The sequence below is a fragment of the Amia ocellicauda genome, chromosome 22, assembly GCF_036373705.1.
Source record: "Amia ocellicauda isolate fAmiCal2 chromosome 22, fAmiCal2.hap1, whole genome shotgun sequence".
Taxonomy (NCBI): domain Eukaryota; kingdom Metazoa; phylum Chordata; class Actinopteri; order Amiiformes; family Amiidae; genus Amia; species Amia ocellicauda.
The window spans coordinates 333372-621729 of NC_089871.1; the positions used below are offsets into that span (position 1 = coordinate 333372).

The window sequence follows — 288358 nt, forward strand, 5'->3', positions numbered from 1 at the left end:
AAATTCAATGTGGACAAGTGCAAGGTATTACATGCAGGTAACAAAAATGTCCACTATAATTACACTATGGGAGGAACAGAACTAGATGAAGTAACGCATGAGAAAGACCTAGGAGTCTACATGGACTCCTCACTTTCTCCATCCAAACAATGTGGGGAAGCAATAAAAAAGTCAAACAGGGTGTTAGGGTATATTGTCAAAAGTGTAGAATTGAGAACAAGGGCAGTGATGTTCAGACTGTACAATGCACTAGTTAGAGCTCATCTGGATACTGTGGACAGTTCTGGGCTCCACACTTCAAGAAAGATATCGCTGCTCTAGAGGCAGTTCAGAGGAGAGCAACCAGACTTATTCCAGGTCTGAAGGGAAAGTCCTACTGAGAGACTGAGGAACTGAACCTTTTCACCCTGGAACAGAGAAGACTACGTGGGGACTTGATCAAAGTCTTCAAAATCATGAAAGGCATCGACCACATCAGACCAGAGGAGCTTTTCCAGATCAGCAGGGACACACGCACCCGGGGACACAAATGGAAATTGGGCTTCAAGGCATTCAAGACAGAAAACAGGAGACACTTCTTCACACAGAGAGGCGTCACAATCTGAACAAACTCCCCAGCGATGTGGCTGAAGAGACAATTTGGGAACATTCAAAAACAGACTGGATAGGATCCTTGATCACTTAGTTATTAATGGACACAAAACGAGCATGATGGGGAGGATGGCCTCCTCTCGTCTTGTCTCATCTTATGTTCATAAGTCTCAGCTCCTAAACTGCAGTCATTATCTGCTTCATTAGACATATTTTACATTTGGCTCATATGCTGTCAACCTGTGAACAATAAACTGCTCTCAGAGGCGCAGGACGTTTATAAACAGGGCTCCAGTTTTTTGTGATTGAGGGCTGTTAGAAATAAATACATAAAGAGTGTCAGATTAATTAAATCATTACTCCAGTGTGTTATCTGATGGCTCAGAAGAGAAAACAGCAGAAAAAAAACCTCTGCACCCCTGCTAAATTAGGGTGGTTTGCATCGTTGGCGCATTTCATCACTTTTGGGAAACGTAGGTGGGGAAGGGGGTGAAACACCTGCAACACTATAAGAGAGTTCTCACTTTCTTGATTTGTTATGATGTCCCGGGTTTTGAGGTATTTGTAAGTGTGTATATGTAACTCAAGATTTCTCAGCAGCACAGCTAGCCATGATCGCAGTGATGGAGCCCACAGACTGGATAGGATCCGTGGATCACTTAGTTATTAATGGACACCAAACAAGCACGATAGGTCGAATGGCCTCCTCTCCATTGGACACTTTCTTATGTTCTTATGTGTGCACAGGAAGCAGGAAGTGACATCAGACAAGCAGTAGTCTCAAAGACACGCCCCCTGCACAAAGGCAAGCGGCCAACTTGGAAGTGATTGTGTAAATATGTGAAAAAATAACGCATTGAGGGTGTGTGACTTGTCTTTGGGTCTTTGAAAGTCCTCTCTCTCTAATGGACAAAATGTATGTTGATAAAAATATGTATATAAATCACATTTGAGTGCAACAGTCAAACACAGTTATAAAAAAGTTCCAAAAGTTCCCATTCCTTATCTTGTGTATAAATATCACCCTATGCAGAGAATTTGGGACATTTAAAAATAAAACAATTTACATTGTTTACAGGTGGAGGGAGAGGATTTGAATGTTAAATTTAACAAAAAAATTATAAAGAGGTTTGTGTGTCTAATCCCTAAGTGTGTAATTTATAAATTCATACACCAAGCGTGATGCGTCTCATTGTGTTAGAGCCGTCCTTCAGCAGTCTGTGCTGCCGGAATTACACAAGGTGTCTCAAGCACCAAGAGACGCCCTTCACAAGATGCATTAACTTATAAAACAGCCGCTCTCAGAAACGGGTTCAAAAGCTTGAGAACAGCCAGCACTTGGGATGCAGACCTTTCAATTGGAGCACAAAACTGAAGAAATGCAATACTAATAACAGGAAAGGGAGAGAGATTTCAGATGTAATATTCTTTACTCTTCTAATCCTCAGCTGATACGTCGGAGCGCCGAGTGAAATTGAACGCAGAGAGATGAACACTACCCTGTGAGGAGCTGCAGCGGTTTTCTGCCTTCGGTTAATCTGAGCCGCAATCTCACGGCTGCCGAACTGCTGGGTCTGCGTTATCCGCCGGGGCCGCCTATAAATCACAGGGACGATTTAAGCAAGTTATGTATTGTTTTCGGTAAACAAAGGCTATGACTTAGGAGGGAGAGCATTAGTATTATGGTCTAATCTGGGGCTGTAGTTTAAAAATCTGTGCTTATCACGGCAAGACAGCATCCCCCTAAAGTGGATAATCTGCTTTAGGAGAAAGCTCACAAAATAATAGAGCGCCCTTTCATTGGGCTCGGTGCCGGGGAACATTTGGGTCGGTCTGTGGGAAATCTCCTCGTCCTCTAATGAATGATAATGAATCGTGCATTACTACGTAGCCGGCTTTATTACACAACGTCAGGCCCACTTATTATCACAAAGCTTTCAGCCCCGGTCAGAGTCACCTGTGAGGAGTTACAGCAGGATTGGAAAGCTTGCGGACAGTCAGAAGGGCGGTCTGCTCCCTTTGCCGAGCAGTTTGAGTCCTTTCACCCGCTGGGTAGCTTGTCATGTGTCACCTGGTTTGGAGAACAGCTACATAATCCTACAGGCTGAGTTCAGATAATATTGTTTTAAAATGTATTTCTGTTCCATCAGAATCCTCTTAAAAGAGCACAAAGACTTGCTTAAAGAACGTCACACAATAGAAATGAAAGTGAGCCAAAGACAGATTGTCAGATTGTGTCTGCAGGCCTGAAAAAGACCCCATGAGGGGAGATTTCTCAATTCAGACACTGAGATAAAATGCCCACCTCACTAAATTCCCTCACAGGTCGGGCTGAGATGCCGGGGGCCTCCAGAGAGATTCCCCAGACACAACGGAAACTTAATTGAGGAGAAAAAAAAATGCTCACCGTTTAGCCTCGTGTAAAATAAGTAACCTAGCATTCCTGACGTTTAATCTCGTTTCACATCCTATTATCTATGCTTGAGTTCCATTCCTGATACAGCCGAGGTTGTTATTTGCATCAACAGAAAAAGGAAACCTTAGCAAATGTTGCCTGCAAAAGGACTTCACAAAGCCAGCAGCGAGGAAGCATGGTGGGAAAACAAATTAGCAAATGTATTACGCGCCAGAAAACTGGCATATGCGCACCGAGCAATTACAACCCTGTTTTCTTTAAGTGCCAGATCTGCAGAGACACAGGAGAGAGGTGCTGATTGCCTCAGAAAGCAGTCAGGTAGCGGAGAGATAAATGTAATTATGAAATGCTCAAATTGTGAGGAACAAAGGTAACTGCATGAAATTCCCTATTAACATGATTTCTAGAGGAAAAAAAAGCTTTGAGTGGAAGAATCACTTAAGATGTAATGAAGAGAAAAAAATACTTTTAATTTGCCATGCAAGGTCAGTTTAATCTGATATGGAAATTAAATGCTGCAAGTCTTAAAATGTAAGACTCTTTACCTATGAGATCTGGTCTTCAGATGTCATATAAAAAGTGGAGAGGAGTAATTGAAATTATTTCAACCATCGTAACATGGGAGTTTCATCAGATCATTAGCAGTGCAGCCTTAGATGTGTCAGAGAGAGGGTTGCTAACAGATTCACTTGAACGTGCCGCAGTCAATGGCATGAACTTCTGTGAAAGGAATTGAAGGCCGGATAAAAAAAATGTAATTCTATAACAGTAGTAGTGGCTCAAAATTGGAGAGATCTATTGGACGTCTTCTCCTTGAGCAGATACTCACACAAACGGATATTGATTTGTGAAATGCCAAGGAAAAACGGAGACGTCCTTAAAGGCATTCACAAAACTAATATAAGGATCAGTTGTAGTTGACATTTTCCAAGTACTGAACTCATTTAGTGTTTAGCAGAATACTACACAAATAAAGCAAGCAGGCCAGGTTGGGGGCAGACGACGCATTGAATGAATCTCTGGGAATTGAGTGCCAGGTTTGAGAGCTCGCGTGGATCTGGAGACCGAGTGGCAGCCGCTGCAGCAGTTAAGACGCATTTTAAAGTTTGATTTCTCTTCATGAGGAATCGCACATGTTGACAACCTCGAGTGCGGCTTGAAAACAATTAGCTGAAGCTCTGTCCTCCTTTACACCAATTATCAAAGGCAACCACCTGTGAGGATTGATTTTCTCAAGCTGCTTTACATGTGTTTTTCATGGGGTTGGGCTAGAGATGACATAAACACAACAATGTATTCATCCATAGAAATGTGGACTTGGAAAAGGGTTCAAAGAAATCAACCACATGTTTATCTTACCTCTATTCTATTGTCTCACTCCTTTCCAGATGAACAATTTTCCGCTTCTAAAATATAACGGGATCTGTTCTTCACTGCGCAGCCACTTGAGAATGTTGGAAGCAATCGATTGCTATCTGAGGCACTCTCGATCCGGTTTGGAAGGGGCATGCATTCCACAGTGGTGGAAAGGAGAGAGAGAAAATATACCTGAATCGACTACCAGCAGAGCGAACCTCAATTAAGGAGATCATAAAATAGGACCATCAAGAAAACAAAGTGCAGCTGGAGTAAACGTGTAACACAGCTAGGTGGGGCTGTGACACAAGGATGCCCAAGGTTTCCTCTTCCCCTGATTTGGCCAAATTCACCTAAAACTTTTTGAGCCGTGCCCGACGGTCGATTTATTGCATCACATTTGCTCGACAGCATTAGCATGAAGAAGTGGAAGGCGTAAGGGGACGGATTGCATCAATAATGCCGTAGCAGAGCCCAGTTCGAGCTCCTCTGATTAATATGCTAATAAGCTCTGCGATGCTTCATTAATCAGTAATAAGCACGCACTCTCGGCTCTCTGCAGCTCCCACTAAAGAGAGATGTCTGATCAAAGGCAACGCAAGAGTCGCAGACTTTCTGTTCGGCAAAGAAATTGTCTCACTGAGAGACCTGCTACACGCCCAGCTCCAACCCCCCAAATGCACACACACGCACACACACAGGTGTGGATTTGAGCACTTGTCTTCTCCGAGAATGACGTCTGTCTCTCAGCACGCTTCCAATTACCTCCACAAAGCCAATCAAACTCTTGATCGCCTTGTCAAGGTTTAATGAGAAACGCTGCTGCAGAATGCAAACCGCTCTCCCAGCTGTGTTCAGGGCTGTCTGGCTTCAAGGCTCTGTGCTGTTTGTAAAAATAACTATTTGTTGTTTCTCTTGTTCTACACATTTTTCAGATGCCGAATGGATGTGTTAAGTGATTTACACAAGGTTTGCTGCAGAAGATCTGCCTACAACTCCACTGGTTTCATAAGCAGGCTGAGAAGGAGTTAAACAGACAAAAGGTAGTCTATTGAACATCAGTCTTGCTCCCCCCCCGGGCAGAAACAAAGACGGCCTTGATGTCGCCTTTCATCTGCGTTTTTTCAAAAAGATCAGATTTAACATGTTTGTTCTGTGCTGCTCTGATCAAAACTTTTGTGTTCAATGGATTTACTGTTTCCAGAAAACTTTTCAAAAATATTAGTCTTCTCAGCCCTTATTAAAATAAACAAATGTGTGTGTGTGTGTATATATATATATATATACACTCACCTAAAGGATTATTAGGAACACCATACTAATATTGTGTTTGACCCCCTTTCGCCTTCAGAACTGCCTTAATTCTACGTGGCATTGATTCAACAAGGTGCTGAAAGCATTCTTTAGAAATGTTGGCCCATATTGATAGGATAGCATCTTGCAGTTGATGGAGATTTGTGGGATGCATACCCAGGGCATGAAGCTCCCGTTCCACCACATCCCAAAGATGCTCTATTGGGTTGAGATCTGGTGACTGTGGGGGCCAGTTTAGTACAGTGAACTCATTGTCATGTTCAAGAAACCAATTTGAAATGATTCGACCTTTGTGACATGGTGCATTATCCTGCTGGAAGTAGCCATCAGAGGATGGGTACATGGTGGTCATAAAGGGATGGACATGGTCAGAAACAAAGCTCAGGTAGGCCGTGGCATTTAAACGATGCCCAATTGGCACTAAGGGATCTAAAGTGTGCCAAGAAAACATCCCCCACACCATTATACCACCACCACCAGCCTGCACAGTGGTAACAAGGCATGATGGATCCATGTTCTCATTCTTTTTTTTCTCCAAATTCTGACTCTACCATCTGAATGTCTCAACAGAAATCGAGACTCATCAGACCAGGCAACATTTTTCCAGTCTTCAACTGTCCAATTTTGGTGAGCTTGTGCAAATTGTAGCCTCTTTTTCCTATTTGTAGTGGAGATGAGTGGTACCCGGTGGGGTCTTCTGCTGTTGTAGCTCATCCGCCTCAAGGTTGTACGTGTTGTGGCTTCACAAATGCTTTGCTGCATACCTCGGTTGTAACGAGTGGTTATTTCAGTCAAAGTTGCTCTTCTATCTGCTTGAATCAGTCGGCCCATTCTCCTCTGACCTCTAGCATCAACAAGGCATTTTCGCCCACAGGACTGCCGCATACTGGATGTTTTTCCCTTTTCACACCATTCTTTGTAAACCCTAGAAATGGTTGTGCGTGAAAATCCCAGTAACTGAGCAGATTGTGAAATACTCAGACTGGCCCGTCTGGCACCAACAACCATGCCAGGCTCAAAATTGCTTAAATCACCTTTCTTTCCCATTCAGACATTCAGTTTGGAGTTCAGGAGATTGTCTTGACCAGGACCACACCCCTAAATGCATTGAAGCAACTGCCATGTGATTGGTTGGTTAGATAATTGCATTAATGAGAAATTGAACAGGTGTTCCTAATAATCCTTTAGGTGAGTGTATATATATACACACACACACACACACACAAGACATGAACGCAATTGCTTTCATCCAAAACATTCTGGAAACAGAGAGAGGGCTTTCTGTTTGAAAAGACTTGCTGATTGTTAAGACAAACCGACTGTTAAGACAAGAACTGAGGACTGAAATGGTGCTATTTTAATTATAATGCTTCTCAGAGAGATTGAATTGTGTGGGCAGATTTGCATATAGTTATACAATTCTCAGAGTCAAGGTGTTGTCTTACTCTCCTGGACATGCGGCTCGATCACCGGCGCTCATCGAGGCCAGTGAGTGGCACAAACCCTCCAGACGTGACGCTGGCCTTTCTAATTTCATCGACGCTTCTTAAACGGCAGAAATGTCCAATTCCACCGAACCAAGTCCCATCTCAAACTCCCCGTGGTTGTGTTGCAGCTCAATTGTTAAGTGCTGCTTCACATTGCTGCATAAACGCAGCCGAAGTCCCACTGGGCGGCGGTGCGTCTCCCCGAGGCACCGGGGCGCAGGGCAGCTCGCTACAACGTCTGAACCAGGAATAAACTCGCATCAGGAGATGTTTATTCTCCAAACTCTAAATTATTCACAGTGAGAGTCGTTCTGCTTTTGTTCAATTCCACCTTCAAAGATCTTGCCTTCAAAGTTGTGCTCCGAATTGTCAAGAAAACCCCCTTTTCTCATGACCTTTACAATGTATTTTCTTTTTGCTTCAGTCAGCACAATGACTTGGCATTTCTGGTGCCATGAAGGAAGCGCATTAATCAGAGGGGAAAAGAAAAACAAAGATTTCCTGGGGTGTATTTTAACGACTCTACCTGCCTTTAACACTCAAAGTAACACTGCTGTGGTCGTAGAAAGTCCTCGGCACTTGAGTCTGTAATGATGATTTGGTTAACTGGTATTGAAACATGTAAATATTTGTTTTATGTTCTGGATTTGCTCTTGAATGCACCACACAATCCCAATCCTGTCGATGTCGCTCAGAGTTTAATGAAGAAATATTTATACAAACTATCCATAACTACTCCTCCTACTACTCACTCATCTCTAGTAATGAAATGATTTGTTTCAGTGGTAATTTATTATTTTCTTTCTTCCCTGTTCCTCATTCAGACCTGGCACTCACTTACAATTATTGTCCTAATCAGTGAGAAACATCTAGACCTTTTCATACCTTCAGAGATGGTCTCTGGGACCTGATGGACTGGTCCACCAGAACCAGGGCACAGAACCACTGGACTCATCTACAGAAGCAACCTGTCGTTTCCTCAGATGCCTCCCGTTCCTGGCTAAACCCAAACCCAGGCCTCGAAAGCGACTGGCACCTGTGGATAATGAAGTTCTCATCAGCATGGCGCTTCACAATCACATACAGGGAAATGATTCACAGCATGGGAATGAAATGTCACCACTTTGATGAGGTCATCTTCTGCTCCCAAAATCTCCTTAAGGCAAGGAAACTAATGCCGAAATGCTGCAGGATTTCTCCTTAAAGCTCAACTCTTTTAATAATAATAATCTTCCCCTGTCAGTGTCAATTTGTCACCTTCATGTATAAACCCATCGTAGGCAACTGTCCACTCTTTTACAAAGCTTCACCGAAGGCTGTCACACGCAGAAGGGTCAGGTTTCAGTCAGTTTAGCCGGAAGGATTGACGTATTTCAATCTCAGCGGGACTGTGATGTTCTATATAAGATGCATTATAACTGCATTTCCTCCGATAATAAAAGTAGAACGTATCTCTAGTGTTTGATATAAAAGATGATCGCCTGTCCTGACAGAGTCTGTAGACTTCGCTTGTTGGTGGCCAAGCTGTTCTGCATAGAAGAGATGAAAGAACGAAGTTTGAGGGGGGATTTTAATATGATATGATAATAAATGATGAAAAACCTCTTTCTATCTATATCTTGTTTTTTAAGTTATTAAGTTTTTCGGAGCCGCTCAGTTCAAACACTGTCTAAATAAACCCCCTCTGCAGGCGGCTGGGAAACTCAGAGGTGCGCACGATCACCCTAATCAGTGCGCGCTGAACAGCACGTTAATTAACCCCTGAGCTGCTATAACACCCACTCATTTAAATGGCTGGGTATGAACTCTGAGCCATAACTGACATTTTATTTAAAGGGGGATATGTGTAAAGCCCCCAGATTAATCCTTAACCCTAAATCAAGCTACATTGTGCATTATAATTTAATTCAAGACGTAGACTAGCTTTAGGCTGTGTCTAGGGTTAGATTACTAAACAAACACACATCTCCATTAGTGCTGGGGCTGCATTGCTACTGGTTTCATTTAAACAGATTCCTTCATTTATTGGCTGTTGGACAGGCCTGGAGTTCAGGTCGATTGGTAGCCTAGAACCCAAACCTCAAACCAAGCCAGCACCAACTTGAAGCTGCACTCAATTGTTCACTCATCGTTTTTTTTGTCCAGCCAGTAGAAATGCAACCCTGAGTTTTCTGGTCATCCAAACCCAAACCCCAACTTTCTTTAGGCTTAGACTAGGGTTAGGATTAGTTGGGCTGGAGCCAATCATTAGACAAGCACCCTTCAAACTGTGTGCCATTGTAATGCTCTACTCAACACTGCTGACTTGATCTGCACACGGTGCTAGGTGTCTAGCGATGAAGAGCAGCACCACAAACTATTAACTGTACCCGTGTTGTGTCAGTGCACCATATGCTCTACCAAACCTCTAGGTCCTCACCTGTGTTGTGTCAGCTCACCGTATGATCCATTGTACCTATAGGTCTTCTGTTCCAGCCCCTCTCTCTTCACCCCCCTTTTATTGCACCAACAGAAACACAAGACAAATCTCCACTTTGAATGAGTCCACACCCTGCTCGACCACGGAGGAACTGTGCTGAGGCAGGTTCATGGCCCGCTCTCACGCAGCGCTGCTCAACGCCCTTGTTGTGAAACCGCTAATGCCTTTACACTGGTTCATCACATCCCATTCGGAGAGGCATATCAGAGGGATCAAGATGCATGGCATCCAATGTGAACAAGAGGCTAATTTAAAGGATCACACCGGCGCTAATTTATAGCTGCCAGAGATGACAAATCCATTAAGTGTTTTGATGTATCTGAGTGATGTAATAGTGGGATGACGGGCAGTATTTCATCTGCTCAACTGAAGGATGTCTCCTTGACAAATGATCAAGCTGAAATTACATCTAACTCTCCTTCAAATGGTTTTGCTCCTGATCTCCCGTTGTTGTTGAACACATTCCCGGCGCTATTGTGTCAGCGCGTCTCGTTAAAGCTCTAGCAGACAGCGCTCTTTACTTCTGAGAGCTACTTACAGACCGGCGCCTCTTTAAATTAAGATAAGCACCTGAAATATGTCCGTTATCAGCTACCAACGCAGAGGGAGAAGTATGGGAGATGCGATAAGGGAGAACCGGCACTGGCATGCTCTTCTAAAGCGAGGCTGGTGGGCCGGTCTGCGCCGCACACTGCGTTTCTGCAGAAACCCCTTTCCTGTCTGGACTGTGCCGGGTCTTGGGTCTCCACGGGATGCTTAGAGAGGAGGAGTAGCTGGTACAGTGGCTCAGTCCTGAAGGGCGACACAGGGACGGTGATGAGCACAGCTTGGTGTCAAGACGTACCAAATCAACCAAGGACCTGACTTGAATGGGTCTGGTCTCTCCTACCTGTACCCGTGTGTGTCTATCTGACAGGAGGAGGTGGGAGGAGGAAATCAAAACCCAACGAAGCCAGGGCAGGTTATGCATTGTATTTTCTTTAGTACTTTACATACAGGAGGAAAAAAAAATACAGGGGGTTGTCAGGAGAATACAGGAAAATCGACAATGTTCTGTACATCACAGATCTGCACTTCTGGCGGCACACGACGGCCAGGACAGTCTGCACAGGACTCCCGGATCAGAGCGTCTCTCCCGACGGGGAGCGACGATAAAGTTCCTAACGGCAGCTCACACACCGTCCAAGGAGAGAAGAGAGGACTAAAACCACAAGAGCCCCCGAGCGGAGGTCCAGTCCGAGCCGGAGAGTGTGACTGGAGAGAAATAATACTGCGGTTACATGTGCTAATACTGTTCAGGCCGGCTCCAGCAGGGAGCGACGGAAGAAAAGCTTTTGAACAAAACACTTTCAGACTGAAATTAATTAAATCGAGATGTTCTGATGATTTATTTTGTGTATTGTTTTGGGGGGAAGGGGGCTACTTTCATTAATCAGCCATGCTTTTCATTTCCATTAGAGAGTCTGCTGAGAATGTGGCAGCTAACGAAGTGGGTATGAGGTTCGCAGGGTCCCCGGGGGCCCCAGCAACACTGATGCTGGTCAGCCGTCTCAAGGGCCCGTCACATGTGTCTGTCTTGCTTGACAAGAAAATTTAACAAAAAAAACCCCTAAACAAATCAGTGTTTTATATATAAAATGTGATTTTATGCTTCAGTCACATCCCAGTGGAAATGCACAGTGCTCATTTAAAAACATATAGTTATTAATGTTATTATCATTAATAATAACAAAGACATTGGCTTTTCATTCCTAGTGTGTTCAGTATGTCTGATGAACATTGTTATCTGTAAGGACGAAGAAAACTACTGAGCTGCTACTTTGGGTCACAGAAAAGGACAGTCGTTTCCACTGACAGTGTTCTGCCTGTTGGTGCCTGGGCTGATGGACTTGTGTTTGTGCTGCTGGGAGTCGGGGGTTTAAACTCGACTCACAGGGTCTCTGCTTGTGTTCAGCCAGTGCTGTGGCTCCTGCAAAGCAGAAACAGTTTCCAGGAACAGAGAAATTAACTTAAATCGATAATACTGGTACGGCACAGTCCGAGGCGGACTCTCGTCGGGGACGCCGGCTGCTATTAGGAACTTTACTGAGTTTCCTCAGACAGGAAACCTCTGAAGGAGAGCCCTGCGGTATTTCAACAAAAGTAAAAACCTCTCTGTTTGAGTGTCAATGTACAGAATCGTATCTTCGTCCTTTTTAAACCCTCGTGTGTTGGACACACGATGGGTTAAATTCCTGGACAGGAGGAACGGAGACGGCGGAACCGGCCTGTGTCTACCCTGCTCCGCTCTCCTCTGCAGACGGGCGGTTTTGGTTTATTTTTCCTTTCTTTCTTTTTCTTTCTGTACTCCTGAAGTGGTCCAAGTCTTCAAAAACTCCCGGGGCCAGAGAAAACAGCAAACACACCCCCACAACCACCCCTACCCATCCCACATTCTCTACACCCCACCACCCCCCAGTCTTACCACACAATCCGTAATTTCCACAACTCACATTAATTTGCAGGTTTTCGTTGGTAATGTGTGCATAACCCTGAACTTACCTAATGATATCTAAATTATTACACACTAAAGTCAGCTGCAGGCCTGCCATCCAGACTCGGCGGAGCAGCGCCCTTTGGGCTCTTGTTTTCCTTGGCATTACCGCTCAGCGTTTTGGCACCAACTAGCCCGGGAAGTGGACACTGCCCGGACGAGGGGCTGGTCCTGATCGTGGTCGACTCGTACAGCGATAAGGCCAGCTTATGCCCAGGAATGGACTGGACTGGCACTCTGGGTCATGGCAACGATAGATATCCAGTGCATTCTGGGTAAGAATCTGATTGAAATATGGGGCTGGTGTGTTCTTGGGGTGCCAGTTTACAGGCAGATATCTGATCCTGCTAAACAGACACCTCCCCTGCTTCTCTTGATAACTGCGAGAAGACAACATTAAAAATACATTATTATTATAAATAAAGAAAAGTTATTTTATTTTAACAGGAATCCACAGCCGTCTTAGTGGGGGTGGCGAGAAGCTAAGGGGTCCGAGCTACACGATTTTGCCCCCGTCTGTGGAGTAGAGGGGTTTCCTCTCTGTTCACTGAGGTCTCCACACAGGGAGCATCTGCTTGTGATAGAAAAATAGTAAAGTTCTGCCTTGCATTGCGACGGACACTGTGGCTTCCCTACAAAACTAAACACAACATATTGAAGGTGGACTATCGTGTACGTGACGACCTGCCAACTGGCCTTGATGGGAGTCCAGTTTGGATTAGTGAAGCCTGATTCTAAGGATCACGCCGCAGCCGTTTTGGCCTCCGACAGGAATCCCTCTCTGGCAGCTGAAGTGCTGTGTTGTGAAATTTGAGTTCCTTAATCGTAGAAGAAAGAGGCTTCCAAGCCGAGAGTGACTCTGAAGCCTCGATCCGGCTGTGGGAATCCCTGTCCAGCCTCATGGGCAGACACCGCTCTCTGGGGTATCTCTGCTGGAGATGGGGGTCTGGGCCGGGGCTGGAAGGCAGGTCTGAAGCTGCATGCTTGTAATGCATGGTAACATACGTCCTTTATTATTGTCTATGCATGATTAGATAATTATTACAATACAAACATTTACAAATTTGGAAACTCGCTGAATCGCGCCTCAGAGCTCTCTTTCCATGCAATGAATGTTGGGAAAGATGCTTTGCATCTCGGGTGCGGGGGCACCGCGCTTCCACCCCAGTGGGGGCTTTAACCCCGTCCCCCCATGAAGTGTTTCCATTGATAGCCATTACTTAAGTGTCTATGGAAAATGGCCCCCTTCTCAAACCACGGTGGAGAGACAGAATGGTGTCGGCATTAACCGCGACGGAGCGGTTAACCCCGTAAGGCAATTCAATACTTCGCTTCGGCCGTGAGAGTCATGTGACAAGGGAGTGTGGATGAAACCCGCTCTGAGGTCTGTCTCTGTCTTTGCCACAAGTGAAATGAGAGGCAAGGCTGAGAATCAGATCGAATGGAAAGTGAATGTGAAACTGAGGAGGAATACAAAGTAAATCAGCTGTTTAGAACTTTTCTCCACCCCCACCCTGACCAAGCCTGTTTCCAAAAGCGTCTTTTTGGAGCGTTTGTGAAGATGAACAGGGTTTCTGGGACTCTGCACAACATCAGTGACCCTTCCCAACATTCGCTGGAACTGGGACCTACACAACCAAGGCCTCTTTGTTAGAGAAGGTACTTGTACTTATGATAAACCAACAAACACAGAGCCAGGAACCACCTCTCCCTCCCCCCCCACCCCACCCTGAAAGCAGTCCTGCCTTTCCTCAGGCTGATACACCCGTCCCCCGCTGGGCAGGGTGCAGATCTCTGCAGAAGTCATTTCTCTCCAGAACAGTGCTCACCACCGTGAAACAAAATAGTATCGTTCTCCTGCTTCTGTCAGGAGAGAAAGCCGCCACACGCCGTTTCAGTTTCTTTTACATGTTCTGTGTCTTGTCTTGTCTTTGGCGTGGCGTCTTTTCTGCGGCCGTTCAACAACAGTGCGTGCGTACGGGAGGGGGCACTGTGCAAAGGAAATAAAAAAAAGAGAGAGAGAGAGAGAAACTCAGCTCAACCTGTTCTGGTTTAGTTTTCTGTTCGTTTGTGAAAAGATAACTCCACTAAAGTGAAAAAGAGACAGAGAGAGAGAGACAGAAAAGTCCTAAGAAACGGCACGGCTAAGAGCCCTAGGCGATCTCCTTTATCCTGCGCATGTAGTCGTGCAGCTCCTCGGGGTCCTGGAAGCCCATGTCTTGGCACACCCACTGAATGTCCTCCTCGTCGGCGATGGGGATGGAGTTGTAGGGCATGTCCTCCGTGGGCAGCGTGGCGAAGGTGGTGAACTTGACGCGCTTGCGCTTGGAGGTGGGCGAGTTCAGGGGCTCCTCGCTGTGCTCCTTGGTGGAGCCCCCTGAGCTGCCGTCCCCCCGGCCATGCACCTGGCTCTGCACGCTGGTCTGGGAGCTGCCGCTGCTGTGGTGGTCCCCGTGGCAGCAAGTCTGTACCCCCTCCAGGGGGTTGCTGGGGCTCTCCACCTGCTGGGGCGACAGGTCGTTCTGCGCTCGCAGCGGCTGCCCATTGCCCAGGAACACCCAGTGGTGCGAGTGGTCCATGTTGGCCTGGCCTTCGGGGGGGATGCGCTTGTGCCGGTACTTGAGGACGAACACGATGCAGTTGATGAGGAAGACCAGGATGGCCAGGCAGAAGACCCCCAGCAGGGCGTACATGCCGATCTCCAGGTCGGTCAGGCTGCGGGGGGCGTGCACGAAGTCCTCCTCCTCACCCTCACCCTCAGTGGGCCCCTCCGGGTTGCCGATGGTGGGGAAATTGGTGTAGTCGATGGGCACGCTGGCCGGCTGCTCGTTGGTGGCCTCGTAACTGCCTCCGCCCTGCTTGGAGTCCACCCCCGCCTTCCTGGTGACCGGCGCCTCCTCGGCCTCCCCTTGGCCCGGCAGCGTGCCCTGGCTCCCGCGGCCGCCCGGGTAGTCCACGTCCTCATCAGAGTCGTCCTCGGGCCCGAAGCGGACCTTGACGTACACGGGGGCGGCGAAGATGACACTCTTGCGCTTGGTCTTCTGGCACGCCTCGCCTATAGTCATCTCCACGCGGACGATCTCGCCCGAGCCCTCGCCCTCAGCCACCACCAGCGGCCAGCGCAGCTGCGGGTCCTGCAGCACCGTCACCACCTTTTCGTCCAGAGTTGTGCCGTTCAGGTTGTAGTCCTTGGGGTCGTAGAGACTCAGGGGTGCCGCGGTGCCGTCGCTGTAATAAATCCAGATGGACAGAGATGCCTCCTGGAGACACAAGACAGACACAATCAGCTGCTGTCATCATTCGCAAACCACACTGTGAACCGGAAGTGGTGAGATGATAATCTGGGTAATAAGGCTGTAGACTTTGTCTCAGTGCTTCACCTGAAGGATATGTTCTCTAAATTCTACCTTCAGATTCAGGTATTGCTCCAGTGCCTCCTTTGCAGAGCAGAGTATACAGACACACCTGGACTGAGGGGGGAATTTACAACAACAAATTGAGAATTTTAATCTTGCTTGATGAGCCTAGAAAATTATGACAACCTTCAACGTGAAAATAAGATGCTAAGAAGTCTTAGGTTTTCTCAATTCAACAATTAATCTCTGCAGCAGGAACAAAACAGAAAATTGATTCAGCAAATAAGTCAATGGGAGAGAGAGAGAAAAAAAAGACCAACACAAAGTCATGGAAACCCACAAAACAAACAGAGAAAAGTCTGCTGTCAGAGTCTCAACACAAACACAAAGGGGAAAACAAACAGCTACCGGACGATCCCTTCGCAGAGTAATAGGAAATAATTGTTTTAAATTGCTTGAGTACTCCTCTGAGGCCGGGGCACGGTGCGGCAAGTGGTTACTTTTATAGCCACAGCTCGGAGAACACTTAGAACAATACATTACTGTAATTAAATGTAAAGGTGGCCGAGCAGTTGCAGGCGAGTGAAATAGGATTTTAATGCTCGGGCTGATGAAAGCACAGACCTGACTGCCGCCACGCCGCTCATTGCCACCACAGCCCTCGCCTCCCGCCGGCCAATAGAGTTCAATTTAGGCAAATTTTAATTTACTGAGCTCCTCACAAACACAGTGCACGCACACACTCACATGCACACGCACACGCACACGTTTAACAATCTGATACTGCAGCTAGCTTTTCACTTCATGTTGATCGCGTGGGGGGGCAGTCCGTTCCCAGGTCCGGTCCTCCCACCGGAGTCTGCGGTTCGTACCTGTTTGGGTGCCGTGAGGGTGGACAGGCCCATTGCCTTGGCCACCATGGTGTGGCTGTTCCCGGGGCTGGGCTGCAGGCTCAGAGAGAGGCCGGCGATGGCCTGGACCCGCAGGTCTAAGATGGAAACCTTGTCGTCGGTGATGGTGACCGCGGCCTCGCCCAGCACCACCTCCATGGCCAGAGGGGACTCCACCTGAAACACCGGGACACAAAGAGAGAAGCTCAACCACCTGGCAGGAGACGACCACCACAGCGATCAGCGCGGGACTCCCGTTCCTCCGCATGCTGATGGGGATCTCTATTGGATATCTTTAAGTGATCGTCAGCACTAGTGTCAATTAACTAATTAAGTGCTTCAGCGTTAGATAGATGGATGGGCATCTTGCAAAGGATGTCTCAAGGCCCCTGATGGGCAACATCCACAGCCAGCTCCACATACGTCCTGAGGGGGGTTGGAAGGAGAGAATTCTGCATCTAATTAATCATGCATTTAAATAAGAGCATCATGGAGTCGTTCTGAAGGAGCTGTCAGTGAGTAGAGAACATCAGAGAGACTATTAACTGACACTCGTGTTTGTGCTTCCGAAAGACACTTTTTCTCGACTAGCAAAGCTTTTACTTCCATGAATGCTGCTATTAAAAAAATAAAATAAAAATCATATCATTTTCGAAGTTGTTTTCCTGTGCCTGGTCTCTGCCGGCGCTGTGCGCTGCCGTGAGTCCTGACACCCTGTGAAAGAAGGCTTGCAGTAATCATCGGATCATAATGCCTCCTAATGACATATTTAAAACATTTAAAAGGCTTCGTTCCTTCCGTCTGCAACCTGTAATCATTATTATTTCTGGCGCTTCTCAAAACGCTCTCGTCAAAGGAGGCTGAGAGCCAAATCGGCTCTCTAACGGCTGAGATCTCTGCAGTGGCGCTATGCCGCGGTCCCGGACCCGAGGATTACGGAGCGAGAGATCGCTGGTCTCTCCCGCACGACGGTCACGGATCATCTTCAAAATGAAGACTCCCGTCTGAACCATTTAAAAGGAGATTGCTGTTTGTCTGTCCCTCTTGAGATCAAGTGGATGAGGATGATTCTCTCAGACACACCGATCTGGCGTGATTTACTGATGCAAAGTCGCTGTTTTCTCAGATCTCAAAGCCCTCCGTCCCTCCTCTACAAGATGAGAGATAACAGTGAAACATTGTTGTCAAAGTCATGATGCACTGGAACGCCTTGATGCTAATCTGATATATAGCAGAAAATATGAAAGATTGCACTTGTCCAGAATGGATCTAATTTTTAAACCATCCCTCCAACCCCCCAGCCTCCCCACTCAGACTGTATTGATCTCCACAGAGGGAGGGAACGCCTGAGATGACAGTGCCGCAGTGTTAGCCGTCTGATTCCCTTGGGTCTGCGCAGAGGGAAATGATGACACATTATCCCAACAGACCTGAGCAGGAAGCTGGGGAGAAGGACGCTGTGGGACAAGGAAATCTGACACCAACCACATCAACCTCACGGCTCTAGGGATGGGGGTCTCAGCGCTGGGGGTCTGAGGACTTATCTGTGGGTGAGTGAAGGAGCCCTGTGTGTCTGTGGTTTGTGGACGCCCCTCAGACGGGCGTCACCAGGCCCGTGTATGAGCCAGTGACACCCAGACTGAATACAAATTGAGCAGGAAAATACTGAACCAGGGAAGCTGCTCAAATGGTCCTTCCTACAGCTTTCGTTTTGTTTCCAGGCAAAGCTTTTAAATGCTGGTGGTGGTGCAAGAAGAGAGAAGCAGCTCAATGCGGTCTTCTATTAATCATGGTCTTAATTGGTTTCTGCTTTAATTGGCGAGTTTTGTGCGCACGTTGAAGTTCAGTTTCCGTTCACACCAGTTTGGTTCAGTTCATGCCACTAAGAGATGCAGCCCTCTAATATCTGGTGCTGGTGATGTTCCTGCTCGTGTAGTTGTTTTCAATGTTATTAACGCAATTCAAACTCAAACCATAAATCAGGATTAGTCTGCACACAAACACAGTTGATCTGCTCAAAGAACTCTCTTTCTGCACTGATTGACAAAGATGTTCTAATCTTTCCCCCGGGTCTGGCCATTCAACGTCGGTGGACTTTAACATTTAACTTGAACGCATATTTAAAAGTGTGTACCCCAAAGATATGGATCAATAAAAGTGAACATGAAACATATTCATTAAAAACAAATATTAACGTCAGCACAACAGTCTCAAACATGACACAAGGGCATAATAGAGTTTTCTCTTTGCTGGATTCCTTGCCAGAGTATTTACAGCGATAATATTTCACAGATAAGACATTTATTTGTCTGTAATCAATAAAAGTGGCCCGGCTAAAAGCACTCAGTTTCATCTCCCGCAGAAAGGAGAGGTTTTTATCTCCTGATTTGTGAAAGTGTCCCCACTGTGTGCCTGCTGGGTAAGACATTCAGAGCGAGGCAGTGAGAGTACATGTGTCAGAGAGGGCGCTGACAGGGTTTAAACATTGCCTCAGCTTTGGCCCCTCATCAACACTGTCCTGGCCCTGTCTGACTGCTGTACAACCCCTCAACACTGTCCTGGCCCCCTGTCTGACTGCTGCATGACCCCTCAATACTGTCCCAGCCCTGTGTGACTGGTGCTCAACCCCTCAACACTGTCCTGGCCCCCTGTCTGATTGCTACTCAACCCCTCAACACGGTGGGCACGGGGTGATGTTGAGCAGAGGCGTGTCCCCTCACCTTCAGGGTGGTGGTCCCCAGCTCCAGGCCGACCAGCACGCTCCTGTCCACCAGCTCGGCCACGCGGGGGTCGGCCACCTTCAGCGAGTCCTGGACCAGTTCCGTCACGTCCACCTGCCAGTCGGGCCCCAGCATGGTGATGACCTGGTCGGTGCCCTCGGTGGAGGTGGTGTGGAACTGGGTGAGAACTCGGACCAGTGAGTGCTGGTACTGCAGGGTGCAGCCGCGGCTCAGCTTGCGGTCCTCCTCGTCCTCGTCCTCACTGTCCCTGGCGCTCCTGAGGGGCACGACACGGCAGAGGTTGAGGACAATCATTCAGCGGCCTGTTTACTCTGTTTTCTTATCATAAGAACATAAGAAAGTTTACAAACGAGAGGAGGCCATTCGACCCATCGTGCTTGTTTGGTGTCCATTAATAACTGAGTGATCCAAGGATCCTATCAAGCCACTAATCCAAAGAGTGAACCACGGTAAAACAGCAGTAAAGTGCAGGAAAGAAATGTGGTAAAGGATGCAGCTTTACTATCACACTGTTTACTATTGTAGACCTTTGCAAGAGGAGCTGCCCAATAAGCACATGCTGCAGAACTTGTTCAGCAGAACTTTCATTCTTAGAAAAGTTGCCGGTCCCAAAACAGATTGGGTGGGTCACACACGTCTCCGCACAATAAGGCAGTGTTATTTATTATTATTGTTCTGCTGGGTGAAAGACGACAGCAGTGCGATAGCAGGGGAGAAATTAAATTTAGGTCGGTGGGAAGAAAGTGGCGCGGTTAACAACCCAGATGAGCGTGTCGCTTTTGGCTGCAGAGAGGAAGACCGAGGGCTGCGGAGACCAGGAGAACACCACGGAGGACAACAAGGGTGAGGAACAGCTTGCAAAAATGAGCTGGCACAGCAAAAAACAACAACACCACAACTCAACACATCTGTCCCCGCAGAATAGGATAAAAAAACAAACCCGAACCCGACTGAAATCCTGCCATCTGCTTCATTCGCTCACACTGCGATCCGGGCCGGACCTCTGTGTCCACTGCAGAGGCTGAGAGAGAACAACGCAGGGCTGCAGTCTGTGCTGTTAGTTATGCTGTTGCTCTACGATGGCAGCTTGTTAAATGGAAGCAAAATTCATCCGTCCGGAGCTTTGCCAGCTGGTAACCGAGTCCATCAGTGACTAAAAAAGCACAACCCACCCCTCCACTCGGCAACTCACCCTGAACTCAAAACTTCTTTAAATGGTTTAACGAGTCCTTAACTAATTATGGCTCCGTTTCACAGGGTGCAGGAAATGTCGAGTCAATGACATCTCTCTGGTCACGGCTTATTGTGTACCCCGGCTAATTGGAAGGCAGTGGCAACTGAATCAGTAACTAACAGACAGAAGGGGACTGAACCTCCTTGGCTTGAGGAGGACAATGAGGAGGTGAGGGGGACACAGATTCCCAAGCCGGGAGACCGCGGCCCGAAGCCCACCACACAAATCTCAGGGCTGATATTCCAGGAGCAAGGGGCCACACCTGAATGAGTTCTGACAGAACAGGGTTGAAGGAAGCTGAAAATGGGGAACTGGATGTTCAGGCAAGGCTGTATTTGATTGTGTGTGTTTATTTTGCCGTGTTTGTATGTATGCATGTATATATGCATGAGTTTACTTATTCATGAAGTGACCAGATCTATAAATATGGTTTCTAAATCACACATTTTTCTTGACCTTCAGCCTCTGGGTTGCACTAGAGAAACTGAAGGAAAGCAGGGGATGAAAGACTGCAGGAAGGAGAGAAAGACTGCAGGAAGGAGACTCGGCGGAGGTATGGGGGGCTTATTTACACGGAGAACGGGATTATTAACAAGGAGGATGAAAGTTCGAGGCTGCAGGGAAACGTCATAAATAATAAAGTAAGAAAAGACCCCGACCATGTAAGATAGCGCTGAACAGACTAAGCACTTAACATCTGTCAGATTTCATTTTATTCTGTGAGTCTTTTTGTACGACTGTCTCGCTAATCGGGGTCATAGCTTACAGATGAAGCGAATTATAGGATTCCTTTTCTCCCTAATTCTTTATCACATCCCTTCCTAATAGGATATCCTGAGGAATCAAATCAAATACAAGAAGAAAGAAGGACTGGAACCCAGCCCTGCTGATCTTCTTGAGAGGCGCTCTGTTTCTGCGGCTGAATGTTAAAAAGTTCAGGTGGAAATCTTCGCAGACTTAATGAGATTAGTACTACATTCGTACGCCGGTGTAGCTGCGGTATTAAATTTTAAATCTGTACCCCCTGGGATGGAACCACGTCGGACTGGTGAAAAGGAATTTTTCATTACCTGCGCGCTGTGTTTACACGAAATGGAAAATGTAGGCAAACAACAGTGTGAACAGAAACTTACTGAAGGGAAAACAAATAACAGAATAAACAGCCTTCTTTGCAAGTTCAATTCCACCGTTGTGTACAAACACACTTCTCGTGGAGCCGGCGAGAGTCACCCAGAGTGACAGGCCAGGCTCTTCTCAAAAACCTGGAGTCGTTTAATTTAATTAAAATCAAGAGTCAGAACTCTTTAATTTCCAAGATTGACAGCCGGATACGCTGTCACATGATTTCCTGTCGTTTAGTATCATTGATTAGACTGTCATCGAATTCATCTGTACCCTTTCATTTAGTATTTTAAATTATTATCATGGACTACAAACATTAACTTGGAATAACTTTCAATTCCCGCTACACACATCAGCTTCAACACGCATACGCTGGCACAGAGGAATCGGCACAGCTGAAGAAGGGGATTCGCACATTGCATATATATGCAGCAAAAAAAGAAACGTCCCTTTTTCAGGACACTGTATTTTAAAGATCATTTTATAAACATCCAAATAACTTTACAGATCTTTATTGTAAAGGGTTTAAACAATGTTTTCCATGCTTGTTCAATGAACCATAAACAATTAATGAACATGCACCTGTGGAACGGTTAAGACACTAACAGCTTACAGGCGGTAGGCAATTAAGGTCACAGTTATAAAAACTTAGGACACTAAAGAGACCTTTCTACGGACTCTGAAAAACACCAAAAGAAAGATGCCCAGGGTCCCTGCTCATCTGCATGAACGTGCCTTAGGCATGCTGCAAGCAGGCATGGGGACTACAGATGCGGCCAGGGCAATACATTGCAATGTCTGTACTGTGAGACGCCTACGCTACAGGGACGCTACAGGGAGACAGGAAGGACAGCTGATCATCCTCGCAGTGGCAGAGCACGTGTAACAGCACCTGCACAGGATCGGCACATCCGAATATCACACCTGCAGGACAGGTACAGGATGGCAACAACAACTGCCCGAGTCACACCAGGAACGACAATCCCTCCATCAGTGCTCAGACTGTCCGCAATAGGCTGAGAGAGGCTGGACTGAGGGCTTGTAGGCCTGTTGTAAGGCAGGTCCTTACAGACATCACCGGCAACGTTGCCTATGGGCACAAACCCACCTTCGCTGGATGTGATTTCCTGCAAGACAGGAATGTCAGTGTCTGCCACGGCCAGTGAAGAGCCCGGATCTCAATCCCAGTGAACACATCTGGGAAATGTCCGGGAAGTTGCAAGTGCCTTGCTGGAAGAGTGGGGTAACATCTAACAGCAGGAACTGGCAAATCTGGTGCAGTCCATGAGGAGGAGATGCACTGCAGGACTAAATGCAGCTGGTCGCCATACTAGATACTTTTGATTTCCCCCCCCCCTTTGTTCAGGGACACATTATTCCATTTCTGTCAGGCACATGTCTGTGAAACTTGTTCAGTGTGTCTTAGTTGTTGAATCTTTTTATGTTCATACAAATATTTACACGTTACATTTGTTGAAAATAAAAGCAGTTGAAAGTGAGAGGACGTTTCTTTTTTTGCTGAGTATACAACGTATTTTGACCTGTATTTGTGTTGGTAAAGTGGTCTTTGCAATAACTATTCATGTTCTGTTGTCGTCTCTGGAACAACACCGCTCCTCCCACCGCACTGTGATGCCTCTGCAGACAGAGGCGTTTGACCTCTTCCTCATTCAGACTCTTCACACCGAGACCGCCTGAGCGCAGTTTGAGCCGCAGTGTGAGACGAGAGGAGGCGACCGGATCAATTCACAAGGAAAGCAGCCCCTTCATTCTCAACTCACCCATCAAATTATTCACCTTGTTTTGGGTTCGTTTTTTAATTGTTTTTTATTCCTATGAGACACGAACTAAAACTCTTGCTTATTTCTAGAAAAACACTGTGGAAGAAGAGACAGTAACAGACAAGATCTTCCTATTAATCTTCCTATTTTTACCGAAAATCTAACAAAAACAAATATTATTAGATATCCTGCTATTATTAGATATCACGTCTTACCTAATATGCAAAAGCAGAGCTGTCCTGTCCTGAGAGATGGACTGAGCGAATAAAAGGCACACAAGCCTGGCACGGTTCAAAAACAAAGAGAGGGGGCAACAGTCTAAGTGTGTGAGTGGATCCCTCTCCCTGGCGGGGGACGTACCTGCGGTCGGGCAGGATGGGGACCCTCCAGCCCTTGATGAGGCTGAGCCGGCTGTCAGACAGCTCCACCTGCAGGGGCAGCTTGGGCACCCACACAGTCAGCTCCAGAGGGGCGCTCAGGTGCTCGTAGCTGAACACCACCCTGGCGTTCATGGAGCCCCGCGTCTCCTTCCCGTTCACGAACACGTAGTCACAGCTGGAGGACACCTGAGGGGACAGAGACAGATGGAGACACAGACAGGGTTAACTGCAGGGCCCAGTGTAGACAGCGCAGTGTGATTCTTCTTCTCTCTCACACCGTCTATATCTTCCTGGACAAGCACTGTGTGAGCCAGATGGATTAATTTAACACCTTGTTTTCTTAGGACACTTCTTCACACAGAGAGGCATCACAATCTGAACAAACTCCCCAGCGATGTGGCTGAAGAGACAATTTGGGAACATTCAAAAACAGACTGGATAGGATCCTTGGGTCTCTCAGTTATTAATGGACACCAAACGAGCACGATGGGGCGAATGGGCTCCTCTCGATTGGACACTGTCCTATGGTCTTATGTTCCGTTTTGTTTATTGTGTTGTTCATGTCCACCCCGAACACCAGGAGAACTTCCTGAGTCTCTAGCAATGACTACAGTCACACTGAATAAAACAAGTCACATAAAACAAAACAAAGCAAAATCGACAATGAAACGCCCACACTTGTCAAGATAGAGGACGACTCTCTTATGAATTCCATGTGTATCTGAGCAGATAAACCAGTATGCGTTTACTTGTTTCTTTCGATTCATCGCGCCAGCTCAGCCCTGCTCAGTCACAGGGTTTATCACAGGAAATGACATCATCACACAACTTTATCTCACGGATTCACAGAGGCAGACGAGTCGCTCGAAACCCGCTGAAAATAGTGATAACCGTGTACTTTAATTCATAGAGTTCTGTTTGCAAATATCAAAAAACATCTTCCTGGTAAAAGGGTCAATGCAGGTGCAGAACAGCATGAATACCGGTTGTGGGTCACAGATATAATCGCCATCATTAAGCCATGAAAATTAAGTGGAAAATGCTGTCTACATCAATTAACAATGTTACTTCAGAGACACTCAGACGCGACAGACAGTTCGTTAGCGGTAAACACACATTACGAGGCAAAGTGCTAATGATAGCTGACAAGAGCTCTGTTTCCAATCAAAATAATCCTGTCAAACATGGCCCTCGCTTGTAACCAAAGCAGCAGCACTGTAATGAATCTCTGCTTCAGAAAAAACATATTATTATATGTATGCATGTGTGTGTGTGTGTGTTTATTTATTTTTATTACAGTCAGAATGTATTTGCTAAAGTTTTTCGGTAAATCATAACGCACGGCTGTTTAATCTACCACGGAAACAAATAATGTTCGAGTCAGCCGGGGAGCAAATTCTCATAAATATCTCGCTTTTAATGCTAAATTATTTACAGTAATAGATAGCGGGTTTGGCAGGGCATAGTATCAATGATTTATCTGGAGGGCCTCAGACTGCTGACACCGTAATCAAAGAAGTTAATCTAGCAAGGGGAGGCTGGGCAGCAGGGAGTGATGGCCTTCCTGGGAAAGCTGGGAGTTCTGCGCTATAAAAACACAGGGGCTGGATTTGTTAATGATACCAGTGGAGGACAGATTAATCAGGTAATTATCTGTCCATCTGTCTCTCTATCCATCTATTTTTGCATCAGACAAGCTTTGTGATGGACCGTTAGGATTGGCAACAGGATTGGCGACAGTCGTCAGATGTTTGTCCGACACCAAACCCTGGGCCGGTCTGCTCCCGGGACACCCTTCCTCCTCTGTCCCTGTCTCCCTGCCTCTCAAGCCTCGTGGGCTTCTGACACTGGCATCTGCATGAAACCAACTCCCGCAGCTGGTAATAAATTCAGATGGCTAATTGCGAGTCAAAAGCTGTTAAAGACTGTGGACCCCGTGCCCGGGAGGAGGTAACAGAGGCAACCTAGCATGTCTGTGTGCGACTCGCAGCAGGGAGCGCCTAACAAGTCCTGGCATCTCCGCTATGCCGGCAGATCGGCTGGGTGGGGCCAGAGCGCCACGCGGGGACGGCCGGCTGCACCGTCACACTCTGCCCCCGAGGTGCCGAGGCGATGTGTTTTCGACCGCGGGGGCGAGACGACAATAGGGGTTATCTTTTCATCATATTAGCCTTTTTAATCCCTTTCATGCCTTCGAGGGTTGCAGACATTTAGAAGAGATGTAAAAGAATATGCAAAAGAGAGAGACAACTTGCTGCCTGACTGAGCTCAACGCAACAGCGGTCCCGGGCCACTGCTCTCACCACAGATGTCGGCAGAGGTGGCCGGCCTCGAGCTTCCACTGATAAAGCCTCCCTGGAGACCCCTACCTTAGCCCTCACCCCTGCCTTTTCAAATGCAAATTAAAATTACGATTTGATTTCCTCCGGGTGCAGTAAAGCGTTGCTTCTCCTTCATGGCCCGCTAGGGTGTCACAGAGATAAGGGAGTTGTTGTAGCTGATAAACTGAAGTGTCTGTCAGACTGACTCTGCGTTGTGCAAACGGACCTCACCTCATAGCTGAAGGCTGAAAAGAGACCGCCAGTGATATTTGAGTTGCGTAGGGTTTATTCGCGGAGAGAGAGTTGGGAATTATTGAAGCACTTGTACATCGCGTTGCATCGTCTAGTTCTCTGCAAAAACGGCACGATGCTTTGCTTGGCATTTAATTTAAATCACAAATTGTAGGGGGTATAATATAATCTTAGCAGTTGCTTCAAGGATTTAATTTTGCTTTCCTCAAAGGACGCATCAGAACTGCTCGTATAATTGCTTTGCTTCTTTCTGTTCTGAAGATGATTGAATTTCTTTCTTTACAAAAAAAAACCAAAACAAAATCTGGTCATTTAAATTAGTCAAGATACCTTGAGAGGATAATGAGCTAAAATGTTTTACTTCGCTCAGTTTTTTTTGGTGAAAACTGTACGAAATTACACCCTCCCACCACAGCAGTATATGTCCCTCTCACAGCAGCTGCGACGCGGAGAAACTGTGACAATCAACCGACAATCAATTTCAGAGCGTTTGTTCTCTTTTTCACCTCTGTGGTTTTTGGTTTTTGTGAAAATCCCAGATGTTGAACATTTCTTCTGCTTTTCCACAAAACCAGCCCAAGGCACCAGATTCAGAATCCCACTTATGAAATAAATCCTACGGGTCAGGATTAGAAGGGGACACAATTAAACCCTGAAGTCCAGTCCTTAGGTCTCATATTTCCTGGCACAATCCGGTAACATTTCAACCAAAATGCATTGTTTCCTCAAAGCCTCCACTGCAGGTATATGGATTTTGAGTGGCTGTGAACTCTCCTTTTTGTGTTTTTGTTCTCAGGAGCGCTGTATTGACCTGTCGGAGCTCATCTCTTCAATGATCTCACTCAATATTAGCTCTCAGGGTTCAATAATGGGTGCCGTTGAACAAACTCACTCAATATCTGCAAACTAATGCCTCTGCACTTACAGAGGGAGCGAGTTTAAATACAGGGAACACAGCAAATATTTTAGCTCTTTTTAAAATGCTGCTTTAAATCCTTGGCTTATTTATCTCTAGACTGGAAGGGAAACTGGAAACAAAGTAAATAAAGGAGTTGGAAAACAGTTTTGCAAAGGTATAGAAAACACCTCCATCACTCAGGATAAAGTAAAATTGAAAGTGAACGAAACAAAGCAAAGCCTAGAAACAGACGTAGTTAAGACTGCTGCCGTTCCGTTACCGGACTCTCGATGATGGAGAAACGATTAGCCCAGTCTGAGCCTCTCCGTCGCAATAATCCACCGCTCTCGCCAGACGGTGCTGGGGGTGTCACACAGCACGCTTCGAGAGGAAACCAGGGGATTCCACCTCCTCGCGGCTTTATTGAATTTTCCGAGCGCAATATGAAGGCAGGCCGCGCTTTAATACCATGTCGGCTTACAAACCCAGTTAGCAGCCTCTCCTCGGCGGGAGCGCGGCCCTGACAAGCACTAAAGCACAATAACTGTCAGGGAGTAGAGCGGTTTAAGACGCGTCCTTCAGGAGCGAGAGCAGTTCTGCAGATTCGATGAGGGAGAAGGCCTGCTCTGCCGTGAGCGATCAGCCGCCACCCTCCCGCCCCGTACCTTGACGATGTCTTCGTTGGTGGACTTGCACTCGGCAAAGGTGGAGACGTCGGTGACCAAGCCACTCATCTCGATGGAGAAGACCTTCACCGGGATGGCCACCGTCCGGCCGGTCAGCACTGCGGTGTTGATGATCTCAGTGTCCTGTAGGTAGAAGAAGAGAGGAAGAGAGGAGAGAGGGCCATCATCAGAGGAAACAAGGTTAATCATTACAGACACAAATCTATTGACCCTGTTGCTGAGAAAATCAATGTTGCAAAATGTAATATTAATCCTAGAGCAAGATCGCGTACTTATTTGTAGGTCAGAGAGACCCGCTTTGTGTTGCGCTACATACGGCCGCCTGCAGCAATCGCTCCTGCTCAGAGACATTATGGGACATTAGGGAAGCTACACCATGTCACTAACACTTTATCTCTAGTCGTGGTAAATGACCTTTAATAAACTCCCGTTCTTGAGCCCGAGACTCGGTGGCTGTTCGGCGCGGCGAGAGCGTCTCCTTTTCATTCACGAACACTGAGTGAATTGTTCGCAGCGACGCGGTTCGTGGTTTAGTGGAATTAAGAGGATTTTCATGAGGAAGAACCACTTAATAGGTTAGAGTGCCATTTATTTCTACATGCAAGGATGACACTCTGCAAATCAGGACTATTGTTCTTGAATAAAAATGTGGACTCGACGTGCCTTAAAAAACACACCAGGCTTCACTCGATCGACCTGCTGGGCTGCACTGGTGTCTGATTTATAAAGGCTATTTACAGTCAAAGAACAGCCAATCATGTTCATTTTTCTCACAACGTAGCGAATTTCAAGTGGGATAATTGGCACCGTGTAATTTGAACCACACTTTGCATTTTCCCGTGCATGACATTAGCTGGAAAAAGGAAAATCAGGTAGTTGAGATTTTCTGATTTTCCTCCTCTCGTGTCTTGCTCACGGCTTCATTATCATTGAGACGCACAAAGAAACTAACACAGCGAAGCTTGTTATTCATTCCCACTCTCGGTTACCCTTCAGGTGTTGAGCAATCCTTAATCCAGGTGTTAACAAATGCCTGTGTGGATTGTTTCCATGTATAGACATGGATGCTTTCAAGGCAGTCGAAAATGGCCACAACAACACTAGAAACATGAGGAATAATGCTAGAAAATGGCAAATAGACCTAAATACCTTTATCACACTGTTATTACCCCCCAACCCTGAAAAAACAAACACACAATCTTTAATTATGTAATTTGGAACTCAAGTCATTATTGTCTGCAACAATGTGGCTTATTATAATGCTGTTGCAAAGCTAAACCTATACATACGCCTTTTTATCCTTCCTCACAAAAAGAAGGAATTCCAACACAAGACTATTGCCCAGAGTGCAATGGGAGTCATGTGAAGAAAACTATAGTTTGAGCGATTGCTAATTTTTTTTCTTCTTTTTTTTTATAACCCTGAAGTATCTTTCCATTTTGAGTGCTCATGCCAACAAACACAGGACTCAGTAATGAGAAAGTCAGGGCTGAGAGAAGCAGGTAGATTTACAGTCTTAATTATGACCCTCCTGTGATTGATGCACCCAATTAAGACACCCCGGGCTGGCGGTTTTAAGGTGGTGTTCTATCAATTTAGCATAGCGATTGTAACCGAGCCCTGGGGTGCAGACAAATGGAATAAACTTTATTTCCTCTCGGTTTCCTGGAAAATAAATATAGTTAGCGTCTCGCAAAACACACAGAGAGAATTCTGTCTTTCTCTCCGGGTTTAATTTCTGGATCTTCTCTCTCTCTCGATTTTTGTGGTGCTGGAATCCATTCTGCCGTCCGAGTACGACACAACAGAACACAACACAACACAACTCACTCGCTGACTGATCAGTTACCCACCTTGCTAAGGATGCTAAGGATTATGGATACGTCTGGAGTAACTGCTGACTATTTGTGCTGGTTTGTTTGTTTGTTTCTTTACTGCAGGTAGTTTATATAATTTTTTCCACGGCTTTTAATGATTTCATCAAGTGCTTTTTGCTTCCTACCACGGCACACAATCCTTTCCAGAGGAGGTGGACACACATGAACCTAGAGCAGTGCCCTGTCGGTGCAGAATACGTACAACACCACGGATTCACACAGTTACAACACAACACAGAGAGAAGTCCTCCACGCTGGAGACAAAGCTAACCAATCACGCGAGTGCCGCTGTTCCTAATTGCTCAGCATGTCCTCGTTTCCCGGTCAAACTAGACCTGCAGATGGGAGATCGGGGTGGTCTACAGTCTACAGCGCAGCCTGGTGCGATGCCAACAGCCCATCGGCCACCTCTCGGCCCGCTGCGGTGTCTGTGGAGATCTGATCACGCTGGGTACAGTGGGTGGCGCGATGTGTACAATCACGTCTCTTGCACACATCTGTGATCACAGTGAGGACAGCGGCTGCCCGCGATCACTGTCCTGGAAATGAAACGCTGAGCCTTTTCCGAATGTTCTCGTGGCAGCCTCTCCGGCACGCACAGGCCCGGCTCCCAGATTAATGTCCTGCTGTCTCCTTGCCAGCACCCTGTGTACAGGGCACTTAACGCCAGTACGTGACGGTGCCTGGTGGTTCCTCGCTGTTTTCCCTTTCTGTTTTCCAAGCGGCTGGCGGATTACTCTGGCTCGTGTGTCTCTGCCCCCCCCACCCGCACCGTGAATCACACACAGAGCCAAACTGCCACCTGATGAGAGCGCAGGGTTGAACGCCGGCCACCGCGCTCCGCTGGACAGGGATTTGTGTGAGTCCACCGCCGGGAGACGGCAGCTGAACTGACTACCACCTGATAGATAGATGATAGTTGCTCTTGTGAATGAGCACAGACCTGGAAGTTCTCCCCTCGGTCAGCTGTGGCTGAAGGCCGTTTCCTATTGAAGACGACCAGGACTGATCTGTACGACTGCTGAGTGTTGACACCCATTTACTGTGTGTTCAGCATCACCTCCGACAGCTTTGTACAGATGCCAGTGTGTGCTGATGCAGTGTCGGGATTAACATGGATCAACCATTCTGTCGTTCCTTAGAAACATTTTGGTCAAGATCATATTATTTCCCAAAGGAAAAAAGTAGGAAAAGCTGAAGATAATTTATTATACTTAATAGAAAATATATTACTCAGTGGAGTATAGAGTATAAAGGCTCTCCTTTCAGACCAGCAATGCATTATCAGAGTTTAGAAGAAAGATTTAGAATATTATCTGGGAGTTAATTAGCCAATTAATTACCATAATTGTTGCTTTCATAATATAGTAAAGATAGCGCAGCTGCTTTAGTAGCGTATACCGAACTACATCACATCACAACTTCTCCTGTGGTTGTGTTTGTGTCTAGGCTGCCGCAGGGAGTTGTGCACTGGCGGAGCCGCAGAGGGGCGAGTTGTGTGCAGCTCTGCGATGTTTTATTGGTGACAGGTTCCAGCGCCAGAGAGTGGCAGGGAGGGCAACCGTCCCCAGACACGGGGCCCAGTAATAAGCTGCCTCACGAGGCCCCCCGAGAGCTCTGGGATGCTAATTGCGTCCAGACTGCTGCTGCCAGGGGCTGGGCTGGCCTCAGCTGGCCCAGCCTCAGTAACTGAGACATGGTGGTGCTGAAAAGGCAGCAGTTACTTCACAAATAAGGAACCTGGGAGCCCGTCCTGCCTTTATTTAGCTCGTAGGCTGGGCAGAACACATCCCTGCTGGCCTTGTTTCTGGATCACCAAGCTGAGTTTGTTGTTTGAGGAGGCGGGCTCCCCTCAGAGTGTCGACTTCCCCCCCACCACCGCCTTCACACCGACTGCTAACAAGGTGCTGCCCCCCCGACACCGAGCTCCACGGTCCTGTCTGAACCCAGAGGAAGCCTCGCTGAACCCTGCATTGTACTTGCCCTGATTAATGCCTGTAATTATTGCAAGCTGTGATTCAAGCCATTTAATTCCCATTCACTGCAGGGAGGCACACAGGAGCGATTAAACGAGCCGGTTACTGAGGCAGGGAGCTGCCTGGCAGGACTCGGCGCTGCCCGCGTTGTGTGGACCGGTACACGTGTCCAGACACACTGCACTCAAATGTTTTTTTAATTTCGTGGTCATTTGGCGATTGATTTTGAATTGATATTAATAGCTGCCTGTTTTATTATTTATTTTTCATATTACAAAAAAAAAAACAGCAATATCAAGTAAAGAAGGGCAAGAGATCTGTAGAAAGCTTTGTGCGATCGGTGTACGGCACCAGACCCGGCACCTCCGCTGGGCATCTCTCGGCACAACGGCGGTGTGTTTGGAGCCACCGGACGTGCCTACCATGGACAGGGGGATGATAGCCTGGATGTCCCTCTGCACCACCGTCAGCTCCGTCACCACCTTCTCCGAGTCGGGGGGCGGGTTGGCGCCGCGGTAATCGATGTTCCAATTGATGCGGCGCGTGACCGACTGGCTGGTGAAATTCTCCATCTCGAAGTCCAGTTGCATGATCTCGATGTTGGAGGTGACGTCTCTGCGGAGAAATCAGACACCGGCATTGTGAGGTAGTGTCTCAGTGTACGGATTGTGTTACTGCGCTTTGTTATGGTTTAATTTGTACATTTTAAGCTGCCCAGGATAAGGGCATCTGCTAAGAAATGAATCCTAATTGTGTCAGTGCATAATAAGTGCCGACACGGCAGGCAGGTTTGGTGCCGCAGGCATTATTTTGCTCAACCAAACTCGACATTTGGTGCATCAGCTCTTTTGGCTGCTAGTTTACCTGTCTGGCAGTCCACAGTTTTAATATTTAATTGTACTGTTTGTATTATCAGCCCAGGCTGCAGTTGCTCTTTTTCAAACACGTCCAAGTGAAACATTGCAAAACAGGATCATAAAATGTTCAAACTGCATCTCACACTATCGCATTACTTGACAACGGTCTTCATGTCACAAACCGACGACGACAGTTGTTTACTTCACTCCTGAGACGATAAAGACACTACATTTGATCCAGACGCCAATCCTCGAATCTCAAGTGTGTGATGATGAGATCGCTATCCCTCCGCAGAGCTTGTAAACTTATGGCACCCGTTACGCATCGAGTGCTGTCTAATAATAACGAAGACAGAGGAAGAAACATGTTATCAGACTCATCTCCCTGCTCTCTCTCTCAGGCTGATACAGGGATTGAATCCTGACAGCCGTAAATGAGTCGCACCCGGAACGAGAAGCAGATTTTTTGGTGCGATTACCGCTGAACAATATTTCCATTTCACCCTGCTGTCTTGCCCCTAAGCTGGAACCTTCTCCATATGAGAGCCGACGCTTTTATCTGCACAACCCGAGTCCCGGGCAGTTGATTAATTTCATGGGACTTTAGTTCCAAAGGGGCGAAACAAGCTATTCCTCCCGATTCAGCGGGACTCGGATTTCAGTGGAAAGCTGCTGAGGAAGCTACCGAGGGGGGCGGTCGGCTGTAATCATTGGAGACTGGAAGAGCGAGAGACGGTGGAGCAATTACCTGGGAATGTCTGGCACTTGGCTGAAGCTGTGATCACATCCCCCCCTTTGATTCGGGAACACCGGATTCACATCTAATGCCAGCCATCCAGTTCTCCAGACACCGATCTGCTCAGTTTGTTCTCACTGCCATTTGAATTGCCCTGGAGGGCCACAGTGTCTCATCAGCACCCTCCGCACTGACAATACTGCATCCATTTGCCTGATTTAGGGAACAGATTCAAAGCTCCTCCCAGCCACAATGTAGTAGAATAAAGTGCACCGTTGAGAGACTCAGTATGACTGCAATGTTCCCGTCGTGTCATTTCTGAGAACCGCCTGCAGCCCTGCGTCTCTGTGGGTTTGGTCCTCTGGGTTTCCTGGTGTCCTTCATCCCGGTGGGGATTGCAATCATTAGAGCAGTAATCAAGTGGCACTTGTTGAGCTCTGAGCTTGTGACACATTTACACAACCAGACAGCATGAATAAGAGAAATTAACAAATGCCTGTTCAAAACTTGGTTTTATCTGCAGGTGCCTTGATTGGTATCAGGAACACAGCAGTCTCCTAATTACAATGAACCAGAACTTGATACAAGCTCCAACGCAGCAGAGTGAGTATATCTGACTCCAGGCTAAGACTTTTTCTGCAGCTTGTGGACAAAAATAAGAGTTTCTCTGACAGCTCTGATGATGTTTTTCTTTTGAGGGGGGGTGGGGGGATTATTAACCGAGAGACCAATTGCAATCAAGCCCGGTCTATCTGTGCGTGCTCTTCAGTGCGCAGGCATTTTAAAACGGTTAATGTTGTTATAATTAGTGTCTGACCGGCGAAAATCAATTCTGCTCACAATACACTGGGGAGGTTCGCTGGACCACTGTGTCCAATCAGTTAATAAACACTCCCTTAATTGGAGCGGCATAAAAATGTGCTGCATTCACAGCAGATCTGGTGATAAGTGCTTGAAATTATAGACAAACGCATAAAAAAAGCACAAGGAAAGCATAAAAGCCGGTAAACGTACAGTATATCACGGTTAGAGTGCAGGAGAGAACTGGGCTGTGCTCAGGGTTCACTGAATTATCACTGTGAGACACTTTCGTTCAGGAAAATCATTTTTTGGTGCTGCTGAATTCGGCAACGTTTAGGTGCATTAAATAACAATGCCTGTTAGAACCAAACTCAAGAATTCATCATTAGGACGTGCTGTTGTTGACCCACATTCCTCTCACTCTGTTTCTGTTTTAAGTGATGTTTAGATCGCTTCTGGTCCATGATCCCTTGTCATGCAAGGCAGCCGTTCCTGTTAAATGAATTCCCAGAAGGACTTTTAAGAAACATGGAGGGGGGAGATGCATTAGAGCCAAACATTGGCTGGTGCAGCCTTTAAAAACTGCATTGTTTGACTTCCTCTACTTGTGATTTGAGAGGTCTTTCTGCAAAGTGTTTAGATTTTCTGAACATCAATAGACGTCAGACCGCCTGCCCCCGAGTGGTGTAGCAGGGATAGTTTGCTAACTTGGAAAATAGCATAAGGAGAAGCCACAAACCCTTTAAAAGCATACAGAGTCCTTCACTAGGATGTGCATTTAGTATGATCTGTTTAACAAGAAGAAAGGCGGAGAAACATCAGCTGCAGGCACTTCCTGTGAATGCGTCCAGGCTGGTATGTTGGTTCTGTCAAAAACCCTGACACACTTGAGCCCTGCGCCTGGGCAGTACCTCTTCACCGCTGCCTGAAAGCCAACGGACGCAGATGATGGGTTCTTTAAAAAGATTCCCATTAATGAAAAGATAAGAAAACGAAAACACTCGGCACTGGCAGGAAGTGGAGGGAGGCGGCGACGGCCAGCGAGGGCAGCAGGAGAAACCGAGGGCAAACAGGCATTAACATTTAAAAAGAGACTTGAATACGGGAGGATTATCGCACTCAGACTGAAAGCGTCGAGAGGGGCATTCGAATGGGAGTGGAAAGGTCTGCTGTTTCAATTAACCTGTCGTAGCAAGCGGGGCCCATGTCGTATTTACATTAAAAAACGCCGCCGGCTACCGCAAGCCGCGCCAGGCTGACGCCGGCACATTTAATGAGACCCTGCGTCAGCTATGACCCCAGTGCTGTCACGAGCACAGCTGGCCAGAGGACAACACAGGGCTCGTGTGCCATACATGCGTGTGTGAATGTGCGTGCATGCGTGCATTTGCCTGTGTGCGTGTTGAGGGAGTTGGAAACAAGCTTCCTCAACTCACTCAAGTTAATCTGAGTTTTGCCGACACTGGAGTTTACACCTGAATGCTGTTAACTCTTAGTTTTGGTTTCTGAAGCGAGTTGTCAGCGTGTCGAGCGTCTACGGGCAGACACACCTTCATGTCCCAGATCCGCACAGCCGTCAAATAAGTGACAGTCCAGCCGCACTACGCCAAAAGACCGGTCTCCTGGGAAGGTTCTTCTGTTGTTGTTCTGTTGTTCTGTTCCTTTTCCAAGTCGAGCGCACACAGTGAAGCCTGTTGTAAGGGCCAAACTGGTCCGTTTTAATCCCGAGACTCTGTTATACAATAAATAAAAATCCCTACCGTTATACTTCTACACTTCTTCATACTGACGCATGGCTATCACTTTTCTTTTCACAGTTAACATCCCCACAAGAGTCCTAAAGTACTGAGAAGCTGATGCAACATTCGGCTGCTGTTTCATAGTCCTGCCACTTGCCACTCATCTCCTGTCAGGACTCGGCAGGTGTGTGAACGCGATGTGAGGTCTGAGGCGTTTTCATCCATGTATCGACTTCAAAGAGGCCGTGCCGAAAGGCGGATGGGGGACGCGGGGAGGGGCATCTCAGTCCACAGTCATTTGACGGTCGTGAGAGTTGCTGCAAAACTGGAAGCCAAATGATATGCAGAGCAGGGAGTTTGAATCTTGCCGTAACTCCGAGCATGGGAAGTTTCTGAACTACGATCATTCCTCTGGCAGAATTTCAATCTCCCTGCCTTGATTCCAGTAAGTGCCTGAAAATGACTGATATTATAGGGATTAAAGGGACCTACAGCCTTGCCCAGGAAGTGGACACAGAGACCAGACAAAGCAAGGAACAAACAACGCATGAAAAACAAGCAACACGTCGAGGAAATGGCGTCGGAGCCAAGACTGTATCAACAGAGTCGGCCTCAGATGCAGCGTTCGCCGGGAGTTCATAAACCGAGGGGCTTATTGACTGTGCTTCACTCTTGAAGTAGAGAAGGAAATCAATTCTGCAATTTCCTTTATTCTTGCAGTCCTAATAGCTGCATCCCTCCCCCGCCTCCTCCTCCAATGTTTCTCTCCAGTCTTTATTTCATTTCACGTGCGGGTCAGGGGCCAGCGTTGCCTCCACTCACCTCTCCTCGGTAATGTGATTCTCCTCACGCACAGCCAGATGATTAGAAGAAGGCAAGAAAGCAGGAGCAACTCCACATGTGTAACAATGTTTGGGCTTCTAGTTCAGTCCCTCGTCTCATATCTGGGCGTAGAGCTCGGAGCGATGTTGTTCAACACTGTCTAATCTATTTCATGATTTAATATATACAGCTCTGGAAAAAAATAAGAAACCACTTAACATTGATTTCTGAACTTGGAGTGGTCTCTTAATTTTTTCCAGAGCTGTATATATATCACATGGATAACAGCCACATTAACACTGGGAGCGAGACAGCAGAAACAGAAGTTTAAATGCACATTCGTGACATAGAAAAAGGTGAACTGCGATGTTAATGGAGTGATGGGACACTGATGCGGGCTTGAGCACAAATCTCCTCTACAAATTCAAAGTCTCTCTCTCTCTCTCACTGGATTCTCCCCACACAGGTCTCTTTGAGAAAATGTCAGGCTAGCAGAGATGATTCGACACAGCTCTGTCCCATAAATATATTTATGACGGAGTGAGCGGAGAGCTGGGTATAGATGTTTTATTCAGGCAGCGCCACCGTCGTCTCTGCCTCTCCAGACACTGTCTGCGGCTCCGTCGTCTGTCCCCGTCTCCGGCTGACGGCACGGGGGCATGGCGATGGTCTGATCTCTGCTTCGTGAGAAACAGGACTGGAGAGGCCCCTGTGGCAAACGCGGTGAAGGCATGGCACCCGGCTCTTGTCACTTGTCCCTGGCTCTGAGCCCACAGGTAGCGCTGCGCCACGAGAGGCTAAATGTAATTTCCTGGCAGCTGGATGCTTTTGGAAAGTGGGGCAGATAGGAGAGGGGGAATAAACTGCTTCCAGCGCCTCACTCCTTCAATCCAGCCGGCACTTAACAGCAACTCGTTTTTTTTGTTGTTGGCAAAGCTTTAAGCATGCCTGTCTGGGAAATTAACAAAGGGCCGCTCCGATTACTTTCATTTCCTTTTCATGCGCTCCCCTCTGCCCAGAAGCACGCCGTGGGGGGGAATCAAAATAGAGAAATAAACAAATAAACAAATAATACAGTAGAACCGAATGCTCAGACGCCCGACAGTGGAGGAACCATCTCTCCACGTCTCCACTGGGGTCTCTGCAAGCGATCTGTCTGTTTTAACACTGCACGCTCTCTGGTCTTACTGCAGCAGAGGTCATATCTGTGTTTTCTTGTTTACCTGCTCAGTTTCCACAGAAGCAGGTGAATATCGTAGCAGCTGCTCCTTCACTACTTCTGTTCAGATACTGATAATATATATATATATATATATATATATATATGTTGGGAAGGGATAGGTGATCTGCACACAGAAATATGGGCTCTAAAAACAGAAAGGAAGCGATTGTGCACGAGGGATCAAACGAGTCGGCCTCATGTGTAATGTTCTTGTACGATTTGTGGATTACACCGGTGCAGAGGAACAGCGAAGAATACCGAGCGCGGTGACCTTCCGACTCCGGGGATTGTGTTGGCGAGGACGGATTTACGAGCCAAGGAACGCGGATTACTTCCCCTCCTCGCTAAGAGCGTGTGTGTGGCGTCTGCTGCCTGCTGTTCGGTCGTTAATCGCTTTTCTTAAGTCACGGCAGGTGGGGTGTGTTGCCGGTGGTTGTGTTGTGAGAAACAGGGGCTTTGCATTGGGGGGATTGCACTCGTCTGGAGTGGAGAGGGAACCGCAGTAACTCACCCCAGCTGGACCGCTTTGTTCTTGTTCACGTCCACCGTGGCGATGGAGTGCTTGGATCCGGTCAGCACCTCCGACTTGAAGGCCCACTGCTCGCTGCGGGAGACGGTGTTGTGGAGATTGACTCCTTTCTTGGCTTTCACCCTGCAAAAGAAAGGCACAACCGCAGGGCGATTAACAGGAGCTCCTCCTCCACACACTCTCACACGCTGGTCTTCCTGGCGCGCGAACACACAACCCTCCCTCGGTACGGCAGGCATCTTGACACCCACATTCCACAGGAGCGCTGCGGGACTTTTAATAGTCTGACACGAGACAACACGGCTGGTTGTTATTCACACAAAGCCTGCCCTGACACAGACCGCGCGGGTTTCCATTGTTCCAGATGTGCACAACTTTGTTACTTTGTTTCTTGTTCTAGTGCATTACTTTATGAAACATTAATCGGATGCACATTGGTTATTAATAATGTTTTGAACCACTGGCAAAGCCTCGGCTCAGGGTTTGGTTTTGTTGATGTTGTTGTTGATGATGCAGCAGCCTTCGTCTCTCTAGCTGCATTATTTTACACACAATACCATCAATCACAGCAGCAGATTCATACATTTTGTAGAACAGTGATGAAAAAACAAACCCAAACTCTGTTTTGGTTTTATTGAGAAAGCAGGATTTCCAGCTCAGCTCAGCGCTTTACGGCTCACAATAATGACACACTTTAAACAGATTTCACCTTTTTAATTTATTTGATAAACTCCTACTGTGTTTAAATAAGCTACACACATTCGGAGGCGAATCTGCAGAATCAGCTCATTGCTGTTTGCTGCTGATGCTCTTGTAATTATGTTTGTAAGAAATAACAAAGTTTGCCGTTTTATCTTCTGGCAGAAAGGTCTTATCTAGCGTTTAGCCCGAGACACTGGATGCAAAGATAAACGACATCACATGCACCTCGTAAGTGACAGCTTTTGTTTTCCACCAGCAGATTAATAATTAAAAGGCCCAAATTAAAAATGCACAGAAGCGCTGTAATGAGTGGCTTGGTCTGAAGTCTCAGAGGAGAGCTGAGAGGCAGCTTTGTGGTCGGATGTAACTTCAAACAGTGTGGGGTTTTAAAGTCGGCTCAGAGCTGCCATGACACAGACTTGAGAAACCAGCCGCCATGCCTGCTTTTATTCCAAATAACTGCAAGAAGACCTGGCGTCAATCGGAGACCAGCCTTTGTATTAAACATTCATAAATAAAGACATCTTGGACTCATGCAGAGTAAGAAGAGTCTGGAAACATTGCTTCATTGTAGAAGTAGGCTAATAGGCCAGTTTTCTTTCTTTCTTTTTAAAATTATTTTATTGTTTTAATAATTTGCTTTCCAAAGATGCAAACAAATCGCATTCAATGTATGGATACACTGGAATGAAAAAGAGATACTGGTAATTCTGTATGCACCACAGTCTGTTGAAAGAGACTGTTGTGTAGTATGAGTAGTATGCGGTTTCGAAGTGTCTTCAGTGCACCGCTGCCCCCTCGCCAGCTGCAGAGAAGCCGCAAAAAAAGTTTGTATTTCTAACAAATTATTGATTCATTTTGCTTAAATCTATTTAAATTATGAATTACGTTCATCACCTTGGGTACATTGTAGTGGTAGTAGTAATAATAATGGTATTATTAATTACATGCATACATACCAATCGTTAGTCATCACAACAGACTGTGGTGGCATCAAATTCATTGTGGGTGTCATGTTTTGTTTTTTAACTTTATAACATGTAAATACTCCTATAACGAAAAATGATTTAGTTATTATGTTTATTATGTTTAGTTAAATATGATAGTTGTTATTTGGCCACATGCTGTGTGTCCTTTCTTTACTTGATACGCAAACGTATGTATTGTAGGACTGTACAGGATGAACATGTTGACTCTTACCCTACCGAGACGCACCATTATAACTCTCCTTCAGTAATGGGAGGTTGTTCTCACTTGGGCCACACCGGAGCTGCAGAGCGAGACTGAAGCACCACGGGAGGCGGGAGGCCCTTTGCTGTTGTTTTTCACATTTTATTGTTCAGGTCGTGCATGGTGGCTGAAAGGTGCTAAAATATTTTTTTCATGCGTTCCAAGTTTCTTGAAGCTTTTTATTATACAAACACTACTGTTCAATTGTTTTAATACACCGATCAGCCATGACATTATGACCACTGACAGGTGAAGTGAATATCACTGATAAGCTCGTTATCATAGCACCTGTCAGTGGGTGGGATATATTAGGCAGCAAGTGAACATTTTGTCCTCAAAGTTGATGCGTTAGAAGCAGGAAAAATGGGCAGCATAAGGATCTGAGCGACTTTGACAAGGGCCAAATTGTGATGGCTAGACGACTGGGTCAGAGCATCTCCAAAACTGCAGCTCTTGTGGGGTGTTCCCGGTCTGCAGTGGTCAGTACCTATCAAAAGTGTCAAAGGAAGGAAAAGCGGTGAACCGGCGACAGGGTCATGGGTGGCCAAGGCTCACTGATGCACCTGGGGAGCGAAGGCTGGCCCGTGTGGTCCGATCCAACAGACCAGCTACTGTAGCTGAAACTGCTGAAAAAGCGAATGCTGGTTGTGATAGAAAGGTGTCAGAACACACAGCGCATCGCAGTTTGTTGCGTATGGGGCTGCGTAGCCGCAGACCAGTCAGGGTGCCCATGCTGACCCCTGTCCACTGCCGAAAGCGCCTACAATGGGCACGTGAGCATCAGAACTGGACCACGGAGCAATGGAAGAAGGTGGCCTGGTCTGATGAATCACGAGTTCAAGGTGTTGACTTGGCCTCCAAATTCCCCAGATCTCAATCCAATCGAGCATCTGTGGGATGTGCTGGCCAAACAAGTCCGATCCATGGAGGCCCTACCTCGCAACTTACAGGACTTAAAGGATCTGCTGCTAACGTCTTGGTGCCAGATACCACAGCACAGCTTCAGAGGTATTTGTTGTAATGAGTTCAAGTGCCTGATCTCCGTTTTTTACCCTGAATTCTGTCTGCGTTCTGCGCAATGCAGAGTTCGTATGGCCCTACTTCCATACGGACACATCTCTCCCTGAGAGGTCAAGGGGATCCAGGACCCCGTTTAGCGCCAGGATGCGCCATAGAAAGGCCGGCATGGATTCATTAGTTCGCCTCGACTTCATCCTGTGCAGAGACAGAGCTGTGCGATGGTGGAGAACCAGCAATGCAATTAACCATGACCAGAGACAGAAAAGTGCCACTTAGTCATACAGCCTGCACACAGCCAGGGGCGGCAGCCAGAGACTCTCGGCTCGGTTATTCTTTCACAAACATCCATCCCTGCAGTGTCCGCAGCCCCCCCACAATCCTCTACAGTGTGAGTTGTTTATTTCCACCCTCCAAAAGTCTCTGGAATTAAACACCATAAAGCCAACCCTGATCCTCGCGCTCCCTGCGGACGCACTACAGGCACGCGGCCTGCAAACAAGCCGGATGGGCCATCAGCCCTCGCGGTGTCTGTTGCCAAATCAGCGCCGATACCGGCTAAACAGGGAAGTCACCGAAAACAACCCACTGCAAATGATCAGCCCCGTGTGGATGAACTGGCGGGGATGACTTTCAAGTGCTTGTTATATCTGGAATTAGGAAGACATTCAATATGCAATATTATTCGTATTATCGGGGCTGGCGAGTGTCGAGACGCCCCTAACTGAGCTACCTGTCACAATGAGCTGCCTGGCGAAAGTGCGCGTGCACAGTGAGCACGCCCATTTTCTGCTGGAAATAATCATGTGCATTTAAAATTATTTTGCACATCTTATTTTATAGTGACCGATTTGCTGATTTGCTGTTTGTTTGGTTTGAAGGTTTCTAATACAGTAATAGTGTCGAAAAACTGCTGTAGCCCATTCTGACAGGTGCTCTCTGTCTGATGGAATGAGCTGCCTAATGTTTTCAGTCGGGGCATATCTTTCCAACCAGTGCCCATTTCTTTCAGACCACCGGGCAGCTCATCCTGACAGGGACGCTCAGTTTGTCAGAGCAGCGGCTCGATGGGCGTTTTGCTGATGTTTAATCAGAAACGCGTGGGACTCCCGTCTGAGTGTTTGGATGTGAATGGCTGCTGACGTCGTTTGCGAGTTTTTGTGGCGTCTGGTTTTCCTGCGAATCGGCTGCTCCATGGGGCAGCTGTGCAACAGAAGCACGAATGGAGGGGGAAATAACTAACTATAATCCTTCAAAACTCATGCTCTTTAAATTTTTTCCACTGGTTTGCTTGTAGTCGCCCCCCCCCCAATTGCTCTGCACCACAGAGTAATAATAAAAACACACAGACGCGGAGAGGCTCGCCTCCAGACGTACTCCTGGTGTTTTGTGCTGATTCTGAGGGACGAGCGATGGTGATAAAGATGACAATTTGACTCACTCACACGCGCGTTCTGCCACCGATCACAGGCAGCGTCGTGAAGAACGATTTGAGCGCTTTGATATGCATCTCGTTTATCACTTATGATAAACCACTCGGAGGTCAGGCCGGGACAGAGATACTGAGGGAACACATAAGAATAACAAGAAATTAATAACAAACACCAACACCGCGACAAAGGGACGAGGGACGCATGAACTTCAATCATCATCTCTGGAGGCGCTTCATAATGGACGGATATGGATGTCAGTGTGTAACCAAGCTTTAAAAAGCAAACTAAGAATACACATTGCTCTGGTTGGTAGATTTATGGGGCCTAGATCACCAGGCAGCCGTCAAGCCCCCGGATCCCCTCACAGCAAGCTCTTAACAAGGCCAAACGAAAAGGCAGGGTGTTTATCCAGCGCCTGCCACACCCTTCGATTACCCAGGCTCGCTCCCGCACTTCCCACCCTTGCCCCACAGTACGATAGTGTATTTCCCCAAAAACACACAGCTCTGCTTTGAACCCCAAACGTGAAAGAACCGCTATCCTCCGCCTCAGACAGTGCGGAGAGAGAACGAGAGAGAGACGAGCCCTCAGATCCGCAGTGACACTGACGGATGACGCCGCACGCCCCATTTTTTATAATCATAACCATCGCCGGGCGGAAGGCTCTATCCATCTTCCCGACGATCATCATTACAGCGCCATGCGGATGACGCTGCCTTGTTATTGTGTGCAGCAGCTCACTGGCCTGCCAGGTATGACTGGATTGCTGGTAACAGCCATCAGAAATGGCTGCGTTGTTCCTCTCTACACAAAAGAATCATCAAAGTCACTCTGGGGGTTTGCTATCCTATTCAAAGGACACTTTTACCCCCAACACACTGATTCACCAGCCCTGCGCGGTGACGGACGTGAACACAGGGTCTTCAGAGTGACTGAGCCTCAATTTTGTGGGAGAAATGAGCCGTTTAAAGGAGTGGTGAGAGACTGGAAACCACTGGTAGTACAGGGATGAACGTCGCCTGCAAACGCACCGGACTGCAGGAGAGGGACGGAGGATACTGTCAACATCGGCACCTCACATGAGCAGAGAGCGATCTACTTCTCAGCACGGAAGGATTTACTGCTAAATTAGCATGTTTCAGAAAAGACAGACAAATACACATATATATTATATACACACACACATACAGAAAGAGAGATAGGAGGGACAGGACAGGGAACAAGATTGAGAGCCACCTGCGTTTTGTATTTCTCAGTGGATTAAAGTACACAAGGTGCCACGAAGAAAATAAAAGATAAAGCCGGCAGCCGCAGTCCCTCAGGGAGACGGCCACTATTCTCTCCTGCGCCCCTGTCCAGTGTCCCTCCCTCTGCACCCCTCTGTCCAGTGTCCCTCCCTCTGTCCAGTGTCCCTCCGTCCAGTGTCCCTCCCTCTGTCCAGTGTCCCTCCGTCCAGTGTCCCTCCCTCTGGAGTCCCCCCATCCAGTGTCCCTCCCCCTGTCCAGTGTCCCTCCCTCTGCACCCCTCCGTCCAGTGTCCCTCCCCCTAGATCCCCTCTGCCAACTGTCCTCCAGCCCTGCAGAAGCGCACTTCCCATTATTTTCCCCTCGATGGAGTCGCTCACGTCGACAGTCTATCTGGCAAATTTCAGCCGTTCCTATCTGCTTGAATGTATTATTTAGGCAGTGATGCAGATTTGCTTCCTCACTCTCTGGACACTTTTAGAGCGTCTTAAAGCGGTGGAGTCGCACGCGTTACATAAAACACCACCCGATTCTTTATTTTGTAGTTTTTGTGCAGGGCAGCACTTTTCAGTCTTGTTTTACAGTCTTGCAGTCTGTTTATAGGTACAGTATACCTACCACAGACGCACAAACACTATAGAACGCGTGATTTATGGTTGGGCATATTAACTCAAACTCTCTGTTAAAGTGAGAGCAGAGAGTAAAACAATCAATGCGTAGAGCTGGGATGGCTGTAAGCCCGACATTGTTCCCAAATGGTTCATCCGTGTCGCCGATTGATTTGCCCGTCCAATACATCACTTTTTCACATATAAAATGATCAGGGCTGACAATATTCTGCGGTGCTTGTGAGGACAATAGTCATAGAGACGGATTTTAAAGAATGAATAAGAAGCCCATAATTGAGATGGTGAGACCCTGAGCCAGTGTTTGGTTTAAGCGACAAAAGCAAGAACAAACCCAACAATCTAAACATTCACAAAATTGACCCAGATTTCCATACAACACCACAACACCATGTCCTTTTTATAGCAGGTTTCCTAATATTCAATTGTGTGTCACGTCTGAATCCACCATCCTGATCGACAACCTCGACAGAGACGTTAAACTATCTGATTAGTGTGTCGTGTCTGAATGGGCGCTGATGGTTTCTGCCGTTTAATTACACCGTACGCCATTATCAACCAGCGTAAACAGCCCGTCAGGGATTACATCTCTGCCTGTTGGATGTGCGTTTGCGAAAGAAATTGATTTATTGTAGAGTTACAAGATTATGTTGGGCAAAATATTTAAGCTGACAGGCAGAGACGATCCAATTTATTTTTATTTAGAGATGGGATTCTTTTGGGACACAGATTTTTAGGTTTGTTTTGTTCATTTTCATATTTTTTAGGAATCGAAAGCAAAAGTCGCAAACAATGTACTGTGGTGTTACAGTCATTGTTCCAGCCTCCTATACACGCACAGCCAATACTGATTATAATAAATCAATCACTAGAAAGCATTCAGAACAATATATTCTTGCTGTTCAAATTCCTTATCTTACGTCCTTACAGGTTCCTCGCTATCATTGCTGTAGAGGCAGTTCAGAGGAGAGCAACCAGACTTATTCCAGGTCTGAAGGGAATGTCCTGCTGAGAGACTGAGGAACTGAACCTTTTCACCCTGGAACAGAGGAGACTACGTGGGGACTTGATTCAAGTCTTCACAATCATGAAAGACATCGACCACATCAAACCAGAGGAGCTTTTCCAGATCAGCAGGGACACACGCACCCGGGGACACAAATGGAAATTGGGCTTCAAGGCATTCAAGACTGAAAACAGAGACACTTCTTCACACAGAGAGGCGTCACAATCTGAACAAACTCCCCAGCGATGTGGCTGAAGAGACAATTTGGGAACATTCAAAAACAGACTGGATAGGATCCGTGGATCACTTAGTTATTAATGGACACCAAATGAGTACGATGGGGTGAATGGGCTCCTCTCCATTGTACACTGTCTTATGTTTTTTAAACCCTGCTACTCAAAGGGTAAAGCCGAAGGCTCGCATCTCAGTGAAACAGTCTGTCAGACCTTTCGCTTTATAAAATAAGAAGTGGGTTTAAAGCCAGAGCCAGGAGACCTTCCCTGATTGGTACCCGTGCCCATTCTGTGACGAACACGCGGCACTAGGCAACACTTACCACAGGTCATGCCTGACCGGGTGGTGGGGATTTAAATACCTCCACACACCACCCTGCAGCCTCGCTGATTCACTGCTGTTACTTGAGTTAACCCCGGGGTGGGATGGTACCGGAGAGACCTCTTGGACTGGCGCAGAACTCCCCCGAGGAAGGAATTGATCAAAAACAAGATCCAGGCAACGGAGCAGCCCAGGCCGAGAAGGCAATGGACTTTGCTCTGCTTAGTTATGCTTCTACAGCAGATTACTCTACTCCTCTCTCACTCCTCTTGCACTTCTTATCTCTTCACAAAGCGCTGTAATTAGATGATGGAAAGGCCGCTCAGGCAAGGGTTCGGGCCGGCGGCAGGGAGCGGCCTCTGCTGTGCCGCAGAGAGCAGAGCCACGCGGATCGTTACCTCGAGACGTGGCCCAGCTCCCTCCGCCCTTGATTGCATCGGAGCAGATACACATCTCCACAGCCCTCCGAGGAGCCGCGGACTGGGCGTCATCCGTGGAGCAATTATTGTAAGTAGTTTTCACATCAGTGAGCAACAAGCACCACCCCCTGGGTGAGACCAAGTCTCTCGCCCGGGCTGAACAGCGCTCTTCAATTTATTGAGACAGCAGACAACAAACACGCCACACACAACTGAGGCCTGGCTCTGGTCACATCAGACACGCAGAGGTCAAACCTCACTCTTCGCTGGACCTTGAGTAAATGTAAACAGAAGCAGGCGGCTTCCCCTCCCAATTGCAGTCCAGTTCCGAATCCGAGGCCTAAATCCAAGTCTGCTCCTGTATATCAACATGCTTCTTCTCCACACAGATGGCCAGATACAGTGAGGGGAAAAAAGTATTTGATCCCCTGCTGATTTTGCCCACTGACAAAGAAATGATCAGTCTATAATTTTAATGGTAGGTGCATTTTAACAGTGAGAGTCAGAATAACAGCAAAAAACGCATTTCAAAAAAGTTATAAATTGATTTGCATGTTAATGAGGGAAATAATTATTTGATCCCCTATCAATCAGCAAGATTTCTGGCTCCCAGGTGTCTTTTATACAGGTAACGAGCTGAGATTAGGAGCACTCTCTTAAAGGGAGTGCTCCTAATCTCAGCTCGTTACCTGTATAAAAGACACCTGTCCACAGAAGCAATCAATCAATCAGATTCCAAACTCTCCACCATGGCCAAGACCAAAGAGCTGTCCAAGGATGTCAGGGACAAGATTGTAGACCTACACAAGGCTGGAATGGGCTACAAGACCATCGCCAAGCAGCTTGGTGAGAAGGTGACAACAGTTGGTGCGATTATTCACAAATGGAAGAAACACAAAATAACTGTCAGTCTCCCTCGCTCTGGGGCTCCATGCAAGATCTCACCTCATTGAGTTTCAATGATCATGAGAACGGTGAGGAATCAGCCCAGAACTACACAGGAGGATCTTGTTAATGATCTCAAGGCAGCTGGGACCATAGTCACCAAGAAAACAATTGGTAACACTACGCCGTGAAGGACTGAAATCCTGCAGCGCCAACGCAAGGTCCCCCTGCTCAAGAAAGCACATGTACAGGCACATCTGAAGTTTGCCAATGAACATCTGAATGATTCAGAGGAGAACTGGGTGAAAGTGTTGTGGTCAGATGAGACCAAAATCGAGCTCTTTGGCATCAACTCGCCGTGTTTGGAGGAGGAGGAATGACCCCAAGAACACCATCCCCACCATCAAACATGGAGGTGTAAACATTATGCTTTGGGGGTGTTTTTCTGCTAAGGGGACAGGACAACTGCACCGCATCAAAGGGACGATGGACGGGGCCATGTACCATCAAATCTTGGGTGAGAACCTCCTTCCCTCAGCCAGGGCATTGAAAATGGGTCGTGGATGGGTATTCCAGCATGACAATGACCCAAAACACACAGCCAAGGCAACAAAGGAGTGGCTCAAGAAGAAGCACATTGAGGTCCTGGAGTGGCCTAACCAGTCTCCAGACCTTAATCCCATAGAAAATCTGTGGAGGGAGCTGAAGGTTCGAGTTGCCAAACGTCAGCCTCGAAACCTTAATGACTTGGAGAGGATCTGCAAAGAGGAGTGGGACAAAATCCCTCCTGAGATGTGTGCAAACCTGGTGGCCAACTACAAGAAACGTCTGACCTCTGTGATTGCCAACAAGGGTTTTGCCACCAAGTACTAAGTCGAAGGGGTCAAATACTTATTTCCCTCATTAACATGCAAATCAATGTATAACTTTTTTGAAATGCGTTTTTCTGGATTTTGTTGTTGTTATTCTGTCTCTCACTGCTAAAATACACCTACCATTAAAATTATAGACTGATGATTTCTTTGTCAGTGGGCAAACGTACAAAATCAGCAGGGGATCAAATACTTTTTTCCCCCACTGTATATATGGATGATTAAACTTGTTTCCTTTACAGTTAAGAACGCAAGTCCCTGTAATACTTGCTCTCCCTGTAACACAGTGCAGTTTAAACCCCACGCCCACTGTCTACTCCTGTGAGGAGGACTGAAGATGGACACCTGTCCTCTCTGGGACGCTGTGCTGCAGATATTGCTTTACCTTCTAGGATCTGATCAGAACACCTGCGGAGTTAAGCGCACAGTCGATTTGTTTTCAGTCTATTTCCATTCATGATGAAATCCAACCTGTCAATTAGGCCTCAGATAAAGCACAGACATGTTGATAACAGTAAACAACACACCGCGAACATGGATACGGCATTATCGGGGAAGGCCACAGCCCTCGGGGGGATTATCTTCTATCCTTCTTCTACTTCAGGTGCATCACTGTGTTTTAATTTTATTTTTCATCCCTCCATCCCCACCTTAGCCCCACTCCTCGTTCCCCAGCTAAGTGCCTCTCCTTTTAAATAAATCACTTCAAACGCACAGCTGTTCAATTAAATGTTTCATTCTCATCTGCGCTGGCTGCTGCCTCCTCTTCTTCACAATCCACAATAATAATAATCATCATAATAACAATACAGGCAGAGCTGCTATCCTGTTGCCCCCCTGCCGATTGCATTTAATTTTAACGAGGATCTCTGCTGGCTGGCTCTCAGACGGTACCAATCGTCTGCCAGCGCCCTCAGACCTGGCCAGCCGACTCAGTTTGGGCTCAGAGCGGCCGCTTTAGGAACCAGTTGATCATTAATACTCTATGCAGAGATGACATCGAGGGGCTCACAGGCGCACAGCTGCTCATTGGATTCTGCTCATGAAGTTGTATCTCGGCCCGTCGAACAATGTGGGCTGTGTGGCCTCGTCTCGACGGAAACCTCTCCGACGGTCTGAAGACGCTCCAGGACTGCACACAAATAACAGGGATATCCGATAGTTACCAGTGACTCCATTAATAAAAGACTCGGTAGAATTAAGCACAGAAAGTGCCAAGAGGTTGATAATGTTGCCTAAAGCTGTCTGGGAGGGATTTATGAATTTGTAAATGTTTTTAAGAAGTCCTCCTCTCTGTGCTCCGTTCATCAGACGTGTGATATGAAGCTTTTTTTTATATTCATTTCAACATGACAAGGCTGCGACTTCAGTTTTGTAAAAACGAAAAACAAAAACATAAAAATCACACACCGGGGGGTAAATCAAACCCCTTTGTGCTGCAGTTGTTCCCTGTTAGTGATTTAAACAAAGAGCACCCTGCTCGTGCTTCAAGGAGAACAGCGCGACACCAAACTCTCAGTTAATGCTTTGTGACAGACTGAGAAATCATCGCTAAAGATGTGTATATTCCTTTGATACAAATCAGACCTAAGAACGATTATAAGGCTAATATGTTTCTACTCTTTAGCTTCCTGCAAGCCCTCCTGGGGAGGTTTTCTGACCCACCATCTGCTCTTCTAAAGGTGCTGGAGGTGGGTGGGATGGAGGGACCGATCTCCCAGAGATGGTGCATCTCTCTACACGTTATTTACAGAAAAAGTTTACAGAAGAAGGAGAGGAAGAAAATCCAGTTGTTCAGGGCATTTTCTATTGGAATAGAAAAATAAACACATACATAAATAAGAAACAAAACAAGAAAGGAAAGGGGGTGTCTGGACTCGGAGCAGCCCTGGACCTCCGCCGGCTCCAAGAGAGAGAGAGAGAGAGAGAGTTTTACTGTGTCATCAGCGACACATGCACCTATTACTCTGGGCCGACCTCCAGCTCACCTGGCACAACAACAGGCTGCTGTTCAATAATCCCGGACCTGTCTCCCTAATCTCTTGTCCAAGAGCTGCTTTTAAATCACTCCCTGCTCCCTTTCCCTCTCTCTCTCTCATCTGCTTCCTTCAGGAGGGGGACGACAGCAGCCGCCACTGGAGGGAGAAACTTTTTAATGTTACGTCATTAGCGAGGCTCTCGGCCAGCTCGGCGTGCGAGACGGTCTAATTAAGAGCCGACAGAGCCGTGCGAGAGAGCGCCGCGCAGATGGATGCCGGAGCGCACAGCACTCGGAGAGAGAGGGCCAAGGGGGCCAGGCAGACATAATTTCCCCGAAGATCTCCACATCTCCTCTGAGGCTAGGTGTATTTAATTGCGTTGTGAGACGACGGCGGCACAAAAGGCATCCGTGAGCCTGACCTCCGCGACACGCACACAGCGGAGAGAAACGCAACGCCAGGGCAGACGAGAAATCGCAGACTCGTTTATTTTCCCCCCCTCAGAGTCACGTGGACTCGTTTGGAGAAACGATCAGTGCTGGACTAACATGGTTTCAACTCAAGGGGCTTCGCAGTTACTGCGTCCCGCCTCTGCATCCGTGTCACTCACAGCGCTGGATCCTCGCATTCACGGTATGACGGTCACTCAGGCGGCGCACAAACATGCCTGCGTCACCTGGCGGCTGGTTATAGGTTATAGATCCAGTTTTCTTCAGTGTGTTGTTAGAGATGTATTTCTCATTCGGCAAGAACATTATCAATAAATCCACCACAAGTTGTAATTTCTTAATTATCTTTGGTAATTGTTTCTTTAATGGATAATTGCATCTGCTTTCTGCAGAAAGATTTCAAACGAGCACGAAAAAATGACACATCGATAAAATACTATTCTATATGATCTGGCCCCTGTAACATATACCAGGTAAGCCAGCAGCCCGCCACACCGGGCTGGGGGACAGAGGACAATGTGACATCCTTAGATGACCTCCCTTCAGAAGCTCGAACATCTCCGGGAGGTTGCGTCAGTGACCTTTGTGAGACAAAAACACGCACGACGCGAGCCTCGCTGCCACGGCACTGACACAGACGGCCTTTCCACAGACCTGCAGCGTCTGAGATTAGGTGCCCTTTGACACGCCCATCTCCCTAAAAGGTAGAGGAGCCCGTCTCGGAGCCACAGGTAGAGCCGAGCCACAGGCCACGCAAACACACATGTATTTATAGAGAGATTAAAACTCACAATGTGAGCAATGGCATCAGGTCTTTATTTACGTTTTTATTTTGCTCTTCCCATCACAGCGGGTGAAATCCCCAACAAGGCACAACACACACAAAAGATGGCAGATTGTTTGACCTTGAAAGAGACGACAATGAGAAGAGGAGGATAATATAGGAAGTTGAACCAGCCAACTGGAGTCACTCGCTGCTCAATCAGCCCTCGTCCTTTATTCCAAATGAATACAAAACCATTAATTCTCCCAGGAAAGGCGAAATGTGCCTAAAAACTAATTTTTGTTCATCGAAATAGATCAGTTGCCTTGGAAACAAATGATGCAGTGTGTGAGCGAATTATTTAATAACGTGTACCAATTTGTAGGGAAATGAGTCCTTTCATTTATTTTACAGTGCTTCTTGGCAAAAGACTTGAGGGACTATTAATTCTGTGTCTACACTGTGAGTAGTGAATAACCGAGAGCAGCTATAAAAGCATTTAGAATAAAGAAAAGCCCACATGATATCCGTCTGCACACAGGGACTGGGGGGCCACGGAGAGATGGGGAAAAGGGTCCACGCTCACCATGCCTACACTGTTCAAATCTCATCATTGTTCTTCTTCCATTTCAGGATGCTGTCCCCATATTCCCTTTTTCCAAAGAGGATCAGTTTTTCTGCGCCTCCTCTCTGTGTCACAGCTGTGTGTTCTCCCTCACTCCAGTATGGTACGCAGGCCCTGTATTTTGTAGACACAATCACACGCACACATATGGGCACGTATATCACGCAGCTTTCCGAGTCAACTGCAGTCGTTTCTCCCGGCCCAGCTCAAACCCATGTGAGCCGAGCACTTCGGGGACTCAGTCGGACAATCCAGAGGAGGCCGGAGTCGTCTGCCGGGCACAGTGGAGCAGGGCTGTCACCTCCGATCCGCTGACACCACCACGCTGACAGGCCATGTAAGGGCAACGACAGGGGGGCATCGATGGGGGCGGGAGGGGATAATAAAGAAAAACATTTCTTCAAAGCACATAAAAGCGTTTCTGCGATTGTAGGCTGGTGGTGGTGTAGTGTTGGTCTTTCCACTGTGCTACACTGCAGCCCCCGACAGCACACGCAATGGCAATGTGATCTTCCACATGCCAACATGCCAGAGCACCCGACGCTCGTCAGACAGACCTGCCCGGTCAAAACATGCCAACGGGTTCCATTGCTGAAGGTGTCTCTATGTCCTGAACATGCAACGACTGGCACTAGGCAATCAGGAGCTGAGTTTAACACCTGCCTATAGACCTGGGGTAAGTATGCTATCACCACATATACATAAGAATCGAGAGGAGGCCATTCGCCCCATCGTGCTCGTTTGGTGTCCATTAATAACTCAGTGATCCAAGGATCCTATCCAGTCTGTTTTTGAATGTTCCCAAATTGTCTCTTCAGCCACATCGCTGGGGAGTTTGTTCAGATTGTGACGCCTCTCTGTGTGAAGAAGTGTCTCCTGTTTTCTGTCTTGAATGCCTTGAAGCCCAATTTCCATTTGTGTCCCGGGTGCGTGTGTCCCTGTTGATCTGGAAAAGCTCCTCTGGTTTGATGTGGTCCATGAACTCCATACGACGCACCATGATGTGTGTAAAGTGTTGCAGATGGCCCCAGATGTTTCTCTATCCCTCAAAGTATCCTAGGGTACAGTGCCCCTGAGTGGAGACTTTTATAATCAAATCCACTCAGAAGCCCCCAAAAATGTGCGCCCGTTTAACAGTGATTGGGATTTTTTTCCAATAAAATGAAATCTGAGAGTCCGTTTCAAAAGCCAAACTCCTCCTCTTTATACGAGATGTTCAATAATCCCGTCCCCACGGACAGAGGCACGCTCCGCTTCTCCATTCTGATCCCGGCCCGAATGGCAACCGCTAATTGTGCGGATATCGACTGATGCAACATCAGAGGCAGCCGCAGAAAAGGCAGATTAAAACGCCCCTGCACCGCCTCAGAATCAGGGCTTAGCTGCGAAGGCAACGGCAGGCGGATGTGGTCCCTGCTGAACCACTAAGCCAATGGAAGAAGAGGGCAAAGTGAGACGTTTGGTAAAACAGGATTTTACCATTTAAGACTAGAAAATGTAAGAGCAGGACGCCTCTGCAGGGAGAGAGGCTCAGCAAAATGAATACATTAATACTGAGCCACGGCTGAGTCGCACACAGAACAGGACCACACCTCCTGCACTGCTGTCACGGGACGCATCAACACGCAGTGTTCAGAACACACGCCTGGAGTGTGCTCTCCCAGTCAACGCAGTGTTCAGAACACACGCCTGGAGTGTGCTCTCCCAGTCAACGCAGTGTTCAGATCACACGCCTGGAGTGTCTTCACACTCACTCACTCAGTCAGAACAGCTCCAGAGGTAATGTCTGCTTCCTCTCAATAGACAAAGAGAGAGGATAGACTGTGTTTACGTCTCAGAACGGCAGCGTTGTATGAAAATTGCTTCCAGAACAAACTCTGATATTGCATTTTCCAATCTAACAGGTAGACGCAGAATGAAACAACCACAGCCTGCCTGGGCACAGATTGCACTCGCCTCGATAGACCCGACCGGAGAAGCGATTACCGGCCGCTTAGGTGTTCCTGGAAGCTTCATGCATAAAATTTCCTGGTCTGCTGAACAGAACCAAATATTGTCGAATACTGTCGGATTTAGCCAGAGCAAGTCCTCCAGGCTGATGAAGTCCTCAGGATTTGTGGGGATTTAACATCTTCATGCGCCTCTCAGGAAATCTGCATCCGGCTGGGGATCTCACTAATTTAAAAGGAGAAAACGGGCTGATTACACTCAGGTGAGATGAGACAGTTTGTGTTAATTTGGTTTTGTTTTCCTGCTCATTAATTCATTTGACAGGCGTGCCCTTTGCTTGAGAATAAATCAACTAAAAAGCGCTGTGGTTTGCTTTCCCCCATCGTTTTAAAAGAGCACAGATGAGCAGAATCACAGAGAAATACCAGACGTTATCAAATGTAAAAATAAACCATAATATAATACTGATAACTATTTGTTTATGTTGTTTGTGCTGATCTGGTGTCTCCGGCTGCATCAATCCTGCACTTGAATAAACCTGGCATTTAAACTTGAAACTCTTCTCTCCGAATGGCCAGCAGCACCAATCGGATCAGGTGGAAGCGAGTCTAATAATAATGTCAACATCGTCTCGATTCATCCGGTGGCGCCTGGCTTTGCTTCCTCCCTCACAGAGTTTACACAAAGAAAAGTTGTGCATCTCCTGAGCGTGGGGTCAGCCTGTGCATCAATGATGTTTAATGGGAACCGGAGGAGTAAAGAGTACCGAAGTGGATGCCTAGATCCACCACCCCTGGCGCAGATGGCAGTGCCTCCCTCTACAGAACCATGTCTCCGGGCTGTACTCAGGATCTCGGATACTGCGCTCGGTTCTTTGTGGGAAAAAAGAGAGCTGCAGATTTTTACAAACTAGAAAAGCAATGTAATGTAAGAAAGACAGCCTGTAATGGCAAGAGCTCTTGGTTTTTAATGCCCCGAGGGGTTTTGAAATAGGAAGCACCTATCATGCGGTGAATGCTTTCCGAGCGCCGGCCCTGGACTCCTCCAAGGGTAATGTCGTGCCACCAGCAAATTGTAGGTTAAGAATGTGATGTGATTTCTGATAAAAGCCTCATCTCATCACTGTACTCAACACCGCTCTCTTGTTCCCCAGTGCAGAGCTATCTTTTTCTCTCCTGAAAGAACAATCTCTCCTTTGCAAAAACCACCAGGAAAGCAAACTCTCGCTTAGGCTAAGAGCGAAATCGATGCTGTCCTTCACTTTCCCACCAATGAGCCTAACTGCAGAGCTCTGAGTCCAGTGCCATAGCTCACATCTAATACATGCAATAAATAAACTCAATAAATACAAATCCAACACCATATTGTAGTGCCAGTTGGGACCGTAAGCTCTCGTGGCTTCCAGAGCAGTCGGACTGTTTGTGCCAGGCGACTCCGGGATGCAGGAGGCAGGATGGCGCCGCGCGTTTGTGACCGTGAGGGGGATCCAGCATTCCTGTGATCCACAGAACATTGACACAACTCCCGGCGGCAGACTGGCGTGTCAGCCCGTGAGACTGTGGGGAGTCTCGGGAGAGGGAGAGGACTACACAGCCACGCTGCGCTGCCGCTGGCTGCTGCCTACCCTTCTGACTGGTTCACGGACGCTTACTTATGTTAGCACACAGTCCGAGCCCTTATCTGTGCGCTGCAGGCGGGAAACCCCGGGGCAAGAGTGAGAGGGGACGGCGCTGACGAGCTGCCGTGCCAGCCCAGACTTCGGCATGTCAGAGGCAAGCTCCCAGTGCATAATTAAGGCACGCTTCCTAATTGCCGGCACGCAGGAGCCGCGCAAGACATCTCGGGAAGGTCCGACGTCACGCTGCTTCTGCTTTCATTACTCACATGCTCGCTTACAGCAGGTACGCAGCGCTGAGGACTCTGACCTTTAAGTAGAGCTCTGAACGTGGCAATGTGGAAGGAAGCTGATGTGACAGCCGTGCGTGTGATACTGCCCACATCTGCTGCGCCGCATGGCTGCAGGTGGAGCCGTCACCGTGCTCGGCGCATCCGCCGTGGCAGGCGGCAGCGCCTCCCCGGCCCACACTGAGTCAGAAGTCAAATGGCATTTACTACTACACCTTATTTATTAATCTTTTTATTTATTTTTCTTACCATGTGACCCCAGATATCAGATAAATGAAAATAAATGAATAAAACCGGGATCTCGAGCACCTAAGGGCCCCGACACAAACACAGCGATATCTGGGGCAAACCGGGCCCCGAGGATCCTGCCGGAGAGAGTCACACAGATCAGCGATATGAGAGACTCCAGACGTACTGCTTTGATATTTGGAGACTTTTCAGTTTAATTGATGTGAAGATAATAAATAAATAGATAAATAAATACCCCCCCCAAATAAATAAATACAATTCAAAATCAATGTGCTTTAAACAGTGCAAAATGAGCCCCCTGCACTCTCACAATGAGGGCAACTGGTTTATTTATCTGTGTGTGTGTTTTTCCTGTTGCAAAGTGCTCTCTGCAGCCATCTGGCTTATGCATATTTATTTATCTTTGTGCTCGTGCTGCATAATCACTCGTCAGCTCGGCCAGTCTCCGTCTCTGCTTGGCACGTGGCCGGCCTGGCGTCTGACTCGCTGGCACAGCTGAACCGGCTCCGATGCCCGGCCACGCGGGCTTCGCACCACTGTGCTCACTGACGGGAAAGCGTGCGCCGCCCAGTGACCCAGGAATGATATCTGTTCACACACTCACACAGCGGGGCGGCGGCGGGGGGGCACCGCCACTGACACAATGTTGGGACGGATTTTCTAATCGCTCCTGCGCAGCGGATCGGCTTGAAGTCCATTGAGGACCAGGACAAGCCTCCGGTCTTCACCTCACAGGCGAAACAACTTCATTGAGGGCGTGTTAGTCTCTGTGTTTTCTTTCAAATAATGTAACAATATCGAAGAATGTGTATTTTAATACAATAATAGAAGGGTAAAATTGTGTGAATTGTGCAGAGGTCCCAGCCCACCACAGCTACATGCCCAGGACATATGGTGACACTGTCCTTCAGGGACAATCACATGCATTTGGCACTTAAACACACTGTAGTTTGGTCGCTTTGGGCGATTTGTTTCCTTAATGCTGCCTCCAACAATCACCCCCGAAGAGACTTAAATCTCCCCACCTACAGCACATTAATCACACATCTGGTGGGTATATATTATTATTATTATTTGAAATAAAGACAAACAGATAAAGAATATGAATTCCAAAGGCTCCTGAAGATAACAGTCTTGTCGCTTGATCTAGGAACGTCTCGGTTTCCTCTTTCATTAAAAAGCAATCACACGCTAAACGGTGGAACAGACTCACACCCTCAGTGTCTTTTCAGGCAGCGGAGCGGGATAATTAATTCAGAGATTTCAGTTTTGTTTTGCTAATCAAGGTGGTTTTTCATACTTGATTGTTCTCTTTGTTGAATTGCTGGCGAGGTTATGTACGAGGGAGTGAAAAGAACCGAGCGACGGTCTGAGCGTCACGACCACAGCATCGGCTCCTAAGCCACACAGTTTGCAAGCCAAAGAGTGGCTTCAAAAGCAATATAGACCCTTATACGTGTGTGTGTTTGTGTGTGTGTGTGTACATGTTTGTGTGCGTGTGTGTGCGTGTACACGTGTGTGCGTGTACGTACATGTGTGTGTGCGTGTATGTGTGTGTGGCGGAGAGGATGGTGCATTAACCACTGACACAGTCTGATCAGAATGGGATGACAGGTGGACTGGAGCGACAGGTGACCTCATCAATGCAGGCACGAACCACATTGAGTCGGCTGGCGGTCGCTGTCAGAGAGGCGGGCGCGGGGGACGGGACGGCCTGACGGGACAGAAGCACGATAGAGCCCCCGCGTTCCCAGACAGACCAGTATCCTGGGACCCCCACGGATGAAGACCAGGTTTGCCATGGCACCCATTCCCCCCCCACCCAGTGTACAGAACTCTCAACGAGGTATTTTTGGGCTTTTGATTTGCTGTGGCAGGTTAGAGCTATTCCTGCTATGCTATGCTATGCTTCTCTGCATTTGCGAAATGCTGAGGACGATCTTAACATCAGAGCGTTAGTCTTCTCGCCAACCTCTCCCTCAGAAACAATAACGGCTGTTTATATTCTTCTGGAAATGCACTTGGACTTCACGAGTATGGATCACCTGCCTCGTGAGACGCTGCGACATGCAGAAAGACATGCAGATCATTCAACTATACTCAACACCTACACAACAATTACACTACAATAGATGAGTGACATATCTTTGCAATTAGACAGTTCTTGATGTAACTCATAATTAATGTTTTAAATCTGTAAAACTCACCATATTTGTTAGATTTGCTTTTGTTTGGTATTCACCACGAGTCCCCTGACTCTGATAACTTTTGTTTATCAATGTACATCCCAGACACTTTCCAGAAGCCAAGTTGGACGACCTCATGAAAACACTTGCATCATTTGCAGTTTCAAAACACTGGCAAACCACCGCACTGAGCATCTGAAGTCTTCCCTTCCAGTTCCTCGTGAGAATCTGAATTCCGTCTGGTGCCACCGGTCTCTGAAGCAGAGTAATGCAAGACCAAATTAAATTAATCAAATTTCACTGCTTCACAGTTAAAAGCAAAAGGATCAATTATGGCTAAAGCTGCCAATTTCAGCGCAGGACGACGATGGAATGGACAATTTGCTGACTCTCATTTTTTCCTATTATTTACCACTGCTTAAAAAGCTGCGACATTTCAGAGTAACTTGAAGGGCACGCTTACTGTACCGGTCCTGAGTGAATAACTTCTGTTATAACTGGTGGAGCTGTGCAGTGTGCAGACATCTCCGTATAGAGACGGAGAGTCAAGGTGCTCAGCCGGGGGAAATGAAACAAAGGTCAACTTGGTACAGATGAAAAGCCCTCTGCAGTCATGCCCAGAAGCAGATATATTCTAGCCTGGAGACATTTGAACCTTGTAGGCTTTGCTTTATGGCTGTCCAGTGTCCTCCAGTCTTTTAAGAATCGGGGGACAGATGGATCCCAACGTCTACCACGATGTTTTGGCTGATAAAATCTCAAGATCGGTGGCAAAGGGGTCTCTGCCCAGTGTGACCAACACAAGGGCCAGTGATCACCACCGTCGCTTTCTGCATCAATGGAAAAACTAAAAAAAAATTGCCGTTTTCCACAGCTGGGCTCATAAACTCCTCCGATGCTTTAAAGTTTGCTAGAACCGGCTCCTCGGGCGGTGGACACTTTGAGGCGCACAGTGAGAATCGTCTCCCGGCGGCTGCTATAATGACACCGTGCTATAAACTGGGCGCGCATATCCATCCCCTGTCTGTCAGAGCTGCCTAGAGCCGGCTTCGAAATGAGAATTTACAAGAGCAGACGATAAAAACTTGAAATTAACTGTCTCTTCAAAACATACATCAAAGCCGGGCAACAGCAGGCAGATACAGATAATGCGATCTCAAAAAGAACAATAATAATACAGGTCTGTTTTTTTTTTTTTTTTTAACTTTGCGGCTTCGCTTTGAAACCAAATGTCATCCGCCATAAAAATAAAATAAAATAAAGCAAAACGGGAAAAAGAGCATTGAAGGTGTGAGATCTCAGGGTGGTAAGACATGCCGTCTCAGCAGGGAGGCGGCTCGGCCCCGTGGCGTCCCTGACGATGCGCTGTGAGTGATGGGCTCTCGGACATCCGTGGGGTGACGAGTGTCTGAGGAGCCTGTACACCTCCTTGTTTTCTTTTTGGTTTGCAATACAGCTCACACTTGGCTGCTTAAGGAGTCCTTGTGGGTATTCAGAAAATACATCCTTCTCTCACCCCTGTGAGGGCGGGGTCACTGTCTCACCCCTGTGAGGGCAGGGTGACTGCGTGTCTCACCCCTGTGAGGGCGGGGTGACTGCGTGTCTCACCCCTGTGAGGGCGGGATCACTGTGTCTCACCCCTGTGAGGGCGGGATCACTGTGTCTCACCCCTGTGAGGGCGGGATCACTGTCTCCACAGTTGACCATCTATGTCCCTGGCCGAGAGTGAGGGGACCCAGGCTGTCCCACTACTCTTTCAGCGCCAAGTCCAATGAAACATGATCTGAGGAGGGGCTGTGGAGCCACTGCCAACATGAGCCAAGGTAAGAGGCTAAACGCCCACAAGATCAATTTCTCCGGCTTATAGCGCCAAGTGTGATATAATGAACGGTGGGGAACCTCTTCCCGTATCTCCATTAGTGACACATCCTTTGGCTCCCCCTCCCTTTGAACTGCAATTATTTTAATAGCAGGGAAATAAAGAGCAGGAAATCTGTGAAAGGAGGAGAGGCGGAGGGAGAGGTGGTGGGTGGGTGGGGGGGACGCGCCTCGACTGGGCTTAATTTGTATTTAAAGTCTTCCATTATTCCGTCTTTAATAATTCTTTTGTGAGGGCAATTCAACAGAGGACTTCCAAGTGCTATTTAATTCTCCCTCTATTGACATTTTCAATTCAGTGCAGGCTGCTTCCGCTCCCTCCTGAATACCAAGTGCTCCGCTCTGCCAGCGCCGCAACTCCCATCGCCCAACCCTGGGGTTTAGAAAGGACACCAGGCAGATGGCGAAGACTGGCGCGGCTGCCGACCTTCACCTGTCCTTGCAAGCCCATCACCGTAACTCCCACCGGAGATATGGAGGCTCAGAGACACAGGAGAGTACAAGAACCAAAGACAGTTTCTGGGGACACTCCTGAAAAAGCCAACATCTTAAGGAGCTATCCTGGCCTGTACTAGATTCATATTAGTGGTGGTGGGGTTGTAATTGTTGAATTTTCTAGGAGAGGTTCTCGCCTTCAGAACCAGCCCATTTCGAATCAGCTCATCACCGCAGAACCACACTGAACCTGTATAACACAACACACAGGCAGGACAACGACCCACGGATCAGCCGACTTCTCTGATACTGACAGGACGATTCCTCAGCACGCTGGCCTCTACTGCAAGACGTCCTTCCAGGCTGTTTACAGCCCAATTGGTGCTGAGCGGCTCCTCAGGGTCATGTCGGAGGGCAGCTGGTAATCGGCAATCTCGACAACAACTTTACACAAAGATAAGGATAAGAAACCTGTTCCCAGAAGGAGTTACTTCAATTAAGGGTTCAATTAAGTAATTGAGAGCTGGGTTGGAATACAAACCAGCAGGGCAGGGCTCCTCCAGGACAGGGCTGAGAACCCCCGAGTTACCAGGCATCCCCTGTGCCAGGAGAATTCCCAGTCAACAGTGCATCCCAGCACAGATGGAGGTATAAGAACTGTGGAAATGCCCAATGAATCAGTAGCTCGGAGATAAACTCTCGCACCCATTCCTAGAGGAGCCAACACACACTCCAGGAAGATCTCAGTAGCGTTAAAAGTGCAGACTTCACAGGTTTGGAAGGATGCTTTCCCATGAGCCCACAGAACGTCCCTGCGATCATTACAAGAAATGGCAGGAGAATTAATAAGCCACTAAGCAACCAAAATAGCAAGGTAGCCAGAGATAGCTGCTTTGTTTAGGTGCCTTTATGTTGTTGTGCTGACACAGGAGTAAACTGGAAGGCAGTGCTGATTTAATACCCAACACGGAAAGGACACAATCTAACAGAATAAGCCCGGCGATTGCGGAGACCTCAGGCACATCCGTTTTCCAGCCCGTCCTCCCACGAAATGTCAGCTCTCGGGCCTATTTTTGTACAGCACCTACGCTGTGTCTTAAATATGCATGCATGGTTCATTACTGCTGAACTCCGAGATGACACTAATTAATTAGCAATTCACATCTAAAAGCAGAACGGTGCCTGTTCCCATACTTCTAAATGAGTTATTGAAGTCTAATTAATTTGCGCTTAATTGCTAAATTGAAGTCTGAGAGCGGCTGAAGTTTCGCTTACAATTAGAGAGACGGTGTTTATGGAGCGTCCTGCTCGTCACGGGAGAATGCAGGATACTATTACAGACACCACAGATCGCCTCCCCTCCCCCAAACACACCTGCCTCCACAAAGACAAGGCTCAGCTCGAATTATTGTGTAAACAGCAACTTCTCTCCTGATTAAAAACTGTGGGATATATTGGGAGTAAACAGCGGAGGAGGCATCAGATCTACTCAGCACTAATGCATGAGAAACGGAGCGGCCTGTGAGGAATTTAATCTAAACAGCTGTCAGTTAACGCAGAAATTGTCTTTTACTTGCAAAGCTGAAGATCTGGTTCTCATACAGAGGAAACCGACTGAATCTGAGATTTGTGCCTAGTACAGCGGACGTTGTGCATTTTTTTTCTTATCGTTTCTTTTGTTTGGACTGTAATACGAATCTGAGCCGCCGACATGTGTTCTGGTGGAAAATGGGATGAAGTGACACAGAATGACCCCGTGAGCAGAGAGAACGGACGCCACGCCCGGCCCGAGTGCATTGTGCCAGGATTGCACTGTTACACATACTTATTCAGAGTAGAGACCGTTACACCGAAACACAAGAAACTAAAAGACATCGGGAGAAGGTAGTGACAGCCATTTTTATCTCTTTGCAATTGATTTTGTTTGCAGTATCTTTTCAATATTACCCCTGGGCTCTCCAGTGCATCTTTAGACACCCAGTACACACACACACATATAAACCTAGCACTGTTACTTTCATACGAACTGCTGAAGCCCAATAGGGAGACTGTGATTTCATCTGCCGGCCTTTGTTGGCATTCATCAGCTGTGAGGTCAGGGTTGGGACCTTTAACCATTTTTAAACATTGCCTAAAGAGAAAGCAGCAACTCTTTGTCCTATAACGGTCAGATCAGAGACACAATAACGTTCATCTGATGGGCACTTACTTCAGGGTGAACTGCTCCACGGTGGAGTTGGGCACCAGGAACAGCTTGATGCTGAGGATTTCCCCGGGCTTCAGTGGCTTCTCTGGCAGGCGCAGGAACATGTTCTTGTCCAGCTGCTTGTCCACCATCATCTGCTCCTGGCTGGGCTGGTACAGGCTGATGCTGCCGATGCGTAGGAGAGGGTGCTGGGTGGGCACCTCGCTCCGGGCTGCCCCTCTGCGGGGGGAATTGTCTCCGCACTCGCCGCTGCCATCGGCCTCGTGCACCGTGTAGTACAGCTCCGCCTGCAGGGTCTCGCCGCTCATCTCCATGCCCTCCACGCCCTTGCGCCGGCCCAGGGGTGCCACATTGGTGTTGAACCATGTCGCCGGGAGCTCCAGCTGAGCCAGGCAGCGCGCCAGGTCCCCCCGCAGCCGGCAGGACGTCTTGATCTCCCGGACGTCCCGGAAGGCGTGGAGGCGGATGCAGGGCAGCTTGTCCAACACCTTGAAGTCGTCCCAGTCTCGGCCGGCGATATAGAAGAGGACCTGCACCACGGGGTTGCTGGAGAAGACACGCGGCTGGACGATGAAGGCCCGCACCTTCCAGTTGACCGTCAGCCAGCCGGGGATGTCCAGGGGGCTGGAGGGCTGCAGCAAGTCTTTGGAGAGCCTCTGGCCCTGGGAGAAAGGACCAAAGGTGACGTTGACCACCGGGAGCTCCTTGGTCTGGAAAACCACGAAGCTCTCGGAGCGCTGGAGGAGGTTGCCGCTCTGGTTGCCCGGTGGCTCCGCCCGCGTCTCCCGCAGGAAGAAGGCGAGCTGTGCACTGGAGAGCTTAAAGTTGGCCGGCAGGTAGACATTAGGGGGCGTGGAGGTGGTGGTGGCGACCGAGGCACCAAGGAGAGCGTCGGAATTGGTGGGCAACACTTTGCTCGCAACTGAGAGAGAGAGAGAGAGAGAGGGAGAGAAAGATCTGGTTAGATAATTATTCAGCGAGAAGTCGAGATTAAATTACAGGAGAGCTTCTGGCACAACTTAAAGGGCAAACCAACACCCATCTGCTTAGAAGTAACTCATCGATCAAGGAGTTTCACAAATTCCAGTCTTGCTGAAGAGAAAGAAACGCATTTCTAAACACATAAAAAATGAACAAGCTTCTCCTCAGAGCATGGCAGAAATAAATAAATAAGTGGAAGCCTAGCAGTAACACTTTTCAAAGGTAGCTTTGAAGACGGCAGCTGCTGCTTCACTAATTCCTCTCAATGCTCATTTGTTACGCAGAATAAGCAGTGCAGCCGCGATCCTTATCCAGACAGATCTTAGAGGGAAAAAAACACAATAAGCGCCTTAATTATTTAATTGCCCCTTTGAAGGTCCACTTATATAATTAAGCATCTGGCTTTAGTCATTTCCACCAGTGTGATTGATGCGAAGGCCCAGATGTGGCCGGTCCCAGAGTTTAAGGATATGGCAATAGCAGTCCTTCACTAACTTTGGCACCAGTTTTTGTGCATTGCAGTTAATAACGGAGAGAAAAAGTCTCTAACCATGTGAAATACAGCAGGAAAGAGACAAAGTACAGTGCGGCCATCGCTTATCCAGAGAGAACCGATACACGTCTAGGGGAGGTCCATTTGTCCGTCCCAAAATATAGAATATAACCTATGTGTGAAAAATAAATGCATACATACGAACATGTTTCTTAATAAACATCGACCAACCATTTGGTACGTAATAGTGGGAACAACCATTTAAGAATAAACAGGGAAAGAACAATTCAAATAACATGAAATTGCTCCAGGACATACTTGCGACACACATGTAGAAGCGCAAGAGACTGAACCTCCAAGTGCTCTGGGTCGGATCTCTGGTAGCGCTGTCCACAAACGCCATATCCCTCACTGAGCAGGATTTAGACCACAGCTCTACAACTACAGCTACATTTCTAAGCAAATTACACAAATTACGTCATTCTTAAAGATCAGAGAAAACGATAATCCAGCGATTGGTTTCCAGGGCATCGCAGAGACCCGTCCTAGTCCAAAAGCTGCTGAAATCCAAGTCACACGGTGTCCCAGTGTCCCCAAAAAACACCCAAGCTGCTCCTGTTTCATCTGCTCGTCCCCTGCTGGAATGACCCCCCAGCCCTCTCTTTAATGACCTCTGAAACAAAAGACACCCCAGTCGGCTCCACTCCTAGCTGGCTGACTGGCTGTCACCCCCGCCCCACCCTCAGACACACGAGGAGGATATTAAAACGGCAGAAGAGGCATTTAGCGGCTAGGCCATCCGTCTTCCTCCCCCCCGCTCTCTCAGCTCCAGGGCCCCGGGCCGCGGCTCTCTGGGGGAATGAGCTAAAGCACCGTGATGAACGAGCTGCCTCTGCCCTTCCCTCTCGCTGCCCTTCCCTCTCGCTGCCCCCGGGGACGCAGGCGCGGGGGCTGGGGGGACAGAGTCTAATTTCCTCTGGTCGCAGGTGTGGACAGATCACCAAAGGGTCTCGGCAGACAGGCAGTGGAGTGGATTATTGATTTGGTTCTGCGCGGAATTCGAGGGCAAACACTAATAAAAAAGCGCCTTTAAAGGCTTATTGATACTTTTTAACATTCATTATAGTGTGACGTGATGGAACACTGGGAACCACCTTCCTGTTTGAGACAAACTGTTTTTAAACATTTTATTTTCTAAATAGTTTATATTCTACATTATGAATTATACGTCTGCAGCAAAAGCACACATATGCCCAATATACTGCAAAGAGTGTTGTGTTTTTATATACAGATGACCAATAGTAATTACAGTGCTCAAAGAGATGTTTTAATTTAAAAACGTTAGTCTACTTCAGTTAAAGTGACCCAGCTGGCCCTGACCTGCGATCATAATACGTGGTGAGAGTGGAGTTACTGCCAATAAGGGGTTTTGAAGCCGTGTGGGGCACGCAATGACTAATACGAACTTTAACAAACCTTTCCTGCTTCTGGCAAAACAAAACATTGAAATTAAAAGAGGAACAGTCGTGGAGAATCTTATTCCTGAAATGTATAGATGTGTTGCATGGTGTTGCAATATAAAGTGCAAATCCTCATCAAGTCCAGGGATCACGCTGCAGTCTCGGCTGAATTAAAACGAATGTACTACACAATGCTCAGTTTCTCTTTTTGCATCGACATGTTTTCAGTGTTTTTTTACTTCCAAAACGACTACCCAGCAGTCAGTCTGATACAGGACTCTCGGATGAAGTCATAGCTTCATTTTTCTCTCTATAGCCTCCAGACACGCATTCGGTGAAGAAGCTGCTTAAACGTTTGCAGTGAAAGGCTGTTAAAGGCATCAGTATAATAGAGATGTTTAATTACACAACTTTGTGCGGCACATTCCAAGTCCTAAACCTCTCTATATGTACTGCAGAAAAACAAAACTGTCACTCTGGCCAGTCTGCTGTGGTCTCAGCTTTATTCCAATAATGGATCATTTTTCTGGGCGTCTCTGATTAAAATAAAACCACATAAAAATCTTAATTCGATTAATTCAATAATGATTGGAGTCACTCCTGAGTCCTTGGGTGCTTTCATTTTAAACAGACCGAACTGACCACAGGGGGACGCGTGCCGTTGTGTTCATATCTTCTCAATGAGCAATTCTCTTATTAGCTCCTCACCTGGCCTGTCACTCTTAATAGACCTCTTGCTCATCGCACAGATCTGTTATTATGGAGCCACGTACTACCTATAAAGGATGCCTACGTTGCCGTCCATCACAGATGTTAATTCACACTCGCTGTTTGCGTCTCCCCACCGCGGATCAACGCATCATCTCACTATGTGTCGGGGGCTCCTGAAGTGTGATGTCATCGCGGCTGTGACTGAATCCTCGTCCGACACAGATGCCTGCGTCTCTGATGTGGATGACATAATACTCCCATTGTCCCCTGATCAGGACACATTAGCGGCTCAAGTGCCACTTCCGACTCGGTGCCGGTAATGTGCTCATCCAGTTGCCCGTACAGATCAGTGTCAGGCCTTCGATAGCGCCCCGGGGCGTCCTGCTGGGCCCGTGCTGCCCGAGTCACAGCTCATCTTTACTGGGGACGTCCTTTGAGCTGGACTCAGGAGGGGGGCAGATGGTACAATAACATGACACCGTCCCTTAGCCAGCTTCTCACAGCCCCCCGAGCTCTGATCGACTGGCTTCCCTTCCTGTCGGGGTCTGAAACAGCTACATGACACACATCTATTGCAGGGGGACAAATGTTCCCTTCTTCTCCGCGGAGGCGTCCTAAATGATCTTCGGATGACCTTCAGGGACGCGAGGAGGTCACTAGTGTCAGCTGAGTGTCTGGCAATGGGCCTCTCTGGGCTCGGAGAGGGAACTGCAGACGCGCCGTCTTTAAAAGGCCAAACAAAGTGGACCAGCCGGCTTGGCAGGCCAACATCATCAACATCTGGCTGCATCAATGATGCAGCAGGGCTAATCCACAGAGTGTGTCCCCTCATCATGGCTAATGAGTGCAACTCCACGCTCATTTAAAAATCTTTTTGCCACTTAGTCCTGGGGTCAGCATACTGCGTGTGCCACAGTGTGGGATACTAATCTCTCAGTTAAATGAAGGTATTCCCCATTTCCTGTTTATCTCAACCCGTCGAGCGCAGACACGGGCATGAGCAATGTCTGAATGTGAGACTGTGCCGTGACAAAACGACAGCAGAGCCGTGTCATTAAACAATATGAGCAATTTGCACAGTTTTTCATACTTCCTGCTAACTAATGTGTATTGTGTATTCTTGTTACGCACTGCCGGATCGAGGGTCTCCACACACAGCGGTGGGATCTGACACTCGTATGTATAATGTATGTTCCTTCATATTATTTGCAGATTTGCATGCATGAATATTCTTCCTGCTGTCCTGGCACACGCCCTCAGACCGCATTATGGCTCATTATCTGTGGAGGCATGTAGTTGCTGTGCTCCTCGTTCACCACGCTTGCATAAACATGTTGTGCTTTAGGAGGGTGTCAATCCAACCCAAGACTGAAATACAAAAGAGGAGGGAGGGGGTGGCTCCATAATCTTTAGTTCAAAAATCTGTTCTGAGCCTTCGGAGGAACATCTGTGTAACACCCCCCTCTCCAGAGGTGTCTGAATCTGCAGGCGTACGGGCAGAAATGCGTGTGTTCTCACCTCAGATGAACCGTGACGTGCAGAAAGCGATACGCAGCAAAGCGCAGCAAACAATCGAGAGAGAAGAACCAGTCTCTCCTCTTTCTGTATTTAATTATGTTTCAAGAGATACAACCAGCTTGCAACGGCGTCATGCGTTTCAGAGGCGCATTTACCACTGCTTTTTGTCCCAAACCCAACCGGGTGGGCAGTTTACGATGCACAGTGGGGAAGGGAAGGAGAGATGCAATGCAAGATTGAATGGATCACCTGTAGCTTCACATGGACAGGAGGTTGGTTCATTTAACACTTGGTTCTCTAAAAATATACAAAACTGCTTTTAATTTGGCCACGTGACTCGGGCGCTGGCACAATCCTCATCTGAGCATCTCATGGAAGAGCAGCCGTCTCTCCCTCAAACCAATCTAACAGATTATTCCTAATTATTCAAGATTAATGTTCTAGTTCTTGCGGAAGAGGCAAAACAATCAAATGCAAATGACAGATTTACATAACCGTTCTCCCAGTGCGGAGCGCGGCGGAGGTTAATTTGATGGATTTCTGGGACATCATTTGATCATGTCATCCTAACCGGTTACAGCGTTGTGATAATCAGGCTCCTACCTGATGAGGCTAATTCTAGTTTGCATAACAAAAGCCGACTGCAAATCAGCCCGGATGACAAGGAAGAGGCTGTTTGCTATTTGGCTTAGCGGCCGGGATTGGTGGATCCTTCCCGTGCGAAAAGAGGAGAATTTGTCATCCGGAGATTAAAACCTCAAACAGCTAATTAGGCCTAATTTATTGTCCCGGGAACTCGTAAATAACCGTGGTCTTAAAAGAACAACAACAGGAGAAAAAAAAAACTCCAAACAAACAGGTCCAGCATCTTGAATTTTCAATCCTGCATTACAGCCTGCAGAAATCATTTATGGAAGCTTCTTAATTGTACTTATTTATTAAATTAATAAATTAATTCTCCCACTCGCTCATCCCCGGGACACGTGCGGCCGCTGCCAGTCAGCCTCGTAATGCCGTCCCCCCTCCCGCTTTAATTTGCAGCCTATGGTTTTAATCAGAAGCTGCCGGTCGTGATGAATCATGGAGGAGCAGCTCCCCTCGGCTGCCTGTTTGCCGGCACTGGTTTATGGCACCGTGTTTACTCGCCGCTCGCACTTGTTTCACTTTCAGACTCCTTGGGTGTCAGGATGAGTGAGGGGCATTGACTGGGAGAGCACTCTGTTCAATGCAGATGCCAGTGCTGATCCGAGTGCGAGACAGAGGACATGGGGGGCTGCGGAGCGTCTTTAAGGCAGCGCCACCCATTCAGCCCAATAACTGCCCGAGTGGCACTGGATTATATGTTTATATATTCGAATATGGGCGATTCCACTGAGAGGGGGTTGTACACACGAAATTACCACATGCCTGCTTGCTTTGGCCAGTGGGCTACTCTGGTGCTCTAATGAATCATGTCACGTCATCATGTGCATCATTAAAAGGTGCACGTCCAAAAGACAGGACAGAAATGATATGAAGATATTTTGGGAATAGCAATTTATTAAATCTCCTGTGGTGGTGGTGTCTAGGGGGCAGGTTCCTGAAGTTTGCATGTGTAGCACAGCCCAGGCAGAGACACTAGTGCGATGACCTACATACTGCGAAATAAATAAATAAACGTACGATAATTCACCAGGCGGAATTAATGGAGAGCCGAGGTAGAGAGAGCCGAACTGCATGACTGAAATGTGTCGCGTTGAATAAGTAACCTTTTCAAAGACAACAAGAGAGACCAAGAAACTACATACAGATATCAGAAAGCTTTTAAAGCAACTGTAGTGTTTTTAGGATATCGAAGGGTTCATCTCAGAGATATCTCCTGGAATCACTGACGCAAAACTATCAGAGGAAATCGCCCAACAATGCGACCGGATAAAACTCAATGGTTTCCTAATGTCGTCACCGTACGGCACAGATAAGGATCAGCACAGTTCAAACACACACAAACACACAATGATCTGATAATGCTTTACAGTCTACGTACTTATAATTGTTTAAATGCCAACAAGGGAACGAAGTTTAAGATTTGTTTTTCTATTCTTTACTTATCTTATCAGCCTCCTGTATGAGATTTCAAAAGCCCACCTGATCATGTGACACCTTTAGACTCAACCATGAACAACAAACATCTCAGAAAGAAAGCCTCCAAACTCTGACAATGTCATGTATGGCACGTAATATTCAGATAACGACTTCATATCCCTGCAGAGATGTATACATTAAAAAAGGGGGAATAAAGGACAAACATGTTATGCATATGACAGGTCAAATTACTCCTCTCCGTCTTCAAGCCCTCAGTCATGCAGCGCAGCTGACGGAGAGGAAGGTTGATGTTACTCGATTCTGTTCATTCAAATAAAAAATAAAAAAATCTGTGACTGCATATCGTCCGCCGCGGCTCCTCTGACTCCCACCTACGGGCGTCATGCTGATGAAGTGTTGTCAAGCAGCGCTGATAAAAGCCCAACTTATCACTTGTGTCACTTTGTACAATGTTGTGATACCATGAACCCCACGGTTCTCATATCTGCCAAAAACTACAGTGAACAGGCAGGTCGTCAAACTGTTAAATGTGACAGTCAGAGATGAATAAAAACTCTGAGAACAAATTAGTCATTTCCTTCGCAGTTTTGTTTTTAGGAACCATAAACCCAAAACATACACAAGGCTGGTATCATAAGAAAAACTAAATGTTATAATGAAATGAATAATTATAATGTTGAACTCTTCCTGCTGGACACAGCTGAAGTGAAATCTACCGGCCTGTCAGAAGGTGCCGAGGCACAGCATATCCACTCAGTTCTATCCGGTGACCGATGACCGCGAGACGAACTCTGGGAAGGAGTCCAAATCGCTTATTTTGTCAGCGATGGATGAGCGCGACGCGAAGGATCCTTTAATTACGGCTGTAATGATCATGAGGCCGACACTCAGCCCTTCGTGCCCATCTCGGCCCAGGGGCTGCGCAGCTGTTCGGTTCGATAGTCAATGAAAAGCCTCCCGGCCTCTCCCTCCGCACTGAGACGGACGGGCTGGCTGCTCCCTGACCCACATCGCTGCGGCGCATCCCTCTCAGTCGGCAACACATAATTAGTTCCTCTTTCGGGGAACGCCGGGGCAATACGTAGGAAAAGGAGGAGAAGGAGAGACAGCGAGAGGGAGAAGGAGCAGGATTAGTGCGATATAAGCAGCGCTGCTCGATTCCCCCGGTGCTTTCAGAATACATCATTAAAAAGCATAACATCTAGGCGACTTTCAAAGGCCTCCGTCGCGGCTGTGAAATTCGCTCCGCACTTAATGGAACCAAGAGTGAGCAGATAAAGGCAAAGTTCTTGAAATAAATAATTAAAGTACAAAGAGAGAGACTTTTTTTAAATATGCATGGATTTATCAGGTGTTTATTCAATCAGGAATCCGAATTTATCGGTCTGTCTGTATATTTTATCAATGTATCGCCCCATCTACCCGCCTATCTCCGTATTGATCAGATGTACTCCCTGTGTTTGAACTGAAATGCAGAGACAGCGGGAACAGCTCTCCTGGTCATGTTGCAAACAGGGCTAAAACTGTCAAGAAAATACATGTGAATCACGACAGTGAAGTATTTCAAATTCGCGTCGGTGGTTTTTGTGTCCAAGACAAGCCCAGGATACGTGCGCAGGCTGTGGAAGTGGCAACAGGATCACGAGAGCTGGGTAATTGTCATTGGATGAAATCACCCCCCACTGCCCCGCCATGCCCTCCTCAGCCTCAATGACCTCGCCTGCCCAACGCTGAGGAGGTTTCCTTCTTTTTTCCAGTATTAAAACTCTTTTAACATCACTGCGTAACAATATTAGGATAATCCCGCGTGACAAACACGCCAGTGAAGGGACGACACGGTCACGTCTGCCCGGTGCTTTTACAGCCGTCCATGTTTCTCACCCAGGAGGGAGAAAGGGAGGCTGCGGAGTTTGTCACGTTAAACCCTGGGTGTATTGCCATCTGTTGCCTGGGCACCGGCCCTGACCCCTCCTTCACAGCGACCCTCGGGCGAGACGCTCATCCCCTCCTCCGCACCCGCGGTCGGCCGCCTCCTGCCCCGCGTAATCGAACTGCACAGAGGAGAGCTGCGGCTCCGATCAACTTACAGACCCCCTGTCCTCCTCTCTCTCTCTCTCTCTCTCTCTCTCTCTCTCTCTCTCTTCAGCACAGATTGATTTCACTTGGGGGGCTTAATGAGGCTGGTGAAAGAGAGCAACATGGATGGGACAGTCCTGGGGGAGCATTAATGAGTCCATTGGCTGAGAGAGAGTCTGCTTAGTTTGATTAATGATTACCGATCATATGCAAAGGTCCAACGCATAAAGCTCCCCTCTGCTCTCTTCTATTCCTCATTTTTACTTTTTTATGATATAAAAAAAATAAAATAATTATTTACCACAGTGATAATGCTCCGTTTCATTTCTTTTGTTGTGTGATTGTATGATTCACACACGCAATGCAGAGGGGTGTGGGATTTTAAAACCTGCATTAAAAGATGTTGTTTCAGGACGGCAGTTTAAGTCTGAAGCTGTGACCTCTGTGAATCGTCCGGACCTGCAGGACGTACCATATTTTCTGAAACATACGTGGGACATACGTTCATCTATCTAACAATTAGGGCTGTCCTGTTAGGGCTCCAAGGCCCCTTCAGGGAAACTCGTGTGTCATTTTGGCCCGGGTTCAACACACCCCCCACTTCTGTTGGAATTTAAAATGGCTGCTTTTCATTCTGCTCAAGAGTAACGATACATTCGACCTTACATTACATTATAAAACTCCAAACAAAAATCTGCCCCTGACGGTGAGAAATGGGCCCAGCGCCTCGGTGCGTCTCTCTCAGAAAGACCAGCTCTGTTGGCACCCTGGTGTCTCCGCACGGCCATGGTCAACAACGGGCCGAACTAGAGTGCCAGGGAAGCCGAGGCCAGCAGACAAGAGGCTCGGAGCCCTAGGGCACCTCTCCCCTTCCGCGGCCCCGATGGCAGCGATTCAGCCGGTTGGATTCAATCCTTCACCGCTGACTCCTGTGTCGAGCAGAGACCGTCTCCACAGAACCAGAGCCCCTCCAGAGCCCCTGCAGTCTCGTGCCGTCTCTCCTCGCTCCTTTGACCCGCTGCGTTGGACGTCGAGTTTCATTGAACGGTAGTTGGCACTGAAAAGTGAATTAACTGCAGTTGGGTATTTTTCGAATAAGTGACAAAAGAGGAACAACCGGCAGCCCAATCTCATCGATCAGCGTCTCTGCTGTCAGGCCGCGTTCACGGACACAACGTTGGCTTGAGCCGAACGATCGGAGTTACGGTTTAGAATAATGGCCATGAATTTCTAATGAAAGAATCCATAACATTTACAATGTATGAGAGTTAATGTTGGGTTTAGGTTCTGGGTTGGGGATTGGATTGGAGACGGGGTTAGATTAAGTGCAGAGTTGATCAAAATCAAACCAGGAACATAATGAGATATTAATATTAATATATTCCTACAGAGGAATTAGAAATTGTTGTAAAGTGTTACCTTCTCCCCACTGATTGCTTCAATTACACATCCCCAGCCTCACCTTAATCCTAGTACTCCTCTTAAAATAAAGAAACAGACAAATAAACAAATAAGTAAATAAATGAATCACTGTTTCGGGATTGTATTCCTGTGCCCTCGGACTCACGCTTCAGTGAGGTTCTCGTTATTTGTTTTTTGATTGTTTTTATTTATTTTTTAGCGCTGGAATATGGCTTACGAACAAATGTTACCTTTCAGAGCAATACCCTTTCAGGGTAATGGAATTGCGAGCGAACGACGGAGATTCATCATCTAATGGTGTTTTCCTCACTTAACACCAGAGGAAAAAAATAGATTTTTTGTGCCAACGCACAGATTAAAGCAGTGCACTGATAGATTGGCCACCCGGTGCACCGGAGCGACTCCACTGGCATTGCCCAGCAGCGTGACTGTGGGGGGGGACCTGCAGGGAGTCGTGTGAGCACAGCTGATTCAATTAGCCGTGCCGTTCATGAGTTCAGAACAAAATTAAACAAAACACACAAAAAAAACAGGTGTCCTAATTAGATGATTTAGGCAGAGGGGACATTTGGACAACCTCGCGCTGGCTGGCTCTGCAGGCGGTCCGCCGGGTCTCACTCAGTGGCACGGTGACGGGGGAATGCCCATGGGACGCCGAGGGTCCCGGTGTCACAGCTGTCGGGTCTGCGGGGGGGTCGGCTGGCCTGCTGCTCGGCCGTCTAGGGGGCAGGAGTCACATCCACCGCACAGCTGGGCTCTTGGCACCAGGCTGCTGCTCCTCGGGAAACATCTGCATCCAGACCTGTAATACTCCGGCCCGCAAAGCGCCAAAGCAGTGCCGGCACTCCTGCCCGTATTTAATTCACTGTTCTGTGTCGAGGCCTCAGATCATGACAGCGGGCTGAAGAAGGAGTTAATCCTGGAGAACAGTGTGTGTGCTGAGGGAGGTATTCGGACCAGTGGTTACAGCTGAGGGCCAGTGGTTCTGTAATGAGGTCTGACAGTCACTGTGGTTCGGTAATGGGGCCTGGTCTGGCAGCAGTGTAGCATCGGCCCAGGTGGGAGTCTATCTCTGAGGGTTCCAGCGGTCGCACTCCAGAGAGCCTCAGAGACAGGGCTGCCGTGCTGCCGGCCCACGAGGGATTGCCTTCCTGCCACAGGAGCTCAGACTGGAGGTCAGCGCAGCGTTGAAGATCCCTCACAGGGGCTTTGCTGGCAGCTCTCATAGTGTATGTGTTTAATGGCGGTCATTACTGGAAGGCCAAGTCAGGGTGTGTGGTTAGCGGTCAGAATGGACTGGTTTGAGCTCAGAACCATCAAGAGAACGGTGTTTACAGCAAACGGGGGGAGTGGAGGACAGGTCATGTTCACAGGCCGAGCATCGTGGGGCAGCGCAGTCGAGTGGACATGACAGGGTGGAGGGATGGGTCAGTGGTTACCGATGAGGTGCTTTTAAGCAGCGTGGCCAACTATCACAGAGCTGCAGGGAAGTGTGGTCGAGCAGTGAGAGTGACGGACCGGGTCAGGGGGCTCATTTCTTTGAAGTCTAAAGAGATAAACTATCTCCCGTTATCCAGCAGACTGAAGGGGTTTGGTGCTGCCGTTCCTGCGTACGGATTCAATCCCAAAGACATCAAATCTAAAGAAGATGATCCTTCAAATCCAGATGACAACATAACTGGCTTCTTGGGCACAAATAGCTATATCTGTGTATATCTACAGCTATATATGATGTGTTATAGATCTATATAGATATGTATATCTTCAGAGATATTTTTTAATGTTTTGTGAGATGCTAGTTCCTGAAAATTCTCTTGCAATGTCCAACGTCTCTGAATCAGAGAGAAACTAATCATTGTCCTGAAGAAGTATGAAGGCAAAACAATCAAAAAGATGTGATAATCAGGAGAGCTGCATCTCAGTGATGACAGCAGTGAAGAAGAGGAAGAGGTCTCAATGAACACAAGTGACTCCAGAAGAAGGCTTTAACGATGAATAATGAAAAAGCACCTGGAGATGACGCACTCACAGAGGAGATCCTGAAAAACGCTGGGGAAGAAACACAGAGGGTTCTGGCCAAACATTTCACAAAGAAATAAACAGATACCAGATCACTGGAACAACACAGCTGTCTTTTTCCGGCACGAGAGCCGATCAACATGACGCTGATGTGATTCGACTCCTTCGTGTTCCTCAGAATATCAGGGTCAGAGTCGAAACCTTTCAGCATCATGTTGATCCTTCGCTCTTATATATGAAATAAATTCAGTACGTTTTAAACCACGTCTGTGACTGCGGACTGTGTGCAGGCGGGACGTGCTGTCTGCTCTGGTTGGTTTATCCACTAGAGGGTAACCTGTTTTCATACATCTATCCCGGGACAAGGCGCCCCCATACTTAAGTGAATTGTTAACACTGTTGTAGCACCAGCAATTGTATAACTTGTGTATTTATACTGTATGTACACACACACATAAACGAGAGATTGTGCGACGATCCCATGTGGCTGTCCCTGTGTTGCAGTCAGAGCCGTGTGCTGTCTGTCGTCTGCCGTCACTCTGCCTGTAAACGGGACACTTTTATGAGCCGTGTAACGCACTCCCCTGCCCGGCCCTGTGCCGCCGTGATGGACACAAACTCTAATGGGAGTCTGACCCTGCAGCCCCGGCGCTATTGTAATCCTGTCGTTATGTAAATGGCTCCTGTCGCCTGTCACTGTCGAGAGGCATGGGATCCTGCTTTGCCACATTAGAGCGCTAATGCAGGAAGCCTGACTCAGCGTCGAGGCGTGTGGCAGCGCTTCCTCAGCTTTTCAGGGGCCCCGAGATGCCGAGGATCATAGTACACGTCTGTCCTTCGTCCCTGGGATCTTATCTGTCACTGTTACGCCTTACTGTGTTACTGGGTGTACAGATGATGGTCGGGCTGATGGGAATCAGAGCCCTTCCTCTCACAGTTTTTCCTCCCCTCCAAGCCTGGAGCCAATCGGGCAGCGCCAACCCTCCTCCAGCAGTGCGGCTCAATATCGGAGAGAAACTCATCGGGTGGAAGTATGCTAGAGCCCATTAATGTCACTGGGGAACTAAAAACGGGGATTTGAACCGAGGTTTTCAAAAAACATTTTCTTCTAGTGATCTCAGAGCCTGCATGCTCCCATGTAGATATATATTGTATTTATATATATATATATATCATGCCATGCTGGGCGGCGTGGTGAGAACCTGCCCAGAACCGCCCGGCACCTCCCCAGACCCTAGGGGAGGAAAATTACTGGGGAACACCTGACCCACTGTACTCTCTGTGACTGGCTGCTCTCCTAGAATAAAACAATGGTGATAGCAATAGTAAAAAGGAAGAGACTAGTAACTAGTAAATTAGTGGAGGGGCAGGGAGGAGAGAGAGAAGAAAACTGATTGTGGTACCTGGACTTTAGTTACGGCCTTGTTTAAGGATTTTGATTTGTGATATGGACTGCCTGCTACTGTGTTGTGTTGTTTATGAGCTGCGTGTTTAATTAGAGATCTGTTATAGATTTTGTTTAGTCTCTAGAGGAGATAGATAGGGTTTTGTGTTGGGGTTCTGTGCGTCTTTGTTTTGAGCACCACATACTGTATAATAATCAAGTTACACTTATTTCCCCCATCCCAGCCACAGTGGCCGTATGCGGCCCCACACAGTGTCACAGTTTATATGTTCTGATCTTCCCCCTCAAAGTGCTGTGCAAACCCTGTCCCTTTCTCGACATCAGCGGTGCTCGAAAGTGCTCAGAGTCCCGCATCTCCACGAGGCCATTAGCCGGTGCAATCAGTATCTGCATGTAATCCTCTCATCATCAAGCGGCAATCAACTTAAAAACGGGGAGCAGATGTCAATGACCATTCGACTGGCGCACTCACCATCAGATTGAGTTCAATTCCAATTACAGTGGATCTGTAAATAAATAGGAAACGCCAGCGACACAAATGAAATACGATATTGAATTCTTTAAGCAAAATTTCACACCAGTACTCAGTCGCAATCTCCCGGTCTTTCATTTGTGAGAAACTTAACGGGAAATCACAGGGAGCTTCATGAATATTTTCACGGCCGTGACTGATACACGCTGCATACAGAACGTGTTTCTGGGCCAGCGATACTCTGTTCATCACTCGCCGCGCCATGGCGGTAGCGATGCCAATGAAGCAAAAACACAAAATCTAATTCCATGTAATGGTTGTTTACAACAGAACATCACGGTGAGGAAGAAACTGTGGACAAACAGCAGCCGGCCGTGAACACAACCCAGCACAACCCCGTCTGTGTCCGTCTCCCCTCAGCGCCCGTAGATACTTGTGCTCCGATTCTCCAACTCAAACGAAGTGGAAAAAGAGCAGCGTTTTGCCGTTCGTGTTGCAGATGGTTTCTTAAACTTCCTTCTGAGGGTTCGGGAGAACGAATAATGAAACCGTAGCTTTAGAAACGCACAGGTCTCATCGCGAATGCGCTGCTTCATGTTTTATTGATTGGGAAGAAAACAAAAAGAAACACACGACCCACACCCAAACCTCGCTGTTCTCGGATGGGCTTTTAAGGACGTATCACTGTTACCAGAGGAGAGTGAGAACCGGAGACCTCTCTCGGTGTCTCTGCCCAGTAAACTGTGAAATGCCGGCTCCCGGTGACCGCCTGGGATTAGGAGAGTGCCCGACCGGCTTCACTTAGACGCACTTCTGCAGATAAGTGTTCTCTCACAATGCACCATCAGGGGGGATATTAATAACCAGCTTCTGGCTCAAACACAACTAAACAAAAACAAAAACACGCTGACACAGCAGTAACCCAATGAATTCTTTATCAGGGAATCAAATGACTGAAACCAGGGAATTAGCAAAGTGCTGGATCTCACAACTATAGGCTGTTGGGTCACGACTGCGCTGGTCTAACCTCGTTAATAGGCCACGGGAGGGAGAACCGAACCGAACCAGAGGGAGCAGGGAGATACTTTAAAAGCTTGCACTTTCAACAAAGGAGTTTCCACAAACCCTAGCTCTTTTTTCACACACACTCACACACACAATACTCATCTGGATACTGTGGACAGTTCTGGGCTCCACACTTCAAGAAAGATATCGCTGCTCTAGAGGCAGTTCAGAGGAGAGCAAGCAGACTTATTCCAGGTCTGAAGGGAATGTCCTACTGAGAGACTGAGGACCTGAACCTTTTCACCCTGGAACAGAGGAGACTACGTGGGGACTTGATCCAAGTCTTCAAAATCATGAAAGGCATCAACCACATCAAACCAGAGGAGCTTTTCCAGATCAGCAGGGACACACGCACCCGGGGACACAAAGCAAATTGGGCTTCAAGGCATTCAAGACGGAAAACAGGAGACACTTCTTCACACAGAGGTGTCACAATCTGAACAAACTCCCCAGCGATGTGGCTGAAGAGACAATTTGGGAACATTCAAAAACAGACTGGATAGGATCCTTGATCACTGAGTTATTAATGGACACCAAACGAGCACGATGGGGCGAATGGGCTCCTCTCGACTGGACACTTTCTTATGTTCCTGACAGTCGCACTCTGACAGCCAGGGACCCCCCCCGGGCAGCTACAGTGGGGGGAGCAACAATCACCTAATGACCGCAGACCCCTCCAGGTGCCAGCATTCGCACATTAATGCCAAACTCAAAAAACGCTAAGAAACCCTGAATGCTCAGAAACATGAGCTAACGAAGGCTGCCGCACTGCGAAAGCTCGCCTCTCTTAACGCTTGTAATTAACATCTCAGTTCTAGTTCATTAATGAATTGTCTTGACATAAACAATTTGCCGTAAGCGGATTCATTCTGCGCTCACAGTCTTGCGTCTCAGCACCTTAATTGAGTAATTAAAGAGTAAACAAGCACGCCATTGGTGCGAATGTTCGAGCGCATGGGTCCAATTATTGCCTGATAATCGTGCGGCTGTCTTTGATATAAACAGACAGGTGTGCGATCTGCACAGTCACTGCAGAAGAGCGTGGATCTGTGGACGGGCTTCCTCTTCATCACAAAATAAGTGCAGTGTAGTGTCCCTGTCCCATTCTGCAAACTGATGTAAAGATGTACAATATAATATTTCAATGGATTTACTTTTCTCTTTCTTTACTGATTGATTAGCTGACTGATTGATTAGTATTTGAAGATGCAAGTTGTAATTATTACTTTTTTTTTTTAACACATTGACAATCCGTTTTGAGGAATCCTATATCATTTGGATCAATAACTGATCAATAAGTGACCTCCAACTTATTTCCCATCTGTTATCTGGATTTTACTGCATCCCCGAACCGAACAAACCAGTTTATTCTATCCGAAGCCTTTGCTGATACCTGTATTATAAAACTCAGAGAGAAGACAGCAGTATGTATTTTAGACAGATTTAATTCTGCAATGGCTTCCTCGGTACAACAGCCACTTTAAGGTCAAACGTTCATCCGAGTTCGCCTGTGCGGATTACAGATCAATTTAACGGCGATCTAGGAGGGAGAAGGGGTTTAACTACTGATCTGATCACCAGATCCGAGACACGTCGTATTCCTGGCTCTCATTGTCCTGTTTGACACCGTCCCCCGAATCGGAGGTCAAAGGACTTCCTCGCAGCGTTTATCTGTCAGCGGCTTTACTCCAGATACCTGCCCTACTGTCAGATAGGACAAAAGAAACCCTTTGTCTTTCTAATCTCGATTTTCCACTGTCTTTGTTCTGGGTGCTTTTTACCTCCTGATGACCAAAGATAACCTTTTACCAAATGTCCGGCCTGAATCCCAGGATGATCACTAATTTCCAGGACCGGGTCGCTGCAAACAGCAGTCAGGGTCCTTATGACTGTACTAAGAGCAGGGTGTCTCGCTCTGTCTTCTCCTTCTCCCTCTCTCACCCCTTCGCCCTCTCACTTTTAAAGCTAAACCTAATACTTCTGAAGTCAATATAATATCACTGCAAAGAAATAATTAAGCAATGTAGAGTGAATCCAGCTCCATCGGGAAGGGCTAAAGCACCGGGAAACACTGCATGGCCAGACAGCCCGGTGAAACGCCTGCTCTCAGGGTCCTGGCGGCTCACGGTTCGTTCCCCGTGTCCAGCAGTAATGCGTCTCTCCCCCCTCACCGCCGAGCCAAGCGTTTTCTGATCGGAGGCAGCATTAGCGCCTTCTCTTAGCATCCGCCCGCCAACAGACACTTCCCCCCCCGAGCGCCGGCTTTGTGCGGAATACAAATGGTCGAGAATTCGCCAACTCGCTCCAGATTGAAATCTGTCGGCACACAACATAATTTGTTTCGTGTCACTTTCTTCTTCATTGCCGAGGAATCGTTTTTCAGGCAGATAAAAACTCGCACCCACTGGAATGTCTTCTAACAGTTTATTTTTGTTATCGTGCGTCAGACGGTCATTTTCAAATGTTACCAAACTTATAGCATCTGATTGTATATTTCTTACATAGTGTTCATACGTTTTAAAACCAGTAAGACTTTACCTTTATTCATAGTTTTTTTATCATGATTATTTTGTAATAGCTTGATTTAGAAAAACAGTTGATTACGTCTTCATTTCGGTTCTCATTTGATCTACAAGAAATCCATAACTTGACTAGAAAAATCTGTCCTTTTGGTTTCATATCAGGATCCTATTTGCATCACCTTCTAAAACGAATCACTTTCTCATATCATTGTGATCATTTTACTCCGATCGCAAGCGAACAGAGGGATTTTAAATCAATAAAAGCCAGAATGGAAACAAAGCAGGGGAGTGGCCCCGAATCTCATCCCGCGTAGCAGGTGGCGTGCATTTGGCTCAGACGCTGCCTGTTAACATGGTGAGTGGCTGCTTTAAGCCCAGAGGCCATGCAACTAGTCTGCCACGTTTTTTCGGGCAATAATTTCACACACAGATAGAGAGAGGAGACAGAGAGAGAAAGTAAGTGAGAGAGAGAGGTTTTGTTCCGTTCCATTTCCCGTGTAGCAGGTGGCCTTTTATTACGAGGGGTAACACTTCAACAACAGACACCACTTAACACCTTTAAGGTGCAGTCTGACGCCATCTGAGCCCTGCTGCCTGGCGCTCGCCTTGCTGTGGCGCCTCGGCGATGCGCGCTGAACCCCCACTGACCCCCCGTCTCGGCTGCAGAGGCTCAGCTGAAGACCTGGGGATGGGAAGGAGCTCCCGAATGCTCCCCAGCCACACCGAGCTGCTTCAGTCACCCAGCGGACAAACACGCTGGGGGGGTTTCATCTCCAGCCGCCAGCAGGAGAAGGAGTTGAGAACTTCACACCAGAGTGCTTTTGCATTTTCAGGCAGGAAGACACAACTGACTTCCACACAATAGGCAATATATAACAATTCAGCACATCAGTGTTGCTTTTACACAAGGAAGAATAGTGTCCTCCACCAGCGAGATGTAAGCAACGACCCCAAACAATTAAAACTGGTCATAACAAAACCTTTTGAAGACAAAGACAAACCAATAAACCAAGCCCCAGCTTCCTGTAATCACAGCACAATTAATCCGATCCCACCCTCAGAGTCAGGAATGCCGTGGCACTAATGAATCTACGTGGCATCAAAGAGTTTGGGCCACGGTTTCTCCACAGAGCAGACCGCCACTTGTAAAAAACACTTCCAATATATGCATGAACTCTCTCTCTTTCGTCTGCGGCTGTGACCGAAGCCAAAGGCAGGTATCTGAAGGATAAAGGAGATTAGGTTTGAAGAGGCAGTTGAACAAAGGTAGCCCTGTGGAAAAAAAAATATTGAGTAAACGTCTGGCTTGGCGGAGCTGAAGGCACCAATCTGACGCGGCCGGATCGTCGGTGAGGCTGCAGACGGCTGGGACGAGGGTCCGTTAGACGGCAGGAATATAAAACCTCTTCAAAAGCAGACGGAGAGAAATGAGAAACTACAAATCTGCTGTCGGAGGATCAATAGGGCTCTGTGACTCTGGTGATCAACTAAGACAGGTTTTCAAGGGATCTGTGTTCATTTATAATTGAATTAAATAAATTCAGATGAAACACAGAGAGGAAATGGGGAGAAAGTAAAATGTTTCCGGTTCCCAAATGTTATCTTATGTCTTTTGTAAATAAAAAGTGAGGATGAGATGAGGATGCATCTCCTGCCATCTACAAACACACAATATTCACTACATCAGTTATTAAAGAACATCCTGATTATTAATAGAAATAGCAACAGCCGCCACAGCAGACACACAAAGTCAACAAACTTGGAGGAAGAAAGTATTCCTTCAACTCAAGGGAGCTGCGCTGGGAGCTGATGAACGTGAAATCGACTCGAGCGCAGCTGCTCGCTCGGTATTAAACCAGTTTATGCAACTCCTGCAAAAACTAGGATAAAGCGCATAGAAAAAAGAAAAGGAAAGGAAAAAAAGCGTTTTGTTTCCCCCCCATCTCGCCGAGACTAATTTCCAAGTCACACTAATTAAAAAGCTTGTTAACACTACCGCTGTGCTGATCTTACACATAGCAGCCCTTCTTCATTAAAGCAACTGACAGCTGTCCAGATCCCCCCTATGCCTTCTCAGCAATCGCACTCCCGCATAAAAGATCTGGGCTAATTAAGCTACTGTGCCTGAGGAGGAAAAAAAGCCTTTCCTGCCAATCTACAGCTCCTTCCCTCCCCCTTTACCTTCCCAAAGCGCTCTCTGCAAGGCGTTATAGAAATAAACTGATTATGAACCGACACCCCTGCTCTTGCTCTGCCCCCTCTCCTCTCCCCCTGCCCCGGCCCCTCTCCTCCACAGCGCTGTCGAGAGGTTGTAGAGAATTGCAGTTAGTGAAACCAGAGCCAGCAAACAGCAGATCGCACCATACGAGCCTCGCGTCCCAGAAGGAGACGATTCCAAGCGAGTCGGCTTTTCCCTTTTCATATCTCGCCTCTCGACTGCGCCGTTTTGTTGTCTAGCAAAATAAGAAGTATCTGTGAATGGGAAATGCAAGCCAGTGAGTTAATTGCCGAGCCTCCCTGACAGAGCGAGGGCAATCCTTGTAATTCTGTGCGGAGGCCAGAACGATTATTGTTTTGGAGGAGAACATTTGAAACGCGGATGGCATTTCACAGGGACCGGATCTGCAGTCGTTTCGCTAACTGGACAGTTGTGAATGTTTGGGTCTTTATATTTTTTTATGATTATAGATGCTCCTCCACTCCGATTTGTGCCTTGGAGAAAACAAACATGAGTCTGATTAATGTTTGCATGTATAGAACGTGTATAAATTAGTTAGTGAAATTGGCCAGTTTTGTTCACATGACCAGAGTGAGGTGGCGAAGTATGGCGTATCAATTCGATACATCCTCCCACCTGGTCAGAAACCCACAGGGTGTGTTCAGAGCTTACTTGGTTTATCACACTTAAAACTGAACCTCCTAATTTGACTAAATCCAATAGAAGAATCGACAGGGCCTGTGGGGACTCTCAAAGCTGCGTCCTGAAAGATTTATGTGGCACTTAACTGCATTACACTTATAAGTAGCAAAAGCCAGGTGGTAGGCAATGATTTAGGCATATGGCCGGCGCGGTTCATCTGAGGTAAGGGAGCAGAACGACTGCACAACGACAAACTAACGAAATAAAATAAGATTTAAAGTTGCAGAGAACAAATAATCAAATACCGAACGGTAAGACGTGGAAGATCAGGGAAATTCAGGAAATGTGATCTAGCCCTTTTAAAATCACGGCTCTTCTATATGAAATTGGTTAAAATCCAGACCCCAGTCCTATTGGATTCATCTGCCCCGCAGTCGCACAGCACAGGTGACATGGCAAATATGTATTGATCTCGGATTATATGCACCCTGACCCCTTCAGAGACAATCACAGCGGACAGAGATCGCCTCCAGCAAAGCCGCGGCGTCCGGCTTCTGCCCAGAGAAACGCTCTCCTCTCTGTGCTGAGGGCGGCTGAGGGGCTGACGCCGGCAGGAAGCACTTGAGTTGGTGAGAGAGAGATACCATCTTCCTCCTCCTCTACATCCTCATCCTCCTCCTACTCTTCATCCTTGGCATCTGAACTGATGCTCTGCTAAAACCTGCATCTCTGGGAAAATGTCCTGCCTACTTAAGTATGTTGGTTGAGGAAAGGAAAGAAAAACTGAAATGGCTGCCGAAGCCTGGTGTTGTTTTAGGCTGTTGTTCGGCCGAGCGACGATGTTGATTACTGCGATGTTTTCACAGGACCCTCCGTTAATAAAATCAGTTACACAGGACGTGCCTCAATGGACTTTTGACACTAATAATACAAAATTAACTCCCAACAAACAGAAGCTCAATCAAAGAGCGACACGTTTCAACTCCAAACCCATTTTGTGACACTTCACAAGAGAACGACTCCAGGTTTAGTGACAGTCTGGTAAACGTCGCTGGGTGTTGCGGAATGAGCCGAACAGCACATACACTGCAAAATGGGAAACGCAGCATTAGTCAATGTATTTGTGTATGTATTTATGTATTGTACGAGGTATGGATCAATCCGATAAGCTTTACGTCTCCTCTCCTGGTGTCTGTGGCTCCTGACTGTCACACACAACTTCTCCGCGGTGACGCCACCTTATGCTACATCTCACTGGGTTTCTGTTCGCGTTACCCCTGGATGGCAGCCGACAGCCTTCCAGCCTGTCGTCAGTCACTCGTTGTGACAGCCTCTCGCCTGGCTTGTCAGAGCCGCTGTGTGTCAGGTCAGCAGGCGGACGCGCTGCCACAACACGGCTAGGGAGGAGGAGACGCGGGGAGCGTGTCTCACAGACCTGAACAATGGAGGAGTCCCCCGCGGAGCGCAGGGGCTGCAAAAGCACAACGCTGTCAACACACCGCCTGACACTGGGGGGTCTTCCTTGTGAAGGATTTGGAGACTTACTGTGAGCCTGTCAGTCTATGGCTTGTTCTCTCAAAGGTGGTTTGATAGTCAACCACAAAAATCCACGTCTGACAGATTATAAACACTGAAATAAGGAGTGTTCACCTGGAAAACTACCACGGAGATGCCAAAAATACTAAAAAACATCATAAACTGGAATTCTAAGCTGGTAAAACTGTGTAAATGACACTAAAGAAAGATGGAGATGAAATATTTGCCTCCAGACACTAGTTCCCATCTTCTCAGTTTTCCGTGGGATGGAAAGTTTAGACCTGACTCAGTTTAGTAACTACTAATTTTCCTTTCCTGGGCAGAGAGTTCCTGTGTGAAGTATCCGAGCCCTCAAGGACGCAGGTGGCTCATTCGGCTGCAGCACATGTCCGCAGCTCCGGCCGCCGGGCCCTCACTGTCAGCGCAGTAATAAAAGTGGAGTGCATCGCTGAAACATGGCTAATACGACCAAAGCTCCCAAGGACAGCGCTTTAACGAGAGGGAGAGAGAGAGAGAGAGAGGAGGAAAAGAGGAGAACTGAGCTACGGGGGGTCAGTGGGATACAGGGCTCCTTTTGTGAGTGACATGGCGGGGGGGGGGTTGCATGTCTGGAAGAGGCTCAGAGGAAATGGTTCAGCTTCACCCATGCAGCTCTAATGATGAGAAATAGCGTCGCAGGGATTTCAATCAGTCAAACTCTACACTGCATTAGATGACAGGGGTGGGGGCTGAGGGAACTATACTGTATCAGTGTTTCATAAGCAAATTTCCTTTCATTGAACGTTATACTGCAAATCACCATTAAGTATTTTGTTCTGGGAAGTTTTGCCCACTCCAGTTCGCCGACTGAGATACACACCCAACGTGGCAATGAGAGAAAGGACAGGGCATCACAGACAGTGAGGAACAATCCTCTGATGGGCATTGGCCAGTGACTGGGCCTGGTTCTGCTGCAAAAGTCCAGAGAGAACGGGTTCACGCTAATCCAAACGCAAAGATTTAATTCTAAGTTGCGCACCTGTTGTTTTACAGCTGCTCCGGCCCCCGTTTCCGCGCAGAACGAGTGGGACGCTACAGCACCGGTCGACAGCCATTTTGGGCAGAGGGAAATGTTGAAAAGGACACTGAAGCCAGTTGCCACATTTCCAAAACACTGTCCGGGCTTTGAGAAAGCAATCCCCAGGCCCGTCGTCCATTTGTGTTCAGACTGCTGTAGGAAGTTCGGAGAGTCTCCCAGCGCGGGGAAGCTGGCGAATCAGACCCCTACCGATGATGAGCGACACTCCGGCTCAAACATGGCCAGTGAGGCTCTGGGGTCCCGCAGCCATCTGTCTGCATTGGTTTCCACCGAAAGCTCAAGGGCCGGCACAGGGTCGAGAGTCTGCACTAAATCCATCACAAACTTTTTACCCACCACTATAAAGGAACTTTACCAGCAGACCATAAAGCCACATCACAGCACTGTGGGAAATTACAGCTGTAGCTCGACATGTTTAAAGAGCAGCAAAGCAACGCTGGGCTTTATGAGCTCCCTGTGGGGGGCAGGTTTTGCCTGAGAAGCATCTACCAGATATTCTGTTTATCGAGGGAATGAAAGAAAAATGACCTCCCGATTACAGCCAGAACAAAGGCCAAGCGATTGAAAACAAACACACTAAAAATACTAAAGAGAGTGGGACGAGCCCTTAACTTTGCAACGTACGCTTCACAAACTGTAAGCAAGACTCTCGTACATCAACCGCCTGCACTTCAATATGCACACAACCACAAGTACAGAACTGGAATAGGCATCCCAAGAGATGCGTGCGGGGATATTGCCGTATGTGCGCGCGCGTGTGTGTGTGTGTGTGTAGGGACATGTTGTACAGTGCAATGCAGACACAGGGGCTTCACTAATTACTAATTATCTTTTGACATATTTGATTTCATGTTTTAAATAATTATGCCAAACAAGCTTTACTTCAAATGCAATGTACACTCTAGTTTACTTCTCTTCCAGGACTGCATTTCAGGGCTTATTAAAGCACGGCGGTTTGTTTGTGCTCGACATCAACATACAAAACCAACAAAATGCAGTCGAGTTCGTTAGCGGATGCTTGTCTGGAGGATGCTGGGATAGGGATGTATTGTTTCTGTACAAAGACAAGACGAGGCAAAGCAAACATCTGGGGTGTTGCTTTTTACGGCTTAACCCAAATATCTGCATCTCAGTCACCTGAGAAAGACTTCAATAAACTAAATGGAAGGAATATATGTTCTTGCACACGGTCTTGTTCCCTTTGTACCGAGTACAACAATGAAAATCAAATGCAGAAATTAAGTCTCATTATATTCTCCTGTTTTTTTACATTCTGGATTTGATTATTATTATTCCAACGTGGGCTCGTCCGGGTCTAGAGTAATGTCTTGTTCCCTGTCTTTCGATTTCTGGACCAGGTGTGTCAGACACATTGTCATTAAACACAACTTTATGCATCAATATATGTGTGTGTGTGTGTGTGTGAGATCACAGACTCTCCAAGACCCGCTGAGGTCTCACTAGCTGTCCCTTCAAAGCCACATGCTTGATTGTCGATACTGCAGCTCTCCGTCAGCACAGCATGCAGCCGACAGATTAATAACACTCTCTCACTCCCCTGGCCTCCACAGACGGCTGCCGTGGGGAAATAAACCGGCCTCGGTGATGCACAAGATCAACAGAGTTGAGGAGGAGAGAGAAAAAAAAAAAAAGGTTAATATCACCTCGTCGAATAGCGCAGAATAACATGATTACACAACGCATCCCCGCAAATCAGATTAGAGCGCTAATCATGTTATCTTTGGTGTGCAAAATCCTGTTTCCCTTTATCAGCCTTTTTAAACATTATGCATTAGGATCTGAAGTGCAGCTGTCAGCCCTCTGTCCCCAACCCGTTTGGGTCCTGCCGGTGATAATAATAGAATTAGACAGCCCTGTTAGCGGCCGGCATTGTCCTGCCTGCGCTTCGCTTCCTCCCGTCCCTTGAGCTGCACTACCAGGATATTGCTAATCGCTCACAAAAGACGGATTAGTACCGGGGACAAGTGGGCAAACACGGCGGCCCCACAGAGCACCTGCCGCACACATTGATTATCTGATGGGCCACGTCAGGCGAGAAGCAACGTATGGGTGTACAGACCAAAATATACCACAGAATAAGACAATAAAGCCCCTTTGTCATCTCATGTTGTCTTATGCTATTATTGCTGTTTTGCTCCTTTTCTTACATCTGGCCTCGTGGGTAGACTTGTATTTATCTATTATCTATTTGATTATTATTTAAGGCAACATTGATCCAAGCCATCAGCATTACAGTTCCTGTTTTCTGAGCATCGCCATCACTTTGGTGAGAAAGTTTTTAATTATCAAGAGATGTTCAGAAGCATCCATGGGTTCCTCATCTAAGATTTTTAATCCGAGTTGTACTTGACTGAAACCACGCGAGTCAATGTGTCAGAAAACAGACATTCTTGGTGAAGGTTTTTATAAATACTTCCCAGGAAGGAATTAACGGGCAAATCGATCATGCCTGTGCCGAACGACACGCGGGACACGGAGGGGAGCCGTGTTCACTGAACTGCAAGGCTCCGCTAACTGTGTCAGGGAGGTAGAGGGGTCTGCGTTGGAGGCAAAGGCAGCAGCAAGATCACATCCCACTCCATCTGAAAGATTTGTATCCGAAAAAACAACAGAGGAAACTTTGAGGGCGTTCAGGGCGAGCAGGTCAAGCTAGCGGTGTCATAATGCGACGACAATGCGTCTAATTTACAACCATATGTCCAACTATAGTAAAGCAAAGCAGCTACTTAACACATTCTGCCTCACATGCACATGAGCATGTACTCGAATACCGACTCCTCGAGCGTCAATGGCCCTGAGATGATCTGTACCGATTCTGCCGGGTTTCCGAGAGGAGAGATGAAGGGAGTGCTCAGGTGTCTTCAGAGTATGAACCTGTAAAGCTGAACAAATGTTCCCTCTATTGACTGAACACACATTGTCCTTTAAATTGGCCTAAAAGTGCCTCTTGGGGTAATGACTGAGCGACTGAAACAGGCCACATTATCAGAGCTGTTGGACGAAAAGGAACCGAATCCAACTCTCCCGACGAGACGCAATGAAGCACAGTCGCGAATTGGTTTCTCAGACGCGTTGATGTCTTTCCTCCCCCGACTGCGTGCCGATCTCCTGCGCTGCGCTGACAGCAGTCGGAGCCGCTCTGAAAGGGTTTGGCGCCCAGAGCCCCAGTGACAGCCACAGCTGACAAAAGTTGCTAACAGTGCCATTATTGAGCCACACACGGCGCTTTACACTTCGCTGGCAAGACTTAATACATCGCTTCCCTCTGTAACCCACGGCTACAGAAACCACAGGTAGATGCTGGCGCTGAATCACCATGGCAACAGCTGCTTCGCAGGACCCAGGATCTCATCGTCGCCGGCGCCGGAGAAACCAGCGCACCTCAGCCCAATTACCTTACCTTGATGACAGGGTCCACTCTATTCTCTTCAATTAGTTTTTTTGGGGGGGGGATTTTGAAATAATTGCCTCGTCAGTTAAACAACGCCTTTGAAGGCAATATAATTAGCATAATTCCTAAGTCAAATTGGATAAAATGTTCTATTACCAGAGCACACGATATCTCTCAGACGTTTAAAGGTGGGTTTTGTGGGGTTGGGAACCTGTGACTCTCCTAGTCTTGGTCCCACTGCAGCGTCCGAGGATCCGAAACTGGTTTGTCAGTACTGTCTGCCTTCTAGAGCTCCAGAGGGGAAAAGTGCAGACTTATAGGGGTCCCAGAGAACGGTTACTTATTGTAAGAGAAGTCTTTTGTTCCTGTGTGTGGTGATAGCAGCTGCATCCCCTGTCATCTCCACTAATACTAATGGGTCTTCTTTTGGATTGTATCAGTAAACATGCATGTATGTATAATGTTGGTGTCAATGTCTTATTACTAAGTCACGCTTCATATTCAAGAGGAACATCTTGCCGTTCACCCTCGGCCCCGTGTCGAATCTGCAGCCCTGCACAGGGGTCTGGAAAAGTGCCACCTTGTCTCATTGTAAGTTCACCATAAAATGAACTACTAGGTCTTAAGATGCTGCTCTCCAGGAAATTGTGGTTTCCATCAAACTCTAATTATGCGTGTGATGGAGCTGAATAAATAAAAACAGCAATTACACACGATTCATCTCACTGAGGGAGACGTTTCCGGCTTCTTGAGGAACACCTTTGAGAACAGTGGGCCAAGGGGGCGCACTTCAGTCCTACAGGAGGGAGGTAGTGGCTACTTTCCAGAAAGATTAAAGAGTGAATAGCATAAAAAGGAGCAAAAATAAAGGTGAGCGGAAGTCCGCCTACCCGAGAGTGCGTGAGCGAGAGGCTCCCACAGTGGTGAAGGTCAGGGAACTCAGCCTGCCTGTCAGGATCAGGGATCTGCTCAGGGATTGTGTGTGTGTGTGTGAGGGGGACTGGGGACAGTCAGACTGTCTTTTCAAAGGAAACGCAGCATGTCAGTGACTGCCATCTCCTACGATCACGTCAAAGACCGCCCGGCCGCACAGCGGAGACCTCAAGACAGCTCTGCGTGAACAAGGCCACCCTCGTCACCATCCACACTGAGGAATCTGTCCAGGAGGGGTTTTGTGTCGGCTTAGTTAGCCAGCAATCACAAACAGAGTCACAAACAACCGCAGCGGGGCAGGGAGAGAAAAGATATAAACTTAACACAACAAACCGGACAACAACTCCTTCCGCTGCAGCCGACTCGTGAACAGGAACAGAAACCGAAACCGTGTTCAGCTCCGATTGTGGCAACATCTGGACGGGCTGCGGAGACGAGATAACATCAACAGCAAGGCCGATTTGTGCAGAAATCCAGCACTTCCAGGTGTTCTGTAACGCACACAATCAGAGCTGCTTTCCCACGGGAAGTCAGAGATCTCTCCAAGAGCAATTACAGTCTGTAATCCGCTGCAGCTCTGGATCGCCATCGGTATTCATATCGCTGAACAAAACACACTTTCACAAGCTGTGAGTGAAGCAGTGAAGTCCCCCCCATAGCACAGTGACTCTCTAATGCATCTCCCCACTTTCTATTCCACTAGACTTCGGTCCTGTAACGACAGCTTCGACTGTGTCTTGCCCTCCAGCCTGGGGCAGATCTTGCGAGATGGTGTGTATGGCTCTCAATTCTCTGTAGTCAATTTGACTCCCAACTTCATTCATGTGTAAAAAGATCAAACCAACAAGTAAAGACTACAAACTCCAACACATCAATTTAAGTATATTTTTGTACCCAAACTACACTAAAAGGCAAACCCATTTAAATGACTACTTACTAATTATTAGAACTGTTGATTTGTAGGAACTTAAATCTCAGACGGCAAAATGCAGATGGCAAAACTTCACAAGTTACACAACTTCAGAACATAACAATTTCTACTGGAAAGAAAGATACACCAACTTCAATCTGACTCAAATAAATAAATAGGCTGGTGCATTTGCAAATACAATCAGTCCCGATTTTAGCGAGGACGCACAAATAACGCGCCGGATTTCGGACCACAGAGCCTTCCGAAAATTCGATGTGATGTTTAATTCAACAGCCTTGGCTAACTCCTTGGTCGGCTTCATCTCCTGGTCCCTCAAGCGCGTCCAATTTCAGATAAGCTGACTCAAGCACTGCAGACCTGGAGAAGTGTTTGGCCGAAACAGTCAGAAACCCTGTAAGCTCGGGGGTATGGAAATCAAAGCCAAGTGCGTTTCTAATAGAGGGCTGCAGGAAACTCTATCGGTGCTGGTGGAAGATGGCACCGATGGTAATTGCTCAGGTTACCGTGACCTTGAAAGGGTAACGTGGAAATTAGCCGTTTTCCTCTCTTCCATATGGATCAACGCACAGCGAGACACACGCCACACAACAGCTGTCAATCACGATGGCTTTCATTTTGTTGGGCTTCTTACACTGTCCCCCAATTACTGAACGATGGCTGGGTCTGAACAGCACCTTTTAAACAGCCAAACGTACTAATGAAGTGTCTTAGCAGTGTTACGGGGTCATGCGTTTCAATCCTTCAATCCACACTGTGACAGTCTATTGTGGAGATGCCCTGCCTGGCCACTATAGGACCCTCTAATAGGGTCTTACAGGGTCTTAGAGAGCAACCAGACTTATTCCTGCTTTCCCCATCCAAACAATATGGGAAAGCAATAAAAAAGGCAAACAGAGTGTTAGGGTATATTGTCAAAAGTGTAGAATTGAGAACAAGGGCAGTGATGTTCAGACTAGTTGCACTAGTTAGAGCTCATCTGGATACTGTGGACAGTTCTGGGCTTTTTCTTCCTTGTACTCAATATGGAGTCACACTGAGGGTCTCCTCTAGCCCAGGGTCCGTGTCCGGCCATCTCCCACTCTGCCCAACACACCACATTGTCAGACCGCAGACAGACTGGGCAATACGAGCCGCCAGCGTAGCCGGGTAGCTGTGAATCCACAGTGAATCCACACAGGATGGGCCCCTGCTTCCTTCATTAGGATCTCTTCCAACACTGCAAAATCTCACATCTCCTGGGCGCAAAATAAAAGTCCTCCGCTGCTCAGAGGTTCGCCTTGTCCCCAGTTACGAAGCCTTTCTTCTCATGTAATTGCGATTAGCCTCGTCTGCGTTTCCCGAATTCGCTTCTGGCGTGATTGAATATCTGACTCGGATGCGATAAAACAGCGGCAGACTTTAAGGAAGTCAAGAGCTAAACTGTGCTCAATTAAATGTGTGCCTGGGCACAGTTTCCCTCCTTCATGCTGTGATCCATGATCGCGTTACCGTTTGAAAGCATTCCAGTTCACTGAAAATGTGGGTGAACATTGTATTCGGCAACAATAGCAGAGACAATTGCCGCACTGGAGTTTGCAGCCTGTTTCAGCAGCTGCTACCTTCATCCAAAGACACGGGAATCTAGGAAACATCTCACAGGGTTGTCATTTTGTATTTTTATTTCTCATTCTCCCAGAATTAATAGGACATTCATTTGTATCGAAGGTCTTCTCTACCTCTCCCATGCCCCTCATTACAAGCGCTGCAGGGTTTCAAAGGCTGAGCCGCCATGGGAAGGAAAATACAATCTAATCTCTTAAACTGTAACAACAGTAACACAAAAGCTCAGTGCAGTACATCTAGGCCAGCGCCCGGCACTGCACCACAATCTGCCAAAGCGCCTGGATGTCTGTTCAGTGATATACAGACACTCCACTGAGATCAGCACGTTAGACGAACAAAGGCACAGATTATGCCAAACTAGGTACAGAAAATGTAAATATCAGGATGGGAAACACAATGCGCAAGTGGAAATTGTTTATCTGCAAATCCTAGATGACGTCAAAATCTACAGCTTCCCTCTTCTGGACAGCGGCCCATGACCCGCTGAGAGGGACTGGGAAGCCAAGTGATTTGAGTCATGAACACCCGTTATAAATGAATACATTGCTAATCAATACTTCATCCATCCATCAATTTGGAAAATTACTTCTAAAACACCTTACAGCATCTGAGAGTGTTTATAAGCATGTCACATGTACACAGGAGCAATGTACATGTGTTTGAAGCAAAATCTTTTCACTTTCAATCTTTGTTTGGGTTTGTCAGTATGATCTTCCAAACTGCCCCATCAAATTAAAATGTTAAAACACCAAGGTGCGCTCAGCACAGCTACAACAGGGCTTTATTTATAACACAACAAACAAGAAAATAAATAAATCTTGGTTGAGCAGTTTGTCAAGAGATGCTTTTTCAGTTTGAAACCCTACTGGGATGACGTCTCCATCTGATACAGTATCTGGCACATCTGCCGCAGAGAAATTCAAGATGGCTGCATCGCATTAGTCTCCATGTCTCCAATGCATTAAGATATCTCAGGAGCTTGAGTGAAATAAAAGCTGTGGAATCAATTAGCTGGAAAGGGAATGGGGAAAAAAAGTAAACTAGATGCACATGGAAGGCCCGCATACCACGTCTATCCTCACATTTCACTCCGTCCCCACTGCGGTCGGAGGATGGATTCACCAGCGCTGCCTCCTGGCACTTGGCAGGAATGGGGGGCCAACGTCTTCCAAGGACAGCTGCACGGAGGGTTCCCAGAGTCAGAGTCAAGTGCGATATTAATGTCATCTGCCTGTTAATTAGGAAATGTGCATTTCGCCGTTAACTATCCAAAACCAGCAGCTGCCGTGGATCTGCAGAGCTTCTCGACGGACTTCCGTGGCAGGGAAGGAGTTTCTGATCCTCCCAAAACCCAGGACAGACGCAGGCGCCACCTGTGTGCGCGCCAGGGAACAGGGCTCGAACCTCTCGGAGGCCCAGAGAGCCGGCACGTTGCTGTCAGGCACACTCAGCTGAAAAGGCAGGGTCTTTTTGAGCTGATTGATCACACACAGTGATCCAAATCCCATTAATTTAACTTGATACGTTTCGCCCACACTTTCGCATCTCATTTACAAAACTAAAGTAAAGGAGAGTGAATCTGGGGACACCCTTGACTGATTAAAATGTAAATAGAGAAAGAAATCAAAAGAATGAGAAACGTTGCTTAACTTTGGCAAAATGATCCCCTAGTGGAGCCAATCGAGGTTCATTTGAGGTGAACCCAATATGTTATCCTTTTAATGAATTAATATGTTTATTCTAACCACATAAATATGTAAAAATTAACATCCCTGACAGATGAGCACTCTGTTTATTTGAGCTTTTAAATGCTACATCAGTTTTGTTTGTGGACGGCAGGTGGTCTCTGTAACTGGAAAATGGATGTAATTTTTAACTTGCAAAATATGTTTGGCCTCTTGCCGATCTCAGAGTGAGAAATCACGGTACCGTCCATTGCAGGTCAAGTACCGGCACGGTGCCACAGCGGTTACCCACATAAGAGCTGGAGCGAGACGGAGAGGCCCTGACGACTGCTGGGACTGGATCGAGTCTCCACGTGCGCAGGCGATGGTGTCAATCAATCCTGTCACTCTGTGCGATCGATGCGGGAGCGTCAGGGCGATACGGCGCAGAGCCCTGCCCTCCTGCTTTCATGTAGGTATGGATCTCCGCAGGCCAGGCAACACCTACCCTTTGCACAGCGCTAATTCTCATGGATTAGCTGTCTCTCATATCAGAATAATAACCTGAGCAACAGGACGGGGAGAGAGGGAGGCGTGACGGCCAGCGAGAGCGATGGCACCACACACAGCACACTACACAGCCGAGATCCAGTCTGTTAATCGCCAACCTCGTATTTATTTATCTTTATATTATGTGGGGACTTGATCCAAGTCTTCAAAATCATGAAAGGCATCGACCACATCAAACCAAAGGAGCTTCTCCAGATCAGCAGGGACACACGCACCCGGGGACACAAAAGGAAATTGGGCTTCAAGGCATTCAAGACAGAAAACAGGAGACACTTCTTCACACAGAGAGGCGTCACAATCTGAACAAACTCCCCAGCGATGTGGCTGAAGAGACAATTTGGGAACATTCAAAAACAGACTGGATAGGATCCTTGATCACTTAGTTATTAATGGACACCAAACGAGCACCATGGGGCGAATGGCCTCCTCTCAATTGGACACTGTCTAATGTTCTTCTTATGTTCTTATTGTATGCATCAAAATCCACAAAACACGCCACCGCACAAGTCTCTCAGCCCCCTCACCGCCCTGCTAATGAATCCAATACTCAGAATGGATATATATTAGTGCCTCTATGGTTTAATTCTTCTGCATCTAATTTGAGAGTCTGGAGTAAAGATGACCCAGTTCACCTCTCACTGGCAAACGAACGCTGCACAACCACCAACACCAACGAACGCACACAAAGAAAATTAAATCTGGATTCGTTCCACAGCTTTTTACAATCTCTCAATCACTCATCACGGTCCATTCATCCACATGCGCTTCATTACAATGGGTTTCATCACCACACACGTCCTGCTTGTGCTAAAGCATCTCCAGTGTGTTACCCCACATGAACGAATAAGACCAGAGTGAACGAACTCTAGGGAGCAATGCTGTAACAGTACACACCCATAATAAGACTGCCGTGGTAATAATACAGCCACAGCTACCTCAGTGTGCTTAAAGGGGTGACTGTAAGAGCCAATTGATTATTTATTTCTGATCAACTTTTGACAATACCGCCAGGGCGTGACAATCGCTCAGCAAGGACACACAAGCCAGAGCTTCAGTAACAACACGAAGGGCGACACAGCACCTTCATATCAAGTGTTGTTTCTAGGTAAGCATTGAGAAACTGGAACTGTATTTAATGACGTACTTTTTTCTCAGAGAAAGAGAAACAATGCCTTCAATCCACAAAAACAAAAGAAATGCCGTCTTATTTTCTCACAAACAAGTTCCCTTTGTACAATGTTAGATTACAAGTACACACAAGGTAGGCACAGAGCCCAAAGGAATACACTGACATTACAGTTCACCAAACGGACACAGTTTTAGTTTGATTACACAGCTATTGGTTATGATAGAGTTACAGTGAGGGAAATAAGTACTCTTAAAGGGAGTGCTCCTAATCTCAGCTCATTACCTGTATAAAAGACACCTGTCCACAGAAGCAATCAATCAATCAGATTCCAAACTCTCCACCATGGCCAAGACCAAAGAGCTGTCCAAGAATGTCAGGGACAAGATTATAGACCTACACAAGGCTGGAATGGGCTACAAGATCATCGTCAAGCAGCTTGGTGAGAAGGTGACAACAGTTGGTGCGATTATTCGCAAATGGAAGAAACACAAAATAACTGTCAGTCTCCCTCACTCTGGGGCTCCATGCAAGATCTCACCTCGTGGAGTTTCAATGATCATGAGAACGGTGAGGAATCAGCCCAGAACTACACGGGAGGATCTTGTTAATGATCTCAAGGCAGCTGGGACTATAGTCACCAAGAAAACAATTGGTAACACACTACGCCATGAAGGACCGAAATCCTGCAGCGCCCGCAAGGCCCCCCTGCTCAAGAAAGCACATGTACAGGCCCGTCTGAAGTTTGCCAACATCTGAATGATTCAGAGGAGAACTGGGTGAAAGTGTTGTGGTCAGATGAGACCAAAATCGAGCTCTTTGGCATCAACTCAACTCACCATGTTTGGAGGAGGAGGAATGACCCCAAGAACACCATCCCCACCGTCAAACATGGAGGTGGAAACATTATGCTTTGGGGGTGTTTTTCTGCTAAGGGGACAGGACAACTGCACCGCATCAAAGGGATGATGGACGGGGCCATGTACGGTCAAATCTTGGGTGAGAACCTCCTTCCCTCAGCCAGGGCATTGAAAATGGGTCGTGGATGGGTATTCCAGCATGACAATGACCCAAAACACACAGCCAAGGCAACAAAGGAGTGGCTCAAGAAGAAGCACATTAAGGTCCTGGAGTGGCCTAGCCAGTCTCCAGACCTTAATCCCATAGAAAATCTGTGGAGGGAGCTGAAGGTTCGAGTTGCCAAACGTCAGCCTCGAAACCTTAATGACTTGGAGAAGAGGAGTGGGACAAAATCCCTCCTGAGATGTGTGCAAACCTGGTGGCCAACTACAAGAAACGTCTGACCTCTGTGATTGCCAACAAGGGTTTTGCCGCCAAGTACTAAGTCAAAGGGGTCAAATATTTATTTCCCTCATTAACATGCAAATCAATTCATAACTTTTTTGAAATGCGTTTTTCTGGATTTTTTTGTTGTTATTCTGTCTCTCACTGTTAAAATACACCTACCATTACAATTATAGACTGATCATTTCTTTGTAAGTGGGCAAACGTACAAAATCAGCAGGGGATCAAATACTTTTTTCCCTCACTGTATATGATTATGTAATAAAACATGCAGATGCAAGGACATTTTCCTGAAAATTAACTTGAGTAAAACCGAAGTCACGTCCAGCAGCTTCATTAACTCAGACAAGAGATCAGCGCAGAGGGAGATATCATGGAAGAAATCAGAAGAAGAGTGAAAGTGGGGATGTGGGAGAAGCCGCTCACTGTTTTCTGCCTGAAGAGAAAAGTATCTGATCTCTGCAGACAACAAGAGCGCTCTGCTGGCCATGAAACCTTGTCACTAAACACAAAGATGACGCACAAACCGCGGACGACACAAAGGAGCTGGGAAAAGGTGTCTGGAGTAACAAGGAGAGACTGAAAAATAAATGAATGGATCCGAGAACAAACCAACACGTGACATCATTGAAAGAGTGAAGATGTTACAATGACGATAGACACTGTGAGAAGAACAGATCAAAGATGAACGAAGGAAGTTATTGAATGAATACTAACAGATGAGAAAAGACCTAGAAGTTGAACACATATAAGATGGGAAAATGAAATGCACTTTTCTGGCATGACGTAGAAAAGAGACGCTGTAGATCGAAGCTAGAGGAAACATCTTGGGCAGCCTTCATCCAAGAGTGGGTCAATATGGGCTGCTGATGTATACATATATTTGATACTTTCTGTTTTAAAGTCGAATGTGAGTAAATAAACAGGCATGACTGGCTGTAATCGGGGCAGGAGACGCGGACACTCGAGTTTGGCACAACAATTCCCTCTCGCCTGAATACACTCACTCTCATGTGATCTGCGACAGCGTGCCCGTCTGTCTGTGCGAGTGTCTCCCTCTCTCTCTCTCACACACACACACACACACACACACACACACACACAACAAACACGTAAATAGAACTTTCTAGGTTTTCCCAGAGGGCCCGTGTTTGTGCTTCCTAGACGGAGGCAGGCCTCATCGGATCCGATCACCACGCGAAGCCGCCTCTCGTCATGAATATTCATCTGCCAGCTCATCTCTCCGCAGCCCCTGCCCCCCCGCCCCCGCGCTCGCTGCTCGTATCAGACTCGCCGTGATTGAAGCCCAGCGTCGAGCGAGCGGCTCTCCTGGATGCCGCAGACTGGCAGAGCCTCAGCTTTATATGCTATGTATGTAATAACAACAACGATAATAACAACAATCATCATCATCATCTAGTATTCTCATTATGACCTCATGTGGACGTCTGTATTCCTCTTAGTTTGGCAGGAAAAACACGTATGAACTGTGTGAATCTGTCGCTGTCCACAGAGCAGGGAGTTAGGGTTTGTTTTTTTTACAGCACAAGAACAGCCGTCTTACCCCAGGTCACACGAACTGTGGGGAAACTGTGGGAAGGGGAGTGTTTTGTGGAGCTTTTAGGATTTAGCGATTTAGTCAGGTTTTATATGCCATATTTGCAGATGTGTTCGTCATTATAAAACTAAGCTTCATCACCCAGTGTTTGGCTTTCAGGGAGGACATGTTGACAAAAATTAATATTATATATAAAACAAATGGATTATTTCACAGCCAGGCTGCGGCGCCCGGCCATAATGGGCTGTGAGCTTTATTTCAGTTTCCTATCAGTGTCGGTGTCAGCGGATGATAAATGCTGGATATTAAGCAGCGCTGGAGACTGAGGTCCTCGGCCGGGCGGCTCCTGAAACTCGCTCAAGCAGGGGATGGGAAAGCAATCGCTGAGCGAACAGGACTGGAAGCTCCTCACCTCTGTTTTCAAATGAGTAGCTGCTGAAACGGACCTTGTCTTTTAAACAAATAAAACTAAATAAAAGGAATTGGGGGGGTTGTATCGGAGCAGCTGCGGCCGTCTGACTGATGTGATGCAAGTGAATCTCAAATTAAACCAGACGTCTTTACAGATAAATTAGTAAACCGAGAGAATAACAAGGAAGTGATTGGACACACGCTGGCAAAAACAGACGCAATGGATCGTGAGTCTGTGTGTGTGACCCCATTGTATACATTATATATCGATACATTAGGCTGATCCCCTCCGAGGCGATAATACACGTTATGGTTTCCAGTGTAATCTTGCCAACGGAGCCGCTGTCAGAATATTTATGGGGTTGATCTGCACAGAATCCACATCATCGTTCGTTTGTCTCCGACGCTGCTGTCAGATTTCGGGCACCAGGGTCCATCACGCGACGGAAGGACCCACAGCGCTGCTCCAAAACAGATCCAGACACGATTAGCGCTTTGTGTGTGAAAGCCCGCCTTTATTTGGTGCATTTCTACAGTCAATAGACGAACATGCAGCTCAATAAGAAGGAGGCACATTTAAAGGGATGTGGGACTGATCTACAGTGCAGGTTAACAGCAGATTAATTGGAATACACTGGGGCATTTCTGCAAAGATGCTTTTTAACATTTCTTTCCAAAGGTATGACTTTCCCACAGAGTTCAGTCTTTTTTCCATTTCCCCACAGTAGAAGGTGGCGCCCAGAAATCATTTAGATTTGCAAGGCGCTGAAACAACAGTGATAAGGAATAAACAACCAAAACATTATATATATCTATATATATATATATATATATATATATATATATAAAGAGCCTTTAAATCATGCAGATAATGTTTGCACATTGTTTACTTGTGAGACCAGGACTGAAACTCAGATGTTGTTCCTCCCATTGGTTTTTGCCCGTCTCCTCTCGTCTCATCAAGCGCCACAATTCCCAGACCCATATTGCGAGAGAGAAATAAAACAACAAATAAACAAACAAACAAATAAAAGAGCGCTGACATTTCCTGCCAACTTCAACCTCTTTCCTTCACAGCACGAGCCGTGTTCGTGTTCGCCGCGTCGACGGGGGATTTCCGTGAGCCGGGAGATGTCATATTTCGGGAGGCAGCAGCTGAGCACCAGCCCAGCGCCTCGTCTGTGACAATTTATTTGACGTTTAAAAAAATATATAAATAAACAAACGAAACAAATAAATAAAAGCGGCACCAGCCCGAGCACATCTCACAACCCTTTCTAGTCTGTCAAGTGTCTGCTGTGAGTTATATAAGAACTGAGACGGCCTTGTATTCTGCTGGAACTCATGTCTTACAGGATAGGATCATGTGTCAGCAAACTATAGATACATAACTTTAAACTGGTGGTATTTTAGCTAATGTGTAGCAGAAAAGCAGTGTTTTGTTTTTATTCTGCCCTCCTATTTGCTTCAAAGGTATTTGTATTATTGATGCATTAAAATAACGGTTAATGGCTCACATTACGATGTGTCCAGTTGAATATGTTTGTATATAAATAAACCTGTACATAAAACAGAACAAGGATCAGTTAATAAAGGTCTCGGCCTCTCGTTGACATTTCCAGACAGCTGCTCTACGTTCGGACAGAAAGTTTCTGTCCTTGAACACTTGCAAGTTCAGAAAAATATATATAATTTTTTCTCGTTTGGCTGCAAACAGGGTTGCAATGATGTTGCCTGACCACCGAAGAAGAGATAACACGAATCAATTCTACATAATGCACAGGGAGGGTATATTTAGACCCATTAATATACCCAATATTTACCTTGCAGGGCTAATTTTCTGCTCCACCAGACGCCCCTATCGATATTCCGCTGCTCGGATTCTCCCCAGCACGGCCCGTCCATCACTCCCCGAGCAGAGGGGAGCCTAACAAGACGCCCCGGTGGGCATGTTCGAATTAGCGATGGCCGCTTTGCCCGTTTTGTCTTTCTACTCTTCCAGAAAGGGAAAGAGAATGAGGAGGAGGAGACGGGGAAAGGGCTCCTGGTTGATGCCCGAGGTTAATGGCCTCCGCGCGGTTGTGTGAGCGTGCGGCTGATTCGGAGGGGGGGGGATCAGACAGAGAGGCTCTTGTCACTGGTATATCGGCTTAAGAGGTTTGCAGAACCACAGCCTACTAAATCAAACTACAGTGAGGGAAAAAAGTATTTGATCTCCTGCTGATTTTGTACGTTTGCCCACTGACAAAGAAATGATCAGTCTATAATTTTAATGGTAGGTGTATTTTAACAGTGAGAGACAGAATAACAACAAAACAATCCAGAAAAACGCATTTCAAAAAAGTTATAAATTGATTTGCATGTTAATGAGGGAAATAAGTATTTGATCCCATATCAATCAGCAAGATTTCTGGCTCCCAGGTGTCTTTTATACAGGTAACGAGCTGAGATTAGGAGCACTCTCTTAAAGGGAGTTCTCCTAATCTCAGCTCGTTACCTGTATAAAAGACACCTGTCCACAGAAGCAATCAATCAATCAGATTCCAAACGCTCCACCATGGCCAAGACCAAAGAGCTGTCCAAGGATGTCAGGGACAAGATTGTAGACCTACACAAGGCTGGAATGGGCTACAAGACCATCGCCAAGCAGCTTGGTGAGAAGGTGACAACAGTTGGTGCGATTATTCACAAATGGAAGAAACACAAAATAACTGTCAGTCTCCCTCGATCTGGGGCTCCATGCAAGATCTCACCTCGTGGAGTTTCAATGATCATGAGAATGGTGAGGAATCAGCCCAGAACTACACGGGAGGATCTTGTTAATGATCTCAAGGCAGCTGGGACCATAGTCACCAAGAAAACAATTGGTAACACACTACGCCATGAAGGACTGAAATCCTGCAGCGCCCGCAAGGCCCCCCTGCTCAAGAAAGCGCATGTACAGGCCCGTCTGAAGTTTGCCAATGAACATCTGAATGATTCAGAGGAGAACTGGGTGAAAGTGTTGTGGTCAGATGAGACCAAAATCGAGCTCTTTGGCATCAACTCAACTCGCCATGTTTGGAGGAGGAGGAATGACCCCAAGAACACCACCGTCAAACATGGAGGTGGAAACATTATGCTTTGGGGGTGTTTTTCTGCTAAGGGGACAGGACAACTGCACCGCATCAAAGGGATGATGGACGGGGCCATGTACCGTCAAATCTTGGGTGAGAACCTCCTTCCCTCAGCCAGGGCATTGAAAATGGGTCGTGGATGGGTATTCCAGCATGACAATGACCCAAAACACACAGCCAAGGCAACAAAGGAGTGGCTCAAGAAGAAGCACATTGAGGTCCTGGAGTGGCCTAACCAGTCTCCAGACCTTAATCCCATAGAAAATCTGTGGAGGGAGCTGAAGGTTTGAGTTGCCAAACGTCAGCCTCGAAATCTTAATGACTTGGAGAGGATCTGCAAAGAGGAGTGGGACAAAATCCCTCCTGAGATGTGTGCAAACCTGGTGGCCAACTACAAGAAACGTCTGACCTCTGTGATTGCCAACAAGGGTTTTGCCGCCAAGTACTAAGTCGAAGGGGTCAAATACTTATTTCCCTCATTAACATGCAAATCAATTCATAACTTTTTTGAAATGCGTTTTTCTGGATTTGTTTGTTGTTATTCTGTCTCTCACTGCTAAAAAAAACCTACCATTAAAATTATAGACTGATCATTTCTTTGTCAGTGGGCAAACGTACAAAATCAGCAGGGGATCAAATACTTTTTTCCCTCACTGTACTTATTACTATTTAAAAGGCACAATTCCACTCCCACTACTGCAGATATATTTTTTAATTAAGTTCCTGCCCATTGAGTGATACACAATATTCACAGTCTCTTTCTATTGGCTGGCGGAGTCCCACGTGTTGGAGACTCACAGACCGAACTCTCGTCCTGGGAGCTGGCAGTCCAGGTATGATTTCCACCTGCCACTTTCCAAATTCACTTAGAGGTTTGTGAAAACATCCCTGAGGCTTTTACAGGTTAACTCAGAAGTGCGTTGGATGGTTTTGCTCTCGGATGAACAACAACAACAACAACAACAAACTAATTAACAGAACAGCTTACCTGTTAATTACCCAACCACTTTCCTCCACATTAGCCGCTACACTGTGACTGAATCACCCACAGACTGCGCTGCCGTTCACAGGCACGGGGCTGAAACCTCGGGGGGGCGCTCTGGCACATTTTTCCGAGGTTCTGCCAGCAGCTGGTTACTGGGTACTTATGGTGCAGCCCTTAATTGGAGCCAAAAGGTCTAGGCTCTAATTAGTCTCAGATTTACTTTTTTCTAGAGTATAAACTAGTACTGCTACTATGATGATGATGATGATGATTATGATTGTAATAGAAATACAAATTAAACAGGAGCAGGTTAGATCTTCAGAGTGATTCGCCCAGTAAAAGCCCGGGCTCAGAATATGGGTTGAGGGCCACGGCCCGGACAGCGCCATCTCTCACCAAGGGCTACAGCCCAGAAACAATGCCAGCAGAAGATAAACCAAATGTACAATCTGTATAATAGGACAGAAAAGTAAGAGGAGAACAGCAAAGACTTTAACTGTTTAACTGCCGGCCATCCAGCTTGTTCTCTCTCTCTGACTCTCAGTTCATCCCCGCAGTCCGGTAATTAAATTAGCGCCTCTGTGTACCGCTGTTTTCTCTCTGCCTCATATCCGCTCTCTAAAACTACAGCTATCTGACTCATAATAATTTGAAGGATATTGTAACCTAGATCGCTGTGGAACCGTCACTAAACCAGTGGGAATTAAATAAAAGAAAGAAGAAAATGCAGCCTCAAAAGTGCTTGCAAGTCAGTCGATGTTTTTTTGAGAATAGCAATCTCAGCTATAATAACTACCTTTGAAGAGGAAAGCTTTTAATCTGAGTTAATTACCTGTCTGCAAGCGGGGAACTGACATTCCTAATGAATTACCAACCTGTTACCAAGCCGCCTTCAAGTCACGACCACAGGTCTCATCCTGTCCGGTTCCTGAGACTCTGCGGGGATTGACTGGCCACCGGGAGACAACTGCTTCAATTGGACTGAAACCGATTGGATATTTTCTGTCCAACATCATTACAGAGATTTCAATATGAAAAGCCAATCAGATAAATACAGAACTCATCACCATCATCAGCTTAATCTCCGGGTATTTTGGTGGATACCTATAGGAAGTTCTCCCTCAAGAGAAATGGCATCATACCTCATATTAATCCAATATTGGATTAAGTGACAATTATTAGACAATATCCAAACATCATCTTCTTCAGAACCGCTGATGGGACAGACAGAAGTTATGACAGATTTTCTGATTTGTTCAAGATCAGTCGATCAGTCACATGGTTTGGCCGCCATATTGGATTGATGAAAAATATTAAATTATCTTCTATTCTGAAACTGCTGGGCTGAGTGAAGCAAAATGTTGCACACATGACCTTGACTTGGTCTGCTATCAAGTTCGTTCAAGACAAGTTGATTCATAAAACAAGATGAATCACTGTAAGCCAATCAAATGACACCTATTGTCATATAACTAGACTCATCATAAATCACAGATCAGTTTTTATTTTTGTTTAAACTAGCATATGCCTAAACCTTCTCTGGAGATTAATTAAGATACACTGTCAGTCAAAGAGACATAACCAAAATAATTACCCTCCAAAAAGGTCATAACCGGAATGATCTAAACTCCCACAGAGGAGAGCTCCCTCACTGGGCGTGGCTTATCCAGACCGTGACGCATCTTGCGGCGGTTATATCAGACACTCAGATTGCAGATTTACCTTATCCTTTCAAACAAAGCATAACACTGATCTCTTTACAATCAATCAATAAAGCATCCGGAGCTCAACACAACCCTCTCGCATTTGACATGCTTCTGAGCCTGATCAATTAAAACAAGAGCATTAAAAACCCTTAAATTAGCATCAGCACAGCGGACACTGAACACTGTCGCCTCTCCAGCCTTCTTGAGTGCATTGATGTTGTAATGGGATTGTGATTCAAGACCTAACTGAAGACTGAACTCATTCTGGTACGCTATAATCTGGTGAGGACCTGCAGGAGACTCTTCTCGTCTCTCATCCCTGCCTCGCTCGGCTGACTCTGCCGCTGTGCATCGAGGGCATCAGAGATCCCCCTACATCTCAAATTGAGGCGTCGTGAGCAAATCCAACTGCGATTAATAAACCGCGTGTTTTTTTCCGCCCTCCCGCCGACCCTGACTGCTGGTGAGCGGAGGTTTATTCTCTCCCCCACAGCTCTCTCCGGGCAGTGCCACCGTCCGGCTCCAGTGCTGAGTGACAGCCCAGCACACCAAGAAGGGCCCAAGCATAGACCAGTGCAATGTCTACCAGTATTCATCCTCCACTGGGCTCTTAACAGCCAAACGCACCACTTATGGATTAACTGGAACCATTTTACCCAAACCATGCCGATTTCTAAGGTGCAGTTCTTCATAAAACTACAATTGACCAGGACAGTGTAGAAAAAACCCGTCATCAATTTGTTCATTCATTCAGTCTTAAAATAATCCATAGCTGGCATCGCAGCCCTCTCACGGCATCAGATTTAGAAAAACATTTTCATCAAACTATTTCTTACCTGTGTCAGCAATTTGAATGGTGTTCAGGGGAAGCACACACAGGTGACCGGAGAGAGAAAGAGAGGGAAAGAAATTCCATTAGCATAGGACTTCATTTAAAATAACAATGTACATTTGATTTGTATTAGTCTTGAGCTTAATTTTCTAATGTAATGCTGGAGGCTGAACAGTTAGTGGAGTAGACCAGCACTGCAGATAATGTATACGTTTAAATAGCAACACAAAACAATGTTTTTCTAAAGTATAAACATGCATGACGGTATCTGTGCTCAGTAACCGTCAGTAATCAGATGCACGGCTTCAGTCAAAACTGGCTCAGGAGTAAAGCCACCGTCTCTGGCTTCAGAGAATCAGGAGCATCGGATGATCTGATCCAACCCTGGGACTGGCTGGTCTGTCCTCGGGTCACAGAGAAAGCAAGGACCAGCGATACGAGGGAGAGACACTGGCCATGGAGGTCAAAAAACACGCAAACCTAAAACAAATTCATAAAAAATTAAATAGTCTCTACTGTGTGGAACATTTATGTAAGAATATCAGCAAAGAAAAAATGGAGGTCAAGATGAACTTGCACGGACAGCATTCAAATGCAAATCCTGCGTCTCCCAGTTACTTTAATCATTATTTTAACGAGGCTGTGAAGACGTGTGTCGGGGGTTCGCGGACGGCAACAAGCGAGCCCGGCGCTCTCGAAAGGCGATACATCACTCCTTTTCACAATGCTGTCAATACAGCCATTACCGCACTGCTAGCAGCCATCAATCACGGCCTGCGGAGCTGGGGGCTCGAGGAGTGTGTGTGTGGGGGTGGGGGGTTATGTACATGTGTGTGTGTGTGTGTGTGTGTGTGTGTCCCTACATGCCCGGGCAGAGCCGTCTGAAGGCCTGCTAAACAGGAGCAGGGAAATTAATAAAGAATCGTAATAAAAGCTGTGTGCAACAGGCGGAGGCGGATGTCCACTCAGTGTGTTGATGACTAACAGAGCATGCAGCTTTCTGATTCGCCGTCACGAGCCTCTAACACACGATGACAAGCCCCCCAGGCGCATCCAACCGAGCTTCATATCAGGGGAGTTATTAAGGCCCCACTGATCTGTACTGCGGAGACTATTCGAGATGACATCGCTGGCAGATTTGACAAATTTCTCAAATTGCCACATTTTTTATCTCGTATATTTTTTTTATTTGTACACAAGCGCTGCGAGACATGCTTTGTGTTCCTCGCAAACAATGTAATCTTGTCATACACGAGAGCCACGCAGAACTACATAACCGGCAACGAGCACAGACATTCGTAAACAGACAGTCTGAGCGCATGATGAGCACCATCAGTTTCCAGTCTGCAGTTTTTGACAGACTCAGCTTTGATTGCATCCATGAAATCCAGTCAGGGCTACAAACTCATTAAATGGCTCTCTTATATGGTGCTGCGCTATTGTTACATAAAGGGTAACATGTTCTTAACAATCAATCCGACACGGAAAAGTTGTCAAATTCTGCCCAAGCCATTTTAAGGATTTGACTTTATATTTAAATACTGAAATACCCCTAAGTGTTTCCAAACATCTTGTGGTGAATCCCGTTAGCCTGGGTCTTTCCCTTCCTCCCTCTCCTCGCTAACCATCTGTTAACCACACTGACCAGTCTGGCCAAAATGGCTGCGCCACACAGGCCACACAATCACTCGGCTCAAACACAGAGGTTTTGGAAATGGCCAACAAAAGGTTAGAAAATTGGCATCCCTGAGTTCAGAAAAACATTCTTCTTCGACAACAGAAAAATGTCAAGGCAGCAACAAACACAGCCGGTCCGGCAGCCCTCTGTACAATTTGAATGGATACATAGTAATTTCCCCACATGGCACTAAAGAACGTAATTACAATATTTATGGAGAATTATGTATTTATCATGTGTGTGTGTATTCAGCAGAAAAAACAAACAAAAAATAAATAGCGCCACTGAAGCGACTTAAATTTCATTATTTAAATACGTCCCCTAGCCCCGTTTGTGTGAAAGTAAACGCGCCCCGGGCCGCACCACACAAACGATTAATAAAGAGACTCTCTCACAAACTGTTATTCAGGGATTTATTAGACACGTCGGGGGTACTTGTAGCTTGAATAATTACATTTGCCTCTGTTGTATCCAATGCAGAAGGGAGGCGGCGCGAGCGTGGTCGGGAAATTCAATCGTACAGCGACACGCTCGAATGCACCAGATTCGAGGTCTGAGAGAAGAGTATCTCGCACACATTTGACACACTGACACAGTTAGGGGAGCCACTCGCTCCTAGGGTCCCATGGGCTGGGTCGGCCCTGCAAAGAGACACTGATTAGGGGAACCTCAGCCAGCCGACCACACAGACACCTGTTCATTTCAATTAAACACAACATGCTTTGGACGGGAAGCAAGCGAGACTGGGCCAGATTGGTGCTTGTGTTGGCCAACTGAAAGGAAAAGGAGATCTGTACCGGCCAGTAGACAGATTCTCTCTCTCTCAGCCTCCGCCTCGGCCGTGAACCTCATACTCCTATAAATCTGTACCCTTTCCATGAAACATATCTGATATTCATGGTAACATAGCGTAAGTGGAGCCCCTCAGCTACGTTGCTCCGCACACCCGCGCTCTATAGAGGTGGGTCCGATTTGTATAATCAAGTAAGGCTCTACTTATATACACTATTCATCACAAGTCTTGCACTTTAAACTTTACTGGTCCTTTCGCAATTCCTCTGTGACCTGCACACCGTGTTGAACCGTAACCCGGTCAAGATACGGACAAATCTCATTTTTGAAAACATGGACATGGACTTCATATTTCTGTAGGCTGGACACGGAATCTAGCTATTCCCAAGTGCGTTTCACAGGCATCCCAATGGGAGAAGAGTAGCTCCTTTTTAAAAATATGTTTTTTAGCAGCCAAGAAATTATGCAAAACTATCTGAGGAAAAACTAATTTGGCAAAATAGGTGCTCTTGTTTTCAGTTTTGGAGAAATGCACAGGCTTTTCTGTGGAATACATTTTAAATCTTCACAGGGTCTTCACGGCGCACATATGCCCATCTATATCACCGCAGAACCTGCCCACCCGCGCCCCACAGCCCAGACGAAACGTTTACATTTCAAACACCCATTCTTTCTCTGAGGCGGATGGCCGTCTACCCGCCACCGCGCCGGGGACTCAGGCTCTGATGTTTCCTGGGGAAGGCGCATTAGAAAGGAAATATATCACTCTCGGACCAGTCAGGGTGTCTTGGCAAGCAGGGGGCTGTGAGTCAGACCTCGCTATATTTTATACGTACAGAGGTTTTTGACTTTTTTCTCATCAACGCACTGTCAAAAGCTTTAAGAACCACCTAATTTATTTGACATAGATCAGCCTGTCCTTAATGCACTTGACAGCCAGCTGATGAGGTCTCGACGGATCAGCCCCACAGGTTTCCCGCTGAGAGATCAGGCGCCCGGCTTAATTGACCCCTTTCCCCGCTGTTTTATACCGGGTTAATGGAGTCGCACTTATCAATGTCTTCATTTGTGGACGGCCTTCTTAAACGATCGCGGTGATTTCAGAACCGTGACCTAGGACCCCGGCTGGCAGTGGGAATTCACACGTATCCGTGAAAAGGAAGCGATTGCACTTGATTTTTATTGCTCCAGATTTTGTTGAGAGTTGGAGTTCACTGAAAAACTGTTCTGTTCTTCTCTCTCCCCACTTGACGAATATGCAGCATTTAATCCTTGTTATGAAACCCTCTATGGCAGATCTCCACACACTAGGGTTTGTTAATGCCAGCGCAGTCCTGCTGCTGGGACCCGGGGTATATGGATTTCCAGGGGAACTACAATTTATTTTCATTCATTTTGACCACAGGCCCCCATCAGCCATGGTGATTGCAGTGTCCCACTCATGGTTTGTTTGACCTCAGTCCTGGTAGTGGTCCACTCTACTGCTGACCAGGAACCTGCTGGACACACACTGTCCTCTTGGGGGAGACTCTTAAAGCACAGCCCACTAGGAATCTTGTGTTTTTGGTCACTTTTTTCATTTTTATTCTTAACAGAAATTAATTAAATTCACTAATTGCTGACAAACATTCACTCTCCCGTTTAGACAAAATTCCATGTCTATTTTTTTCCCTATCCAACCCCACAGACAATGCTCAATGCCCCGCGCCTCCCTGAAGCCCCGAGCTCCCCATTAACACATGAGTGGGCAAAAGGGGCAGCCAGCCAGCTGAGTAAGGCAGACCTGCGCCTCTCGCCACGGCGGCATCCGAATTTAGGTTACAGGAAAACTTCAAGCGCTGACACGCGGTTCCTCACGCATGAGTGCTTTGCCCTTGGATGTGTAACCCTTACAGGGATGTAGCGGGGGGGGGTTGGGGAGGGGTAACTGCAGGCCCCTGGGGCACTTTTGCATTCCATTTATGATTCATACTATAATCGTTGTGGATATTTTTTAAACACACACATGTAAGGTTTTTTCTCCCCTTTCTGCCCTGTTCCCTCTGTGTCACTGTATGCATGCTCGAGCTGCAGTGTATAAATTCTCCCTGCGTGGATGGCTTTACAGATGAGAGGAGATGAACACCACACAGATCCCAGTATTGAAAAGACAGAGCCTGAACCGTGTATGCATCTCTTCTCAGATTATTCACGCGTACGAAATTCAAGTTACTACAATTGATACAGCACATGACTTCTGAGGTGCAGAACGTTTTGGACAAACTGCCCTACAGCGACCATAATAAACGCTTCCAAAGCACAGACACTGGGACAACCCCTCCACCCTCATTGTGAGAAGCACTGTCACTTATCCAGCGAACGCTACTTTTCACACTGCTTTCCAAACCCACAACCTCGTCCGTCACATGATTTCACAGGGATTTCAGCCAACACGGCATCACTACTCCGAGGACCCGGCTCGGGCAGACAGGCCTAATTACGTGAGCAGCAGGAATCTGACATTTAAATACAGCATCCTACATGTCCTGAAGTGCAGCGAGGCAGACGAGAGTCCATTCCTCGTGTGAGTTGAGCAGCAGCAGTTAAAACGAACCCACTCGGGTGGGTGATTCGAGTACGGCGGCTGTACGAGGCTCTCCAGGCTTTTAGTCCACTTTGTATTCGGATGAGAGGAAGAAGAAAGTCGAGATGAGAAAGGCGTACAATAACACGAACAGCCCTTAATGGAGCAGGAGGGTCGCGTGTGCTCATCATCCACACAGTACATGGGGGCCTGAGAGGGTTGAATGGACTGCAGAAGTGGAGTGCAAGCAGAGCTATTTTCAGAGCCCTTAAGCCCCCCAATGCAGACCCTCTTACCCCAGTGACACAGGCTTTTCAGTTTAGATCTCCTTCTCAGTACAGGTTGGCACCGGTCACAAACAATCAGAGCTGAGCTAATAAACCTGCTGCCCTCCACTCTTTGACAATTAACTCATTTCCCACAGAATGAGTTTACGAAGCAGTGTGTGCTTTCCTGGTGTCTGAGCCCCTCTTCCACATTGTGTTGCTCAGACTTGATTAGCTGGCACAGTGTTGGCACATAAATCTACAATCTACAAATGTGAAATTGATCCATCTGCTGTGTGATAACAGAAGTTAATTGAACCCCTCGGGGCAGGACAGTGTCCTAATACTCTATGTCTCCATCTCACCTGTGACACACCTTCTCAAGTCACAGCCATTGCTCATGCAACGCACATGCAAGGACAGCGAACGAATGGCTGGGGGAACACCTCCGGTATTGAAGCATTTCGAGAGAATGAACACACTCTCTGCCTTGGGGACAGTGAGAGGCACGATTTCTTCTTGACAGCAAGGCTTCGCACAGCGTCTCCGCTCACACCTGCATCCTCAGACACCTGCGCGTCCCCTGTACCCTTACTGGGCTGTGTACGGTGTGCTGTGGCGAGACGCGGGGGACTGATGAAGCAGCGGTGAGCTGTGGAGACGGACACAGAAACGGTGCCAGATCCCCTCGGTCACCCGATGACCCCATTAGCAGTCTCGACGGCCATGAATAATTCACAAGGGTGAATTAGTTTTAAAATTTTAATTGTGGGCCGATGCGGGATGTGCATTAGGGAAGCTCCTAAGTGATTTTTAACAGCCCATGACATGTTTTACAGCTTGGCTTTTCATAGGGAGGGTGGGGGGGGTCCCTGACACAGGAGCCTCAGATCCTCACAGACGCTCTTTTGTGTCGAATCTGCTCTCATTTATGGTCTGCCCTCAAAACACTCTCGCCCCCCCTCGGAGGCGCTGGAAGGGTGTCTGCCTGTGTTTAAAGCCCCTGTGATAAGACACCGCTACCACCTTCTGCGTCAATTAACCTACATACGCATACCTCTCGCCTGACTCATCTCAACTCCCTTTGGAGAGCTACTTCATTACAGAAGGCTTAGCAAAAACTGCCTTTTCGGTTTCGATGGGCTGACACTTACAGCACAGTCTGCTGAATCATACTCTCCATCTCGTTTCAGCTGTGGAGTGAAATGCAGCACTTCTGGATAAAGTACAGACCTCAGAGGTATTGTGTGTTTTTTTTAGCCGACTTACGGTCATCACAAGAAACATCATCAAGGCATAACAAGTGCAGTACACACAATCACTACCAAATACGATAATCACACTTAGAATGAGAGAAGGCTGCCGTTTTGAAACTGAAACAAAGCAGGGATATCAGTCGGTCTGACGCTCATCTGTCGACGCTCGTCTTGCCTGCTGCGCAGACACAGGAACACCACTAACACCAAATCCCAGCCCCTGATGTTCAGATGAAGCCTCTTTACAATTAGCGGTTGCAGATCGGCAAAAACAATAGAGTTTCCTTCGCCACGCTGCTGTGAGGCGCCGGGGTTTCTCTGCCCGAGATTCAAATCTCACACCTTTAACATAACGAGCAGTGGATGATTATGACAATATAATCCCCACACACAGAGCCACACTGTGATCTGCAGTAACATGCTGTAGACACTGTGGTTTGTGAAATGGTGCTCAAATGTAATCCACACTGAAGAGTCGTAGGGGTAACGGCATCATGGCAGTGGATCATATTAAGGGAGGCCAGCGGGGCGTGTTGTGGTCGAGTAACCGGTCACGGCAGAAAGGCTGAACTCTGGGTTCGCCAGCACCTTGCATGGACCCCCTACAACACAACAGTTCACTACAGAGACTAATAAAAACCTCTCACTGAAATATTCTCAGCTCTTAAAAAGTGCAAAATTAGCACGAGAACTCGACTCATTTTGGGGAAACAGATTTGGTTCCGTGAAGCAGTCAGAACTGCCCAAGAACCAGGAAAACATCTCTATGTGGGGGACTGATACAGTTCAGTTCCCACGTCTCTCCGCATCATTCAGAGCAGTACACACTGTACAGAGCTGTGTTTGCTTAATATACCAGTTACCTAAAGTAGGATGATTAAAACCAAGGCTGTAAAAAACAAAGCACTGTTAAAGAAAAGGTTAAATTAAGAGCTGAAGCCTTGAGGGACAAGAACCAAATTGGGATGAAAACTAGAAGACAACATGCCTCCGAGCAGTGCTCCTGTGGAAATAAGGCAACATTCACTCTCGGTGATGGAGTTAGGACTGAATTCCCCATTAGCTATCTGAGGAGCTCGCCCTAAACATGTTCCAGGTTCGGGACACCAGCATCGACACATTCCTCCTCACAGGATAATCAGCTGGAAACCACATCACAACAGTCAGGTCTGACGCCCGAGCGCTCGATCACACGTTTCTCACACAATCCACGCCTGCGTCTTGTTGCTTTCTGCTGAAAACAGATCGGGGGGATTCAGGCCGAGTCCTTGCATATAGACGACTTCTAAGGGAGAATAATAATACCGTAATAATATGATCAACTGCGCAGGAATGCAGTGCTTACAGGATGCTGAAATCTGCTTCTGCGGCAGCAAAATAAAACCGTTAAAAAAGCAACAAAGCCACGATGTGTGTCAGATGCGGGTATTAGTGCTGAGAAGAGCAGAAGGCTTTGGCTCTGACAAAGCCCTGCGTGCGCCGTGGATTGTTCTTTCTGCGTATCAGTCGTCGCAGATCTGATTATGTCTGTAAATACCGTGAACATGGGATTAAGGGACATAACGAGGGGTCCAGCATGGCAGCATGATTCCTGTTGAAACTGAACTGCCTCTGTTGCAGCCAGTTCCTCGCCATGTCAAGGTGCCTTCGGTGTCACCGCATCGGCTTTGTCACGCGAGGGAGCGTGTGCACCTGCCACATCCATCACGGACTGGCAGAGCTGGGCCGCCCTGCCTTTGTCTCACATGCGGACCTGTCTCCTCTCATGTGTTTATTTCAATTCTCTCCAGCTGCTTTCCCTTCAATTCTTTTACATTTTGCAAGGAGACACGATTGGGGACGTCTTTCTTTACTGGTGATCAATGCTACACTGATGGGCTTAAAAATAATTAATAAAAGGCATCATGTGAAGCCTATTCAATTCCCTGACCCAACTGTGTTCTGGAGCTAGACAAGTCCAGTTTGGATCATCAGAGGCAGTGAATCTCACACCGAAACAAAGTGATGCACGTAAAAGCCGTAGCAACAAGAGAGACGCGAAGAAAAGGCCCTGAAACAATCACAACGGATTAGAAACTCAAATCCCTCTGATTGCCCCGAGGCAAGGCGGTGAAAGCGATCATGGGTAGCAGGCTTGATTGGGAAGATGTGTGAAGCGGGTCTCTCGTCGAGTTCAGGTGTGAGTAATGAAGCGCACTTTCTGACGGAGAAATCCTGAAATGCGCATTTATTCACTTTCCCAGAAAAGCCACGGCGTTCCAGTGAAGATTCATAAAGTGCGTGTGGGAGCTTGAAGCTCATTAAGCTGTGTGTTTCTCTTAATTGGAGAGGAGCTGTGTGTGTGTGTGAGGGCAGAGGACACGGCACTACGAAGGGGAAGATTTCACAGGCGACACAGACACACCATAAATATATTTACACAACACTGAGTTTTTACGACCAAACCAACTGGCACTGCACAGTGAGATCTGGTGCCCATATAACCGGGACTTTGGGGAACGTGCCTTGCTGCGGTGTGTACAGGCACAGATCTCACAATATAAGTTTCCATCAGTCGACTAACAGTACGAGCTCTGGCTCTGAGAACAGGAAATGAGCCGGTAATTCCTTCCTGTCCCTGTGTCAGAGCCTCGTTAAGAACATATACGGGAATGTGAAGTTTACTAATGAGAGCAGGCCGTTGTAACTACAGAGACCCAACGATGATAGAATCTCATCGTGTTGGTTTTTAAATGAATTTATGAACCGGCTTCAACACCACGGCTGGGTGGTTTCACACAGACTGCCACGGCTTACTGTGTGAAATAAGCGTGTCCCGAATGCCTTTAAACCCGGTTATCGCCCGTGAGGAGAGCCAGTCGCTGGGCAGGGGCCGAGACACCCATCCTGGGGGGAGTCTCGCTGGGCTTTCCGACACCACTATGATACCCGAGCTCCGGTCGTCGCGGTTTCCATTCCACCAGATCCGTGGGCATCATCCGTGAAACACGAGCCCAAGATGCCCACTCAGATGCACAGGGATGCTGCTAGAAGGAAACTGATCTGGTTCTACATTAATAAACCATGAAAATCAACCCAATAAAATGCTCGGGTGAACGAAATTGCTAGACTGATGAGATAATTCTTACGTTAAGACATTTCTTTGTTTTGACTTAAAAAAATTAAATATGAACATTTTCATGTTGATTTCCAGCTTCGTTTCCTTCCTTTAGACGACAGCAAAGATTTTCATCTCTATCAATTTCCCTCCACTTGGGAAGACCTGGTTCCTATTATAGGTTGCATTATGACAAACACAGTTCTTAAAAGGAATATTTATCCAGTAGATTCACAAGCGTTATTCTCTCTCACTGTTGTGTTTTGTTCAGTTGTGTCCCCTGAGAGGGATGTCTCCAGGAATTGTTCTGAAGCAGCGAAAGATATAGATGCAGTTTAAAACATTTCTCCCGTAAGTCCAGTAAGTCTTTTAAGCAGCTTAGTGTATTTAAAACTGAGAACTGGCAGAGGTACCAGAACTCTCTGTCTCAGACTGGGTTTAAGGAAGCTTGGGGGGGATTTACTGTATATATATATATATATATATATATATATATATATATATATATATATATATATAAAAAGATAACAGACCCACACCTTCCTGCAACAACAACAGAGGATAATAAAGCCATAATTCACAGCGCAGGTGACGCAGGGAGCTTCGAGGGCCGCATGATGGAGCCGTGAATCTGCGGCACGAGAAAGGCGTGCCGTCATATTATTCTCATGCAAAGATGATACCCCCCACCAAGGGTTACGGCTCTGTCGCCAGAACAACAATTCTCTGCCGAAGATAAATTCAGCGCAGGATGATGGCCCTCAATCACGGCTGCTGTTTAGAGAATAGATGCCAACGCTTGCAGGTAATGGCTGGCTCTCGCTGCCTCGAATCCCGTTAATGTTCGTCTGTAAAGTACAGGGGCAGGAATGAGCGAAGGAGCGAGAGAGCTGGGACATATGGAGGGATGCTTCTCTTCTTTCTTCTTGCAGAGCCAGACCAAAGCTGGCATGATGGACCTGCTTTTCTGAGCCATGTATGTCAAATGCGTTTCACTAAATTATTTAGTTTGCCTTCACTTCCCTTACATGCATGTTTGTTCATTTATTTTATCTTTTTCAATTAAAAAAAAGAGTTTACAGTTTATTTTTAGAGCCGTTTCTTTTTTTTTTTTTAATTTAGTTTGATTAATTTGCCTTCGGGTCTTGGTATTGCATTGTGTAGGTTCACTGGACAACTGAGGAGAGTTACTCTAAATGAACAGCTGGAATAGATAGCCGGCGCTTATTCGAGATGGAGTATCAGATTACATCTGGGAAGAGTCTGACATTAACACAATAAAAAGGACAGTTCTGAACGTGACTTCATATCTGAATAAGGCTTTCATTTGTGGAAATATACACATTAGAAACACCCGACCAATAAAGATCGTTTATCTCTACAATGCGCATTGCTCTTTGACATCGGGACTATTTCACAAAGCCAGCGCGTGTCCTTTGAGTAAAGAGCATTCAATTAAAACAAATCACACTATAATGGGGGATGGGTATCATATTATCAGATATATTTTAATCACTGCTCCACTGATCTTTTTGATCATTTCTCTCACTTAAAAGGGTTTTACAGGGGATGCCAGTGAAACTCCTCACTTTCTCCATCCAAGCAATGTGGGGAAGCAATAAAAAAGGCGAACAGAATGCTAGGGTATATTGTCAAAAGTGTAGAATTGAGAACAAGGGCAGTGATGTTCAGACTGTACAATGCAATAGTTAGAGCTCATCTGGATACTGTGGACAGTTCTGGGCTCCACACTTCAAGAAAGATATCGCTGCTCTAGAGGTAGTTCAGAGGAGAGCAACCAGACTTATTCCAGGTCTGAAGGGAATGTCCTACTGAGAGACTGAGGAACTGAACCTTTTCACCCTGGAACAGAGGAGACTACGTGGGGACTTGATCCAAGTCTTCAAAATCATGAAAGGCATCGACCACATCAAACCAGAGGAGCTTTTCCAGATCAGCAGGAACACACGCACCCGGGGACACAAATGGAAATTGGGCTTCAAGGCATTCGAGACAGAAAACAGGAGACACTTCTTCACACAGAGAGGCGTCACAATCTGAACAAACTCCCCAGACTGGATAGGATCCTTAAGAACATAAGAAAGTTTACAAACGAGAGGAGGCCATTCAACCCATCGTGCTCATTTGGTGTCCATTATTATCTAAGTGATCCAAGGATCCTATCCAGTCTGTTTTTAAATATTCCCAAACTTTCAGCTTCTACCACATCGCTGGGGAGTTTGTACAGATTGGGACGCCTCTCTGTGTGAAGAAGTGTCTCCTGTTTTCTGTCTTGAATGCCTTGAAGCCCAATTTCCATTTGTGTCCCCGGGTGCGTGTGTCCCTGCTGATCTGGAAAAGCTCCTCTGGTTTGATGTGGTCGATGCCTTTCATGATTTTGAAGACTTGGATCAAGTCCCCACGTAGTCTCCTCTGTTCCAGGGTGAAAAGGTTCAGTTCCTCAGTCTCTCAGTAGGACATTCCCTTCAGACCTGGAATAAGTCTGGTTGCTCTCCTCTGAACTGCCTCTAGAGCAGCGATATCTTTCTTGAAGTGTGGAGCCCAGACCTGTCCACAGTATCCAGATGAGCTCTAACTAGTGCATTGTACAGTCTGAACATCACTGCCCTTGTTCTCAATTCTACACTTTTGACAATATACCTTAGCATTCTGTTCGCCTTTTTTATTGCTTCCCCACATTGTATGGATGGAGAAAGTGAGGAGTCCACATAGACTCCTAGGTCTTTCTCATGCGTTACTTCATCGAGTTCTATTCCTCCCATAGTGTAATTATAGTGGACATTTTTGTTACCTGCATGTAATACCTTGCACTTGTCCACATTGAATTTAATCTGCCAGGTGTCACCCACAACTGAATATTATCTAAGTCCCTCTGAATAGCCTGTGCTGCCGAGATTGTATCTGCTGAGCCACCTTGGATCACTTAGTTATTAATGGACACCAAACGAGCATGATGGGGTGGATGGCCTCCTCTCGATTGGACACTCTTTTGTTCTTGAAGAACAAAGAACAGTCAGTCCAGGTAGCCTAGATACGAAGAGCCACAGGACCTCCCCACTCCCTCCAGCCTTGTAATTAGCACAGAGAAGTCCTGACAGATTTCCACTCGACAGGAAGTCACGTAATAAAGACTCTGCTTGGTTCTGAAAGGATATCATTACAGTGAAGGGAGATAACCACATTTAAAATACTCAAATAGATGGTATATCACAGCAACGCCACAGCACTCAACTCCACATTACAGACAGCTGACCTCAACGCTGGCATCACTGTATGGAAAGTCAAAGTGTTTTTCTTTGGAAGGGTTGACTTCACTCAGTAATCTCATCCCTTCCCGACTCGAGCTACGTGCTCCAGTTCACACACGTTCCTCATCCCTTTATCGAGGAGATAAAGGAGGCACAATCGCTCATAGTGGCTGTACGGCTCGAAATTCTTTATGGAATTCGATATTAAATGGAATCAAGCTGGGAACCCCATGTCAGCTGCGCTGCTTCTTCTCCGCAGTGAAAACGGTCTGGAGTTTCTCAATATATTACTGTAAAAAACCTTCCATGAAATCTTCTTCAGATAAAACATGAATAAAAGACTCAGTTAGCAGACGCAGATCTCGAGGTGATCTTGGATTCCTCCTCTGAATGATGAGAGACTCTCAAAGCGCTCCTTGGTACAAGCTCCTGGAAAGTGACACATGTCCATACTAATATTATATATATATATATTATACACACACACACACACTAAAAAGAAACTAATTTCCAGTCTGCTCCTTTACCCAAAGATGGCTGTATCTAATGAGCATGACTTCTCGAGTCTCCAGTGCGGAGCCGTTTGACTCGTTTGGGCTGCAGGTGATCAGAGGGGGTGTCAGAGATGCTACAGATGTTTAAAAGACATTCCTGACAATCAAAGCTTTTGCACAATCAGGGGGAACCTGATCCACAGATGGACAAGCCTGCAGTGTGATGCTTCAGATGGACTCCCAAGTCACCTGAGGGCAGAACTAGTGCGGACAAACACTTGCACAGCCCAACAACACTGCAGCCAAACAGAGAGGAGGACACAATACATTCTCACACACAGGAGTACAGGATATGTGAGAGGTGTGTGAGTAACAGCTTTTGCAGTTTTTAAGTCCCAGATTTAGGTACAGACAGACTGACAGTGAATACACAGACACTGAACACACACACAAACACTGAACATACACACATACACCCAAAGGCACCTAATGTGCAGTGGTCTACAACTGTCATCTTTTTTTCATCCCAACTTTCAATAATAATCTTTAATGTGTTTTTTTTATGTACAGAATCGATGTGGCACTTTTGGTGTGTCCTGGCAAAGCTTTTCACCAGATATCAATGGAAATGATGGAAACGCCTCGGGGGGGATGCTATTCGGGTCATGGATGGTATTTGGGCTTGGCAAGAGACCTCACCCACCGGCCTGCCACGTCAGGAGAGCCGGGGGGAGTTTCCAAAACCACACGGCGGAGAAATCAGAGGCAGACCTCAACATGGCACTACACAGCAACTGGTAATGTGTTCAGTGTGCCACAGCAAATGCACAACACCGCAGGACGTGGCAAACTGGTCTGTGCAAATAAAGTGTTGCTGGAAAACTGCACAACTCCAGCGTGTTTGAGCGTGTAGGGAGTTGCAGAAGTATATAGAGCAATGTCTGTGCAGTGAGAATGTATCTTTTCTCACAAGTTATACGAGATTTTTTTTTTTTAAACATTTAAAATTAATTGCAGTATTAACTGTCAACTGAGAAAATTACAGGTTTCTTTCAAGATGAACCTGAGACTCTACAATTATAGACCCGGCACATCCTGTCTGCAACTGGCTGGGGCCGCTACACAAACCAACAATCACGCATTCTTCTGATAAAGGAGTGGGGAAGAGAAATACAGCAAAGAACAGAAATAATAAAGAACGACAATACTGGAGGTTAAGGCCAACCATCAGACGGAGCCCCTCTCCTTGGAAAATTGTGTTTTGACAGAAAACAGTTATTTAAAAATAAATATATAAAGCAGCCTGATGTCAGATGAGAAACAGATTGCCGAGCCCAGCCCCGGGCGGCGGAGCTGCAGCAACGGAGGAGGTTATAGGACTGAAGTGGGGGGTTCAATTATGTATATTTCACCACTGGAAACCCAATCAATGCAAGAATTCATCAGCAGCTAAACTGAAGCATGTGCACGGGTCACACAAACCCACGCTTTGCAAGAGGATGAGAATTAACAAGAGCAGCCGTTCTTAAACTGGATAAGGGGTTGTTGTGCAACACTGTCTCCTCCAGTGAGCGATTCCCTGTCAGACAAGAGTAGTGGTTCAGCAGCACACAGCGCCCCCTCGCATACGTTTCCCAGTCTGAATCGTCTGTTTCAGACCTCTGCCTGTCTGTGCCGCACCGGCAGCGGGCTTTGAGTGTCCATCTCTCTCCAGGATCGTGGAGGAACAGGCAGACCCTTCGCCCCAGCCTCCTCCTCCACACGCGGGCTGCCCTGGCCCTGGAGTCTCGCAGCTCGGCCTGTCTGTGGCCTGTCGCACAGCGCATTCAACCAGGGTTTCTGAGGCCAATGTCGGAGAACGCAAACCTTCACACATGAGTTTCGCTCCAGAATGTGCAGAGCAATTAACAGAGAGAGAAACCCACCCTCTGCCCCGGCTCACAGCTGGCATAACCAACAACATACGATTTATTTAGCAGATAATCCATCATTTTACAAAATCTTTAATATTATTATTATTTTTCAGTTCGTCCTTACACTAACTCCTCCTACAATTCTTACCCTACAAATATCAAACTTCATACAGGGGTTCATTAGGATACCTAGTTTGATGCTGGTGTTGCTAGGAGCTGTAGGTCAGTAGCCAATCAGCATCGAGCTGTAATTAACATAACCAATCAGCAGCCGCGGCTCTCGGAGATGATCGGGTTGAACAAAATCTGTCGACCTCATTGTCGTGTTGTTCTGGGATTTCACATTGAGGTCCTAATATTGTATATTATTCGATTTCTACATAAAATACTGTATTATACTAATACTTACACCAATTCTACTACTAACAATAATTATACTACATTAAATACATGTATACAGGGCTTTAATATGGATTATTTGTCGTTATTGTTCCATATTCACTCCTGTCACAATTTGGTCAGAAAAATAGCCGAGGTACCATCGTTCATTCCCTATAATCTAGCATATTCTCTATGATTTTACCTGCTTTTCAGAACTATTTAGCATATGATATCCCTTTACGATACTGTACTCCTACCACTTCCATACTACTAGTAATTATACATTAAATACTGTATATACCAATACTTATTCCACTTTACTACTTTTAATTATACAACATTTGTTTCATTCTCTATTACATACCAATATTATTCCACTTCTACTATGAATTATAATTATACTACATTAAATTCATGTGTACGGGGCTTTAGTAATGATTTGTATTATTATTCCATATTATTCACTCCTAAATACCTTAGTTAATTCCCTATGCTATAACATTTTCTATAGTATAATTTATTACTACAGTACTTACTACAGTAGTACAACAAATACTGTAGTACACTGTTATACCAAAATGTACTATTATACTTACTTGCTTGTGATATACTACAGTACACTTTTAAACTATAGCATACTGTAGTAACGTGATATACTCTAGTACACTACTGAATACTGTAGTACCTTGTAATGTACTATAGAACTACAGTTCTACATCAAATAGTATGGTACAGTGTTGTATACTGTAGTATACTGTATTACCTTTTGATGTATTATAGTTATTACTACAGTACAACATACTATAGTACACGATTATACTATAGTATACTGTAGTAACTTGTGATATACTATAGTACACTGTTGTATACTATAGTATCTTGTACTACAGTACTACATGTACATGTACACTGACACATACTGCTTCAAGAATACTTTCACATACAGACGAAGTTTCTCCAGGAACTTTAGCATTCTAGTTATTGTGTATTATTATTATTATTATTATTATTATTATTATTATTATAATAATTAAACAAGCCCAGGTGTATTGAAGCACTTTAACAAGCACATTAAACCATCGTTTCTTTTCACGAGGGACAAGGGCTGGCCAGCTGCTGTCCTGGATTATCGCAGCCGCTGCCCTCAGGTCTCCCACTCAAGATCCCGCTGCCCCTTCACGGCACGTGGCCAAACGCGACCCCAGTGCCGGATGTGGCCTCTCTCCGGGGCACGCACTAATCTGTGCCTCATCTCTTCAGATTTACACTCCATCCCTCCTGGTTTACAGGTGTTCATTAACGGGAACACAGGGACGTGTGAGTGCGGTGCTTTATTACAGAGTTCGCGACACCCTGAACATTGAAGCTGTAGATCTGTGGAGGGTTTTCACCTGAATATTTCTGATGAGAGTAAGAAAGAGAGAGAGAGAGAGAGAGAGAGACACAGAGGAATCAAAGAAGGCAAAAGGTTAAATATAGTTAAATATATGGACAGTGACACAACTGTCATCTTATTGGCTCTGTACGCCACCACAATGGATTGGAAACGCCCTAAGAACAAGCAGGAACTAAAGGCAGCTGCAGTGCAGGTCTGGCAGAGCATCACCAGGGAAGAAACCCAGCATCTGGTGATATCTATGGGTTCCAGACTTCATGCAGTCATTGACTGCAAAGGATTTGCAACCAAGTATTGAAACTCACAATTTAATTCTTGATTATGTTAGTTTGTCCAATTACTTTTAAGCCCCTAAAATTGGGGGGACCACATATAAAAATGGGTGTAATTCCTACACCGTTCACCCAATGTGGATGTAACTACCCTCACATTAAAGATGAAAGTCTACACTTATAGCACATCATCATGATTGTTTCCTTTTAAATCCATTGTGGTGGCGTACAGAGCCAAAATGATGACAATTGTGTCACTGTACAAATATTTATGGACCTAACTGTATATATACACGCATATTAAAACATTTGTGTGTGGCAGGGAAAGATTTAGGGTGGGAGAGAGGGAGTGGTACATACTTTTTTGAGCTAGAAAACGAGGCTGAGAGCTGGAGAGAGTTAGGGTTGAGTGCCATTGAAAGTGGTTGAAAAATGGAAGGGTGTGTGTGTGTGTGTGTGTGTAGATCTCCGTTTATTCAGCATTGACAGGAGACAGGAGACAGGACTGCTCAGGACTAGGGTTAACTGCATTACTGAGTTCATAGTCTGGCTCGACCACCAGGTCTCCAATTCACACGTTGGCTTGACCACATACCGGAGACAGTCGGGACACAGGACACAGGACACAGGACACAGGACACGGGACACGGGACACGGGACTCGTGGGCCCCGCGAGGGAGAGGCGCACCGCTGCGACACTCCCGTGGCACTGAGGTGCGCTCTCTCTAATGTGCAACTTAACCTTGATATGATTGGGTTTTGACAGCCTCAAGCGGTCTGAGGGAGAGCTGCTGTCAGCGGAGTCATGGCCCTGATGTCGGAGGTGTCACCAAGAGACGAGAGCTCTGGGAGCGACAATCTATTAATGCCGAGTCAAGCATTTCTTGAACGGGAATCAAACTGCGGTGTCGGCATCTTCTCGAGCCACCGAGGTCTATAAACTCTGGCCACGCCTCCTCCGTGTCGAGTGGAGAGAGAGATAATCTCGCCGGCTCTCTGGAGTCTGGGGCCGATTCCTTAAGCGTCGGTCAGCGCGGGGATGCTCTCAGGGGCCGCTTTGTTACAATTACACATAATTGCGTTTTTCTCTCACAAGCTGATCTTTGCTCCCGATGTTTTTCCTCCAGCTTAGCAGAGACAACCATAGACTTTCATTACTCTTCTAACAGAGCAACAAAGGGCAGGGAATCGAAGGCTGAACACGGCACTCCTGTCATTCACACTTCAAGAGCAATCCCTCCGAATAGACCTGTTGTTATTGTACGGCGAGCTCGAGTTCATCCTTTCAACACCTTTGCATGATCTACAGAGGAGGGAAACGAGCCACACAAAGCGGCTCTCAATGCCATTCAGCCGCTCGGTCCTCCAGAGATCGAGAGCCGGAGATGGTCACTTCAGGCTAAGGCCGGTGTACCCTCACTGCTCTGTGGCCTAACAAGGACACGGATTACAGGAGCTATCCGGGGCCGAGGGGGTTTCTCTCGGCAGCCCAGTTTATCTCTGTAGAGCCGGGGCTCCCAGGGAACACAAACGCTCACCTGACTGCTCCGAGATTCCAGTGAAAAAGTACACATGAAGAAGCCACACACTCTTGGCCAGACAAAGCCGGCAGTTAGAGTGAAAACGGGCCATAAGAGCTGGCTGCCTTCTAAACCCGCTGGCAGGGTGAGAGCTACAGGAATCCCGCTATTATGTGTCGGATCGCTAAAGCCCCTGGATTTAGACGGGCCGCCTGTCATGTCCTCTTCGGAAACGACGGAAAGAACAGGATTAATAACAGGACTCGGCAATGCCAACAAACGTCCCCCTGTTTTAGATCTGATCTCTTCATTGCGGCACCACATTGAGCATGGAAGACGAGGCCACGTCTGACCCACAACAGGAGAGAGAAGACAATCATGACACAACGTCAAGCCAAGAGTGGGGCGTGTTATGGGCCCGTGCCACAATGTGTGTGTGCCAGCCCTGTGCCACATGAAGTGGTATGGAGACCAACAGAATCCTGCTCCCTTGGGTCTACAAACCCTTCCAGGATGAGGCACTCGAGGTGGGGCTCCATGTAGGACGAGTCTGACATCCAGGGTCAGCGTCGCGGCCATGACATGCCCTGCTTTGCCAAGCAGATTCGCATCGCTGCGCCGCCACACACACGCGTCGGGTCTTCAGCTAATTGGCTCCTCCGGGGACTTCGGAGCACAGACACTGTTCTTGTTAGTGCGGACAGCGCCGGTCTCTGTGCAGAGGCCGGGTGACAGGGTACCTCTGACACAAAGCACAGACTTCATCCTCATCCCTGCTCTTCCTCACTCTGCCTGGGGTAACAACACTCCTGTCTGACTAATTGATTTTCCTTTCCGAACTGAGGAGTCCTATTGTGTTCTCTGAAGCCATTGTGAGCTCCGGAGCTCATTATTTATCTTGCAGAATGAGATGGGGATCACAATATCAATACCAAACTTTGTCTCTCTCCTCTGCTGGGGGGAGGGAAGGGGCAGAATAATAATTAGATGATACACCACTGGGGGGGTGTCCAGGGTAAATTAATGAATCTCAATGAGGCAGAATCAAAGCAACTAAATCTGGCAACAAAGGAGAATCACATATAACAGACAACAATGACAGGGAGGCAAAGGAAATATAAACCTCGGTAATGAATCCAGTCAAAGGCTGCAGATAAAGCAGGGATCCCCCCAGGCTAATCCTGTGTTTCAAAACCCGTGTGATAGAAGTGTGTTTGTGTCACGAGTGCTGGCTGGAGATTAAACATCCAAACGGGACAATGACGGCTCCTTACAGCCCTGTTAAGGGCCATCCTGTCCACGACATTCAAACAACAACAAAAATCATGAAGGGGGAGAGAGAGAGAGAGAGAGAGAGAGAGAGAGAGAGATAGGGATATTTTTTCTATGGTGGTAATTTCTTCATGGGTACAGGGCAGATAATCACGATACAGACTGACTGAGTATGTTTGCCCCAAAGCAATGCTGTTTTTTAAAAAGCAAATCCAGTAGAAAGTAAGGAAGAGTAGAGGGCAGCAGTGAGGAAGTCTCTTTGGGTCTTAAAGCCAATCAGAAATGGCCAGACAGAGCATTGTTGATATGGTTGACAAAAAAAACTACTTTCTGCACATTTTCTTTCCTTCTCACCTCAGCAGCACTCAAAGGGGAGGCTCAGTCAGACTCAGCCGCCTCCTCACCACACGACCGCAGAGAACGAGCCTGAAGCGCCGCCCCCCCTCCACGCCGGAATACTAATTTGTGTGGAAGTTAGTCCTGAGAGGCAGACCCCACAATAACAGTGCATGTTGATGCAGTGCTTTGTCATCCCGAGCAGGAATGTCATGGCCCCTCACAACAACAATCCATCTGCGTCGAAGCGCATGCCTTCAGATCTGGCCTCTTCCCGTCACGATCGCAAGAGTTTACCTTCACGAGGCTCTGAGACGCCCCACCGGAGTGTTAATCGGGGCCGAGCGAGAGGAGAGCCAGACTCGTCTCTGCTGGGCTGGCCTCGGAAAATGTAGCAGCAGTAGAAGTAGCAGCAGTATAGGTGTAGTAGTATTTATTCATTTAGATGACGCTCTTAAGCATGTAAACTAAACGGGGTAAACACTGTATGCTTCACAAATGCTCAGAGTGCATTATAAAGGGAAGGAATTGCAACAGAAGAACAGCAACATAATTTATGCAGGTGTAGAAATGACGGTGCTGTAAATACAGGACAGGCAAGATGTGAGGAGATGGTCAAAGACCTGAGGGTCCCAACAGGGTAAAGGCCAGACTCCACATATCTCACCGACCAAGAGACGCCACAACCTCCTTTCACGTCATCTCTCTGCTTCTCGCACCTACGGAGATGTTTAAGCTGCAGAAAACCCAGTGAACCTGGCGCAGAATTTAACAAGACACCTATTTGTCAGAGAGGCACCCTGCACCTGACTCTACATGCCCTGTGCACATCCTCTCCTGGGTCTTACACCCCTATTACAACAAGCGTACAGGGAGCCATCACCGTGCCTCCGTGCCCTATCCCCCCCACCTCCCATCCACGCTGCGAAACACAGGCAGCTCCGGTGTTTGCAGTTGGGGGGTTTCAGATCTGCGCTAAGCTGCCGCTCCTGCGATGGCTCCTCTACTATCTCTCACAAACAGCGCTCCGCCAGACACCTTCATCTCTGCCCTAATTCACCTTTTCTCTTTGCTTTTTTCTTTTTTTTAAATCTGCAACGCTTGAGCCGTCTCCCCGTCCTCTCCTCTACCTTTCCAGACAAATAAATGCACACACAGACATGCTGCCACAAGACAGTGGAAACTTCTTTCTTCTTCACCAGACAGGCAGCATTTAACTGATCTCTATTCCAGAAACAGTACAGATTACACCCGACAAGGTGTAAACCCAAGATTGCCACAGAAACAAATCCAGAGGTTTATCCTTCCCACCTACAAAGAACATGCATACAAATGTGTCACTGTGAAGTTGATACACTTTCATGTTGCCATCTTGCTCTGTACTGGGAATGTCAAAGTGATCTGGGTTTATGGAAGGTTGTATGATGCTAGTGTGGTGGGACGGCCGATCTGCACGTGTCGAGCTGCACATCGAGATCAAATTATGTTGTTTGCAGTGTTTGTGGCTCAACTACAGCGGTCCTGTGATGGAGCTGATTTGTAGCTCAAGCTACCTGAGAGGGAAGGGTGATCAGTGCAGAGGCAGATCAGTCGAAGGGGCTTCTCTCTCCTACAAATTCCTCACACCTAGGGGAGTCGAAAACCAGGTTTTCGTGATGTCTGTGTGACAGCAGCGGGGCAGGATCCTTGGAGTTGCACAACAACCTCATGACCAACAAGGTGGACTGAGAACTAGACAGGGACCTATCAGCCAGCTACTGGTGAAGGAGCATCCATATTTACAAAGATTTGTGTTACTCTGTGTTGACATTATAGTGACAGTTTCAGTGCTGTTGTGAAGAGGAGAGCTGAGTGTGTTTAGATGATCTATCTGCGTTTAGTCAGCAACAGATGTGCTGTTCAGCTAAACTGAATCCTTGTAAGGCAGTCTTGACTCTGTGTCAACACCATCGGGCTACAAACAAACCATCAGTGCGATTACACTAGTGAACACAGAGGGGAAACGGATCGGATTAATCGTAGAGCTACAGTGGAGCATAACCAGATTGTGGGCAGACACGTGGTTCGTTTTAATGATAACCACACAAGACCTTCTCCGTGCTTGTGGTTATCTGACCGCCGCAGTGAAGCCGCTCGGTTCATTACATAAATGAGTGGACAGATTGGAGAACATTGATTACCTCTGTCCCCAAATCTAGGTTAGTAGACCACTGTATTACACCAGGGGGCAACGCCACGCAGAGATCTGTAAAGCCAATGATTTTGCCCGATTTGGTTGCCAGCATATGCCTTGCCTAAACCGGGCTATTCGGGGTCCTAGTGTACTCTCTATAAACTCTGTAAACGTGGCCACTAGTTTGCTTCCTTGATCTGAACAGAGGGAATATAGGACAATATCGATGGCCAGGCAGCACAGTCATCAGGTATTGATCAGATATTGCTGCTGTACCAATCGTCACAGTACAGAGATTATCAGAAAACAGTCACCGTTTTCTTTCCAAAATTGTCAATTCCCAAATGTACATTATATCTATGGAGACACAGGAAGAAAATGGATAGACTTCTCCTATAATAAGGCAGTTTAAAATCACTTAGATACACATATAGATGAATAGACAGGTACCAGAAGTGATGGGAGTTGTGTAGATTGTAAACCTAAACCAAACACACGGACACCTCGAAATCGAAACAACCAAGGAGTGTCTCAGTCCAGCAGCACAGCATTTGTGGTGGTTACTTACGACCTTGTGATTTTGATTAAAATGCTGTCCATTAATTAAAAAAAAAAAATGTCTGAAAGCATACTGCTGCTGCGCTGGTTTGATATTTGCAGTATTTCTGCTTCTCCACTTAACATTTACTCTTCAGAAGAGGCGCGGGTCTCTGAGACTCCACATCATTCCTCAATGATAAATGTGGTTCATTGTGTGAATAAAAGATATCATTCAAATATTGTCTTATGCATAAAAAGGTTTTGCCTCCCTGGTGATATTGAAGAACGCACTACAGAATTGCTGGAGAAGGAAATACTGTGCTGTGTGTTATTGGTGTTTTACACAACGATGCGGGGACTGAAATGGGGTCTGTCTTGATATTTAAGGTGTAATTCAACCTAAAATTGCATCTGACTAAAGCCACGCTGAATACTACAAGGTTATGAATTTTAGACTTTTTATTGATCCCTTGTCATAATGGCAGGAACCCCAGAGAATTGCATAAGCGATCCTAAGAACAATGCGTTTACAAAACTATTAAACAACAGATCTTTGTGATATACAGCTAATGTAATGGTTTCTAATGAAACAGTCTCTCTCAACAGAAGGAAAAGTAGTTTTAAGGCATACAATGATTCAGGGTTTTTATTAAACCTTGTAACACCTTAACGCTTCAGTGCTTATTCATTTATTAATCTAAATCAACACAGTCAATGTAGGTGTTTTCACCTCTTCTGAGTTTTGGTGATGCTCAATTAAATTTTTTTGAAGGACACAGGAATAAACTATGGTCTCTTCCTCTCTCGGCCGCTGTCAGGACAGGAGCCGAGCACAGGCCAGAGATCATAACTCAGAGAATGCTCCAGAAACCTGTCATTCTGCAATTTACAAGTCGTCGCAATTTCCCGTGCCTTGGTGGACCCAACAGACAGTGGACAGAACAGGTGAGGCCATCTTCCCCTCCACAATCCCCAGCCCGGCCAAGCTGCTTAGATCCGTGCCCATGCGTCACTGTGCCGCTAACCTGTGCTGTAACCTTTGCGTCTTATAACATTATCTGCTTCCCACAAGAGCCTTAAACCTGCACTTCCCAGGAAATCACATCATCATCCAATTAGCTCGATCCCATTACTTCATCCCCACAACAAAGCTATTGTCTACAGCGGATTAATCAAGGGCATTTGAGCAGCAGCTCGGCGGTTCGATGAGATGCTGTCAGGGGAAGCGATGGCAGCGGTGGGTTCCTGGCCAGCTTACGGTCGAAATCCCAGCATTGCTCTTTCTAGGAATCCATGTAGGTCGGCTTCGGGGTTGGCCCTCACAAATGGGTTTGTAACTCGTGGGCCACACAAACAGAGCCACACTAACAAAAGCAACAATGAAAGACTGTTTTCCAGATCGTATCACTGCAGATCATAAACAAGTGTATTTTAATCTTCCTTAAGGTGTAAAATCAGCCCGCACCCCCATATTGGACTGAAAACAGCGCTGAAGGCTTACCTGTGGATGGAAATGGATTGAAGTTGTCCAGGCGAAGCAGGTCAGTGGGGAAGACAGAGGAGAAAAAAAAAAAGAGAAGAGACACTTAGCACACAATCCTGGCCAGTTAATTATCAGAACCAAGGTCTGCTTCAGACCGATAAACAATCAAGGCTAAACAGTAATTGATTCATATTTTATTTACTATGATTTGAAAATGCATTTCTGGGAGTGCGGTGAGGCAAGGAGCATGAGAGATGTGCATGCCTCACAAAGAGGGACGCAAACAAAATCCATAACTGATTACAAGATAACAACCACGGGATTTTTACAGTTTGAGGCCTTTGTCAGTTTCTCCTACTGTACTATGCCCAACTTAAAATAAAAATGCTTTTTACAGCTGCACCCTCTTCTTGTTCAGATCTAAAGTGAAAACCTGCATCCTCCATCGTTCCCTCCTGGCTTTCTAACAGCTGGTGCTGACGCTGCTGCACTGTGTGACCTTTGCTTAGAAACGGTGTTGAAAATGTTACAAGGCTCTCGTCATGCTAGAAACTTTTAAGCGTGATGTACCGAGTCCCGCGTGATGTGCCTGGGCGTGGTTTGCTTGTTTTGTTGACACGACCAGGACTGAACTTGTACGTCCCCCATGACTCTTTGCAACACTGTGAGGAGGAGCTCGTGAGGCGCTCTGCTCTGAGTGGAATGAAAACATGGACAGAATTCATCCCTGAAACCAGAAAGCTGGGTTTGGAGAGACACTTAACAAAATTCACCGTAATCGATGCAGCCTCCATAAACCTAACATGCGAAACTAAGAATGAGAAAGAGCTGTGCTGCTGCCAGGATGGGATTGACATAATCCACCAGACCCTGGCGATGAATTGGACCCAATGACGGAGAAGGTCATCTACTCATAAGAGAAATGTGTTTGTCTGTTAGGAACCAAACCACACCCCGACCCGACCCTCCCAGCCTCGCCATCTACTATCTGCGTTCATAAGATTCAGGACGTCCCACTCGCCTAAATCACTGGCCAACTGGTGTTCAGACTCTCAGACTCAGCAGGGACAATGAAGCCATTGTTTCAGGACATCCATCTGAGCAGAGGCCAGATGGCTGTGCCTGCCAGGAGATCAGGAGGAGGGAGAGAAGGGGCAGCTGTCAATCGCACCGTTCGATCATGCCCGTCTGAGTGGATGAGCCCGGATAAGATGCCTCGGACAGAGACGCACGGCCCGCCCTGAGCTCTCCCTCTGAGGATTCCCTCCAGGTGGCCCGAGAGTGGCAACAGGACGCCCCTGGGACTCAAACACAAATCGATATTTCTGATTTCTTATTTATGAAGAAGGTGGTCAGATGGAGAGAGTTAACATCTCCATCTTCTCTTGGTCTTGAATCTCAGGCCTGCACTCTCTGACTACAACTGCACATGGAAACTAATATCCTGGGCAGATTATCCTTTGGTAGCGTTGTAGCCCAGTCTATTTCAAATAGTTCATTTGGTACTGTATGGATATTTAATCCACAACCTTTCATCAAGGGGAGGTAAAGTAAGGAGGGGAGGAGGGTTTCTAAGTCTTGCATCTCACACATTTGTATCCTTACAACCATGCTGTAGCTTTTCAAGATGGAAATTCTGGAAAAGTCAGAATCTCACTTTGGTAGAAGATTTATGAATACGGTTGTGTAACTAGTCACACACACTCTGACATAGTTGTTTCTGTCTGCAGCACCATCTTTTCCCAATTCTCAGATATTAACATCGTCGGGGGTGTCTGTTAGACAATCCTTCCCCAGACTAACATGCAAGTTCTCCCATTTTAATGACTGAGAGTTCAAAGTTATGAACGAGGTACCTGAGGACATCTGCTGCGAAGACAAGCACTCGCTACCAGAACAAACGCAAAGCTGAGAAGAAATGGCAAACCGCTTTCTGCCCCATCTGTGATGCACACTACATTGTCCTTCTGGGCTAAGATAGCAAAGAGGAACCAAAGGACTACACAGGGAATGAAAAAAACATCGAGATCTATTGCGAAAAAACTGAATATAAAGTGAAACAAAGCATATGGATAGCATGGCAAAGCATTAGACGAGCCCATGCAACGCCCCGCGCAGCAGACCCCGGGAGGATCTCGGTGAAAACACAGTCGGCGCAGAACTCGGCTCCAGGGCTGTCTGTTCCACTTCCCCACACGGCGTCCCGCCACACAGGCGGGCTCTGGGGCATACAATCGCGGGGAAAACAGTGCCGGGAAAGCCCGTGAAACAACAACAGAATGAGATTTTGGAGCGAAAACAAGAAACAATAGAGGAAAATAAAATGGAAAATAAAGGCATTTAATATATATCGTGATGCTGCTGGGCGTCACGGTGAGAAACCACCCCGGGGAGGGAGATTGCCAGGGGACAGCGGAGCTGGTAATTTCCCTTCAGGGTCGTTTGGGGTGGTCTCTCACAGTGCCACCCAACACGGCATCACAATATGGCCTTTTCTTTTTCTCTCTCTCTCTTTCTGCCTACACAAGCCGACTCTGGCGTTGTGGTGCCGAGCTGTCCTCCCAGTCTCACTGCATGACCAATAGTCAGCCCCTCCTGTGAGCATTGCAGGGAACCAAACAGAAGGGAAAGTGGGCTGAGTGAGAGAGTGTGTGCGTGTGCGTGTGTGAGTGAGAGAGAGAGAGAGAGAGAGAGAGAGAGTGTGTGGGGGGGTAACTGTGTACAGAGAGCTACTCTTGACCTTGTTTTAGCAGCCAGGAGAAAAACAGATACAAAACAACTCACGCACCGAAATTAACTTGCACTCCGAGCTCATAATTAACATGACAGTCCTTCATAAATGACTAATTATGAGAAATGGTTGGGGGGGGTTAGAGTGTAATGCAGCAATCGTTCTGCACTGCCCTCTTCAAAGGGGACAACGCTGAGATCGTTACAGCAGTCTTCACACGGTCAAACACTCGTCCTGTCAGAGTGGTTTCAGTGAAGCCAGCGGCCGGCATGACGGAGAGGAAGTCACGGCTCGGTCTGGACGTGTCCTGCCCGGAGGGACTCGCGCTGCAGGCCAGCAGAGCACGGCTACTCGAGCACGGAGAGCACGGAGCCAACGCAGGGACACGTGGCCTCGTTAGTGACCATCTCCGTTTCCGGGGCTGAAGCCTGGCGCTGGGAGAGAGTGGCGCCTGCGCTCAGTTCATTAGGGCCCATTTCTCTCAGTGTCGCTCCAGGCATCCGGGCTATTAGGGTGCTTTACTTTTCACCAGCACTCAATTAACTTTAAAGTGCAGCTCGAAAACAACACAACCCCACACACACACACACAATGCAGGCAGCTCAATGGGCTTAAGAGCCATCGATTCCTGCAGCCTGGTCAGGTCAGGAACACCAGGTCGGTCGTTACAGATTTATGTGGAGGGGTTTCATTGACAGAATATCCGTAACCCAGAGGGGAGAGAGAGAGAGAGAGAGGAGAGAGGAGAAAGCCTAGTATAATTGTACTACTACACTTTTGTAATGCTGTAAAAGGTTTCTTGGGTAAACTGGACAGGCGTCTGCTAATAACTAAATAATGATGATGATGATGATGAGTATGGGCTGTACTGTGGGGACAGGGGAATGGCCAGACCTCGCTCAGTTCCCTGCCCCTGAACTGCGCTGTGTGAACAGACCGGCACTGAAGCGCTGCAGCTGCGAAGCCCTGAGGAAACCAGGCTTTTACTCCAACTGCATGAAAAATAAATCCCTATATTTTTTTAATAGACAAGCCTTTCATCCAATCCCCCATCCGCACGTGGGGGCCAGCGTTCATCGGGAGAGAGCGAGGCCTAACCAGTCCCCGGCGTCCGCCTCCCCCTAATGCGCCGACTACAGAGAGACTATACAATAAAAGAGAAGGGAAGAAAGGCGAGTTCCTCCTCTCCAACCCAAAGAGGAAATCACGGCGGGTAACAAGACCAAAGAGCCACCATTTGCCGCTCAGCAGCAAAACCCATTTCCTGTTTCACAGAGAGATGCGAGGCCTGCGGGGCGAGGCGGTAATCACTGGCTGTTTCCATTTTCCGCCTGGATTCTCCATGCCAGCGCAGCAACAGGACAGCAGAGTGCTGGACGTCACCCCTCACTACCCCAACTGCAATCCCCCGCTGCTCCAGGCTCCCACCGCAGAAACGAACGCAGCGGCCGCCGGAAGACCTGAGCGCAGCATCTTCGGGAGAGAGCAGTGGGACAGAGACACAAGGGTGACCTGTGGACTCGCAGGAAAATGGTCCTTGTGTTTTTGAACGCATATATAATTAGCACATCCTCACTGAAAGGCACCCCACTGAGCAGTCCCGACAAAACCCCTAAACACACTCACTGGATTTAATTATTAATCAAAGTCTCGCTCCCGGGCACTTAAGACGGGTCTCTAATGCACCAGGGGGGGATACAAACAGAAAAATGAACACGCGACGGTGCCCGGTGCTGCGATAATGAAAGAGCAGACCGATATCAGATGCATTTAATTGACTGGGCCGCATTTCCACAAGGTTAAAGGGCCTGTTTTACAAAGTATTAAGTCCCTTAATCCAGGAGCTCGGATCTCGTGTGATCCGCTCGAGAGCCAACGGGAGATTAGCGATGGGTCTGTATGTGCCTGACAGTCGGCAGAGTGCAAATCACCAACCGGCACGGCGCTTTCCTGGACACGTACGGCCGGGTTCCTAGTACTGTCGATAACTAACTACAATCAATGGACAAATAATTAAAGCTCTAACTCTTGTCCAAGCGTAGTGGCCGAGTCGGTTTCCACAGCCTCATCCCCGTAAATTGTCTCTGCCTTCGTTGTTGTTGTTTTTGTGTGTTTTTGCATTTCACAGCTACGGTCTTGCAGACATGAAACGGCGTCGGTCAGTCTCAGCGGCTCTCCCTTGGTCGACTGACTGCAGTGTGTCGAGGTCATTTTGTGCGACGCCCTTAAACCCTTAACATGTAAAGCAGTGTTTACATATTGAACAGATATTCAAACTCTCAGCTGAAGCCCGTTTCTCTCTAACGGGCTGACGGCTGTAATTGCGAGATTGACAAGACGGTACTGATCTGTTTTCAGCCGTAAAGGGAACCTGCCAGACGACAGAAAGGTCAGGGTCTGCGAAACAACAACAGATCGATTAGAGGAGGGAAATCTCTCCCACCCTCGGATCAATGGAGACCCCGCGAGTCGGGAGGGTCTGTGTACGAGGATTTGACATGGCCGTGCTGGGAGGCTGTCATGTCACATGTGTCCGGGGTTTTAAATGACATAACACAGGAGCTGGAGGGCCTGGCTGAATGCAGGTGACACGAGGGGGGTGACCAGCAGCAGTTAATAGACTGGCATCGGCTTTAGTGTGGCCTGCCGGCGTATGAAGGAATAACACATTTGTTTGAATTAAAATACATGTTATTGTGAAGCACTGGGAAACCTGAAAATACCACACAAGAAGAAAACCACCCACGGCCTTGGAGTCTGGACACAAAGAGAAGCAGTTGATGGACTGATTCCTGATGGATTTTCCGGATCCTGATTAATTCCCATCGCCTCTACAAAGCCAATCCGTGATTTATTTTATCTCCGACACACATATAGGCTTCTGCGATGAGTACCTACACATTAATGATGACCTCACAATCTTCCTTTTTTAAATTCTTCCCCATGCTTAAGAGCATTTTCAGCTTAACAGAGTAAACCCAGCTGTAATAATATTATATCTGTAATAAGTGTTGCTCACTGCACATCTCTCTCTCTGGGAGAGTCGCTGAGACTACATTGATGTGCTGTTCGATGGTGACTTCACACGAACACACAAGAGGGACTGGAGCAAGCCGAGCATCTCTGATGGCACAAAGTGGACTTCAACACGCTTGTCGCTCATGTGTTGTGCGTCAAAAATCACAAATGATGGACGTCCGTGCCGTAAACATCCAGGCAGAATCAAGTTCCCGGTCCGAGCCCCTGATGTGATGTAAAGTGTTCTGCCGCACAGCCGTCATGTGGCCCGTTTTTCTGCAGTGAGAGAGGCCTTTCTGAAGACAAGCACACCCTGAATTGTCAATATATCACTCCGAATTCGCTTTCACAAGAGACCAGCCGCCCGGTCCCTCACCGGGCCGGTGTGGAGCAGGAGGCCGATACAGCCCTGGCTCTGAAGGCTACAAGACTAAGCCACAGTGACAGAATACCCCTCAGTTACCCCTCTGAGACAATCACAGGTCTGATCTGCTTGATTTCATCTCAGAAATACAAAAGATTCCATAATTGTGTCAGGGCATTAATTACCTGTGTATTCTTCCATCTATCCATCCAGTCCCACCCATAGTTAGAAAGCACCCCCACAGTTACAGTTTAAGTATGAAGCAGATTCTCACCAAGAGTGCCCAAGCTAAAATTCCCAAAGTGCCCAAATTCTATCACAACATTCACAGGTTACAGACCCCAAGTGCACATCGTGTGTGTGATCAATTAGACTAGTAAAGTAGATGCTTCCCTGTTTCGAATCCCCAGACAGTAGTGCTATCTGAGCGCACCTAGAGAAACCTTGCAATTAAAATACATTAATAAATACTACAATCGTTTATATTGCTGCATGGCCGGCTGCACCTCTATTTATTTGGTTTGAACCAAGAGTGAAGATTTCTTGGAGCCGATCAGCGGCTCTAATGTCTTCCAGTAACAAATTCCAATACATGTAACCCAGTAAAAGATAATCCTGTTAGAGCAGATTTAGTTTCATCTCTGCCGCTATTCCCATTTGCAGCGGCTCTACGACTCACATGTTACCATCTCAACCCACAGCGCTTTCCCAAAAAAGAACAGCCACAAAAAATATACAAATGAAAAAGACAAAGGTCAAATGTCTCGTTGATTACAGCTTTTGTTCCTGACACAAATTGGCCTTGCGACTGCGAACACCCAAACAAACAAGCATGCAGAACGGACAGAAAAAAAGTGTGTGTGTGTGTGTGTGTGTGTGTAGGGGGGTTGTGTGTAGAGAAGGAGAGAGACACGATTGAGTGAGGGAGTGAAGAGGGAGGAAGTGAATCGTATGAAAACCCCTGCAAGCGAGCGAGAGGGTTACCCCCCACACACAAACTGACACAAAGTGATCCACTGTGTTGCAATTCATCAGCACCGACAGGGAATTACTGGAGGTGCCTGAATCGTCTCTCATCTAATTAGCCAAGTTTGTTTTCTAAACTCTGCTTGTCCCTACATGTGACAACCGCTCACTTTGTACACTGTCCCCGATCACTGGACGCACACTACACAACCCCAAGGCACAGTGGGGGGGAGAGAAGTTTTCCAGTCTCTCTCCAATGCAATCTGAGACCTGAAAGCACAAACACAGATCAAGCATAAACTAGCATGTGTCAACTGCGATCTGTGTAAACAGGCTGCAACGCAACCAAACCCACACACAAGACCGTCTGTTTAATTGAGCAGGACTTGTTTTCCCTCCCCAGCGCGAACTTGGCCATTAACAATCCAGCTTATTAAAGAACGACAATGGTGAATAATTTGATAACCATTTATTTAAACATGATGCCCTTCAATATGTGACGCCTGCTCCGGCTGCTTTGCAGACCATGAAATGGGCCACACTGACTAAAAAAAACTAGGGACGTCTCTGTCAATGCATTATTATACCCAGAATGCCAATTTCCTGTCATTTCACACTCAATAGTCTCTACAAGCGATGCACTGCTGATCTCCAGAGGCTTCAGTGAGGAATAAACCTGTGGTCTTGGCCTTCAAACAACTGAAACAAAAAGAGATTGGGCTCCTCGGGTCAGAAGACTGACACACAGAAAGATGGACTGACTGAGACTGATGGAAAGACAGAGAAAGGGATAAATACAGGATTAGATACATAAATACATGATCAAAATGAGTAAACTGTTCATTTGCCTGTTCCTTTTGTTGCATAAAGGCTGAAATGGGGAGAGGCCAAGCAGGACATGAACTCACACTCCCGACACGACAGCATCCCGAGATGATGCATAAAGAGCAGTCCCTCTTTCCCACAGTTAACCTTCACATTGTGACTGTATGACCATGTTGTATGTATTGTATGACAAATGGCTGATAGCATGACTCGCCTGCAGGAGAGTGCAGTGTGATTTCTCTCTCTCATGGTAAATCACTAGCAAACTTCAAGAGCTTCTATGTGCGTTGAGCTGAACTAAACAGAGCGATTACAAAAAACTCCCCAGCTGGGTTCACAACTTCACACAATGAAACTGGGGGAAAAGCACTCGAGCCGCAGACGAAACGGCACAATCTGTGACTGTGAGAACACATGCTTTAAACAGTTTTGTTTGAAGGCTTGGATTTTGATCGGAGACGTACTGAGGAGCACAGGTAAAATATCTTCAACTCTCTAAAGTGTTTCCCAAAATAAAAGTTAACTCAGCATAACAAATACCAGAACAAGTCACAGCTAAAATAAATAAGAACAGACCTCCACATGAAATGATATTGTACTTTTAAATACAAAATACATTCATACAATCTTCCAATATATCAAAGGTTTTCACTAACATAATTGGTTTATTGCTTCCTGCTCTCCCTCCCCCCCCTGTCCATCTCCCCCTCCCTGTACCTCCCACTTTCCCCCTCTCTCTCTTCCTCCCTCTCCCTCCCTCTCTCTGTCCCTCCCCACATCTCCCTGTCCACTGCATTCTTGCTTAAGGTTGAAACGCTCCAATGGCATGTTATTAAAGCAAGAATGGCCACCATCACTTCAACTTGCCACCTAGGACATGAAAGCTTCTTCGGCCTTCGGACAACCATCCGGGACAATGTCCTCAACGGGTTTTATAGCACCTTTAAATCATCAATGACTCAAGTACAAGGGGAACAAAAAGTCAAATAAAATTCCACTTCCGTAATTCTAACCTCTGGACCACGGGGTCAGACCCCAGCCCCGGCAGTGTGCGGAGATCCAGCTGGTAATTAGGATTGTCAGCCACTAGCAGCACTGGGTTTAATTAGCGAAAGTGCATCAATCATACAGGTCTGCCCAAGAGAGGGAGGATCCAGTTTACAAGCAGAACCCCACGTTCCCTCTCCTTTCCAAAAAAACGGGTCTCCCGTCTCACCGCTGCGTCACAAACAACGTCACTGCGTCACCCAGTACACTATGGGAGGAATAGAACTAGATGAAGTATCGCATGAGAAAGACCTAGGAGTCTATGTGGACTCCTCACTTTCTCCATCCAAACAATGTGGGGAAGCAATAAAAAAGGCAAAGAGTGTTAGGGCATATTGTCAAAAGTGTAGAATTGAGAACAAGGGCAGTGATGTTCAGACTGTACAATGCACTAGTTAGAGCTCATCTGGATACTGTGGACAGTTCTGGGCTCCACACTTCAAGAAAGATATCGCTGCTCTAGAGGCAGATCAGAGGAGAGCAACCAGACTTATTCCAGGTCTGAAGGGAATGTCCAACTGAGAGACTGAGGTACTGAACCTTCTCACCCTGGAACAGAGGAGACTATGTGGGGACTTGATCCAAGTCTTCAAAATCATGAAAGGCATCGACCACATCAAACCAGAGGAGCTTTTCCAGATCAGCAGGGACACACGCACCCGGGGACACAAATGGAAACTGGGCTTCAAGGCATTCGAGACAGAAAACAGGAGACACTTCTTCACACAGAGAGGCGTCACAATCTGAACAAACTCCCCAGCGATGTGGCTGAAGAGACAATTTGGGAACATTCAAAAACAGACTGGATAGGATCCTTGATCACTTAGTTATTAATGGACACCAAACGAGCACGATGGGGCGAATGGCCTCCTCTCAATTGGACACTGTCTTGTGTTTCTTCTGAGGCTGCAGGAGGAGACAGAAACTTAACCAGTATAACTGTCCGCAGTGTTTAGAGCTCAACGCCAGGGAGAAAACCAGGCAAGTGTGAAGAGCAGCCTAGAACCGTCTCAGATAAATAGAACCAGCTCCGCTAAACATTGAATTAATCTGCAGCCCTGTTTGTGCAGGTAGCGATCGGCGAGACAGATCATTATCTGCAGAAGCAGTCTGTCGTGGGGCTGTTACACAGACCTGCTTCCGGCTCCTATTTCCAGCCGACACGGGCTCTCGCTGGCAGAGAGGAGCTGGGCTGGGGGCCAACCACCGAAGATGCTTCGAGTGGGAGACGAAGAGAGATGGATACAAGGGGAGAGAGACAGAGAAAGAGTGGAAGAGAATGAGAGAGGGGAGCTTATGAAAAGGGGAAATACAGGTGTGTGATCCACAGGAGAGAGAGAGTGAATGAATCAATAGAAAAATAAATAGACAAACAAACAAATACATAAATAAACCAGGATGTCTCAGGTCTTAGATAGAGTGGTGCATAGTGGGTAATGTTTTGGCAGAGGTATCAACCTAATGCCGGTTTGATATTGACTTGAAAGTGACGAACGCAGATTGAAGTTATTGATCATGAGGTCCCAGGTCAACGTCTGTCTGGTCTGTATACCTCGCTGCTCACATTCTCTGAAGTTGAAGGCGTTTGCGCCCGTTTTAAAGAGAGAAAGCTCATAATTTATTCACCTAAACCAAGCCCTTGTAGCGTGTTGTGTTACATCCGAGGGAAGCAGTATTGCCTGTGGGCTAGGGAGAAGGTGAAGCTCCACACAGAGATGAGAGCAAGTCAAATCCGTGCGACTCCAAGAAACACAATGAGTGAAATTGATTCTCTGAGCCCAGATTGCTCTTTCAAGAGTCTCGAGATGCGAGGGAGAAATATTCCCTAAACACACCAGTTAACAAAGCCCTCAGCAAAACAGCAAAAGTGTCTCACAAGGAGGTGTTTCTTCTTTTAAATATGATTATTCCCCACATTTTAGCAGCAAGTGCAAGGAAAGTGATTTGCATTAAACCTAGTTAATTGTTCGCCGTTTTGGAAAATCCCTTTACAAAGAATATCTTTTCCCTTCCTCAGAGTCTGTCATTCCTTAGATCAATTTCCAACAATTACACAAATCTTCTTACCATCCTGTTAGCTCCCCTGGCGCTAAACCAACTCACTCAACCAACTCAAGATTCCTGAATGAATGAACTAAACAGAACTTTTAAATTGCAATTCTGCTGGAATTCAACACAAGCGAACAAAGTAATACAGAAAAACAAACAAAGCTTTACAACTAGATAAATGCACGCTCTATGGAATTTTACCTGTTTGTTTGTTGGCCGCCGATTTTAATTTATGAGCTGGCATTGCATCGGCAAACAGACCGCGGCCGTCTCTCACACAAAGACCTTTGCCGCAGACAAGCGCATCCTGCAGGCGGACTGTGCGTTACTTCTCTACAGCACGTCTCCGAGTCTGACATTAGCACACAGCCATGTGAACAATACTCCCATGTATGTTAAGGAGCCAAGGGGGAAACAAACAAACAGAAAAAATGCCCGGAGATGCTCACGTGTTCATCCATTCAATATCAATAACCCCATCATCCAGTACCAGATTACGATGGGCTGGAGGCACCAGCACAGATGCACAACTCTGGTGTTTAAGAAGCTCACACACTGGTCTAAACGAGGATGTTCTGGAAACGGTGTGGCATGATCTGGGGCTGCGCTTTGAGGGCTTGGGTCCCGAGTTCGCCCGGTGCGTCTGCCCTCTCTCTCTGGGCCGGAGAATGACTGATATCAGGCTCATCGAACAGGGATTTGATGGTTGCAAAGAAACCACAAGGAAGATAGTGCAGTACATACTATGTGCTTGTTTGAACCGGCTGTCCTACAAACACAATCAAACACACACACAAAAAAGTGAATCCGTGCTGTTTGCAGGATGACTTGCCAGTGTGTTACATTGGATTGCAATGTTACTGATCTTGGAAATAAGAAATATTGACATTTTTCAATCCCCTCCTAATTTGTTGATATATCCATAACTGAACAAGAATAGACTTTGCTTTATGTTATGCACGCATTGTGTAGCGTATCCAGCGATTGTGTTTTCCCATCTATCCAATGGGCTCTTTCGGGTCAGGACAGTCCTCGGGATATCATTGTAATATATTGCGATATATTGTGGTCCGGTTTATGTCTTTAATGAATCTCCTTCGGAGATCTGTATTATTTGCTAACAATGAGCCGTATCATCACAATTTGTATTGCTATCTAAAACATCTCCAACTTCAGAACAGTATTGCTTCACTAAATTCATCCTCTCTTCCCCCTTTGTTTAGGGATTGCTTCATTAAACATACACACCAGAAAGCTGTGCCTCGATCTGCACAAGATTAAAATACTTCATTGTAATTGTGAAGAAGAATAGTCAGGCAACATCCACGCAGCTCCTTAGAAATCCCCCTCTTGACAACCCGGCCTAGTCTGCTGCCTCATCTGCATGCACCACCAGCACGGCGAAATTTAGTGCCTACGCAAGATTCCCCGAGTCTATTTGCATTTTCAGTGTTGATGTTCATCTGCTCCTCCCGTCTCGTGTGTCAATTCTCTTGTCCAACTACGGCTCGTGTGTTACACGTTGCGTATACATCTATCCACAGAATTGCAATTAATATTTAAACAACCCGTATCTATAGACACAGCCATCGATCCACTGGGATTATGTTTTTTTTTTTTAAGCCACTACTTTATAATACATACCTGCCTGTCAGCCTCCATTATTGCACACCGAGTTTATCTGATCTATATATCAATACAGATCTGTCTTCCTCTGAACAGGCAATTAGTCAGAACCGTGCGGGTTGTGTTTAGTTTTGTTTCTTTGTTTTATGTGTCGCAATAAAAGCACGCAAATCTAACACCAAAGGAACGTTTCTCAGCTCGTAACAAGATTGGCCGCAGGCTTCGAAAAGAGTCTTTTCAACGGCATCCTTCAGTCTTGACGAGTATGAAAACCAGCACCAGTGAAGCCAGTCCCTTATTACCATTTTATTACAATATATATCTACAAAATGGAGTTGCGGGTCCCTTTGGCTTCTTCGCACTACAAGGACTCAAGCAGCTCAAGATAAAGTTCATGAGGCCTTTGCTATTTGCCATCGCACTCCCGAAACACAATAAAAGTCCTCAGAGCCGAGATCCTTTAAGTAAACTGCCCTGTCGGACAGCTTGTGAACCGTGAAAACCACATCGATGTGAGATATCTGTAAACCCAGATGACTGTTTACCTTCCCCATAATTACAGCGGAGCAGCACTGTGCAATATTGGCACAACCCCAACTCCCAGCGCCATGGACCTGCTTCCAGGAGCCGAGGTGAGACGATAAATCACTGCGCTCTTCGCACTCTCTGCCCACAGCCTGGCTGCTGCATTTATCGGTGCACCGTCCTGAGGAGGAGAGAGATCAATCGAGCACCGGTGTTTGCTACTCTGTGGTGTATGAAAGTCGAAGAGAACGGCCTTCTAACGGTCTCCGCATCTTGGGCCAAGAAGACGACTGTATAGAGCGAAAAATTAAATGAAATAAACATGACCTTCCACTTAGTAGATTAGTCTTGTCCCCCGAACCCAAGTCTTAAATCATCCCGGGATCTGGGGGGATTAGGCAGCAGGCCATAATTCAATAACCCTCCAGTCCTGGACCTGCTTCCCATAGAAATGAGCTGCTGTGTGTGTGTGTGTGTGTGTGAGGGGGATGGGGTGTGGGTGTGTCGAGGTTCTCTATTCAATCAATTTTCCAGTCTTCTACCTCTGAGAGAGAAAGTCAACGGTCTCATCTCTCATTTGATGAAATGTTTAGCTTAGAAACCAAACAGCAGAGCATTACTGAGCTGTTTTTCGTCTGCCCTTTTTATAGACGTTGTGCATCCCCTCGTGGTCTCTGCTCACCTGGGCAGAAACAACTGACTGTCCAGCAGACAAGGTCCCACCCACACCTGGGGATATCGGTCCAAAAGCTGCTGACACGAGCTTAAGTCTCCTGGCGGTTCCACTGGGAAATAAACCGATCTTGACACAGCAATGGTGTCAAAACCGAGAGTGACGCAGCAGTGAGTTTACATTGTCAGCATGTATCACTCTGCTGTTACCAGACAGATACGAAGCCCACAGCAGCAGGGCGAGATTAACAGATAGAGCAGCTCTGTGGAAAAGTGTAGAGGAGGAAAGAAAGGAAGAAAAGAGAGGAAATGAAAATCCTTATCTTGTGCAGCCTACAGTGTATTTGAAAGGCTGGTGGATTGCGAGGGACTGCCTGACTGAAACGCTGTAAATGACAGCTGTGCTGAGCATGACTATTTTGATCAACTAAAATCGACTCATTTTCCACAGGGAAGCCCAGGCTTGTTCTTGCGGCTTACAGAAGTCTGAGAAGCCCCTACTTTAAATTCAATGAAACGTAAACAAAATCTGCCGAAAATATGATCCATTTGGCCAACGCTGGCTCAACATTCCCAAATATGAGGTGGCAAACATCAAACCAGCCTTGCAAACTCGCAGCAGCAGACAGCTTGCAGTGATTTTAAATCAGATTAATTACAAATTAAGATGCCTGTTGTTTAATAGACTTCATTATTTTACTTTGCTGGAGAAACCACAGGTGCTCGATGAAAGCTTTTAATCTGCCCCCAGTGTGTGCGTTTCGGTTATGAACAGCATGCAGAACTAACCCAAATAAGTGCGTTTGTGTTGCCGCGTCTCGTAATAAAAAGTGAGAGCAGCCAGCCAAAGACGCCTCCAAACCTGTGGGGCGTAAACCCGAGGGAAACACTGGTCCAATATTCACAACCACCTCCACCCATCCCCCACCTGCAGCACAAGCAGTGGGTTTTCATATCTGTGTTATTATTTATCTGCCACAGTTTGACGCGTCCCACAATTACGCTGACACGAAGACCCCCCGTCCGCACTCTGTTCAGACTAATGACAGTTAACGGACTGGAAACAGTCCACTGATTATTTTATGCAACATTTATTGCGTGTGATAAAAACCGATGGAGAGAGGCAGCTGTAAACCCCCGAGGGCTGGTGGCCGTCCTGCCTCGCCGTATAGACCTACAAGTCTGTGGGTCTCCAGGTCTCTTCTACTGGTGCATTCTGGGAACTGAGGTGCTCTCTGCTGACATGGCCACCCTTCTGTAACCACTTTTACAACAAGTGTAAAACAACAATGTAACCGCTTTCCATAAACACACTGGAAACGTACCGTGGAGATAACGGTCCCTGTTCTACAATCACATGCCTCTCTGCACCACACAAAGCCGCCAGGTCACTCTTGACCCATCGATTCGGAAAACAACAGGTTTCTTTTATTTTACACAAAAACTTTAGAGGAGTGAGGAGTCTGGTCCACTACCACCCGTATTAAACAGCGCTGATATCATCGCTACAGTTTTCCATAGTCTGGCGCCCATACTGCTCTGCTGCACTTTTCTTTGGAAGCCTTACCCATTCAGAAGGCACTTGTGTACCCAGGGCTCTGTCCATGGCCACTGTAGCTCTCTGTTGTGACGTTTAAAGGTGTCCAGGTGTGTAACTGAGCCGCCGTGTGCGTTTGAACATTTAATCTGCAAGACCTTTAAATGTCACTGATCTCTGCGTACAGGCTGGGGAAAAGCAGAGAATCGTATGAATACACGGCCATGGCCTGGTTTAATTCACAATACCGTGCCGTGCTGCCGTGGCTCACAATCAGGGTGTGTTAGAGCGCCGGAGTTTATTACTCCACTGTGTTCATAGAGACGCTCAACGCTAATGAGCAGGCGAGTAACACGGTGCTTATCTGTGCTCTCTGCCGTTCCCCTCATCTGAGCCGAATTTCACCCGTCAGGAAGCGCAGTTTCCTGGCCTCTATCGCTCTGGCATTAATAAATCATAAACACAGAATACAACATCGATCATTACCGTCTGTCTTCAGTTTATACTTCTATGAATTCATAAGACAAGATAAGAAAACAGCAAATTGCTCAGGGTGGGGTGGACCAGCGTTCTCTCGGCACGTTTCCTACAATCTTGTGTAGAAACTGCTGAAAATATCCCGCAGTTCCTGGTATTTATTATTTCTCTTTTCATAACTCCAAATAAATATACACAGCTGACAGGGCGAGCAAATACTATATATTATTCTACTGACCATTCAGAACGGATCCTCGTCAACATGTACAGAGCTGGGAATCATACGGGACTTATTGCATGTGAACTATGATCCAGAATGGGAGACATTTGTAAAGAAACAATTGAGCTAAATAAAAATACAATGTACTTCATAGTTCTTACCACAGTATAGTTCACATCGATGCTCATTTAGTGCAAATAAGTCATTTTCCACAATTAAGAATACAATTTAAAAAAGCTGGCTGTTGGAAATGCAGAGATTTCACTTTTGAAGCTCAGCCAGACATTTCTTGTGCGTGTGTTTGCTTCTCTCTATTATCAGAGAGTCCTGGTGGAACTGCCTGAAATGTGCAGCTCTTGTGTCTCTTGAGGTACAACAGGTCAAAAAAATAACAAATAAAATAAAGTCTCTCTGGTTGGCAGCCGCTGCACAAACCAGGACAGACGGGCACAGCAGTCTGTTGGGCATGGCCTCCACGCCGCATCGCTGAGCACGCAGAACAGAACAGCACTTGGCCAATCACGCACAGAGATGCAGACGATGCCCACTGGCACTAAGTCAGCCATCGAACGTGCGATTCCTCTCACTTCCCGATCCCTCAGAAGCTGTTGGGTCGATGTGTCATAAGAACATAAAAGAGTTGACAATTGAGAGGAGCCCATTTGCCCCATCGTGCTCGTTTGGTGTCCATTAATAACGAATTGATCCAAGGATCCTATCCAGTCTGTTTCTGAATGTTCCCAAATTGTCTCTTCAGCCACATCGCTGGGAGTTTGTTCAGATTGTGACGCCTCTCTGTGTAAAGAAGTGTCTCCTGTTTTCCGTTTTGAATGCCTTGAAGCCCAATTTCCATTTGTGTCCCCGGGTGCATGTGTCCCTGCTGATCTGTTTGATGTGGTCGATGCCTTTCATGATTTTGAAGACTTGGATCAAGTCCCCATGTAGTCTCCTCTGTTCCAGGGTGAGAAGGTTCAGTTCCTCAGTCTCTCAGTAGGACTTTCCCTTCAGACCTGGAATAAGTCTGGTTGCTCTCCTCTGAACTGCCTCTAAAGCAGCGATATCTTTCTTGAAGTGTGGAGCCCAGAACTGTCCACAGTATCCAGATGAGCTCTAACTAGTGCATTGTACAGTCTGAACATCACTGCCCTTGTTCTCAATTCTACACTTTTGACAATATACCCTAACACTCTGTTTGCCTTTTTTATTGCTTCCCCACATTGCTTGGATGGAGAAAGTGAGGAGTTCACATAGACTCCTAGGTCTTTCTCATGTGTTACTTCATCTAGATCTGTACCTCCCATAGTGTAATTATAGTGGACATTTTTGTTACCTGCATGTATTACCTTGCACTTGTCCACATTGAATTTCATCTGCCAGGTGTCAGCCACAACTGAATATAAGTCCCTCTGAATAGCCTGTGCTGCCAAGATTGTATCTGCTGAGCCACCTATTTTAGTATCTGCAAATTTAACAAGTTTGCTAACTATCCCAGAGTCCAGATCATTAATATAGATTAGAAAAAGCACAGGCCCTAGTACTGATCCCTGTGGAACTCCACTAACAACCTCACTCCAGTTAGAAGCGACTCCTCTAATCGACACCCTCTGTTTCCTATACATCAACCAGTTCATAATCCATCTACTTATATTACCCTGAATGCCTACAGCTTCCAATTTGAGGATCAGTCTTTGGTGTGGAACCTTCTCAAAAGCTTTTTGGAAATCTAAGTATATCATATCATATGCTTTCACTTGATCTACAGCTGCAGTTGCATGTTCAAAAAATTTGAATAAATTAGTAAGACATGATCTGCCTCGTCTAAACCCATGTTGACTATCTCTAAGAATATGGTTTTCATTGAGATGCTCCTCTATTTTCTGTCTAATAATTTTTTCCAACATTTTACAGGTGATGCAGGTGAGACTGATTGGTCTGTAATTTCCTGGCTCAGTTTTGTCCCCTTTCTTGTGGAACATGTCTTGTGATATGACATTTGCTGTCTTCCAGTCAGTCGGCACATCCCCTGTTCTAAGTGTCATTTGGAATATTTGACTTAGCGGCCTATAAATAATTTCCCTCATTTCTTTAAGTACTGTTGGAAATATCCCATCTGGCCCAGGTGATTTGTTTGTTTTTAATTCTGCTAGTCCCTTTAGTACCTCCTCCTCATTTATCCTGATCTCTCTTAGGGTTTGACTGGACTGATTGTCAACCTGTGGCATGTCATCTGTCTTTTCTTCTGTAAAAACCTCTGTGAAATACTAATTTAGAATATTTGCCACATCTTGTTCGTTTTCCAAGATACCTCCATTTTTGCCCTTTATCTGTTTCACTTCCTCCTTTATTGACCGCTTGCTGTTGTAATATTGAAAAAAGCTCTTTGCATTGGTTTTAGCTCCAAGAGCTATGTTTCTTTCTATTTCCCGCTTTGCTTTCCTGATCCCTTTCTTAAGATCTCTTTGCAGCTCAACATATTCTATGTATTTTGTTCTTTCTCTTTATATTTTTTTGCATACCTCTATTACACCATTTTGGCCAGTGTTTTTTGTTCCTCAATTTGCTAAGTTTTGGTACAAATTGCTCCTGAGCCTCAAGTAGTATATTCTTAAAATATACCCATCCATTTTCAACTAACTCTGTATCCAGTGTGCTCCAGTCTACCTCTTCTAAGTGCCGTCTCATACCTTCAAGGTTTGCTTTTCTAAAATTGTAGACCATTGTTTTAGACTTGGACCTTGTTTTTTGAAACATCTTCTTCTCTGCCATCTTCACCAGCGTAGGTAGACCTCTTTGGCAGAGTGAGTTCTTTACATCGATACCAGCCAGATCTCGTCTGCCATTACTGACATGAGGCAGTGGCATGAAGGTATTTCAACTGAATCCTCCAAGTTCTTAAAAATGCATTTCCTGTGAGACGTTCGCTTCCAGTCGGCGTCTTCCATTCAAAGCTCCTGTCCCCTGCCGCTGTGCTTCGCCGGCAGCTTGAAACCGCCCGATAACACTCTGTGCGCCCGCTCGAGCAGCTGCGGCTCCCTGCCTGCCATCATGACAAAAGGACATCCCTTGCACAGCACTCGATAAGTTTTCCCACAAGCTTCCTTAGTCACACTCGAGGTGCACTGAGCAGGGGAATCTGAAGCGGAGGTTTAAGCTTCTTAGAAACACTCCCCTGAGCCCTATTTTCCTTTACCTCTCTCTCCATGCAAGACCTGCCTTCCAAGTTAGGTCTATCCTTGCAGGCAGTGTTCGCTGAGTGGGTGACTTTCACTCGAGCTCTAGAGATTCAGTCCACCTCTTCAGAGCAGGAACAACAAAGCCCAGCTGCTCCATCCCGGTCCTAATCCTTGGACCACTACGAAAGCCAGCAGCAAATCAAAAAGATGACAATGACTGACTGCGCTCAGAGGCCACAGAGTCGTGTGGCTTTCTAGGCCACTGTCCTGGATCGTTCCTCCCCACCTCCACACTCAACTTTCACGTCACCTTGTCAAGTTCCTCGGACATCATTAACTGTTGGGACGTTCGGAAGGATAAGTTATGGTTCTCCGCGCTTCCAGGGTGAGTAATTAAATTACTGTGCAGATTTAATAACCTCACAGACTACCTCGGCTTTACTGCGGCCGTACAGCTGTAAATTAAGAGACAATGGAATTGAAGAACGTTAAAAAGATATACAGACCTTCACAGCCCTGCGAGGTCATGCACAATTCAGTGGAAATCCGCAGATTTGACTTTAACAGCCCTGCAGAAACTCAGCACATAGCTGCACAAAAATGTCTTTTTTACAAATAGCAGTGAGCAGCTTTATTACCAATTCTATTATCCACAGCTTATTTTACTTTTATCCGTGTTTCTTTCTCTCTCTCCCTCAAATCCGTATTTCTTATTTGATGATCATTTCAAATAAAAGAATAGTGACAGAAAAGATGTATTCATTGGCTTAAGATCCAAAACTAAAAGCTCCCCAAAATCTCAGGACATTCTCCACACAATCACACAATGTGGATCACAATAGGCACTCTAGCACATCATTAAAGTATGCTTCTTTAGGAAAGAACAGTCTGTGGCTAATTAAGGCTAATGAAGGCTTACTCCACCACGTAAGAACCAAATACACACACACAACGAAGTGGCTGGACTACCTCTTGTAATCAAATGAAAGCTGCTGAACTGAAACTCACAGAAATTGCTATGGTGTTCAATACCTATAGGAAGTTCTCCCTCAAGAGAAACAACCAACATCGGTCATATATTGAATATTGGATTAAGTGACAATTATTGGACAATATCTAAACATCATCTTCTCCAGAACCGCTGATGGGACAGATTTGAAACTTGGTGGATGTAGTTATGACCGATTTTCTTTTTTATCGGTAAAGATCAGTCGATCAGTCACATGGTTTGGCCACAATATTGGATTGATTAATATGAAATGATCTCTGAAACTGTTGGGCGGAGTGAAGTTAACTTTTGCACACAAGACCTTGGCTCTATCAAGTTCGTTCAAGGCAAGTTGATTCATAAAACAAGATGAATCACCATGAACAAATCAAGTTACACTTTACATGCATGTTTAGACTCGTCATAAATCACAGATCAATTTTAATTTTTTTGGTTTAAACTAGCATGACCATATGCTATATCCATACAGATATGCTTGGCCCCTTACATTGCAGCTAGTCACTGCTCAAAGAAACTCAATCATAGTCTTGTGTGTGTGACGGAACATCAGTGAGAAGTTCAGAGACCTCAGACAGACGGGGTCCACAGGTTGTGCTCAAAAATACAGACCTAACTGCAGTGTTTACTGAGGGATAGTTTGTAAGACAATGCGGGGCTTGCCTGTCTCTTCCTCAATTGTGAGTGGAAAACACAATGGGAATAAGAGGAGAGAAAAAGGGAAAGACGAAGAGCAGGTTTAATTTTGTGTGTCAGTGTGTGTGTGGGGGTGCTTTAGCGTTTTCTCCCAGCAAGAAGAGGTAGAATACAATATTTTGAAGGTCACAATGAAAATGTGAAAAAGAAGAAAAGGCTTGAGCTTTCGTGTCTCTTTATAAAAGGTTCAGGGGGAATTTGGTACAATAGCGATCATGGTCTGCATGCTGCACACAGCCGACCGAAGCAGAGGCGCCGCTGACGAGAAGTTCAGAGACGTGATGAGGTCTCCGCGGTCATCTTTAGCATTTTCTGTGCGAATGACTCAAACAGTGCCACCAAGGGAAAAGGATGGCAGGGTACATGGCGTCATTTTTCTCCAGACGTTTGTCAAGAATAAAATACACTACTAATTTCTTTGAAGCCTGAAAGTAGCATCCATGTACCACTGAGACGCTCAGAGCTCCAGCCTTTTACTGCTGTGCCCAGGGGAGCATCGCCAAAAGCTTCCTTCTGGACAAACCTTCACCAGGCGATCCTCAAACATACAGAGGAGAGAGGAGCATCTACGTGTTGTGATCCCAGGCGGCACTGCACCTACCCAGACCCCGGGCAAGGCGACTTAAGCGGAGGAGCACCTGAAGGGCAGCGTCCCCCATAAGTGGATGCCCGCCTTAATAAGTCAGGAAGCTAGGCTGCTATCTAGAGAGAAGGGGCAGGGAGGAGTGCCAGAGAGGTGAAGAAAGAGAGAGAGAGAGGAAGAGCTAAGGATTGAAAAATTGTTGAGTGTCATGTATTAGCCAAGGACACCCCCCACAGCGCCACAGTACAGAGGCACTCAGATATCCCCGTGTCTTCCCTCTACACGCGATGCCCTGCTATTCAAGTCCATTATTCACACGATCCCCCCCCCCAGAGAGAAGATTCCACTGGAAGAAAGCGCTGGGTGAGAGCAGCGATGATCCCGAATTATCCTGACAAACCCACGAGACCCAATGACGTGACTTCTTCCCACAGCAGAGCTAAGGAGCTGCGTGTTTCTGTGTGTTCGCCCTTGCTCTCCGCTTGTAACCTGGTGCAGTTTAATCCTTTCTTGTTGTTTTGTACATGTACAAATTAGCCTGCTGAACATGCTACGCCCTGTAAGGGTTTGTGTAAAGCCACTGCTTTCATATTTACCAGAGCTGCAAATTGATACAGGGGGGAAATATGTACTTTTGCTACAATTATAAAAAATAAAAACAAAGCGTGCAAGAGACAGATTTAATGGAGGAGAATGCCGTTCACACAGGCACAGCTGACTAAATCTAATGTAGTAAAACGCTGCCATCGGGGACTGAGTGCCAGATTGTCTTTCAATTAAATGAGACCTTGAACACGCAGAGTGATAAAACAGGGAAAGAAAAACATGCGATTGAATGGAAGATCCAAAGGCACCCAGGGAAAGAAACACTACGGAGCTGGTGGCGAGATGCATGTGTGAGGATCAGCATCTGTAATTTGAAGACTGTAGGTCCTGTGGCTTTGTGGCATTCCCAGGACACCAAACAGTGCAGAGAACAGCCGTCCTGAGACACTAAACACAGGAAGACACAATAAAACTTATATTGTAGCCATATAAGCTCATGTTTTAGAAGATTAAAAGTACAATTATGCATAAACGCTTGTTCCATATGCTACATACCACTACATGGTAACCTGCATACACTACTACTACTAGCAGCACCCCCACCCTGCACACTGCAGGACTGCCACTCCTGACACAAACCTGTTATACCATCACTGAGGTAAACTACTCCTCAGCTCAGTATTATTACTGCCTAGAAGCTCCTTCAAACGGCCCCCCATACTGCCATACAAATAAAGCATTCAATATTATAATATGCAAAACTTACAATCACCTTTGAATACAGAACAATAACAATAATCATATTTTTAACAGTTTAGACACCTGCCTTACAAACTGAGCTTTTGAGGACAAGAAGAAGGACAAAGACTTGAAACGAGACCGGAGTGATAGTCTTCCTTTATCCTCCAAGGACATGTTTATCTGAGGAAATGAGCACATCTCAGAAGAGCCTCGTCCACTGAAGCCATGCCAGCGTGTACATGCATGTGGACATGCGTGTGGACCCCTTTCTTTGCTATTAACTCAATCCCAGAGTAGCAGGGGCTTGAGAAATCGAGGAGGAGGACTGGAGTTAAAAAAATATATTTTAGAAGTAATAAAAAAAAAAGAGAGAAACCTTAAGCCACAGCCATAATGACCTCTGCCCCCCAAGCGAGCTGCGGGACTTCATTATAATCATCTGGACAGACTCTCTGCTTGTTGGCTCCATCTAGATCTGCTTTCATCTGGAGATCCCGGGGTCTGTTCAACATGGAGCCCGACAACCCACCCGCACAACTCGCACAGAGCCGGGAGCAGGGGCAGGTTCTGTGGCCCCCCTAACTACACTGCGGACAAGACACCGTCAGCACCCCCCCCCCAGAATGCTGGAGCTGAATGTTTTACATAAATAACGCTCACGGTTTAGCCCTGGTTATGTATGTAATGGGAAGAGGGAAGGCAGCCAGGAATGGGCTGAGCAAATGAAGATGGGCTGAGAAAAATGAATTCGAGGTCAAACAACCGATTTCATTAAGTGTGCCGCCCAGGAAACACACACCATCAGCACACGTGGTCATCAAGCAAGTGCACTGCATGCCCACACAAGGGACTGCACAGCACTCTGAATAAACTGCACTGGCCTATTAGTCTGACTGAAACAAAGACACAGACAAGCAAAAATGGAAATTAAAATCTAATCTGGAGACCAATTTATGGGTTTCTGGAAGTTTCTTTTAATTTACTTTTATTGCAGCACCACCAACATCCTGTGTCTTAAGTTTCCTCTTGGACACTGAAGTGCTTCACAATGTGTACCATAAATCCCCCAAGACGCATCTGAGCGGCTCATCACTGATCACAGTGCAGTCTGACGCTAGTCTCTGCTTCTCTCTCTATTCCCGCGTGGGATGTGGGGAGCAATAATGAGCCCCCAGCAGGAGGGAGATGAAGCCCAATAAAATCTCACACCCATCACATAGCAGCCGACAGGAGTGCTTTATGGTCACATGGTGCCCCAACTTGATTAAACTGGGAGTGTGAAATAAACCCCCCGATGCTGCTTAAATCATTGGAATTTACCCTTGTTAAGCCTAAAACTTCTTGCAGACTCAGACGTACAGCTTTGGGATGGATCACTGGAGGTTCGAGTGAACGACGTGGACATCGAGAGCCGTAATTTACGGTTTGCCGGAAAGAAGCCGAGCTCAGCACCACCTGTTTATATTCCCGTTTATTGCATCAAAGCGCTGATCCACCAAAAATCTGGAGGCCTTCCAAAGCCCAGAGGAGAGCTCCACATCCCCAACTCCTTCGACCTGCGGTTCAACAGACGCTCGTGGTGTTAATTAAATTGAAAGACGCTGCGCCGTTCCGACTCAGGCAACCGCAGCGCCGCACCGGAGAGGCTGAGCAATCGTTCCCTCGTGAGGGTGGGCTGCGCTGTCGGGACCGAGCCCCCATAAATCAGGGTCTTTATTTAGCATAAATTAATAAGCAAATGGAGACGCTACCACATGGGCTCAGAGAGGAAATGCAGAAAGAAATCTCAAGTATAATAAGTTTGTTTTGTTTTCTTTCCAGCCGCACTGCTCACGACGGCAGTCAACCCCCTCCGACAGGGAGGTAAGCGATCCCCCCTCCCCACCTGTCACTTACTATAAAGTGCTCCTGGCAGTCGCCCATGTTTATGAGAAGCACTTTGCATAATGGAGAAAGTAATTGCCCTCGCTCGTACCCCGCCTCCGTGGGGACCGGCTGCCCTTCCAGCAGCACCTCTGCAAATTTTAAAAGACATCTGAAAACACAACGCGTTACAGACGAGGGCTTCGGCTTTAACCAGTCTGAATAGCAGGCCTCCGGGATGCTCTGTGCTGCTCGAATCACTGCAAAGAGCCCCACGTCCCCCACAACCACTACATCTCCTCAGAATAGGATCTGAACAGTGTGTCAGAATTTAGCTCTGGTTTGTTGCGTTTATTGTTGGTGTGCTTTCCATAGAAAATATACCTGGTGCTCCTCACTGGAATACAGTTTCTCCCACAACATTAAAGGTATAAATACTGATTCCCTTTTGTTAGAAATCTTCAATAAGTTGCTCTATAAACAAAACAACCGCCCATAAGCTTATAAAACTGACTGTCAGCTTCCAGCACATCTGAGCGTGAACCCAGGAACTAAAAGTGTTGTAGATCTGTCCCCCTGACTCTCCGGTCAAAACCAGTCTCTGGGAGGAACAGCGGTACTTCAGTGTTTTGTGCATCAGGATTTAGAAACGCATACCTGGACAGTGAGGTCAGGAGGTTTGGATGTTTTGCATCTGAGAGACCCATTTGTAGAAAGACGATAAATACATTTGGAGATTTCCACGTGGGTCACACTGAGGATCGAGGGAAATCACGAGAATAAACTACAAGGAATCCAATTTGTTTATAGGCCTCTTCGTCTTCATCTTGCGAGAAATCTTCGCCTAACTCGACTGGCTATTTCTCCTTGTATCAAACAGGCAGACGATTCCATGTTTCTGAATTTAACAGCTGCAAATGTACAGACAAACAAGGAAACCGGAGCGGAAACATTAAATAGGAGGAACATAAAATAAGCCGCTCTGATGTACAGGTCAAACAGAGGACGGCCACATATTTCTGCACAGCTTTACCAAAGAACACACTGTCGAGTTTCAGGCTTTCATAGATGGCCCTGTTTTACGACAGGACCAATTACCATCCAATTCCAGTGTTACTAACCTGAAACCAAGCCATGTGTAAAGAGTCTTACTCTGAGCTCCAAATCTTTATAACGCAAACCCAGATACATCCTTTTGAAGTGAAAAAGTGTCGTTTTTTGGTACTTATTTTATCAAGGGAATTCTGCTCAGCTTTCATACACTTTCTTTTAGCATAATGCCTCAATAACAATGATGAAGGATGAAAGGGGGGAATAAAAACCTTAGAAATCCTTCCTAAGCTTCCACAAACCAGATGGTTGTATTAGCTCGTAGTTACCAGCACTTCCTTTACATCAACCATCGCTGCGCCTGTGATGTCAAAATGCAGACAATTATTTTGATGAGTTTTCCAAAACCCGATCAGCTTAAATTGACAGCAGATAAAAAGATAATAAAGATTTTTGTCCTGGGGGCTACAAGCTTCTGCAAAAGGGGAAAAACCAAAACAAAAATGAGAAAGAACGAGTTTAGATATGAAAAGAGGTCATTAAACCCATGATCATAATTACAGAAAGTTCATGGTCAGATAATCACATCCGTCAACATTCGTCAACAAAATGCCCAAGGAGTTGGTTGGAGACTCTCTGGGTGAAGTACTGTCGCCTGCTTTTCTATTCTGAATGCCTATTCTCAAATGTCAGGTCTTGGGAGAGTTCTGCTGGATTGATATGGTCAATATCTTTCATAATTTGGAAAACCTCAATCAAGGCTCCATCAATTCCTCTGTGAGAAGAGTCACAAAGATGCAGTTCCCTCAGCCTTTCCCTAAGAGGAACCTGACAAGTTGGCATCTTCACTGAGAGACAGTTTCATCTGAAGGTTCATTTGCAGTGTTGGTTTTAGAGGATATGACCACAGCAAGAAGGGAGGCCTGTGTATTTTCATTAAAGTTGGGAGATGGTGAAGATGCTAATCTTCAGGAAAAGCAGCCCGATATCTCAAGATCCTTTGCGTTCACTCACAGACCGGATCCATGATAAATTAGCCTCCTCGAAACAGCACAGTTTTCTCACAATCAGCCCGACTTAACATCAAGGCTGTTCGTGGACAAATAACACTTAAAATAAATCCGCACGCCGGCTTCGGTGCAGAAGGTTCCTTGGCTTTCTGCATGGCTGGATATCTTCATTTCACCTTTCTCTATCGCTCAACCCAGTCAAGGTTACAAATGTTCCACACGGCTAATTTGTTTTCCCATTGCTTTAATCCCTGTACGGCGGCCGGCAATCTGTCAGCCCGTACACAGTAAATAACTTCTCCACATTTGGCAAAACAAACTTCCTTCCTATTCTGGTATTCTGCTCAAGTTCAAGCCCCTAATGTTCCTCAAGTAAAAAAGCAATCACAGCACTCCAAACTTACTACTAAGCACAATTAACAGTGGAAGAAACTGAAAGCCACCATATTGTGGCAGACAGTGGTTAAACACTCAATATCTCCGGTGGCAGGTAAACCTCTCCTTTTCAAAACCATAACATATTTAATATAAATGCATCTGTGTTCCTCTCCCTGCTCACAGGCATTCTGGAACTATTATAGTTCGCAAAGGAAGAACAAATGATCATGCCCAAACCACAGAGGACAAAGTCAGGCCATCCCACCGCGTTTCACGGAGTCACGCATGGTCTAGTACCGCCTCTCAGAACCCACTCGACTTGCCTTGAATGGGAATTTAATCAGCATGTTAATTTTAAAATAACATCACAAATTGCAACCTTCACAAGTTCTGCTCCTTAAACTCCACTTCAGAGAGGCCCTCGACGTTTCCAATCACACTGCTGTCTTCGAAGAGGGCCCTAGTCGTAAACCCACACTCTGCCGAGCGACGCACCTGGGGACTCCTCTTGTTCGTTTCAAAAGTTTCGTGCCGCACTTGAGGAGTTCATTCTTCTCCGGCGCTTTCTGCTCGGAGATGGGAATGAACAGCTGCCATTCCCACGACGAGAGAGTGGCCCCTGTCCCCCCGCGAGCGAGAACATTAATTCGCGAGGTGTATACGTTACACTACAATCACACTGGCATACAGACGAGAGGCACCGCACAATCACACAGACAGTGATGGTGAGCATTGATTAGTGAACATAATCTGGCCTTCAGAACCCAGTTTAATAAGGACGCAGTCGATCTGGACTCTTCAAAGACTTCAGTTTACAAAGACCTGGAAAAAACGATTTCTACAAGAAGACTGGAGACCTTAAATGTGCTGAAGACTGACATGTTGACTGTGCAAAACTAAGCATGCAGAGACTATTACTAAAGAACTGATTGGTTTGCTTGCACAGCAAAACAAACCACTTAGTCAAAGTGTCCATCAGGCAACATGATGAAGCATTATGGACGGCCGTTGCCAGGTTTATGGCAATTTGTCTCTCCTTGTGCTCAATTCAATTTGTCAGAACCCAAAGTACAGAGGCATCTTCTCCAGCACCGATTAAGTTAAACATTGAATTGTAATGTTTTCATTTAAATTTAACTTTTCTGAAGCGCAATAACTTCCACAGGGCATTTCCTACGAGTCCAACAGGAGCCTGTGGACACAGAGAGAACCAGGAGGACTTCTGAGAGCTTCCTAGTTTGAGTGTGTTCTGCCAAAGTTACCATATAGCTCTTCATGGCTTAATTCTCCCTGAGCCACGGCGCCCGTGTCACGTGACCATCCCCAGCAGGGGGGGAAAGTGCTGCGCTGTAGCCTCTGATTACTGCTGCTCTGGGGACAATAGTTTGCGTAATTTAAAATAACTCTTTCAGAGAAAATGCCCGACTCTGCAGAAGATTGCCACAGCCAATAACCAGAGGATTACTGCCCTGAGAGACTCACATTTCCAGCTGTCAGTCAAACCAGAGGGATTTTCTTTTTTTTTAGGTGTGTGTTAGTCGATGTGAAGATAAATCCAACAGCTTCAGAAAACGAGTGGGAAGGGGAGAGAGAAATGCCAACGGATAATAGACAGATGCAAGAAAGACACGAAATGGAAAGTCTAGACTAATAAAGTGAGTGTCTTACATATTTTTCCATAGTGATTCCAAATGTACTTATTGAATTCACGTACATATGATTTCTTATTTTGATAAGTAATTATGAAGAGGCTTCGGACCACAGGTATTAAAAGATGGGTTAGGTTAGTCAATTAACTGTAAATGATAATTGATACATCAGGTCATTAATGTCATAACCATGACCATGTTAAGAACACAAGAGAGAGAAGCTCTGAGCTTCAATGATCTCAGTTTCAATACACAATGGCAGTGTGTTATTGCCTAAACAGGTCAACAGTTATAAAGAAGCGACACCCCGTCCTCGAGGGGATGGACTTGACATTCTGATTGGCTTCTCCAGATCAGCGCAGCACCAACACAGGGGCGTAGGGTAAGGGCTGCTCCAGTTGACCCGGGCTGGTCCTGTTTGGTACTGGAAAATTCTGGGATGGACTGGACTCCTCACCCAAAGTGACACACAGGAGGAACGCTGTATTGAACACACTGGTGGCCCAACAAAAGCACAACACGTAAAACATCTCTTGAACATTTTGTGCATTGCGGAGAATATTTATATTTTAATGTTGTACACTTTGGAAAGGAGCTCCCGAGGTTTTACATGTCAATGCATATTTATAACAGACTTTGTGGAACTAAAAAAAAATAATTTATAAAATTATAGAATAAACACACAGAATAGGTGCATATTGAGAGCATTTTAAGTCTTCTTTCTGCTTCTTTTTCCCCGGTGGAGAACAATTTGAGATATATTAGAATGATACTCCTCCAAAACCCACGCCTGTGTGTGTAACCTGCAATGTTCACCAGACTGCTGTGAAGTTGTCATCAGAAATGAATCTTCACAAAGAGAGAAAAGCACCCGGCAGTGCTGTGAAACACCACTCAAGAGGATGGAAAATTACTAGACAATTTGCTGGGAAATGAAAGAAAGGGAGGAGAAAATGTACTCTGAACGCCTCTCTTTGTTCCGCACTGAAAATGGAACGGAAGCTTCTGTGGCCGGGCGTATAGAGTGCCATGACATCACTCCACGCGTGGCATAAGACACCCCCCTGGAGAGGACAGAGCAGTACCGGACCGGCAGGGCTCGGATCGCAATACCCAGACGCGGCCGCGGGAGTGACAACCGTATCTGCCAGTGCATCGATTCTCCAGCACTGGGAGGAAACCCAAGTTGCTGGACTTCCTGCAGTGAGCTTTAACAATCTGGACCCGGGCCAAGCGGACTGTCTGGCAGACCCTGTCGATGGCAATACACAGATCAGCAACACGGATGAGAGTCCTGACCAGGAAGTAAGAGGATCGTTTCCAATATGGTCGTGTGAAACAGCATAGCACACGCGGTTGATTGGCTTGGTCCTAAGCCAGCACCCCTGTATCCCACCCTGATGTCAGCCGCCCACTCCGAGGTGTCCCAGTCTCCCGAACCCGACCCACTCACGACCGGTCCAAACTGATTCATCACACTATGTCACATGTACAGCTGTGATTTAGATTTATAGGAGCTTCTCTTCACTTCCTTCCTTTTGTTCTCAATCAAAACATTTTAAGGCAGAGGTTTAAATGTGCACAACAGCTGAGGAAGGTTCTACACGGACAGGGCTTACCGAACTGGTTAAAGAAAAGGATTTAAATACTGATAATAAAGACTCTCTCAATGAAATGGATATACTTTTAATTATTAATGTTTTCCTAATTTGATAGCGGTATAGATTTGATAGAGAATATACAATTATGTGTGTGTTTCACCTGAGCAAATGAGACTCCATGGGATTCTCCTCAAAGATCACATTTAACACTTATCAATTATTCTGACTTCGTTTGCCGTAATAAAGCATCTCAGTGAAGCAATAATCAGATCAGCCATAACTAAGACTCTCCGAAGGCTAATGTGGACCTCAAAGAAAATCAGTAATAAACGCTGCTGCTTTCGTCAGCCTCTTCACTATGAGGACTTCACATTGTGACATAACGACAAGGGACTACAACTACACCATGACATAAATACCTGATCGCATAATAAAGCAAAACTGAAGTCTCGTTTTCTCATATTTTGGATGACAGAAACAACTTGTTTACTCCCGCAGAGCGCCAATAATTCAGAGCGATAACCGGCTCCTGAATATCCCCGTGTTGATGTTGTTGTGTCCACAGACAGCAGGCCTCCTTCACAAACGTGTACAACTTGACAAAGCCTCGTAGCCCAAGTGAGAAAACAAACAACAACATCTCAGTTAATAAAACCTCTTCTGAACAGCTGACGAAGAGGAGGGGGTTATTCTCTGACCACGTCTTGCTTCGGAGGGCGGGAGGAACCTGGAGGCACGAGGGCCGGAAAGTGGGCTGCGCTGAGCTGAGCTGATCTTCTCTACATCTGCTGTGGAGGCCGATCGCTCTGAAGGCAAACCTACAGCTCGGCAATCAGCTGTTCAGAATACAAATACTGTCACCCCTGCATTTCTCTGCACTCTCACCGGTGTCCACTGCATTGTTTGTGGGTTTGTGGGCTTCTTGTCCAAGAATATGAAAGATCTCGAGCTCTGAAAAAACCTGACAGGCTGATACACTGACTGACTGACACCAACACACATTACTCACACACAAACACACCCATTCACACACACTGAACATCCCCACATACAGACACACACACACACACAACATTCCCAAATACAGAGACACTGAACACAAACACACAGACACTGAACAAACAACCATACAGGCACTGAACATCCACACATACAGACACACACATACTGAATACACACACACCTCCTGTGGCACGCAAACTCTCTCTTCATATCCCTTCCAGGAGATGTTTATAGCCGCTGCCTTTTCCCTCTTATTTCATATACGACTGGTTTCATGTGCAATTAGCTGTTCTGTGCCGGAGCCGGTGCTGCCGTTTCCCATGTAATTTGGCTGTTTACCACTCTGGCTATAAAGAGCTTCCCTGGGCTGAACACCTGGGCGCGGCGCGGGAATGAGCCTCAGCACCTGCATCGAAGGATTTGGTGATCTGGTGCAGCTCAGTGGTTCTGGGTGAGGTGTCTCACCAGTGGACTTTCCTAAAATTAATTAGCACCGTCTGATCTACAGTTTCCATGCATTACCAGCGCTGTTTCAAGCAATAAGTGCCAGGGTTGCTCCCGGCCAAAAGCAATTCTCAGCTACGTAGGGGCCTCAACACCAGCGTTGGGTTTGCTGTGGAGTAAAACTCTCCTAAAGCCTGTCCATCAACGCCAGATTTTACTTATTCTGCAAGACGAGAACCATTCCCTGCTTTAAACAAACATTCATGACATTTTGCGTTGATTTGAAATCAAAAGCCAATTACATGAAACCCACACAGGACTAAAAATACACAGCAGCGAAAATGTTGAGGATATGAAACTGTTTTTGTTTTGTTGTTTGTTTGTTTGTTTGTTTGTTTAAAATCGCTGTGATTGTTAACTGTTAATGTAGCAGAGATTTAAGACTGTCCTCTTTCTGTCCTGCAAATAATAAAAGGCGACACACATACTGACAGTTTACATAAAAGTGGTAAACAACAGTGATTAACAACTAAACTTGGACTGTTTACGTATTTGAAATTAAAACATTAATATTTAAAAAGAATCCCAGTAATCGGAAGATTCTTCTACATAATTCTTCTTCGTTTCCAAAACCTTAATTTAGCAACATATCCGGTCTCTGCCTCATATTTGTTTATAATTATATATACACACACGTGCTATAAAATCACGTTTGACATGTGAATTGATCACACATCTCACAGAAACCACACCGCTATCAGCAGAGATCGGGAGGAATGAAGATGCTTGACTCCAGAACATGTCCCTTCACGGCTCAATCCACCACCAGCGCAGCCTTTTCTTAAGCATTTAAAAGCAAATTAGTCCTTCCATGATCTAATCTTGGCCCCCAGGCTAACAGTCTGCATCCAGCTGGCCTGTGAACCCGCCCGGGCACTCTCACACCCATGGATGAGTCCAGACTTCGATCAGCATCAGGGGGAACGACCTTCGGCAGCCATTGTAAATCAGAGAGAGTGGACGTGTGGGCAGACCCCCCCGCTGGCACCGAGGTGTGTCTGGTATTGACACTTTAATCCCCCATGACACCAGAGGCCCCTCAGACTCTTCACCTTAATATTAACTCAAATAAGTACAATGAATAAACGATCGTCCTTCGAAGGAACCTCGGCTGATCTCCGCACGTGTGTATCCTATCAGGAGAGATGTCCATCCAGGAGTATCTCAGCTCAAAAGCAAAGCAGTCGGCCGGGCCAGACAGCCCCGGTTCATACGATTTATAAGACGAGATTTATTCAGCTCGAGGAGGGATGGGATGGGACGGGATGCTCGAGGAACCATCAGTCATGGGGGGAGGGCCTTTACATTGGTAATAAAACAATCTGTTCCCTATGTAACTCAAAACAGCCAGCATTACTGGATATCAATAGAAGATGCCGCGGCTTGAGAATAAATTTCCTCCCTCCCTCACGAAGGCATCGCAACTTCTGTAGCTTGGCTAACCAGAGATGTGGCACAGTGAAGAAATGTAAAACACGGAGAGGAAGACAATCTCTCTCACGAGCGGCTGCGGCAGGGCTGTACGGCCATCTGTTCCCTGGTGCACAGGAGCTGGAGGAAGGCAATTAAAGTCTCCCTTTGAAAGGAGACGTGAAGAGAGATGGGAGGTTTGAGCCGAACCTGTAAAAATACACGAAGCTCCGTTCTCACCGAGCTCACCGAGCCTGATTTAATCATCACCAGAGAAGAGGAGGAAGAAAAAGCTTCAGACAGAGGCATCGACACGCAGAAGGAAGGAGTAACCCTCCTGTCTCCCCTGCTCAGCAAAGTGGAAAGATAAGCTCTGAACATCGCAGGGGGATTAACGCATCCTGCAGCCTGGCATACGGGCAGCCGCAGCACCTCCCCGAGTCCCGTCCCCCGTGACATCCTGCGGGCATCGTCAACACGGGTTATACATTAATCTTTTGAGCTCGAATCCAGATATAATCCCCCCAGGGGCACAACTTTGTGTAACACGTTACCAATGCGGACGCTGCACTGTAATCACTCAGACCTGACCGCAATTTTAACCAGAGGACGTCAGCCTCCAACGTCTCTCAATCGGTGCTTTGTTTGTCTTATCTTTTGTTTTGTTTTCACCTAAATTATTTTACCAATGAAAGCTTCCAGGCGCCACACGGTATACGAAAGATTTGATAAAGTAGTCATGCCGGACTTAAATACAGAGTTAAAACCCCCGATTTACCTCCAGATAAACTCATTCCACGATAACAAAACTAAATTACACCGGGCAGATGTCACCGGCCCACGGTTTCCTGCTGCTTGACAAATGTAAACACTTCCAAATTGAGCGCTAAAAGGGTTAACCGGAGCCGGCGTGGCCGAGAGGAATCTCATCTCGTTTACAGCATTACTGCATTAGTCATGTTGCAATCAGCTCGGTATTATCTGCTATCATCAGCACCAATACTCAACGTTATACATCATTTTCCATCTGACACTGCACAACGCCTGCCATACCTGTCAGAGAGTGCCATCCCTGCATCCCTGCTTATTTACCGACCGATTTAAACATTTATTTTTTTGGCTAATGCGTTTATCTGAGGCGGTACGCACTCAATAACAACAACTGCAAATGTTAAGTTATGTGCTAGAGTAGCTCAATGCAGATTACAGTACAACGCTTCGGTTTGCAGAGGAGATAAAATGACCCTCGGATTCTATCCAGCCGTTGAAGTCGGCATTAATTCGTTTATATTAATGCTGGGAATACGTGAATCACTGCTCCCGGAGTGGCCACGCACAGACCCCAACTCACAATGTTTCCAAAACACTTCACGGGCACAAAGAGAGCAATCACTGTCAAAGCTTAAGCTGGTAAACGCTGAGGCGCCACAAGATCTTCGCTCAGTGACCACCGAGTTCACTCGAGCAACTGGGCAAAGTTACAGAACAGCCCAAGAATGAAACCTTAAAATCCTGCCTTTGCTTTCAGGGAAGATGTGTAGATGTGTGCGAGGCAATTGAGAGTGAATTTTTAATTATATCTTCTCCTTTATAAGGTAAACTACCTGAAATAAATGAGGGCATTAATGCAACAGGCATAAAACCAGAACGTCAGACATGATATTATTTAGCCAATTAGTTTTCTTTGTCACATATTTCCACGACTGCTTTGCTTGTCTGAATGGTAGAGGAAGACGTCTGCTGCTGCTCATCCACTGAAATATTAATTAAGAGACACAAATAACACATTTCTTGTTTTATGGATCTAATGAAAGTGATCGAACCTCGAGTGAATGCCTTGTCAAGGTCACAGCGTAAGTCCTTTGGTCCAAATCGGAGGCACTCAAAGGAGGAGAAAGATAAGAGGTGGCATTCAAAGGAAGAGGAAGGCAGAAAACGAAGGCTTCATATTTTAAAAATATTAATTTTAAAGAACAGGCTCCAGAATCAAGAACTTCCTGAATAAGACGTTGATGACAGGTTTCTTACTCGTCAAGAACAATCCCTCTTGAAGCCCCCGAGGTCCTGCCGGTGTTTTAGCAAAACTAAAGGCAAAGGTGAAGAGGGAGAGAAGGAAATCGAAGCTCATTAACCGTGGAGAGAAAGGTACTGCCATCAGTGCGGCTGGTGAGGAAGTGGAGATGACATCCATCCCCTGCTTGTTTGGCAGCAAAGGGCGTTCCGCTTCGACAAAGTTTGCCTATCGAAAATGACTCAAACGAGCAAACGAGAAAGAAAATAAGGATGGATAAAAATCATTTATTACCCAAGAGACGCGGAGAGGAATGAGAATCAACGCACACAGACAGGCAGGGAGGGGCTGCTTATTGATGTACAGTATCGCTGATCAATCAGAGCCCTGGCAGCTCGACAGAGTAAATCAAATCTGGCGACGCCGGCGACGTCTGTTCCCATCAGCGAGCCGACTGAGGCTCCTGTCACAGAGTTGGACAACAAGATGCAGTTTCTATTAGTCTTCTTTTGGATGCAACGGAGAAGGAACAGTGGCAGGCCGGGGGGACAGGGGCATGGCAGGGGTGAAAGGGGTAGGTAGGCTGGGGTAGAAGAAGGGTGATTCGAGGGTTTCCGTGCTCCTCAGAAAGGTCTGTCCATCTCTAAGGGAAGGTACACCTGATTGTCTTCGCTGGCTCAGCACTTCTGATATGTATCCTGTTGAAGACCTTTTCTTGCATTTCTCTTTCTGGAAAACATGATCTTTTCTGGTACCTGTCTGTGTCTGTGTTGGTTTGCAGTTCTGATATACATGCATTACTTTTAATTGCTCAAAGGCATGGTGTTACAATGTTCTTCCTATTTGCCACCTCTGATCTATATCAATGTGTTCAGTTCTGCACTCGACTGCATCGGATGCCAAGACTATCGGTTTGCTACGAACATCCCTAACATTAAACGAGGGCAGTGACATCAGGACAAAATATAACTCCAATTGGAAGTTTTACACAAATGGAGGTGAAAGATACTTGATTGGATTAGTTTTCTGTGTTCCATCAACAATTTCAAAGTGTGCTAGCTTTTCTACCTTCACAACGTCAAAATTATAGAGACACTAAATTGCTGGGGAGAGAGCGACCGGCCCCGAGCTCCAGCCGACAGTGAAACGTGACAAGACCGCAGAGCTCAGAGAAACATTCACTCTAGAGCAAGCTTAGGTCTGCTGCCAAGAAGGCTTTGCGACATTAGTGCTCTTTAATTCTGCTCTCATCTTGAAAAATGTTTGGTGGTGAAAGTAAATTTCGATGTGGGCACGCTTTCCCGGCAAAGCAGTATCCGTGTGCACTGATTAATGGATAAGCCAGTGAAGGCAGCTACAAAAATAAATGTAAAACAGCACAGAACTGATAGAGCACTAAGACGAACCGAACGCGACCACCTTTGTCTTCACTGGTTTCCTGCACAAGCCGAGCTGTAAACGGCTGCTGAAAAGCTCACCACAGCCGTCTGTGCTGCCTCCACACATGCAGCCTCCGAGTGAGAGGCGTCCCCTTGTTTGGTATCGGCACCCTCTGGGCACGGCTTACACGATGAGTGTTTTCCTGTACACAGGAGGGAATTATACGTCGAAACATGACCTTAATCTCGTTGTCTACACAATTGCACCCAACACATTGATTACTTCACACTTACACAAGGCTGCTGGGCTGTGCTGATTAGTTTATAACACTTAAGTAAATTCTTCGGCTGAAACCAAATCCCTTTAAATATATGTGCAAACATTTGGTGGAAGTGGATTCTGATTCCTGCTTGATTAGCCTTGTGTGGAGCCAGATGGCAAGAAGAGTCATTGAGGCCATTATCCCCCCCTTTGTGATACTATGTAGTGTTTTAAATATTTCTGTCCTGACCTGCTGCCAAGCCACCTGATAGCCACAGTGTTTTCCGTGCCCACAACTGGCTTTATCTGCATCTCGTTTCACAAAGCCAATTAACAGCCTTCCATCTTTCTACACAATACAAAAGTTCACATCCCCGCCACCCACCGAAACACTGATCACAAAAGTTATCTAGAAATCATGAGGAAAAATGTGCAATAGTTAAAGCAATGTGATCTCATTTGATGTTTCATGTAATTTATTTCTTGGCAGACGCCCTTATTCAGTTTACACAAGCATTACAAAAGTGCAGCAGTACTGTCAATATAAAACACAGAGCACACAGCCTAGATCAAAGAGATGACAAGTGCAGACATGATCCCATGAAGTCCTAGCTATGTGCTAAAGGGAGGGAGGCATAGGATAAACCACAGTAAACAACAAGAGAGCTAACAATTTATACCTAAGGAAGAATACTTAAATAATTAATTTTATGTAGTTTCTTGTTAGGTTTAGTGTTTCAGCAAAAACATATCTGCCACAGAACAGAAACTAATGAGAAAGCGCAGCCCAAATGTATCGTATAGAAGATTAAACTGTATTGAAAAGCTAAAGCGCCATATGTCTGATACATAATCTGAACACTAAAGCAAAGACGGGTGAATTGGCTAAGAATCTGTTTCATAATCCCACAAACTCTCCCCGAGTCTCCAGCAGTATCACTCACACTACAGATACAACACACAGGCAAACACATGACTTGCAAGCACAGCAGAACTTTACTACAGCAAATCAGCAAGACATCAATAAAGGGAAGAGGTCTCCCTCATGGTTTTCTGAGATATAATCACACAAATATGCATTAAGGCTAATCAGAATATGAGAAAATGAGAAAACTATCAGTAATCCATGATGCTCCCATCTGTCCCTGACACAGGGAAACTCCAGCTCCAGTGCCAGCAACCGAAGAGAAGCTTTTCGGCCCGTGTGTTTATATCAACGGGTCGTATGTGCGTCTGGTGTCCTCATCTTCCCCACTGATATGTTCAGAGTGAGCACGACCTAATGTTAAGATATCCTCAGGCTGATCAGAGTCCTCTGTACTTCAGGTCTCCGCTGCAGTCGAATTTGGGATCTGTGACCTTGCTTAGACAACCTCAGCTCTTGTAAACGCCCCAAGCTGTGTGTGTCAATCATAATTCATGGACTCTACTTTGAACCGAGACCTGGACGTCCAATTTGATCAATTTGAGCAGGATTTCATGAAAAGTGTCTACAAAAAACACAATGTCACATTCGGTGATGTAAAATAAGCACTGAGTGACTCCCTCAGTAATGCAAAGCATTGTGGGAGCTTCCACTGATAGGAAGACTTAATTTCACACCCCATGTCTCTCCTGTACTTTTTACACACGTTTTGCAGAACTCACTAGAGTTTGTTGTGTGAGAGTACCCACATAAAACTCCTGCTTTATGAAAAATAAAGTGAAACAAAACCAAACCTGTCCGGTCCGGTTCCTTGGGTGCCCACTGCACGGGGAGATGGGAACGGGTAAAAACTACAAGCCGAAAAGCCACAACAAGCCCTGCGGCAGGCCCACCGCTTCTCCTGCTCAGAAGGATGAATATTTTATACACTTTTCTGACTCGCGATCGATCCCCTGGTTAGGATTGCAACATCTTTAAAAAATGAACCCGTCTTGGCAGGAATATTTCACTCGGAGGGAGGTATCTCTTCTCCAGTTTGTAAAAACTTAGCGGGGAATTGAATACCCCGTGGTATCGCACCGCAATTCAAGACTTCCAAATGAGACGGCGCGGCAGTGGAGCAGAATCGATCGGGAATAAACCACTCTGCCCATCAATCAGGGCGGCTCGGGGCCCGAGGAGAGGAGGCAGCTGATGTGGGGGAAGAAAATAAATAGAGGAATAAAATAAAATAAAGTAATAGCCACCGCCCCGGGCTCGAGCCCCATGCGGAGACTGAACTGTAATGGAACGATATGACATCACGGGGCCTGCTGGGAATTCAGGCCAGCGCAGACATCGTCCGAGACACGGCCGTGGTCGTTAGGCGGTGAAGAAGACCGGCTCGGCTGAGGCGGACTCAAGCTGGTCAACAGACGCACCTCCAGGGCAAGCCCATCCCCCTGCAGGACAGCTGAGCTATATATTTATATATATATGGGCACAACATCACTAGTGTTGTGCTTCTGGAGAAGGAGGAACGAGGCCTTGTTCCTGCTTCTTCACCAGAAGCACAACACTAATCGATTACTCCCTCACCAGCATTTCCACAAGACTGAAGAATATTACACCACCTACCCACTGACACGGCCGGCTCCACACAATGTCCCGTCCTGCACTTCAAGGAAACATGTTACAAAACCCTGATCACATAATTAGGAAATGATGATGAAGCCATTCACAAAACACAGTGTTCGTGGCTCTACGACTCCGCAGTGAAGAGGCTCTCTGTCGAAAACCTTTTCTAATATTCCTCCCACAGAAATCTAAACAAGCCGCTCTCTACTCCACACAGACGGTTGAACATAAAGCATCATGATTGAGAACGAGCCGCTCGGCCGCTCACACCCGCTCATGATTGTCATGAAAAGCACTACATCAAACACAGCAGATTACATAAAACACGACAGCACCCGTGTGCAATAAAATAATTCCTAAAACATGTCCCTCGATGTCCCCACGGCCTGGAAGAACGGAGATGGGGACGGAAGCTTGGCTGAGCCGTCCGGGGACGAAGGGGACAGAGATCAAGCGCCTTGCCGAACGCACACGGCCAACGCGGACTGATTAACAGGTGCACGTTCAAGGAAAGACCTGATGAGATTGCAGGATCAATATGCACACGAAGGGACAAGTGAGCCAGGCCTTCATCACCTCCTCATGTTCTTATTAGCGAAGGTTAAATGGTTCGGGTCAGGTGAGGGACGTGCAAGGGATGCACAATCTGACTGACGACATCAAGGCAATTTAATTTATATTTTTGTCTAATTTCCAAGCAAAACCAGCCTCTTATAACTGGCATAGCATGATGTGATACATTTTATACACCGAGAAAAGCTTTGCCACCTCATTTTATTATTATTATTAATATTAAAGACAGTTGTTGTCATGAAGGATCTTCTAATCCACCATAAATTGGCTTCTTCCATCTGGGTTACCAGTGGCTACATAAATGATTCAGTTATGGAAAATAACCCTTAATATGAATTCAAATCACACGCCTCTGTAAGCAATAAATAAGATCAGGGGAGGGAAGAAAAAAGGCTGAAATCGTAAAGCACTAACCAAGCGCCCTGAAACGCTCTCATGTGAAGATCAAAGAAGTCTCTGAGGTCGACAGACTACATTTTGCACTTTTAAATTGGACACATTCGTAACCTCAACATCAAAATCAGTTTAATATGCAGCCGGTCTGTGCGTCTGCTCATTCGCTCTCCGGGGGGCAGAGAGTGGCACTCGAGGACGGGGATGTGCCACGAAAACATCGCTACTGTTCTCAGACGGAGACGGAAGTGCTTCTGTGAAGACGTGTTGAGGTGGAGACGGCGGTGGTAACAGCAGGGACAATGAAACTGTTGAGTCCCAGACTCAGAGCCCTGTGGTCCTAAAAGCAGAAGCCACGAATGCAGTGTGCTGCTCAGGGTCTCCCGAGGTCTGTGGTACGAGACTCTCCTGCACAGCTGTCTACATCACACATGACTAACACACAAGGCTCCAGGTTGGACTCCATGTTTTAGTGAAGATGCTTTCTCTCTTCATCAAGGCTGCTTATGGATCTGTGTTCAGCTCAAACCACACACTCATGTCTCACAAACTCAACTGGTCTTGCATCACAAGCTCCAGAGTTTTAGGTCCTAAATCAATTTCGCTATCCAGAGTAGGAAGGCGAGACTCAATGTTAAAAGGACGCCCAGGTTTTTGATATTTCTCAGGTGAAGAATCTCAATGAGCACAGAGGCTGCCGTGGAGGATAACAGACGAGCAAAATAGGCTCTTTCTGAGCACAAGACAGAAAGAGCCATGGCTCAGGGGGTGAGATTTATATATTTAAAAAAGCCATTTACACAATATCGAGTCCCACCGTGATTAGGAGGGAAGCTTTGAGAATTATGGCCGGCAAACACAACTGGGCTCAACTATAGTTCTAAGAAGAAGAAAAAATATATTAAAAAAAGCAATGCATTTCATTAAAATAGCAACAGCACGACTATAAATTCTGTTAAGTCCTGACGAGATGAACAGATCCAATTGCACAGCTTCCCCATCCGGCCAGGTCCCAGGGTAAACCGGAGACAGCGTTCCAATCAAGGAGGCGCCGCTCGTGGTCCCAGGGCGCGCCGGGAGAGCCGTAACTCACGGGCACGGGTCGTGGGCCGAGGCTGCGCTCTAATGCAATCCTGAGCCGATGCTGTATTTCACACGGGTCCCAGGGTGCGGAGAAAAACACTATAACTCAGAGCCCAGTGATCAGGACTCTGGTGGTAAAATTCACCGGACTGCAATATCGCTGTGAGGAAATATATCACCGCAGGCTGCAGGAACACTCATTTCACACAAACACACAGACACAGCTGCAGATCAGTCTTTCCAACAGGGACTGCAGCAGCCTTGTGAATGCATTTGTGCGTTTGTTTGTTTGTTTATTTATTTAATTGATTCTCTCTCTATCCCTTCCATCCCACCTTCAAAAGCAAGCATAACGTGTCATGTTGTCGTGCAAGGCGGTGCCTAGTGGTGTGTGTCAAGAGACTGTGGCCATCGCACAACACCACAACCATCTTTTCCAATACGAAATTAGCCACTTGTCCACAGATGACATATTACATTGTTATTGAAAATTTGGATTTAGCCTCCTAGGGGTTTGACCACACTGATCTTAAGATCCCGAAGTTCTGGATAACCTCCAACTATGTTTGCAAACAGTGGACACCCTGTGAGAATACCATGAATAATCCAGACCACAGAGGGACGGCCCTACAACACGGCCACACCAGCGGTATCGCTCTCTGCCGGCCTCTGGACTGGGAAACTGACATCTGTGCGTTTGTGTCTGCGCTGTGCTGCAGTTTGGCACAATATAGATACCCTGCACATCAGATCTGCTCTGCTAGAAGAGGCCAAGTGCATCAAAACACAACACAAGATATGAGCAATAAAATATCTACAAAGCACTGATGGTGTGACGTTTAAAATCACTATTAAGGCAACGAGTGGAAATCCTTTACAAATAATACAAAAATACCACTATTCTTCAAACTGAAGCACAACGAGGTTTGGAGTCCATCGATGCTGGACCAAACAGGGACACACTTTTATTGCTAAACACACAGCAACGTTTATAAAAGGATTTATGACTGGAGCCTAAAACTATTGACATTATCTGACCGTTTTCGTCTAGAAACGTCTTGGCATAAACAGTGCTCAGACACTCCTCCGCTTCTCTCCCGTGGTTTCACGCAATGCCGTCTCGCATTTCTCCCTCTGTGATCGTGTGAGAAACTCGACACCCATAGGATTTGGGAAAAACACATTAATAACGTCTATCTTGTTTTCACTCTCCAGTAATGCTTCAAAAGTGCAGGCCTTGTTTCAAACAAATTATTCTCTACGTTTGTTTATTTTTTCCCGTGCTTGTTGAAAGGGACTGAAGAGCTGAAGTTCTCAGTCTGCCTACGGACCGAGCTCCCAGCGTGACAGTCTGCCATCTCCATCCACTTCTGTTGCCCACACTTCCCAATGACTTAGAGGTTCATTGCTTTGGCAGACCCTTGCTGTATCCTTCACACTTGTCCTGAAAGGCTTCAGCCCCCCAGCAGCCAGGCGGTGGTAGTCATTTTACTCCATCCCTCTTCCTCACTCAACTGTTGCGGCCCAAGAGAACATGTGACCAATCAAAGCACACTGGGCGGCTGGGTGAGGATCAGAGTCACACAGCTGTCCGTCGACAATCACCGGGCGGCCGCTACACCGAGAGGAATCAGCAGCTAAACAGGTCTGGAGAGAAAGGGCGAAAGACTGAGGTGCTAAGCTGTTCCCTTCTTGAGAGCGAGAGCCGTGGGCAGCGAAAGGAGAACCTCCCATATCTCTGCAGTGCCGAGGTATTTTAGGTTTTACTCTGAGCACATTTGTCTTCCAGTTATTGCGTGTGCCTGAGAGAGAGATTAACCTCTGTAAAAGCATTTCATGAAAGCATAAACAAACAAATACATGAACACATTAATTAAATTAATGCTGACAAAGCAATTCTGGGCCTCAAGTCAAGTATGGTGAGATGTGGCGGAGGACGAGCCTGGAAAGAGAGGGAGAGCATTCCTGCAGCACCAGAGTTTCAGGCCCATCACAGAGCTCTTACTGAGTGTGTGAACACAGATATATATAAAGTTTATCATAAGGAAGGCACTGCTCTTCCTTCCATTGACTGTGCAAAGAGGCAAGATGCTGCCAAGTCCAGGGGTTTAAAGCTTAAAGTGTTAAAGCCTTCATTGCTTCAGTTTGTAGGTTTATAATGTAAGTGTGTCAATAATTAATATCATGAATAATAATAACAATAATATTAACAAACCCAGTGAGAGCATTTAATGGCCAGGAAATCCTGGCACAGACAAGGGAAGTGTAGATGGTGCTCATTTCTGATTCTATGCTGGGCGATGAATGAAGACACAAAGACTAACACCGAGGAAATAAACAAAATACACCACTAACAACAGAAGCGAATGCATTTCTCACAGCACAATCTGCGTTTTGCCCTTCGCACCTGGATATCCAATGCATACATCTAAACCTCACCTACGCTGGGGGCCGGGGGAGACCCAGCCCCAGACTCAAGCCAGAGATCAAGCCACACAAATGACTATTTAACACAGAACAAAACACAAAACAAAATGAGGTAAGGAGAGAGAAGATGACACAAAAAAAACTAGGACAGGTATCACACGACTCTTCTCTGACTCAGGCTGCAGAAGCAGTCATGTGACCCAACAGGAGGGCTGACGCACCGAGCGTGTCAGAGCGAGTCTGTGTGTAGCGCCCAGGTTACAGTCTCGTCTGACAGTGTTTGTTTTGGTTCCCCCAGCTGTGGAGCAGCAAACCCACATCACAAGCCCTGTGTCGTAACACGGACTGAACCAGACACTGCACTGTGTCTGCAGTCTGGCTTTAATTGGCAGGGAGATTCAAGCAGGTCGACTGACCTCTGCAGGGATTTGGCCGGTGACTGCCAATTGTGAACAGGGCCGAGCGCCGCCGCAGCTTAACCTCTCGGCAAAACAAGCACAACAGCCATTCGACCGCAAGACGAGAGGGTCGGGTGTTCGGACAATCTTTCTGCGGACAAGGTGGAAGTAAGGAGCTTATAGCGGCAAGGGCAAGTGACACATGGGCACTTTTAATAAAGCGAGGAGCATCATAAACAACGCCGGCCGAGGCTCAGCCACTTGTCTGCCGGAGAAACCGATGCTTTTGGCCACTGAAGGGAGGCAGGTTCTGGGCAGGGTGTTACTGCTGAATCCGGATGATTTACACGGAGATGCTGCGATTGTTTTTGTGTTGTTGTTTTTACACATTTGTAGCATTTTATCATTCAAATTGGTTCAGCACTACACTCCAAACAACCACAAACACTGTTCAGAAAATCAGTAGAAATCAGTGGAAATCAGTCGAGTTTAAAAATTGTTGACCTAAATGAAGGCTCTCTTTCGAGTACAATATTAACACAACACCACCCCCCCCACACACACACACTCTCTGAAGTGTTCGATATATATAACCGGCAGCACTTGTACGTTTTTACTATAACCGTTTTAACGGTTGGCAATAAAACACACGTCTGCAATGCAGTTACTTTTACTCTCTTTTGTTTCCCCCAATTGAGCTATTTAATCAAGGAATTGTAACTACAAATTCACTTTATTGCATTTATATAAGCTCTGTTAATCCTCGTAGAGCTGGGGACTTTATCAAGCACAACGAGGGTATAAGCCTCAACACAACAGAGAGGGAGACGGGCGGGGGGCGCAGCCTGGGAACAGCCCGACCTTCACACAGCAAACGCACACAGATTGTGCAGATACGCAATCTTATCAGTCCGAGTCCTCCCCCCACCTTCGATCGGCTGTCAGATCAGGACTTGTTTTTGTGCTGCTGTTCAGATCTCGCCTGCAGGTCCAGCCCTGCCCTCGGTACTATCGGCTCTGAGGGGAGCATCCCAGAACATTAGACACCACACAAAAGTCCAGTGCAGTCCGGCACTGTCCAACTGTCATATCAATCTGGAATCACTTGCCCACATTTAAGCGGAGATGCCACGGATCCACCAAGTTCCCAGGTCAGCTCGTCGGAAGCCAAGCAAGAGAGGCGCTGTTGGCAGGAGAAGTTAATATCGCATCGAGATACACGGCGGCTTAATCGAAGTAATAAAATGAAGCCAGTGTGTTGCTGAACACAAAGGCGTCCCAGATATTCCTCTGAAGCTGACAGACAAACGAAGCAGGCATGCTGGAGCAAGACACGGCGAGATTAAAAGGCAGAACATGGCTGTGATGAATTAGAAACAAAGTGGGAATGTTATGCGAAAAAATTTATTTGCATTACATATCTTTATACAGGCCTATAAATAAAAAGCATACCATTCAGTGTGTAGGGGAGGGAGGCAGAAGACTGAATAAACAAATAAAAATAAAAGGAATCTTAAGGGAATGTGGAGTGAAGCCAAATTTCCTAAGGATTGAGGATCTGCGAGATCTGAGGATGCCCCTTGTGATCTTCTCTCAGGGGTTGCATGGCCTCGAATCCCAAGAGTCGGGCGATGTTATCAGTCACAGCGAGAGATCTGTGCGGATCTGGGAAAACAGTTTATAGTTTGTCTTTTTGTGGAGATTGTTAGAGTTATAAAATATATTTCTCATTTGTAGATGGCCAGTGCTAAATTCTAACCCCCACATGGCACCAGGCAGCACGAGAGCGGGGCTCAGCACACGCCGGGGATGAAACAGGTTTGGTGTTTGCAGCTGCATTCAGAATTGTCAATTATTCTCCTTACCCTTACACATCTAATACACTATTGATATTCATCGTGTTCGGATACTAACAGAGCTGCACTCCGGTCCTCGAGCTCAGGAGCAATATCTGCCTCGTCTCCGATCACCTGCATGCGCGTTTCCTGTTAAGCCTCATCGGTTCAACCTGTACAAAACCCTAGAACGATCAGACACACATCCAGCGGCCGAGCAGCAGGAGTCTTATCTCCATCCCTGGATTGAAGGAATAATTGGCTAGATTCGGACGCAGCGATAACAATTCCAGCCTCACCGATAACAGCCACCTACCAATCCCGGCGCAGCAGGCCGCCGAAGATGAACGCCACCAAGACATTACATTATTTCTTCAGTGAAAAAAACACATTGTGACAAAATGCGTGTCGCGGAGTGAAGCGGCCGGCGGGACAGCACAAGCAGTGTGTGTGGATTGTCTACTGGAAATGTAGAGACGGCGCCTGCGGCTCCGAATCCAGCAAGAACGGATCGGGGACCGGGCAAAGATGGCCTCACTAGATGAACACTGGGGACCCCCGACAGCTCAGACCATCCAAACACAAACACAGCCCTCACACCTTCTCTGAACCCACTGGCAGCAATATCACTGCCTAAGAAATAAAATTAATAATCCCATTCGCTGCATGGCACACACTTTTAGCAACACACATCAATATGACAGTGACGGTGCTAGCAGATGCTCACAGAGAAGGGGAGAGGATGGCTCGTTCATGTAGACGCCGGAGTTGCACACAGATCGGTGGCAGCGTTGCGAGGCCCTGGGAGAGAGCCTTCCTCGCGCTCCGCTTGGCTGTTTTATCGCTCGGCAAACAAACAATCCTGGCGCAATCAAAGCGGGGCTTGTGCAGATGCATTACATTAGGCTCAAGGGAGGAGTATCTTCGTTTTTATGCTAGTGCATCAGACCCCGGAGGTCCTATATAAATATTGTGCATCACTGAACCACTTCAGCTGTTGATTTTATGATTTTTTGTTGTTGTTTAGTGGGTTTTAGTTGTAATTTAGTCTAGTCAATAAAATCAATAAGCCCTTCCATATTTCATTGTTATATTCGTCTGCGCTCGAGTAAAAAACGTAAAGGAATTCAGAAGACGGATATTACTTGATTGCAAATTGATTTTGCATATCATCTCAATAACCATATCACACTAATCTTGAAAGGTATCGACCACATCAAACCAGAGGAGCTTTTCCAGATCAGCAGGGACACACGCACCCGGGACACACATGGAAATTGGGCTTCAAGGCATTCAAGACAGAAAACAGGAGACACTTCTTCACACAGAGAGGCGTCACAATCTGAACAAACTCCCCAGCGATGTGGCTGAAGAGACAATTTGGGAACATTCAAAAACAGACTGGATAGGATCCTTGATCACTCAGTTATTAATGGATACCAAACGAGCATGATGTTCTTATGTTCTTATATTTCTTATAGGTTTATTTTAAGTCAAATTAAAGTTGGATTGATGTAAACGTTTTGCAAATAACTTCATGTGAAAAGGGTGGTAAACAAGGGACCTGCTCATTTTCATGTATAACACACAAGCACAAGAAACCCACCGATGAACGCACTCATTTGACAATTTATGGGTGAAAGCCACCAATTAAGCCTGACTGTAGCCCTCCACGGCACACAGGGGCCAAGTCAAGGGCCACCTGGGTCCTGCAGGCAGCAGTTTCCCTCTCCACCAGTACAGAGCTCCGTTATGATCATCAAGCCAAAGTGTGGATTTGCGGCTCCAGGATCTGCATCTCTCCCTTAATGTATCGTTCAACACTTAAAGAGCAATAACGATAATACCTCACAATGGTTTACAATATTAGGTTACGTGTGCGTTTTTGTCTCTGATGCGCCGTGTGTAATTGCATTACTGTTTATGGAGAATGAGCGCTTTACGCCTTCAAAGCGCCGAGCCCCAACATGAGGATCCAGCCGCAGCTCTGCTCTTGACAGGCTCTCGCTGAAAGACACAAAATAAATGTTTTCTTCCAATTAGGATTAGGCAAGGACAAAGGCAGCTCGACTAAACGGCAGAGAGCTAATTAAATATTCTCTCTGGCCCGGGCGTGCGCTACTGCAACACCCAGAGAGATATGCCTTTGAAGGAGAAGATGGAGGGATGAATGGGAGATTATTTATTTGTTAATTAACCTAAAAACACACGTGGCTCTAATATTTAATATTGCACAACACTGAACACTGGGACCTGCATCCCCACTGTCGTTAGTGGAACTGAGGTTTAAGGAAACTAAGGAAACGCAACAGGATGCAGATCATCTTGTGGCATCAACCCGTCCAAAGCCGGGTCATCCATCTCACCACCCTGCAGCCGCTGTCCACTGTCCGTACCGCACAAGACTGAGCCTCTATGAAATGGTAGACATCCATGCTAGTTTCAAAACTGTACGATTACTGAGGCCAGGGGGATATTTTGGACGTCTAATCAATCCACTGAGAAGATCCATTGCAATCTGTCATGCACACATCTGGGGACCATCATATTGTAAGATTAATTAACTACACACATGCACTGTATGGAGTAAGATTTTGTTTGGGGGGGGGGGGGGGGGGAAATCAAACCCACTCTATCCCTCAACTCCAGGTCTCTCGTTCCTTGTGTTGTGTACATTTCATGTATTAAAACCCACAATCTGCATGTGGGACAATCCAGGCCACTCATTAAAGTTAATCCAACCCCCCATATTGGTTTGCGTCTCTCTGTGTGTCTGTGTGTTTGTAGATCACAATCCTCAGCATCCCACAAATCACTCTCAAGGCTCTCGAGCGCTTAATGGAGCACAAGCAGCGCCGTGCGTTCACACACTGACCTGCAATTCACACGTGACCCCAATTTGAGAAGCTGAACAACTGACCGTTATTGATGCAGCTGTGCCCCTGCGTGTGAATGAGTGCCGCTGCCGCTCAGAAACTGCGCTAATTCGGTCGTCCGCTCGCAATCTGACACTTGCTTTAACATATAGAATTTATGTACGTAATTATTTCCACGAATGTGCTCCATGATGAATATTAAGAACAGTAATGAAGCTCCACTGACCCACAGTGCTGTGCAAAGGTCTGCGGCAATTTGCATTTTTCACCCTGCGATGCAGAAGGAAACATTTTATTAAATCCAAAAACACCGTTTAGAAACAGTCTTATTCAAATAGGATCGCACCATGAATGTGTTAAGACCTTTCTGCAGTCACTGTGCCATCAATTATCCAACAGCACCTGAGGAAATGGACCTCAGACTTGAACTAAATCTCCTCCATGCTTTAGAAACTTGTTCATAACCCCACAAACCACCTTCAATTCGATTAAAATCACCTCTGTACTGCAGTTGAATGGACAGTGGCCCCAGAGCCTCCCGCTGTTTCACTGCGGTTCTCTTCTAACTAACAGAGCTGGGACAGCAGTGGAGTAACAATGGAGTAAATTGGTAATGCTCAACATCAATCAGACTCCTGAACGCGTCTAAGACTTCTGCTCAGCACCGCGCTTCACCTGTAAAGACGCTGGCACAGGCAGGCAATAAATAATGTAAACTCGTACAGTAAACAAGAACACAGCCGTCTCACATTTCCACTGTTGTGTGCAAATCATTCAGAAATGATGACAACAGCAATCAGGCTCAATCGGCATCGCCTCCTCCGTTACAAAGCATCATCTTCAGAAAGAGCAGTGGAGGGGGGAGAAGACCGCTTTATCAGAAAGAAAGGGATCGTCACAAAGGCGGACCAGAGAGGACAGGAAGACTCTCCTCCTTTCAGTTTGAGTAAAGGTGAGTTTAGAGGTTTTTAAATATGGAACCAAAATGGAAACTCACTTCTGATCACTTGTGCATAAACCCTGGCTCTCACACACTCACAATCAATGCTACTTCATCTACACAACACTTCCCCCTCACCCCAAACATAGTTTAGTAAAATATTTGATGATACACAAGTACCATCAGTCTTTTACCCCCAGTCTAGAGCTGTCATCTCTGTGTGTGTGTGTGTTTGTGGGGGGCAGGGGGGATTGGGCTTTCCCCAGCCCTAATCTTTAATCCCCCTGAACTACACCGCACTCAGAAAACAAGGTCTCCTCTGTGTGTGTGTGTGTGTGTGTGTGTCTGTCCGTCATGCCTCATATTTTAATTTCAAAAGGCACACAAATGTAAAAATAAATTACTATATAAAAAAAAAGTCTGCAGCACTTCATTTATTGAGCTGTCAACTTTTCCCTTTTTATTCCTCTGCTCATAAACTCATTGGAGAAACATCAGGGCACTCGGCTCCCGGAATTTGTTTCTGTGAAGGAGCGCTCAGCTTTAACAACTGCCAATAGCGCAGGGGAGGCGATAAACAATGTCAATGTGCATCTGTTTGAGGAAAATGAAAGACATCAAACTGTGGCAGGATTGTCAGGGTAAATAAGCGCGGCTGTCCTTTTCTGCCGTCAGCAAAGAGGAGGAGAAAATACATATAAATCTAAACTCGGTCCTCGCAGCGGGAGTTATACATATAGTATATTACAGGTTACTGTTCCTCGTTGTGTAGGAGGCCTGTGAACTTTGCTACTCTTACCATGTGCCCTACTCTACGGTACAGTGATTACAGTCCATCATTTAAAGACACACGGTGTATTACAGCTACACTAGGCACTGAATTAGACTCGCATTTATTTGTGTTTCTAGATGCATCGCTTCCTTCTTCTGCTACAAGTAAACTAAAGTTGATTATAGAGTATTTGTGACTTTTTTCTTACCATAAATCAGGCTCTTTCTTTGGTGATATGACTAGTATTAGGATTATACATGTCAGCCCATATCGATCCACTGCTGCATGTTTCCTCTCGCTTCAATCTACAGCTTCTCTTTTCCACGTCACGCCTGCAAAGTGTATAATTTAATCTTCCCATCTTCTATGTGCTCGTCTTCTAGATGTCTCTCTCACTCAATCCCATTTGAATTGGGGGCCATTGCACAAAGGTTTGTTGTAGCGATACAAACCAACCACAAACCATAGACTAGGATATATCACAGTAACTTGGGGTGGAGCGTGACACACAGCTCATAAAATACCATGTTTAATATCTCAACAATCATACCGGCACAAACAATGATTTTTGCGGCATAAACGATTGACACCACTGGGACAGTTGGGAGTTTGTTGGGGTGCTAGGTGATATTAATCTTTTTACCATCGGCGATAACATCTAAAAAAAATATAACTGCACTGATGAAAACAAATACAGCACAAACGAAAGACTATTTTGGTGAGATTTGGACATTGATAGGGTGCTGAGTGACATCACAACTTATAAAATATAAAATATAATATTTAATATCAGCCATACCAGCACAAACAATTTTGCAGCACAAACCAGCACAAAAAGAAAGACAGGTTGATTTGAGTTGAGTCTGTTGTTGGGGGGCCCGAGTGACGTCACTCCACAAAAATAAATGTTAGTATCTTCAAAACCATAACAGCACAAATGTTTATTTCACTGGCACAAACCGACACAAACGAATGATGTACAATTTATTGTTTGTGCTGTTAGTGGGGGGGGCAGCTTGGGACAGGGAGAGAGAGCGAGAGCTGGGGGGGGGGGGAGAGGGAGGTCACAGAGAGGGCACAGTCCTGGGCTTATTTGCCGCACCAAGTGGACTGTGGCGTCTGCACACGCCAGATAGTTGGGAACCGCTCAGCCCCGACACTGATCCTTTTCCAGGCAGGCGGCTGCAAAATGAGCTGAGGAGCTCAGAGCCGACGAACTCACCTCTGTGAGCCTCGACCAGGGCTTCACTCAGACTGAGGCCACTTCCCGGTTAATGACCACTCATTCAGGCCGTAACTAACCTCTCACACAACCTTTCTGAAGCAGACAGAGGACAGGACAGACAGAATCCACCACATCCTCCTCCCTCTTGTGCAAAACCAATTTCAAGACAAAGCACAGCAATCTACCCCTGACTCAGACTCAATTATGCTTATCAAGTCAATTCGTATGTTCTTCAGTTTTTTCACCCCATCTTCTGTCTGACACAAGTCTAATAATAATAATGCATAGTACTCAACCAGGTTTATAATTAGACAGAACCGGATTAATACTCGGAGAGACCAGCGATATTTAAGAATGCCAAGGATGCGGCAAAGTGTCAAGAGCAGCGAACGCAACCCTCATCCACACGCAGAGCGCTTGGAAAGAAAAAACTTTTTCTTTCTTTCTTTGCCTGCATTGATGACTCAGATTTGTTTCACCAAAGTGCTTCTCTTTGTGCTGCGGAAGAAGTCTGGCAGGGGCTCAAGAGCATCAGCGAGTGCCACCATTTATACAGTCATCCTGAGAACCGAAAGACTAGCGTCACCTTGAAGATGCTACACCAGATACACCTGCCGTCCTGAGAAAAGCACTGTCCCTGCTCTTCACAAAGCTTCCCAGTCTGGGGTCTCAAACCTTCAGACCTCCTTGAGGCTTCTTTCCACACCTCTTGACTGAAATACGAATGATTATTTCTAAGTGTATTGACTTGAAAGCTGCGTCACACGCAAACACACTCGTGGTCAGCCTGAAACACAAACGGGTTGCTCACAGCCCTCCACAGCAGGGCAGTCAAGCCACAATGCATCTGCCATTGATTTCGCCTATCCTTCTTTAGCTGGTAATATATTTGGATTACTGCTGCTCTACCTGCCGGTCAGAGAGAGACACAGCACTCATTGGCTCTGGGCCTGAGAGGACAGAGGCCTCGATAGACGCAGAGAAGATCCCTCGGGGCTCCCAGTACTCAAGTCTGACAACAATCTGCTTTTATGACGCTGGCAGACTATCAAGAAATGCATGAGGACAATTTTAGATTGCTTTCGCCCCCTTGTTGGGGCATAACGCAATGCTCGGGGGACACTGGAGGCTAGACCTGCGTCCACACACACACACACACACACACACACACACTCATGCGCTTGGGTCACGGTAGATAAAGAGGAGGCTAAGCCAAGGACTGGCTGGAAGCAGAGCAGGCATCACGGCACCTTCAATTACTGGCTTTACAAAAGAACAGAGAGGTGAAATAAATAAATAAATGCATAAATAAATAAATAAAATCAGCAGCACTTAACAGTGAATCTAGGCCAAGCTATGACTGCAGGCTGCCAGGCACACTGGGAAAAAAGCACATTGCCTCCCCAGTCGGAGTTCACATGGCAGGCAGAGAGCTGGGACTGGAGTTTATCGTTCTCCGGTGCGGAGATGCGAGGCGCTGCCGGCCACGGGGCGGGGGGCCGGCCTGGGGGACCCCGAGACTCTCCGACAGCTCGGCTCCGCGCGGCGCAGCTCCCTCCTGCAGCAGATGAGTCTGCGGGGCCTCTGGTGTCTGGATTACTGGCGCTCTAGGCGAGCAAAAATATCATATTAATTAAAATTAAACCTTATCCAAATAAGAGCAGCTCTTGTTAGTGCAGGGGTTGTCTGTAATTTATCCAAACACCAAGCACACAACAACACACATGTGCACTCCTGGCCAAATCAAACAATGAGCTTCTTCAAAGACCATGGCGTGTTTCTGACCCCACCACCCTCTCTGCTAAGTATTTTCCGTTAGATTTTTATTAATTTGAACACCACAATAATTGGTGTTACCGAGAATAACTGCAGTTTATTAGTTTATTTCATTAAGCTGGTGCTTTGAATAATTAATACATCAACAAATACAAATATGGCACGAGTCTGAATAGGTGTCTCACACCAGACTCAAATCAATAGCAGCGCCGTCCCCACACAGGGGCCAAAAAAATCTCGAAGAAGCAGTCTTTGATTCAAAGCAGAGCGGATGAAAAAGGCCTGCAGTCGGGTTCGTGCACGTTTCTACGGATCAGCAGAGAGTGTCTAAAAATAAAATAAAGAATATTCCAACTTCTCTCCCATTCAAACGGTGCTAGAAACAAGACCCCTATTAAAACAGACACCGGGATTGTGATTTGTTGCCATTAACTGAATATTCAGATGCCGAGGATGCGTCAATTTAGACGTTTTCAAAGACAATGCACAAAAAAAAAAAAGAAAGACTATTGTTTCATTTTATTTTTTGAAGCAAGCGCATTTGCATTTGTAAGCCCTCATTAAACAATCCCAAAGTAGTTCTCATCCACCTTGGGGCCGGGGAGCAAATTTAATTGCAGAAAAGAGGTCCTGGTGGAAAACACACTGATGTTCCGTATAAAATAAAATAAGAATCCTGAATCTCTCTCCGGGAGATGACAGGAGAAGGGCCGTCATGGCGAGGAGGCTGTCATTAGCATTTCAATAGGGGCAACGGCAGCCGGAGAATTTGATTAAAGTTCCCTGTGACACAGGGCTGAAAGGTAATTAAAAGCAACAGTGTGAAGACTCGAAGCTATTTTAATGCCAATGTATTTAGACATCTATATATGCCTTAAAACGCACGGAAACGTTCCCACCTCCCAGAACCTCTGCTGGCCTGTGCAATTTCCCCCCCTCTGCATTGAGCTGAACACTCATGATGATTTCTATGGCATGTTATAATTACCAGGAGGTGAGCGAATTAAATATGTTCGATTTCTGCCGCCTATGGTAACCCGAGTGACAGGTGTGCTGACAAACACGTTGAGTACCGTCACCGAATCGGCTTGGAGGGTCTTCGCTACCTCCGAGGCAGAACCAATTATTCCAGAAAACCCCCAAAAATCTAACCAAACACCAAGTACACCTTGAAAACCCACATCAGCGCCGGGGCAGTAGTACGTACAAGCCTGACAGCATTAAACTACATAATGTGTCGATTCCTACAGCTTCACCACTTTCTTCTCTGACTGGTATTTGCTATTGCAAGAGGGTATTTAAGCAGCCCAACCCACAGGAAGTGTTGTGGTGAAACGGACTGGTGCCACACTTTACTCGGACACCCACCCAGGAAGTGAGCCCTGGATAACAGTATAATTAAATAATTCCCCAGCTCTCCCTCTCACAGCTGGGAGGAGAATTTCCAGGTGTGGATACGTTTTACTTTTATTGAAATGTCAATGATGAGAACATCCCCTAGAAACACAAATTAGCACAGAGCAGATCTGCTCTCCATCAGCGTATGGATCCTACAGATCATGTCACGGATTACACCGCCAAGCACACCACATGGCTCGAGTCTCAGCAATCACAATTTTCATAATGGCATTAATGCTAGTTACAGCTGTAATTTATTACTCTTGACTGTCGCCAGTGTTTCCGTCATTATGAGAACAGCATGCTTGCTGTAAAACTTAATTACGGAGACATTGTGGCATTCTGAACACTACAACCCTACAGAGCGATGTTTACATACAACATGGCTGTGAAACGCATTAACGCAGTGGCACGTGTCCACCAGAGGTTTGCATCGGCACGCAGGGAAGTCTTTGTATGAGAACGCAGTTTGATGGTAGGATGCCAGACTCGGTCAGTTAGCGTGTGGGAAACCGAAGTATCCTTTCTTTTCGCTCGCAGTAAGTCCATGTCAGTGCAGCTCTTTAGCACAGTCCGGGAAAGAAAAAGGAAGTCAAACTTCACGGGCTTGAATAATGGATAAATGGACAAATTAAAGGTTTTCAAACTAAGAGGCAAAGCACCGCTTTCAAAGAAACATATGGTTAAGCACACAATCTGCTCTGCTACGTTTTCTGCTTCATTAGGAATTGCCTGATCGCTGCAAGTTGCTCTGGTTCAACACCCATAGGATTAAGAATAGGCATGGGCTATTACAACTGAAAGTGATGCTCACAGGAAGACACACATGGGCTCTGCTCCACAGCCTTCAGTGTGCGGAGCATCGATCGTGGGGATTGGCTTATGGCTGTCTGGTCTGTAGTGTCACCAGCGCCCGATACCCCCCAGCGCAAGTATAATCTATTACAGTGACATCTTCACCTTGACAAGACTTCTCTCTCAGGGTGGGGGAGTAAAAGACATTTAAAATACAGAATAAGAAAAGAATCTGCAATTTAGGCAACGGTGCCGAAGATTGACACTGAACCCCTATAGTTACAAAGTTTGAGCATCATTACATTAAACAAAATAAGTCCTTGTCAATGTGACTAAGTAGGACGTTCCTGGGTGAAGAGGCTCTGTTGGTTTTGGGGGCAACAATCAACAGTCTTCAAAATCTTATAGAGACTAAACAGGGTTGATTTCAGACATTACTTCAAACAATTCAATATATTAGGAAAACATTCCTGCCTGTGTTACACTGATGGCATTTGACACCTGTGCCAAGCTTTGGTCACATCTTTACTCACTTTTGGAGGGTCAAAATACCTCACATCAAAAAGAGAGCGAGTGCCCAGAATGAAACAGACAAGAGCAAAGTCACTTATTTACGTGGTCAATTAAAATGAACTGTTTTGGCCTCTGAACTGTGTGCAAAGTGTGCTTTAGTTGTTAAAAGGAAAAAACAAAGCATTGCCTCGACACCCCCTACAGCACAGGAGACTCTGCAGGATTTAAGCTCGTTTCAAAGCAGGAGAAATATGTCAGGAAACATAAAAACAAAAACAAAACCCATGACCGGACGCTCTTTGAAGTGATAGGAGCTGATAGAGGAGGGTTACTGAGGGGAGACGGGAGGTGATCTAGTCAGGGAGGCTGGCTTTGTTATCCTCGTTTAATTTCAAAATGCTAATTAGCATTGATACACAACACAACCCTGCGCCCGGAGGTGACGCAGAGCACTGGACAAATGCAAACCGAGCAACGGATCTGGTCTCTCCACTGGAAAGCCACGTCTGCCCCCACGAACCCGACCCGTTAAACAAGGGGCTGTTGATGATGATTTCTAATAAACTGACACCAGTTCATCATTTACTACATTCTTGGCTTACAGGTATGTTCTTGCACTCCAGTGTCTTTACGTTTTGATTTCCCTGGGGCTCTGGCGCTTATTATTCCAATTTTAAGCTCCTTCTCTCATTCTGCGGGCAGCCACTGCTTGAATAACCCTTTCCTGCCTGGCAGGTTTCTTCTCCGCTTTAAAGATCTATCTGCTTGTATTACAGCAATTACAGCGCTGTTTCCTGGAGCGTCTCTCTGTCGGGCTTTAGGGAAGTACATGAGAGTTTACTTAATGTCGGCAACGATACAATTCACACATTCTTAATTACACACTTGCATGAACTTGTATGTTTTCTTTGTGAAGGAAGAATGACAGATTACAGTAAATACAGTATAAGCTGGTTGTGTCTTTAGGACCACCTGAAATTGGAACAGTGGAAAAGAACAGTTTCCACAGGTACATCCTGTAATGTACTTCCCTGTTCTTCCCCACTGCCGTGAAATACATTAGCAAAGCCTGGAAAACAACAGCATGTTTTACTCCAGTATCACCCAAGAGCACCATCCCTCCTGCGGGGCAGCATCATGTTATGGGGCTGTTTCTCATGGGCAGGACTGGGGCACTTGTCAAGACAGAAGGGAAATGAATGGAGCAAAAGATAGAAAAGTCCTTGAGGAAAACCTGCAGCCCTCCATAAGAAAGCAGAACCTGGGACGGAAGTTCACCTTTCAGCAGGATAATGACCCAAAACACACAGCCAAACCTACTCTGGAGTGTAGAATAAAACGGTAAATGTCCTTGAGTGGCCCAGTCAGAGCCCAGACCTAATTCCACACATACACACATACATTTCTCCCACCATAAAAACATTTTTTAGTACCTCCCTCGCCCCCCACATACCTCCTGACTACGCCCCACAGTGTGTCACAATAAACACGCACACACATGCTTCCGTTACCATTTTCAGTTTACTTCTTAACACTGTTCTAGTGTTTTGGTTTCAGGTTTGGTTTCTTAAAGAGGACGGACTTGAAGACTGATGGAGAGTTTGCCCTCTAAAGGAAAAGCTTGAAATGTTCTAATTAAGCCCCCGACAGCAACGCAGCCTTGATGGAGAAGTTAATGCACAACGCACAGCTCAAAAGAAATTAGACCAGAATAAAGTGTCTGATTTCCCTTCTTCTTCATCGTGCTTATTCCTATTGCTAATGTCTGCTTTCTCTTTATTCCTGCAGATATGGGGATACAGAGGGTTTTCATTGAAGAATAAATGCAAGTACACCTGGTAGGTCTCACATCACCTCATATTTTTCATCAGTATTATTGGTCTTGTTTTTTCTGAGTAAACACTATTTCAACCAATTCACAATGTTCCAATTCTCCGTTTGCACAGACAAGAGACTCAGGGAAACTGTACTCTCCCAAGTAAAAACTGGAGATGGAGAAGATTGGCAGGTTGTGATCAAAATTTTTCACAAGGCTAAGGCAACAGGCTGCTCTGCCTACAGCGAGGAGGAGTGATTTAGTCTCCATTTTCTTTGTGTGGGATTGATTGGCTCCTTCCTGCCCTTTTCCTACAGTGCAGTTAATAGCTTGATTAAAGCCAATTATCCTGCAGATCCCGACACGGAGGTGCTGTGCAGGACTTGACGGCAGCCAGCGGGGAGGAATCCAAATCCCCAAATTAACAACTCGACACACTTACGCCTGAACGCCAACTTTCCTTTATGTGCTGTTTTTATGACAGGAATCGTCACAAAGAAGGAAACGGCATCACAATTCAGGCTGGAATGCTGTGTGAATGTTGTATTTATGGTTCAGGAAAATATAACTATTTATAAAATCCTGTAGGTGTGATCTGAAGATCTCAGTCAGCTGATTTAGATCAGTTTTACACTAAGCTGGAGTCTGTGCTCAATTATGAACTCGAAATTGAAGTTGTTTGTAAACTGTGAAATGCGAACGAGAGAGTTGTGTCATTTATATTCTCCTGTATAAGGACTACTTGATTGGAAGGCCAAATTTGATTGATATGTGCGGAAATCAATGCCGCTGCCAACCGTAAGGCCAGGGGAATTTCCAACTGACACTTATAATCCTTTTAATGTGAAAATGGTGGTGGGCGTATAATGCCCAGCCATGTGTACCAATCTATAGAACAGACCCTGAGACCTGAAGGTTTGTCCTGCATTTCAATAATTAAATAAGCTGGAGGTTTTGTTGAATTATGAATGTTGCTGGAACAATGCCCTTGAGCTAACTGGCCCTGGTTAGCCTTGAGCAAATTCAATTTGATTATTCTGTACATCTGGCTGTTTACTTCCCCTGGATTGCAGAGGCTCGGGTTTAACTTATACCACTAAAAATAAATCACTTTTTTAGAAGTTGAAAATCAGCAAACTGCGTATAGATTTCCTCCACCCCCACTCCTGCAATAGCAGCTGACATTTAGCAAGCATTCACTTTTTCCCTACTTTCTATAAATTGGAACTACATTATATATATACACACGGGGTACTTTACAAGGTACTTTGAGTAAGGTACTTTACCTAGATTGCTCCAGTAAAAACCCAGCTGGATAAATGGGTAATTGCATGTAAAAATAATGTGATATATAGTAGAAATTGTAAGTCGCCATGGATAAGGACATCTGTTGAGAAATATATATCAGCCCATATCGATCCCCTGCTGGATGAAGGCTCCCAAAGATGTTTCCATTTGCTTTTAAACACTTCTTTTAAATGTCATGCCTGCAAAGTTTAGGATTGAATCTTCTCCTCTTGTATGTAGACATCTTCCAGGACATTTACCATCTCGATTACACAGCGATCACAGCTAACAGCGGCCCTTTCAAATGAACAAGTCTAGGTGGAAGACATTCGGGATGAAAACTCACAGCAAACACTTTTGAGAAGAGGCAGAGAAACGAGGTGATGAGTCGGCACTTACATAACCACACAGTGGGAATCTGAGCTGTGAATCACAGCAGGACTCACAGCGAGGAAGAGCAGGCACTCACATCCCCAAGATCAACTCATTTGCCTTTTAATCTAATGTAAATGTAGAACACGGCCATTTGTTTTACTTGACCCACTCTTATAAGTGCACTACTGATCAATAAAGCTATATTAAAACTGATCTAGGATTCGTATCTTGTGCATAAAGAGAAATCAAGCAATAGGTTGAGCATTGAAATAGGTTGGATAGGTTGAAAAAGCCAGGAAGGAATTAGAAACCTTAAAACATGCAATTAAAGCAAGGAGAGACATCTGTGAGTTTGTTAATTATCCTGAACACAGGAACCCCTGTCTTTAAACCCCAGACTCTTCTCCAATCCATGCCAAGAAGGTAAAACAATCACAAAGCATACGTCCTCTCTCTTTGGAAGGTACCGGCACCCCATCTCTTTCAAACCGCACTTTAGCCTCTAACCAAACATCTACATTAATTGAGGTTTTATAATGAGGTTCACACGGCGGCGGAGGACAGACAGTGAACAGTCAGCACTGGTGTCACTCTAACCTTAAGAGACTTGAGGCCCTTTACTGGGAAGAAAATAATGAAGGGAGTGAAATGTGAAGTCACCTCCACCCCCCGACGTTCTTCCAAAGCAACAACAGGGGCTCAGAAACAGCCGAACGGGGAGTCAGACCCAGCGCTGGCGGGATAATGAGGATGATTGCATGGGCGCATAAGCATAGCAGGAACTGTGACACCTGCACTACGGACGAGAGAACTATAATATTGAGGATAAGGATCATAATTCAGTCTGGACAACATGTGCAGCACTTTCCTGTGGCTTGTTACGGCAGTAGGGAGGGAAGCGCGGCACGCACAGCAACCCCCCCGCCTCCGCAATCCAAAAGAGCTTAAAGGCAAAAATCTGGCCACGCTCCCCTGGCCGACACAGAGCTCCTCTCGAACAGATCCTCCATTCAGATGTGAAGGCAATGATATTCCCCGCGCTGGCTTGCTATTCGGGAGGCATGACTGAGGAGAGAAGCGAGGTTTGGCAGAGCACAAAAATCCGTCGTTTGCTCTTGCAGGAGCCGTCGTGAAGGGGCCAGGGTCTGACGCGCTCCGAAGACAACGAGATCAACTTCACGCCGGAGCTCAAGATGAACTATTTTTAGCAAGTCACTGATTTCACACCGGAGGGCAGTTCTAATTCACATTTGTTTTATTTTCGTGATGCCCCCACAGGCACAGACGACCTCTTAATTGCTCTTATTGAGATTGAATAGCCTGAATATCCAACACTGCAATGCTCTCTCCGTCTCTTTAATCATGTTCATGCTCATAAATACTAATTAAAATGAATACATACATACATGCATTACATGCATGCCTATAACATTTAAAAGCCATGTTGTTGTCAGTTCCAAAATACCGGAAGGCTACAATATGGTTGAATATAAACTGGAGTCAACTCTCAAACCCCTAAAGCTCGATTAGAAACCCAACCCACATATTACTACTACACATTAAAAAAATAATCATAACTCCAGCACAATTTCTGTATTTTTAACAGTGTACCCAGTGGTCATTTATGAACACCTAACAGCCTGAGGTGAAGGATACAATTCAGCAGTTATTTGTGCAAATAATAACTCCACTGGCGGCCATTGTTGAAAGCTTCTTCACCACAAACGATTGCTCTGCCGACCGGGAGAGCTGTGGAGGCTCTAGAGATGGGCAACATGGGGGACAGCGGGCTAACGAGAGCTTGGGAGATCGGACGCGTCGCTCGGACTTGATGGGAAGGTGGATGGACAGGGCGATATGCCCGAAGCACTGCCTACACCCCATACACAATACAAAGAACCTAAACCACAATGGAGAGTGTTTGCAGTAAAGTGGAAAAGCCCCGCAGTGCGATTAACAGTGGCTCTCGTGGCATAATAGCACACTTTCCTTTGAGAGATGTATTCATGTATCCCTGTAGATAAGGGGGGCGCATGGATCGAAGGCACAGGATTCCCATCTGACGGGAAATGTGGCGTGCCTGGAAACGATTTGCAGAGACGCGTGAGGCCTCAAAACAAGGCCATCGAGCCCCGGAGCTCAGCGCTCGGCTGTGGGAAGTCACGTCACGTTAAGGGGAAACCATGAACCTGTTTAGTGGACTGACAGCACCACGCTCCAAAGACTGCAGTTAAACCGTGGTTATACTTAAAAGCACTGCAGATTTTTATAGAGGTTTCCATCCTGCCACTAGAATATAACAAAGAGGCACGCTTTCATTCCGGCCTTGAAGCACTTTAATTCAAAACCAGGATTGTATAAGCAAAAAACTGAACAACTGCACAAGTTTAGCCGCAGTTGCTTCAGCAGGATTCAAATCAACAACAACAAATAGATTTTATGTAACGATAGCAAACGCTGGTATTCTTAAAAAAGAAACCCAATGTTCTGTGGGCACCATCGCTGCCTCTCGGAGCCAAATATTTCCTTAACGCAGTTTGGAACTTGTCCTCAACCCTCACATCCCAAAGGAAGCCTTTGAAGGACTTTTGGTTGAATGCCATCAATAACCCCTCCACAATGGCTGTTACTTGGAGAGAGAGGGAAAAAAAACAACAACCAAGCAGCAGAGACCAGCGCTGCACGCCAGCTTCCTTGTTTGATTACAGCTCAGGCTGGGGAAATAAATCAATGCGCTAAGTAAAAGGACAACGCAAGGATGATAAACGAGCAGCAAACACCACCAGCGTCCCAAGATTTAAAACCAGCTAGTGCAGCCTAAGTACGCTGACAAACTTTTTCCCGGTTTTGCATCAGTAAACAGCTAAGCAAGCAGAATAGAAATAGAGCCCGGGTCCTGATATGCCTTTAACCAGTGACGTAACCAGGCAAATCTGAAGTCATCTGGTCCAGGTTCAATATGAAATGTACAAATATATTCAATTCAATACACAACTGCAGGGTGCCTTTAAAATAACCAAAAAAAAAAAATCACAGCAACATAGTCTAGATATTTGTATTTATTACCAAACGTCTCATAAATAACCTACACTCTGAAATTGGGCATTTTGTCTTTTTTACGGATGGACAATTAAATAAGCTTGGCTTTAAGATGCTTTGATTTCGCTGACACACACTACACAACTCTCAGAGGGAAACACAGTAAATGGTGTTCTATATTGTGGTTAATGACTTAATTAACATTTGTCAAATTATTATTATTATTTTGCACTTGGAAGACTTGTATAGCAGAGGATGTATAGAATCCAGCATTATAAGACAGAAACCCATGTATCTCTTCGCCAAGACCGCAGCCTTGATTGGCACGCCACTAATATATTTCTGCACAATAAATGAGGAAAGATATGACACCTGCTGCTTATAAACACAGAGACCCCGGACTCACAAAGTTCACAGAGTTCTTTCCCTGCTCTTCCCAAATATCATCACACTGACAATCCTCATCAGGGTGAAACAATTGTTAAATGCTTAGAAAACTTCTCCATTAAAAAAAAATACAAATATCAAAATTAAATTAAACATAATTGCTTTTCAACTGTTGATATTACCATCAAACAATAAAATATTCCTCCTTGAGATACAAATTAATTAAAACCGCATTAGATAAACAAACAAAACAAAACTATCAGTAACAGGAAATCACATTCCCAGTCTCTGAAGTGATCGAGGGCATCAGTAGGTTTACAACCGTTTGCTTCTCTACTGAGTGAAAGAGTGCTCAAGCCTGATGTAATGCAACAGCAGATTTGAGAACGAGGACGTGCTCTGAGCAGGAGAGGCCCCATGAAGGAGTCACTGTTTATCTACAACTTCCCCTGATGGAGCGATGTTAGTCCTGCAAACTCAGGTGCGGCGCCAGGGGGCGGGGGGCTTATCTCCCCTCGAACACTGCAGCTCCGCTCTCCGTAAAAACCTCCTGTTCCTCCGATCGGCACAAAGACACGGCAGGGGGCTTTGGCCGGCTTCCCGGCAGTGGAGAGTACAGAAAGTGGATCAACTCGCCATTAGGTTGATTTGCATTTTGCATTGTTTGGATTTTCCTTTTGTTTGTTTGTTTTGTTTTCTTTCCGTTTCGCAGCACAAAAGCCCACTGCAGACGTTCCCAAGCCACTCTGACTGGCAGTACCGCTGAAGTCCCTTCCTTTCTGCAATGTCATTTTCAGGAAAATACAGGCTGCCATTATTCCATCTGCCTAAACTAGCTCACTCTCACTCTCAGTGTCAGCTAAGCAGTGCAGCTATTGGTTAGTATTGGTTAGTATTCTCTACTCCAAGGATAGTGATAGGTTGTGAATTCAACCCCGGTAACCTGACAGAGAGAACTCTACACAAAGGCTGTGAGGGCGTCCGGCAAAAACAGGCAGGAAGTCGACTTATGCAGCTATGTTAGAAATGGTAGCATGCCCCCATCCCCCTTTGGAAGGAATTCTCGTTTCCGGATACCTGGGGTTATCATTCTCATTGGGAATTGTGGTGCTTGAAGGAAGCCCCCATACTGGCATTCGATGCAGCGCCGTGCACTCCAACAACAGGAAACACAAGCCGGCACGCTTCTCTGAGCTTTGTTCAAACACGCACGCCAGACACTTCTGCATTTCTGTACCTGCGTGGGCGTGTCCTGGCATGAATCCATGTGCTGGACAGGAAGCGCAAATCCCTGATCAAGGTCAGACAAACAATGCAACAGAGCAGAACAGGCCCTGTCCCTAAATCGGATTACTGCTCTAGTCATGTTTCTTCACAGAGTCCAAATCGAGAAACGCAGTCTGGGAGCAGCCTTGCTTCAGTCAGAGTCTGGCCGGGGATTTCATATTAAGGGTGAAGAGGTGAAGCATAAATCAATCTTTGAATAAAGTCAACCTGCACAGGGGTAGTCTTACAAAGCATTCGATTTTCACATCTTATTACCAACAGGGGATTGTCTATTTAAATAATTGTATTCATTGATTCAGTTTACCAGCTGCTCCAGATGAATTTTTTTAATATGAATTGTTTACCTGAAGGCAAGAGACAGAGGGAAGAAAGGCCATTTAAACCACACAGGGCCTCAACCAAAACAGAATTACTACATTATTATATTTGCACAGCATCTTCTGCAGGGGAGAAAAGCATCTGTTGAGAGAAACAGCGACAGCACGTCCCCCCATGATTGGCCAAAGAGCTCCGTCACCTATTTCACACTGCAGTGACATCACAGCATCTCAGACGACAGCAGGTCCTGGACCAGCTTCACTGATGCCACACAGAGCCCGGGCCCCTTGCCTTTCATTTGTGTAACATCCTGATTTTGTGTTTTAGCAAAATGGAGAAGTTCTGAGAAGTGAGAGAAATACGCCAGCAATGAAAAGGGCACAGGCTTGGATGCTTTTACTCAGTAATAACTCATTTTCCTCACACACGATTACACAGGAGTCAAAACAATACTCGCTTAAAAAGCCCAAACCACAGCATTACTTTTTGCAGCCTCTCTCGGTTGCCGTTGTGTTGATCTGTGCAAAAACAATATGCAACTTGGTTTATCTTTTTTGTATCTATTCATAAATGAAGAAAAAGGAGCGGCTACTTGGTTTCTGTTGACAAGACTGTGACGTTTTGTTTGCCGTCAGATGATTTCATGCCTTCTTTGCCCTTTTTTGGGGGAAATGTTTTCTGTAATTTAGAAATTCATGTAAGGCTTGACCAGCCTGGGGCCACAGGGTCCAGGACTGAAGGCCACAACCCTGGATGGGTGGCTGTCACTCTGTCTCTGCAGGGCGGACTGTGTGGAGATGGAAATCTCGGTGCAGAGAAGATCACATGCAATGAAATCAACCCGACCCTCGTTATATAATAGCGACTTTCTCACTGGAAAAACATGCACTACAACGTTAATGTTTCAACATTTTACCACCAAAACATTTTTAAATCATTCGCAGCAGAAAGAAGAGTCGTTTTTAGCCACTGGAGATGTGTGGCGTGTCGCTCCTGGTGATTTGTGAGGGACAGAGGACAGGCCGAGGGAGCCGCGCTGGGTTTGGACAGACGGACTGTCAGCCGCTGCGACTCATTGCTTCTGTATTGGCAATCAGTCTAAAGCGCACACACGCACACGCACACTACGAACAGTCAGCATGTTCACAGATACTGTGAAACCATTTAAAATGAAAGGCACAATGTTGTAGTATGTGCGTCTGGGCACAAGCGCCCTGATCCGATTGCTTAATAAATTATGACAATGTAACACTATGGCAACTTATTAAATGCTTCATGGGGCGGTGAGGATTCAATACAAGACATATTTAAAGCAAAATATTGTATTGTCGTTGATATAATTTCCAGTTGCTTATTGCCGTCTGTGATTAATATTTCAGACCATCCATCCATCCTGTCTGAAGACAAGTAAACCGTGATTGATATTCCCACAAACAGCAGCAATGTGGCATTTATTACCCAGTCGCATAATAAGGTTAACAGTGTTTAATAAACTACACCGCGGGTTTAACAACAAAGAAACCACTCCCAGACAATGTTTCTACTGAGAAGAACAATGTTGCCATCTGATCATACTGGCGCTGCAATAACATGTCCAATACTGGACCAGTACAGCAGCACTAGCAATAATCATGAAAAAGTCAACCCCAGCACGCTGGACTGTATGGTGTTGATTTCATATTGGGATTACTGAAGTGCTACTCTTCCTGGGATGTGTTCAGAATATTTCATATCTGAATCCAGACAAGACGAGCGAAATCCTGCACAGGCTTGGGTGATTTATATCCCTTTAAACACTGTTTCCGAGGCTGAATAGTTATATTTACACGCTGACAATAACTGGAGCTGTGTGTGAATATGCGACTATTAGTTCATCCTTCGGGTCCCTCTGAAACGCCTGTGTGCTGGACGGGCAGAAACATGCTCCCACCTGGCGGAGAAGCGCAGCTGTGGCCAGCCCGGTTCTTATACCGCTGTCACGGCCAAGAACTGCAGCTCCACACACTTCAGATCAGACAAACTGACTCAAATCTGACCTTTAGATCATCAGTAATATTAATTAATAATATTGCACGGCTCAATGTACAACCCCCCCCCCCCCCCCCGAATAAAATAATCAATCACAGCACATTATGAAGACATGGCCAAGCTACAGTTAAATGGTGGAGATATTGGAACAGAGCATCGCGTAATGCCCATGTGAAGTAATGCGGGTTCAGTGTGTTTGTGTGCAGCGCATTGATGGAGAGACACTTTGCTCTGTGTGTGTGCAGTGAAATGCATGAGAGGAATAATCAATGAGGAAACACGAAAGCATGTAATGCAGCCAGTCTGGTCAAATATCGCCTCCTAAAAACAGAAACACACCAAGACACCCCGGAACCCAAACCCGCGTCTGTCCCCCCTGTTTGTATGCCTTTACCCTTGCACTTACCGTTTCTGACGAGCGCCAACACACACAGCACCAGAGTCCCGCGGCGGATCCGGCGAGGGGTCATCGTAGACACCCCAGTAAATCCACAGGGAGGAAAACAAAATCAAGCACCTCTGGAGAGCGACGCGCTGAAGTTTGAGCGGTTACAGCCCGCGATCCTGAACTTCAGCCGTGGATCCGGGGGCAGCGGGCTCCCTGCGTTGGGATGCGCCTCAATCAATGAGCCTTGAGAGAGAAATAACAGGGGCTGGGGGGGGTCATCTTCCGCCACCAAAACACAAAGGCACGCAGGGTTGGGGGTTGGGGGGGGATCCAAGGCGTGTGAAAAGTATCCGGATCAGGATCCCACAATTATGTCCCACTCCTCCCGACTGAAGCTGTTCACTCCGGCGGGCTGTGGGAAGCCCACTCGCGACCAGGGGCAACTGTAATCCTCGGGGGGACAGTCTGCGAAGGAAAGAAACACATTGTATTAGACGCGTCCTGGGCGCACAGTCCACAGCCCCCGCACCACGCAGGCAGCTCGGCTCTATTGTTCGCTCGTTTATGGTCCAGTGATGTGAGCAGACCGGGCTGATCCACAGCAGGGCGACGGAAATGCCCGTCCCGCACGCACTCCTCTCCGGGACAAAGCCTGGCGCACTGTGGGCAACTTTCACACGGCGGTGCCACCCGGAGCTCCTGCAGCAACAAACCAGGGTCCACTGTGCGCCTCCCGTGGGCTTGAGCTTGTGTTGAGGGAGCACAGCGAGCCGGCGTGTGGGCATCCACCCAGCGCAAAATCCACTGCCGACCCCCAGCAGCACCTCCCTCCCTCTCTCTCTCTCTCTCTCTCTCTCTCTCTCCAAACTCACCGCCCGACTCTCTCGGGAAGTGACGCCCTGTGGACACTTTCCAATCTCAGGACGACCCCTCAGATGTGCGTCTTCATTTCCACTCTCTCTACACACACAAACACACGGAGACACAAAAGTATCGCACTAGTGAGGCGCTACTGAATGCCCACCTCTCCGTCTGGCGGTGCGGACCCCCGGGCTGCCCCTCCGCTCGGTCACCGCGCTCAGGAATGCACGCCACGGAAAAGCACTTCACATCGGATCTGAAGCATTTTCCACATCCCTCCGGACTGACACCGAGACAAGAAACAGCCCAAAGTGGAGTGGCTCTGGAGTCACACCGGTCTCTCGGTCGAGTTCATTGTCGAGTTTCCAGCGGAGCGAACGCGCAGGGCAGCGAGACCCCCAGGGCAGTGCCAGGCAGTCCACAGTCCCGCTGCACGGAGGACACACGGCGGCTGTGGAAATGTGTCTCCGGGCTGGAGAGCGGATACACTGTGGCTGTGGCAGTCAGTCAGTCAGTCAGTATATATCTCTCTCTCTCTCTCTCTCTCTCTCTCTCTCTCTCAGTTCAGCGGCAGCAACCAAAGCGTGATCACGTGTTGCGCGTTCATGTGCACCCCCATCCCAGGCAGCGCTCGCCCCCGATGCGCGTCCCCGGCGTGCACGCGCACCCGTCACCTTTAATGAGTTCCCGCGCGCGCTGCGTGTCATGTGCGAAAAAAAGAGACAATTAGAGCAACGAAAAGAGCCCGAGCTTTCAATTAGATTGAGCCGGCATCCTAATTGTGCTTAATGTGCTGCTCTGTTGCGCTGCACAGTATTTAGGATGAGCGGGAGCGCTGCTCGCAGAGGAAAGCCCAGCCTCCATGTATGTGTATGTGTATGTGTATGTGTATGTGTGGCCACAGGTTGCTCATCCGTTTGCGTGTCTGCGTGGAACTGGCGGAGGGAGATGAATGCTTGACTCCTCGCTGTGAGAGAGACTCCACGGAGAAGATCTGCTCTAAGCATTGAGGCACAACTTCAGCCATGCCTTCTCACAACGGAGTGGATTATTATTATTATTATTATTATTATTATTATTATTATTATTATTATTATTATTACAAAGCAACACTAATACTAATAATTATTGTAACAGCCTTTACTACACGGCAATGCTTACTCTAATGTGTGCACCCACACCGTTTCGAGGTTTGCTGTGTATTTATTTCTCGGTATGTCGTGGGATGTTTTGGGCTTTCCATTCATTTACCCACTTATATATCCGTTACTGCTTTACAAAAATACAATCTTGCCAATTAACATTTTTTTAAAGTGTCTTTAAATGTATGTTTATAATAAATAGCAACTCAGTATAAATGTGGCTTGGGGGCACATATACCCACTTACACTGTGGGCACCGGATTACTCTGGCACCGCGGACTGATTGACAGGTCGAGAAACCTTGTTCAGGTTGGGTTTACAGATGGTGTTGATTCAATGACGCCAGTTTCTCAAAACAGCCCTGTCATGTTTTAAAAACTACATTCTCCTGCATAAACATCATCGTATTGTTGTTCTTGATGGCCTGTTCGTGTCTGCAGTGTTGTACCCTTTTCAACTGCTTCTGTTTGTACAGTATGTTGGCCTTTGTGTGTATTTGTATGATGGGGGAACATCCATCCAAATCATGTATTTTACACATACTTATCAAATGAATTGATTCAAATTTAAACATGTTAAAACATAGATTGCAGCCCCTCTGGTGACATATATCCTGAACAAGTTTCTTCCAACAATATTTTAAAACCTTTCATCACACTATGTAACACTTTTACTTAATGTTAAATCATAGTACATGTTATAACCACTAGATGCCTTTTGTATTTAATAAACCATTTATTTTATATTTAATACACCTTTGTTTTACAGTCAGGTTTCTATATTGCAAGTTGTGTTGCTGCTTCGTTACTCTTGTCTAAAGATTGGCCCGAACAGAATGGTAGTTGACAAGAAACCATTATACGGCTAAAATATAAAAGTAACCTTGTTTCTAACTGCTGGAAACATGTTCAAAGCTTTTAGGGAGGTTGCATATGCAGTTTATCTGACTACAAGTGTAATGAGAGAAAGCGACCGGGCCACGGATGAGCATCACGGCATCAGAACAGATCAGCTTTGAATTTAATTTCTTAACTTCAGTTACTTCGATTTAATATGGTATTGATTTATATTTCTGAACTTTGGTAATGCTCATGTAAGCTGTAAGTCACCCTGGATGAGGGTGTCTGCCAATAAATATTATTATTATTATTATTATTATTATTATTATTTATTTATTTATTTATTTTATTTTTTATTAATTTCCCTTCCCCAGTACTGTCTTGCCTGTCTGTAAAGATGCAGCACAGATGGCTAACATGCACATTGCAAACATATCTCCTTCTCACGTGAAATTAAATGACCTCACTTGAGATTGATATTTTGGCTCCCCCATGCTGCTTGTTTTTGTGCCGTTTCCTCCCGTGCAGTACAAGTCTTACACACAATGCTGAGCAAGGGGTGAGCACTAATGTGGGCCATTTCAGAAGGTAGCAGGAGCCATGTCTGCTTCCTTTACAGACGTGATTAAAATCAATTTCATGGCAAGTGAGGTACAGCGTGTGAGAGGCGTCTGTCTGTGTGAACCTCCGTCGTTGAATTTCAAAGCCAGCTTCCAGAAGGTGAGGACACATGAGAACTGCCGGGGCTTTTGAACATGTTAATTAAAGAGGCTGAGTAGCAGAAGATTGTAGATCTCCTCCCATCAGTTTTCCCGCACCGTGGACGTGGGCACATTTATCCGAACACTGCGCTGGCTCTGTGTGATTTGTCGTGCATATTAAATTTACCCACTGAGGCTAAATGGCCTAAAAAAATGGTAAAAACAGGCAAATTACAGATTGTATGTTTGAGAGTTGTTGTGGATCATCAACAGATATTGGATAATGTCTCTGCATTAGAGTGGTCCAGCAACCTCCTTGGGACACTTAGGCAACTTAGACCTCACTGTCCAGGGTCTGGTGAACCATCTGATCTCAAGACTGGATTCCCTGGCCAGAAACCAGAGCGACGAATGAAGGGTTTGAGCTCAGGACCTGCTGGGCTGCTGCTCTCAGTCAGGCCGTAGCTGTGGCAGATGATTGCAGCCGACTGGGACCAGGGCAAGGTGGGTGATCACTGCAAAGGCAGTAATAATAATAATGGTGATAATGTATACGCTGCTGTTGGAGACCAGTGCTCTTGTAAAAAGGGAGTTCAGCCAAGAGGAAATCAATCTCCCGGGGTTCGCACAAAGACAGCGCATTTGGGCCTTTGTTCAAATGACTGATCTAGTTGGATAATTCTCATACGGCAGACAAAACCCAGAAGATCTTCCTAATCGCCAGCCTGGGAGGACAGTTGTTGGGAGAGGAAGCTTGATCTTGATTCACAAAAGCTTTGTCTGTGCATTAAGCCAGGCAAGCCTCTCAGAATTAAAGATTCGTCTATATTTACTCAATGCCTCAGATGCCTCAACTTGGGAAAGGAGTGAGTTTGTGTGTGTGTTCATGTGCATATGTGTCTATGTGCATATGGTGTGTTTGTGTTAGGAGAGAGGACAGGGATTCAACACTAATAATCTTCTTAGCATTAAATTATCTGAAACAATCACTCCATGCTTCACAGAGCACAAGTGACAGTATAGTGAGTTTAATTGATTTCTTTGTCCTATTCAGGGCAGAGAAATCCCTTTTGTTTGGCCCTGGCCTCTTGAACAACACAATCCGCAGAGTCCCCTCTGTTTGGTCAGTCGTTGGGAGCCGCCGAATGTGACAGACGTAGGTTTGTAATTAAATCGGAGCTCTGGGGTCCGTTCGCTCACACAGGCGTCTGTCGCTCTTTCCCAGGTGTCGGAGGATCTGCATTTCAGCCACAAGCTTGCGCTGCTTTGCTGTGAAAGCCTGAACACACACCGCAGAGCCGCTCATTCAGACCGGGATAAGAGCGGGGGACTGGGAGCACATTCATGCAGGCAAAGACTTCATCTGTGCCAGCGTCTCGCAGGAATTGTTAATATGCAAATGTCTATCTAAAAAGCACAATGCCTGGTTTGGAAACAAATGAGAAATAATGACACGGTTGTAATGTGCCAGAGCTACTCGAGGTAGTCAAAAGCCTGTGCAGCATTTCCTCAGCTTTGGCATGTCATAATAAACATGTGCGATAGGCGACATACACATGGTAGGAAAATGGTCTTTCATCAGTTTTGGACATTTGCACTTGGAAAGCCAAGATTCTGCCACAGGGAAAATCTGGATGAACCCCATTTGTGACATGGAACAGTTACTTGCATGCTGTGGCCTGAAGTCACACTATCCTAACGCACAAACCGGAGAGAATAAGTGACAAAATCAAACTGAACTTCTTGTGTACAAAACAGAAAATGAAAAGATGCTCTTCAGCACTAACCAAGTGTTAAGACTTTTTTATATTAGGCTATTATTGTACTCACAGTAGCTTTATCTGCCTGCTTTCTACACAGAGTTTGAGTTGCTCCTTCTTTGTTGTCTGTCTACCTGCTGCTCCCTCTGTTTCTTCTCCAATCTCCCTGCGTTTTCCATTGTTTAAGACCCAGGAGTTCATATACATGTTATGACCTCTCTTGATTCTTTTAGGGTGACCAGAACACAATTTACCATTCTTATCTGTGGGCTGTCAATCAAATATTACCACAGGGCACTCTTAGCCTTTCAATAACCTATTGCATTACTGGTAAATAGCTATGATCAGATTAAAAAAACAATCCAATACTAACAGAGCGATCTTTTATTTATTTTCTGGGAGGCAAATTTAGTTAGGTAGATAGGTAATATATGTACAGTACTTTAAAACTCATTAATAGTCATTTGAACTATCAATCTGTTAAATTATTCAGCGAGAGAAACAAATCTTTTAGGTTAAAATAATATTCTCTGAGTAATATGTCTGTGATAAATTAAATCAAAGACAATAAAATAAAATAAATACAACACACTGGTGTTGGATAGACTTTATAAGCAAATCATTTCTGGTCTCAAACATACAACACTACGGGCTACAATTAAACACAAGTCATTTTTGAGCACTGTGACTCTTGTGTGTTGTGTAATTTAATATACGTTAACTGTTTAAGAAGAGTGTCAAGTTAATTTCCCCATTCAGATTCATGTGTTTAACAGATGCAGTAATTTAAAAATGCAGAAATCATATTATAACTTTACTTTGCCATGATCACAAACAAAATATGTTTTCCTAAAGGAAATGTCTGTTTCTGTGGTTGATCAATTACATTTGACACACTTGGTTTTAATCCAATCTAGATACCGTCAGGATTTCCTGTCATATGTTATATAATTACTTTGCTTTTACCTCCTCAAATAAGCCAACGTATTAGAGACATACATAACAAACAAGAAGAGCCAAATAACTCATCTTAGATTCAGGTCTTGACAGTTACTCCCCTTCCCACCCAAAAACCACAAAAATAACAGTGTCGCGTACGCATTATACAGGAACTCTTGTTGAAAATCAGCACTAGCCAGGTGCTGTGACAGTGACAGTGACAACAACAACAACACATTATTCTCATCACCAAACCTCTAGGGCCAGATTAAAACCAGTCTGGCTCCCGTGATGCGAGAGGCATTGAGCGCTTGGTCCCAAATTCACATCTTCCAGCCAAAACAACATCTATCAACATCAACACATCGCACCGCCGTACGTCGAACCCACAAGTGTCATCGCATTACTACACACAGAGCCCAAACTCAGTTTCCCGGGGATGCGTGTGTCTGTGTTTGAGTGATTACACCTTACTGTCCGCAGTGACTACAGTCGGCGATGGTGGTGGTAGTGGTAGTAGTGGTTAGTGGTAGTAGCGGTAGTAGTAGTGGTTAGTGGTAGTAGCAGTAGTAGTAGTGGTTAGTGGTAGTAGTGGTAGTAGTAGGCCTAGTAGTAAATGATTGGCCCTGTCATCAGTTGCAAAGGGGCCAGTACTGTATAATGAAGCATTACTTTGTACAGAGATACCCTATATGAATGTTAAGTCATTATATCTTAAAATAAGGTGTTTTGCCATCACTTTTTGGTTTTGTTTTGCAATGTAATGTCAGTAGAACAGAATGTGGAAAAAGCTTAATTTCAGCTCCATCTTTTTTCAACACACACAAGTTGACGTGCTTCTCACGAAACCTCACACAAGTTTAACACAATCTTATCTGCAATTTCACTGAATATACTGATCCAGAAATTGAATTGCTGAGATCACACATTTGATGATTAAATGTTAGAACGGTTTGCCACAACAGCTCTGAATAAAGTAATTGGCAAACGTGTTATCTGTGCTGCATGTTATACTTTATGGCATAATCAAATTGTTTATAAGCCAATTATCTCATTGCGATATGCAAATTAACATGTTTAACGGTAGTTTAATTAAGGTTTTACTAACAATAAGAAAACATGTATGACTATTTAGAGTTACGTTACTTTGATTTATTTTACAGTTCTTGTGCAGCTCGTGTTTAATTATTTTAATGAAGTATTAAAACCAGATTTCATCGCAATAGAAGGTGTTTGTGTGCTGGTTTGTAATCGGTCCTCAGTATGAACTCGAGAGCGTCCGTATTCGTATGGATGAGACGATGGGGCTGCAGGCAGATGCAAATGCACTGTGTCTTGTTTAACTACGCCAGTAATGTCATGTGAAAAGCAGGAGCCCGAACCCAGTGGATTAATGGACAGACTGGGAGGTACAGACAACAAAGCACATCTCACAACTGGAGCTAACGCAGTGCTCATAATGTACTGCATCACTAAATAACAGCATCTGTCTTTCTCAGATCCTTAATCCACTCCCTGCCCGGAGGAGGGAAGGGCTACATGGCTGGAAAACTGAAACACCAGGAGCTGATTTTCTGCTCATCTATTACAGTTCCCAGTCACCGTCTCTGGGACAGAGACCAAAAAGACTTCCTTGTGATAAAGTGTCGGCCCGTCGTGTGTTTGTTATCTGTCACAGGGGGCGGCTCGGGGCTGCATCAGTTCGTAATTGGTGGTTTATTTATATCTTTATTTGGGTTTTTTATTATTGCTGTGTTCATGTTCTTGTGGCTATATTGGTGCTGATGGTTCTGTTTGGGTCGGGAGATTCGGACCATGGTCTTTATTGTGCTCTTTATTGAGCACTCGTGCTCTTGTTCCCCCATGGACGGGCCTGCATGTGCAGGTTGTTGCTGTTCCAGCCTCACACCTGAGCCCTGTGGAGGGAAAACTAAACCAGGGCTGAATAGCAGGGAGACCCAGAGACAAAGGTGGGATTCAGGAGTGAGCAGAAAGCAGTGAGAGAGACGGGGGCCGGGGGGCCGGGGGGCCTCTTGTGCTGTTAGGGGTTGTACTGGAAGACTGAGCCGAAGGACCGGCTACCTGGAGGCGATCAGTGGCAGGAGTTCAGAGGTCTGCAATAACCCGAACCCTGGCAAATTTTGAAATGGAGTTATGTTTACAGCTCAGAGTGGACTTTATAGGCTGGATTGTGTAGGTTATGATGATGCAGGTTACACTTCACTACTTCCTTTCCTAGTCTCTGAGATCTCTGCACAAATGTAGAACTATACAAGCCTAGTCTGGGCTACAAATATATTCTGTAGAGCAGTACAATAAAATAATCTCTCAACTGGCAGTTGTCTGATCTGCTTAGTTCAGCTCTCAGACTGGCTTGCCTGGAATCTCAGAGCGCAAATTGGACCAGAAACGATCAATTAAGTCTGACGAAACACTTCGATGACACTGACCTATACGTGGAAATCCACACGTTCAGATTAAATGTACCAGGGAGCAGTGGCCAGAGGGGAGCGTTTCGAGGCGGGGATGACATGCTTGGAATCGGACACTGTGTTGTGAATGAGGTGGGGAAGATCAACTGAGGAATGTGCTTTACAGTCAGAAATAAAAACTGAATATCCCTGACAGGTCAAATACAACAGATTGTCAGGAAAAGAAAGATAATATTGGAACTGGAAGATTTGACCATTTATTAAATAATTTGTATTGGACTGTGGAGGTCTATTTATTTGGGTGTTTCTAATGGGGTTCAGTGTTGTAGATTGCAGATTGCAGAACATGTCTGTTTAGCTGTACTCCTCTACAGACATATTCAACTAATCAAAGATAGACAGAGAATCAGAGGCACAAAAGAACACTGAAATTAATTCCTGATTGCCACTGATTGACCTAAGACTGCTGAAAAAGCAGCGTCGCTGCTGGCGTGACAGGAGCAGTGCTGCCCCTTTAGTGGAGGCTGCGCTGGGCCCACAGGTGCCTGGAGCAGAACACTTTGTAACTCTGACTCCGTCCTTTTCCACGTAAACTTGTGCTTCTGGGGGTTTCTTGTGCATGTGTCTATGGTGCAGCTGCACAGATGGTAAAACACACAGAAATCGCTATAAACAAACAGACCCTGGGCATCTCACTTGAGTTGCCTTGAATGGCTCGTTTCAAAAATTAATAGAAAAACGTCCAAGGCCCAGAGACATTCTGCATACTCACAGTGTGGCCCCTGCTCCTCTGTCCACAAAGGAAGAAGTTGCCATGTTTCTTTCACATAACTCTTACCTGCCAGTTTCAGTCTTAGAGACACCAAAGACACAAGGACATGGCAGACCTTCGTGACTGCATCTCTTACAGATTGTGTTTCCAGACCAGAGAGTGATGTGTGTGACGCTCTGTTTGTACACATTTTTGAGCTCCCCGTCGGGTTGTATTTTGTTCTCTATTTTGTGCACAGCGAGGTGGCCGAGGTCAGTGGTGCTGGAGCTCTGTGGGTCTGAGTCTTAATCAAGCCATACCTGGGGTACCATCAGTACGTAAGAGCGAGATGTACATCTATTATACACGCATTTACACTCAGCGCACGGAAATAAAAAAATCCGCATTGTAAAGGCAGTGTGCAGAGTTTGCGTTGAACAGCACCCCGAGATATCGGCTCCCGATTAAGCATTGTATTCATAGGCAGTCTAGCAAATTACATAAAAGCTAATGTTGCAGCACGATGCGACAACAAATCCTCAAATGGAGACCTGCGTTCACCTCAGCGTTCTGCTGATTTAATTATCGCAATCAAAGTCATCTTTTCATTTGTGTGGGTAGTAATATTGGTGCCATTTTAACAATAAGAAAACCAAAGCCTCTTGCTAAATGTTCCGTTTAATATTACCGAGTCTAAAAAAAACCCCGTGTGGATCAGATAAAGCTGCAGGCAGCCGAGCAGCAGGCCGGGGACAATCTGCGCTTTGTGCTGCACAGGTAATTAAAGAGCAGTTGAGCTGGCCTGGAAATGTGTACCAGCACTGTGGGAGCAGATTAAAACACAAATACACAATTTAAAAATCAGCAGATAAAAGGGAACCGCAAGATTCAATACAAAAGGAAAACAAACAAACAGAAAGGAGCTGAATACCAGTCAGCTCAGTTCACCGACAGTACCAGTAAGCTTTAAGAAATTAAATTAAGCAAATGTTGCCGGATTAATTGGGGGTGCACTTAATTACCGGTTTGCTTTTTAATTGGCTTGTTTATTTTATTGTTAAATACTGAGAACTGTAGAACAACGGAATCGGAAGCTAAACTCAATGGAAGGAGAAGCATAGGGTATATCGGTCCCTCGGTTAACTATTAATTGTGTCCACGAAAACCATCGTTAATTGAAACGACCGTTGTGCGACTATAGGAAATACAAGTTAAAGGTATACCTCGTTCCAACACGATCGGAAGATGACCCTTTTCACCCAAAAATATAGTTTAAAATATCTAAACACGCAATTTTAATATATAAACTTTATAAGAACGTGTTCGAGCATCAGTTAATTGAAACACGGATACATAATGAGCATAAATAGTGCATAAAATAAAAATTCTCACCTTAGGCTAATGGCATAGAATTAATACGCAGAGATTTGAACAAGCTTAGGCAATTAGTGATTATATCACTGCAACTTGGCTCAATACAACGCTTCGACAGACATGAAGTCTTAAATATGTTGTACATCGAAGTCCTAGACCGACCCGTGACGTCATGCGAGCGAGTGAAGTTATGGTCACAGAAGATCGTCCTGCTGATGTTCTCGGGGCCATTTACAATGATACTGTGCTAAATGAAGCATCACAAATTGAAAAAATAACGGCGAATGCATTAACATACACTATATTATGGGTTTGTGAAAATATGTTGGGAAGTTAGTGGGACTTTAAGGGGTTGAGAGAGAGAGAGAGAGAGAGATCACAAGCAGCGCACATTAAACACTGAAACGCAAGCCAGGTCCATCAAACACTAACGTAAACCCGTTATCTATTTCAGGTGGGCGGTGTGCACGGTGTTTAACCAGTGAACGGGATGTGCGGCAAATCACAGGTTTATACCTGAAATAAAGAGTGCATGTGTTTGATGTTTTTCCCCATCTCTTCCTTAAAACAACTGTGCTCATAAAATGACCTTGGATACGTTCTCAATCTTGGGGGATTCCCGAGCCGCAGTCAGTCCGCTGATTGTTCCCTGTGTTTTCGGACGCGGGTGTAGAGTCTGGGGAGGAAGCAATAAAACTCAAAAGCAGCACAATTACGAGCGCAATAAATTATATATGTGAAAAGTGTAGGTCTGAGACAAGTGAATGATGGAGCTCGTCACAGACGGGAAGCTGTGCCTGAACACCTGGCATTCTTGAAAATGATTAGCTTTTCAAATCAATCATAATAGAAATTAAAGCCTCTCTGGTTGAATCACAATGCTGCTTTAATTTATTTATTTTTAAGGGTCATTTGCTTATTATATTGCGTAGCAGATGCCCTTATCCAGGGCAACTTACGCGTCTTGCATCACTATTTTTACATACCATTACCGCTTTATATATCTGGGTTTGTACTGGCGCATTCTGGGTACAGTGCCCCGGACCCCCCACTCTAGAGCCCCGGCCGCTCCTCCACACTGCTGTTTATCCCTAATCTAATGGCATTAGGCAGTAGTTGCAACCTTACTAAACAAGAATGATTCAAATCAGTCTGAAATTATGTGGCCAATTAATCCAGGAGAGTGTTGCCGTTTGTAGAGCAATGCCAATTAAGAGTAAATGTTGTGAGGTAGGTCTGTGAAGTGGAGTCCAATTAATCCAGACAGGATGGAACATGCTTGTATGTGGATCTTGTTATTTTATCCAATTAGATCATATCTGAGGGTGCATGACATTGAATTATTTTTTTACGGTTATTTATTCAACCCACAAGCAGGGATATTCTGCATTTGATATTTTACCAATGTACAGGTTTTATTGTTCCAGTTTTGTGTTCTACCCAAAGGATAAAAGTGAATTTGTTGATGCTTAGATTTTCACACTCCAAAGTCAAGGAAGACACATAGAGAATACATTTATGCACAATTACTTTCCGCCATTATTCAATGCTCTGGCACCCAGGAGGCAGCAACAGAATAAAGTCAAATCAAATACTTTAATTTAAATAAATACATAAGCACCAACACATGGGCCTGAAACAATAAACCTCAAAAGCCGTTGTCCTCCTTTCTCGGTTCCTCAGTCTTTTGGGAGCTTAGACTCCTGCAGAAGGGTGTGGCGCTGCTCAAGGGAGTCAATTGACTAATTGCCCAACCATATATGATTGGCAATCAGTCAATTAAGCCTCCCAGACTGGCATGTATTCTCTATATATTCACATCTTCCAGTGATTACTCCAGACACACCTGCTTAGACTGTACCTGTGATACAGCAGCATATTCTCCTAGGCTCTTCAGCACTCTCGTAACTCTCCTGCTTAGTTATACATTGTTAGATCTCCTGTTGTTTACTGTGGTTTATTCTATGCTTCCCTCCCTTTAGCACATAGCTAAGACTTCACTGGATCATGCCTGCACTTGTCATCTCTTTGATCTAGGCTGTGTGCTCTGTATTGTATATGAACTGTGCTGCACTTTTCCACCTGGATATAATAAATAAATAAATATACAAAACACGCAAGGACAGCCTCTGAAAATGGGAGACTGCCGATTACATCACTGATCTATATTCTTATTACGGAGTCCACAATGTGGCTTATAGCAGTGGCATGAAGCTCAACCACAGTTTCAGCCAAATTCAAACAACCCGCACCTTCAATGTTTCCGTGTCCCCAGAGAACCCGCACCAAGTGACGTCATACTGTCCGATAAAGTCGGCAAACAACTTGTTAGCATAAGCGGCGGGCAGAAGGCAATTTAAGAGAATCGCATTACGCTCCCGCATCACCGTATTAACAAATCAGTGAAAGCAGTTAAGGAGACGGCTTATAATGTTTTCTAAGATGAATTAATTACACAAATTGTGCTCCCCTTGTCAAGTGCCGTTTTGTGCAATTTACTTTCAATAGATAGAAGTTTATACAGTCAAAAACTTAAATACTTTTCAGATCCTGTTTGAAAATCCTATGCCAATAAGCAGCTTATCATAAAAAGAAAGAATGCAAATCCGCACGCACTGGAGAGTATTTATACCCGCATCCCCGCTGCCGGCAGGAGTTCATTACTTTCTGTCATTAAACAGGGACCTATGTGTCTGTGCTATAAAACAAATGGTGTATCGGTGGTGTCGTGTTACGAGCGCTCCGGCGTTTCTGTGTAACAATAAAGCTGCAGCGCCTTGTGTGTTTATTCACCGACAATGAAACATTCACAATTAATTCAGTATAAATAATACAAGATGATCCAGATAGTAGCGTCTCTCTTTTTCCACCAAAGTTAGACCTTTGAGGGTAATAATATTGGGCGCACAGCAATTAATACCCAATTTGACCCGTCTATCTGTATATCAGCGGGCTCAGCAGCACATGGATGAGGCTATTGATAGGCAATGGCAAATGCATTCTGTATTGGATATTACATAAGCATTTCAAATACACAGGCGCAATTACAGCATGATAATGACGAAGGAGAGAAATCCTGTATGTGTAGCAGTTTCCACTCAGCGGGACGTTCGTGTCTAAGCTTTGTCACTCGTGGACAGTTTGGTTGGGTGGAGCTGGACGCTGGCTCGCTACACAACAGCCCCCCCTACTGCGCACACAAGGATTGCACAGAGATGTGTATCTCGACAGTTCAGGCTATTGCTACATCATCTGGCCTTCTTCCCCACCAGAATGACAAACCCCTCTGCGAGGAGGTATAGCTGTGTGTGCTGTACTTGTGATGATGGGAGTCCGTTAGAGTGTTTCTCAAGGCTGACAGGACAGAAACAGAAAAACAAAACTGAAGAGACGACAAAGGGACACATATCTGCCAGTCATAGGCCAGTCTGGACACTGGTGCCAGTACTTCCTGTCAGCAAGGTAGAGGTTGAGAACGGCCACAGCAATTTTGGGAGAACAACACCTGGTCAGTCACACAAAACTTGTGTGGTTCTGTGATGAGCTGACTGGGAGTTTGTCACGAACAAGTGCTTTTCACACAGGTTAGCATAGCGACACATCACAATATCGGTGTTGTATAAATGGCTATAGGAGGCTGGGATTCTTGATTGATAAATCCTGACAGCACTGGTTATATTGGGGGGGCGGGTTCCAAGAAAACTACACAACAACAACAACAACAATACCAATTATTGTAACTCACTGTATCGTGACTCACTGGCACTTGTATAATTCAAACAGACTCGTTGGGAAACTAACTGATGCTGACAGAACAAGTGGGTTGTCTTTTGTTTCAAGGCAGGGAACCAGCTGAGCCCGTTTAGCACTTGGTTTCATGAATATTTATCAGACGCCAGGCCTGTAATTATAAGTGGCTTGGAATTGATCATTAAGAAGTGTCACAGCATGCCCCCTTTTTTTTTAGGTCAAATACATATTCAGCCCGGGCTGCTGGTCTTTCAAAACTTTCACTGCCTTGTCAGATATACTCTGTCTGAGCTTTCTCAGAGTTTTCATCACCCAGCTGACGTATCTAACCTGCAACCTGAAATACAACAGAACTGTACTCGGGTTCACAAACACCTAAGGACCACAAATTCCTACCACACGAGATCAGTCACTAAGCCAGGAAGCTCTTCCGCAGATAATTGTGTATTTCTGCTGAGGAACACACAACAGCCATGCATGCATATTAAACCAACAAAACACCATGGTTTGACGAACACACTCGCTCACTGAAAACACAATGCCGTAGATGTGAGCGTAAATGGAGAGAAACAAAACTAGAGGTCTTCCATATGGCATGTAATGACAGTATAATAAGATACAAGCAGCCCTGTCCTCTGCTAGGTCTGTCTACTACTCCAATTTAATAGAGACGCATAAGAATAACCCGCGTTTTCTTTTTAATACAATAGCGACACTTACTAACCAGCAGGTAAAGCCTTCAGAGGTTATCCCCCCCATTTTCACCTGTAGTGACTTCATGGATCATTTCAATAGCAAAGTTAACGGCATTAGAAAACAGATAGAACAGGAAACATACACAGATACTATAGCCAACACATGCAGTCCTTCACAGCCCCGGCCTACCTTGGACTCGTTTAACGTAGTAAATCACCAGGAATTGGTCTCCTTTATTACTAAAATGAAAACAACAACCTGCGCACTAGACCCTATACCCACTAAACTGCTAAAACAATCTCTGCCATTAATTATTCACAGAATACACAATATTATTAATGTCTCTTTATCCTCAGGATCTGTTCCTGAATCGTTTAAAATAGCTGTAATTAAACCACTTCTTAAGAAATCCAGTGCCGACCCAAACCAACTTAAACACTATCGACCTTTCAAACCTTCCATTCCTTTCTAAGGTTCTGGAGAAAGTAGTTGCAAACCAACTGCAAGCTTTTTTAACCGATAATCATCTTTATGAAGAACTTCAATCAGGCTTCCGTTCCGGCCACAGTACAGAAACGGCCCTGTTAAAAGTATTGAATGACGTGTTTCAGTCCTCCGATGTAGGGCACGCCAGTGTTATTATTTTATTAGACTTAAGTGCAGCTTTTGACACAATTGACACACCACTTAGAAAACCGTATTGGCCTATCTCGCAATGTGCTTTCATGGTTTAAATCATATCTGTCAAACAGACTCCAATATGTACAGATTAACGAGAACCACTCAAATTTAACTGAGGTTAAGTACGGAGTCCCACAGGGCTCAGTCCTCAGACCTATACTTTTTTCATTATACATGCTCCCTTTAGGTGATATCATTCGACGACATAATATTAACTTTCACAGTTACGCAGACGACACACAATTATATCTGTCAGTAAATCCTAACAATACCATAGACCTAGAAAAACTAATGTGCTGGCTGCCCTATACTGCACTACAGGATAGACTTTAAAGTGCTCTTATTAACAGCCAATGTAAGAGATGCCCCCTCTGTCTTAGCAATCACGTCTGAAGACTCATCTGTTTAGTCTCTGTTTTTCTAGCCCATAGTGCTGCCGGTGTGCCATGGAGATGCTATTGCACAACTGTCTTTGGAGATGTCCTGCACTGCATGACCAGTATCTGAGCATGACTGCCTTCTTGTCTTCCAGCAACAGCCTCCTCTGAGGGTCCAACGAGGCACCTCGTCCCCCACCATGGAAGTCTGATGAGGCACAACCCATCCCAGAAGCACCTCACCACGGATGGTCAACGGGGCATCCACACCCAAGGTCTGATGAGCCATCGCAACCCAAAGCCTGTTGATGGTCCAAACCCTCCACCCCCGATGGCCAGTGAGAGGCCTCCTCCAGAGGGAAGAGCACAGCCAGCAGCACAGATCAAGAACTTTCTGATCTCCTTGCTGCTGTAACAACTATACTGCCTGGAGGGGAGGCAGCCATTAGGCCTGGGCCCTAAGCCGTGGACCCCCAGGGATTCATTTTCTCCTACATGCCATCCATAGGATATTTTAGTTTTTCTCTCCTCTGTGCCTAAATGGTTTATTTACTTAAATGTTCACTCACTTTATTCTAGATCATGTAAAATGTTTACAGGTCTATATTCTATTTTATTGTATTTATGTTTTTTATTTTGCTGTACGTTTGTTGTATGTTTACCAGTCTGTAAAGCGCTCTGTGGCTACCCTGCGAAGGGCGCTATACAAATAAAAATTGAATTGATTGATGCTTGGATCTTGGGATGGGAAGGAGCGCATGGGGTCAGCAACCCATTTCAGTAACAATGCAAACCTTCCTAAATAAGGACACAAGAGTCTTTAATCGCTTTTATGCACCACAAAGCCTTTCACAAGCAGCACACACCTTGCAAATCCCCACAGCTCGATCCATCGCAACTGAACCCCGGCCGTGTGACTCCCGCCCTCACACCTGGCGCTGCCACACCCCCGATGACCCCCTTTATCCTGTATTCCATTTCTTTGCAGCTTTACTGAGTTTCTCCTTTATTAAACTTGATGAATACATTAGGAATGACGGGACTCTCGAACACAAACGCAATATGAGAATCAGGGTTTATTTATTTGTCATTTGTTCTGCCTTATCTTTGTTCTTCCCTGGGAAATTGTGCGGCAGGATCTGCTTGCTAATCAGATGCACTCTCATTTGAAGTGTCATTGTCTGTAATGAACAAATAAAGAAATTAAACACAATGCCCTTTTCATGAGTCGATTTCTGAAGCGTTTCTGTGCCGGCCGGTCTGGTGGAAGCGCTGCTTTGCTCTCACTGCTACATTTAAGGATGCAAAGTAGCCCGACAGCAGTGGGAAAGACATATGATTTCTCATTACCCCGATATCGAGCCGCTATCTCTCTTCTCCCTCTCCTTGTCAAGCGACAGAGCATTACGTTTCATTGGTGCTTTACCGCCATCTGTCAAAACTAAAATGACAGAATCACTGCATGGGAAAAATGTTTTCTCTTCTTATTTCCAATGTGATTATTATAAACCAAAACAGCTGGCATCCTAAGAGTTTTTTTTTACTTTTTACTTTTTAGGGGGTGGGTGGAGGGGGTAATATTTTCAATCTTTCTATTTGCTCAAATATAGGGCACTGGATTCAACTGCAGTGAAGGACAGACAGACAGACAGATAGACAGATAGACAGACAGGCAGGCAGACAGATAGAAAGATAGATAGACAGGAATACAGAGAGATAAACATAGAGAGACAGAGAGATAGAGCGATAGAGAGATAGACATACAGATAGATAGATAGATAGATAGATAGATAGATAGATAGATAGATAGATAGACAGGAACACAGAGAGACAGATAGACAGACACACACCTCAGTTTCCTTTTCTTTCTTCAACACAAAGCCTGTTTTACTTTAATTGAATATAAATAAAGCCTAGTCTGTTACAAATGTTTTTTTATTCATGTATACTTTGTCTGTCCATTCAGAGCAAAGACCATGTTTCCTTTGTTTTTCAAGATCACATATTTTGCCCAGTGCCCAGTTTAAACTTCCACCTTTACTCCACTCCTGTAAATTATTTCTGATATAATTGACTGGCCAGAGTTACCTTTTTCATAAAAACAAAAGCAGTAAACACATTTTGAAAGCATATCACAATGAGCACTGTCTCTTATACGAGTAATGTAATATCCCATTATCGTTCATTTATTGCCTGCTGCTGCGCGCTGTCAGTAGGAGAGGAATAAAATAAATTAGATTATCAAGCACAGATAGGTTGCAGAGATTGATGCTTTTAAACTTTTCCTCAGTCACACAATTTAGCCTATCTATGAACATACACAAAATAAACTACCTTTAACTGACAACAGTGGTGTGGCTCCATTTTTATCACTTGTTTAATTTAGCAGCTGCTCTGCAATCAGTTCAGTCAGTCTTCTACATCTGATTCACATTTTCCAATATAATACATACATGCACATACACACACACACACACACACACACACACACACACACACACACACACACACACACGCATAGACTGGACAGTGTAATGGTACAGTTGTAGCCACAGTGAGGAACAGTGACAGCGTGTTGTGTACAACAGCCCTGATAACACATATAAATGATATGACCACATTTTATCAGGAGTTATGCACCACGACATCAGCGCACAATCAAATACATTTGCACATAAGAAGCTTAAATGTCTTGGAGTCTGGGCCACTGTAGCTCAATCTGGCAACCCGTCTCCACATCTGTATCCCCCCCAGGACGTTAAGACTTCAAGTTATCGGATTTCAGAAGATTTTGCTGATGAGAAGAGTACCCTCAGAAGAATTCCTCTAATCCTGCATTAATACAGCGGCTTCACAAGCAAAAGGCACCCCAGAGTGCCCCGGTACAGCCAATGAAAGACCATTCAACACATGGTTTGGAAACCGAAAAAGTAAAGCCATTGAATATGTTGCTCCATGCTTAGGTTGTGATGGACAAGTTTGACTCACAACTTGTCTCAATCCAGGGCAGGAGGAATTGCTATTTCCCTTTCCAGCTTCCAGACATTTCTCTTCTCTCACTGGACACCTCCTGCCTGTATTCAGTTGTGAATAATGATGTTAACCATGTTTTTGAAGTGTCACATTCCCCACTGGTTAATTTACTATAGGTCAACTCCAGTGAAGAGAGGCACGTTGTGAAAGTCCTCTCTGTCTGCTATCAGTGCCGAGGAAAACATGAGCACTATATACACACGTTCATATCCATGTTAAACAAGAGTGCACAGATGTCTTAGTGCTCAAGTGACTAAACTGCATGTTCATGTCATTGGGCATACAGTGTTCATCTACAATGCAGCTTGTGTCTTTGATTGACATCTCAGTTATTGAACGAGTTGACAGCGATTTATCTGTTGGAGCCGAGAAGCTGAGACGGGAACTGGTTTTGTTTAAAATTTAACAGAGATTAAATTTGTCAAAACCTTTCATCCATCCAAGATTGTTCATTCCTGAACTCATGCAGTTAAGCCTCAACCGGTAGCTGTGGAGGCTGTTATTTTAAATGCTGAGTAGAAATAATAGCTTTTTTGCATGCCAGTGAATGCACAGTGAATTTCCACAGCCAGGCAAATAACAATATTCTTTGTGATGGATTTGATATCCACATGATAATTCATTTCAGGCAATCTCTGACAGTATTTTTTCTCCCCCTCATATCTGACATGCAGATTCCCGAGCTTTTCAGATTCGTCCTTCTTTAAGGACAATTGTCCCTCGCATTGAATCTCAGTGTGTAGATTGTTATGCTTGGGTAGCTTAATTGCCTGAATAGGAGGGCCATCGTGGACTTTCAAATGAACTATAAATAGGGCTGATAGCGAAAATACTCTCACAGTAAGATATGGTCTGTGGAGCGGTGAGGAGGGTTTTAAAGTGCACGCATCCAGTGACATCCATAAATATAAAAGCCTCATAGTGGGACCTCATAAATTATGCCTGTGTTGACAAAGTTATTCTTGTCCAGTGGCAAAGTGCCGGTGGATTCCTAATGCCCCCATCTCCTGCCCCCTACGGTGGAGTAATATGGAGGGAACCCTATTGAATGGCTCTCCATCCTTTATTGGGCAGGAAGACCCCTTTCAAGTGAAGTCAGCTACACGTAAATACCATGTAAATACACAATACACAACCCCCCATTCCCCTGCCACACAAAACCCAGGAGCAAGCACAGCAAACTTCTGCATGCTTTGTAAAATGCTGCAGCTTTTATGGAAAACAGTCTTGCAAATGAAGACCTTGGCTGAATGCGTGTGAAAGCTTCCCGGGATTGTGCTTGCACTGACAGTTTCTAAGTGGTGCCACTGTTCCTGTCTCCCAGGACACTCAGGTATTGAGATGACAGCGCCCTGTTTAAAAATTAATCCAGGCCATCACATTCTTATATAAAAACAAACAAACAAACAAACTCTCTAAGCCTAGTCATGTTTTAACCTGCAGATCTTTACTGAACACCTCATGGGAAGTGCAGGGGCACAGAAGGCTGGGGAAACACCTCTGCCATGGCACTGAGCTGTGTCAGTTTCTGTAACTAATCAGCACAACTTCTACCTGGCTTGATCATCCCAACATCCTATGCTCTGCGGGCAAAATAACTGTTCTCTTCGAATCCCCTCATGCACTGTTGCATGTTGTCCACGTGACACTTTCAGATGGACAGTATATCTGTCTACAAGGGACTTTGATAGCACTGCAGACTTTAAAAATAAAGTATGAGTCTCCAAGCTGCAAGAACTTACATTGCAACCCAGCATCAGAGGCCGTAAAGATGAAAGATTGTTACTCCAGGGGGTTGAGTGCATCTCAAAGTCTCTCATAGGAACGGCTGGCATGAAAGTCTAGATGAAGGAAAAAGTACAGAGTGTGTCGTGGATGGAGAGCAACACATCATGACTATGCCACCCCAGATTTAGCGAGAATGGGGAGACCTCATAAGCACCCTTCCATGGCCAGGATCCCCGAACATATACAGCAGGCTCAGGTGAGGAAAACTGATTAATTTCACTTCTATGCAATGCAGTGGAAATTAAATCAAAATAAATGTACGGCACAAAGTCTGCAGTACAAAAATCCCAGGGAAAACAAAGGGAGAAAATATCTAAAACAGCTAAAATCGTCGAAAACCCCACCCTAATAAAGAACATAATTAAAGCAAACAAAAATGAAGCTACACCAAAACTGAATCTGAAACAATGTATGGTTCTCCTAATAGCGCAAACCAGCAGCAGTTCAATTGGACAGGCTTATGACAGAAAAATAAATAAAAAATAATCTTGGATTCTCCTTTGCAGGTCAATCCAGAATACATCTCAACCGTCCACAAAGGCCGCAGGTAAGTGCCCACCTCCAGTGGATATTGAAGCTCCTCTGGTTGTCCCTCCACAGCCAATCCCACGTCCTTCCTCCAGGACCCCTGACAGCCCCCCCAGGCGAAGACACGCCAGAGAACAGATGGCCTCAAGAGCAAGTCTGTTTTGGTGGCACAACTACAACAATTGTGACTTCCTCATTCGCTCAGTGGTCGCCACCATAGGACACCTCCCTTCCTCATCACACCGCTCAGGCTCTCTATCCCTTCGCTGGGATCTTCTCAGGAGTCAGACCCTTCTGGAAGGTGGAGACAGTGTCACTTTGAGAGGTGGGAGCTTTAAATCAATGAATAAAGTTTCCAGTCATTTCTGTAAATGCCTCGTTCCTTACTTCTTTCTTAATCCAAACTCAATACAATTCCATAAAGCTTTACTTAGCTTGCTATATTCCTGTGTCTCGGTTTAAGTCGTTGTCCGCCTCCGTCCTCCTCTGTGCTGCCCCCCATTTCTCCTATTGCCCTTTGGTTGCTGCCCACGGTATGGCACACATCTCTGCAGCTACAACTTCATATCAAAGGTCCTTGATTTACTGTGAAGGGGAACAGGTGTGTAGCAGGCTGGTAGGGTGGACACGGGCATCACCTGAATCAGTGCTGGTGTGTCTCATTGGTGCGAGGCCTCAAACCAAAGACATTTGTGCAGTTCATTAAAACAAACAAAACACACATCAGCAAACTCATGAAGAAAAATAAACACTTTAAATGAGGTGAACCAATAAGTAATAGAACCGACAAAAGTAAAGTGAAGAAGGTCTGTGCTCCGGCACTTCACATTGCAAACTGCATGATATCTGAGAGAGGCCCAGATCACTCAGTCTTCAGCTGCTTTGATCTTGGGGATATCACTTTATATAAGTATGGAGTCATCAGGCAGGTATAAAACCAAGATTAAAAAAGGACATAGAAGAAGAAGAAGAAGAAGAAGAAGAAGAAGAAGAAGAAGAAGAAGAAGAAGAGAAAAAAGTGCTGTCTGCACCCCAGTCCAGTATCCAAGGCAACACTTGGGATGTGAAGTCCTCCCGTTGGTGCTGAGGGGATAAAACCCGGTGGCAGAGAAGAAACGAAGAACATCCCCAGAAACCCGTCATCAAAGATTCAAAGAGCCCCATGTATGTTTAACAATGCTAGCAGAGAGAAGCAGTGTGCAGATAACGAGGAGAACTGCAGATCGATACGTGTCTTCCTCGTTGTTTGCCGAATCTCAGCGATGCACTCTCCGCAGCCTGAGAGTGTATGTCCCCCAACCCCACGGACACTATCCCAGACACTGCGCTCACAACTGCAAACACAAGGCCATCTTCTTGTCCTGCTGCTGGTAATTTATTAATCCTACAGATCAAATCGTATAGGAACTTGCCCTATGAATAAAAAGCCTAGTGTATTTCATGCCCATGAGGATTTTGCTTGACTCTTCCCTATATAATTACAATTACCAACACTTGGTAACACTTTACATGAAGTGTCCCTAATTACTGTGTATTTACAATGTAATTACTTAATAATAATAATAATAATAATAATAATAATAATAATAATAATAATAATAATAATAATAGTGCAAATATGCATAATTACACTGGTAGCTACCAAGTAAATACACAGTAATTTAGTATAAAGTGTTACCATATACACACTTATATATATATATAAGCTTAATACAGATTAATAAGCTTAATGCAGTCGTGTTCCTGTATATATGTCCAATATTTTGGAAGGAAAATGAAGACAATACAACACGTTTTTTATTCCCCTTTCAAAGTTGTTTAAGCTGCAATAGTTAACAGTCAAAAGAGAATCACATGAAGATATAAAGCAAAGGACAAATCAGAAAAAACACTCTGTTAGCCAAGTCCCTAATCTTTGCTTTTGAAGTCTAAGGACACTGAAATTACTTTTGGTCTTTGAATGAGAAAAAGAGAAAGCTTTGACCGGGGATGAACATAATGGTTTCTGGGAAAAATCTTTTTAAAGCATTTTATTATCTTACCCCGAACCTCCATCCAAAACTCTGTTCCTGGTGAAATGCGGCCACAGCCAGGTCACACACATGCTCTGTTTCAACTGTATGCAAAGCTTTCCTCAGACAGTTTCCAGAAGTGGGCAAAGCAAGGTTGTTCTTTTTTTTTTTTTCTCTTTCTTGTTTTAAATCACAACACAGCAGTGAAACAAAAGAAACTGTATCCAAAATACACAGAAACATGAAACATGGCGCTCAGGAGATAAATTATATATAGAATTAAATGAATTATACAAAAAGAAAGTCAATTACCATTTTAGAATTGACAAGCAGCCTGTGATGAGAAGAAAATGAATAACAGAGTCAAGGAGAATAAAAAGCTTCTGCATTATATTTCGCTTTATTCTTTTTTTGTGCCTTTTTTGGCAGCGGAGATTATTGTAATGTTAAGTAAATTGATGCTGCCTTCACATCCCGAGCTTTCAAACATGAGCCTGCAATTGTATGGTCTTGAAAATGAAGAAGACTTAATTCTTAATCAATGTGTAAAGAGGAGGACTCAGCTGATTTAACCGCTTCAATTGAACTCGACTGGATGGCATCTGAAGAGCACGCTCTGCTCAGAGATGAATGGCCTTTGAAGCAACGCGTTGGCTTGTATGTTGGAAATATGAATTGTGGATGTGGATATTATGCTTAAAACACCTTTTGCACTGTATTGAATTGTATGTACTCAAACAGAGTTGCAATACAATGATATAAACCTTAAGCTCAGGAGGACAAAGTGCCCTACATATTAGATATACATATAAAAGACATTTGAGCTCCATATGGGCTCTCAGTAAAACATTGTAATTGAATACGTTTGTGTGTTTAAGAAAACTGGGACCCTGACTAGCTCTAAAGACGCACCTGCTTCTGAAATACTTTGTGTAATCTTGCAGTTTAGCGGGTTGCTGTTCCACACTCATGCAGTACAATTTTCTCACTCCACATTCCCCCCCATCAGAGCTATTTATTTCACTGTCTCTTCTCAGTGCTTTAACTTAATCTCTTTTTAATTGTAATCTCATTGCAGTGTTACACAGTCACATAACGATGCACATGAGCGACAAAGACAACTCATTCATTCACAGCATGGCACCCCTGCACTGTATTATTATTATTATTATTATTATTATTATAGAGAGTGACTCTCTTACGTAGGGCTAATGTAAAACATATTGTACAGTAGTTTAACAAAACAAGGAAAGCCACACAGTGCATGAAGTTACAGATTAAAGTTAAATACAGTACAAGTTACAGCAGCTCATTCTTTTGGCAAGCACGGTAGATATTGCATTATCGCACAAATGCACACGACAATGAGAATTAAAAGAAACCCTGAGCTTTCTCTCGACACCCAGCGCTTGAATCATTTACATAAGTCATCAAACATAATTCTGCGCTTGATTAAATTAGTGTTCGAGAAAGCAGGCAAAGCAGGATTTAACAGAAGCCCGTGTCACTTCTTTCAAGTTCGACTAAGTGTGGTTCATCAGTGATCAAAACAATACAGCATTAAAACACTTTGTTCCCGTCACCGCAAACATGTTTTATTCCTCCCACTGTCTATGTTATAAAAATAAAACAACAGTCCCGATAAAATAAATATTTACTCATAGGGCCAATGAGTATGTGGAGAAGGAAAATCTGTAAAATATCTCCTTCTTTTAACCACATTAGAGCAGTTCTAACCACGTTTCCTGTATCTCACCTGACTAATAGTGACAGAATAGGGCTTCCTCTTTTGGCATAATCATTGTTAAACTAACCCTTAACATAAAGATGGATGAACATAAGAACATAAGAAAGTGTCCAATCGAGAGGAGGCCATTCGCCCCATCGTGCTCGTTTGGTGTCCATTAATAACTCAGTGATCAAGGATCCTATCCAGTCTGTTTTTGAATGTTCCCAAATTGTCTCTTCAGCCACATCGCTGGGAGTTCGTTCAGATTGTGACGCCTCTATGTGTGAAGAAGTGTCTCCTGTTTTCTGTCTTGAATGCCTTGAAGCCCAATTTCCATTTGTGTCCCTGGGTGCGTGTGTCCCTGCTGATCTGGAAAAGCTCCTCTGGTTTGATGTGGTCGATGCCTTTCATGATTTTGAAGACTTTAAACAAGTTCCGACGTAGTCTCCTCTACAATCAAATTGCATCACTGCAACAAAGTAGCATAACCTGTCGTACTGTTTATCACGATGTTGAGGCACCTTCTGGTTTAAGTTTGTATACGCCTGTGATATACATCCACTGTTTTCCATTAATGCTGTAAGGCTATTCAGAGGGACTTAGATAATATTCAGTTGTGGGCCGACACCTGGCAAATGAAATTCAATGTGGACAAGTGCAAGGTACTACATGCAGGTAACAAAAATGTCCACTATAATTACACTATGGGAGGAATAGAACTAGATGAAGTAACGCATGAGAAAGACCTAGGAGTCTACGTGGACTCCTCACTTTCTCCATCCAAACAATATGGGGAAGCAATAAAAAAGGCAAATACAATGTTAGGGTATATTGTCAAAAGTGTAGAATTGAGAACAAGGGCAGTGATGTTCAGACTGTACAATGCACTAGTTAGAGCTCATCTGGATACTGTGGACAGTTCTGGGCTCCACACTTCAAGAAAGATATCGCTGCTCTAGAGGCAGTTCAGAGGAGAGCAACCAGACTTATTCCAGGTCTGAAGGGAATGTCCTACTGAGAGACTGAGGACCTGAACCTTTTCACCCTGGAACAAAGGAGATTACATGGGGACTTGATCCAAGTCTTCAAAATCATGAACGGCATCGACCACATCAGACCAGAGGAGCTTTTCCAGATCAGCAGGGACACACGCACCCGGGGACACAAATGGAAATTGGGCTTCAAGGCATTCAAAACGGAAAACAGGAGACACTTCTTTACCCAGAGAGTAGTCACAATCTGGAATAAACTACCCAGCGATGTGGTAGAAGCTGAAAGTTTGGGAACATTAAAAAATAGTCTGGATAGGATCCTTGGATCACTCATTAATGAACACCAAACGAGCATGATGGGTCGAATGGCCTCCTCTCGTTTGTAAACTTTCTTATGTTCGTATGTTCTTATGTATGTTCTTACTTCATGCAATGATAGCTTGAGAGAGACTACAGGCACTGCACACCAAACCCACAGTCACTGAATGCCAGACTCACAGCACAGGCACGGCTGGCACTATAATCCAAAAAAAAGAAGAAGAAAAATAAATAATATGAGTGCCAGCTTCATGAGAAATAGGATGTCAAGCTAAGCGATGATAAAGGGTAACAGTTTTGAAGTTAATTAGAGGAGGGACAGTGAGTTCATATTTTTCAGCGATATGGCAAATTGGGTCACCTTCCTTCATTCTGTGCACAGAGGGAGTAATTGTCACAAATTAGGAAGGCTAAAGAACTCAAGCAAGAACTCAGAGGGAGAAAATAAATTGAAAGAAAAGGGGAAAAAAGTGCAGTGATAAAGCTTTCAATTAAGCTGGAATAGTATGTGCTGCGCCGGTGGCCCATTTGCCACTAGGAATCTGGGAACAGGTTAATGTGCCGGGATGCCAGAAGACAGACACCTCAGGTGCCACGTGCTGCTGGAAGGGCAAAGCACTCCGGTGTGGCACCCGGCCGGCGCCATACCTGTCCAAACACGCCTTGTGCTGCTCCGTTTCCCCAGCTCCATACAGGACTGTGGGGACAGCAGTTTGCACGGACATGGTAGTAGTGCTGCTGTTAGAGAAGGACGGTTTGTTTTGGACTGTCGAATAACTGCCAGGTCTGTGGCTTCTCTGATTGCAATCAGTGGCTCATGAATGACCACACATAGTTTATACCTCTCCACGGACCAGCACCTCTGACTTGCTGCAGGTTTTCTTTTGCAGGGGTCTCGTGTTACTCCTGGTTGTGCGTCTCCTAACAATATGATCTGTCATACTCACTGCATCAGTAATACAATGCCCTGTCAGAATAAATTGAATGCCTTTGTGAATCACATTTATTCGTGTTTATTATCCTGATGATGCAGAGAATGTGTTGGAGGGGTGAAAAGACATACAAATCCCACATAATTACTCTGCTCATGTGGACTGAAATTAAAGCACTGAGAGTGGGGGCTGTCTGTGATGGGAGACACTGTCCTGTCTGGATGTAACTTTTTTCTTTGTATTACTGTTGCAGCAAGATTGTGTAACACATGTGTGAATTTCAGTTTTGTTCATTGCTCCGGTAGACCAGGCTGCATTTAGTGTCTGTGTAGCTGGTTTTAGGATAAACACGCAACTCTCTTTTGAGGTCAAATGACCAAGAAGAATGTGATAAGGTTTGTGCCACCTCACTGACATCATGGGGTTGCACAGCAAAGAAAGGGAGAAATCTCCTCTATGATAGTATGTTCATTAGGAAACCTTCAGGTGATTCTTTCCGACTGGCCGTCTCCGGAGAGCATCGTTATCATTGGTTAGAATAATGCCCAAGTTTTTTCTTCAGACAGGACCTGGGTGTCCCTTATCCACCTATCTATTGAGGGAGAAAATGTCTCCCTATCTTGTTTCTTATGTTCTTAATTGTTACCAACAGGACAGACGATGTCTTTATTATCCCTAGTGTCTAGGTGGAGGTAATGTCTCTAAATGAGTCTCTGGTTGGTTTGGTTTTCAATGTCGCCGATGCCGCACTGATAACCTTTACCAAGAGGAATTCACCGCTGTGGCACGGCGCTCCCTGTTGATGGGGCGATGGGTGATATGAGAGAAGCAACGCTAAACTAGTCAACCCCACATCTAACGTTGTGTCTCTTTCACAGCATGCATCACTAACAGCCCATTCCATCAAAAAACATCCAAGTAAAAAATTAAAATCTGTTTTTTTATATTGTATTATTATTTATTTTATTAGCCCCTGCAAGTTGGATGCCCACCCCTTTATCGAGTGGTTTCTCAGCACACTGTGTCCCCAGGCTGCTAGAGAAGAAGCCCAGCCACAATGGTTTAATGTGAATTTAATCACCAGTCTGTGGGAACTGAAGTGGAGTGAGCAACGAGGACTGACTGCGATTATCAGAAGAGCTCAATTGCAGAGCAGTTTTTACTTTTACTTCAGCACTCTAATAACTAATGGGATTCCTGGATGAGTGTGTGCGTGTGTGGTGGGGTTGGGGGGATAGGCAGATGGATATGTTTGAGATACTAAACATTTTATAAAGGGTTTTGGAATTGATTTACAGCAGTGTTTTCTATAATTGGTGACAGTCTCCAGCTGTTACGGTGTGCACAGTGCTTGGTTATTTTTTTCCTGTTTTGCTGCTTGTTTTGCTGCTGGCCATGTTGACAAACTCCCCCCAGACCGTCAGGGCAGCAGGAGCAGAATGTGGAGATATCCCCGAGACGATGTGTTTCTATTTAAAAGTTTGGATTTTTACAGCAAACGCAGACAGCAACAGAATCAAGACCGATGGCATGGCATGTTGTTCATCGACCCTCCCATCTGTTACGACCATGGACTCGTCTGGGGTTCTGGTGAGATTCCTTGTCTACCGTCAGCCTCTATCTGGATGCAGTGGCAAAATCATAGCTTGTTTTTGTTGTGCTTTGCTAATATAACACACAAGAAAGCTTTAGAAGTGTAGAATTGAGAACAAGGGCAGTGATGTTCAGACTGCACAATGCACTAGTTAGAGCTCATCTGGATACTGTGTACAGTTCTGGGCTCCACACTCTGCATGGTTTGGCTGTCTAAATAAATAAAAAATAAAAGCATTTGTAGTAATTATAGCTCATTAACATGCCCCTGCTCATTTAAGGCCATGGAAACAATTAATACCCAATTTGATGCCTGCTGTTTGGGTTTTGATGTCAAACAAAGCGGTGTAACGCCTATTAACCATCAAAGCTCGGTGCACTTTCTTCATGACGTTTCCCCAGACAATTTTGGAAGCCATCACAGCTCTAAATGAGAGCCAGTGGACTTGAGCGAGTGCAAGGTGAATAACAACAGAGAGCTCCTGCGAGATCCCGGGAGTGCTGACCTTGGCTGGCCTGTGCCGTGACATTGCTGCCTGGCACTAAAGTCTGCAAGGAAAATCCCTACTGTTTTATTGCAGAAAATGCCGAAATCCGGCCTGCTAAACCCTGATTCGCTTTCAGCACGGTAGGCTTTGTCGTGGTGTTGTCTTTCCCTTTGCCGTTTTCTCCTCTGCCATATTGTGAGTACTGAAGGAGAACAGAGCACTTTGAGGAAAGACCGCTTGTGAAGCTCACAGACATCTAAGCAAACATGACACGGCTGTTTGTGAAGAAATAAAAACAGCGGCTGGTTTTTGTGCTTGTGGCTACGTTGGACTATTTTCCCCAACATCCTTTAGCAGGGTATAAAAATGAGATGAAGGGAGAGAGGGGGGGCTTGGGAGAAAAACAAAGAACATTGTTATTGCCATGTTTTAATAAGAGCTGATCATAGCATAATGCAATAATAATATTTCTGGGGAGGTCACTTAGGCAGTTTAAAGTTTATGGAAAGCGCTTGGGTTAGTTAATCTCATCAGTGGCGCCGGGCGACAGGAGTGCTTACCCGAATTATTGCTCCTGACAGTTTAATGGAACACCTTTAGCTTGTATTAAAGACAAAATGTAATTGTTATTAAATTTGAAAGAGCCTTTTCATGTACCAGTTTTGCCAGGGACCAGCATTCGAGCACTTAGAAATGAGAACTGCTCGGCACAAGCTCCTACATATTTCATTTGACATGCCCCCCCACTGAACACACACACACACACACACACACACACACACACACACACACAACAGCAGTCTGCAGCCTCACCTAAAACTCCAGGTGTCCGGTGCAGAGTTTGAGTTTGTCCTCAGACTGCCTTATGTGATACAATAAATAAATTAAATATCAGCGAAAGTATGAAGGCAGTCATGTATTTTTTATCCTCTTGGTCATTCTTGGTGTATATTTCTTACCAAGTGATGATTTTGCTCCAAGATAATCCTGTAGGGGATGGGAGTTTTCAGATGTTCCGGAGATTTGGGACACAGATTAATATTCAGACGTTAATTAAAGATAGCGCCAAGTGTTTAGTCTAAGACAAGGGGGGGATGATTACTGTCCTCTGCATTTTCCTATTTCACACACTCAGTTTTCCTGATGTATCGTATGTGATTTTGTATTTTATAATTTCTGTTTACATTCCATAAAGGTTAAACTTTTTAATAAGGCGATGCTTATAAATGTGTTATTAAAGATGTATAAATGGTTAATAGATTATTAATAGATAACTTAAAGCATTAATAATAAAAAGTTATAACTCGGCCACAAAATCGAATTGAGGTGGCTAAAAAGTGTCCCTCTTATAAATAATTTATAGTCAAAATGTGTAACATAATAATCATTGGGAATGTATTGCTATAACTGAGTTATAAGTATTTTATAATGCATTATATATGCATCAACTATTAACATTTATAAAGCATTAATAACACACTCATTCAGCGCCTCATTATAAAGTGTTACCAAAATAAAAAATGGATTGCGTGTAACATTCATACCCAGGAAGTCAATTTGAGATATCTTGTTTAACGCTCCATTTCAAGATATCTGAAACTGGAGCTTTACATGAGATATCTCAAAGTGACTTCCTGTTCTATTTCACACACACATACAGCAATTTCACACGAATTCAATTTGAGATATCTTGAAATGGAGTTAGTTTGAGATATCTGCAATTCATATTAAGATCTTGAATTGTATTTTGAGATATCTCTAAATGACAATTTGGCATGCAATATTCTCCTTGGCATTTCCTTTGACTGAGCTGGCAGATGCCTAACAAAGGCTGTTTAGGGATGACAGCGATGCAGGGAGAATCACCTGAAGAGAAACACCAACCAGTACGTCCAGTAACGTGCAAGGGGACATTTCACATGTAGGTACCAATATAAATTGGACAGGACTGAGTGGGGCTGTGAACCCAGTTGCACAGTAGTTGCCTCTACCTCTAGAGTCATTTAATGCTACAGTTTTAGATGTGTCACTCCGGCTACATCCAGATCCAGAAAGGAAGTATTATATTATACAATTACATCATATCTGTCAGGGGAGATCCTGTGCCACAGATCACTCTAATAATAAAAGAAACAAAACCCACTGGGACTCCTAATGAGACGAATTTGGCCAGACTATATTGGGATTATGAAAGCAATATTTCAGCTTTTGGATTAGCCATCCATTTACTAAACTGGGACAGAGGCCGGGAGGTTAGGCTATATTTCCAGTTCAGTCAATGGTGGAGCAAGGCATGAGGATTAGCTTTCTCTTACCAAATCTGGGTCAGGGCAGATGACTCTGACTGATACCCAAGACCCTGACAGATGTAATGCCACGGCACACAAAGGTATTATTAACAAGCGTCAAGGGATTTGTTATAATAAGGCTCTGCAAACATGTATTTATAGTGCAACAGCACAACACAGGGATTTTCAATTACACTGCAGTGTAGTTTGTAAACAAAGACCATAATATGACTCTACGTAGGTGCCTCTGCTTTCTGCCTCATCCGCAATGAAAACTAAGGAAGTGAATTCAGACAACATTAACTATTCTCTGCCATTTGTTATAACAGTGGCTCCGTTTACACTGCACTTTTTCCATTTTGTTTTATCTCTCTGAAAATAAAAATCACTTTACATTTACAGTCTTTGGACTAGTTTTCCTCCAACGTTTTTCTTTGACTAAAAGCTTCCAGAAGATGTATTACTTTGGTATGCTACACAAAAGCATGTCACAAAAGCCCCCTTCCCAATTCGCAGTTCATCCCGTTTTAGGTCAATAAAAGTAATCCTATAGATATTTCACAGTCAGCACTAACCAAATTGTATTTCATGGAACCAATGCTTTGTTATACTTATGATAAAAAAGTAAATCCACATCTAAATTGTACAGCGCCGAACATCCGTCTCCGAGCCTCACACCTACGGAAAGCAATAGAAATAATCTGAGTGTGTGGCAACCTGCCAGGTCTGTCCCGACTGAGAGGAAATCAAATACACCTTGTCAGGAATGCAATCACAGGGAGACCCGGACACAGAGCGCGTTAAGAACCCATACAGCTGAGAAGGTGCTTTGTTGAAGACACGTGTCAATAGGTTCTGTCAGTTTTAACTGCAGACCCATGTTGTTCAAGGTAGGGGTGGCACATCATTTAAATGGTGCGCCAATTGATCCCTTGGCAACATCCCCCACCGGGCACACCAACACCCAGCATCTCCCCAGGCTGTCCCACACATCTGCTATTCCCAGGCCGAGTGCGGAGCGACCCATCTCAGTCCAATGCCAACACAAGCACAGACTCAATTCGCCAACACAGACGCCGACCCAGCCCAAACCAGCATCGAGCGCCCTACGCCCAGAGACCTGGCCCACTGGTGCGGATCAAGGGGCAGAACCTCACCCCAGTGGTGCCCCAGCGGAGCCCCGTTACATTAGGTTACAGCGAATGCAAAATGTCAGGAGGGATCCAATTAATTAAGTGTCTCCAATGCTCCCACGGTTGTAGCAATGATTCGCCTTTTATGAAAACCCAGTCTATTGTAGCCGCTTCCCCAGATGCTCAGAGAGACACCGTTCCTCCCGTAATGAAGGCAGGGAAAATAGCAGCCCTGCTAGAGAGCATTCATTCTCATTTGTCCCACTTAGTACATTAGGAGGAAATGATTGTCTTCACTACAATTTATTAGTATGTACATATATCCATAGTGCTCAGTATCCATCTTATTCCTCACCTCAGACTTAATTACAAGCCCCTACTACAAGTAAAACGCGAACACGTTCACTGTTCAAAGTATGAGCGAGCCCCAATTTAATCAGAAACAATTACAAATTAAATTATGTTAAATCAATCGGTTTAATTTATAAATGCAACTCAGGAGGATACAGAGTAGGTGTGCAATTAAATGTGAGCAGCAACGCTGATGATATCTCTTACTCTTAATGGTAAACCTGCTGGAGCTTTGGAAAAATCTTCGCAGCTCGAGCTGGATTTAAAATTCAAGACCACAGTTTTTTTTTTTTTTTTTGGCTTTAACAACATTGGCCTTTAACTGAATATTAATCCCGAGCCCCTGGCCTTGCACCCAGAAAGGCCCTGCTAATATTCAGAGACCTCTTGCCATTTACAGACCTCTCTGCAATGATCATTAAAAGTCTGTTAATACATTATTGCTACAAGCATTCTGGGTAGCTTTGATCGAACGGGAGAGAGAGAACGGAGCAGACCATGAATTTATTGATAAGCAAAATTGATACGACAAGCTTCTTGTGCTGTGCTCTGAAATATTAAACGTGTTTCTATTAAAAAGGGAATTGATTTTTTTTTAATATATAGCAGTATATTATGTAGATGGATTATTTATTTATTTGATGTTTTCCTCTGACAGGACTCTTTCCCTTCCACACTAAACGTCTAATGATGGAAGGCAGTATCTATTCAGTTTGGACACATTTTGTGCAATTTCACTGTGTGTGAAAACAGCGTCTAATATTCTCAAGCGTTAACATCAATTTGCACACCAACATGGAGTAATCCTTTATTATATATGTATGTATGTATTTATTTATGTATTAATTAATAAATATTCATAAATATGAAGATTGTGTATAAAGAAAGATTGGCAACTGAAAACCGACAGAAAAAGCATGTCAAAGGGGATTATTTGGAAATTAAAAATAACTTCACGGTCCTACTGTCTCATGAAAAGGCATTTTATGAGCAAATATGAGAAAAAGAAGTCATCGAGACTTTTGTTATCGGCATCAATAATGATGACTTTCTGAAAGCATATAGATTATAATATTTGTATTTTTACTTTAAAATATACTGTATTTCTCTCAACACACACATACACATATACACACACACATACACACATTCATATAAGTGGCAGTCACTAACACATTTCACATGATTCTAATGATTTCTGCTAAATCCACCGGGAGATAAGGCTCGTTCTAACCGCAGTATCAACTACAGTCTCTTTCGCGGTGAGAATTCCCATTAAAACTCGTGTCCTGTGACAGTTAACAGTTTTCTAGGAATGCAGGCCGCTGTTCTGAAGAGGAGGATCCCATGTTTTATGCATAAACAGCAGAGACGGATGCAATGAAGCATGTTCTTACTGTGTGAGGACAGCCTTTGAAAGTATTCACACGTGGAATCTGCGACGGACGGGTCTCTGATGTGGGGTAGGAGTCCAGGGTGAGCAGTTGTCCGTTCACACCTTCCTCATGTTGAACACAGGGGGCATTTCCTCCGAGACATAAATGATGCCTCTGAAAAGGGTTTCCACAAAGCCAATTGCCTAGATTGGCTGGGGATAATGCCCCTATTAGCTTTTGGGAATTCATCTTATTGCACGGCATAATTTTTGATGCCGTTCATTACTCTGCTTTATCACTTTCAATTATGCATTTATTTCTGTGGGGCACAATTATGAAACACCAGCCGCACATGTATCAAAATAGAAAGACTGCGCTCGATTTGACATGTTGGTTCTTTCCATCAGCAGGATCCAGAAAAGCGTTGTCGGCATGTGGTGGAAAATTAAATGGTAACAACGGCCTGAGTCCTTGTGATTTTATTTTACTGCATTCTGAACATTGGGTAATTACTGAATGTTTGAACAGGTGTAAAACACATTAAATATAAACAGTATTGCCACGATACAATGACAGCTCCTCAAATTGCACATTAAATAATATGTATTCATGATTGAACCAAAGGAAATCTCACAAAATGAAACCTATATATTGGCACGCAGATAAGCCATGAAATCAGCATGATTTTCAAATAAAGCCTGGTGTTTATGTATCTGCAAAATTATTCCTGGGACTTTCCCATTGTTACTCACGATAAAAAGCAGCTTCATTGTCAATAATTAAATCTGTGTTCGCTTTTTTATTTTCATTCTTCTAAAGTGCTGCCTTAGGTGGCAATTTGTTTGCACAGAAACACACTTCAGTTTGCTAGAGAGGCCAAAACCATAGTGGTCTCTGAAGCCTGTTCTCTGTCTTTTTATATTCACACACTAGACCTCCAGTGCTGACCTCTCTCACACTACAAGACAGCGAAGAACGCAAACACCTGGAGGGTTGTCACATTCAATATTTACAGTATGCACTGCAGGCACACTGCTTGTTACTTCTCCTAATTACAGTAGATTACCCAATAAAGTAATTGCCTACATTCAATTCATGCAAATAAACTCTTCACAGTAATACGTGTTTACCTGGTGCTATTCTACTCCCTCTGCAGAAGCTTTTGAAAACACTTTTGGCTAGATCTAAAAAAGTATGTAAAAAGTAAAACTGTGTTGACTTTCTATTGATTTGCACCACCCTCTACCATTTAAAATATTATATAAATGGTTAATATGTAGCCAATTTATAATACACTGTGTTACACAACCGCAGTGGCAGCGATGTTGGATCAGTGCTGTAGTGTTGTGCACCAGTGTCAGTACAGCCCAGTAAGTTTACTTTATATGCCAGTGCAGCTCTGACTGCTACCTGTCGTACCAACGCACAGACACGGGAGAGGAGTTGTCCCTGGCACAGATGTATAAGAGACGCTCACACCAGGAGAGGGGAATGACAGCCTGGGCCACGTGGTGCTCTGGATGCTGGACCACAGCCGCGCTCTTTGGCTCCCGTATTTGTCTTTGCATTGATGTGTGAGTTGGACTAATTGTCCCAGCATCCAGGAGCACGAGACAGAGCCCTCCAATCCCCACGAGGGAGCTCTGGCACTACACTTTTCTAATTGGATATTAAAGGGCAAAACACCTGCCGCAGTGATTTAAATGGAAGAGCACACGCTGTCTGGAAGCACAGAGTCCGGTCGAAGCTTTTAATAGAAGCGATTGGAATCCAATAGGACCGGCTGCCTGGAGTCTCTGAGCTCCTGGTGTTCGACGGGACAGACACGCTTTGTTTTTCCCCACTAATGGAAATGAGAAACAGAAACAGAATAACCCAAAACACACAGAAGTCCGATATTTGCCCATCTAAGCAAAAGCTCAAAGTGATGGAAAAATAAATGTTAGTGTTCTCTTGAAGGGATATTTTTTGTAATTCCATAAATAAGATATTTGTTCTTCCCATGTTCAGTGGTACTGAATAGCATCAAATCCTCTCTGTACTTTTTAATTTAAAAGAGCTACAGATCACAGCCTTGCAGACTTGAGTTTATAAAATCTTCTTTTTCATACAATTATAACATAGTCTTCATCTAATGGAGATACTTTATCAAATAATTGCTTTTGTATGAAAATTTAACATGAGAACATGGTATATGGAAGGCAAGCAGCAAGATTTATTTACTCTGTGTATAAATTAAACTGTATAAAATGCACTGTATTGGGAGGGAGCCATAGTCATTATGCCCTGCCTAGTTCAAAATTACATTTTGGGTTGGGAACGGTACATTTTGTTAAAAGGTTTAATACATTATCCATTCATATTACATTCTGTCACACTGCTGTTTTTGGGCCCTTCTGTAATGTTTTGAATTGGTTGAAAAACATCTGTTCTTCACCAGCCAGGTGTGACTGTTTTCCAAAACTGAACTGAATCACTGATTTGGAAAATAAAATCACAGGCAAAGTCAACAAGACTATTTCACACAAGTACTTAATATTGTAGCCAAAGTGTGTGTGTGTGTGTGGGGGGGTGACCTGTAAGAAGTAAAAGATAAAAAGATGAAAATTTGAACAACATCTTTGTTAGAGTGTTGTGACTGCTCTAATGTATCGTACATGACTGTAATTTAACCCAAAAGCTGAAACTATTTGTCCCACATTGACTCATCCAAACTCAAAACTGTCTCACGTGTGCAATTAGTCTGGATGTTTTTGTAGAAAGAAATTGCACCAATACAGGCAGCACAGAAACAGGTTTTTGTTTTTAAAATAGATGTTTGACCTTGATGGTTCTGATTTAATTCCAGCCTTTGTCTTAGGAAAGAAAGCAATCAAACATCAATTAAACCTCTGTTCCTCTCAGTGAAAATGTCCAAGGTACAGTAGTTGAAAAAGCACACAGTCCAATGGGTCTTCTATGGAAATAATGATTGTAACAGCCCTTGAATGTTGCAAAGATGCTATCTAAAAACAGTAATAAAACACTAACCCTCCAGAGCATTGCCACGTTCAGCTCTCGAGTTCAGTGTTTGTGTGTTTGTGTATTGTTGCACCTGTTATTATAATGGGGTGTGAAGGGCTGGATATGGCCATGTTTCAGCCATTAACCCAGTTCAACCCGAGTGACCCCAGCCCGCCGTGCGGACCCCCAGTCTACGACTTGAACCACCATCGCACTGCACAGCACTTACGCTTCACTCGGGGGCAATCAGCCGCATCATCGCTCTGCTGCTGCAGGTGAAACCAAGGCAATGCACCGCGGGGTAATACAGGGCAGCAGACAGATATATCTCCATAGTGTGAATCTTTACTGCCTCTATATCCATCTATCTATCAATATAGTATTATCATTATTTAATATATATTTTTAAGAACATTCCTAATACATTATTTTACACTTTTTGGTTATAAATGATTTATAAGAGGGACACTTTTTAGCTACCTGTTCGACTTTGTGACCATTCCATGTATTATTATAACTGAGTTATAACTATTATTCATACTTTATAAAGTATACGTGAACCATCTATTACATGCTTACAAATCATTACACACTAATAAGAATCACCTTATTATAAAGTGTTACCGAAAACCTGAAACAAATGTAGGGTATTATGTGTATTAAATCTGTAGCTTAATCATATAGTTTCTTGTCAATCTAATTAAATTGTATGACCGTTTATTAACATTTAATTACATTGTAATCATTCCTGTTGTTACATCTATGTTAGTGAAACTAAGTTGACATACACTTATAATAGAAGCACTCAGAATACTACTACTAGTATATTATTACCCTATTCTAAAGGTGAGCAGAAGGATCTCAAGATAAAGCCTGAAAAATAAATAAATAAATAAACAGTAAAGTACATCAAAAGTGTGTGAGTTGCAACACTATATATATATACATATATATTTAAGTAGAACCTTAAGAGAGAAGTTAAAAATATAGACAATGTATCTCGGGTGAGGCTGGCATCTGCAGTTTATCACAATAGCAGAGTGACTTCAGGGATTTCAGTTCATCTCAGTTTACCTGAAGAGTAAGGGTACTGAACTCCCTCTCGTGAAGGAGATGCGAGAGCTGAACACATGCCTTGGTCTCCTTTCAACAGACTTGACTGAAGAAGTTATTGCTTCCCAGTGCCGCTCGGTCCCTCAGCTCGGAGGGAGAGCGAGTTTGGTACACGTGCAATTTTTCAGTGTCACAGGACTTCTGCTGAAAAGCCGAGCTCAACTCAAAGAACTGCTCAAGGATGTCAGCCCCTGCTCTGGAAGCAAAGATAGAATTGGCATATAGGCCTGAAACATATGCTCTATATTTAAAAAACACTGCCACCACAAAGGGTGAACTGCCTCTCCCTGGTACTAGAATATATAAGAATATCCCCAACTGCTCTCCTGATTTATTCCACAAATAGCGATTCTTGCTCCTCTGCCACGATGAAGACCTGATCTGACCAGATCTGACTTTGCAGAACCCAAGAGGTAGAAGAAATAAGTTTACTCAACACCTCCATAGTTAATTGAGAGTCAGAATATTAAGTGAGTGCGTCTCCCCAAATGATGCTTAGAAGAGTGAGAGGATAAAGCAAGGCACTCCTTTCCAACCTGGAAAATAAATCCCCCCTTCCTGTTCTGGAGTTATTCGTGTAATTAAATAATGATGTTCTGACAGCCCTGACTCCCGGCTCTCCGCACAGAGAGCTCATCACTTTCCAAAACGTAAGTCTTTCCATCATCATCAGCGTCAGCCGAGCTCCTGTGGTGGCTTACAAACTGCAACAAAGAAGCCAATATTTAAATGATTAATAAAGATCGTTACTACAAAAATGCCCACGGTATTCCATGGGCTCCCGGGTGCCTCGGCTCCTGACAAATGCAGAAGGGTGCGCAGCCCAGACCGAGGAGCGATGTGTGCGAAACAGCTGTGAAAATTACACATGCCGGCTAACTTGGGCAAGCAGCAGCAGTTGAGCCAAGGGCAAAACGAATAATAACAGAAGAGAAAGAAAGAGAGTTCTCGTTATCACTCCCCATCCACTGCGTAACACTTCGGCAGACTTGGCAGAGGATTAAAAATTAACAGATGCTTAACGCGGGGCTTGTATTATCTCTTTGTTGGAAATTGAGCTGACCTATAACCGAGTGCTGTACCCCCAGCGGAACATAAACCCCCTGCGTTATATAATAATATCAAGTGTGGCGATTACCAGCTACAGCCATGCAGGGACCCAGAGGACGGCACGGCGTCCAGCTGTCCCCAGTCCAGGAGGGGAAGTCAGAGTTGGGTCTGCAGTGCGTCTGTCATAAACAGGTGCTGTTGTCAGAGGCACGTGATATTAGGTTTGGAAAGGCTGACTATTATAATGCATTATACTGTGATCATGCTGATGGAATGAGAACTTTCATATCAACCGAATCATATTCTAATTTTATGGTCAGAGCAATTAGAAGATGAGTATCTTGGTATGGGGAACAAAATAAATGGATTAGGCTGCAGCACCATCCCTGACGCTCGCTTGCAGTAGGTATCATCTAATTAGCAAAGCCTGCTTAATGTGATCCTCCACACTTTCCTCCATGTTAACAATGTTGTGTATCTGCATCTCAGAATGAAACGGACAGCAGCACAGATACATTTGAATTCATGCCTTTACCTGCTGTAATATTTAAAATCAATCAGCACAGCTGTGTAAGACTGACAAACATCAAGTGTTTCATGAATGCATGCATTATGCATCCCTCTCCTTCTGCTATGACCCTCGACCCATCTCTGTCCTACTACTACACGTCTCCACTCTCATACACACCTGCCGATTCTTCCTGAGCAACATACGTACAATCGGTCCCTTCCTCACCAACTACTCAAAGCATCTCCCTGTCCAGACCCGGATCCTCTCCTGCCTGGATTACTGCAGCTCCCTCGTGGCCGGCTCTTGGTTCTTGCCTACCGTTGTGTCGCACAAACTGCCCCAGGATTCCTGCAGACACTCTTGCAGTCCCTCCACACCACCCAGGTCCTCCTCGCTTGTAGGCTCATTATATATACTGCAACACTGGGAAGGCCAGAGTTACCTTTCGGGGCTGCCTGTCGTACTACAGGCAGTGGCGGTTCTAAGGGGAGGCCAGACCCCCCCTGTGGCCACCCCAACTAGATCTGGCAGAGCACTGTATAAACAATAGAAAGCACAAAACAAAACCCCAGCTCCTAGTTGAGCATAACTAAACGGTGAAAAAAAAGCTCTCTCTATAAGCTAATACAAAACCAGGAGTCAGACACAAAACAGTCCGAAGTGTAATCCAGAGAGTAGTCAGAGTCCATTAGTGCGTTACGGGTCGGGGTTCTCTTCTGAATGAAGGACACAGTCGTCTGCCTCAGCGGGGTCGTAAGCCAGGGTAATCGTTCGTGCTTGTGTCTGTTTCTCGCTCTCCTTTGCCCTCCTCGTCCTTTCTCCAGGGGACACTGAGACACTTGGGATGGGGAGCCAGAAAATTTACATAGGGTGCCGTCCAGGAAGCACCTGTGTCTGTGTAGTGTGTCAGTCAGATTCTGGGAGATGTATTGAACTCTGTCTCTTGTCGGTCATGTGGATAGAAAGTTGAGGATGTGAGCTGGTATACTCCACCCCAATAATGCTCTAAAATACTTGCACTTTAGCTTATAGGATATATACTATTTCATTTTGTATTTAAAGCACTTTGCAATGCTTTGGATATGTTTCTTGTGAAAACTGTAAGTCACCCTGGGTAAAGGCATCTGCTAGGAAATAAATAACAATAATAAAGTGGATGGGAAACATATAGGCTGATACATATGAGAATGTAATAAAAACTACAAAGCAGGCCATGTAAGCCATCATAGGCAATCAGAATTCAATGGTATGCGGCGAATACATAAAAAAGATGAATATCGATGCTCAAATTGCTCTGGCCAATGAGCTATTTTGGAGCCCTAATAAATCAAATGACAGGATAGTGTGTGTTTACAATGTAGTGAGGGGAAAACATGTTTCGAGGTGAATTAATTAAAATTCAAAGTCCTTTCATGCATCAAACATGTTCATTGTTTAATTTCGAGGGCCTCCATTCAAATGAAATGCAGTAAACCTTCACCTGAAATGACATCATGGAATCAGAGAGCTATATTCTGAATACAGAAAGCAGCATATAATAGGCAAGGACACATTTAGAAATTGATTGAGTGGATCTCGCAGTGCACATGCACTTCTTCTTTTTTTGCTTTGTCTGATTTTAAATTTTCTAACTTCAAAATCAAACACCTCAGTTGCATCTGGAATGTGATGTGCCTTCAAGGAGTGCACATTAAGAGTTAGAGACCCCTAATTATTGATTAAAAATAAAAGCAGTATCACTCTGGCATGAATGTTTTCTTCCACGGTTCTCTGTAGCTATTTATTAAGAATAACTGGTTCAAATCTGCAGGGCCGTGTAACAGATAGCTTCGGTGGTTAGCCCTTTGGACAATGGCACAGCTCTGCTTTCATTTACAGCACGGGAAAGAAATATTATTTCGATTACTGTGCTGCAGATAAGTCCGGCATGAAAGGCAAAATGGTTTGTCTTTGTCAGGCAGGACTTTATTACATCTTATATGCAAGAGTGTTTTTATTGTGCTGGCAGACTCCGCTGGCATGCACAGAGCACCGAAATATCTCTATTTTCCGTCGCCAATCCAGTGAGAGTTAATGAGAGGAGATGGTTAGATTTTAGGACCTTGGCCAAGCGATGTAGGGTTTAGTGATTAAATAGCACAGCTTCCTGGCGCTGCCTGTGACCTTGGCAAAGTCACCTATGTCGTTCAGACTATCCAAGCGCTGAGCCGCTTCATTCAGAGACTACGCCACAATGTGTGCCTGCTCTTAAAACGTGTTGACTATTTGCATTAGATGATGAATTGACATGACTTAAACAGGCATGAAGCTTACTTTTAGTATCGCTGTAACCCTGTTATATATGGTAGACCAATAAGTGTAAGACAATGTCATCAGCATGATTTCACTGCTGTCAGTTACCCCTGCAACTGAAATGACCTGCTAGCCATCGTCGCAGTCGAGTATTTCTGGGTGACAGATGAGGAAACACATAGCTGCAGTTTCACCAATTTTATAGATTCGATTTCAGAGAGAAAACCTCTGATTCACACAGTCAGACACTGTCTCTGCTGGCAGGTTGTGTCTGTGAACACTATTCAGGGTTTAGTCATGAGCTCTGGGAATTGTGGGAGCTGTAGTTTATTTTGTTATAGCCTTGCAGTCTCCCAATCACTGCAATTGATTTTAAAAGTAATATTTTGGCTCCTTAAGCTTAAGTTTAGGGTTTCAGTCTAAAGTGAGCATTAACGTTGGGCTAGGGTTAAGATTAGGGTTTGTTTTGCTGGGAAATGGGTTTATATTATGATTAGGGCAGTGTTTCTGTTAGCTAAGACTGATACAATAGCAGATTATGCTTAGCGCCACAGTTCTGTGTTTGGTCAGATGCTGGCGATTGTCGATGTCTTAACCTTCACGGTAAAGACAAAATTAATAAAACCTGCTCAATTTAATTATTGTAAAATAAACAATCTGGCAAGCACTTTGCCATGATACTCATTGGGGAGAAGGGATATTTTAGAACAGAAAAGTCGAGTGAAGCATACAACAAGATTGCAAAAGGCATCACAAATAATAGTAAAGAATAATAATGCCTCCCTAGCTCTTTTCTAAGAAGGACAGCTTAAGAGACTCATTTTGCACATGTGGAATTCATGTTTGACAACAGGAAGATTTACTGTACAGCCACGGCAAATAGTTCACAGCTTCTGTCACAAAAGGTCACAGAGCCCATTAAAATACAACCGCACCTCCTAGCATTTCTGTTTCTGTGTAAATCTCTGCGCTGCGTGTCGGCTGTTGGAGGCGTATCATTCACTTGCAGCTCTTTATTTGATGTTTTAGATAAACTGAGAAGCAGCTTTCTTGACAGTTTTGATTACAAACATTTAGTCTAATCAGTCAGTAAGGCAGCATGAGCCACAGGCGAAGGATTGAAAGGGAAATTACCAGAGATTCGGGAGCATGTTTTGTCTGCCAGTAGGTTTGGAAAGGTATGGCTGCGATTACCTGACAGTAAAAATAGCATAACAAAAGTGGATTCTAGTTTTAATTTTACTCCATAGATAAGGGCTGTATCCATGTTTGTTGGGTGGATTGTAAGATGGTGGTCTGTTTGACTGTAGGCACGAGGCGTTAAAATCTCATTCACCTCTTGCAGTGCATATGAGAGTCTGTGCAGTGTAATGCTAAAACTATCAATATCCAAACCCACAGAAAAACAAAGCCCTAAGCTGTATTGAACAAACACCATTACTCAGCCACAGAAAGCACTCAGGGCCAGCCACGTCTTAATAAAGGCCTTTCTTGTTTTGTAAACATGTGCTCTTTAAGTAACACATCAATCAAAAACAAGTTGGAGTTAAAGACGGCTGCAAGGGAACTTGATGTCTTCCTGACTTTTTATATGCATGTGAGAAGAAAACATTTACTTTCCCCCCAGTCTTTAGTGCGCAGTCAGAGAGGATTCACTGACAACTTTACAGGAAGAAGAACCTCCAAAAAAGCTTTTCTCAACCAGAGGATAAGGCAGGCAGCACATTTAAATAATTGAGCAGCAGGAACATTGTTGTGGGCAGGAACAAAATGGACACGCCAACTGTTCAGAATGGACCTGGCTTGGGCCGTTTCCTGTGTCTGAAGGTCGCTGCCGACAAGACACGGCTGTGAATCCCTACTGAGCTTAAAAAAATTATCAGCGACTTTGGTGCCTAATATTATCCCTCGCTCCCCCCACAGTATTATGTGATTAGCAAAAGGCAGTTCACATTAATGTTGGGTGACCCTGACTGCCATGTTTTGTACGCTTGGTTGGTGTGTGCTGTAGGGTTTTGTTTTGTCTTTTTAAAGTGTTTGACCCTTTTCTTGTGTGCGTTTCATGGCAAGGCTTTCATCACATCCTTATTTTATGAGCTGGTTCTTTCTAGCCACTTAATCTCCTATAAATAATCATGGTAGGACAGTGGTTACCACATACCCCATGAAGCAGGGACGATCTTGGGCTTCTGGGATTTTCTCATATAGTTCTGCTGGCATGCCACTAAAAGCAAGCATGTCTGCTCCAGATACCCCACGTAAACAAAACACACACAGATGAAGGTGATGGAGAAAGGTAAGAAAACATTTAAGGATGCTCAACCTCCCTCTGAAGAGTCACGGCAATCGAAAGCTGGCCTTGGACTTCATGGGAACATTAAACATCAACAGTGTGTGCATACATACATACATGCTGTATATACACAACATTAGCTTCACCATAACTACACCAAATATTCCACTGGTCTGTGTTTCCGAAGATCCCAATCGGTTTAAGAATAATGTGGATGAGTGAGATTTCTTCTTTAGAAATCAGATGTAGTTACTCTAAATCGAGGTTGTGATGAAGCGCGGAGGGCACAGTACTCACACATATCGGCACAGCTTGCCAAGTCTGCCCTGTGGTGTGGGAGTAGACGTGTAAATGAGCTCACTGGGGCTAAAGACCATAACCTGATCCTGAACCTGTTAAGAGTTGTCCTCTCAAGGATGTGTGTTACTAAAAAGAGAGTAAAAGAGGACAAAACCCAACCAAACAAGCAAACAAAATAAATCTAGCCCAGATCAAAAATGATAGTTTACATTTCAATCCCTTATGAAAAAAATACATTTACAATAAGGCAAAAGGAAACAAACAGCAACAAGAAAAGCAATCCCCTAGAGCACTAAACTCGACATTAGCCACGGGCTCTTCGCAAGCTCTTTATGCTCCTGATTCTATTATTAAGGATATACTAAAAGCTTCTTCCCACAATGTATTTCAATGTACTTGATATTTTTAGAGCCAGTAAGCAGAGCTATTAAAAAAATCAATGCTTCTGAGTTTGTTTTGCTCTGATATCTACATCTTTCAGAGACAGCTCCCTGTTATAATTGCCTGTGTACGACCGCACCGAAGAGCCTCAGTTCAGATAAGTTGTGCCAGCAGGGGTGAAAAACAACTAAAATCATTCCACCGAGATTACTTCACAGTGGGGTCACTAAGACCATAGTGAGCAACAGCCATAGTGGACAATTTGTTAAACGCTGGGTTTGAGTCCAGTTGTTCTTGATATATGATTTGACTATGTGGCCACCAGAGATTTTGCTCTGAGATTAAGGCATCCACCTTTAGAAATGACTCTTGGTGCTTCAAATGCAATTGCAGACGGTACCAAATTTTGCTGTCATCTAGAACATAAGACAGTGTCCAGTCGAGAGGAGCCCATTCTCCCCATCGTGCTTGTTTGGTGTCCATTAATAATTAAGTGATCCAAGGATCCTATCCAGTCTGTTTTTGAATGTTCCCAAATTGTCTCTTCAGCCACATCGCTGGGGAGTTTGTTCAGATTGTGATGCCTCTCTGTGTGAAGAAGTGTCTCCTGTTTTCTGTCTTGAATGCCTTGAAGCCCAATTTCCATTTGTGTCCCCAGGTGCGTGTGTCCCTGCAGATCTAGAAAAGATCCTCTATATAGGAGAATAAGAAACAACATCAGTTGGATTCCCCATCAATCTCCCTTCCTTCCCGTCTCCCTGCTCTGAACATGCCTCCTGGTTAGTCCTGTGTCTGCTGCCTACAGGTGTGTCTCCTCAGCTCCCGTCTCTCTGCAGAGACTATAGTTGTGCTTGAAGTTGACTCCTTTGGTTCCCACCGGGATTTTGAAGCCCTCAATCAAATCTCCTCCAGCAAACTTTATTGTTCTATTAAAAACACAACTCAATTCCATCCTCTGTGTATGGGAGACACTTTCTTATAGCCTCTGCTGAAAGGAAAACTGATTTCTTAGAGGTATTGTGATGGGGTTTCTTTTCCCTGGTTTTGTGTAAAAACAACACTGAAGGATAATACAAGTGCCCTTCCTCTCCCATTTTAAGAACATAAGAATGCCTTGAATGCCTTGAAGCCCAATTTCCATTTGTGTCCCCGGGTGCGTGTGTCCCTGCTGATCTGGAAAAGCTCCTCTGGTTTGATGTGGTCGATGCCTTTCATGATTTTGAAGACTTGGATCAAGTCTCCACGTAGTCTCCTCTGTTCCAGGGTGAAAAGGTTCAGTTTCTCAGTCTCTCAGTAGGACATTCCCTTCAGACCTGGAATAAGTCTGGTTGCTCTCCTCTGAACTGCCTCTAGAGCAGCCTCTAGCCTCTAGAGCAGCGATATCAGTGTGGAGCCCAGAACTGTCCACAGTATCCAGATGAGCTCTAACTAGTGCATTGTACAGTCTGAACATCACTGCCCTTGTTCTCAACTCTACACTTTTGACAATATACCCTAACACTCTGTTTGCCTTTTTTATTGCTTCCCCACACTGTTTGGATGGAGAAAGTGAGGAGTCCACATAGACTAGTTCTATTCCTCCCATAGTCTACTTATAGTGGACATTTTTGTTACCTGCATGTAATACCTTGCACTCGTCCACATTGAATTTCATCTGCCAGGTGTCGGCCCACAACTGAATATTATCTAAGTCCCTTTGAATAGTCTGTGCTGCCGAGATTGTATCTGCTGAGCCACCTATTTTAGTATCATCGGCAAATTTGACAAGTTTGCTAACCATCCCAGAGTCCAGATCATTAATATAGATTAGAAAAAGCACAGGCCCTAGTACTGATCCCTGTGGAACTCCACTAACAACCTCACTCCAGTTAGAAGTGACTCCTCTAATCGACACCCTCTGCTTCCTATACATCAACCAGTTCATAATCCATCTACTTACATTACCCTGAATGCCTGCAGCTTCCAATTTGAGGATCAGTCTTTGGTGTGGAACCTTATCAAAAGCTTTTTGGAAATCTAAGTATATCATATCATATGCTTTCACGTGATCTACAGCTGCAGTTGCGTGTTCAAAGAACTCAAATAAATAAGACACGATCTGTCTCGTCTAAACCCATGTTGACTATCTCTATTTTCTGTCTAATAATTTTTTCCAACATTTCACAGGTGATGCAGGTGAGACTGATTGGTCTGTAATTTCCTGGCTCAGTTTTGTCCCCTTTCTTGTGGATTGGTATGACATTTGCTGTCTTCCAGTCAGTTGGCACATCCCCTGTTCTAAGCATCATTTGGAATATTTGTCTTAAGTGCTGTTGGAAATATAACATCTGGCCCAGGTGATTTGTTGGTTTTTTATTCTGCTAGTCCCTTTAGTACCTCCTCCTCATTTATCCTGATCTCTCTTAGGGTTTGACTGGACTGATTGTTAACCTGTGGCATGTCATCTGTCTTTTCTTCTGTAAAAACCTCTGTGAAATACTCATTTAGAACATTTGCCACATCTTGTTCGTTTTCCAAGATACTTCCATTTTTGCCCTTTATCTGTTTTACTTCCTCCCTTATTGTCCTCTTGCTGTTGTAATATTGAAAAAAGCTCTTTGCATTAGTTTTAGCTCCAAGAGCTATGTTTCTTTCTATTTCCCCTTTTGCTTTCCTGATCCCTTTCTTAAGATCTCTTTGCAGCTCAACATATTCAATGTATTTTGTTTTGTCTCTATCCCTTTTGTATGCACTATACAACATTTTCTTCCTCTTGATATTGTTTTGCATACCTCTATTATACCATTTTGGTTTTTTGGTCCTCAATTTGTACAAATTTCTCATGAGCCTCAAATAGTATATTCTTAAAATATAACCATCCATTTTCAACTGAATCTGTATCCAGTGTGCTCCAGTTTAAATGCCACCTTATACCTTCAAGGTTTGCTTTTCTGAAATTGTAGACCATTGTTTTAGACTTGGGCCTTGTTTTTTGAAAGAATGCCTCAAAGCTAACCATATTGTGATCACAATTTGCCATTGGTTCTCTAACTACTGTCCCTCTGACTCTATCCTGGTCATTTGAAAATATCAAGTCAATGCATGCTCTCTCCCTGGTTGGTTCCCTGACAAATTGAGTTAGAAAGCAGTCATTTACCATCTCAACCATTTCTATTTCTGTTTCTGTAGTCCCCACTGGGCATTCCCAGTCTATGTTTGGGAAATTGAAATCCCTCATTATAACAGCCACATCCTTGCTACATGCAGTCCTAATTACACTGTACAATGCAACATCTTTCTGAATATCTGAGTTTGGTGGCCTGTAACACACTCCTACCACTAATCCTCCAGATCTCTTGTCCAAAAGTTTCACCCACAAAGATTCTGTTCCGTTCCTGGGATTTAATTTTATTTCTTCTGCCTCAATGTCATTTTTCACATATAATGCTACCCCACCCCCTCTACGATTTTGCCTGTCTCTCCTAAAATGTGTGTATCCTTCCAACTTGTATTCATCCCCATCATTTTCTGTAAGCCATGTTTCCGTCACTCCTACAATATCATAGTCACACACCAGCACTGTGGCTTCTAAGTCCAACATCTTGTTCCTTATACTCCTGGCATTGACTGGGTGGTTGTCTATAGATTTCCCCCTCTGGGTGCTTTGATGGACATATTCTGTTGTTTTTGAGGAATATGGTGTTTATCGCGTTTCAAACATAACCACACGTCACTGTGTTACAAGCGATGCTTTTGTTCAAGACTTGCAGTACCAGATTGTTAAAATGTTGGGGTCTCATGGAAAATCTATATTATCTATACAATATTACCTCTACAATTTGTTATTTTTATACACAGGTGCAAAGCAGGAGTGCAAACAGTACCTTCACCATGAAACAAGCTGAGTAACCTGGGCTTAAAATAAGAGCCACTGTTATATTTTCCTCATTTCATGTTTTCTTCTTATCTGTCACCACATGTGGTTTTCATTTATCCTCCTCAGTCAATCCCGCTGTATATTGAAATAGATAGAGGTTTGATTTCTCATTATAAATCTCACACCACGCTGAATTCCACAACGCATCAGTTCATCAGTTTGCTTTGCTTTCGCTTGATTACAGTCGCCGACATTAAAGTATGACCAACTAATCAATTGCAATGGAGAAGATGCACTTGGAATGTAAATGTGGCAATCTTAAAGTAAATGTCTTTCTGTAACCTTAACCAAACAAACAAACAAGCAGACAAACAAACACCAAAAACACAGTTTAGCAGAGGACATTGTGTCATGCAAGAAAGTGTAAATGCCTTCTAATTGACTGTATCATCCTGCATGGTGAAGTATTTTCACCTCATTATTTATTTATTTATTCATTTAAAGTCTGAGGAAGGCATTAGAATTCATTTAATGAAAATGGTACATAAAAAAGCCTACCCTTGTTATTTGCTCATCTGAGACTTTCTTGTGGGGGGTGGGATGGATTTCTAAGCCAAGCAGGTTTTATTATTCCCCCTGAGTGTGACAGAGTGAAGGTCTTATGACATCACCCGCAAAGGATGACGGTAAATAAAATTACTTATGTCACAGTTGTTTTTTCTCCTTGTTTATTTACATATTGCATTTCCTAAGCACAAAGGTGATGTGCAAACAGATCTCTCCCAATGTCTGCTAGGTCACCGAGAAGACGAGAGATAGTGGGTTGCTACAGTTTATATTATTTATATAGTTTATATAGTTATAGTTACCCTGTGAAGTAGCTCTGCTGGAGAGTCTCACACACTTCCTTGCCAATGACTGCAAGTGGTCTGTAACATCAAAACAATAATTACCACTGACTAATTAGTCTCTTATTTGTGAGAGGCGTTTCATGGATGAAAACTTAGACACACAAACTACTAAATTACAGCCTCTTATATGATTTTTATTAAGTTAGGAAAGATGATTAATTTCTATACAGAAGCATGCCTCATGAAAGACATGTATTCATTCACTAGTTAGTATTTCATTTGTTCTCATTCACTTGAACACTTATATGTTTGATCCAGGAATTGATCCCGCCTGTGTGAGCCGCACCTATCTTTGGTAAATTTACCGAGTAATCGTGCGTGGAGGTGGACTTGGAAAGGAATGGTTCAAAACCCATAACCACAGCTGGACAACCGTGGAGAGCCACAGCAGCTTGTGGTCATTTCCACAGAGCTATCAATGTGCTAACTGAATCAATTATTATTTGCATTTCTCAATTGTTTTAAAGATAGCAACCGTTGAAGATCTAATCCCTAGCGATCTGTGGCCCTCAACTGTGGCCACAACTGCTGGAAACCTTTCGGTCTGACTCACAGCGCTGACAATGATGTGACATTTGTGTAAATAAAATTGGTGTACTTTACATATAGCATTACCAAGATTTCTAAATACAGTAAAACCCGCGATAACGTGAATTCGGATATAACACGATTGGCTCCTGTCCTCAAATGGGGACGGGCTCAAGTGGTGGGGTTAGGAAGTGACTGCCGTGTGATAATGTGGGACTTTCTCAGTGCAGTGTATGGTCAGTTGTACAGCATAAGTTTCACTATCTTTGCTTTTGAGCTTTTTGTGACAGTGCAGTTTTTTTAATACAGTATTAACGTAAAGAGTACAATTTTAATACAGTACATACCAATGGATAAATCGACTCACTAATAGAAGTCTTAAAATTAAATGCTCTGGATCAATTATATAGTGGATCACAGCAACCTCATTTCCTATATGTCTAATACAGTAATGAAAACAAATACATGAAACATTTTTTATTTTTACTGAAAATATTGTTTTTCATTAACCTCACAATAACGCCCCCGCATTTCACGCAATTTAATGGGGGGTATGCGTTTTTTTTGCTGTATATTATGCAACTATTTTGGACACAAATCTCAGGTTTAAAAGTTTAAGAAGAAAAAAAGCAACAGCAACAACAATCTTATCAAAAACAGGGAATGATACAAATCACACTTAAAAGGCAATTTACATTGCATTCCGCAGACTGCATTTCAGTCTGTGAAGAATATAGATTGGACGCGCTTGGATAGTTATGCAGTAACGCAGTGTGCACGGTGTTGAACATTTCAGTTTCTAGTTAATGCCATTTATCATTAGACTGTTTCAATCTCTAGTTGTTGCTGAAAACTAATTGCAAAAAAATGATGTGCTGGGGACAGAAGAAAATAAACTTGAAATAGTTTTTCAAAACAAATTTAAAAAATAAAGTCAAACATGGCAGATATATAGGACAATTGCAGGTTTAGTCATTTACTTTCCATTTCCCTGCAAATCCGTAGCAAACCGCATTGATGCTCGCATTTCTAAACATCCATGGATATTACATTTGCTTTCCTGGCAGGAAGCCCAAGAAAACAAAGGTTGTTAATGAAAGGAAGCAGTTCTGACAACTCTGTCATTCAGATTTTAAGTTATGCATTGATCGCATATATATTAATCTCACTGCTTTCTAAGGGGTCTCGGCAGAGCAGCCCCCACAATATTACTTCTTATAGGTATGCATTGTAGTTATTATTCGAGATAAGTGTTCTGTGTAAAGTAGTGCCGGCTTTTTCTATCTTCATTAAAATGCATTCTAACTAGACTTGGGGTGCCATTGTGTAATACATACAAACAAATACATACTCCTGCTTAGTAATGTAATACTTTTAAAATATAGCTTAATGATATTCAATCACAGCTTCAGAGCTTCAAAGGTCAACGATTTGATTGATCAAACACTGTACTGCATATTTATATTATGTAAAGGACAAACATTTAAGATGAGATTGAAAGCACAAAGAATAATCATAGGTTTTCCAGTGAACGGCTGAAGAGGGACTGGTTTATGGTGTGTTAAAGAGTGGAGAACCACAGTGAGTTCAGAGAAAGCAATCTACTTGAGAATCTGAAAATGTGGTTTGAAAAATACACATGTGAAAGAATTCAAGGCAATCACTTTCACCCTTTATTGGAAGGAATAAATAGTTGAAAAATGAAAAAATAAGAAAATAAAATGCTTGTACGGCTAAAAGGAATTCACTCACGAAAAGAGTTCGTCAAAACAGCACCACTCGACGTCTCTTAGAAAATGAGCACTAATTTAAAATAAGACTTTCTCTCTCTCTCTCTCCCCCTGTACTTTCCCTTGCACTTGGAAAATCATTGCATTATGATATTGAAGTGGCCATTCAATTATGTCTACTGATCCTGAATAGTCCTGCCAAGCCTCTTTATTGGAGATAGTGGAACAAAAACATGATTTAGTCCACACGATGCCTCATCCAATATCGTGTTTTTTTTCCTTTCTTTTTTCTAGGGCTCTGCTGTTCAATTATGTGAAGTCGCAGCGATAATGCAAGGGGCAGCAGTAATAGGATGAGCCGGATGGAATCTAAAAAGCCTTGATGCAATAGAGAGAAAACGTTCGCATCCAAACTGCTTTTTAAAGACAGACATTAAGTAATTGGAAGAGCACTTTTGGCGAGTCTGGATATCCTCATGACCTGAAGAGGCCCATATAAATGTTTCAAGCATTCAGTTGGGAGATATAAGTACAGCTCAGAATCAGGGAAATTAATTCCCATCTTAACAATGTTCATACATAAAATACTGTTTGAGTGCTGTCTGTGACAAGGTTCAAATGCAGACGTCTTTTTAACGTCTCACTTTTTTGTCTAAATGTAGGTTTGCAGAATGAACTGAATGAATGCACATTTGAACTTTGAGAATCAGTCGATATCATCTCCACCTGGCACAGATTTCATTTCTAATTTATTATACATAAGCTGATTCTCCTTTTTTTTCTACATAAATGTCTGTAACCCATGTCAACAATTCTGGCACTCAGTGAAAGAAAGAACGAAAGCAAGAACGCAAGAAAGAAATTGAAATACATTCTGCAAGTCAGGTAGTGTTGGCAAAGGCAACATGCAGATGAAGGTATTAGGTATGAATCCCCATCAAAAGAAGGCCATGGTTGTTTTCTGCATTTCGATTAATGAGGACTATTAGAAAGAACAATAGGGGGTGAAGGTTTGTGTGTCCCTTTCTGCTCTGTTTTGGAGACTGCAGACTTTTAGTCTTTAATTAACTATGCATAAGCATATGATGCTCGGTGCAGAAAATTAGAATTATTAGGGATAATTCATGTGCATCCAACAGTAAATTACATTCTCTGTTTATAGAATGTGTCAAAACTGCAGGAGGGGTGCATATAAATGTAATTTCAGCAATGTACTGTCTCTAACACATTTTGATTTGTGCATTTGTACTGTTGAAGTTTATTAGGTTAGGTTAGAGATGAATTACTGCAATGCAGAGTTGTTCATTTGAGAGAGAAAGGGGGAGAGAGATCTTTGCAGAAGGTTTCAAAGTTTTTTTTATTTTCTGGAATGGTTCTTTAAACTGACAGCATGGGAGAATCACTTGGAAATGGTCCAGGGCAGACAGAAAATGAGATGAATGCATCTTCTTTGTGTTTATACTTCTTGTGGATTCTGTTTTTAGGAAGGGAAGATTTGATTGGATGAAAGTAGGTGTCTCGTCTTCTTGTTTTGATCTGCCTACTTACCTACTGCCTTTACACAATCTCCCGAGACATTGAGTAAATATTTACTTTTTTCGTTCACCTGGAAAGTCACGGGTTCATGACTAATGCACAGCCCTATGTTAAACAGCATCAGTGAATTCAGGTATTGAATTTTGCCTTCCAGAGATTTGTAATTCTTTTCATGTTTACATGATTTAAGTCATTTAAATGTCTGTTTTGTGTAACAGCTGCTACCTCCTTTATAAAGCTGGAGCACAAAGGTTATTCATCACATTTCTGGTAAACACATGAACGTGCGAGCAGCTGATCTGAGTCACAAAGAAACATCTCCAGATTTAGCTTTAAAGGTAGGTAAATGAGACAGGAATCAGGAACGCAAACAGAACTCTCGCACTCCATCATCACTTTCCACAGGAAACAGACCAAATCTAACTTTACTGCTTCTGTCTGCAGTCCTTGTTGTCAGAAGGCTACATTTTGGAAAATAAAGCGTTTTGGCAACATCCAGCAGATAACATCTTTGGGAAAATAAATGGGTCGCTGCAATGTCATTTATCACTGTAATATGAAGCGCGCTTCCCAAATCCAGACTGCACAGATCTATCTATAGCGTGCTCTGAGGTGACGGCTACATTATTTTAATGAACTGTATCCAAAACTACTTTAATATTCACTGCAGGCTACAATGGTGTTCATTAAGCATACGAACTAGGTAGCATAAGAAGTTTATCCTATTATTAGTTCTAGTCACGAGGGCCAAATTCCCGATGCTTACAGTTTATCTTCTAACGATTGTCAGGGCCCTAGATCTGATGCTGAAAGAGTGAATGTATTTCACTAACTTTTAGAATGAGTTGGGCGTGGGACATAAAAATAACACCCACCTGTAAATGGGACAATTCCATTTTAATTTCCAATAATGTCCGACACCCAGCTGTATATATAATTTGAGTTATGCCTATATATGCCATTTTGTTTCTGTTTTGTGGTAAATTTCAACCCATAGACCTTTAATAGGCGGTGAGTAATATAATAAACCAATTGTCTTCCACACATTTTTTCTCAACATTTTTTGGAAGCTTTCTTTTCTATGGCTGCAAAAGCTCATTAGAATAATGAGGTGCCATTAACCAAACTATCCAGATGACCCAAACAACCCTACTCTCATTTAAACAAGTCAAATGGCCTTTATATATCTGCACTATGCATATTCACGCACACACACACACACGCACATGCACACACACACGCACACGCACACACACACACACACAGACACACACGCACACACATGCACACGCACACACACGCACACACACACGCACACGCACACACAGACACCAGCCCTCGTTATTTGGATATATCGTGGTTGGCTCCCTTTTTGGTAGGCAAGGTGCACATGCCTCTGAATGTAATTAACCTCACTGTTGTTAAACCTCATTGTTGTTGTAATCTATAGCTCATGGGGAGCTATTGCCTGCAAATATATTGTGCAAAGTGAAAACAAGAGTAAACTGGAAATGAAAAGAGCTGCATCTATATTCTCAAGAAGCACAATTAATAAATTACAGCAGAATATGTTGTCCATGAAACATTCATGTGTTTACTTATGAGATAAACACAGCGATATGTTTAGTGTTTTATTTTGAAAGACTGCCGGGTCAGGTGAAAGGAAATGCAATGTTAAATTATGTATATTTATAATGTAATGCACCGCTCTCATTTCTTTGGCTTCATTTTCAGAATTGAACTTTACGTTTTGAGAATAAAAATTGTTACAAGATAGTTATTGTATTTTCCGTGAAACAAATTTCATGTGGAGAATTGCTCATATCCTGTCTTGTTAATGACCACTGGTTGTCACATCAAACTTTGACTTGGGTAAAACAGATTCAGGGCAGAAGCATAAAGTACTGCTTTTCGTGAGACAGTATATGGGCCATAAAGAATATGGAGAGATTTATTTTAATTGACTGTTTTATATATGTTGACACATGAGATTCCTAATAGGTACATTTCTACAAAGCATTCAGCTATCATTTGAATTTAAAGCCACTCTGTTTTATTTCCTTACAGTTTAACATCCTAACCCTGGCCTGGGGCTGCTGATAATTCAATTAATTCCGGCATTGTGTGCCGACAGAGAACAACAGGAAACCAGGCAGGATGATTGTGAAGGTATAGTAAACTGCAGTGGTTTCTGGGAAAAACAACAACAGATTACCACATCAAGTGGAAAACGTACACATCCGAAGACTTTTGTCATCAATATTCACATTTAAGCACTATATTCAATATGGACATTTATGTTATATTATTTATATTTTAATGATACTGTATGTCCCACTCAGCTAAACTTTACTTTAAGTCTCAGCTTTATCGTTTACGATTCAAACTCCTTGATGGCTTTTTCAATTCGACTACATTATTGTATTGTATCTACTTGTTTGTGCCTAATTCAACCGAGGCTTTCAACCCAGATTCCACACCCCGCACACTATCACAATACATACATTAATTCATTAATACATATACATTTAAAATGCAAAGCGTTTCTGTAAGCAGTAAGTGGATTGTTAAACTGTACTGTGGAAATACAGTGGTCATATTTGCATTGGAAACTTGTGAAGTTGCAAGATATGGGAAATAAGATTACAACTCATAACATGCGATTCATAAAGCCAATTAATTATATTATAAATCACTCTGTAAAGAAAACGAAAGGTTTGGATGAAAATTCTTTATCTTGACTGATGGCTCCCTAACAATGCCGTAGTAATGAGATTTGGGTAACTGTTGCAAAAAGACGGCATTTTTCAGCTTTTACCTGACAGAGCTGAGTCGCCAGACATGGTCTACAGCGTTGTTGGAATCTGCTCCTCTAGAAATATTTTTTTTATAGATGGATCAACTTCTGATGGAAGTACAGTGAGGAATGGGACACTTGCCAGCAGATCCATTAAGAAAAATCATGGTTATTGTAACACCATAAACTGTGTTCATCTCACTCCAATTGGCACCATCATTAAAAGAAAGCTATTTACAGCCACTGCATTGTCTCTGCTATTCAGACAAGTGCTTTAAGTAGCAGATGCATTTTCTGTTGGATCTCAGTCAAAGTAGTTAAGTCAGTATTCATTCCTTCATTGAATACCATGCTGATGTTAAATTATTCCCTGGCTTTTCACAATCAATACGGAGAGGTAACGACTCACATAAAAAATAAAACATAAAAATATTAATAAAGAAAACACAAACTATTGAAGTGCAGACGAGTTCTTTGTTAAAGCTGCAGTGAATGCTGCTGTGTCAACGTTATATCATATAGCTTCCCCTCCTTGTGCCAGTGCAGCAAAATGCTCTATAATAAAATGAAATCAAAAGAGGAAATTACGAACTACATGTTCTTGTAGACAAGATTAAAATATCGTCCATTTCTGAGCATAAAACCTACGTCAGCAAGACAGGTCACCTCCCAGGAGTGCCGGGCCTTTACAGCATGTGAATTTAACACACAATGGTCCTTGCACTGACAATCAAGGCATTCTGCAGGTAAACACAGTAATAAAGGGTGCATTGCGATCACCACAGTCTAGACACTGCCGGCACCGATCCACGCATCCCTTCATCAGAGGATTCACCTTCAATTTCCTTTCCTATCAGTCATATCTGAATTCATAAGACCATAAGAAAGCGTTCAATCGAGAGGAGGCCATTCGCCCCATCGTGCTCGTTTGGTGTCCATTAATATCTAAGTGATCAAGGATCCTATCCAGTCTGTTTTTGAATGTTCCCACATTGTCTCTCCAGCCACATCGCTGGGGAGTTTGTTCAGATTGTGACGCCTCTCTGTGTGAAGAGGAGACCACAGGGCAAGAGGGTCCCACATGAACGTGTCCCAGAGTAAATCTGCATTGTGATTTGAAGAGGGAATAACATTGTCACAGTTTCCACGCAACTCTAAATTGCATTTGAAAAGCACTAGTATCAGAAGCAAGTGCAAGAAAGTTGTATAAAAATTGCATTGTCTTTGAATATGAGGTCCATTATTTATGATCTGCTGTGGAGGTGGAGAACTTCCTCTTATGGTTAAATGCTAAACATGCTTTCAAAGTGCAAAGGGCCTCCATCACTCATGAACCTGACAGACAGAGATTAGTGCACACTGATGTCACGCCATGCACTGCCCATGGTGTGCGTTTACATGTGGCTAGAGCCATTACAATATATGGACTGGAAAGCTTTTTAGTTTACGACCAAACGATCCTCTCAGGGACAGGAAATAGGGGCAAGCAAAAGTCAATTTCAATAAATTAAAATATAAATAAATAAAATATACAGAAAAGACCAATGACAGAATTATGGGCACATTTATTATGAGGGTGCGTGGATTAATAAACACTCCATCAAGAATCAAATGGAAATTTGATCTCTTTGAGTGGTTTTCAATAAGGGATATGAAGATGAGTCTGCATGGGTGTCTCACAAACACCTTTATCATACCCACAGCACAGGCGGTCTGAGGAAATGCAGCACATGTGTGAGTATGTGCGTAAAAAACATTTCTGTCCACTGTGATTCTGCAGCTCCATTGCCTTTATATAGCTTAGGTTCCTGCCAACTACAAAATAACAAATAAAAAAGCGAAATCTAATAAAGAACACTTTCATTACAATATTGACGTGATGGCCAGATAATGATGTCAACCTTTCCTGACACCGATCGCGTGCATTTCAATTTCACAGCCCCCTGTCTTGTCATTCGCTCATCCACTAATATCATCATATGGATCTCATCTCAGCTCTCAGCTTATCTCCCTTCTGGATAGACAGACGAAAATCAAATGCCTCCCTGCAGCTCCAGCCAACTGATCTGGTGGAGCTTTTCAGTAAAAATATGTGAAATAACTTCAGTTAAAATACTAAATATTGTACTTTATTGTTCCTTTTTTAAATGTGGCTTGTTCATTGCATGTTTGGTAATCAGCGGCTTAATGTTTACTAACCAGTTTACCAACTAAATCCAAATGGAAGGAGTTCAGCCTTCTGAAAAGCCCAAATAAATGTCATGCACTGTTTTTCAGCACATCGATCAGTGCCGTACCTGTGAGACTTCAATAATTCAGTGTAATATAAAACATGGCAAGATAACAATTTTATACATCGTTACATCATGCATTTACATCTAGCCAAAAATGAATAAACATAAACTACTGGTATCAGAAACATTAGTTCTGTTCAGTTCAGTTAAGTGACCCATAGCAAACATGTTTTGTATTCATAACATAACATACACATTTTAACTTTGGTTACAAAACTTTTTTATTTTAGTTGAAGGAAGATGTGTTGGACACACTTAAAACAACACCTTATTTTAATCTGACAGGCCTTTAATCATGACTTAAAACAACACCCCTGAAAGGCCCTGCAGTCTCCACAAGCTCCCACAGACTGCAGGAGTTCTGCAAACGACGTCCCAATTATACTGCACAATAAAGATACAATTATACCGCAAAGCTGTTGTCAATACAAATACCGTGCTATTGTGTCCCTCTAACAGCAAAATAACAATTGTCTTAATACTGTGATAGAAGCAACCCAATTAGGAAACTGCTTTTGAATAGATGGAAACATGCACAAGGTTCCTGTTTTGTTTCTTTTAAGGGACTTTGTGTTTTTTCTGAATCCAATATGTTCTGTGACAAAACACATTGGATATGACAAATGAAATACACACAACTCCACAGGGAAATCTACATGTCACTCTCAGTGTCTGAAACCTTTTATTCTTAGTTGATTGTCATGCACTGAAAGGCAGTTTGCTATTTGTTTTTCACGTACAATACCTTCTGAAGACAAAACAGAAATCCATTGTTGAAAATCACCACAGCTCTGTCTTCTCCTTCAGAGGGCTCTGGTGTATAAACAAAATCCCCTTAACAATGGATGTTAATAAAAAAATGAATTGGCACAAAAGCAATGTTCTGCCTTAATTTATGATAGCTGCTAATGGGATTTATTTTCATGATAAACGAAGCTAGTTTGTGTTTTTTATCCTCTCTCTCTTCACTCTTTAAACAACCACCCTCTCTGATGTCCTTGGGAAAGTGAAAAACCATACCTCATTTATCGTCTCTCTTCAGAAAACACACTAATTACCAGATTAATTAATCTGGGAGGCACAATTAATCATTTGCTGGGATTTGAAGACCGGAAGCAGAGCTTTGAAAGAGGACAATCGTCCCGATGCACAAACGTATTTGTGTCGTATTTTTAAGATAAAGACTGCAATGATACTTTTATTCTTTCCTTTTTTTATTTTTTCTCTTTGTCATCATTATCATATGTTCCTAGCAGAGAAGAAAGCAGAGTTGGGCCTAACCATAGCTGGGCTTGAGTGAACAGAGAAAATTTAATTCAATACCTCTGAAGCAGCTCTCTCCACAGGCTTTGATCTCTTATATTGACAGGGGCCTATTCTAGTGACAGACCACACAACTACTCAACAAGTTTTTGTGCACCTAATTATGTTATTACCTTCATTACTGTCCCTTATAATAGAGTAATGAGTTCTGTCCCTCAGTAACTGCTCTTTAGCACTGATGCGGCCGCAGACCGGCTTGAAGGATCAGCAAGGCTACCGACCCTCAGTGTGTCAGTGGGTCCACGAGACGGCTGTTCACTTTGTTTTCCATCTAGGAATCGTGGAGACGTGCCTCTTCACCCTGACCTTGGTGCTGGAGTCTGATCCAACCATCTGTGCGTTTATCCGCCTGGAGGTCTGCCTGCTGTCCAAGGTCCTGGAAGGCTCCTGATCCCTCACCAGCCCAGATCTGCGCCAAACCCCCTCGCTGAACAACCCAGCTTTCCTGCCGGGTGGGAACGGGGCTTCTCCGCAGCAGTGAACGCAGAAGTTTTTCCTCTGACCTTCTTCAACTGAACTGACTTCTTGAAGGAGAATCATTTCATGGGTGAAAGTCAGCCTCTAATTAACTAAAACATGCCACTCTCCCGTCTTTGATTGCTTATTCTCTGCATCCCATTCCACATCCTGTATCTGTGTTCTTTCAACCTCCATCCCTGATACAGCATGTTTTATAGTACTTTTTAAATCGTTGCCTATAGTAAGACCAGGGAAGACAGTTAAAATACTCAATTAACTAATTAACAGCTCGGATAGACTGAAACCCAGCAGACTCTGGCAAGTACATATTTTCCTGTCATCCATGTTGTGCTGCAAGTTTTCATTTTTCTTTAAAATAAGAATGCTTTCATAAATAGACATGTTAATAGAATATATTTATCAATTAACTAAATGCAAAGTGAGAGAACAGAAGAAAAATCTGCATCAAATCCATATTTGGTGTGACCACCCTCTGCCTTCAAAACGGCATCAGTTCTTCTTGGTACACTTGTACACAGTTTTTGAAGGAACTCGGCAGGTAGGTTGGCCCAAACATCTTGGAGAACTAACCACAGTCCTTCTGTTGATTTAGGCAGCCTCAGTTGCTTCTCTCTCTTCATGTAATCCCAGACAGACTCGATGATGTTGAGATCGGGGCTCTGTGGGGGCCATACCATCACTTCCAGGACTCATTGTTCTTCTTTAAGCTGAAGATAGCTCTTAATGACTGTCGCTGTATGTTTGGGGTCATTGTCATTCTGCAGAATAAATTTGAGGCCAATCAGATGCCTCCCTGATGGTATTGCATAATGGATAATCTGCCTGTACTTCTCATCATTGAGGAGACCATTCATTCTGACCAAATCCCTAACTCCATTTACAGAAATGCAGCCCCAAACTTGCAAGGAACGTCCACTATGCTTCACTGTTGCCTGCAGACACTCATTCGTGTACCGCTCTCCAGCCCTTCGGCCAACAAACTGATTTCTGCTACAGCCAAATGTTTTACATTTTGACTCATCAGTCCAGAGCACCTGCTGCAATTTTTCAGCACCCCAGTTCTTGTGTTTTCATGCATAGTTGAGTTGCTTGGCCTTGTTGCCACGTTGGAGGTATGGCTTTTTGGCCGCAAGTCTTCCATGAAGGCCACTTCTGACCAGACTTCTCCGGAAAATGTTCTGCCAATTCTGAGCTGATGGCGCTGCTTGACATCTTCTGATTGTGAAGGGAAGTAAGCATGATTTGTCTTTCATCTGCTGCAGTAAGTTTCCTTGGCCGACCGCTGTGTCTATGGTCCTCAACGTTGCCCGTTTCTTTGTGCTTCTTCAAAAGAGCTTGGACAATACATCTGGAAGCCCCTGTCTGCCTTGAAAATGTCTGCCTGGGATAGACCTTGCTGATGCAGTAGAACTACCTTGTGTCTCATTGCTGTGCTCAGTCTTGCCGTGGTGTATGACTTTTGACAGTAAAGTGTCTTCAGCGACCTCACCTTGTTAGCTGAGTTTGGCTGTTCCTTATCCAGTTTTATTCCTCCTACACAGCTGTTTCTGTTTCAGTTAATGATTGTGTTTCCACCTACATATTGAATTGATGATCATTAGCACCTGATTGGTATAATTGTTTAATCAGACACCTGACTATATGCTTACAAAATCCCTGACTTTGTGTAAGTGAACCTAGAAGAATTGATGCTGTTTTGAAGGCAAAGGGTGGTCACACCAAATATGGATTTGATGTAGATTTTTCTTCTGTTCACTCACTTTGCATTTAGTTAATTGATATTATAATCTATTAACATGTCTATTTTTGAAAGCATTCTTACTTTACTGCATGTTTTCACACCTGCCTAAAACTTTTGCACAGTACTATATGTAGGATGGCCACAATCCTAGGGATAACCTCAGCAGTCGAGTAAAACCCCTAATAATTGTTAATTGTTTGTTTGTTTATTTACCTAATTTACAAGAAATTGTATATCCAAATACTAAATAAAATATAAAAATGGTTGTGTTGAGTAGGGCTCCATGTGTGAAACTGAGAAAGTGCCGACTCCTGACTGAGCTTTATTATCCTGAACAGTGGAGTTGCCTAAAGCATGTCTCAACGGCATCAGCAATGATTCATCTCCTGAAACTGATACCGCAGTCAGCAGAGGACAAATAAGGCTCCTTAAAAATGTGTTTGGGAGACAGTGGGGAAATCTGATTGCGCCATTGTTTACAGATGGGGATACATACTTTATTAGAGAACTTTGATCATGTTTCCTGAGTGATTCGGACCGATTCTCCTGTCTTGATGGTCTGCTTACTAATGACTAAACCAAGAAAGAAGTGAAATACACAAGTCCAGTTTACGCTCTCTATTCAAAGACTGAGTGCTTCATATTCTCTGTGGTGCCAGTGGCTTTTACAGCTGGAGCTATTCAGCATCCTTTGCAAAGAAAAGTCGTAATAGAAAGCAATTTAATGAATCTGAAACCCTATAAAGTTAAAATGCCTGTGTTGTATTATTAAAGATGGAGCATGAGACAACATTACAGAGGAAATTCCCAATCAAGATCAAAAAGAGCCTCATATTGCAGCTAAGCTTTCCGTGGCTTCAAAAGATTTTGCAATCTATTGCTCTGCGGCACAGGCACCCAGGGATATTGATTTCCTCAGATTTCCTCAGACTGATACTATAACTTACAGGTTTGAACGACTACCATTTTTCAGGCTAGAACCAGAATCCATCCTGAACCGCTGCTGCCCAGAGCTGGAGATGAACATGGAAACGCAGTGGGCACTCGCTGCAGATTTACAAAGAGATGCTGAAAAGGTCCGCAGTGTAAAGGCAGTGTGTAAGACTATCAGTACTCCCTTGCCAAAATCTATTCCAAAAACATCATACTGTGAAGGCTGGTGTTCTCTGACGTGTTCCTCAGTCATGTCCGAGGTCCTGTATCAGGCAGCACCTATCAGACCGGAGAATCGCTGTTGATCGTGAGCTCATTACATATTCATGAATCTTCTTTTCCCCGTGTCACACAGAGCACCCCTGCTCCTGCCTGATATGCCTTCAGCCTCTTGTCATAACAGACACACCTGCTGTCAGGTCCTGTGTGCGAGAGATGCACACCACCTAATCTGATAGCTGTGCCGATAAGTGGAAGAAAAGCCCTGCTGTTTTACTGATAGCCTGCCCTGATCGCTAACCTCTGTGGGGTGAATGTAATACCTGCTATTTGCAGAAAATATTACACAGGTCACAGCCCCGGTGCAGGGAGATTAAAGCTGATGGAGTGAGCACGAAGTGTACATGCTCTTTCCTCCCCCTAATGGGTAAAGCCGACATCAGTCCCAAGGAAAAGGGAAAGTTCTGTGTCAGGGTAATTTAGCCTGTTGGCAGGAAGATTAGAAGATAGCTCTAAGAAAATAAGTAAAGTTTTACCTTGCTTTCACACACAAAAAAAGAAAAAGAAAATTGAAGTGGGAGAGGGAAAAAAAGTGAAAACTTTTGCGATGCCTGTCACACTAATGGAGGATTCTGCATTATTGTGGCCCTCCAATCACAGGGGTCAGATGAGACCTGCTCATCTTGGGAGGAGAGAGAACCTTCTCAAACTGCTCATTTCATCTGTGCTGATATAAACAGCCGTGTTCGTGGAAGGCTTGTTGTAGAGAGTTGTGAGCATTCCTGGTGCATTGATGGTGGCAGAGAGCTGTTGGTCTCTTGAACAGCCTTCATGAGGAAACGTGAAGGGAAGGATGCCTGCTGTGGCTCATCCGATGTACCACTCCATTAGCCACGATGTCTTCCGGAAACCTAGAAATACAAAATCTTATTTTATTTTCACATCTTTTACGTATCCTTCTTCTGAGTCTGTTCATCTCTTGGGATCAATTGTATGCTTTCTTCTGTCTATCTTTGTCTGTATCTATGGCAGTTTCTCTCAGCAGGACAAGCAGGTGAGATACGAACCAATGACTTCTTCATCTTAACGGGGCTTTAGGACCATGATGGGAAATCAGTTTGCAGCACAAGAATGCAGAGAAGAGAACATTATTCATAGGGAACTGATATAGGTAGTGTATATGACTATATTTAATTTTAAAGGCTTCTGTTCAAATGGCTGTAAATCCTCACTGCTGATTGGCTATGGGAGGTATGGCTCTCTGCGGATTGGCTATCGACCACTCAACACAATGTGCTGCACAGGGAGAGTTAATCTGAATTTTGCACCATCGTTTTCAATGGCATTTAGTTAAAAAAATATATAGATCAATTATTATTGATCACATCCATAAAAACAATGGGAAGCAATGTACTAGGTATTACTGAATCACTGTATGAAGTACGGAATGTGTAGCAGAGTGCATAAATGATCATTTTATGCCTTTTCTTAAAACATCATTTTGTCCTTTGCGTTTATAATGTCAAGGTCTAATGTGTAACTGCACCTTTCAGGAAACCATTGAGAACAGCATGAATTACACAACCATATAAAGAGCTGAGACAGAAATTGTAATTATATATTAACCAATCCAGAGGAGTTGGCCTTCTCTGAGACAGCTAATAGTATCGACGTAGCCGAGTTGTCTTCATCAGACCTGGAGTCGAGATCCCTGGCCACTGTCAGGTCTGCACTTCAAGATGCTCAAGCTTGCCTACGGTTAGGAAAACATTTCAATATATATCAAAGCAAAATGTACATTTCCCTTCATGAGCTAACATCTGTGTCCATGTCATAGCATGTTGGTGGACTTGATTTTATGTGTTTGTTTGTTTATTTATTTTAGTTTTGCTGCAGGGCATGTCATAGCTACACTTCTATTTATCGCAGCCCAGTTAATGGCATCAAATGATCTAAGTATCAAATAAACATCAACTGTATGTTTTTATTTCCCCATAACAAGAGCAGCCGTTGCAGCGCATTAGAACCGTTCACTCGGTTTGTCCAGAAACATCTAAAATTGTCAGTTCTTACAAAAATGTGCTGTGCGCTGTCAAACCTAATTGCAACAGGTTTCAGTAAAGAGACCCACAGCTGCCTCATATTTTAGCAACATCGTTGTCAGTAGAGTAATCTGAAGCAGCTACACCTGTTACTCAGTCAATAGTGGTGATAGACAATGTACTGAAACAAATAATAATAAAAAAGGAATACACACTTTAAATAAAGAGGCATTTGAGGCCAGATGAATTGTTTCAATGAACTTAGATTGCAATCAAAGTCACTGTGTTGTCAAATGCCCCCCCGCCGCGCTGGAGGCATCGGTTGGCTCGTTCCCGCCTAACTTCAGACAGCTGGCATGAAGGCCCGAGGAGATATAACGTTCTTCTAATTAAATACATTGTCACTCAGCACAATCCCTAACTTTTGGTGAGCTGCTGCTTCACTCATGGACATTGACAAAACACATCCACACATCCACCCGACCTTTATTCACACTTGTCATCTCGCAGAGCTGAGGTATGTGAGTCACTGTCAGGGATATTTATGACATTTATGTACATACACAGCGTGTGCGTTGCTACTCAAGGCATGCTGTGAAGGAAAACATTTCAGATGTTCTCAGCATTTAAGATATCAATCTGCTTACCCCACAGGTAGAAGCTGATATCATCCAGAGCATTTCCAAGTGTGGTGACAAAATAGTATTTTCTCGACCACACAAATCCAGGGATGCACTAATGTACACATACAATACGTTACTTAATAAAATACAACTATTTGGTCATTGTATTTGTACCTACTGGGTTAAAGCAACAACAACAACACTTGTTTTTTTAATCAACAGGGATTTCTATTATAAAAGAGTACTGAGGAAGCATTTTTGACCCCTGTTGGGTCCAGTATAAACTGAGCTTCAGCTGGACATCAGACTTCATACTGCAGACAAGAAAATCTGCCCCCGAAAGCAGGCAGGAAAGCGATATGCCTTGGTGCTGCTAGTTTATCTTTCTGCTAAACCGTGTTTATAACCGTGTGCTATACTCTGGGGAAATGTGCTACAGCGTCTGGCTGGCGAGATAATTTACTGAACCCAGGCACCTACATCGGCAATGAATCTGAGATTTGGAATTCCAGGCTGAGCAGGGAGGTGTGGTAATTCATCTTTGTAAAAAATTGATTTTCTATTATTATATCATGATTATTATTTACTGTACCCCAGGTGTTATAATTCAGCCTTCCCCAAAATAATGTATGGGGGCAATAAGGAAAAAAACATTTTAGTAGCAATGTTGCGGCTACAGAATCCAAACGATTTCTCAGTCTACATTTCAAGTCCATTTGTCTCTATTATTCTGAGACATCAGGCAAGCGATTTACTCTAATTATATTAAAACACTGTGGCCTATTATAGATCTTAGGTCAGTGCATCTGATCAGGGAACTGCATTCATTTTTATTTTGTTATTCAGTGTGTGCCTAACCTACCAGAGTGAAGGTGATTGAAGGTCTATGGCATCTCCATGATGATGTTGAAATGAATTATTGTTCTTTCTCTCCATGGATGCCTCTTTCTCAATCCAAATCCAAATACTGTAGATACAATAATCCCCAATCAAGGGGTTTCTAAGTGATTTAACCATGTATAATGAAAATAACTGGCCGCATACTCATACCTGTCAGACACAGCTCAGGGTTTATCGAGGCAATCTATCGTGCATAATAGCTGCACAATTTCAGACTGACAGGCTTGTTGTTGTGTTATTTACATCCGATTTCAAACAGGATGGACAGCCTCCATTAGAATATCAATGTCTTCAGTAGTTGCTGTGTCCAATGCAAGCGGAGCATTGCAGATATTGAAAATACACTCGCTGTGTTCGTGAGGGAACTCACACCGTGACAAATGAAAAGAATTAGAGGCATCCAAGGTGAGCTGGCTTTTGTCTACCACCACCAAGACCACAGCAAACCACTTAAATCACTTAAACCATAAATACAAAAACCTAATTCATCTGGCTTATTGTATGAGTTGGGTAAGGTAACAATGTAGGTGTGCCTTAAATCTCTCCACCCCCACCATGAAGACATACCTAACTCTATCCCCGTCAATCAGAAATGCACCCTGCTGCACATACACTAGGAGATTGATTCAGTAAGAGCTTTTTTACCCACCATAGATTGACTCAGCTCAAGATCCGGGAATCTGGATGCAACAGAAGGAAAAGAGCTTTGCTAATCAAATGTCTCATGCATGACTGACACGCAGATGCAGGCTTCAAATGCTTCCTATCGAGTGTTGATTATTCCATATAGTTTTATTGCGCTGCCAGCGGATGGCTGCTGTTGACGTGTTTCATTCTGAAACCGAGGAGGATGATTAAAAATCTTATTTCAATCAGGGCTGCAGCATCAGTGGCCCTGCTGTTACTATAATCAGCTATTCTTTATAAAATACCAAGTTCAGAGAGCACACACTGGCAACTGATTCATCTGAAATGCGTCTTGTCACGCGTCTGAAGACCTGGCCTTCACAACACCACGGAGGAACCCATCCCATAATTAACTACGTGTTATCACCCTTAATCATTAATGGACTAGGTCTCTCTTGGCGTTGACTGGGTTTCATAATGTGGTATTAGGGTCCAGTGTTTTAGGCTAATACAGCTGGCTTAACACAGTGTGCATTTAATCAGCATCTGAATTTCCTGGAAGCTTGTGACTCTTTCAGGGGACCGACCCTAGAGCCAGCAGCTCCAGGAACAGACTCTTCTGGGGGGAGAGACATGCAGCCGTCCAATCTAAGTACAGATATCTGTGTGATGTGCTGAATTAAAATGTCTGTCTTGTTTTCAGCATCTCAAAGTATGCTGTTTGCCTTTTCCTAGGATCTGGAAAGCACCCTTAATCCTTCAGAAAAACACTGGAAACATTAAACAAAACAGCTAGCTTGTAAATAAATTAGTTAATTAATTCATGTTTTACTTATTCATCATGTGAATCATCTGCTCTTTGGTATAATTTGTATTGCCTTGATTACCCATAGCCAAGTGGTATCTGTTCAAGTTCATGTCTGAATTTAGGATTGGAAAAGACCATGTATTTTTTCATTGCCTGGAGGCTGATGGAAATTAAAGCAAGTCTGAACACCCTTTCCATATATCAAATCCCATCCTCACTAAAAACAATCAAACAACAACAAGAAACATTCATGTGGTTTGATTTAATTCATTTCACAACATCCGTGTTCCGATTATTGATTTATTCTTTCCGTCACAAAGACTACACAGAGTACATGCTCTGGCACATGTGTAGTTCCAAGAGGCCATGGCATGTGAAGAAAAAAGCATTGGAGTGGTGGTCAAAATACTGTGCATTCATTGCTGTCAGCAGTTAGACACAGTGGTGGTTTTGTGAAGGTCTGGAGATGAGTTGCTCCTGTAGAAGCAAAAGAAACAGTAAAGACTTTTTCCATTCAGCATCATGAAATACACTAAACAACACCGTCAGGCTGAAGCTAAAAGAGTTGAGTCGGGAAAAAGAACAACAGGTTCAAGAAAATTAAAGAAGTTCTCTTGCCAGCCGCCACTGAAATGTTACATCTCAAGCTTGACAAGAGCGAAACAGAAGAGTGCAACTGCAATAAATATGCTCTGGGAGATGCCCACAACAGCACGGACAAGAATAGACAGTGATTCACTGCTAAATATGTCACACGCAATGCCTACAGCGAGTGCAGCTTCAGCAGCTAACACGGGAAGGTATCTGAATGAGGATTTATTCCCAATAAAATACTAACCAAACATCTCCTCTCTGCATTTTTCTTTGCCTGAAATGGCCAATAACATCTCGTATGAATTAACAGTATCTGCCGATCCTTCTTCTCTCTCCTGGTAAGATTTTCACGTCACACAATCGCGCCATAGTGTTGGATAAAGATACAAAATCTACTTGCATATCATTCGAGCCACTCATTGGTGAGGTATGAGTTTTCAGACACTGACATTTTCCAAAAGAGACTTTGGATGTATTCGTTTCCTTCTGACCCTCCAGACGAGCATGTGAGTTACTGCTAAGAGTCGCACAATATATAAAGAGTGATGGGCAGCGAGAGGAGGAGAGCCAAGGGCTGTCGGATCGTCTCGCCGCGTACACCAATTCTGTATCATGGCTGACAGGCTGTCAGTCGGGCCTCATGAAATTCAATTAAGACTGATGAAGTGACTGTTTATTATGCTAAAGGCCTGGTTGTTTCATCCATGTCAGGCTCCAAATGACTGAAAGACAGGGAAAAACAAGAGGGGAGAGACAAGCAACGTGAGTCGTGTCTGAAGCGCTTTAATAGACCTCAGCAGCGCATTGAAACCTCGGCTGCACAGATATCACAACTTCAGGAAAGACAGACTTCGAGCACAGGAGCCTTAAAATATGTTTCTTACTTTCATTACAATGTAGAGAATTATTTTAATTTATTTTCTCAAGAGAGTCATTTGTATAAAGAACGTATAATACCAGTGTAAATGCATCAATGTCGTCCATGTTGTGCAAAATCTTGGAAATTCTGAATACAATATGTAGATCCATAAAAATATCTCTTTCAGTATTATTGCATTGTTTATGGGTTTGTTTCTTGCAATTTAGAGCAAATCTTCAGCAAAATGCAGTTGCCAGGATTTTAACAAAAACTAAAATAAATTATCATAGTTCTTTGGTTCTAGCACCTCCTCACTTGCTCCAAGCACACTATAGAAATTATTTTAAAGTCCTGTTATTGACCTATTGAGGACTAAATGGATAAGTCCCTGAATACCTTTGCAAGCTTTTAGCCGTATATACACCTGGTCTACAAATCCAATCCCAGGATGCTAGTTACTTGGCAGTAATTATTACTATTACTATATTGCCTGTAGGGGAGGAAACTTCTAGGCTTTAAGCCCTGGACCCCCAGAGATTTATCTCTCAACCTGTAGGAGTTTTCACTTTTCTCTCCATTATATTTGACTTCACTCTTTGTATAAATAAGGCATGTTTTTATTATTTCAATGTGTAAAGTGCTCTGTGGCAACTCTGCAATGGGAGCTATTTCAGATGAAGATTCATTGATTGATTGATTGTACTCTTGCTGATCATTTCCATTCATTAAATATTTTAATGATCATAGAAGTGGTTTCATATTCACACTATTAAAGACAAAGAATATTCTGTGATTCCTCAAGCCCCTGTGCTATACTTGGTCTGATTTTATACTCATTACATGCCCACGCAGTAATGGGTTTATTCATATAACTTTAGACAAACTGTGTTTTCAGCCGGTATCATATTAACACATACATATTCTGATTAACACATTTCAATAATTAGTCACTGGGGGGGGGGACTAAACATGTATGCCTAATAAACTGCAGCTGTGGAGAATATTGATGTGCCCTTTACATAATACCTAGTTTACATAATAAGACTATTAAGAAAATAATAGACAATTTCTAAAACAAAACAAAATGTCCAGAAACAGACAATTTGGAAATATAGGGAACTATACATTAAAGGCTGTGTAAACTGTTGAGCATTACTGTGTGTAAAGCTAGGGTCCACTTTAATCAGAAGTCTATAATATTATTTAACAAAATATTAAACATTATTAATAAAAAAAGAGTGGGCAATGGACATAAAGTATTTTTCAGTACTGGAAATCTTGAATAAAAGTTTAAAGTGAATATGAGGATTTTTAGATTAACACAATGACAGATTTCTCTGCAGCATTATTGATTGGTAGTCTTGCAAAGCAGGCTGTTAATTATTGAATGGATCTGGCCTACAGAGACAATGGCCCCTCATCAGACTGAGATCAGCGCTGGTGCTGCAGTTTCAATGGCAATGGCAGTGGAAAATAAGACCAGCTCTGACTGACACCCATAATAAAAAGAGCTGATGACTTCTTAGGATGCGAGAGACGGTCCATAACATCAGCAAATTGGCCAACCAAAGTCTAGACTTCTCCAAAGAGTTCTGAAATCTCCTCATCGATGGCTTTCCAACAAATTAAAAAACAAAACAACAAAAAAAACTGTAAATTCCTGTGACACTTAGTCTCAAGTATGAATCAAGGTGGAAAACTTCAACGCCCAAAGATTAATAAATGGCAAGGAGTACCAATAAACATTAAGCTGTCAGAGTTAGTCAATTACGCCCCATGCGCACAGACGGCTATCTAATATGGATTAGAAAGAAAGCCCTGTTGAAATAAAATTTAGCCTAATAAATTCCCCAACGCTCTCGTAAACAATTTTATCACAAGAACATCTGGTGTAGCCATAAAAATGTAAATAGAAACCGTTTTAATCCATGTACGTCCATTTATCCCCATTGCATTTTATGAAGTACACAATAGTGTTTACAAAGCATAGCCCTCCAGACTCGGTCCTTCAGAAGATGTGTGTGGCTGCCTGACATATATGAGTCATCGTCAAACCCGAAGAAACTTTGTAATTGGACAACACGCCATGTTTTGGGGTTGATTGTCTAAGTATATCTACCTGTTGTGAATAATTACAACAGGTAATTAAGAACAAATAAGAACAAATACTGCCCCTAGCTGGGTACATTGTTTCTCTTTATAAACCACTCTGTCGGTGTTGTTTTACATTGGACACTGTGGTTACACAACATGCATCTGTGTCACACAATCAAAAATAACATTTCTCTCTGTATCCTTCAGAAACCCCTCGGTGATTCCCAGTTGCTGCAAAAGAGAAGTACTTTTAAAATGAAAAATATGAAAACACAACGGAAACAAGAACAACTTAAACAGCAGTTACATCCAGTTACAGATTAACAAACAAGTAAAAAGCAAGATTTTTGTTGAAGTGAATAACTGCTTAATGTATTTGCATTGATAAGCAGGGAATGCACAGATATTGACTCTGGTTGGTTAAGTTAATAAACAAATGGACATCAGGCACATGCTGTGTATGCAGTCATTAGTATTAACATTGATAAGGACCCTCCCGTGCATCTCTGTTTTATGGTGAACAGAATATTTTGGGCGTGTGGATCCTGTGGTTTTTATTTCAGTATCCAGTCTATGACATCATTGTTGACCCAGGCAAAGACGAGACAGAAACAATGCCATGTGATGCAGAGAAGAGACTCCAACTGCTACTGTGTGCAACATTCACTTCAACAAAATCATCCACTTAATAGATCAGGGCAGAGGACTTTTCACAGGCCAGGGCTGTTGGGTTCTGAGAACGATATCCATTGTGGTCGAATGTACCGTGCGGTTTAAAATATTGGACTTTGACAGAAAAAAAGAAAAGGAAAGGAAATATCCTCTGTGGAATTACACATATATTACTCAATGAGGCAGAAGACAAAGTCATAATTTTTGTACAAGGCTTGACCTCAGGGCCATTATTACCCATTCATGCCACATACAAGTAGTCAATACCTATTTATTATTATTGTTATTGCTATCATCTTCATTTGAGGCGAGTTAATGGAGATATATTTGAACACCTGACACACTAACCTACGCTGTTCGAATGCGAAGCCTGAATGAATGTTCGGTAGAATTCGTATAAACAGATCAATCTGAGCTCACGACTAACAGCAAGAATATAACAGGAATGTATAATTGGAAACTTGAATTGAAAGTCACAGTTGAGTAAATTATGTCTTACAGGAAGATTTTTACCAGCGTACTGCAAATGAACACATTCAGGTTTAAGATTTTCGTTATTTTAAAAAACAAAGTGTAGAATTGGGGGGAAAATGGAAATTAACTGTATTAGAGAACATTGCAGTTCACATCAATCAGAATTTGAATACTTATTTTCTGGCAAAGGATTGTTTTTGTAGACTGAGAAGACCCAACTTTCCCAATGTTGTGAAGAGTATTGTTTATTTTTTATGTAATTTTACTTGCTTTGTGTAAATAAAATGCTTCCCAGTGAAGAAAAGAAAGGTAGTAAGAAAAGGTCAGTAGCAAGGTGGAAGGCTGTCTGATCTGACACGTCCCCACTGCCTCCCAATTTAATCTTGTGATGAAGGCCATAGACAGAAGGGAGCCATAATTCTGCTGCTCCACCAGCTAATGGAAATTTGCAAGGGCTCATAACGTGACCATGCCCGTGCACAAGAGCTGTGGACCCATCTGGTCCAACGCTGTCCATTTTAGGACATCCTTGCGCATCAGTCGTACTCGAGTCAAGTATCAAGCATCACCCACTAAATCTCCGGTATCAGGATCGTTACTCACCCATCCATCAGTCAATCGTCACCGCTGCTCCTCACGCATCCACGTCTCCTCCTCACACATCACGCCTCATGTCTCCTCCTCATGTCTCCTCCTCACACATCACACCTCACGTCTCATCCTCACACATCATAACGATCCCGATATACACAGGTTTCTGTAACGTGCAGGTACTGCTTTATTTCTCCGTACAGCCCCCCTGGTCTGCAGTCACACCTGTGCTTGATTGTGTAGCACCTGCAGCTATAGAAAGGGATTTGGATCTTACAATTATAATTGTTTGGAATCAGCATTTGATGAGCCGCGCAGCAAAGGTCAAACAGGGTCATTTAGCACTTGAGTTGAAGAGCAGGTGCTTCAGTTTCGAGATCTCTGAAGGCAGACAGAAACACTTCTGCAAACGATTTGCATAAAAATGGAGGATTTGATTCAGGCGACAAGGATGTTGCAATTACACACTGAAATGCGTATGCGAGAGCGGGGGCTAAATTCATTTAATGCATTTGCTTAGGACTGGATTTGCTTTGATCCAGGCTTCACGTGTATAAATCCCTTTACCTAATAACAGACATCTGGGTTTCTATAATTGCTTTCTAAGGTGGCAAGGAGGTTAATACAGATTTTAACAACTTCTGCCCAAATGTAATGTCAGACGTGTCACTCTGTCTGCCTTTGTTGTGACAGCAGATCATCCTTTTGCCTCCTAGTTGAGTTCAAAGTCTTAACATTGGAAGTCGTAAGACTCAATTGGAACACAAATGGAAATTGGGCTTCAAGGCATTCAAGGCAGAAAACAGGAGACACTTCTTCACACAGAGAGGCGTCACAATCTGAACAAACTCCCCAGCGATGTGGCTGAAGAGACAATTTGGGAACATTCAAAAACAGACTGGATAGGATCCTTGATCACTTCGTTATTAATGGACACCAAACGAGCACGAAGGGCGAATGGCCTCCTCTCGATTGGAAACTTTCTTATGTTTCTTATGTTTCTAATTCTTCATCTTTGTTGCAGCTGTGAAGAAGTCTCTAAATAATATGAGTAGTAGTAATAGGAAACTTGAGGTTTACACGAGTCGAGGGTCTATTCCTACCGTCCAAGGTGAGTTTCCATTGATTGACGAGAGATGAAATACTCAAGCCCAATGTAATGACTATTTTGTACTTGTAACTTGGCACTGTCCTTTTAAGGTTTATTCTGACTTGTTAGCCCACAGTAGAGAGGAAATCATTGCGTGAGCAACTCCACAGTGGCAAAGAAAATAGGGAAAGCAATGTGTACAAGTTACCTGGGGTGCTGCATAGTGTTCGCATCAGAAGCGTGTAGAGAACAAATTCTTATTCTTATTTTGTAATGGGAAAACCGAGCCCAAAGGCGAGTTCTGTAATCATACTGTACTGCAAAATGAAATACTGTACCGGGCTATTGGTGAGGAGGGAGAAGCTGGCATTGCTAAATAAATATACCAAGGGCCCCAGGGAAGTGTTGCATTTGGACTCTTTACGAAGGGAAACTGTGATCTCCCCTTCTGAACAGATAAACCTCACCTAACATGCACAGCATTGAGCAGCTTGGGGAAAAACTTAGGAAAGGGGGAACTTAACCACTTTGTAAAACTATTAATACATGAAAAAAACAATCTAACAAACAAACACAAATTTGAAAATATGATTTTAAAATCAAAAGCCAAATGAGTAGAATTTAAGAGATTGGAGGTGCCTCAACTGGGGTGTGCTTATCTTTACACACAGCAGCAGTGCCTGTGGCCAGCTGATTCCCATGTTATCAGTGAGAGCTGCGCTCATCTTTCTAAAACACCCAAGTCATCTTTCGAGTCGAGGATGCTACCCAAAGGGGGATGGGGATATTGTCCATGGGAACTCATGAACGCATCGTCTCAAAGCTGCCTACAGGCCGCTGTGCGTTGTCAATCAGGCAGACGCACAACTGCCTCTGTGGCTGTTCATTGGGACTTCAAGCTCCTGTCTAATATTATAACTATTCAGCAGGCACCTGAGTGACAGCACAGAGCGGCAGCTTTGTTAGACAGTGTGTTCCCATGTTAACAGTAAGAACCCTATCCCCCCCTATCCCCCCTTGGGTAGTATCCTCTTCCTCTTTGCCTTTGCAACCTATCATTTTGTGCACAGTGGTGTTTGAATTTATATTGTTAGAGACACATAGTCCAGGTACACATTTTGGATGATGGGTGTATGTTGTCTTCCTCTCTACCATGTGCGAATGTCATGGCTCAGAGCTGGGCTGATTACCAACTGGCAATTCTAAATCGGCAAAGAAAAATAATTTATTTTCAATAAATAATCTCTGCTTCTCCTCAAGGTCCCTGTGCTGTTCATTACACAGAAGACACATTAAAACCAGAACCCCGATCTTTGGAATCTATATATAATTGCATCGTTTAAATGTCTCACTCGCTCTGTGGATATAGCATTAATCCCAGTGCAGACGGCCAGGCACCCTGTCCAATTAACATTCTCGATTGTCTTTGACAACCAACACGGTTAATGCTGAACAGTTGAAAACTAATATATATTTATGGTTCAATAATTTGTCGCTAACTACTGACACGGTGGAATTTGAATAACTTGATTTTGAAGGACAAATCACTCAGCAGATAAATATTAATGTGTGTTGTGAGTGCTTTAAGGAGGGAGCAGACAGTCCCCTGTTATTGCAGCCTGTTTTATTGTATTAAGCTACACGTGGAGAGGCACATAATGGCTGTGTGGTTAACCAGGGTTTGTCAGATTTGAGTTTTTACCTTGCAATACCTCTGGCCTTCAGAGGCACTGGACATACAGAGAGAGACTTACTAAGGGACTGTGGTGCAAGCTGAAGCTTACCAAGCTATCAAAAAACATGAATCTGCAACATTAAGGTGAAGAATTAACTATTCATGTTGTTACTTATATTATCGTTCAGTTGATGATTGTTTTTCCTTTTCAACATCAAAAGTGGGGCAAGTTCCCTTTGTTTCTGTATTTGTGTTTTCTAATGTCCATTATTTGTCATTCAGAAGCTGTAGTTTAGAAAATTATTTTCAGTCACTGGGACCTATTTTACATCAGTAGGGAAATCACAAACATAGCATAGCAACACCACAAGATCTAAACATAACAATTACTGTTGTAAAATGTGGTGCTTTGTCAAGTCCAGCAAGCCATTTCATATTTTATATGCATCTGTCACTTTTTTTCCTTTATTTCCAAAATAAACGGTCATGTGTCTTTGTTTAATCAAAACAAACGAGTCTGAAAACCTCCAAATTAAAAGGAGACAACAAATGGTTCTTACAATTATAAACCTGCAAGTATAAATCTCTCCTTGCCAGCTGCAGAAACGGGAGCAAAGTATTTGCCACAACTGTTCTACCTCCAGTGTAAAGGAAACAAAAGGGTTAATTTCAAGAGTTCATTGTATTGATCCAACCTGTTATACACAACATCATTCTTATGTGGACCCAGGGTCTCAGTGTTGAATAGTTCACAGGGAGCTTTATTTTGTAATCAGTAATGAGGAGTACCAAAGTACTGCATCAACAATTTTGGCAATGATTCCTGAAATTACTGAATCAAATGTAACACAATTACACAAATTAAATTTAATTAAAATAACCTACCTTTTTAAGATGTAGAGTTGCTTTTTTGTGCATTAACAGAATACCCTGGACACTACAGTACTGAGATGTTCCACCAGGAAATGGTGGCGTTGGCTGTTTACATACAATTTTAAGGCTGTAAGAGCTCAGAAAATACACATTTGACTACATCTACATCTTGGAGTCTTGGTGGACACAAAGATGCATATTTGTGTATGAGGATGACTTTATTAAACAAAAAGAGAGAAACCTGACCCCTCAAATGACAAAGTAAACACATAGGATTTAAAAAAAAACATGAAAGATCATCACTGAGCAAACTGACAGATATCTAATAACCTGCTTTAACAGCCAATGAGAATGCAGCTTCAAACTGCATCACTACAACCCTGCCGTCAATTAAGGTTGGGACAAAGCAGCAGCCCTGCCCAAGACTACTAAAAACAATACTAAGAAATAAGATTTGCAGTTTGGAATCTGTAATAAAAATATATCCCCAATAGTACTCCTCTAATATGTGGATTAGTGTTTGAGAGAGCAGTTGGCACACTTATAGTCCTGTCCTTTCAGTAATACACAGCTGTGGAGAAAATAATCAAAATAAACAAAAGCACTGTGCACAGTCTTTCTGAAAGAATAATGCATCAATGGATGACCTTTCTTCCACTCCTACTTTCCTTCAAAAGGAAGCAATTACTCAAGAAAGCTCAGATGAATCAGTTATGCTGATCAAAGCAGAGACACAACAATAGAAGATGATAAAGTTTCACACTGTAAGATATTGAAATGGGTAGTAAATTAAAAGTGTGAAACAGAAGACAAATGTATCCCGTGAAAAGTCTTCGTTGACAGTGTCTTGAAATGTAAAGTCAGAAATAGGACAAGCATTTAACATCTCGTGAAGGACAGGGTGGTGATTTTCTCACCATCTCATCCAGCGCGCTCTTTTAATTGTCTTGGAAATCAGCCTTGTGTAACAATTCTGGGGAAAAAACATTCTCCACTTCTCAAAAACTGAATTGTATGTGTCAGGTAGGAGCATACATGTCTTAGTGAGTTGTAACCTCATTGTCAAAAGCCAATCTGCTGCACACGGAGCCAGAACTTAATTCAGTCTGTTGGGATTTGAAATGATTGAGTGAACTTCCTTGAATACATGAAAAAGGAGCTGCTTATATCTTTGTACGTTTGCAACAGCTTATAAAATAGGGGAAAGAGATATACTGATACAATTAAGAAAATTAAAGGAACATAAGAAAGTGTCCAATCGAGAGGAGCCATTCATCCCATCGTGCTCGTTTGGTGTCCATTAATAACAAAGTGATCAAGGATCCTATCCAGTCTGTTTTTGAATGTTCCCAAATTGTCTCTTCAGCCACATCGCTGGGGAGTTTGTTCAGATTGTGACGCCTCTCTGTGTGAAGAAGTGTCTCCTGTTTTCTGTCTTGAATGCCTTGAAGCCCAATTTCCATTTGTGTCCCCGGGTGCGTGTGTCCCTGCTGATTTGGAAAAGCTCCTCTGGTTTGATGTGGTCGATGCCTTAAATGATTTTGAAGACTTGGATCAAGTCCCCATGCAGTCTTCCCCACGTAGTCTTCTTTATGAGATCAATAAGGTAATGAAGAGTCCAGGTGGGCTGGAAACAAAATACTCTGCAGTTGTCTTGGACTTGAGTTGTCTCCCCTCTGAACTTTAAAATATATAAGTCTTAGCAGATTGAGAAAACATCACTCAACTTGCTTATGCTCAGTGCTGAGTATTGAAGACAGTAATTTACTCACAGTAATATAATTCCTCCCCAACTGAGAAAATAGATAATTTGTGAAATGTGATAGTTTTACCTGGATGCCATAAGGGTTTAACTGACATGAAGGCTGTGGAAGGAATAAACAGGATCATCCACGGCCTTTGGCTTCAGGCCATCAGAAAGGATGAGATTTGCCAAAGACGATGGAAAGACTTTCAGCAACATCTCTCTTCTCCCCCAGATGAGGATCACATATCTGCTGAGGATGCTTTACTTTAGGAGATCCTTCAGCCTGCCTGTATCACGTTTACCCTCCAGCCTTAAGAAGTACAAAGTCAATTTTTTCTTTTTACACCCACAAACCTGGCAGACCTACCCGGAGCCATGGATTCATTGTTGCACTTAGTATTGTGCTGAGGGCAATATTACAGGCAGCCTGATTGCAGAATAGCAACTATATACTCCTTTAATACTCTCTCCTCATTCCAAACATGATCATTTTAAATATCACGCACACAACTGGGAAGCAAACTGGTGTTACACAAAGTGGAAGAGGAAACAAAGCGAGGAACTGCATGTGTGTTGAACCAAACCAAAGATGAGTTTCACCTCTGTGCAATCAGTGTCTGCTATAACCTTGATCATCATTTATCTCGTGAACAACAAAAACAAGAGAGCCAATCACAACACACGGGACACAAAGACTGATAAGAGGACAACCGCAGCCAAAAGCAGACACAAACTGTACCTTAAATGGCTTCCATCCCCATTTCCTCTCCTTGTTGTGATTGTTAGAGAAGGCAGGAACGGAGCACAATGCTAGATTTCGATGGTCTCATCAGTGATTACTGTCTGTGTATTCTTAAATCAATGCTAAACAAATACCCACCATTGAGAAGCCCTTCCACAAACAATACTGACAATGTGCAAGAGATCTAAGCACAATTGTGCGACACACTTATTTCTTTTGATGGCTGTCTATTTAAAATAACTTTGTATTTTCCAAACAGTAGGCATGGCAGCCTTTAAGAAAAGCATCCTCTGATCCCCAATATCATCCTTGGATTTTGTTGGAGTCTTATTTTATGTATATATTCAGTTGCTGTAAGGCAAAACCAATCAATCTCAATCTCCATGGATACCTACTGATTAAATACCACCAAGTGAGTACCTGTTAAGTACTTAAAAAAACAACATTGTTAAAAAACATAATCAGAAGTGTCTGACAAGGTTATTTATTTCTCATAATCTCATTCACACTGCATGCGTTAACAGCACGTTCTTTTGATAAGCTTACATTTCTATTAATTTTCATACTTAGCATCCAGTCAAACACTTCCATTATTAATTTATTTCGTTCACTTCTCAATGCGGTAAATTACAACTCTTGGGCAATGCTTTGTTTCAGTCTCTATACAATAAAACATTGCTAAATAACAATTTAGATATTATGTCAACAGAATAATTCATACAATGAAATACACATAAATAGCATAACAATATTGTTAATTACATCAAGATAAGATTAATATATAATATATAAAAGACATAGGTATTTCTAAAAGCATATTGCATAATATTACATTTAATTGTGCCTCCTGAAACTAAACAAAAGATAAGACCCACAGGAGAAACTCCCACCCAGCTGAAGAATGTGGAGCTGAATCCAAAACACATTCATTGGCATCCATCAAAAAACACTGAGACGCTGTTACGGACAGAGGGTGTAGGGGACGGCAGGGGGCCCAGCTAATTGCCCAAAAGCTTCACTAGGGACCTCGCAAGGGCAAACAGGTTCATCTTCCGCTGAGCTCATGCTCCCATATCAGGGTGGGGTGCGGCGTGTGTGCTTTTCTACCTGTTACGCAGTGATTTTAAATCGGTTTATATTTAGGTAACTGAATGAACAGCTCCAATCAAAGCACAAAAACAACAGAGTAATAGAGTGAAATGAGGTCAGCAGCACTGAGTCCCTGGATGACGGCCTGTCTTCTCCACCTGCAGACAAGGGGCCCCTGATGGAAGTTCAGAGACCCTGCCAGGGTTCATTCATTGCTGACTGATACTGGCATTGACAACATATTCTGCTTAAATATCAACTGTCATTTATTTCCAAAATATAGATAATTGTGAATGATGTGTTTGTTTTTCAGTTTTTTTTAAAGACCTTTGCAGAAAGCATATAACGACTTTGGAACATGCTTCTAACTCACGCTGTGACATCAATTTACTTTATTTTAATTGATCTGCGCTCACTTGCCTTCCAGGCACTTTGCCTGTATCTTACCATCTTAGGCCTGAGAAAGCATGCGCCTGAGCATGCCCTAATCCAAACAGACAGCAACCAGATATAAATGATGGTAAACTTCCTATGAAAAGCAAGGGCTTTGATAAATCCGGACAAGCCTGCATTTGATGCTCTGTTCTTATGAATATGCCCAGTGCAATATGAAGGGAATCAATTGATCACGAAGCCTAATCTCATTTAAAATGCAGAGATTTTGAATCCGCCTCGCATTCACGTGTAGTTCATGGGTGTTTGCTCAGACCCACATACATTTGCTTGAGAAAAATATGGAAGCAAAGTACCTACAAAAACAGCACTGGCACATGAATACAGCCAGGGACTGCAGAATAGATCATCAACTCTCTGATGCAATAAGCAAGTTTAAGTTTGTGTTGCTCATTGGTAAAAGTGGTTCCTATTACAAAAGGAACAGTGTATAAATTCATAGATAAAATAGCAACATTATTTGCTGTGCAAAGTGCAAAACAGATTGAACAGGTTGGAAAGGGAAAGGTAGAAATGGTTATGTTTAGGTTGTTTTGAGAGTGTTGTTTGCAGTTAAATCATGGTGTCACGTGCTGACATTAGTCCAGACTAAGGTAACACTTTACTCCCCAATAAAAATACATTACAATTGCTTTTCTACTGACTTTACTCAAGACTTTCCTGAAATTTGACTAAGCTATGCTTCAATAAGTAATTCAGATAAAGGTAGGAATTGTCTAACAGTTAAATTATTTAGAGAGCATTATTGTGACTAACTGAGCAACATTATTCGCTGAAATTGGGTGGCTAGCCAGTGAACGATTGGGTCAACCCAGGGCTTCTGGACGACAGAGAGCAGAAATTGAATGACCAACCAGCATTTTAATCAGATAAAACCACAGTTACTTAGTACACAATCTCAAGCAGAGGCTGTTGTTTGCCTCAAGAGCAAACAAGCTACATATCAAATGGCTTCTTCATTAGTACAGCAGCTTTGCTTCAGCGTGGAATCTGTTCTAATATAACCTGATAGGTTTTTGTGGTATGAACTAATGTCTGCTGAGGACTCCCCTCAGTCCATTATCATATTGCATTTGTCACCTGGCTAGGGGAGCAGACATAATCATGGCAACGTTTACCAACTGGGTCACCTGCTCTTTATTACAAAGAAGATATATTTACAGTAACATCAGGGGGGTCTTTCGTGAATACGTTGAACCATTCCCAGCTACCCTGTTATAGTTAATTCAGTAGAAACATTCACAGGACTTCTGGAAATATTCAACATTACAGGCTGCTTAAGCACATTGCGTGTCAAACAAGCCATTACAGACACTGAATAGAGTTGAGTGGCCCAAGTGATAACCTTTTCAAAGAGCTTGGATGTAAGTGCAAGGCTGAGCATTGCTTTTTCCAGGGAAGAGGTGAGGGATGCTCTTGCACTGGGATTTATTTTATTAGGGATTGACCACTAACTGTTGCTATAAATGCAATATCAATGAAGTGTATTGCGGGAGACCAATAAGCTAGTGCATATTGTTTATGATGCAAACTACATGATAAGATTGAGAGATGGGACAAGAGGAATGTGTTTAAATAACAGGCAGATCCAGGTTGGTAGATTGCAGAATGCGGTAAAAAGCACAACAATTTTGCCAAAAGGAATATGTGAAATGTCAGACAGACGTTTCTATTATAATGACAGAATACCAGTCAGGTTTGCTACTTTTCTTCTCTAATTGACTTAAGCAGACATTCTCTAGTTTGCAGGCCCCCAACAATGGCTTTTGACAGGTTGAGAAGCCATTTGCATTCATGGTTTTTGACAGCTCTTTAAGTTACGACAGCAGCAATGCGTTCTGATGAGACGCTTTTGTAATGGAACTGTCAGTTTTCTATTCCTAAGGTAGACCTTTAGTCATTACCAAAGTGGTGTATGAACATGCCTTCATTATTATTTTCTATGATTAAAGAAACAAATGTCTTTCTGTTTCTAAAGAACTGCAATACTCTGAGCTTACTTCCGCTGCCCAGTTAGCAGAACATAAGTAGACAACTTGAGTATCATTCAGCGTTTGTTTGAACCATGTCGGATACATTGCTGCTGTTTGAGAATAAAGAAAAGTAACTAAAGATGAGTGAACAGTCGAGTGACGAGTCTTGCACTGCAGGCTTGTTAGAAAACGTCTGCCTCAATGGTCTCGCATGTATTCGACGTGCTGGGGAATCTACAGCAGGTGCTGGCACAGGGATGCATTTGTTGAAATGGTTTATTGAGCATGCAACACAAATGGTGGAAAGCTTTACTTTCAATTTGCATGTTAGCGGCTTAAAGACCCCCCAGATTCTTTATTTTTTTAAATTCAGATAAAGAGACTTCAATTGTATCGTACCTATTCTATGAATTTGTCAGAATGAGACGTGTTTGCCCAGCATCTGATGAGCACTGGTAGGAAAACACATACACAATGACAAATGAGGACTTTCACTTCTCACGCTTCTCTCCGCAGATCCCTCACAGACATCTGGGCATGTTTCCTGAATGTGTTTGGATTGTGCTTGAAAAGAAAAAAAACCTGAATGGTCCTTTTTGGAATATCTTGGAAGCACAGTCTTGTTTTCTTGGTTATTTCTGTCTGTTGGCATCACATTCAATGGAAGGTCAAATCCATTGGTGCCTCTGTTAAAAACTGTAACAGCTGTACGAGTTGGATCTGGAAAAAATATAGCAGCCCTGAGATCTGTCAGCACAGACAATGTGCAAGGTGGTGCTGGCACACTGCGAGGCGCAGGGGTTTCACACTGTACCTCTCAGCCGCAGAGTCTCCACCGCCTCTGGCGTTGGAACTTGGTTTGATATTTCCCTGACAAAGCTTCTGCAGATGGCGTCATCAAACTCTGAGGCCTGATGTTTGGGATTTAAACACAGTGCTGCACTGACGATGTCATTATTGTGATGGGATTTTCAGTGCTGTGCTTAGATAAGTCAAAAACCTACGTTGGGTACATGTGACTTGAAAGCAGTTTTCAATTAGCATAATTGCTATTTTCTGTTTCCAACTCATGGCACTGTATGACATACTAATTAGAAAGCATGAAGAATTACATTCAACATCATCCTTCTGCCAGGGCTAGTTTTTCTTAAACCGATTATGTTGTCCAATTAGTGGCACAGTTAGTAATGTAACTCACACATTGCTTTTCCTGTTGAATCCCACGTCACTTGTATTTGTTCCCACGTTACCTATTGTTTTATTAAACCGTGAAGTAAGATGTATGTTTTTAAAACCAGCAATGGAATCATATCCATTGTTTGCCACCTCAGCACAATCAAAAGTCATTTCTACACTGTGTACATTTCTACATGCGCCATTTCTCCTTTTAATTTGCAGTACTTTTCTCCAAAAAAGCAGAACAGGATTTCTCTCAGGATTAAGGCTGAAACTGAAACGTCAAACATGAGGGGTTGGCATCACAGTCCTGAACAGGAAGCGTAGTCCTTTTTCTGGTCTGAAATTCATTGTGAATTCTGCTTAAGAAAAAAAAGATACTAATTAAAGAGACCAGTGAGCTAAGGTCACACTAGTTATGTGAACCTTTATAATTCAATTCAAATCCCCAGTTTCGTGCCCTCTCGCGGCACGGTGAGATTACCCAGCAATCCATTGTTTGAGGTCTCACGTGTGGGACATTGCTGGTGTAAATCTCAGTCAAGTCAAACCGAGAGCCCTGGCTAGAAACCCTTGGGAGGGACAGAAATATGGCTTCATTTGCTCACAAATGTTAGAAAAAAGAAAAAGTATCACTTGGATTGGAATTACCTCAGGCACCGAACAAGACCTAGTGGAATTCACTCCCGTTGATCTCATCTCAGTGCCGCTGAAGTCCTCACCAATTTACTCCTGGGATCTGCAGGTGAATTACATCTACTGGCTTTTGGGAGGCCACTTGCCCACAGAAGCTGGGCTCCTTCACGTTGAAGGTTTGTATGACAAGGCTCTTAAGATTATTTGACATACTGTCCCCCAAACTATAGTGAAGTAAAGCTCTGTTCCCTGGTTTGTATCTTTAACTGTCACAAGGTAAAGCAAATGTACTGCATAATAATAAAATAATGTTTAAAAAAACATAGCCTGAAAATAACACGTCTCTGGCTGTGAAACAGAAGATCATGTCAAATAAAGTAATTACAGATAAGCATGACCAAGTACAGGACCTTCACCAAGTAATAGCAGTTCTAAATTACATTGTTGGTAATCCTGTACAGCAGAAGGATATTTTAAATTAGCAAGATGAAAGGCGAGTGTCTATGATGATGCTGTTATATTTCCTCTGAACTATCCTCCTTCACACCTGCGGACTCATTTTACCTGGGTTGCGAATGAGAGATGATCATTTATGATGTTATGAAACAGTGAAGACCAGGCTTTGATGGCTTGACCATGTGTCACTCAAATGCTCGCATTGTGGTTAATGACATCCCCCGATTTCCTCTCTGGCATTATAGGGAAGCGTCCTACATTTCAGAGAATGAAGAGACCCCATTTTTGTATTATCCCAGTCTATTGATCAACCACCAAACTCCAGATGCGTGTCGACGCCTCCTTCTGCCTGACTTTGCAAAGTAATATTAAGAATAGCTGCAGCCACTTGGGTTAAAAGCAGCAGCTTGGAAAATGAATAAATCATGTGAAAAGTAGTTAAAATTCTATCTCTGCGGTACTCTTCACAATGTCCCCAAGTTTGCTATCTTGACTATGTGCCAGGGCAGTAAGTAAAACTGCCATGTGTTACTGTTTCACTGCTGGAGCGGTTCGATCAGGGTGGAGGAATATTAAAATATTAAAACAGTAAAATGTTTTGTGAAATGTGCAAATGCATGTGTATTGCCCTCATCTCTCCAGAGTGTCCAAACCATGTAAAGGACGTGATTGAGTCAAAGAAACAGGAGACACATTATGAGGACTCTTAGGCGTGCAAGACTGTTTTTAACTATTCAACACCGAATTGTAGTGCCCTGTTCTTTCAAAATGCGACTGTCTGAGGTCACTGGTCAGAATCAGAAACGTAAGTCTTGAAAAATGTGTTCATGCAAATATTATGACTGATTTTATACCAGGAAAACTAATAACGAAAAAAGGTCAAAACTCTCTTTTTCAAGCTTGTCAGAGAGATTAGTATCTTCTTCCCAACAATTATCCTTATGGAGTCTGGCATTAGCTGAGCAGATCACAATTGTATGAGGATATTGATTTATAACAGTGCATGTACAGTACAGTTAATGATGCTCAGCTGGGTGAAAATTTAAGTCCACTAGACAAGCAAACAAAGTGCTATCCTGCCAATAATGGCTAATTTGAGAAACGGGTCTGTGCTTCTATTCGCACTGAAGGGAACAGTACTTATACAATAGCCTTTTTAATCTTTCAAAAGAAGACGTCTGTTGTGACAAGATGAACACAGAATTAGACTATGATCCAAAACTAGAGAATCTCAGGTGGAGCTTTTCATCGTCCCTCTGTTGAATGTCCGATTAGACCTGGGAAGCACCTATGAAGTTTTGAAGGACTATCACACTTAGTAGAAAAAATATTAAGAAAAATAAAGATTTTGTCCATGAAACCTTTTCTTGTTGAAGATCTGCTACTCATGCCCAGGATCACCTCAGCACACAGACACAGCCCTCGATGGACCGGCACACCTGCTCAGAGAGATCAGAGGACACGTCACGGAAGTGTTTTAACATCGGTAAAAGTGCTTTCCCAAGCATGGCTAAGAGAGGAGTAAAAAAATAAACAGAAAACAATAAATGGAGGGGCCTCTCAAAGTGCTTTCGGGATTTGCAGGGAGATTTATTTTTAATGCGACCAAATGGTGAGAAAGGGATTCTTCTTCGAACATCCCAGAGTAACATTTATGCACTTCTTTTCTGAGGGTTTTTACTAATGGCATATTATTTCCCTTGTTGCTTTCTTGCCACTTATACCATCTCTCCCCGGAAAGGTGCAGCTATATTTGTCTGTGGTAGCTCTTAGCAGCAGGTCACATTATGAGCTCAGATAATATTGATACTCTATTGTTGCACATGGAGATATGTCACTAGATCCACTGGCAACATACAACTCACACACACAGGCACAACTGAGAATGTGTATCATCTCATGGCATGGCATGCTTTTTCTTGCAACAGTACATAAGAACACAAGACAGTGTCCAAACGAGAGGAGACCATTCGCCTCATCGTGCTCGTTTAGTGTCCATTAATAATGAAGTGATCAAGGATCCTATCCAGTCTGTTTTTGAATGTTCCCAAATTGTCTCTTCAGTCACATCGCTGGGCAGTTTGTTCAGATTGTGATGCCTCTCTGTGTGAAGAAGTGTCTCCTGTTTTCTGTCTCGAATGCCTTGAAGCCCAATTTCCATTTGTGTCCCCGGGTGCGTGTGTCCCTGCTGATCTGGAAAAGCTCCTCTGGTTTGATGTGGTCGATGCCCTTCATGATTTTGAAGACTTGGATCAAGTCCCCACGTAGTCTCCTCTGTTCCAGGGTGAAAACGTTCAGTTCCTCAGTCTCTCAGTAGGACATTCCCTTCAGACCTGGAATAAGTCTGGTTGCTCTCCTCTGAACTGCCTCTAGAGCAGCGATATCCTTCTTGAAGTGTGGAGCCCAGAACTGTCCACAGTATCCAGATGAGCTCTAACTAGTGCATTGTACAGTCTGAACATCACTGCCCTTGTTCTCAATTCTACACTTTTGACAATATACCCTAACACTCTGTTTGCCTTTTTTATTGCTTCCCCACATTATTTGGATGTAAGGTAATAGTAGTTTACTACTACTATCCATTTGGTTATTTAAATTATCTATATGTAATTCTCTCAAACTCAAACTGATCACAACCTGGCTCTCTGTGCTTTAAACCACCAAATAAAATATTCTGACATCCATGCAATGTCATCAGAAGTATTATTGAAAATTGTCCCCTCCAAGTGACTAGTTCATTGGTCTTTTCCATGTTTCTCTGTCTCTGTTTTACTTGCTCATGGTCGGATGGGGAGGAGCGGATCCGCAGAGCTTCCACAGACATATTGAAGCCACATGTGCTGGATGCGCCGGGGCCCGTGGACAATAGCTGCCACTTCCATTTACTCACAGTCCAAACTTCACAGTCACAGGAGCCCTGTGCATCTGTGCTGCCTGACACCTTGCTAAAATTGCAGTTGGCTAGGTCTGGCAGCGCCAAGCGCTGGCTGTGTCTCTCGGTATCACAGACTTCCTCTACTGACACGACACACTCATCAGCCCCATTGTAATTTGA

General features: G+C 44.7%; 1 protein-coding gene across 2 annotated transcripts; it reads right to left on the reverse strand.

Annotated features, from left to right (window-relative positions):
- Positions 1-10600: 10600 nt before the first annotated feature.
- tmem132e (transmembrane protein 132E) lies at positions 10601-200562 on the reverse strand. 2 transcript variants are annotated; one of them, XM_066695210.1, is made up of 10 exons: positions 199979-200562; positions 198973-199419; positions 63014-63932; positions 38379-38519; positions 32113-32305; positions 27817-27960; positions 23661-23866; positions 19143-19419; positions 16405-16599; positions 10601-15436 (listed from the first exon to the last, which is right to left on the reverse strand). In XM_066695210.1, the coding sequence occupies exons 2-10, from the start codon at positions 199034-199036 to the stop codon at positions 14330-14332; spliced, it is 3246 nt and encodes a 1081-aa protein (XP_066551307.1). In that variant the 5' UTR covers positions 199037-199419; positions 199979-200562; the 3' UTR covers positions 10601-14329. The 2 variants fall into 2 exon arrangements, with proteins under 2 accessions (XP_066551307.1, XP_066551306.1); XM_066695209.1 differs by having other exon boundaries at positions 198973-200562.
- Positions 200563-288358: the final 87796 nt, after the last annotated feature.

Coding starts and splice junctions, on each gene's coding strand:
- tmem132e (XM_066695210.1), bottom strand. CDS start 199,036: ATGACCCCTCGCCGGATCCGCCGCGGGACTCTGGTGCTGTGTGTGTTG. Junction 63,933..198,972: donor GTTGGCGCTCGTCAGAAACG/GTAAGTGCAAGG, acceptor TCTCTCTCTCAG/TTGCGAGCAAAGTGTTGCCC. Junction 23,867..27,816: donor CCAACGAAGACATCGTCAAG/GTACGGGGCGGG, acceptor CTGTCCCCTCAG/GTGTCCTCCAGCTGTGACTA.